The sequence below is a fragment of the Silurus aristotelis genome (assembly GCF_946808225.1).
Source record: "Silurus aristotelis genome assembly, chromosome: 1".
Classification (NCBI taxonomy): domain Eukaryota; kingdom Metazoa; phylum Chordata; class Actinopteri; order Siluriformes; family Siluridae; genus Silurus; species Silurus aristotelis.
Window position 1 is genome coordinate 4,929,863 of NC_139574.1, and position 288,358 is coordinate 5,218,220.

Consider the following 288,358-nt stretch of genomic DNA (forward strand, 5'->3'; position numbering starts at 1 on the left):
GCGTCTGCTTGCTCTCTAGAACATCCAGGGAGTCATGGCGGCGCTTTCCAACTTGCTTTGCCTTCCTGTGCCTTCCAACTACGATGTTTCTCGCACCCTGAGTCCAGAGCCACGCAACTCCCTAGCCATGCTGGCGAGCCTCAAAGTCCCTCCACCTCAAGGGTTGTACCCTCGCAATGCCACTCTGTTCCCCCAGTCTGCCATGAGGTTCTCCAGGCCTCTTGGAGCGATGTCCTCGACTCAGCACTTCACACCAAACACCAGCGCCAGTGAGTGAACTTGCGCCAGACTGTGAGAGAAAGGAAATTGCAGATATTGATTTCTTTTGTCAATAATCACAATTGCCAGGTTTAACTGCTTCAAATGAGGGTTTCTAAAGCGGTTCTGAATCGCATGTTTTTACCTTCACTTCTTTCATACTGGCTGGAAATCTTTATTCCGTAGTATTTTAGAGATGACAGCACCCTGTTATTGTCCTTAAGTGTTTTCCAGGGCAGTTTAGAAAAGATAAAAGATGGCGTAGCAGTGCCTAGTGCAACGAGAAGGCTTTCTCTCCTCCTTTTTTCCTTTACTCAAGGCACGCTTTATTATCGACCCTGTCTGAGATCTGAGATGTTAACAAAAGCCAGTCATAATTGTAGACTTTTCTCTGTTTGCTTTGTCATAGTTTTTTAGGAAATTGTGTCTCTGGCATGTTTCATTCCAGGTCCCTGTGCAATCAGACCAGAATATCACATGGATGGAAGCAGCCCTGGGAAAAAGCTGCAGTGGTGTGCCCAGTGTAAAGTGGTGGTTTTGGGAAGCGGAGTCCGGAGAGCTGCCAAAGACCCCTACGAAAAACAGGTAGAGGAATAATGTAAAGTAATGTCAAATCATCTTCTTCTCCAAGTTCTTATCCAATCGCAATTAATAATTATACTGCAAGGAGGCATTGTGAATGCTGCTGTTAGAGATCCACTGATAGTGGATTTTACTTGTACGTATAACTAGGGAGGATCGTACTTATATAATGACCAATAACCAATTAATCAACCAATAGTTTTTAAAATGGATACTGGAAAAAAAAAAAACACCATGTAAAATAGTACTGAACCTTTTTTTAATTTAGTACAGTTTTGTTTTGTTTTTTTGTTTTTTTAAAACAGTACTGAATCATAAAAATGTGCTATAATGCATGTAAATATTTGAATAACATATAATAATAAGATAAAAAATAATTTTAAATATAATATAACGCTCTCCGTGCAGTGCGCAGTCTCTTGTGTGAAAACAAACAGCACGTGGTGTCAGTGTTTCGCCTCTAGTGGCTGCTCTTGTAATGACAGCAGACAACCTGCGCTGCTCCACCAATGGCCGCAACCCGGAAAAACTATTGATATGGATTTTTGCAGATTTACCAGCAAAACGATGAATCGGATGAATCAGTCGACCTACAGAAGTACAGAAATGAAAAATGGTGAACAAGTGTTTGTTGTAAACATTTCACTACATGTACTCTGTATGAATGTGTATGTGACAAATAAAATTGGAATTTGAAAAAAAAAAATTTGCGATTGCATAAACAGCCGGAGAACACAGTCAGTGGTTAATACATCGCTAGGAAATTATACAGGATTAATATTGAGTCTGGAACATTTTACATTTACATTTTGTGGCATTTGGCAGACTTTGACTGACAACCAAGCATTTCAGGTATAAGGGCCATTCTCAGGGGCCCATCTGGCGGAGCTTGGTGGTGCTGGGATTTGAACTTGTGATCTTCCAATCCAGAGGATTGAAAGCGCTGAGCTGCCACCTCCCATTTTCTGTCGCATGTTGTGTTCGGTTGGTTCGATCAGTTTAACATCTTACATCTATAATGAGCCTGAGCAACCTGAAATGTTAGCTTATTTAGGTCGATTCTGAGTCATTTAGGTCGGTTTAGTGTATTTTTTTTTTTTATTTGTATAATGTCACTTTTTTACTGTAGTAAAACAATGATAGAGCTCACCTGCATGCAAACTGAGAAAATCAGGGTCTGATGCTCACATACTGTTTGTTTTGGACCAACCCTTGAACATTGCTCTGGCCTGTCAAAAGAACAAGGTCAAGGAGAACATCACACCAGGGTTATATTTAAGCAGACGCTTGGTTTACTATAAAGTCTTATCGCCAAAATGTCTATTGTTTTATACGCTAATAGAATTTGAATTGTGATGGGTTGTAGCTCATGACCAGGGCTGCTTAGTGATACAGAAAACCTGATCTCACTGTATAGGCTGTATTACGAGGCTCCGGCTGAGTCATGGAGCTCGTCGTTCCCCAAAGGCCTGAAAGATTATATGTGTAACACGAGTGAAGATCCAGACTGTTTTCTGGTGGCTCTGGGTAACTAAATAGCCATTGTTAGTGTCTCATTCTGGAGGCTGTAGAGATCCTCCTCTACTGAAGCTCCTCTTTAGTAGGGTTAGGGTTAGGGTTACCCTAACCCTAACCAAACCAGTTTCAATGGGAAAAGAAAACGCTAGAATTCCTGGGTCTGATCTCAAACCAAATGTTTGTGTGTGGGGAAAGTTGCCTGAATCCACAAACCTGTTCATTTCCCATATAAGTGGTCATTCAAATGAGCAGGTGACTTTGTGATCATTCGGGTCAAATGTGTCATCATCATGATACGGTGTACAGTCTTCGATGTATGTGTTTTACGTCAGAGATTCTCTCCAATAACGATTTGAGGCGATGTTACAACTTCCCTAGGGCATGTAGAGCGGCTGGCTTAAGTGACATTTGCTTTCTCTACAGGAGGGCCAGGTTTGGGCTGAGGGCAACAAGGTTTTCTGCAGTCGCAACTGCCTCGTTCTCTACTCATCCATCATGCAGAATAAACCTGCGGACAATAAGGTGAGTCATGTTGTATTGGACTAATTATATTGCTATTAGTTTGCTAGCCTAGGGAGTCGAATTCCATCAAATACTGAGCTTTAACCACGATGTACCACAGAGCGCCACGGGAGATCATTTCTGCCTGTGGACATCAAACTATATAACTCCTTCCCCCAAGTGGTGGTCAGGTTGTAGATAATATACTTATAGTATAGTATATATGAAGTTCTGCTTTAAATGGTTTGGAGTGGAAGATCTCTTGCTATTGAATTCTTAACCCTATTGAACACCTTTGGGATGAATGTAAACGCTGGCTGCACCCCAGGCCTCCTCATCTTTAGACCTACAGATCAGTACCTGCCTTTACTAACACTCTTGTGACTGATGAACACACATGTCCACAAAATCTAGTGGAGCATCTTCCCAGAAGCGTGGAGGGAATAATCAGAGCAAATTGGGACTAAATCTGAAATGTGTTTCACAAAAAGCACATACCATCCTGAGGACCAGTTGTCCACAAATCTTTGGCCATATAGTGTATAATGTTAATATCTTGGATGCAATAATCTTGATGCAAAAATAATAATTAGTCGCATATGCAGTAACTTTTAGAAATATCATTAAAGTTTTATAAAAAATGATTGAAGTTTTCTGCTCTCTTTCACTGTTGCTACAAATTTCATTTTCTTAATATATAACATGTATTTATTTACATTCTCAGTTTTTTAATCTTTTACTGTGAGCAAATGCAAAAAAAAAAAAAAAAAAAAACTATTTCCGCTTTGGAAACAATAATGTATTCTGAATCTGATTTACCCCTCACGTTTTAGCCGAATACGCCCATGCTCCCCGAGTCTGAAGAGAAATGCCCTCCCAAAGTTCTCCACCAGTACAGCAATAACATGTCCACCCTGGACGTACACTGCCTGGCCCAGATGCAGCTGAAGCAGTCTCCCCCTTCCACCCCTCCTATCTCTTTTTCATCCATTTTGTCAGAGAAAACTGAGAGCAAGTCGGATGCCCTGAAAGTCACCGTCAAGCTGAAACCCAGACTCCGGGCCGTCCATAACGGAGTAGACGAACCTCACTACCAACCTGCGAAGCGTTGGAAAGGTCTACGCTGGCGCAAGTGGAGCATTCATATTGTGGTACCCCGAGGAAAGCTGCAGGGGCAGAGTGGGGACGAGCTGGAAGAGCTGCTCAGGAAGCTGGACGCATCGCTGCGGCCCGAGCCACTGCCCAAAGACCTGCGCCGCTGCTGCTTTTGCCACGAGGAAGGTGACGGTCTGACGGACGGCCCTGCTCGACTACTAAACCTTGACCTGGATTTGTGGGTGCACTTGAACTGTGCACTGTGGTCCACCGAGGTGTACGAGACGCAGGCCGGTGCGTTGATCAACGTGGAGCTGGCGCTGCGGCGTGGCCTCGGGATCCGCTGCACCTACTGCCAGCGCACGGGAGCGACCAGCGGCTGCCATCGCCTGCGCTGCACCAACACGTACCACTTCACCTGCGCACTCAAGGCTCAGTGTACCTTCTTCAAAGACAAGACCATGCTTTGCCACCTGCACAAACCTCGCATGGGCAATGGCACTGGGGGAGCCTTGTTCGGGGGTCCAGAGCACGAGCTGCGCTGCTTCACTGTGTACCGACGCGTTTACGTGCAGCGAGATGAGGCGCGCCAGATCGCCAGCTTGATGCAGCGCGGTGAGCGTGAACACACCTTCCGTGTAGGCAGCCTGGTGTTTCATTCAGTCGGACAACTTTTGCCACAGCAAATGGAAGCCTTCCATTCGCCCGCTGCCATCTTCCCAGTCGGCTACGAGGCCAGTCGGATCTACTGGAGCATGCGCCATCCTAGCCGACGCTGCCGTTACCTGTGCTCCATCGACGAGAAGGATGGCACCCCTGAATTTACCATCCGTGTGCTTGAGCAAGGATATGAGGACCTCATCTTGACTGGCTCTTCTCCTAAAGGTGAGCACCACAAACACAAATTAATTTCTTTGATATTGAATGTGTGAAATTGCACCGGTGATGAACACTACGAGGCGATTTTAAAAAGTTTTGAGACTAATGGTGTAACTGTTAGAACAAAGAGCAAACCTGAGATTCTGCGTGAAACTGGGCAAATTTGCCAGGGAGACGTTTGACATACTGTGATGCTGCAACAAGTCGTTCGAGGTGTTTCGGGTGGCAGGTGCTTCAAGAGCAGAAGAACATCATCGGAAGGCGACGAGAGATCAGGAAGACCTTCGACAAGCTCAACCGAAAACTTCAAAACCATTTGCATCTAATAACTTTGATGCTCCCAGAGAAGTTTAGCAATGGTTTTCTTTGACACCTTATTTTTCAACTATAATTTGTAGCGCCCTCTGCAGTCTGCCAAGCGAACTGCCTCTCTGGCTGTTTTGTCATTCTTACACTAACTTGATTATCCTCATCCTTGCATCCCTTTCATAAATCTCAGCTCCCCCTTTTAAGCAAGTGGATAAAGGATGCAAGGTGTAGACTTGAAAACAAGTGTAGATATTAAAATAGTTTCTTATCTGTGAACCAGAATAGAGCAGAGCAGAACAGCGATTACACACTTCGTTAAAACAACACTGCTCCTGCTCCCCTTCTGGAAGTTAACTTTTTTGTTACAGGTGTGTGGGATAAGGTCCTGGAGCCGGTGGCTGAGAAGAGAAACGAGACAGGAATTCTTAAATTGTTCCCGGTCTACCTGAAGGGAGAAGATCTGTTCGGACTCACCGTACCTGCGGTCACCAGGATCGTGGAATCGGTATGACACTCAATTGCACAGCCAAACACAAATATTATAATTATAATTAATATTTGGTTGTGTGTGTAATAAAGAATTAAAAAAAACAGTAGAGTTTAAACAAGTGGTGTTAAATGTGTCCTAAATTCACTTCCTTTTAAATGTCTATTGACACTGTTTTGGATGTGTGTGATGAATTTGGCGTTTGCGTGTAGTTGCCGGGGGTGGAGGCGTGCTCTGGCTACACGTTCCGTTACGGACGTAATCCGCTGATGGAGCTGCCGCTGGCCATCAATCCCTCGGGATGTGCTCGATCCGAACCCAAGGCTTGCACACATGTCAAGAGGTGTGTGTTAAGGTATTCTGTACGATTTTCGACTTTTATTTCTCCATGTTTAGCTCTTTCAGGTCTTGCATGTCCATTTATATATAACAGAGTGCACGCTCTACACTGATTGGTGGTTTGCTGCAGGTTTGATCAGTTAAGTTTTTATTCACTGATAAATAAAAATGAACGACTACGACTTCTTCTTCTTTCGGCTTCTCCCATTAGGGGGCACCACAGAGGATCATCCGTCTCCATACCCCCCTGTCCTCTACATCTGCCTTTTTTAACCCAACTACCTGCATGTCTTCTCTTACCACCTCCATAAACCTCCTCCTTGGTCTTCCTCTTTTTCTCCTTCCTGGTGGCTCCATCCTCAGCATTCTCCTACTGATATACCCCATGTCCCTCCTCTGCAAATGTCCAAACTATCTCAATCTCACCCTCCTCACCTTGTCTTCAAAACATCCTACATGTGCTGTCCCTCTAATAAACTCATTTCTAGTCCTGTCCATCGTCGTCACTCCCAACGAACATCTCAACATCTTCAGCTCTGCTACCTCCAGTTCCACCTCCTGTCTTTTACTCACTGCTACTGTCTCTAAACCATACAACATCTCAGGTCTCACCACAGTCCTATAAATTTTCCCTTTCACTCTCACAGATACTTTTCTATCACAAATCACTCCTGCTATCACTCTTCTCCACCCACTCCACCCTGCCTGCACTCTTTTCTTCACTTCTCTAACACACTCTCCATTACTTTGCACTGTTGACCCCAGGTACCTGAACTCCTCCACCTTTTTATGCTTATCGTTAATTATATTTAACTGAGTGGTTTGGGGTTAAGGGCCATGCTCAAGGGCCCAACAGTGGTGCTGAAATTTGAGCCCACATGTCCAATGTGGAGAAAAATCTACCTGAAAGTCTTAGGTCATTGACTTGAAATTCTTCTGCCAGTTTCTATAGCAGATTCTCTATAGACATTTATCTCATTCACAAAATAATGAACCAAAATCTGTTTTAATGATCTTACCAACAAATCATCTTCCTATGGAATCGCTTTCCCTTTGATTGTCCCTTTGATTGGTAGGAAAACGTACAGCTTTTTTTCAGAACTGAAAATTGTGTAAAATGTATTGTAGCCTGTTTCTCAGATTTCTAGCCTTTTCTTCCCCAATTACATCACTGCAGCAAAGGTACAGCAAACCAGCGAATGGTGGCGGAAAATTAAAGTATATTGTGTATTTTTTTCATGTTTTTTCAGGATACACAGTCTGTTACGTACAGGAATATACAACATATAATATAGGTTTTATGCAGGAATTGAATTGTTAATCATTAATAATCAGCCAAAAGTCACCATTCCCTCACGTCCATCATTTCTCCTGTTTTGTCTCGTTGACCCTGAGCTTGATGGTCTTGCCGTGTCCCTCAGCGCAAGTTGAAACAGAAGAGTGTATTTCAGCATGACCGCTTGTGTTCTCTTTAGGCCTCACACTTTGACCAGCAGCTGCTCCGCTAAAATCCTGCAGACCAACGGAAGTCCTGCTGAGCTCACCGGTGCCCCCTACAGCAAACACTTTGTGCACTCCAAGTCTTTTCAGTACCGACGCATGAAAGCCGAGTGGAAGTCCAACGTTTACTTAGCTCGCTCGCGCATCCAGGTAAATCATTATCAGCCTTATCGGTTATAGATACACTTTTATTTACAACCTCAATTCCGAAAAATTTCACTCTGGGCCACTGTGTGAATGCAATGATTTGCAAATCTAATAGACTCATATTTTATTCACAGTAGAACAAAACTAATCAAATGTTTAAACTGAGAATATGCACCATTTTAGGAGGGGGGGGGGTAAATTTGATGGCTGCAACAAAAGTAAAAGTCAGTTTTGGATTTATTACAATAGCATGACTTCATAGTAGAAGAGTTCGGGTGCTGAACTGATCAACTGACCTGGCTGCAGTCTAGACCTTTCACCATTTAAAAAAAACATTTGGCTTATCATGAAACATTAAAACACAACAAAGAATACCCAGAACTGATTAGCAGTTAGAATCCGGTATCAGACACGTATAGATTTTGCAGCCATCAATTTCATGAATTTTTAAAAATGACTATTTTATTCCTTCAAACATCTTTAATGTTTCCCATGTTGTGAATAAGATACGAATTTATTAGATTTGCAAGTCATTGCATTCTGATTTTATTTACACTTTACACAGTGTCCCAACTTTTTTGAAATCGGGGTTGTGTCAAAAACAGGTGTTGCGGACACGTTGATCGGCATGCTGTTTGTTGTTGTAGGGTTTGGGGCTGTACGCTGCTCGAGACATTGAGAAATACACCATGGTGATTGAGTACATCGGTACCATCATTCGGAACGAGGTGGCAAACCGCAAAGAGAAGATGTACGAATCGCAGGTACGCCTATGAACAAAAACCTTTCTTTTCTTTTTTACATTTTCTTTTTGTTTTTATTTTTTTGCCAATTAAAAAAAAAAGGTAATTTTCACTCGTTTTCCCCCCCCCCCAAAGAACCGTGGAGTTTATATGTTCCGCATCGACAGCGAGCACGTCATAGACGCCACCATAACAGGAGGACCTGCACGGTACGATCGCTTCCGCAATCTGGTGCTTCTAAACGGATAAACTTTTTCCTTCTTTCATTTTTCATCTTGTAATTCTTGAAATTTGATTGGTCAGAAGGTGTTAGTTTTCTCATAACAGCAGCTTGGAGAGTAGTTCTGCATGCAGATGTATAGTCAATGGACTGTTTTATTCTTTATGTTTAATCTCAGGTTTAAATAAGATTAATATTTATTATTATTATTAATCCCTCAGATACATAAACCACTCCTGCGCCCCCAATTGCATAGCAGAGGCTGTGACTTTTGAAAGAGACCACAAAATCATCATCAGCTCCAACCGTCGGATCCAGCGTGGGGAGGAGGTAACTGCTCTCTAACGCATTTTACAAACTATTTATTTATAAACCTAAAATTAACTCCAAAACCCTGCATAAAATAACAATCATCCTCCGTTCTCTGCCTTTTGGGGGCAGTTTGGCTTCTGGAATCCCATCCCTAATTAACCCCGGTGTTCCATGCATGGGATGCAACTCGAACTCTTTATCAGCTTGTGTATTTCATGAAGCGAAGATCATTAACTAAACACCAAACCGTCCCAATACAAATCAGTTTAGTTTGTTTCCATGGCGACGTCAGTCAGCTCGAGTCTCAGAGAGTATCCCCACATATACAGCAGCTCTTCTCCAAAACCTCTCATACGTTAATTAGCTGCTTTACTTCATGACCATGGGTGCGCTAAATCTTTTGGCCCCCATATTTTTTTAAGCACAAATAACCAAAACCCGAGTTACTAAACGAGTTCACAACAGTTATGGATTTTGGACGCAGCCCCTATGGAAACTTAGTGAATTCGTCTAGACATTATGTCACTTTAATACAATAAAACTTTCTTTTTCGCCACAGCGGATCCTCCGCATGTTTGATTTGGCACATGTTTTACGCTGGATGCCCTTCCTAACGCAACCCTCCCCAATTTATCCGGGCTTGGGACCGGCACTAAGAGTGGCTGGGGATGGTTCCCTGACCGGGAATCGAACCCGGGTCGCAGCGGTGAGAGCGCTGCATCTTAACCACTAGACCACCAGGGGACCACAATTTGAAAAGCTTGAAAATGTTATTATTAACGTCCCTCAACATTCGCTCCCGCTGCGGATTCCGAGCCGCGAGTTATGTGTGTGTGTATGTGAAAAAAAAACCTTCCGATTGTTCTCCAGCATTCCGAAGTGCCTCGTTTCTCTTCTAAATCGTTCCCTTTTCTCGCCCTCTAGTTGTGCTACGACTACAAATTCGACCTTGAAGACGACCAGCATAAGATTCCTTGTCACTGTGGAGCAGTAAACTGCAGGAAGTGGATGAACTGAATCAGAGCGAGAGATCGGATCGGCAAAACGTTCAACCTCCACACATATGCATTCCTTCTGATCTTTCTGTCGTTTTTTAATAATCGCTAGACCCGTTTCTAAACAGGACGTGTTTAATCGCTAAAAAATACACAAATAAATCAGGGCAGATAATACGACCGCAGAACTGTAAGGGGGGGGGTTTAATGGAGATCAAAAAAAGGCAGGGGTTGTGGGGAGTGGAATCCAGGTTACACACACACACACACACACACACACACACACACACACACACGGGTCCCTCTGTAGAATCATCTCTCGTGGGTTTTTTTTTTTGAGCTTATGGGACGTGGATTGAAGTTCGCAGATACTCTGTGGTCGGGTTTCATCTCAACATCTGAGGAGGAAGTGATGGTGCTGGTCACAGCCTTATTTGGACTATAAAGAGGCGGGACCTCTGGATTAAAAACACAAAAGATAATAATAATTCTATATAGATACAGAGAGAGAGAGAGAGAGAGAGAGAGAGAGAGAGAGAGAGAGAGAGAGAGAGAATATACAGAGATGTAGACACCACTGAACAAGGAATGTACTGAGAAGACTTCCTTAGGGATTAAAGCTAAGGGATTATTAACTTGCACTAAAAACAAAACAAAACAAAAAAAAATTACGGTTTAATAAAAAAAAAATACTTGATTCCATGAGTCAGTTTATTTTTTTCTTTTTTTATTTTTTTCTTTCCTTTGTTTTGTGATTTCTGTAAAATAAGAGGCGACTTTTTTGTATTTATTATGAATCGAAGCTATTTTTTAAAGAACGAAGAAGAAAAACAGCAAAGAAGATCGAGCTGCTTTAGAGCAGACTGCAGGTTGGACAGAACATGTTACTTTATATAAATATATAAATAGAAATATAAATTAAAAAAATGTAAATATTAGTCGCAAAAATTTGGAGGAGATCTATAAATATTTGACCAAATGCTACCTTGAGTTTGTTTAGAGATGTTTTGTTTGGGTGAATTTTTTTTTTTTTGTTTGTTTTTTTGCTTCTCGATTTGGAAAAAAAAAAAAGGATGAAATGAGAAAAAAGAAAAAAAAGAGTATTTAAAGATTTAAAGAAATGCCAGGATATGATTTTTTGTTTGTTTGTTTGTTTTCTGAGAGTTTGTGTTTAAAATTGTGTAAAAATTGTACAGAATCTTTAAAAAAAAAAAAAAAAGAAAAAAAAAAGAGAGAAAAAAAAAAGAAATAATGAAAGAATTAAAAATGAATTCAGAGTATTTTTGTTGTATTTAGAATGTAGAGTAAATATTGTCTAAAATTCTGACCACTTGAATATTCTGTACCTTAATTATTATTTTTTGCATATTTAAATTTCTTGTACTTTTGCAATCATGTTTGTTCTGCACCGATCGTGATCGATGTTAATCAGCAGAAAGTGAAGTGTGCTGTGAATTTTCTTTGTTTCGATTCGAGCGACACCGAGGGACTGCTTCTTCTTTTTTTATTTTCTTCTTCACTTTGTCTTTCCTTCAGTAACGGCACGGCCGCCGCGCCCATGAGCTCTGGAAAGAAATCCTTTCTACATTCACAAATTTAAAGTATGCTTTCTTTTTTTTTTTTTGGGTCGTTTACATCATTTTAAGAAAAAAAAAATGCTGTTGGACTGTTTAAAAATCATGGTTATGATCTTTTTTCTTTTTTTTTCTTCTTTCCTTTTTTTTCCTGAGCTTAATAAAGAATTTAAAACCTGGACTTTTGCTTACAGGTTTGAAATGAAGTTTTCTTTGTGTGCACAACTAAAAGAATTTGTCGGACTATGTTTTGTTTGGTATAAATATATAAATACACAAAGTCCTGAGCTTGTAATATATAACAGCATGATGTATTTTAAAAAAAAAAAAACAATTTCGGATGACTTTCAAATTGTACATAATTTCTCAAATGACTGGTTGTAATGACATTTTTTCGTTTCTTGGATATTTTTTTCTCTCTCTTGTACAATATTCAGATATTATTAACAGTATTTGTCATTTCTCGGTCTGTACAGTAGTATGTCAAACAAATGAAGCCTTTTTTCTGAAGTATACGGAAAGTGTATGGGTTTTTTTTCGGAGTTTGTGAAATCAGATTTAGGAATATTTACAAGAAATAAATATTTTACATCTTTACCCGATTTCGTCCTCGTTCATTCTCAATCCAGTTCATACAGTCTGGTCCAAAAATGTTGGGACAGCATTTATTCTATTCCCTTTATTTCCCATTGGCTCAAAAGTAATCAGACTTATGACCAAGTGTGGTGTGGTGTGGTCTTCTTCCTCTCTTTTTTTTTCTTTTATCTTCTAGCAGGATGGATTTGGACTGTTATTCGGTGATGAGGTTCCCTTTTGAGTCTGGTTTCTCTCGAGGTTTCTTCCTCATGAAGTTTCAGGGGTTTTTTTTTTACACTGGTTCTCTCATTAGGGATAAACTTAAGGAACAATTAGGCACTAAACTTAAACTCTTTCATAACCACATTGTGAAGCTGATTTGAGATGTACATTTTTAAAAGCGCAATTCCTCAGCTGTTTGTGGGAACTCATTCTATGTGGTCCAAAGAGCTGACGATGCAGGAAAAGTTGGCCATAATTGAGCTTAAAAATACATTCAAAAAAATCCATCAGTGAGAGAAACTTTGAGTCACCAATTGCCTCTTCTATGGTGCTTTCTTTTAAAAGAAGGTATGCACTGGTGAGTATCTATCTATATCTATCTATCTATCTATCTATCTATCTATCTATCTATCTATCTATCTATCTATCTATCTATCTATCTATCTATCTATCTATCTATCTATCTATCTATCTATCTATCTATCTATCTATCTATCACAAAAGTGAGTACACCCCTCCATTTCACATGGAACAATACAATAAAAATCTTCTTCTTCTTTCGGCTGCTCCCATTAGGGGTCACCACAGCGGATCATCCGTCTCCATACCACCCTGTCCTCTACATCTGCCTCTTTCACACCAACTACCTGCATGTCTTCTACCAATATAATTCATGTCCCTCCTCTGCACATGTCCAAACCATCTCAATCTCGCCTCCCTCACCTTGTCACCAAAACATCCTACATGCTGCCCCCGCGACCCGGATTACGGATAAGCGGGAGAAAATGAATGAACATCTCAGGTCTCACCACAGTCCTATAAACTTTCCCTTTCATTCTTGCAGATACCCTACTATCAAAAATCACTCCTGTCACTCTTCTCCACCCACTCCACCCTGCCTGCACACTTTTCTTTACTTCTCTAACAAACTCTCCATTACTTTGCACTGTTGACCCCAGGTACCTGAACTCCTCCACCTTCTCCAGCTCTTCTCCCTGCAACCGCACCCCTCCACTGCCCTCCCTCTCATTCACACACACGTACTCTGTCTTACTCCTCAAACATCATCCGCAAACATCATAGTCCAGGGAGACTCCTGTCTGACCTCGTCCGTCAACCTGTCCATCACCACTGCAAACAGGAAAGGGCTCAGGGCCGATCCTTGATGTAGTCCAACCCTCACCCTGAACCAGTCTGACTGCACACTTCACAGCTGTCACACTGTCCTCATACATGTCCTGCACCACCCTCACATACTTCTCTGACACACCTGACTTCCTCATACAATACCACATCTCCTCTCTCTCCACCCTGTCCTACGCTTTCTCTAAATCCACAAATACACAATGCAACTCCTTCTGACCTTCTCTATACTTCTCCATCAACATTCTCAAAGCAAATAAGGCATCTGTGGTGCTCTTCCTCGGCATGAAACCATACTGTTGCTCACAGATGGTCACCTCTTCTCTCAGCCAGGCTTCCACTACTCTTTCCCATAACTTCATGGTGTGACTGATCAACTTAATTCCCGTGTATTTACTGCAGGTCTGCACATCTCCCTTATGCTTAAAGATCGGTACAGCACACTTCTTCTCCATTCCTTAGGCATCCTCCCACCTTCCAGAATCTTGTTAAACAATCTGGTTAAAAACTCCACTGCCATCTCTCCTAAACATCTCCACGCTTCTACAGGTATGTCATCAGGTCCAACCGACTTTCCACTCTTCATCCTCTTAATCGCTGCTCTCACTTCCTCCTTATCTCACTAATCCTATCTACATCCTGCTTTACCAACTCCACATCATCCAACCTTCTCTCGCTCTGATTTTCCTCATTCATCAGCTGCTCAAAATACTCTCTCCACCTTCTTAACACACTCTCCTCACTAGTCAACACATTTCCCTCTCCATCCTTTATTGCTCTAACTTGCAGCACATCCTTCCCAGCTCGGTCCCTCTGACTGGCCGATCGGTACAAATCCTTTTCTCCTTCTCCAACCTCTCATAAAGCTCCTCATATGCCTTTTCCTTGGCTTTCGCCACATCCCTCTTTACCTGCTGCTGCATCTCCTTGTACTCCTGCCTTCTTTTCTCATCACTCCGTCTATCCCACTTCTGTTTTGCCAACCTCTTTCTCCTTATGCTCACCTGCACTTCCTCATTTTACCACCACGTCTCTTTGTCCTTCTTTCTTTCTCTTTTCAGATGTCACACCAAGTACCTTTCTAGCTGTCTCCCTCATCACTCCTGCAGTAGTTGCCCAATCATCCAGCACCTCTTCACCACCACCGAGCCCCTGTCTGACCTCTTTCCTGAACCTCACACTACAGTCTTCCTCCTTCAGTTTCCACCATCTTACTCTTATTTCAGTCCTCACTCTCCTTCTCTTCTTCTTCACCTCCAAAACCATGCTACAGACCACCATCCGATGCTGTCTAGTTACACTAGCTACCTCTGCCAACACCTTACAGTCTCCAATTTCCTTCAGGTTGCATCTCCTACATAGAACATAGTCCACCTGTGTGCACCTTCCACTACTCTTATACATTCCTAGGTTCACCTTCTACCACTTCATATAACTCACTCCAGAAGTTTCACTTCTTCTCTATCTCACATCCCACTTGTGGAGCATAAGCACTGATTACATTTATCATCACCCCTTCAACTTCCAGCTTCACGTTCATCACCATATCAGAAACTCTTTTCACCTCCACTACACTCTTACTGTACTCTTCCTTCAGAATCACCCCTACACCATTTCTCTTTCCATCCACACCATGATAAAACAGTTTAAACCCATCGTCAGTGTTCCTGGCCGTACTCCCTTTCCACCTGGTCTCCTGAACACACAACATATCTACCTTTCTCCTCTCCATCATATCAGCTATCTCTCTCCCTTTACCAGTCATAGTACCAACATTTAAAGTACCAACCCTAACCTCCACTCTCCTCCACTTCTCTTTTCCCTGCCGTCTCTGTAAACGTCTTCCTCCTCTCCTTCTCCTCCTTTGACCAACAGTAGCCCAATTTCCAATAATACCCTGTTGGCTAACAATAACCGTGGTGGTCTTTGGTAACCCGGGCCTCCACCGAAAATGAAATTCTGGTTTGTGATCCGCATATTTGATTTGTCACATGTTTTACGCTGGATGCCCTTCCTAATGCAACCCCCACAGGCTTGGGACCGGCACTAAGAGTGCACTGGCTTGTGCAACACTAATGGCTGGATTGTGGAGAGCAAAAATTCTAATTCTTAAATTCTCAGAGAGTCTTTACCATGGTAAAACAGGTGCATGTTGAACATCCATTGGTCAGTGACTAAAATGACCAAATTTTAACTGCTCTAATACAAGATACACAAATTTGTATGGTCCTGACAAACAGACAAAAACATGAACATGATGAATAAGACATGTGGCTTTAATGGTTACACAATGTACAGCTGTTATCATTTGGGGTCTACTTACTTTTGTTGCCAGTTATTTAGACAATAATGGCTGTATGTTGTATGTTTTCAGAGGACAGTAAATCTTTACTGATATACAGCTGCACACTGATACTCTAAAATATATATACAAGATTCATTTCTCTAGTATTGTCCCTTGACACTAAAATGGTTGCTAAAATGTAGGTAATATGATGAAAGGATTCCTGGACCAACATGGCTCCCACTCCATACTTGAATTTACAATTTTCAGATCCAAAGTCTAGCGCCCTAACCACTAAGCCAACATCTCCCCTAAATTCCCATCAAGCATCTCGATCTTCAAACATGGTCACAACAAACCACAATCCTCATTCAGTGTAGTTTTCTCATTCACCCAGCTATTGATTGAGCCCAGGTGTGCTCAGGTACACACACTCACACCACACCCCTTTGAATGAGACTCTCGTTTATTCAGATAATTGTGAAGTATACACTCAGTTCTTGGCTTTGTACTCCTAACAATACCAAGCCGGTTTATACTGCAATATTCCTTTTGATCCTTTGGTTTTGTTTCTTGGACTTGTCTAATGCGTTGCATTTTCCTGTTTGCTGATCACCTGACCATGTTCTGATTTTTGTCCTAGAATCTGCTACTTATTTCTGGATTTGTTAATGATCTGCTGTGGCGACTCCTAATGGGAGCAGCCGAAAGAGGAAGAAGAAGTGAGATTTTATGAAATGACTGCATGGATGGTCATGCTGAGGATTTGCTAAATATTTGTAGACGAAATTACGGGGACAGAACATTTTGCAAAACATATATATGAAATATGTATATATATATATATATATATATATATATATATATATATATATATATATATATATATATATACATACATATTTCATATATATGTTTTGCAAAATGTTCTGTCTATATATATATATATATATATATATATATATATATATATATATATATATATATATATATATATATATATATACAGTATATACTGTATATTTACAATAATATATTTAGGGACATGGTAGCTCAGTGGTTAAGGCACTGGAGTACTGATCAAAGGTTGGGGGTTCAAGCCCTGTTATCACCAGTCTGACACTCTTGGGGCACTTGAGCAAGGCCCGTAAGCCTCTGTGTTTCAGGGTCATTGTATCATGGCTGACCCTGTGGTCTGACCCCAGCTTCCAATCACTTTGATATGCGATAAAAGAATTTTACTGTGCTGTAAAGTACATTTGACAAGTATAAAGCACCTCTACTATTTTCATTTCTAACAGTGTATTAAGACTGGGAATTACATGGGGAGAGATAACCCAGCCATTATAGTTGCACAAGCTAGTGCACTTAGTGCCAGTCCCAAGCCCGGATAAAGCTGGAAGTGATGAGGGAGACAGCTAGAAAGTTACTTGGTGTGACATCTGGAAAGAGAAAGGAAGACAAAGAGAGGTGGTGGTGGAATGAGGAAGTGCAGGAGCGCATAAGGAGAAAGAAGTTGGAGAAACAGAATTGGGATCGACAGAGTGATGAGAAAAGTAGGCAGGAGTACAAGGAGATGCAGAAGCAGGTGAAGAGGAATGTGGAAAAGTTCTTGCACACACCTACTTAGGAATAACATTTTTCAAATTTATGAGTCAGGATTTAGTCTCAAACTTAGTGCAGCTTTTGACACCATTGATCATACTATCCTCCTTGCTAGACTAAAGTTGTTGGAGTAAAGGAAACTTCTCTTTCTTGGCTCAGGTCTTATCTGACTGATTACTATTGGTTTGTAAATGGTGCGTTCTCCACACTCTCTGAGATAAAGTTTGGTGTTCTGCAAGGATCTGTCTTAGGCCCACTGCTTTTCTCTTTATATATGCTGCCTCTGGGTGAAATTATACATGAACATGGTATAAGCTTTCATTGCTATGCTGAAGATACACAGCTATATATTTCAGCAAAGCCAGATGAGAGAGATCAGCTTAGAAATATTGAGGAGTGTGTAAAGGACATTAGACAGTAGATGCTTGATAAATTCCTTCTGCTCGACTTGGATAAGACAGAAGTACTTTTACTAGGACCACATGCAGCTAGAAATAAACTTTCCGATCACGTAGCATCTCTGGATGGTGTTTCTGTCTCAGTGTGTACAGCAGTCAAACACCTTGGTGTGATTATTGACCCTAGTCTTTCCTTTGAGGCTCACATAAATAATATCACCAGGATCGCCCTTTTTCACTTAGAAATGTTGCTAAAATTTGAAATATGATGTCATTACAGGATGAAGAAAAAACAGTTCATGCTTTTGTTACATCTAGTTTAGACTACTGTAACGCTTTACTGTCTGGGTGTTCGAGTAAGTGCATAAATAAGCTTCAGTTAGTCCAGAATCAAGTCCTCACTAGATCTAGAAAATATGACCACATCACCCCTGTTTTAATCATCTACACTGCTCCCAATCAAATCTCGCACTGATTATAAAATACTACTACTGACGTATAAAGCACTTAACATATAAATAGTGTTTTCTTCGATTAGAGGCCACTCTTTTAGGATTTGGATTTGGACTGTAGTTAATGTCAACAGTCTGCTACACTGATTTAGGACTGCAGTTTGCTTCTGATCACCATCACTGCACCTCAACATCGTTTATCTGTAATAAATGGACATTCGGTGCAACCCAGATGAGGATGGGTTCCCTCTTGAGTCTGGTTCCTCTCAGGGTTTCTTCCTTATGCCATCTCGGGGAGTTTTTTCTTGCCACATTTGCCACCGGTTTGTTCATCAGGAATAACCTTACACTTATAAAGAACATATTATTAATTTTTATCACCATATTATCTGTGTAAAGCTGCTTTGGGACAATGTTCATTGTTAAATGCGCTATACAAATAAGAATTTATCGAATTATGTTGAAAAAAAATTTACCATTTCTAATTTATTCAGATATACAGTGGTACCTTGACCTACGAGTGCATTACACGGAGCGCGGTTACACGGTTGATTTTTTTGCTTTGTTATGCGAGCAAAAAATTGAGGTACGAGCTCGAGACGCTGCTGCTAGATGGCAAAGCGAAGCCAGAAAGCGAAGATTGTGACGAAAATTAAGATAAGCAAAATAGAAAAAGTTAAAAATAAAAGTTTAGGGATACGTAGTGTACAGTAGTGATAGAGAAAGTAGCAAAAAACGAGTTTTTACTCCGCCTCCGCCTATCACCGCCACTGCCCCCCCCCCTCGCTGAATACACTGAATAAAATCTTATTATATCTTTACATTCTCTTTCTATTATGTTTTTATACAAGATTTGTTATTTAGAAATGTATTTTACAATTTAATAACATGAAACATAAAAACAGGGTCTCATTTTGAGGGTTGGAACGAATTAATGCCATTTTAAGTATTTTTCAATATGGAAAACTGATTTGATGTGCGAGCGATTTGAGATACAAGCTCGTCCACGGAACGAATTAAACTCGTAGGTCAAGGTACCACTGTATTCCTATTAATTCACATGGAAAGTTTCCAGTCTTGAAAAAAAAAACAGCACGTGGCACCAGTGATTTGCTTCTAGAGGCCGCTCTCGTTATGAATTCAATTCAATTCATTTTTATTTGTTTTGCACTTTTAACAATGAACATTGTCTTAAAGCAGCTTTACACAGATAATGTGGTGATAAAAATAAAGATGTTCTTTATAAGTGTAAGTTTGTGCCTGATGAGCGAGCCGATGGCGACTGTGGCGAAGGAAAAACTCTCCGAGATGGCATAAGGAAGAAACCTTAAGAGGAACGACTCAAGAGGAACCCATCCTCATCTGGGTTGCACCGAATGTCCAGATAAACGATGTTGCGGGGGTACAATGATGGTGATCAGAAGCTAACATGACAGTGGACCCTTTTAGCTGCTCCATCAATAGACGCAATCCGGAAAAAGTCTCAGTCTGGATTTTTACAGATAGCGATACCCTTCCTAGCCTAACCTTACCTGTGGTGTTATTCATAATTAGATTTACATTTTAAAAGAGTTATTTTATAATTACTGTTGCGTTCGCTTTACGTGAAGAAATCATTTAAGTACAGAAAATGACAAGCAGCAGCTTCTAATTCACCATTATCATTAAAGTATACAGAGATAAAACAACAAACTTAATACAAACTTAATATAAATATTTAATGATTTATTTAAACAATTCATTTAAACAAATGTTTCATTATTAATCATTATTTTTGGGTGGAGTTTATAATTTTTTTTTTTTTTTTTTACACACCCACGCTGATAACAACTTGGGTTGTCCTTGTCTTTTTTAGTCCGGATGACATGGCGTCCCAGTTTTCCAAAAAGAACAACAGAACAGTTTTCCACTTTGCCACAGTGGATTTTAAATGAGCCCAGAGAAAACGCCTGCGCTTCTGGATCATGTTTAGATATAGGCTTCATTTTTTCATTGCGCACAGATTCTCTAAATCTTTGGATGATATTATGCACTGTAGATGTTGATAACTTCAACTCTTTGTAATTTTTCTCTGAGAAACTCCTTTCTGATGTTGCTCCACTATTTTTCACCACAGTATTGGGGGAATTGGTGATCCTCTGCCCATCTTGACTTCTAAGAGGCACTGGCTCTCTGAGAGGCTCTTTTTATACCCAATCATGTTGCCAATTGAACTAATAAGTTGCAAATTGGTCCTCCAGCTGTTCCTTACATGTACATTTTACTTTTCCGGCCTCTTATTGCTACCTGTCCCAACTTGGAATGTGTAGCTCTCATGAAATTTCAAAATAAGCCAATATTTGGCATGACATTTCAAAATGTCTCACTTTTAACATTTGATATGTTTCTATATTCTATTGCGAATAAAATATAAGTTTATGAGATTTGTAAATTATTGCATTGCTTTTTTATTCACAATTTGTACAGTGTCCCAACTTTGTTGGAATCGGGTTTGTATATCTGAGTAAAGAAAGGATGTCACAAATAAACATGTGTTGCATTGAAGGTTTTAATTTTGCCTCTGTTATATTTTAATTTATTTAGAATTCTAATCAAAATGGTCAATCAGAAATTAATCACGCGTTAATAAAATGAGTGCCGTTAAAATTAATTTTGTGTTAATGCAAACTTTTGATCTCATGATATGAACTTCTTCAGCAATATAAGCTACAGGAGCTCGTCGGTTGGATCGGACCACACGGACCAGCCTTCGTGCATCAATGAGCCTCGGCTGCCCACGACCCTGTCGCCGGTTCACCACTGCTATTTACTTGGAGAACTTTTGATAGATACTGACCACTGCAGACCAGGAACATCCCACAAGAGCTGCAGTTTTGGAGATGCTCTGACCCAGTCGTCTAGACGTCACAACTTTGAGGACAAAATGTTCACTTGCTGCCTAATAGACTATCAGGTGCCATGATTAAGAGATAGTGTTATTAACCTTACCACTAGTAATGTTATAATGTCATAATGTTTTGCCTGATGTGTGTGTGTGTGTGTGTGTGTGTGTGTGTGTGTGTGTGTGTGTGTGTGTGTGTGTGTGTGTGTGTGTGTTTTTCAAAAGGGTCAGGACTGTTTTGGCAGAAAAAAAGGGACCAACACAATATAAGGTGGTTGGTCATAATATTATGCCTAATTGCTGTGTGTGTGTGTGTGTGTGTGTGTGTGTGTGTGTATATATATAATATTATATAAAATAATATAATTTATTTATTACGGTTATCTTAGTTGTCAGTATACTAAACATCATGTCCACACATGTCTTTGTGGTAATTGTATTCCGGAGAATTAGGTTCTTTGATTAGATGATCTCATATGTATGATGTGGAAATGAGAAAGTAGAACAAGCCCCTGCTCAGGGTCGTTTTAACTAATTAATTAGTAATGGAAGACTAGGAAATACAATCAAGGGAATGATTATAACAGCATTTGGCAGACACCCTTTATCCAGGGAGACTGGTGCTGGGATTTAAACTTGCAACCTTCAAGCAGAAGACTAACATCTTAACCTTTGCGACAGCACTTCATTAGAACATAATTCTGCAGGTGTAAAGGTGGAAGTGGGACTGGAATTAAAGACAGCACCAAGTCTGATTATTAAATAATATTGTAACGTTGTGCTCTCTCGCTGAATAAATAGGCAGGAATCCAGTTCAAAGCGGCCAACGGCTGTCGTTTATTTCCTGAACTTTACAACCTAAGAACATGGGTCTTCATTTTTCCCCAAAACCCAAGCAGAAAACACACAGGATTCCCCATTCCTCTTCTCTCCTGGCCGAATCAACCTTTCCTCCCCATCATAAACCCATCATATGAGTGAGCAGTGATGGACTGGCACTGCCAGCAGGGGCTTCTCTGTTGGTCTGAACTCAGAATCACTGACTAACATACAATTTTTTTCCCATGAATGTATTAAATTATTCCCAATAATCTATTCTGTTCATTTCATAGCTTTTCTCTCAGGTGCACTGCTGCTGCACCACCGAGTGTAAGTTTCTTTATTAATCAGACTGCGATTGGATGGCCAGAGAGCGCATTAGTCAGACTTGCAACCCGCATCCGCAGCAAAACTGCACAAAGCCGTATTTGATAATGTGGATTTAATAGCTGTTTTTATTGCACAATAACTCACAGAGGAGAAAAAATGGATTCAGTTGCGGATACACTTACAAGGACATTTACAAGACGGACTTATTAAGAAAAACTTTCCATTGTACGGAAAGGCACAATTTCATTTCAAAGTCCCAGGAAAACTTGAAAGCACTGAATAAATGCACAAAAGAGAGGATGTATGCAGGAGGTGCAGTTGTGGCTGTAATGAGAGGAGATTTGTTATATTGTGTTCATTGGGTTTCTTGCTTTAGTGACGGCTTTCATTCTCACTGTCTGTAATGCAGCGCTCTGTTATACTGCGTTTCTCTATAACAGTGATAGTTTCTATAGCCGTGGTGTCATAATGATAGTATTAAGAGGCTATACAGTGTCAGTGCTGGGTCTTATGCAGTGTTGGGTGTGTTGTGTATGCACATACAAATGCTTTATTTGGAAAGGCAGTGTGATGCAATAGTTGTGCAGGGACACGGTGTGACAAGTGTGTCAAAATTTACCGCTCCAAAAAATAAACATCTATTTTTTCACACAGAACTCTCCCACATTTCCACATATAGTACACTCAACCACAGAGGTGTGCACATTCCAGTGTCGTAACTTGTGCATAGCAGTGGGTGCTTGTATCATGTCCCTGAGGAGTGGCATAAAGAGAGATGCAAGTCAAGAGCCCAGCCTTGTGGAACACCTCAGTATGCATAGAGACATCACTGTCTGATTCGGCATTAAAGTTAACAGTGAAATGCATCACATTTTTAAAAGTGTGCATGGGATACAAGTTAGCATTTGTATGTATATGAAGCATCACAACACTACGGAGACCGAGGCGTGTCCTGAGAGTCATATAGAATAAAGATTAACATGGCAGAGGTAGAGCTGTAACTACCTGCAGATACAACAGGAAAAGAACATCTGGTTTTATTTATTTATTTATTTTTTGCACTACAAAGGCATGAAGTCAGAAGGCACTTAAGTAAATTGATGATTTGCTGTCTGTCTGAATCAAAGAAACGAACTTTCTGCACCATATTGAATTACAAAGCATCATATTTTTGCTATTATGTCATAGTGCATTAAACTGCATTGTGTTGTATCAAATCGTATCATAATGCATTGTAATAGGGGTGAATCATATCACATTGCATCAGTACCTGCTTTATATCTACCGTTATATAGCGTATCATTGGCTACGCATCGAGATGCTAATAGCATCGACCTCAGTTATGGAGATGCACATCCCTAGTGTCCACACATAAGTAGAGATCACGAGAATAAGACCTGAGGCAGGAGAGCGATTCTTCACCTTCAACCACATTTCTATCTGAAGAAACACTTGGATCTCAGTGTAATAGAGAGATGGCTAAAATGTTTTATTTCTGAACAGTATGCTGTGAGTTTGAATCCCTAGCTTCAGCCAAGCTTGGTCGAACAAAACTAAACGCACCCCATTTATTTTTTGCCAACGTTTTATTTTTTTTTAAATCAATAAAAAATTTGACTGTAACCAATTTCTCACAGCCAGTTACTGCTATCCAGACAGACACACACACCTTAGCACCAGTGGTGGGCCGTGCATTTGGTACCTGGGCCTCCAGTGGGGACTTACCCGACTCAATCCACCTTTTAATACCACCAGTATCAAGTCGCAATTATAGAAACCATCTCTACTATACAAAAATGCAATATAACAATGCGTGGCATTACAGAGAGGCATTTCACATATGGAGGGTGAATACCATTTTACTAAAGCAACAAAGCCAGTTAAGACTTCAAACCTCTACACTACAACCACAACTGTGCACCTCCATCATGTGAAGCAGTTTAGAACCAAAATTTGTCTAATAACATGACAAAAACAAACATTTTCTAGCTCGCAGCCCTGTCAGGCGAATATGAAATCTAATTGGTTGAAGAAACAGACTAATTGATTATAGAGACTAAGGTAAAAGGACAGCAGTACTGACTTTGAAGGCCCTGGGCAGATTAGATTGACATGGCAGTGCATAGAGGCTGAAATCTGATTGGACAAAAAATCTAAACTCCACATACACGTAGTTTGAAGCAGTGCAGCCGAGAGAAACGCTACGAAATGAAGAGAATAAACTGTTGAAAATAAATTAATACAATTTCATAGAACAAATAATATAATTTGGTGAATTTTTGTAAACATAGGTCAGTGCTTCTGATAGTGTTTAGGCCAGCAGAGAAGGCTTTGCTGGCCCTGACCACCCACCACTGATTAGCACATACAGTTTCATCCTCTCATACTCCAAAAATCTGAGGTCTGAGACTACAGTATTCCAGTGAATTAAAAGTGCAGACTTCAGTCACACTGATGTGAACATTTAATGGTTGCTTTCAATAAATAATACTAATTATTTATTGAAAGCAATCTTTATCTTCATAACACATTGTGTCTGTCAGTGGATTGGGGTAGATGGTCCTCAAATTCACACCTGTAGCCTCCTGATTTCGACCACGAGTGCACTTAGTTTAATCCTCATTGTGCTCCAAAGCCTTGGTTCTGAGCCTGAGTGTTATAAAAGAGCTCATGGTTTGTACAGTTTACACAGCTGAACACTTTTCAGATTATAACTGAAATTAACCTCTGTTATATTGCTGTTACTGTATCGCAAGGGATTACAATACACCAGCTAGTCATGAGATTCCTACACTGGGATGGTGGCAGCAGTGGGCAGGGCTGGGCTTAGCCACCCAATTTGCGTCTTTCCCAGTCAAAGTTTCATATTATTATTTTAGTCAAAGGGAAAATAAGAGAAAATACCGGAATGATTTCTAATTTCGAGTGCTGGATGTGTCTGTAGCGATGCTGCTGCTAGAACAGCAGAGATACGGTTAACTTCAGTTAACCTTTCAGAAGCCCTGCTCTGCCTCAGTCCCCAACAAGTGCCCCAAAGTTTTTGTTTGAATTAGATTTTTTTTCTTATTTTGTAAATATAAGTCTTGGACACTCGGGTAAAGAGAGGGGCGGAGCTGTCAACTGATCACCACCTGGTGGTGAGTTGGATCCGATGGCAGGGAAGGAAGCTGGACAGACTCGGCAGACCCAAGCGTACTGTGAGGGTCTGCTGGGAACGTTTGGCCGAGCCTCCTGTCAGAGAGATCTTCAACTCCCACCTCCGGCGGAGCTTTGACCAGATCCCGAGGGAGGCCGGAGATATTGAGTCCGAGTGGACCATGTTCTCCACCTCCATTGTCGAAGCGGCCGCTCGGAGCTGTGGCAGTAAGGTCTCTGGTGCCTGTCGAAGCGGCAATCCCCGAACCCGGTGGTGGAAACCGGAAGTAAGGGATGCCGTCAAGCTGAAGAAGGAGTCCTACCGGGCCTGGTTGGCTTGTGGGACTCCTGAGGCAGCTGACGGGTACCGGCAGGCCAAGCGAACTGCAGCCCGGGTGGTTTTCGAGGCAAAAATTCGGGCCTGGGAGGAGTTCGGTGAGGCCATGGAGAAGGACTATCGGCTGGCCTCGAAGAGATTCTGGCAAACCGTCCGGCGCCTCAGGAGGGGAAAGCAGTGCCCCACCAATGCTGTTTACAGTAGAGGTGGGGAGCTGTTGACCTCAACTGGAGATGTCGTTGGACGGTGGAAGGAATACTTCGAGGATCTCCTCAATCCCGCCGTCACGTCTTCCATTGAGGAAGCAGAGGCTGAGGGCTCAGAGGCGGACTCGTCCATCACCCAAGCTGAAGTCACCGAGGTAGTAAAGAAACTCCTCGGTGGCAAGGCACCGGGGGTGGATGAGATCCGCCCTGAGTACCTCAAGTCTCTGGATGTTGTGGGGCTGTCTTGGCTGACACGCCTCTGCAGCATCGCGTGGCGGTCGGGGACAGTGCCTCTGGAATGGCAGACCGGGGTGGTGGTCCCTCTTTTTAAGAAGGAGGGTGTGTTCCAACTATAGGGGGATCACACTTCTCAGCCTACCTGGGAAAGTCTATGCCAGGGTACTGGAGAGGAGAATACGGCCGATAGTAGAACCTCGGATTCAGGAGGAACAATGTGGTTTTCGTCCAGGCCGTGGAACACTGGACCAGCTCTATACCCTCTACAGGGTGCTGGAGGGTTCATGGGAGTTTGCCCAACCAGTCCACATGTGCTTTGTGGATTTGGAAAAGGCATTCGACTGTGTCCCTCGCGGCGGCCTGTGGAGGGTGCTCCGGGAGTATGGGATCGGGGGCCCTTTACTAAGGGCTGTCCGGTCCCTGTATGACCGAAGCAGGAGCTTGGTTCGCATTGCCGGCAGTAAGTCAGACTTGTTCCTGGTGCATGTTGGACTCCGGCAGGGCTGCCCTTTGTCACCGGTTCTGTTCATAATTTTTATGGACAGAATTTCTAGGCGCAGCCAGGGGTCGGAGGGTGTCCGGTTTGGTGACGACACGATTTCGTCTTTGCTCTTTGCAGATAATGTTGTCGTGTTGGCTTCATCAGACCAGGGCCTTCAGCATGCACTGGGACGGTTTGCAGCCGAGTGTGAAGCGGCTGGGATGAGAATCAGCACCTCCAAATCCGAGGCCATGGTCCTCAGTCGGAAAAGGGTGGCTTGCCCACTTCAGGTTGGTGGGGAGTTCCTGCCGCAAGTGGAGGAGTTTAAGTATCTTGGGGTTTTGTTCACGAGTGAGGGAAGGGTGGAACGGGAGATTGACAGACGGATCGGTGCAGCTTCTGCAGTAATGCGGTCGATGTACCGGTCTGTCGTGGTGAAGAAGGAGCTGAGCCGCAAGGCGAAACTCTCGATTTACCGGTCAATCTACGTTCCTACTCTCACCTATGGTCATGAGCTCTGGGTCATGACCGAAAGGACAAGATCCCGGATACAGGCGGCCGAAATGTGCTTTCTCCGCAGGGTGGCTGGGCGATCCCTTAGAGATAGGGTGAGAAGCTCAGTCACTCGGGAGGAGCTCAGAGTAGATCCGCTGCTCCTCCACATCGAGAGGGGTCAGCTGAGGTGGCTTGGGCATCTGTTCCGGATGCCTCCTGGACGCCTTCCTGGGAAGGTGTTCCGGGCGCGTCCCACTGGGAGGAGACCCCGGGGAAGACCTAGGACACGCTGGAGAGACTATGTCTCCCGGCTGGCCTGGGAACGCCTTGGTGTCCCCCCGGAAGAGCTGGAAGAAGTGTCTAGGGAGAGGGAAGTCTGGGCATCTTTGCTTAGACTGCTGCCCCCGCGACCCGGCATCGGATAAGCGGGAGAAGATGGATGGATGGATTTTGTAAATAATTAAATTTTAAATAGATAATGAACAATATGAAATTAATTAAATGTTGGGGCCACTACCACTGATTGCCCACCTATTATTTGTACCATTATTACCATATTATTTGGATCACCAGCTTCCTGACAGGCAGGGAGACTGGGACTGAGACTGGGCGGGGTTACCTCCAGTATTCGGACAGTCAGCACTGGCACTCCTCAGGGATGTGTCCTCTCCCCACTGCTATTCTCCTTCTATACTAACGACTGCACATCAAGTGACCCAACTGTTAAACTCCTGAAATTTGCAGATGATACTACGCTCACTGGACTCATCCAAGATGGCGACGAGTTTGCATATCAGCAGGAAGTGAAGCTGCTTGTGCTATGGTGCAGTCAGCACAACCTAGAGCTAAAAAGTCTCAAAACTGTAGAGATGATACTGGGCTTCAGGAAACACCCCTCAGCACTACTCCCCCTCACAATATCTGACAGCCCTGTATCTTCTGTGGAGAACTTCAAGTTTCTGGGCACTAACATTTCCCAAAGACCTGAAATTGGAGACCAACATAAACTCTATTCTTAAAAAGGCCCAGCAGAGGATGTACTCTCTCTATGGCAATTAAGGAAGTCTGGTCTGCCACAGGAACTGTTGATGCAGTTCTACATCTTCGCACCCTGGACACAACCTCATTCAGCTCCTGCCTTCTGGCAGGCTACAGAACTCTGTTTACTAAAACTGCCAGGCACAGGAACAGTTTCTTTCCTCAGGCAATTACCCTCATTATCAACGGACTTGAATAATATGCCTTTCTTCATATTTATAACTACTGCATTTTAAGAACAGTCACTAATCACTTCATCCACATTACACACTATTACTGCTGTATATTGCACAAAAGTTCTAAAGTAACTCTCTTATGTGATGCACACTATGTACATTACGAGTCTGTCATATGCTCTGTATAATGTCTTGTATAGTCCAAGCTAAATGTATAGTTTATGTCTGTACTTTTGAGAACAGTTGAAGCCAAGTTCTTTGTGCGTGTCAACACACTTGGCCAATAAACCTGATTCTAAAAATCTGAAAAGTCTCCCCAAATGGAAGTACAGATATGTGATAAAGCTACTTAAATACAGTCATGATTTGCATGAACTTCAAATGTGAAAAACTATAAACCTTCTGTACTGTACTGGTATGTGCTGCAGTGTCCGTGTCTACCTTCTCACCATCTTTTGTTGCTCTTTTTGCACTTGACTTTGTTGTGCCCCAGTTAGCTTTGTATAAGTCTGTGTTTACTTTTTGTTAACCCTGTGTTACCCAGCTCCTGCGGAAACGCTGTTTCATCTCACTGTGTATGGTACTATATACACAGTTGGAATGACAATAAAAATCCTACTTGACTTCTGTAGCACTCACAAATAGACTGTATGGATAAGTGTTTGTGGAAACCTGAGCCTAAGATTGGAATGTGCTGCTTTTTGAACATCCCACATTTTGTCTCCATTTGCTCTTATAAAAAGCTCCATTCTTCTCTGAAGATGTTCCACTAGATTTGTGTTAATTCAGCCATAAACTCAGGTTGTGAGGTTGGAGAGGTGAAGAGACCTGGGGTGCAGTCACATTTACCCTAAAGGTTTTGGAGCTCTGAAGGAGGAGATCTTTCACGTTAACCCATCTAAAGCAGTTTTTGTGGACCTGGATTAGCACACAGGGGCATAGTCATGCTGGAACTTTTTTGTGTCTCATAGTGCAAGTGAAGGGAAAATCTATAGACATTCTATACAAATGTGTGCCTCCAACTTGGTGAAGAACTACAAATGGCTGAAAATAAAGTCAGGTGTCCCAATACTTTGACTTTATATAATATATGAGAGGAATATTAGAAAGTAGACTAGCAGGCTTCAGCTCAAAGGATAGATTTACAGGAAAATCACTCTTGGTGGACTATAAAAAGAGAGTGATGATCCATTATCTAGAACTTATGTACAGGCGCGTTGTAAAGATGTGATTTCAATTGGAGTCTTCACACTTTTTTTTCCTTAGCAAACTTCTCTGTGTCTCCTCAAACAGGAGAAAATCTCTGGCTGCTTTACATTTATAAACACAAACATTCCTCATAGCGTACTTGCCGTATTAAAAATACTTTTGTTTATTAGCTTTCCATTGGTGGAGTCTAGAGAAGATGACCATGTGACCTTGACTGTCATTGAAATAATTCTTGAAGGACGTGCAGACAAATGAAAGGTTTCCCGCAATCAAATTGTTTAGAAATGTACAGTGAGGAAAATAAGTATTTGAACACCCTGCTATTTTGCAAGTTCTCCCACTTAGAAATCATGGAGGGGTCTGAAATTGTCATCGTAGGTGCATGTCCACTGTGAGAGACATAATCTAAAAAAAAAAAATCCAGAAATCACAATGTATGATTTTTAAACTATTTATTTGTATGATACAGCTGCAATAAGTATTTGAACACCTGAGAAAGTCAATGTTAATATTTGGTACAGTAGCCTTTGTTTGCAATTACAGAGGTCAAACGTTTCCTGTAGTTTTTCACCAGGTTTGCACACACTGCAGGAGAGATTTTGGCCCACTCCTCCACATAGATCTTCTCTAGATCAGTCAGGTTTCTGGCCTGTCGCTGAGAAACACGGAGTTTGAGCTCCCTCCAAAGATTCTCTATTGGGTTTAGGTCTGGAGACTGGCTAGGCCACGCCAGAACCTTGATATGCTTCTTACAGAGCCACTCCCTGGTTATCCTGGCTGTGTGCTTCGGGTCATTGTCATGTTGGAAGACCCAGCCTCGACCCATCTTCAATGCTCTAACTGAGGGAAGGAGGTTGTTCCCCAAAATCTCGCAATACATGGCTCCGGTCATCCTCTCCTTAATACAGTGCAGTCGCCCTGTCCCATGTGCAGAAAAACACCCCCAAAGCATGATGCTACCACCCCCATGCTTCACAGTAGGGATGGTGTTCTTGGGATGGTACTCATCATTCTTCTTTCTCCAAACATGTTTAGTGGAATTATGACCCAAAAGTTCTATTTTGGTCTCATCTGACCACATGACTTTCTCCCATGACTCCTCTGGATCATCCAAATGGTCATTGGCAAACTTAAGACGTGCCTGGACATGTGCTGGTTTAAGCAGGGGAACCTTCCGTGCCATGCATGATTTCAAACCATGACGTCTTAGTGTATTACCAACAGTAACCTTGGAAACGGTGGTCCCAGCTCTTTTCAGGTCATTGACCAGCTCCTTCCGTGTAGTTCTGGGCTGATTTCTCACCTTCCTTAGGATCATTGAGACCCCACGAGGTGAGATCTTGCATGGAGCCCCAGTCCGAGGGAGATTGACAGTCATGTTTAGCTTCTTCCATTTTCTAATGTTTGCTCCAACAGTGGACCTTTTTTCACCAAGCTGCTTGGCAATTTCCCCGTAGCCCTTTCCAGCCTTGTGGAGGTGTACAATTTTGTCTCTAGTGTCTTTGGACAGCTCTTTGGTCTTGGCCATGTTAGTAGTTGGATTCTTACTGATTGTATGGGGTGGACAGGTGTCTTTATGCAGCTAACGACCTCAAACAGGTGCATTTAATTTAGGATAATAAATGTAGTGAAGGTGGACATTTTAAAGGCAGACTAACAGGTCTTTGAGGGTCAGAATTCTAGCTGATAGACAGGTGTTCAAATACTTATTTGCAGCTGTATCATACAAATAAATAGTTTAAAAATCATATATTGTGATTTCTGGATTTTTTTTTTTATTATGTCTCTCACAGTGGACATGCACCTACGATGACAATTTCAGACCCCTCAATGATTACTAAATGGGAGAACTTGCAAAATAGCAGGTTGTTCAAATACTTTTCCTCACTGTAAGTCTCTCTGATGCCCCCTGGAGGCTGAAGATCACATGACCACATGGCTTTGTGGTGATTCAGGCCTGGGTGATGTGAACATATATTTTCATAGCCTTTTTTTTTTTTGGTCACATCGTGAGGGTCGTCATGGTATCGGCCATGAACCTCTACGGCTAGTGACGTCACGTTTAACAAAAACGTATATTTGCAATGTCTTTATTGGTTCTGTCATTTACAAAAGAGAACAGTGGATATGAAAACACTTCATATTTCAAAATCAAGCCACAAACTTTCACAGCAGAATAAAATAAAATACAAATATTTACAGACGTTACAACCTTAATTTCATGCTCGGTGTGCACAGGGAATCCCAATCAGTCTTGTGTGTATTGAATAGTGTTTTACCTGCTTCTTGATGCACACCTGAGCTTCATCTTCTGTCCAGCTTTATCTATCGTTAGGCTTGTGCGATATAACCATTTAAAATCATCTTTACCTAAATCCTTCACTTTTCCATCATATCCAGTCGAACCTGGCAGATTTTACATGTAGGAGCTTCTTAAGTTACAAGCCATCACCTAAAAATACCTTTTTTCTTTTCTTTCCACAATAAAACGAGAGATGAAACACACAGATCACCTGGAAGCTCCGCCCACTTCCTTCCCCATTTCCTCCATCTTACACAGGATCGTTCACTTCCTCACAGGAACACAAAGACTGTTCAAAGATGCTGAGCGTCAAATGCGATCCATTGCCGTGTCTTTTAAATGTGACTATTTTAAGATAAATATGAAAAAAAAAGTATTTATATATAAAAAAAAAAAAAAGAGTCTACAAAGAGATTGAATAGTAATAAACATTAGAAAGCCGTTCATTTCACTTTAATACTAATTTCTTTTGTTCAAAGGCATAAATATCCACACAATTTCCAAGACTGGTGCAATACTCACCTGCATGCCTGCTATTATTAATTATTATTATTATTATTATTATAGAACACAATCCTGAACCTGAGCAAAAAGCTGGTCGTCACGTGCGTTTTGCGATCGTAAACCGTGAGCAAGGGGGGAAAAAAATCCATATCGCACAACCCTTAATGTACATTACGATTCTCTTTTTCCCAACGTTATTTCTTTATATACAAACGACAGCATAAAAAAAAAAAAAAAAAAAGAAGAAACCTGCACTGCGGTAAGATAAAAGAGTTCGCTGTAATTAAAACGGATATAAAGTACACGTTACACTTCTGAAACTGTCTGCAAACGGGTTACGCTTTTGACAAACTGAATAAAATGATTTATAGATAAAAAACTAACAAAAAAAAACCAAACAAAACAAACAAACAAAAGTTTCTGGTAAAGTCGTACAATATTTAGAAAAAAGAAAGAAATAATAAACACGTCTCGACAGATTCACTATATGAGCTGAGGATGTGATTATTAACGTGACGGCAAATCCCCTGTCAGGATTACTGACGATACGGAATACACGCTGCGTTCCTATTGGTCATTTCCCCCCAACAATTTATCAGCCGCTAGTTCACTTAGAGAGGCTGCAAAGGGTAAAGTGTGTGAGTGTGAGTGTGTGTGTGCGTGAGCCAAGTCCGAGCTTCATCATCCCTCCAGCTGCCACTGCTGGCCCTCAGAGCCGTCGCAAATCGCCATGGCAACGTATCCCTTATGGCTGAGCGGGTCGGGAACGGCCAGACACTGACCGACAGACACCTGGTACAGACGACTGTTTTTCTGCAAAAGAAGGTAAAAGAGAGGTGTTTTAATGATTATGGATATTTTTACGATAAGACCAAATAAATGATCAACTCAAAATGATCAAAAGTATTCGGATTTTCCCCCAGACATACGCCGCACACCTTAAAGACAGAACTGTAATGAATGAACGTTCGGTGTTGAGTCTGGTTCCTCTCGTGGTTTCTTCCTCGTTAAGTCTCAGAGATTTTTGCAACTGGCTCAACTTTTTAGGCTCTTTATCTCTGTAAAGCTGCGTCGAGACAACATCCATTGTTAAATGCAATCTACAAATAAACCTGAATGGAACATGAGAACCACAAAGAACCACTCTTCCTCAAACTGTTACCACAAAGTAAAAGGTTGGACCAATCAGATTTCAGCTGCCACATTGGCATCTATCTGCCAGAAGCTCTTCAGAGTGAACACCTGTGAGCACTTTTAGCATTACAATCATGTTGCTCTGTATGCGGTGGTGCAGCTGTGGCTACAGTAAAACGAGAATTGTATTATGTTTATTGGATTGTTGCTCCATTATACTGCGTTTCTCTGTAACTGATGACATTAAGAGGTGGATTAATTCAGGTGGGACACCGCTGAAGGTCTCGGTGTGATATGAACTGCCTGCTATTGTTAAATGTACCTATAAACGGGTAAAAATATCAAATGGTCAGGTGTGTGTTATGTGCATGGTGTTTGGTTATGGAGTTCAGACAGAGGAGGAGGATCAGAAGTGCTAAATATTAGTGAAGTCTGACCACACTGGACCAGAGGTTTAATAGAGTCACCGCTGTATACAGTAAAAATCCCTGCAATTAGTGTAATGAAGTGAGATTAGAGTGTGTGTGAGTGTGTGAGTGTGTGTGAGTGCTTTCGGTCTGAATCGAGTGATTAGTAAAGTGACACCAAGTTTTAAGTGTTAGAAGCAATTACAGAGCTTCATCAGCACACACACACACACACACACACACACACACACACACACACACACACACACACACACACACACACACACACACCTTACACCCTTATCACGCTGTACACTGTCTTTAACTATTATTATAACAATAATACATAACCCTTCTCTCTCCCTCCCTCCCTCCCTCCCTCCTCCAGTCATCCCTCTATTCCCCATTCTCTCATGCTTTCTCATTTTCTCTTTCTTTCTCCCCTTATCACTCCTTTTTTTCCATATCCCTGTCAGAACTGTTCTGCTATCCCTCTCCCCCTCTCCTCTATTACCCCCTCTTCTCTCCTCTATTACCCCCTCTTCTCTCCTCTATTACCCCCTCTTCTCTCCTCTATTACCCCCTATTACCCCCTCTTCTCTCCTCTATTACCCCCTCTTCTCTCCTCTATTACCCCCTCTTCTCTCCTCTATTACCCCCTCTTCTCTCCTCTATTACCCCCTCTTCTCCTCTTCTCTCCTCTCCTCCATTACCCCCTCTTCTGTCCTCCATTACCCCCTCTTCTCTCTGCATCTCCTCAATTACTCTCTCTTCTCTCATTCTCTCTCTCATTTATTCTTTTTTTTTATTCAATTGATAAATCAAACCTGATACCATCTGGCATTAAACAAGACATGTCAAATAAAGGATTGTAAAAGTCAAAAAGTCTCAGTCTCTCTCTCTCCCTCCCCCTCCCTCCATGTCAACCCTTTTTCTCTTTGAATCTCTCTCTCTATGGAGTTAAACATGTTCCTGAGGTAGCAGTGAACAGTGGTTCTGTCTTCCTTTCTTCTTTCTGAATCCACCTGTTCCATCCTGATGTCCTACTCTTGAATGGAGATCTCTTTTACTGAGCAATTTAATATTTACAGCTCAGGACCACCGTTTGCATGAACAGTTCTGTATTTATGGACTATGACTGAACCTCAGCAATGATAAAGCTGTAACGAATAGACATTGGGTAATGAGGATGAGGTTTCCTTCTGAGTTCTGTGGAGAAGTCACTGAGAATGTGTGCTGCATCCAAAGACACATCCAGAACACTTACGCTAAAGGAAGTAAAGGGGAGCGAAGAAGGAATTGAAGACATCTCACCCCAAGACTCCATTGCTGAGAGCCGCCCGAGCCATGACACTTCATGAGGCGAGGAGGATCAACCGAGCGGATCTCCGACATGTCCAAACACAGCAACCCGGCCAGGATCAGCTCGTGCTCCTCATCGTACGCCCACTCCTATACATGCGCACACACACACACACACACACACACACACACACACGTTTTTAAACTGCTCGTGTGAATTGAATAGAATAAAAGAGAAACTAAAAACTTGAAATTACACAACACAACAAAGATAGAAAAATAGAAAGGAAGAGGAAAAAAAGCAGTGGAGCAAGAAAGAGGAGAAGAGAGATAGAAATAAAGAGAGAGGGGGGGGATTGAGTGAGCATAAAAAGACATGGGGGACAGTGAGAAAGAAAAAACCCAAAGAGAGATGGAAAAGAGAGAGAAAGTGTTAGTGAGAGAAAAAAAGAGGGAAAGAGTGAGAGAGAACAAGAGAGAAAGAGTTGGTAGAGAGAGAGAGAGAGAGAGAGAGGTGGCATGTTTGTCGTCTTGCTGCAGCTGCTGCGTGAGTCACTCGACTTTATAAACACCTCCAGAAAATGCAGTCTGTAACCAGATGGTCCAACCAGCAGAAGCGCCAAAAAGCAATTTAGGCAGCGGAGGAATAGAAACGAATAAAACTTCTAATTACACAGAAACAGAGGCAGAGTCCACACACACACACACACTCTCTCTCTCTCTCTCTTACACACACAGGTGAAGGAGCTCAGAGTGTGTATGTGTGAGAGAGAGTGAGTGAGTGTGTATGTGTGTGAGAAAGAGAGGCTGTGTGTGCATGTAAAAAAAGAGAGGCTGTGTGAGAGTGTGTGTAAGAAAGAGAGGCTGTGTGTGTGTGTGTGTGTGTGTGTGTGAGAAAGAGAGGCTGTGTGTGTATGTATGTGAAAAAAGAGAGGCTGTGAGTGAGAGTGTGTGTAAGAAAGAGAGGCTGTGTGTGTGTGTGTGTGTGTGTGTGTGAAAGAAAGAGAGGCTGCATGTGTGTGTGAGTGTGTGTGTGTGTGTGAGAGAAAGAGAGGCTGTGTGTGTGTGTGTGTGTGTGTGTGTGTGTGAGAGAAAGAGAGGCTGTGTGTGTGTGTGTGTGTGTGTGTGTGTGTGTGTGTGTGAGTGTGTGTAAGAAAGAGAGGCTGTGTGTGTGTATGTGAAAAAAAGAGAGGCTGTGAGTGAGAGTGTGTGTAAGAAAGAGAGGCTGTGTGTGTGTGTGTGTGTGTGTGTGTGTGTGTGTGTGTGTGAAAGAAAGAGAGGCTGCATGTGTGTGAGTGAGTGTGTGTGTGTGTGTGAGAGAAAGAGAGGCTGTGTGTGTGTGTGTGTGTGTGTGTGTGAGTGTGTGTAAGAAAGAGAGGCTGTGTGTGTGTGAGAAAGAGAGGCTGTGTGTGTATGTGAAAAAAGAGAGGCTGTGAGTGAGAGTGTGTGTAAGAAAGAGAGGCTGTGTGTGTGTGTGTGTGTGTGTGTGTGTGTGTGTGTGTGTGTGTGTGTGTGTGTGTGTGAAAGAAAGAGAGGCTGCATGTGTGTGAGTGAGTGTGTGTGAGAGAAAGAGAGGCTGTGTGTGTGTGTGTGTGTGTGTGTGTGTGTGTGTGTGTGTGTGTGTGTGTGTGTGTGTGTGTGTGTGTGTGAAAGAAAGAGAGGCTGCATGTGTGTGAGTGAGTGTGTGTGAGAGAAAGAGAGGCTGTGTGTGTGTGTGTGTGAGTGTGTGTAAGAAAGAGAGGCTGTGTGTGTGAGAAAGAGAGGCTGTGTTTGTGTGAGAAAGAGAGGCTGTGTGTGTGTGTGTGTGTGAGAAAGAGAGGCTGTGTTTGTTTGTGTGTGTGAGAAAGAGAGGCTGTGTGTGTGTGTGTGAGTGAGAAAGAGAGGCTGTGTGTGTGTGTGTGTGTGTGTGAGTGAGAAAGAGAGGCTGTGTGTGTGTGTGTGTGTGTGTGAGTGTGTGAGAGAGAGAGGCTTTATAATTCGTCTCTTTGAACACACTCGTAATGGTGATTTGAGAGTTGGAGTCGATGTTGAGTTAAACAGAGATAAAGAGATACAGTATATGAGAGATCTGTGAGACGTGTACCTGTTCAGGGTCCTGAGAATCGCAGGGTCTCACCACCACAGCGCCGCCCTTCTGGCTGGGACGCCCCTGAGCCACCAAACACTTTTTGGCCAGCAGATTACGCAGCTAACAGACACGAAAACTTTTTATTCATCTGTTTATTGTGTACATGTTATATGTTCATATTGCATGTTGGAAAACTGCTGCTGTACAGTGAATTTTTAAAAGATTTTTAATCTCCATCTCAAAATAAATCCCAATGTAAGAAATAATAATCAAATCCATTAAACAGAAAACTGAGGAGAAAATATACAGAAAATAAATGAATATAATGATTCAAGTTTCAGTATTTAGATACGGAAATTAATGTCCCTCTATTACTCTACATCCATAAAGAAAGAGAGAGAGAGAGAGAGAGACAGAAAGAAAGAGAGAGAGACAAAGAGAAAGAAAAAGAAAGAGAGAGAGAAAGAGAAGAAAGAAAGAAAGAGAGAAAGAAAGAGAGAGAAAGAGACAGAATGAAAGAAAGAAAGAGAGAGAGAGAGAGAGAGAGAAGAAAGAAAGAAAGAAAGAGGGAGAAAGAAAGAGAGAGACAGAAAGAAAGAAAGAGAGAGAGAGAAAGAAAGAGAGAGAAAGAAAGAAAGAATGAAAGAAAGATGATAAATGCTTGTACTTGCTGATATTTCAGGACACTTGAATGATACTTGATCTATTTTAAATATAAATAAATAAGCAGTAGTGCAGCATTAAAAACACTAAAATACAAAAATCTGTTTATATTTATAAAGAAATTGAAAAATAAATGTTTAACATTTTATTAGCAATAAATAATGAAATGATTTATTCTTAAATAGTGTTTAAAATAAAATAACTCTTTCTGAGAGAAGTGTCATGTCCTGTCACAGTGTGCAATAAAACATTTATTTACATTTCAGTATGAAGTGAAATTGAATTGGTTTATGAGTTTTTAAAAAAAACAAGGTTTCTTATGTAAAGATTACAAACAACTTCAAGTTCTGTTTTCTGTCTCACAAGCAGTCAACCTCATTAAATACTAGAAATCTAACAAAAGACTAATATCAGGCTGAACATAGAAATCAAAGGACTGATATCAAACTGAAGACATATGAAAAAGATACCAGACACACTTTATTGACAAAAGTATTGGGTCACCTGATCTTTCCTGCTATATGTGGTTCTTCTCCAAACTATTACCACAAACCTGAAGGCACACGATTATATCAGACGTCTTTAGTTAAAGATTTATAATAAACTTTTGCATTTCCTTGAACTTGAACCCAAACCTGCTCCAGCATGGCGATGCCCCAGTGCAAAAAAGTGAGCTCCTTGAAGATCTGGTTTACATGGTTTGGAGAGGAAGATCCTGCTGCTATAGAGCTCTGTTCTCATCCCTACTGAACACCTTTAGGATGAATGTGAACGCTGACTGCACCCCAGGTCTCCTCACCTACATCAGTACCTGCCTTTCATAACACCCTTGTGTCTGATGAACACAAATATCCATAAAAAAACTATAGAACACTAGTGGAACATCTCCCCATAAGAGTGAAATGAATTATAAGAGCAAATTGAGACTAAATAAGGAATGCAATGCTGAAAATCACATACCGTACACATGACTAAGTGTCCCAATACTTTTGCCAATATAGTGCATCAGATTTAAGCCAGTTATCAAGCGTAAGGAGTGATATCAGATTGAAGACAGGAATCATACAAAAGACAGACATCACAGTCTGTAGACAGATAGACAAAAAAAAACATTAAACAGAAGACAGCTTCCAGACAGAAAGAAGAAGAGAGCAATCAGACACAGGACTGATAAGACTAAAGACATGTGAGACAGATACCAGACAGAAGAGATATCAGTGAGAAGGAAGACAGATACCAGACAGAAGAAAGACTGATATCAGCGAGAAGAAAGACAGATACCAGACAGATACCAGATACCAAAACAGAAGAGAGATATCAGTGAGAAGGAAGACTGATACCAGACAGAAGAAAGACTGATACCAGACAGTAGAAAGACTGATACCAGACAGAAGAGAGATATCAGTGAGAAGAAAGACAGATACCAGACAAAAAAGAGATATCAGCAAAAAGACAGACAGATACCAGACAGAAGAGATACCAGACAGAAGAAAGACAGATACCAGACAGAAGGAAGACTGATACCAGACAGAAGAAAGACTGATACCAGACAGAAGAAAGACTGATACCAGACAGAAGAAAGACTGATACCAGACAGAAGAAAGACTGATACCAGACAGAAGAAAGACTGATACCAGCAAGAAGAAAGACTGATATCAGCAAGAAGAAAGACTGATATCAGCAAGAAGAAAGACTGATACCAGACAGATACCAGATACCAAAACAGAAAAGAGATATCAGTGAGAAGGAAGACTGATACCAGACAGAAGAAAGACTGATACCAGACAGAAGAGATCAGTGAGAAGAAAGACAGATACCAGACAGAAGAGAAATCAGTGAGAAGACAGACAGATACCAGACAGAAGAGATCAGTGAGAAGGAAGACAGATACCAGACAGAAGGAAGACAGATACCAGACAGAAGAACGACTGATACCAGACAGAAGAACGACTGATACCAGACAGAAGAACGACTGATACCAGACAGAAGAACGACTGATACCAGAAAGAAGAACGACTGATACCAGAAAGAAGAACGACTGATACCAGAAAGAAGAACGACTGATACCAGAAAGAAGAACGACTGATACCAGAAAGAAGAACGACTGATACCAGAAAGAAGAACGACTGATACCAGACAGAAGAGAGATATCAGTGAAAAGAAAGACAGATACCAGACAGAAGAGATATCAGTGAGAAAAAAGACAGATACCAGAAAGAAGAAAGACTGATACCAGAAAGAAAAGCGATATCAGTCTTTTGTCTGATACATCTTTGTACTGTCTCCTGTCTGATATATTAGAGAGAAGACAAACAGATATTAAACCACAGGTGAAAATCAGACAGAAGAGATATCAGTGAGAAGACACGGAAAAAAATACATAGACAGACTTTTTCTGTATAAAACTGCTTTGAAACAACGTCTGGTAAAAGTGCAAGAAAAATCAGACAAATCAAATCAGACAAAAGATCGATATCTGACAGAAATGTACATCAGACCGATTAGCTTTGTCTAAACAATTTTGGTTTTGTGAAACAGACTTAAGGATGCTGTAGGACATGGAGCGTCCATCTACACATGGACATCATTGAGAATAGGACCTTCATAATCACGTTCCTCCTCAGACTCGGGTAGGAGACGTGTCGTTTGTAATGCACACAGTGCTCCTGGGACAGACTCCAGGTGGACCCTGACTCTGAATGAATGATTATACAGAAACATGGTCACCGAGCCAAATGATACCTCGTGAGGTGAGTGGATGATTATTTCAACATGTCCGCTGCACAATGCTAAACCAGTGGATGAAGATGGAGTCCATGGAGATGATCAGTGATCTGGTTAATCTGCACCAGACATGCTTCACCTTTCCAGTAAATGATTAAACTGTGTGTGTTTGAGAGCTCCCACAACCTCAAAGCTCTAGGTTAGGTCGATGAATTGTGAGGCAAATTCCTCGAATTGACCCCGACTGCGTTTTCAGTGGCGTTTGTGGTGGCCGCTCGTTAACCTGATAAGCCTTTACAAGTAGCGGAAGAGTAATGCGCTGGATTAACGTCCATTATGTCTTAATTAAGCCCAAATCTAAAACCGTCTCCCTCCTGCTGATGTACACAGTGGAAAAATACAGGTCAGTCCCCACGAATCAGCGTTCCTGCAGCACAGAGCAGAGACACGCTCGACCACACTGCCCCCTGCTGGACTGGTCCACCAACTGCACTTCAACTGATCTCATGGCCTCTGATGGAGGACAAACGCATGGATCGTCAATAGATAAAATGTGTAGTGCATTTAAAGATATGATAATACATTATTGAACCTCACCCAATTTTTCATAGTTCTCCACTGATCCCTCCACTCTATGACTGCTCCACCGATCCCTCCCTCTCCAACCGCCGATCCAGATCCCTCCCTCTTCAAACATTGATCCCTCCATCTTCTACCATTGATCCCTCCATCATTTACCACTGCTCCACCGATCCCTCCATCATGGTATAAGGGAACAATCTGTTCTGACACGTAAGAAATAAAACTTCCCCTGGAAGTCTGAACAGCTGAGTCACTAGCATTCTTCACATGACCACCACTTCCTAAAATACTCTAATTAGAATAGGCATAAAAAAACACTACTTATTTTCCCTCCACAACAGTGTTTAGACTGATGGCATACTTCAAAATGATAACCTATCATCCAAAAATTACAAATGACAATGAAATGCAACCATTTATCACTCGTTTTTTTTCCCTTTCTTTCAAAATCGGCACTAATTTCCTATAATTTTAATTCTCAATTGGTGTACATCATCTGATACACATGGGTGGTGTGTAATGCTCTCAGAGGAAATCTCTATCTGCTTTCTTCCACATACATGAGATTACGGACACCCATGATTGGCTAGCGCGAGCGAGCAAGAGGGAGAAAGAGACCCTCCCACTCAGACCACCTTTAGACAAGCGACCCTGCACTAGAACTCATCAGACTTCTGTTTCTGAATGGGATGTGAGGAGAAGGCAGGCGTAGTTCATGGCACAGGCATTTTCTTCATGGAGCTCTTTTTAAACAGCCCATGTACAGTACACACTGATCAGAAGAGTTAAGAGAAATAAAAAAAAAAATAAAATAAAATAAATAAATAATAATAATAATAAAAAAAAAAGTCTGATATTTTCATGAGCTTGTGTCTGGTAGGACACTTTTAAGCTCATGAAATTGGATAAACCACAGCAGGAAGTCCTTTCCAGCTGGAGATCCCTGGTTTAGGTTATTGCAGTATGTTTACAACATTCTCATTTCTATTGCTTTTGACAATAAAAAAATAAATAAATAGCAAAAATACCATAAGAGATTACATAAGAGAAGAGTTTCTTTTTATGCAGTTATAAACTTGTTTGATGGTGTGAAAAATGGGAACGTCATAGTAGTCATAAGATTAGATCCTCTACATTTAATGTCACTATAGTGGTAAATTATCGTATTTTCTTATTTAACATCTGAAAGAACAATGGGGAAGAAAAGGCCGGGAATATTTTCTCGCCCAAAAGTTTAAACCAGGGGTCCTTCAAACGTTTTTCTGTGAGTGCCACACAATATATCCTCCTTAAATTGGGGTGTGTGTGTGTGTGTGTGTGTGTGTGTGTGTGTGTGTGGGGGGGGGGGGGGTGGGGTGGGGGCGGCTGTACTTATTACGCCTTCTAATGCATGATTAGTCTATTATTTTGTCATTATTAGTCTATATTATTACAAATTTTATTTATCATATATATTATTTTCAAGAAATAGATATTGTTTATTAAAAAAGCATCATTACTAACATTAATGAATTTTTTTTTCATATTTCTTGCTATTGAAATCCAAACATTTACCTTCTTATGCATATGCATGTGGTTGATGGGTGAATCTTACAAATAATTAGCCTTCATTCATAACTAGAGGTCGTCTGATAGTGGATTTTACAGACATCGATAGCTTGGTTGGATCTTACTAGCCGATAACCGATTAATACTACTATAATAAATATACGGCACTTAGTTTCTGTGATTCGCCTCTAGAGGCCGCTCTCGTAATGACAGTAGACGCAACCCGGAAAAACTATCGGTGTCAACTTTCAGTGCCGATTACCCGGCAAATCCGATTAATCAGGAGACCTCCAATCGTGATTATTTATGAGGACAAAGATCAGGATGAGAAGACCACCTAGTCCAATCAACATTAGTTTGGAGGCATGGCTTTGAAGAAAAGATTGAAGGAGAGGAGATTAGAGTGTATTCTGATTTGTAGAAATGAGCTTCAGCTAAAATAATCGCAGTGTTATAGTGTAAAAGTGTATAGAAACAGAAAGAGGGACAGTTTAGAGACTGCAGAAGAAAGACAAGAGAAAAGAGAGTTAACTGCTTATTTGTAGAGTGATTATTTCTTTTCTCCAAGTGTGTGTGTGTGTGTGTGTGTGTGTGTGTGTGTGTGTGTTGTAGAGGGCAGGAGGGGTGTGTCTCTTACCCGGCCACGCTGCAGCACTTTGGGCCTTTTGACGCCACGGTTAAAGAAGACAGGAGGCTGTGGTTTGTTCTGAGGTGAGGACAGCTGCATTTCTGGGTAAACGTGATCTAGGTACCATTTAAAAGAGTGACACTGCAGGCGCTCGCGCAACGCCACGCGATCGCTAATGTCCCCATATTCACGGCTCCTGAGCTCCGGACGCAGGGCAAAGTACTGCTCCTGTTCACAAACAACACACCACACACACATACACAGTGACTTTCTTTTGGTCAGCACAAATAAGTGTCAAAGTATCATGAGCCACAATAATCAGTTACACGACATCCTACAATCTTCAACACGGCTAAAACGGAGGAGTCCACGAACGTCTTTATATCCGTGGTATAAGACGTGATCGCATTCATCCAGCAGTGTAACAACAGGTTATGTGCTAATGAGAAAACGGCATGAACAAATTTATAATTCATAAATGACTCGGTAATAATGAAAACAATTGTGTAATAAAGAATACATGTAATCTAATTTGCATAGATTATCACCAAAAATAAATAAATAAATCACACTGATTGATGGATTGATTTAAATGGAAATTGGCTTGTTAGACAGACAGACAAATGAAAACAAACAATATGGACAAAAGTATTGGGACACCTAATCGTATGTGCACAAAGCTGGAGACAGGATATCTTTGGGAATGGAATTGTCCCTTCACTTGAACGAGGAGACTTTAACCTGTCCCAGTAGCATTTGCTCCTGTGCACGAAGCCAGCTCCAGGAAGCTCTGTTTTACATGGTTTGGAGTGTTAGATCTCCTGCTATAGAGCTCAAACACTATTGGGATGAATGTGAACGCTGACTGTGCCCTCGGCCTCCTCACCTACATCAATACCAGACTTTATTAATGTGTCTAAATGAGCACATGAATCTCCAAAATATAGTAGAACATCTTACCAAAAGACTGGAGGTCATTATTAGAGGCAGACTGATAGTGGATTTTACCGATAGCTGGATTGGATCGCATTTGCCAATAACTGAGTTTTTAAAATGGAAACTGGACAAAACACACAACAGTCCAAGAAATATAGTACTGAAAAAAAAAAAATACAGTACTGAATCATGAAAATGTGATAAAAGAAATAAATATTCATGAATAAACATGATATAATCAATAAATATAATATAGCGCTCTCCGTGCAGCATGCAGTCTCGCGTGTAAAAACAAGCACGTGGCATCAGTGAGTCGCCTCTAGAGGTTGCGCTGGAAATGACAGCGGAAAGAAAGCTGGAAAAACACTCTGTATGGATTTTAGCAAATAGTTCCAGCAATCAACTATCGGTGCAGATTTATCGGCAAATCCGATAGATCGGCCGACTTTTAGTCTTTATAACTACAAAAGGATTTTTAAAAAGCACAAACTATCTTATCATAAAGTGTCCACACGACTCTCACCTTGTACTCGTCCATCCAGACGTGGGCCAGACGCAGGGAATTCCGCGCCATGGTGTCCTGGCCTCCGGGTGAGCCGTACGGGCGACGCTTACGGAAAATGTGGCCCACCCTCGAGCAGGGCATAATAAGGAGCTGACCTTCACACATCCATATCTAAAACACACACACACCCACACACACACACACACACAGGAGTAAAGGAGTGTTTAATGAAACGAGAAAAACTGGAGGATTTCGTCTCCTGATGAATGTCTGCGCATGGGCGAGTGTGTGTGTGTGTTATACGTTTACCCTGAATGAGATCTCCAGGTTCTCTCCTCCCCAGATGTCCATGCCGCTGTCGTATTGTCCGAGCTCGTTGAAATATTCTCTGTCCATTGCGAACAGCCCCCCAGCCATGGTAGGAGACCTGCATGGAGATTCATTAATGTGGTGTTGATGAAGAGCTACACGTGGTGAAGGTAGATGAAGAAACCTACCTGATCGCTCCGCTGGGGTTGTTGAGCTCCGACACAGGAACAGGGTCCCATTTAAAGTGCAGCCCCCAGTTAAAGCCTCCCCTGACGATGGGGGAGGGGCTGTAGAGCAACGTGTCGGCGCTGATGATGTCGATGACGGGACACACCACCGTGCGGCGGTTTTCTTTAATCGGGCTCAGTAGAGGCTGCAGCCACGCCTCGTTCACCTCACAGTGACTGTCCAGGAACACCAAGACCTCACCTGAACGGGGGGGGGGGGGGGGGGGGGGGAGACAGACAGATGAGAATGAGAGAGAAAAAGAGATGGATAGAGACAGAAAAGGTGTTTGAGAGAGAAAGTGACAGACAATGAAAAATAGTGAAGGACAAATATGGAGAGAGAGATATAGAGAGAGAGAGATGGACAGGGAGAGAAAAAAGAGCGACAGGGTAAAAGAGTGAGAGAGAGATAAAGAGAGAGATGGACAGGGAGAGAAAAAAGAGCAACAGGGTAAAAGAGTGAGAGAGAGATAAAGAGAGAGAGAGATGGACAGGGAGAAAAAAAAAGAGCGACAGGGTAAAAGAGTGAGAGAGAGAGATGTGGAGAGTTAAATAAAAACCTATCACGAATGCTTAATGCTCTTAACAGCGGGCGATAAAAGATTCAGTATAAGTTCATACAGAACATATAATGAATAAACAGATAAATAAATGAATAAATAAAAAGGACAATATGGTAAAACAGCTCATGTGATGTTTTTAAAGACAAAGTTCATCATTAATGACAGAACACAGTGCTGCTTCATGGCACCAGATTTTCTCAAACATCACGAGGTTGTCTGCTTTCTTGAAAAAGTGAAAGTCAAGAAGAATCCTGGACTTCATCATTGCTGTCATCACAATTTTTGCATCTTGGCTTCCTCTTTGTTCTACTTTGTTAATTTCGGCTAAAGTAGATGCCCATCTTTGCCTGGCCCACAATGAAGTTTAAAAGCTGACACACTGCTTGTCTTCTCTGTGTATATTTTACCCCCAGAATAAAAGTTTGACCTGAAAAGCATTTGTTAAAAGCGCTAAAAAGTCTGCAAAAGGGGTAAAAAGTGGTCTTAGTCTAAGAAATATTGTCTCTATTTGGAGACAGGTGACATTCATGACCTGTCTCTGGACACAGAAGTGAGATAAAAGCATTTTCAGCAAATGATTCAGTGCAGGATTTTCCATTGTATATCTCCAGTCCTTGTCGTTAATGGTGGCTTGTACAGTGTTCTTCACCATTCGTTTGCGTTCCTGGAAGCGTGATCTTACTAGTGCGCCCTGTACCTTTAACCCTAGGAGGCCTGATCGCTTTTTCTTTTTAACTGCGAGGGTCTGAATATTGTCCTGTTCTCCTGTTGGCTGTAAAAGGGATTGCCGATCCATAATTTCATGTTTAATTTCAACTCCGCAGTGTGTTGACACAGTTGTTTGGTTTGTACTTTGCCCACTTTCCATCACTGCTGTAAGGATGGGAAGATTTTCTTTTCTCTTTAAATTCATAAACACTGAAACACTGGTTGGAGCATAAACAGTGATAAAAACAATAACATGTTTCTCGGACTGGCCCAGACTTTTACCAGGCTGCCCTTTACAATCTCCTGTGTATTGTGAGAGACTGCTTGGAGAATAAAATTACTAGTGGCAGGAAAGACCAGGATGTACATAAGCATACCTTGTATCCATAAGCATACCCTATGCCGCTACTTTTTTCCCCACGCTTTGAACCTGGGCTTAAACAATGAAGCGGCTAATTTATGGATTTTTCCTGTTTTTTTTACGGTTTCACAAACTTCAAGACAAAAAACTGAACCCCATAACATTAGACCAATGAAATTGCAGAACGGGTTCAGGTGAACCAATGAAACGCTTTATATTAAATCAGATGCGCTCCCACTGAATCGGGCCGCACCACATCATAAATATGGATGATGTTCCTCTGACGTTTGACCTGCCGCTCACTCGGACTGTCTACAGGAAATGCGAATCATTCGTCACGCTGAAAACAACCGGGTATGAAAACACACTTCACCTGTGTTCTGAGCTGCACGGCATCGGGAGAAAAGATTCACCGATGGTGATTTTTAAACACACGACGATGCCAAAAGAAAAACTCTCGAGAGAAATAGTTGTGAAAGGAAGGAGGAAGACAGTAAACAATGACTTTCTTGGTAGGCTACTGTTTAGATACAAGCCGTGTAACAGACACTGTCTTTCTTTAAAGCCTGTGTAAAGTTCATTAGTTTCAGTGTAGACACCTGCGGCTTATAGACAGGTGCGGCTTATTTCTGTTCAAAATAAAAATCGTTGTCAAGTTCAGTGGGTGCGTTTAATAGTCCGGAAATTACGGTACACTTTCTCCTATACATATATATATATATATATATATATATATATATATATATATATATATATATATATATATATATATATATATATATTTTTTTTTTACATTTTAATTATTTTTTATTAATACAGTATTCTTGTTACTCACAGCAGGGTTGGAAACACTGGCCTCAGGTACAACCACATCACTTTCTGTGTCTTTTCGTCCTCTCTTTTTCCTGTTCGTTGGGGTTTTTTAAGGCGACCTGTTCTGTTTCCAGCATTACAGTGTCACTATTCTACTCAACCACTTCATCTCTATTTTGCAGATTTTCTGTGCATTAATTATTAATTATCATCAGTGTCAAGCTCTGTGTTAATGTCCTGAGCGCTGAGCTCAGCCTGCGCCAGTGCTAATGCCCAGAAGCCTGCTCCACCCGATGCCATGGTGACTCCCCCAACCTCACCGTCCTCCTGTGCAGGTAGTCCTGTACTGTCCCCCCCCCCCCCCCTCCACTTCCTGCACTGTGCGTCTGCTTTTCACACAGCACTTCCTGGAGTCAGTTGACATGTTAATCATGTAACTGAAACCATTGATTTTGAACGCTAGCCTGTGCTCCATCTCGTGATGCTTCACCATGTGCTTGATCAGGTCAGATTAACTCCTGATTGGGATCAATGTAATCGGAGAGATGAGCCTTCTACAGTATATCGGGAGAGCTTGGTTTCACGAATAATAAACACATTTGTCCATGCATATGTTGATTAAAGTATTAACAACTCATGAAGATCAATCACAATTAACTATTTAAATTAATTGACAGCCCCAGCATATCTACATCCTTACACACACCTGTAGCATGTGATGCGCCGATCATCCTCCCTCTGATCAGTCCTTCTCTCTTATTATTACGCACCAACTTCACTTTGTCTGGCAGGTGAGTCTGAATGTATGCATCCAAATCCTGCTTTAGGTCATCTACAACACACACACACCCACACCACACCCACACCACACCCACACCACACCCACACCACACCCACCACACACACCCACCACACACACCACACACCACACACACACACCACACACACACACACACACACTAATTAAATTCATCCATCCTATCGATCTCATTCATTCATACATTTATGTAATTATCTATCTATTTAATTTAATCCATCTGTCTAAACATTTCTTACTTTCACACCTAAAGATTATAGTAACTATAAAAAAAAATAACTTACAAATATTTAATTTTAATTAAGTAATTCAGTATTTATTTCATTGTATTTAAATACATTCTGTAATAAACCCTTGAACTTTGTTACAATCAGACTGTTATATAAAAGGCACAGAAACAAGCCTACTCTGTACACTCTGGTTTCTTTATCACTGCTCTATCACTGCTCTGTTATTTCTCGGTAACTGCTCTGTGACTACACTGCATTTCTATTTCAGTTACTGCTCTGTCCTTTCTTTGTGTTCGCTATGTCGTTTCTCATTCACTGCTCTGTCATTTCTCTGTAACCACTTGGTAATTTCTGTCACTACTCAGCCATTTCTCTACATCTCTGTAACTGCTCCCCCGGTCATGCTGTGCTTCTGTGAACATGGGCGTGTTTGTTCAGTAGAGGTTAAGAGGCTTGCCCAGCTCGCTGTTATCGTCCACCAGAATGATCTCGTGCAGGAGGTAACTAGGAGTTCGGTCCAGGACGCTGTGGACGGTCCTAAGCAGGGCAGAGAAGGCCTCGTTAAAGAAGCAGATCACCACGCTGGCCGTCTGTAACGCCAATGGATACGTCTTAACCTTACACCTGCGGGTTAAAACAAGAACGTCATTACTAATTAATAAACGAGCGCAGGGACTCAGTCACAGACAGAGAGAGAAAGAGTGAGACAGATGGAGAGAAAGAGTGTGAGACAGATGGAGAGAAAGAGTGTGAGACAGGTGAAGAGAAAATGTGTGAGACAGGTGAAGAGAAAATGTGTGAGACAGGTGAAGAGAAAATGTGTGAGACAGGTGAAGAGAAAATGTGTGAGACAGGTGAAGAGAAAATGTGTGAGACAGGTGAAGAGAAAATGTGTGAGACAGGTGAAGAGAAAATGTGTGAGACAGGTGAAGAGAAAATGTGTGAGACAGGTGAAGAGAAAATGTGTGAGACAGGTGAAGAGAAAATGTGTGAGACAGACAGGGAGAAAAAGAGCAGCAGACACACCGCGAGAAAAGAGTGAGACTAAGAGAGAAAGAGTGAGGCAGATGGAGAGAAAAAGAGTGAGACAAATGGAGAGAAAGTGTGATACAGACAGGGAGAAAAAGAGTGAGACATATGGAGAGAAAAAGTGTGAGACAGATGGAGAGAAAAAGAGACATCCACGTCAGATTCCTAATGTGTTTGTAAAATAAAGTGTGCGGGGAAAAAAGTTAACTAGTGCAGCTTTTATTCTACAGAGCGAAAAAAATACGATAATCAGAACAGTGTGTGAACAGATTTCTGGTTCAGTATCTAAAAAGTCCAGCGTTTTACCCGGATCTTCCTCACACTGTTAATCCTGGACATGCTGAGCAGATCTATAAGCAGTGCACAATGGGGCTGACACCATAATCCTTCAGTTGTTGGTGGAAGATCTGCATGATGAGGGGCAGCTGTAATCTAGAAGACTTTGCCAAGACATTCGCAGTGCGTGTGCTGTTGTTGCTTCCCGTTGCCTCGGTGTTCTGGAGGAGTTTAGTTCACAGCTCACGGATGTCCTCAGAATGTTCCAGATTGGTCAGGCATCGGGTGTAAATGACGCATTGGATTATAACTCATGACCTTTCCAACATCAGAAGTCCAACAGCTTAACCTCTAAACCACCTTCATTTACTATAATGTCTATGAAGGGTAGCAAATGCAAAATGGGGGACGTGGTGTCTCAGTGATTAAGGCTCTGGGTTACTGATCGGAAGGTCAGTACCCCCACCCAGACACCACTAACTCTGTGCTGAACTTTTCTCAGGGTTTCAGTCAGCAAAACTTACTCATGTATATGACACTACACTTAAGTAATGATCACAAATGGTTTCACACACACACACACACACACACACACACACACACACACACACACACACACACACACACACACACACACACACACACACACACCTACTTTTCATTCCTGGTATCAGGCAGGTCTCGGTGGTACCCAATCCTGTTGCTGATGAGGATGTTGAAGGCGTGTCTGTGGTATCCCGTATCCCTCACTTGCTGGTCCTTCTCATTGTAAATCATTCCTGCAGAGAAACAGCACTCGTCACAAATACACACAACTAAACATAGTGTGTGTGTGTATGTGTGTGTGTGTGTGTGTGTATGTGTGTATATAAAGTGAAGAGAGTTAAATCCAGCTGTTCACCACACCTTACAAAAAAAAAAAAAATTACACACAAATGTATAAAATAAAATACATTGACATACTTTCAAAAGATCCAACAACAATTACACAGATATTTAGAACCTGTTAAAAAAGTTAATATACTTCAAATATTCACAAAATATCTTGGAAGATAATACCTTATTGACATAATAGCGCAAACCCTTTACAACATAGCGCAAACCCTTTACAACATAGCGCAAACCCTTTACAACATAGCGCAAACCCTTTACAACATAGCGCAAACCTTTACAACATAGCGCAAACCTTTACAACATAGCGCAAACCTTTACAACATAGCGCAAACCTTTACAACATAGCGCAAACCTTTACAACATAGCGCAAACCTTTACAACATAGCGCAAACCTTTACAACATAGCGCAAACCTTTACAACATAGCGCAAACCTTTACAACATAGCGCAAACCTTTACAACATAGCGCAAACCTTTACAACATAGCGCAAACCTTTACAACATAGCGCAAACCTTTACAACATAGCGCAAACCTTTACAACATAGCGCAAACCTTTACAACCTTACAACATAGCGCAAACCTTTACAACCTTACAACATAGCGCAAACCTTTACAACCTTACAACATAGCGCAAACCTTTACAACCTTACAACATAGCGCAAACCTTTACAACCTTACAACATAGCGCAAACCTTTACAACCTTACAACATAGCGCAAACCTTTACAACATAGCGCAAACCTTTACAACATAGCGCAAACCTTTACAACCTTACAACATAGCGCAAACCTTTACAACCTTACAACATAGCGCAAACCCTTTACAACCTTACAACATAGCGCAAACCTTTACAACATAGCGCAAACCTTTACAACATAGCGCAAACCTTTACAACATAGCGCAAACCTTTACAACATAGCGCAAACCTTTACAACATAGCGCAAACCTTTACAACATAGCGCAAACCCTTTACAACATAGCGCAAACCCTTTACAACATAGCGCAAACCTTTACAACATAGCGCAAACCTTTACAACATAGCGCAAACCTTTACAACATAGCGCAAACCTTTACAACATAGCGCAAACCTTTACAACCTTACAACATAGCGCAAACCCTTTACAACATAGCGCAAACCTTTACAACATAGCGCAAACCTTTACAACATAGCGCAAACCCTTTACAACATAGCGCAAACCCTTTACAACATAGCGCAAACCCTTTACAACATAGCGCAAACCCTTTACAACATAGCGCAAACCCTTTACAACATAGCGCAAACCCTTTACAACATAGCGCAAACCCTTTACAACATAGCGCAAACCCTTTACAACATAGCGCAAACCCTTTACAACATAGCGCAAACCCTTTACAACATAGCGCAAACCCTTTACAACATAGCGCAAACCCTTTACAACATAGCGCAAACCCTTTACAACATAGCGCAAACCCTTTACAACATAGCGCAAACCCTTTACAACATAGCGCAAACCCTTTACAACATAGCGCAAACCCTTTACAACATAGCGCAAACCCTTACAACATAGCGCAAACCTTTACAACATAGCGCAAACCTTTACAACATAGCGCAAACCTTTACAACATAGCGCAAACCTTTACAACATAGCGCAAACCTTTACAACATAGCGCAAACCTTTACAACATAGCGCAAACCTTTACAACATGGCGCAAACCTTTACAACATGGCGCAAACCTTTACAACATGGCGCAAACCTTTACAACCTTTACAACATAGCGCAAACCTTTACAACCTTACAACATAGCGCAAACCTTTACAACCTTACAACATAGCGCAAACCTTTACAACATAGCGCAAACCTTTACAACATAGCGCAAACCTTTACAACATGGCGCAAACCTTTACAACATGGCGCAAACCTTTACAACATGGCGCAAACCTTTACAACATGGCGCAAACCTTTACAACCTTTACAACATAGCGCAAACCTTTACAACATAGCGCAAACCTTTACAACATAGCGCAAACCTTTACAACATGGCGCAAACCTTTACAACATGGCGCAAACCTTTACAACATGGCGCAAACCTTTACAACCTTTACAACATAGCGCAAACCTTTACAACCTTACAACATAGCGCAAACCTTTACAACCTTACAACATAGCGCAAACCTTTACAACATAGCGCAAACCTTTACAACATGGCGCAAACCTTTACAACATGGCGCAAACCTTTACAACATGGCGCAAACCTTTACAACATGGCGCAAACCTTTACAACATGGCGCAAACCTTTACAACCTTTACAACATAGCGCAAACCTTTACAACATAGCGCAAACCTTTACAACATAGCGCAAACCTTTACAACATGGCGCAAACCTTTACAACATGGCGCAAACCTTTACAACATGGCGCAAACCTTTACAACCTTTACAACATAGCGCAAACCTTTACAACCTTACAACATAGCGCAAACCTTTACAACCTTACAACATAGCGCAAACCTTTACAACATAGCGCAAACCTTTACAACCTTACAACATAGCGCAAACCTTTACAACCTTACAACATAGCGCAAACCTTTACAACATAGCGCAAACCTTTACAACATAGCGCAAACCTTTACAACATAGCGCAAACCTTTACAACATAGCGCAAACCTTTACAACATAGCGCAAACCTTTACAACCTTTACAACATAGCGCAAACCTTTACAACATAGCGCAAACCTTTACAACATGGCGCAAACCTTTACAACATGGCGCAAACCTTTACAACATGGCGCAAACCTTTACAACATGGCGCAAACCTTTACAACCTTTACAACATAGCGCAAACCTTTACAACCTTACAACATAGCGCAAACCTTTACAACCTTACAACATAGCGCAAACCTTTACAACATAGCGCAAACCTTTACAACATGGCGCAAACCTTTACAACATGGCGCAAACCTTTACAACCTTTACAACATAGCGCAAACCTTTACAACCTTTACAACATAGCGCAAACCTTTACAACATAGCGCAAACCTTTACAACATAGCGCAAACCTTTACAACATAGCGCAAACCTTTACAACATAGCGCAAACCTTTACAACATAGCGCAAACCTTTACAACATAGCGCAAACCTTTACAACCTTACAACATAGCGCAAACCTTTACAACCTTACAACATAGCGCAAACCTTTACAACCTTACAACATAGCGCAAACCTTTACAACCTTACAACATAGCGCAAACCTTTACAACCTTACAACATAGCGCAAACCTTTACAACCTTACAACATAGCGCAAACCTTTACAACCTTACAACATAGCGCAAACCTTTACAACCTTACAACATAGCGCAAACCTTTACAACCTTACAACATAGCGCAAACCTTTACAACCTTACAACATAGCGCAAACCTTTACAACCTTACAACATAGCGCAAACCTTTACAACCTTACAACATGGCGCAAACCCTTAAAACCTTACAACATAGCGCAAACCCTTACAACATAGCGCAAACCCTTACAACATAGCGCAAACCCTTACAACATAGCGCAAACCCTTACAACATAGCGCAAACCCTTTACAACCTTTACAACATACCACAAAACTGTACAACTTCATAGCATAACTTTACAAACTTACAATAGACTACATTTTACAACATTACAATATACTACAAACTTCAAAACTTTGCAACCACTACTAACATTACACTGTTTTGGTTCCTATAAGTGCATTACACACACTGTTATATGCTTTTTTATTAATAGTTGTGCCATTAATGATAAATATGTATAGCATATAAGAGGGTGTGTGTGTGTGTGTGTGTGTGTGTGTGTGTGTGTGTGTGTGACTCAGACTGACCCATCTCGGGGGAGATGTCACCACGGCCATGCCCGTGCGCCCTGTTGGGCGGGGCGGGGCGGCGGGTGAAGCGGGGCTGGAAGCGGTGTTGCACCCCCTTGATGGGCACATGGCTGGAGGACAGGCGGCTCTCCTGACTCAGGCTGAAGTAAAGGAAAAGTAGGACGGACCACGTCAGTGACGTGAAGAGGCAGCCATAGCAGAAGAAGCGGAGAGTGACACTGCCCATGGTAGAGCTAGCATCATCGGTATCCCGTCCTCACATGCCTGGAACACACACACGTACACACACACGTACACACACACACGTACACACACACGTACACACACACGTACACACACACGTACACACACACGTACACACACACACGTATTATCTCATATCAAGCTTAAGGTTTTTAAGTCACACATTTTTTTTCATTTCAGTCAGTATTGTCCATCCTCATGTTCAGATTAAACATGCAGAATAATGAGCGTCTCTGGTCACACGGCTAATGCACAGATTCAAAGCCCTCTCATAGACGAACTTTACCCTCTGCTGCAATGGGCTCCGTTTGCTTTCTGCGCACACACACACACACACACACACACACACACACACACACACACACACACACACACACACACACACACACACACACACACACACACACACACACACACACACACACACACACACACAGGGCAGTGAAGCATAACATCTGTTATTACTTGAAACATGAAGGCACAAACACAATAACACAGAAAGTAGAGGTCTACCGATACTTGCCAATAACCGACTGATCAACCAATAGTTTTTAAAATAGATACTAGATTGAGAGAAAAAAAACAAAACTAAACTAAAATACACTATTAAAATAGTACTGAACTTTATTACCAGAAAAAAAAATAATCCTACTGAATCCGGAAAATGTGCTACAATAATTAAATATAAATTTATTATAATTATAATAAATAAATATTGAGAAAAATAAAAGAAATGCATTTAAACTGAAACAAAAAGTAACACTTCAAATAAACAAGTGTCATCAGTGCCTCGCCCTCTAAAAGCCGCACTTGTACTGTTCAACGCAACCAGGAAAAACTATCGGTGCCGATTAATCTGCAAAACCGACGAATCGGTTGACCTCTGCTAGAAAGACAAACAGATCCAGGCAGACATAAAGATGTACCTAAATAGATACAAACACATGGGCAGACAGGTAGATTACTATAAGCATTACTATATCCATCTACCGCAGAACTCACGAGACACTCGATCAGCTAATCATCAAACATACACGAGCTGCAGCAGGTCTATTACCACCATGCAGAACTTATGAGACATCTGATCAGCTAATCAAACATACATGAGCTGCAAACCTAAAAGATGTCCAGAGATGCCTGCTTAGCTAATCAACAAACATGCAGAAGCTGCAACGGGTTCATCTTCACCACCAAGGACAACTCTAGTACCACGATAACAATAGAGAGACTAAAAAAGTGGAGAAACAGAGAGATTGGAAGAGCCAGGGTAATAGAGAGACCAGAGAACTAGAGAGACCTCAGCTGCAGCTGGTCCATCACCACCACGCAGAACTCGGACACCTGATCGGCAAATCATCAAACATACATGAGCTGCAACGGGTCCATCGCTATCATGGAGAGACACCGGAGAAACAAAAGAAACGGAGAGACTGGAGAAGAAGGAGAGACCAGAAAGGCCAAGAGACAGAAAAGGTTGAGAAGCAAAGAGCCTGAGACAGAGAAACTGTTCTAATCTAACTGTTTACAAGGTGGCGCTATACAACCGTTGCTCCATCACTATAAAAAAATGAAAGGAAGAAAAGAAGAAAGAGCGTGCTAAATAAACCCACATGTAAACTGCACTCGGGTTCAGTTTCCACAAATGGAATTTAATCCCACTTCAGAAAGAAAAAAGGATTTTTTTTTCCCAGTAAAAAACAAAAACAAATTAATGTGCTTTTCTGACCAACTGTCACATACACCACAAGCGAGGATTAGACTTTTGGGTTTCATAATAAAGTCGAGTAACTCAAGTAATTTGTACAAAAAAAACCCCCCAAAATATAAGGAAATTATTTTTCTAAAAAAATAACTCAAAATATTATTATCAAAATAACTGGCAACAAAAGTGAGTACACCCTCAGTGATAGCAGCTGTACTTCATTAAACCATGCCCATTCCTACACAATCATACACACCCATACACAATCATACACACCTCTACACAATCCTACACACCCCTACACACCCATACACACCTCTACACACCCATACACACCCATACACAATCATACACACCCATACACAATCATACACACCCATACACACCCATACAAACCCATACACAATCATACACACCCATACACAATCATACACACCTCTACACACCCATACACACCTCGACACACACACACACACAATCATATACACAATCATATACACCCATACACACCTCTACACACCCATACACAATCATATACACCCATACACAATCATATACACCCATACACACCTCTACACACCCATACACAATCATATACACCCATATACACAATCATATACACCCATACACAATCATACACACCTCTACACACCTCGACACACCTCGACACACCTCGACACACCTCGACACACACACACACAATCATATACACCCATACACAATCATATACACCCATACACAATCATATACACCCATACACAATCATATACACCCATACACAATCATATACACCCATACACAATCATATACACCCATACACACCTCTACACACCCATACACACCTCTACACACCCATACACAATCATATACACAATCATATACACCCATATACACAATCATATACACAATCATATACACCTCTACACAATCATATACACCTCTACACAATCATATACACCTCTACACAATCATATACACCCATACACACCTCTACACACCCATACACACCTCTACACACCCATACACACCCATACACAATCATACACACCCATACACAATCATACACACCCCTACACAATCATACACACCCCTACACAATCATACACACCCCTACACAATCATACACACCCCTACACAATCATACACACCCCTACCCAATCATACACACCCCTACCCAATCATACACACCCCTACCCAATCATACACACCCCTACCCAATCATACACCTCTACACATTCCTACACAATCATACACACCCCTACCCAATCATACACAATCATACACACCCATACACAATCATACACACCCATACACATTCCTACACACCTCTACACAATCATACACACCTCTACACAATCATACACAATCATACACACCCATACCCAATCATACACACCCATACCCAATCATACACCTCTACACATTCCTACACAATCATATACACCCATACACAATCATATACACCCATACACAATCATATACACCCATACACAATCATACACACCTCTACACAATCATACACACCCATACACATTCCTACACACCTCTACACAATCATACACACCTCTACACAATCATACACACCTCTACACAATCATACACAATCATACACACCCCTACACAATCATACACACCCCTACACAATCATACACACCCCTACACAATCATACACACCTCTACACAATCATACACACCCATACACATTCCTACACACCTCTACACAATCATACACAATCATACACACCCCTACACATTTCTACACACCCCTACACAATCATACACACCCCTACACAATCATACACACCCCTACACAATCATACACACCCCTACACAATCATACACACCTCTACACAATCATACACAATCATACACACCCATACACAATCATACACACCTCTACACAATCATACACACCTCTACACAATCATACACACCCATACACATTCCTACACACCTCTACACAATCATACACAATCATACACACCCCTACACATTTCTACACACCCCTACACAATCATACACACCCCTACACAATCATACACACCCCTACACAATCATACACACCCATACACAATCATACACAATCATACACACCTCTACACAATCATATACACCTCTACACAATCATATACACCCATACACAATCATATACACCCATACACACCTCTACACACCCATACACACCTCTACACACCCATACACAATCATATACACAATCATATACACCCATATACACAATCATATACACCCATATACACCTCTACACAATCATATACACCTCTACACAATCATACACACCTCTACACACCCATACACACCTCTACACACCCATACACACCCATACACACCCATACACACCCATACACAATCATACACAATCATACACACCCATACACAATCATACACACCCCTACACAATCATACACACCCCTACACAATCATACACACCCCTACACAATCATACACACCCCTACACAATCATACACACCCCTACACAATCATACACACCCATACCCAATCATACACCTCTACACATTCCTACACAATCATACACACCTCTACACAATCATATACACCCATACACAATCATACACACCCATACACATTCCTACACACCTCTACACAATCATACACACCTCTACACAATCATACACAATCATACACACCCATACCCAATCATACACACCCATACCCAATCATACACACCCATACCCAATCATACACCTCTACACATTCCTACACAATCATATACACCCATACACAATCCTACACACCTCTACACAATCATACACACCCATACACATTCCTACACACCTCTACACAATCATACACACCCATACCCAATCATACACACCCATACCCAATCATACACACCCATACCCAATCATACACACCCATACCCAATCATACACCTCTACACATTCCTACACAATCATACACACCTCTACACAATCATATACACCCATACACAATCATATACACCCATACACAATCCTACACACCTCTACACAATCATACACACCCATACACATTCCTACACACCTCTACACAATCATATACACCCATACACAATCATACACACCCATACACACCCATACACATTCCTACACACCTCTACATAATCCTACACACCTCTACACAATCATACACACCCATACCCAATCATACACCTCTACACATTCCTACACAATCATACACACCCCTACACATTTCTACACACCCCTACACATTTCTACACACCCCTACACAATCATACACACCCCTACACAATCATACACACCCCTACACAATCATACACACCCCTACACAATCATACACACCCCTACACAATCATACACACCCATACACAATCATACACACCTCTACACAATCATACACAATCATACACACCCATACACAATCATACACACCTCTACACAATCATACACACCTCTACACAATCATACACACCCATACACATTCCTACACACCTCTACACAATCATACACAATCATACACACCCCTACACATTTCTACACACCCCTACACAATCATACACACCCCTACACAATCATACACACCCATACACAATCATACACACCCATACACAATCATACACACCCATACACAATCATACACACCCATACACAATCATACACAATCATACACACCCATACACAATCATACACAATCATACACACCCATACACACCTCTACACAATCATATACACCTCTACACAATCATATACACCTCTACACAATCATATACACCTCTACACAATCATATACACCCATACACAATCATACACACCCATACACAATCATACACACCTCTACACAATCATACACACCTCTACACAATCATACACACCTCTACACAATCATACACACCTCTACACAATCATACACACCTCTACACAATCATACACAATCACACACACCCCTACACATTCCTACACACCCCTACACAATCATACACACCCCTACACAATCATACACACCTCTACACAATCATACACACCTCTACACAATCATACACACATACACATTCCTACACACCTCTACACAATCATACACACATACACATTCCTACACACCTCTACACAATCATACACACCTCTACACAATCATACACACCTCTACACAATCATACACAATCATACACACCCCTACACATTCCTACACACCCCTACACACCCCTACACAATCATACACACCCCTACACAATCATACACACCCCTACACAATCATATACACCTCTACACAATCATACACACCTCTACACAATCATACACACCCATACACAATCATACACACCCATACACAATCATACACACCTCTACACAATCATATACACCTCTACACAATCATATACACCTCTACACAATCATACACACCTCTACACAATCATACACACCTCTACACAATCATACACACCTCTACACAATCATACACACATACACATTCCTACACACCTCTACACAATCATACACACCTCTACACAATCATACACAATCATACACACCCCTACACAATCATACACACCCCTACACATTCCTACACACCCCTACACATTCCTACACACCCATACCCAATCATACACACCCATACCCAATCATACACACCCATACCCAATCATACACCTCTACACATTCCTACACAATTATATACACCCATACACAATTATATACACCCATACACAATCATACACACCCATACACATTCCTACACACCTCTACACAATCATACACACCTCTACACAATCATACACAATCATACACACCCATAACCAATCATACACACCCATACCCAATCATACACCTATACACATTCCTACACAATCATACACACCTCTACACAATCATATACACCCATACACAATCATATACACCCATACACAATCATACACACCTCTACACATTCCTACACACTCATACACACCCCTACACACTCATACACACCCCTACACATTCCTACACACCCATACCCAATCATACACACCCATACACAATCATACACACCCCTACACATTCCTACACACCCCTACACATTCCTACACACCCATACCCAATCATACACACCCATACCCAATCATACACACCCATACCCAATCATACACCTCTACACATTCCTACACAATTATATACACCCATACACAATTATATACACCCATACACAATCATACACACCCATACACATTCCTACACACCTCTACACAATCATACACACCTCTACACAATCATACACAATCATACACACCCATAACCAATCATACACACCCATACCCAATCATACACCTATACACATTCCTACACAATCATACACACCTCTACACAATCATATACACCCATACACAATCATATACACCCATACACAATCATACACACCTCTACACATTCCTACACACTCATACACACCCCTACACACTCATACACACCCCTACACATTCCTACACACCCATACCCAATCATACACACCCATACCCAATCATACACACCCATACCCAATCATACACACCCATACCCAATCATACACCTCTACACATTCCTACACAATCATACACACCTCTACACAATCATATACACCCATACACAATCATACACACCCATACACATTCCTACACACCTCTACACAATCATACACACCTCTACACAATCATACACAATCATACACACCCATAACCAATCATACACACCCATACCCAATCATACACCTATACACATTCCTACACAATCATACACACCTCTACACAATCATATACACCCATACACAATCATATACACCCATACACAATCATACACACCTCTACACAATCATACACACCCATACACATTCCTACACACCTCTACACAATCATACACACCCATACACATTCCTACACACCCATACACATTCCTACACACCCATACACAATCATACACACCCATACACATTCCTACACACCTCTACATAATTCTCCACACCTCTACACAATCATACACAATCATACACACCCATACCCAATCATACACCTCTACACATTCCTACACAATCATACACACCTCTACACAATCATATACACCCATACACAATCATATACACCCATACACAATCATATACACCCATACACAATCATATACACCCATACACAATCATATACACCTCTACACATTCCTACACACCTCTACACATTCCTACACACCTCTACACAATCATACACACCTCTACACAATCATACACACCTCTACACAATCATACACAATCATACACACCCCTACACAATCAAACACACCCCTACACAATCATACACACCCCTACACAATCATACACACCCATACACAATCATACACACCCATACACAATCATATACACCTCTACACAATCATATACACCTCTACACAATCATATACACCTCTACACAATCATACACACCCATACACATTCCTACACAATCATACACAATCATACACACCCATACACAATCATACACACCCCTACACAATCATACACACCCCTACACAATCATACACACCCATACCCAATCATACACACCCATACCCAATCATACACACCCATACCCAATCATACACACCCATACCCAATCATACACACCCATACCCAATCATACACACCCATACCCAATCATACACCTCTACACATTCCTACACAATCATACACACCTCTACACATTCCTACACACCTCTACACAATCCTACACAATCATACCCAATCATACACACCCATACCCAATCATACACACCCATACACACCCATACCCAATCATACACACCCATACCCAATCATACACCTCTACACATTCATACACAATCATACACACCTCTACACAATCATACACACCCATACACACCTCTACACAATCATACACACCCATACACACCTCTACACAATCATATACACCCATACACACCTCTACACAATCATATACACCCATACACATTCCTACACACCTCTACACAATCATACACACCTCTACACAATCATACACACCCCTACACAATCATACACACCCCTACACAATCATACACACCCCTACACACCCCTACACATTCATACACATTCCTACACACCCCTACACATTCCTACACACCCCTACACAATCATACACACCCCTACACAATCATACACAATCATACACACCCCTACACAATCATACACACCCCTACACATTCCTACACACCTCTACACAATCATACACACCCCTACACAATCATACACACCCCTACACATTCATACACACCCCTACACACCCCTACACACCCCAACACAATCATACACACCCCTACACAATCATACACACCCCTACACAATCATACACACCCCTACACATTCCTACACACCCCTACACAATCATACACACCCCTACACAATCATACACACCCCTACACAATCATACACACCCCTACACAATCATACACACCCCTACACATTACTACACACCCCTACACATTACTACACACCCCTACACAATCATACACAATCATACACACCCCTACCCAATCATACACACCCCTACCCAATCATACACACCCCTACCCAATCATACACACCTCTACACATTCCTACACAATCATATACACCCATACACAATCATATACACCCATACACAATCATATACACCCATACACAATCCTACACACCTCTACACAATCATACACACCCATACCCAATCATACACACCCATACCCAATCATACACACCCATACCCAATCATACACACCCATACCCAATCATACACCTCTACACATTCCTACACAATCATACACACCTCTACACAATCATACACACCCATACACACCTCTACACAATCATACACACCCATACACACCTCTACACAATCATATACACCCATACACACCTCTACACAATCATACACACCCATACCCAATCATACACACCCATACCCAATCATACACCTCTACACATTCCTACACAATCATACATACCTCTACACAATCATACACACCCATACACAATCATACACACCCATACACACTACCACACACACCTCTACACACTACCACACATTCATACACACCTCTGCACAATCATATACACCCATACACACCTCTACACAATCATACACATAACTACACACCTCTAAACAATCACACACCACTACACACCCATACACATTCATACATACCTCTGCATGCTACCACACATTACTACACACCTCTACACAATCATAAACACCTCCGTACACTCATACACCCCTCTACACACCCATAAACACCCAGACACACCTCTACACACTTGTACACACCCATAAACACCTGCACACTACCACACATCTACACACTACTACTCACCTGTATGTATATATATATATATATATATATATATATATATATATATATATATACACACACACACACACACACACACACACACACACACCTCTATACACTCCTACACACCCTTACGCAATCCTGACTACACACCTGACATGGAATTAAACAACACACACACACACACACACACACACACACACACACACACACACACACACACACACACACACACACACACACACACACACACACACACGAGCCCAGCACTGCCTGACTCCTGCAGCTAGCTCGCTAAGTTGCATCTCGTCTCGTTCTAGTGGATGTATTTCTTTACCCCACGCGTGTTCCCCTCCACGTGTCAGTGAGACGCACTGAAGCCCGGCTCGGTGGTGTACCGTGTGTCGCTGTGAGAGCCGAAATGTCCCTGGAACACTGACTGGGGAATGGAGTCGGTGCGCCGCGGCCTCTGCGCGCAGCCACACTACGGCTCCTTCTGCTCCACATCAAAGCACCTCTCCTCTCTCCTGATTCGTCCACCGCGGACCAATCAGCGCACAGTGAGTACGCACAGGGCGTGGCCAAATCCCGGAAGCGTCCCAGGGCCACATGTGTGTTCTCGTGTACGTGACCTCACTTTCCATGGACTTCATTTGTGCCCTTCATAATTGCCTGATTAAAAAGTACGTTTTAATGGTTTCAGAGTAATTCCACTGACTGGCTAGCTGTTCCTTTCACAACTAGATCTTCAGTGGTGTCCCACCTTAATCAGCCAAACTCTCAAAACCATCATTATGACGCTACAGTTATAGACACCATCAATATTATAGAGAAAAAGACAAGAATCTTATACAGGGAGAATGGATCAGAATCAGGTTTATTGGCCAAGTGTGGGGACACACAAGGAATTCGGTTCCAGATGTTAGTGACTCTCAAAGTACAGACATAAATAAAACTATACATTCAGCTTGGACTATATGAGACAAAACAGACAAAACAAGACAAAAACAGACTATACAAGACAATAAAAACAATGTGAGACAATATATAGACAGTATGAGTATTAAATAGGGATACAGATTACATGACAGATCAGTGATGTACATTACGTGTGAGAGTGCATGATAGTGCAAACAATGGTATTGTGTGTCAGGTACAATAAAGAGTTACTTTAGAACTTTGTACAATATACATATATGTGTGTGACATATACGGGTAATGTGATGACTGACAGTTCTTATAGATATTTTATGAAGCAGGGAATATATTTCTGGTGAGTTGTTAACAAGGCTGATTGCCGGGGAAAAGAAACTGTGTCTGACAGTTTTGGTGAACAGAGTTCTGTAGCCTGCCAGAAGGGAAGAGCTGAAATATGTTGTGTCCAGGGTGCGAAGTGTCAGTAGTGATTTTTCCTGCCCAGTTTCTGGTTCTTGTATGGTACAGGTCCTGGAGAGTGGGCATTGGAGCACCAATGATTATTTTTTTCTGCTGTTTTAACTGTTTTCTGCAGTCTGTTACTATCCTGTTTTGTTGCTGCTCCCAACCAGATGGTGACTGATGAGCACAGGACAGATTCAGAATAGAAGAATGGCCTTTATTTGTCAAATATACATTACGGCAAGGTGAAATTCATTCTTCGCAAATCCCAGCTTGTTTGGAAACTGGGGTCAAAGCGCAGGGTCAGCCATGATACTGTGCCCCCTGGAGCACAGAGGGTTAAGGGCCTTGTTCAAGGGCCCAAGAGTAGCAGCTTGGCAATACCAGGGCTTGAACCCCCGACCTTCTGACCAGTAACCAGCACCTTAACCACTGAGCTGCCACTCCCTTTCAATAGGCAAATTGAGTGTTTTTGTGCAAATTCTACAGGAAAGAAAACAAAAGTATAAAAGGATCATGAAAAACCTTTACAACTGTTTTGAACTGTTTTGACGTTTCCTCACAATGCTGTTTCTCCATGATTTAGTGGCTCTGGCATAGAGGAGTTGGTGTTTAATGATCTCAGATGTTGAGTTATTTTACAGTATGAGGTGCTCAGAAGCTCCTGTCACATTCATCACATCAAGCAAAGATTCGATTTTTTGGTTTAATGATAAAGTATGTGGAATTACGCATATTTTATTAAATGAACCTTCATCTGCATAAAAAGAGAGATTTTTTTTTACTAGGCACAAAAACAAGGGATTAAAAATCTAACCGAATATTTTAACAAATAAACAACTTTCTCAAACCTCTAAAAAAATTTTTTAAGAGCACATATGTCCTCATATTTATGGAGATTAAATCTAATGTTATTTAAAACACCAGATTTCTTAGACATTAAAACAAAAAGATTGTTTAACAAAGTAACTAAAAGAAAAAACAAACTTGTTGAGTAGAAGAGTAGAAAACACATTGTTCAAGGGGTCTAGAGAGAACCATTTGAACGGGTTCCACTCCATGCTGGAAAAAATATCTAGTTCTGTGTGATCGGCTGTTTTTTTTTTACACTCTCAGATTAAATCAATCCTTATTGCAGTGTTTCAGTCCCTGATCTCCACAGGAAGCCCTGCATGACCTGCATGATTTTTGGTGCTTGGGGACTGATTAAACAATTGCATTAATGTGAACGTGTGCAGATGTTCATGCTCAGCAGGGAGGTGGTAGCTTAGTGGTTAAGGCATTGGACTTTGGGTCAGGAGGTGAAATCCCAGCAACACCAAACTGCCACTGCTGAGCCCCTGAACAATGCCCTTAACCCCATAGCTGCTCAGTTGTATGAATGAAATAAACGTAAGTCGCTCTGGATAAGGGCGTCTGCCAAATGCTGTAAATGTCCTCAAGTGGCTGGTTATATACTATATAAAAACCTCAGTTTAGTCTCTTCAGTTTAAAGTGTGGATCCATCTGTAGACCAGAGAGCAATTTCATTCCCATTCTAATCTCCGTGTTAATTCTGTTCTAATATATTTAGTTCTCCTAGGTTGCACCACAAAGAAGTAAGAAAACACACACATATACACACATATACACACATATACAACACACACACACACACACACACACACACACACACACACACACACACACACACACACACACACACACACACGCATATCCTCTAACCTCACTAATCAAAAGAAAAGCCTTTGCTTCTTTATTATTATTTTTCTTATTAATATTATTATTAAAGCAGCAATTCTAATTCACCCTGTCTAACAACCAGGTAAAGGAAGAACAAGTGTAGTGAGCTGATTGTTTTAACACTCCTGCTTTTCTGTAATGAATAATTTGACATGGCTGGATATTAACTCTCAATGTTGAGATTATGCTGGTTTACTTACTTTTTCAGGAAAAGATCATTACTGCTTAACATTTATTACTAGTTTAATAGAAGATTAACATGTACAGTGGTGGCTCAGAGATCAAAACAAAGATCACTATTGGTTAATTTAATTCTTCTTCTTCTTCTTCATCTTTCAGCTGCTCCTATTAGGGGTCACCACAGCGGATCATCCGTCTCCATACCCCCCTGTCCTCTACATCTGCCTCTTTCACACCAACCACCTGCATGTCTTCCCTCACCACATCCATAAACCTTCTTCATGGCCTTCCTCTTTTCCTCCTCCCTGGTGGCTCCATCCTCAGCATTCTCCTACCAATATAACTCATGTCCCTTTTCTGTCATGTCCAAACCATCTTAATCTCGCCTCCCTCACCTTGTCTCCAAAACGTCCTACATGCGCTGTTCCTATAATAAACTCATTTCTAATCCTGTCCATCGTCGTCACTCCCAACGAAAACCTCATCATCTTCAGCTCTGCTACCTCCAGCTCCACCTCTGTTCCCTTCACCTACATGCCCATTAAAGTCTGCCCCAATCACCAATCGTTCATTCCTAGGTACATCTTCTACCATCTAATCTAACTCACTCCATAATTTTTCCATATCCTCACAACCCACTTGTGGAGCATAGGCATTTATGACATTTATCATCATCCCTTCAACTTCCAGCTTCACGTTCATCACTCTATCAGAAACTCTCTTCACCTTCACTACACACTGACTAAACTCTTCCCACAGAATCACCCCTACACCATTTCTCTTTCCATCCACACCATGATAGAACAGTTTAAACACCTCCAATGTTCCTGGTCTTTCTCCCTTTCCACTTGGTCTCCTGAACACACAAAATATATAACTTTCTCCTCTCCATCATATCAGCTCCCTCTCTCCCTTTACCAGTCATAGTACCAACATTTACATTTCCAACCCAAACCTCCTCTTTTTCTTCTCCTTCGGCCAACAGTAGCCCAATTTCCACCAGTCCCCTTTGGTTGGTAACTCGACCGATCCGGTATGAAATTCTGATTCGTGATCTGCATATTTGATTTGGCACATGTTTTACGCTGGATGCCCTTCCTAACACAACCCTCCCCATTCATCGGGGGTTGAGACCGGCACTAAGGTCTGTGGATTGTGGAACCCTAATGGCTGGCTTGGTTAATTCAATTCAATTCAATTTTTTTTTTTTTGAAGGGCGCTTTTAACAATAGATAGTTTCTTATTATTCTAAGTTTGTCCCTAATGAGTGAGCCAACAGTGACTGTGGCAAGGAAAAATTCTCTAAAACTTAATAAGGAGAAATCCTTGAGAGGAACCAGACTAAAAAGGGAACCTCACCGAATGTCCATTCATAACACCCTTCCTACCAACCAGGGATTAGTGTTTAGCAAATAGCTACAATCTTGATTTTGGTGTGTGAACACATGCCAAGTCATTCATAGTCAATTCCATCTGTCCATTGAAATTTTACACAGGCCAGACATTTCTTTATGCCTATCTATACAGCAGCCTGCGACTATAATCAAAGCTCAAGGCAATCTGTTTTCTAAAGTTCGCTCTAGACCAGGGGTGTCCAATCTTTTCCATGAAGGGCCAGCGTAGGTGCAGGTTTTTATTCCAACAAAGCAAGTCCACACCAAATTCTACCTTTAAGGATTTTCCTTTTTTAATGGACTATTATTTGTTGCTCTTAATCGGTTGGAATGAAAACCTGCCATTTGTGTAAAAGATTGGACACCTCTGCCGTAGACTGATTAATTTTTGTCAACTGACCCTCCATAATGTAGCCACCCATATTAAGGTCGCACTATCAATCCAATGGTCCAGGAAACAAAGGTCTTATTCATCTGGGTCCTCACTCACCTCAGAGAGCAAATACCAGTAGTGGACAGTAAGGAATTAATTGTAATTTTTTGCTAACCTTAAGTAGCTTTTTCATGTATCTGTACTTCCGTACAGTATTTCCATTTGGAGAGATTTTTACTTTAACTTCATTACATTTCAAAGTCAAATATTTTACTTTTTACTCAACTTTATTTTCTGAAATCAGTCGTTCCTTTTTATTTATGAGGATTAAAATGTTACTAGTGAAACACGCAGCGAGTCACCAATCAGGACCGAGCGCACGCTCTGTTCAGAACTTGTTCTGATTGGCGCTTGGTGTTTCTACTGATCACCAACATACAATTCAGCATCAGTTCAAGCAGAACATTTGAAGAGGAATAAATGATGAAGAAACTCCAGACTTGATCTCGCTACAACACACATGACCTCATTTTTTTTAAATAGTTTTTGAAGGTTTTGGGCTCATGATAATTTTAATAGAAATCAGTGTTTAACACATTGATATCATTCTATTAAAAGACCGTTGTGTAAAGAGTCCCATTAGAGTTGCAATAAATGGACATTCGGTGCAACCCAGATGAGGATGGGTTCCCTCTTGAGTCTTGTTCCTTTCAAGGTTTCTTCCTTATGCCATCTCGTTCCTTGCCACAATCTCCACCGGCTTGCTCATCAGGGACAAACTTACACTTATAAAGAACATATTCACTTTTAATCACCACATTATCTGTGTATAGCTGCTTTAAGACAATGTTCATTGATAAAAGCGCAATACAGTGGAACCCGGTTATGTCGCCAGCCTAGGGGACGCCCAAAAGCGTCGAGGTAACCGATGAGCGAGATAAACGAAAACCAATATGGCGGCAATATATTAACGTGCTTGAAATTTCTTTATGTACATGATTAATAAATGAGAATGTGCATGCACGTGTTTTTGAAGGTTTTTTTTACACAACAGCGTTGCCGCGATTTGTTTGATGAAGGCATGCTATAAAAATTTACATACATGTTTGTTTACACCAAAAGGCATATGTACACCAACTAACAGCAAAGATTTACCAGTATACAATACAAACAAAAGGGGGAGTGGTGGCTCCAGTGGTTAAGGCGCTGGGTTACCGATCGGAAGGTCAGGGGTTCAAGCCCCGGTATAGCCAAGCCGTCACTCTTGGGCCCTTGATCAAGGCCCTTAACCCTCTATGCTCCAGGGGACCCTTACGAGAAAAATAAATCAAGAACCATGACGTCGGAGCGACGTGGGGCCGCCTTCCTGTGGGCTCACCACCTGCAGGAGGGAAAGTAAGGGACCGGTGCTGAGAGGAATGGGCAGCAGTCCAAGGCGGGGGCCTTGATAGCCCGATACCTGGACACGGAGAAGTGTCTGGGGAATCTGCTTAGACTGCTGCCCCCGCGACCTGAATTACAGATAAGCGGGAGAAGATGAAATGAAAAAAAAAACAATACAAACCACTGTCGATTCTCAAAACAAACCTTTATTATATTCTCCAATATTACAAACACAAAGATCGCTCACAAAATCACACAAAACGTGCGGGGTGTAGTTCGTGTCAAAATTTTATTCTCAAATCATTTCACTCTGACACACATCTCTGAAAAGTATCCTACACCTGTAGCATCTGTAAGACTTGATTTTTCCACCACTTCCGCGAGTTTTTCTGCGGCTGCACAGTGCCGTCTCACTACCGTATTTTCGCGTATATAAGATGCACCCTGGGTGAGGGGTATGTAAAACTTTAACATACAGACGCGTCTTATATACCCGAAAATACGGTAGTGAGATGGTGACGTGGCAAAAGCCGATGATTGGTCATGCGGATCGAGATAACCGACGTTAAGGGGCAAATTTGCCCCCCCTTGTGCTCGAGATATTAGGATTCGTCGACATAAAAGAATCGACATAACCGATTAAAAAATGCTAAGACAAAGCGAGAATTTGGCGGTTCCACTTCAAAAACGTCGACTTAATCGGGTTGGCGAGTAACCGAGGTCGAGATAAGTGGGTACGACTGTACAAATAAAAATAAATTGAATTGAATTGAGTTGCAAAGAATCTTGTGACAAAAATGATAATAGGATCATAATAGCCATAATAAATCACAGTACTTTGGATACTTAAGTACTTTTGAAGACAAATTCATTTGCACTTTTAATCAAGTGAAATTCTAAATAGACTTTTACTGGAGTCATATTTTATTGAGTGTAGATCTACTTTAACTCAAATACATGGTTTGTGTTCTTCGTCCACAAGTGGCAAATACATTGGAATACTGGGTCCTGACAACAATGCTGCAGAGATACAAATATCATTGTTGCCACCAGCCTCCAGCTCTCAGGCTTTGAGGGCTCAGGGCCTTGCCAATGTTTGACCCCACCATACTGGTTTCTTGGTTTCAAGATTTTTGTTCCCTATTGTAGAGAAATATAAATTATATTGCTATAATTATAAGATTGGTTTACTTCAATATTGGTTTACTTTGTCCACTTCACTCTAACTCTCTGAATGCACAATGCAGTTCTCCAAATAATTAATCTTTATAGAGAGGTGTGGTGTCATAGAGGCATGGGTCATTTGGGGCATTAGTGTAAGGATTGAACACATGACTCACCTGGAGCTGAGGATGAACTATTTAGCTTAAATTAAAAGATGCCTCACCATACTAAGGGGAAACTTGCCTACATACAGTTAGTCTCATTAAGTCTGATTTGATTTATGTACCAGGAAGACACAATTGGTGCAAAACACTGTTTAGGCAGCACATACACTCAGGGGAGTGGTGTGTACATCCAAAGTGAGGTCCCAGATCTAGCTTGGGATAACATACACACGTGGACAAAATAGTTGGTACCCTTCGGTCAATGAAAAAAAAACTCACAATGGTCACAGAAAAAACTTTAATCTGACAAAAGTAATAATAAATAAAAATTCTATGAATGTTAACCAATGAAAGTCAGACATTGCTTTTCAACCATGCTTCAATAGAATTATTTAAAAAAATAAACTCATGGAACAGGTCTGGACAAAAATTATGGTACCCCTAGAAAAGACTGAAAATAATGTGACCAAAGGGACATGTTAATTTAAGGTCTGTCCACTAATTTGCATCACAGGTGTCTACAATCTTGTAATCAGTCAGTGGGCCTATATACAGGGCTCCAGGTAGTCACTGTGTTGTCTGGTGACATGGTGTGTACCACACTCAACATGGACCAGAGGAAGCGAAGGAAAGAGTTGTCTCAGGAGATTAGAAAGAAAATTATAGACAAGCATGATAAAGGTAAAGGCTATAAGACCATCTCCAAGCAGCTAGATGTTTCTGTGACTACAGTTGCACATATCATTCAGAAATTTAAGATCCATGGGACTGTAGCCAACCTCCCTGTGGACGTGGCCGCAGGAGGAAAATTTGACAAATCAAAGAGACTTATAGTCCGAATGGTAACAAAAGAGGCCAGAAAGACTTTTAAAGAGATCCAAGGTGAACTCCATGCTCAAGGAACATCAGTGTCAGATCGCACCATCCGTCGTTGTTTGAGCCAAAGTGGACTATATGGGAGACGACCAAGGAGGACACCATTGTTGAAAACAAATCATAAAAAAAGCTAGACTGGAATATGCCAACGCTTCTGGGAGAATGTCCTATGGACAGATGAGACAAAAATGGAACTTTTTGCGAAGGCACATCAGCTCTATGTTACCAGACAGAAAAATGAAGCATATCAAGAAAGGAACACTGTCCCTACAGTGAAACATGGAGAAGGTTCTGTTATTTTCTGGGGCTGCTTTGCTGCATCTGGCACAGGGTGTCTTGAATCTGTGCGGGGTACAATGAAATCTAAAGACTACCAAGGGATTCTAGAGAGAAATGTGCTGGCCAGTGTCAGAAAGCTTGGTCTCAGTCGCAGGTCATGGGTCATGCAAAAGGACAATGACCCAAAACACACAGCTAAAAACACCCAAGAATGGATAAGAGGAAAACATTGGACTATTCTAAAGTGGCCTTCTATGAGCCCTGACCTCAATCCTATTGAGCATCTTTGGAAGGAGCTGAAACATGCTGTCTGGAAAAGACACCCTTCAAACCGGAAACAACTGAAGCAGTTTGCGCATGAGAAGTGGGCCAAAATACCTGCTGAGGGGTGCAGAAGTCTCATTGAGAGTTACAGGAATCGTCTGATTTTCGTCTGATTGCCTCAAAAGGTTGTGCAACAAAATATTAAGTTAGGGGTACCATCATTTTTGTCCAGGCCTGTTTCAAGAGTTTATTTTTTTAAATAATTCCATTGAAGCATGGTTAAAAAGCAATGTCTGACTTTCATTGGTTAACATTCATAGAATTTTTATTTATTATTACTTTTGTCAGATTAAAGTTTTTTTTCATTGACCGAAGGGTACCAAAATTTTGTCCACGTGTGTAGGTAGAGATTTTTCCAAATGGATGCATTGTCAACTTTGGTTGCCAGGCAGAGGAGGACAGCAGCACAGGACACACAGGTTCAAGATGTGGCTCACTGCCTACTCTGTGCATTTATCATTTAACCACTGACTCTGCAAACACTGCAGAATTCAACTATTAGACCACAGAGCCCTACTTGTTAAAGGCACCAAATGCGTTCTTAGCTTATTCAGATCTGAAGTGTCAGTCAGACAGGATGACTTGGCACCCTTGTAGGGTTATCAGCACCTGTTAGTTTGGCTTTTAAGAAAGAACTGCAATATCAGGACTGTGACCCAGTTCAAGAGATGGTCGTTAATGCCCCAGTATACAGTATATAGCATTTGCTCTAGTCTGGAAACCAATCAAATCAATGGGCATTGTGTTTTATGATAAAGACTATGAAATACAATGTTTGTATGCATTGCCATGTCATGCATTTCACACATATGCCTTCAGTGGTGTCCTGTTTAATCAATCCACCTCTCATTACGATGCCACGGTTATAGAAAATATCAATATTTAAAGAAATGTTGTATAACAGAGACATGAATCACATACAGTGAGAGTGAATGTCATTACTAAAGCAAGAAACACAACGAACACAATTCAGCTATTCTCTTTTCAATGCAGCCGCAGCTGCACCACTCGTCTAAATTATCTTCAGCACAAACTTAAAAATGTACCTCATAAAATGACAAAAATGCAGTCCAGCTTGGATTTTCTGTGCATTTCTGTAGTACCTTTTGAGTTTTCAGACTACAAAAACCCTGGAAAATTAGGTTTTCCTGGCAAAGTGTATGTTTTCTGAACAAATTCTACAAGAAAGAAAATGCATATACACAGTAAATGGTTTAATGAAAAAACTCAACAACTGTTTTTAACTGTTCTGGCCGACCTTTTTTCATGATGTCCAGTCTTGTAAATTTCCTTGTGTACTTCATTGTGGAATGAAAAATAACAACTATTAAATCCACATAAATATATTTGAGCTTGTGCAGTTTGATACAGTAGCGGTTTTCGAGCTCTGACCAGCCAAACAAAGGATGTGTAAATGCTGTGGTGCATCTGCTGGATGGCCCTGGTGTCACCAACTTGAAATCTGATTGGTTAAAGCAACAGTTGCATTGTAATGTATTTTAACCTACAGGTGCCTGTATGGTTGTTTCTGAAGGTCTCAAGGCAGATTTCTTTGATCCTGGCAACACATGATGGCTGAAATTGGATTGATAGAACCTCTAACTTAATCATACACTACTCGAGGCATCACAATAAAGAGAAAAGCTATGAATACACTATTGGGAATAATTTAATACATATTCAAAAATAAATAAAAAATATTTTTAAATGTATGTCAGTGATTATGATAGAGTTAAGGCAAGCAGAGAATGATGGTCAATGACTGTGTGTGTGTGTATATATATATATATATATATATATATATATATATATATATATATATATATATATATATATATATATATATATATATAAATTAGGTACAATACCAGTAAAGTATCTGTGGAATTGAAAGTGAACAGACTGCATATACTGTATGCACTAATTATACTTCATATAGTCACATTACAAACAAATCTGTCTGCAAAAATACCTGTAAAATATGTTGTCATGTTTTTAAACAAATTACTATAAACTGCACGAAAATTACAGTGCTCTTTAAATAAACTGCTTTAGATGAGCCTTAACTTATGAAAGAATTTTCAGAAGTTGGCAAAAGAGAACAGCTGTTAAATATCATGTAAATTAATGGTTTTTCCAAAAGAAAAACTATGACTGAAGGTCTCACGTCTCCCTCTATTGACCAAAATAACAGTCCACATTTAAACTGAAACTAATTCAGATTTTTACCAAAAAAAACCCCCCCTGAAATTAAGCACTTATTGCACTGAACTGAAATCTTAATACATGCAGCACATACTGTATTTATAGGGATTTCCTTATACATCATTAAAATATTACGTTGTCGGTACATAATTATACAAAGTATGTTAGTAATCATAGCCTAATCTCAGTTTACCTTAATAATGTAGATTATTTTACCCCTTTTATTTAAAAATTGGTTAAACATACAGCCGAAGAAGGTCATGAAAGACAAGAGCGAGTGAATGGATGTGCAGTAAGAACAGTCAGTCCTTATGAGTCCTGGCAAACAGATCAAAATTATAGTCAAAACCAAGTAGAAATCATGCAATGGAGAAACTTTAACAGAATTTGACAGACACCCTTATCCAGAGCAATTTTTTACAACTGAACAGCTGAGGGTTGAGAGCCTTGTTCAAGAGCCCATTAGTGCCAGCTTGGTTTGGTGGTGCTGAGATTTAAACTCATGACTATGTGCACTAAAGGTCAATGCTTTTACCAGTGAGCTACCACTTTCCCAAACAAAAAGCCAATGGGCATAAAACAGTGGCAAAAACACTCTAAAAACAAGATATCAACCAGGAACTACAACGCAGGGTAGTGGTGAATCAGTTGTTAAGGCTCTTGGTTACTGCTCATAAGGTTGAGGGTTTAAGCCCCAGTATTGTCAAGTTGCCACTATTGGGCCCTTGAGCAAGGCCCTTAACACTATTTGCTCCAGAGTGGAGCTTCCCAGCTAAACTATGAAAAATTGGGGGAAGCTGGTAAGGCTCTGAATTACTGATTAGAAGGTCAGGGGTTCAAGCCCTAATATTAACAAGCTGCAAGTAAACATTTTATTCTCAAAGTTGATGTGTTAAAAGCAGGAAAAATGGGCAAGCGTAAGAATTTGAGCGAGTTTAAAAAAGGTACCTTTTCTTTTCTTTTTTTGATTGGCCAGTGAAGTGGGTCACAATGAGCATCAATTTATAGAGAGCTTGTGAATGTGAGTCTGTGTGTCTGTGTATGAGAGTAATTAAGCTTGTGTATGTGTAATTGAGTGTGTGTATGTGTGTGTTTTGGGAGTTGAAGTTTGCAACAGCCATATTGGAAGGTTTCTTCGGTCTGGTGTTCTCCACTGGCTGTGCTGTGAAAGAACTAGAATAGGAACTTGTATAGTTTGTTCAAATATTATGCTCCACCAAAAAGCACAGCAATTCTAATTAAATTACGCATGCTTAAGTGATGGCATAGAAGTGTACATGACACGCTGGAGGTTTTTGAGAAGTTCTTCCTTTAAGGTTTAATTTCATAGACATGAAAAGCCTCAGAATCTATGGGAGCATTTCCAAACAAAACTCTAAACTATAAACATCCAGACACAAACCAAGAGGAAAGTTTCGTTACAAAAATTCCAAAAAATACAAAACTATAGAAAAAAACTAAATCAAAAACAACCAAGGAATCCAAAAGATAACAAGTAAGTCCACAACTCAAAAAGGAGAAGAATCTCCAAAAAAAGGGAGAAAAATCCTTCACAATAGTGGAGACACAGGGAAACTTCTTCTGAAGTGGATCAGATTTCTGTGCTAGTGAATTTAAATCCCAGGATAATTAGCAAAAAACCAACAAAACACACACGAAGAACCTTGAAGCTTTTGAAGCCCTTTTCATTTGGATTGTTTATTGGTTGAAATGTTGAACAGTGCTATCTGGTGCTTCTTATACACACACCAGGGTTCTACAAATACTACGTGTTTCCATATAGGAAGAGTTTTCCAAAGCAAGTTTGACATTCACAAGAACCTGCTATGATCCATCAGAAGATGATGCAAGTCTAATTCCATTGTCTTCCCATCATTCTTGCATATGATTTACAGCTCTGCTCATTAGCTGGAATGACTGTCTGGTTTATATTTGCAATTTCTGTCCACACTAGAAAGTGTATTTGAATCTTTGGAAGCAGGTGAGGCTTGATAAGCATAATTTCAAGATTTCTTTTTTTTATCTTAAAAGGTTCCTCTCGATCCGCAGCTTTGCAGTGTGGAGGAGGTTTGCCTCTGTTTCATTTGCATCTGCTGGAAATCTATTTTGTTCGTCTTCTTCTTTCTTAGCACTCTTAGAGCAATAATCTCAGGTGTGTTTAATGTTCTTGCTAATGAGACAAGCTTTTCTGTAAACAGGAATTTCTGAAGTGTGAGATGTCTACTCAGTTTTTCACGCCTGTCACTGAGGTTCATCATCTCCTTCATCACAAAGTCTTTGATATATGGTTTGGGCTTTTTTTTTCCAAGTCTGTCTGAGGTAAACAATAATAGCACTTATTACCATACTGTTAAAGTGAAAAATACATTGCAAAGACAAAAGGATGTGGACACCTGACTTATCCAGCCATATGTGGTTCTTCTCCAGACTCTTAGCACAAGGTTGGAGACACACAATATATAATTGTCTTTGGAGGCAGTAGCATGAATTTTCACTTGAATGAGGAGATCCAAACCTGTTCCAGCATGACAATAACCCTTTGCACAAAGCCAGCTCCATGAAGATCTGCTTTACACAGGTCCGAGTTGATAGATCTCCTGCTATACTGTAGAGCTCTGAACTTAACCCTGTTGGGATGAATGTGAACGCCGACTGAACCCCAGGCCTCCTCACCTCACCTACATCAATTTACTAAAACCCTCGTATCTGAATGAGCATAAATCTCCAAAAAATCTAGTGAAACATCTGACCAAAAGAGTGGAGTTTATTATATGGGCAAAAAATATTGAATACGATGGTTAAAAAAAGCACATACCAGTCTTTTAGTTAGGTGTCAAAAACTTTTGTACACATTGTGTACGTATTTACAGTAAGAGGGAAAACTCAGTTTTAGAGGTTTCTGTTATAACAGCAAATGAGGACTATATAATATGATAGTTAAGAAACACACACATTTGACTTGAGCAGTTGAGGGCCTTGCTCATGGGCCCAGCAATGGCAGCTTAGTGCTGCTGGAATTGAACTTTTGACCTTTCGATAAATTTTGACCTGTGGTTTCTAGAGCTGAACCAGAAACACTATTTGTATTGTGCATGTTCCTCTCTGAAGTATATCAAAACAATTTACGGCAGTTTCGGGTGTTTATAATACTGTACTGATCGGCACGACTTGATTCCTACTGGAAATAGTTCTTTACTAGTGATTCTCTTGATATAAATACACGATTTTGGTAAAGTAGACGCATTTGTGCACATGCGAAGTGCAAATAGTGTTTCTGTCACTTTCATTTTGACTGATGTGTTTGCCGGCTTTTAGTAAACTTCAGTCAGCTGCTGTGACTGTTGTCACATGTAAGTGAACGATGCTGCAATCTGACAGATGACTCACAATTCACAGCATTGCATCCTGTTCCAGCAGAAAAATGAACTCAACTCAAACTTCAGTGCAACTGAGAGATATAATTATCCTTTGGTTGTCCATGTCCTCAGCAGCAGCAAGTGGTTTTCAAGTGACGAGAAGCTTGGAAAGGAAAAATATCATGATGGATCAGGAACGTATGAGGACCAGAAGAGAACAGTATCACTGGGAGCAGAAGCTAGAAAGAGTGAGGGGAGAAATAGACTAATTATTAGATATGTTTATTGTAACATAATGGTAAAAAACAATGCGTATTGCATACATCATGCTTCTACCTCAAACTACTGCACCATAATTCTCATTCATTTGATTTAACCTTATTGCCATTTTCCTTTACCTGTACAGTTCTACATTACTACTGAACCACACCCTCACTGTTTCATGTCATTTATTATTTATTTGCTATTTACACTTGGATTGGATTGGGTTGGATGCTAACTGCATTTCATTGCCTCTCTACTTATATATATTCTGAAAATCTAACCTGAGCTTGTCATTAGTCCCATGCAGCATTCTGCATGCAAACTCCACACACAAATAGTTCCTTAGCAAAGAAAAAAAAGAGCTTGTGTTTCTAATTTGTGTTAGTAATTATTATCAGACGATCGCGACTTTTCATTCTGTCACTCAGGATATGAGCGTCTGCCAAACGACTGAATGTGAATTTAATCTTCTTTATTGGACTCTCCAACAGATGGTGCTTAACGATCGACAGTGAACGCCATGACGGTGTGGAGCAGGACTGAGGAGTGAAAAGAAAAGAACAGAACATGTTCAACTTTATATTTATAAATATTTATATAGAAATGTACATATTTCAGCAATTTAGCAATTTATATTTAGTTAAATGGATTCTTTAAGCAAAGATTTGCTTAAAAGATTTGTTTATATGCTAAGCTCACTTTCTCTCTCTCTCTCTCTCTCTCTCTCTCTCTCTCTCTCTCTCTCTCTCTCTCTCTCTCACTTTCTCTCTCTCTCTTTCTCTCTCTCTCTCACTTTCTCTCTCTCTCTCTCTCTCTCTCTCTCTCTTTCTCTCTCTCTCTCTCTCTCTCTCTCTCTCTCTCTCTCTCTCTCTCTCTCTCTATCTCTCTCTCTTTCGCTCTTATAAATAATAAAAAAAAAAATACATTTATTTATTTATGTATGCATGCAGGTATATATGTATTTATATACTGTAAATAAATATATACCTACATGCATACATAACTAAATACATTTATTTATTAATTATTATTTATAATGCATTCTGGACTAACTGAAGCTTATTTATGCACTTACTCGAACACCCAGACAGTAAAGCGTTACAGTAGTCTAATCTAGATGTAGCAGTAACTAGTTTTCCTGCATCCTGTAACGACATCATATTTCTAATTTTAGCAATATTCCTAAGGTGAACGAAGGCAATCCTGGATATTATTATTCATGTTCATGTCATTTTAATGTTATTCACATGAGCCTCAAAGGAAAGACATGGGTCAATAATCACACCAAGATCTTTGACTGCTGTACACACTGAGACAGAAACACCATCCTGAGATGCTACATACTCAGAAAGGTTACTTCTAGCTGCATGTGGTCCTAGTAAAAGTACTTTCGTCTTATCCGAGTTGAGCAGAAGGAAGTTATCAAGCATCCACTGTCTAATGTTCTTTACGCACTCCCCAACACTGTTACGCTGATCTCTCTCATCTGGCTTTGCTGAAACATACATCTGTGCAAATCCAACCACGAACCCCTAAGGTTAGCCTAAACTCTTGCATCTTCAGTTTTACTCTACCTATGCAGTTGATCAGCATTAATGGGAAATATTCTTCCTGCTCTTATTAATAGAATAGCCTTTATTCATCACATATAGATTACAGCACAGTGAAAAATTATTTTCTTTACATATTCCAACTTGCTCAGAAGCTGGGGTTAGCCAATATTCAGCACGGAGGGTTAAAGTCCTTGCTCAAGGGCCCAAGAGTGGCAGCTTGGCGATATTGGGGCTTGAAACCTCACCCATCCGATGAGTAACCCAGCACCTTAACCACTGAGATACCACTCCATATGATTGCCCAAAAGATTGTCAATGCTTCAGAGATCCCAACCCTTTCCTGTTTTTTTTTTACGACGCTTCGTATAACAGCAGTAAACAACAGCCTGATTGGCTACCTCCGAAGGCTGCCTCAGATACAAAACAATGCCCATCTAGTACACTTCCCTCAAAAGGAATTTTTTAACAAGAAACGTGCCACAGTAAGCCCACCACACTGACCATGGGATTGTACCATTGCTGATAGATTTATTCATCCATAAATCTCTCCAGTGGCAGCAGGATTCCTCTTCATGCTGAAAAAGGTCTTGTATAGACTATCCAGGTTTAAACTCTATAACGGTAGGTTACCCATATCTACTTCCCCTTGTCCCTGCTGCTCTGGAACAGCTCATGGAGGCTTAATATTTTATAAAGTTGGATCTCCGGAGCCCCAACCCCTAAAAGAGGGAAAGAGAGGGGCACTATTAATAGTGAGTCATGCTGTCTGTTCTGACAAATGCTTTAGGTATATTTCAGGCTTTCATTAACAAGATTTCTCTAGATATGTTGAACTTGTTTGTCATTGTTTATATGGCATTGACATTCTTATCTAATCCAAGACCTACGACTTTCACATCAATTACATTTGCAGCGTATAACGCCATTTGTTGCACCACCAGTTCGACGTCAAGGGTGAGAAATGTGAATTTCACCAGGACTCTACATTGTGCTTGGGATACGTCATCAGCGGACAAGGGGTGGAGATGGACACAACAAGGTGAATGCCAGAACAGAATGGCCCACACTCTCCACTGTTAAGGAATTACAAAGATTTCTGGGTTTTGCTAATTTCCTACTATTAGGAACTACAGTATGGCAGCTGCACCACTGATGGCATTATTATGCGGGAAGACATGTAAACTCTGCTGGTCCAAGGCACCCATGAGGCACCCTCAAAAAGCCTTCCCCAACCAAACCAAAACACCCAGACCCAAACCTCCCTTAGTGTAGGTAGTGGAATTTCCAATTGTGGAATTGGCAGGGGGTCTTTTCTCAAAGTCTTGGCAACCCAAGTGAACTACTGTACTTACTTGCTTGTACGTTTCAAGAAAACTCACCCCTGCTGAATGTAACTATGATGTGTGTAATTAGGAACTACTCTCTGTAAAGGAAGCTCTGTAGAAGTGGAGACACTGGTTGGAGGGAGCCCAACACCCCTTCCAGGTAATCATAGACCATCTCAACTTTGAATATCTTCAGAAAGCCAAGCAATTAAGTCCATGCCAAGCCAGAAGGGGCCCAGTTCTTCACACCATTTATTTTCATAGTAACCTATCGCCCTGGCACCAAGAATGGCAAAGCTGATGCACTCTCTTGCCACCATTACCCGCTCTTGAAAGGCCTCCCCACATCTCTGGAAACAGCCAAGGAACTGATGTACCACGTTTTAAAAAATTACTTCCTGGGGACATAGTATCTGACAGGGGCACTCACTTTATCTCACGTGTATGTTGATCCTTCTGCACTCTATTGGGAATCCACATTGGTCTCATGTCTGGTTACCACCCCTAATCTAATTTACAAGTGAAACAAGTAAATCGAGAACTACGAAGATTTGTCCTAACTTTCTGTAGCAGGGAGTGAATTCCTCACGTGAGCAGAATGTGTGCAGAACTCACTCATCCACAAACCTCACCTCCTTTCAGTGAGTGCTGTCATATCAACATTCCCTGTTCCCATTGTTAGAGGAAAGGTCAGACGCACCAGCAGTAAATGACTGTTTCACTCATAGCTGAGAAGTCTGGGAGAAAGCCAAAGTGCTCCTACAGAGAGCAGTATGGTGTCGGAAACTGCCCTCATCTGCAATACCCTACCTGGGGAAATGGTTTGGCTATCAAGAAAAAATCTAAAACTCAAGTTGCTGTGCAGGAAACTAAGTCCATGATTCATAGGGTCATTTAGTGTACACCAAGTCAACTACAGTTAAGCCCAACACAGTACTGTATTGCCCCCTCTTTTCACGTCACTCTACTGAAGACTGCACATGTTCGGCAAGGGGAACAAGACCCTTCCCTTCTCTTGGAGATTGAATGTGCCCCAGCCTATATAGTACATTTAATTATTGACTCACTGCAGAGAGGGGGACAGCTTCAGTATTTGGTGGACTATGAGGGGTACAGCACAAAAGGAAAAGAGTTGAGTAAACACACGTGACATTCTGAATCCATCTCTCATTAAAGCTTTTTATCAGAATCACCTAAATTGACCATCACCCAAGCCAAGGGGGGTGCCCACAAAAAAAAAGAAGAACAAAAGGAGGTGTTCATAGGAGGGGGGATACTGTAACAGTGGAAACTGCTTTAGCCCTGCCGGCCCAATAGAGGGAGCCATCTCCTGAGTATTAAGCACTTCTGGACTACAGGGTGGTTCCAGGGAAAAGCCTGCTCATGCTAAACGAGCGCAATTTATTGTAACATGTTTGCATACCAAGCCTTAGTTTCCCTTTATTGCCTTTGGATTTACTGATTTGTTTTCTCCGTTCGTTTCGTCTACAATTAGTTTTTTGGTTTGTTTGCCACGTGGACTGATTCTCTTTGGATTTTTGCCATTGTGACTGTATATTCAATAAATCCGCAAATGGGTTCCAATCAGCCATCAGCACCAGCATCCATACATCACTCAACATTTGTTTACTGATGCACCTACTGAAGTTTCAAATCAAGCACCAAAATCTGCCAATTCTGGCAATTAAAATCTACCGTGTGGAAACATAGCTAAGGTTCCGTTTGGTGTCCTGATGATTTATTTAAATGAAAACACCATAATACATATATATATAATGTATTATGGTGTTTTCATTTAAATAAATCATGAGGACACCAAATGGTATAGATGTTTATTGCTGTGGTTATGTTCCAAACCCCCAACCGATGAACGAAAAACCGTGATAAATGGACGTCACCCCAAAAATACTATTATTTGTATACAGTAATATACTGTATTAACATTTTACTTTATTTGAATATTAACAATAATTTCAACATGAAACTCCATAAAAAAAGATTATTGTGGTCTAGCGTGGTCTAACGAGCTATCTGCTTCATATATTTACTTCACCACCAGAGGTCACCATATCCAGGATCCTTACATCTTCCTACGGGTACAGGAACTCAAGCTATGCTGTTTGTTATTAACACTCATTAATACTTTTTTATTCAGAAAATCATGTGATTACGATCACGCATGAATTGGTGGCAGGTTAAAATGTGTGCAAATACATTTCAAACTGCAAAATGGTGGGTCATGGGTGGCAAATCTTTTTGTTTTTTCCTGGCACCTTTATTTTTATTCCATAAAAATGTCTTTTGGTTCCGACCAATTCAGTCTAGTTTAGTGAACTGCCCTATATAATATAATTTTTGATCAGCATTTGAGATGATTTAGTTTGAAGAACATTTTTCCCCACTACAAAGACCCTTTTGGAAACCTGATAGAAAGGTTGCATGAATGTTAAAGGTCCTTCTGAAAACCATACACCTTTAGAAAGGTTCTTTTTTGGGAACCAGAAATGTTTTGTTTATCACACTGCTGGGAAAAATCCTGTTTGATGATTCCTGGCACTTTCATTTTTTAGAGTGCCATAAGGAACCTTTTCTTTGTTCTTTGTAGAAAAGGTTCCAACCTATTTAGTCCAAGGTTAGTGAACTGATTTATATGAGATAATATATGATCAGCATTTGAGATTATCAAGTGTCAGGAAGTTACATTTTTTATTTTTAATTATCTGCAGAGCAATGAAAAGGTGCCATTAATGTTCACAGAACCATACATCTCAACAAAGAACTTGACAGTTCTTTAAAGGTTATTTATGGCACTTTTCTTTAAGGACCATTTACTAAAAGGTTCTTTTGTTGGTCCATAAATATTTCTACAGCATTGCTGTGAAAAACAACCCCTGCTTGGTTTTCCCCGGCACATTTATTTTTAAAAGTGTATAAAAAGACGAGGTGTTTTTCAGGGACTTTGTCATTTCTGCATTCTTTAGCAGCAACCATAAGATCCGTACCTTATTTATAATCGAGTCTGATGCAGGATCTCTGATTGCTGGGCCACGGAAAAAAATCCAACCGCTATTTTGTAGGACAATCTGACGCTGATGTAACCAAGACCTCTCCTGGGGGATGGAGGAAGGACTTGAGGAAAAAAGAGCAAGACTAGCTTTTTGTAAATGGATGTTTTGGCTGTATAGTCCTCAGGATCTGCTGTATGCAATGTGAAAGCACAAAATGCCTTTTAAATATTCATGAGTCTATAAAACTTTATGGGCACCACAGCGACAGGTCCACGTTACACAGCAGCCGAGAAAGGAAGAGGTCTCCTGGAACATACACGTTCAGATTTATCAAATCTAATAATTATATACACTTATTATCATTAGTATTAGGCCAGCTTCAACATTAAGGAATAAATGCTCATTCTTTCCATGGCAAGCCATAATTTCAGTGATTTTCAAATTTCAATTTTACTTTTATTTATACGTTTTTAATTACATACAGTTGTAATTTAATAGAAAATATACAGAATGGATATCTATCTATCTATCTATCTATCTATCTATCTATCTATCTATCTATCTATCTATCTATCTATCTATCTATCTATCTATCTATCTATCTATCTATATCCAATTTTATTCGATAATTTTATGTATTAAAACATCATGTCATACTTTTTCTACTTATAGTTCCTCTAAAGGCAGTTGCACAAATTAGTTTCCTGTTTTCACTTACACTAAAGCAGACATAACCAGTCGTTCTCTCACACGTCACTGATTCCTTTTCTTTTTTTTTCTTAAAGCAATAATAAAAAACCAAACAAACAGCAGCTTGTCCTCTGTCCCTGAAGACTCCTTCTATAATGTATATTGAAAGTCAAAACAGGAACTAAATTGTGTTGCAGGCGTTCAACAATATAACTATAAATGATTCAAATGTACTGCGTATTCCTAAAGAAATAAAAATGCAGTAAATATTCGGATATAATAATAACACACTGAAAGACATTCTGGGCTCGGAACAGTAGCTCTGCTCTGTGACACCAAGCTGTCGTTGAGTATTTCACTGTATAGGATATAGTGTTATATTCCTACCTGACACACACACACACACACACACACACACACACACACACACACACACACACACACACACACACACACACACACACACAATGGTATCAAATATATAGTAAGAAAATCCAGCGTATATCAATCAGTGAAAGGTGAATGACATCATACACTGAGAGCCCCACTGACTGATGCAATCATATTTAGCTTTTCTGACGTCTCCATCCAAGGCAAGCATTCACATAAGTGTTGCTGAGGCTCTAAAAGAGAAATTGAATGTGCGTCTGTGTTGTGATGGAGACATTATTATTTCTTTTGTATAGAAGCAGTTGTGAGCTGATGACTCACCGCACTATGATTCACAACTTCAGAGTGGCTTTGCAACACGACTTTCAGCAACACGTCAAGAGACCGATACACACCCCGATCCAGCTGAGCTCCAGCTGTCACATGTACAGCCTTTTTGTGTTTCGATACTCCTATGTGCCTCTGTATTGTGGCCAACGGTTTGTGTAGAGAATTGACTCGGATTGGGTTGGACTGTCGTCTTATCTGGTAATATTACAAACCTTGTATAACAAAGCCTTGGGTTTTAAAAAAGAAATGTAATAAACAATTGCGTAAGTGTTTGAGTAAATGTACTTTGTTATTGTACTTAAGTACTTTTTTGGCTACTGTCTAGTTTTACTGAGTGTCAAAGATATAAGCAACATTTACTCTCTACCAAACTGCATTTATATGTCATTATCTGTATTTTTTACTTTTTAACACTCCCCAAAACACATCTGCATTAGTGATTTTTTAAACACTGCTGGTCTCTTTTTCAGTCCAAAAAGAGCTTGAATAAACTTTCTTTCTCTTCTCCCATTAGGGGGCGCCACAGCGGATCATCCGTATTTATGATCCGCATGTTTGATTTGGCACATGTTTTACGCTGGATGCCCTTCCTAATGCAACCCTCCCCATTTACCAAAGGCTTGGGACCGGCACTAAGAGTGCACTGGCTTGTGCAACTCTAATGGCTGGGGTTGGTTCCCTAACTGGGGATCGAACCCGGGCTGCAGCGCTGAGAGCTCTGCATCCTAACCACTAGACCACCAGAGAACCGATCCAAAAAGAGCTTGCGAACTTTGAGAACCAGCTTTTGTTGACGGTAAATAAAATGATTGCATCAGATCACAGTCAGCTCTGAATTTTTGGTTTTGCTTTATTTAAAATTATTTACATTAATTTTATTTGTCCATTGGATATTAATGATTCTTCTACTTCTCGACATGATACAGTTATTCTATTTGCTAACTGAAGATCCCTTTTTGAAAGATCGTTTTACTACTTTGTCTTTGTTTGATCTTTTTTTCATTTTGGCATTTTGTGTGAGTGTGTGTGACTTTAAACTTGTAATGGAGTAGGTTTTGCAGTAAGGTATTTATACTTTTACCCAAGTATGATTTTTAAGGTACATTTTTATACCTGTATAATAACTGTTACTACTATCAGAGTATAGCAATGTAACAGTAACAGTATAGTAAAAGAATAATACACAATACTCCGTAATACTACATACTATAACACCACAATTTCACTGTGTTTTAGCAATTGCATGTGAGTAATCACATAGTATACTATTTATAGAGGCAGAAAATACACTCAAGTGTTGGTATTGTTACTTCACCTTAGTTAAAATAAAACTATTGAACCAGTCTTTTACTTTTGCTAAAAGTAATTACATCATCTATTACAATGAATCCATGATAGACAGGAAGTGTTTTTGACAGGAAGTAGAAAATTATTTGTTGTGTTGTTCATTAACAACAGGAGGTGTTCCAGTTGGTGTATACTGTACAGTCATCTCCAAAAGTATTGGAAAAATAAGGCCAATCATTTTTTTAATTATAGGAACGAGTGAATGACTGATGCTTCTTGTTGAATCGGTAATCACCCACCACGGAATATGAGCCTCGAGGTATCACAATTTTGAAAATGATACAAAGATCACACACATAGCAAAGTGTGAAGAAGCAAAGGATCTGCTCATGATCTTATGATCCGATTATAGAAGCTCGTTTTTCAAGGATGGTGGTGATTGTGTAATGGAGGAGGTTCGCAATCCAGCTTCTGGATGACTTGTTAATTTTTATTGATGATAACACTTATGATGGTAGCAGCAAAGCTATTTAAGAAGTCTATAGAAATGTCCTGTATGGCGATCAAATTGGGAAGAGCTTTATCATTCTTTAAGATAATGATTGAAAACACATGACAAAGGGCTTCATCAGAAGGGTAAAAATGGAAGGTTTTAGAACAAGTCAACTACCAGAACTTAATCCAACTGAGCAGAATGTTACCTCCTGAAGAGAAGACTCAAGGTATCGATTTCCCTACATAAAAATTTCAAACAGCTAAAAGATGTTGCAGAATTCTTTTTCAAAAGAATGCAATGGTGTGATGTCAGCAATTTGATGGCTAAAGGCAGTTATTATACAAAATTTGTGGACACCTGAACATAAGTATGATATATGCTTATATTTGAACATCCCATTCCACATTTAGTCCCTACTGACTGTTATAGTAAACTTTTTTATTCTGGGAAGATGTTCCACTAGATTTTTGAGTGTGTTTGTGGAGATTTTTGCTCATTCAGCCACAAGGGTGTTAGTAAAGTCAGGTACTGATGTAGATGAGTCGATGAGGTCTGGGGTGCATTTATCGTGTTTAATAAGGTTGAAGTCAGAGCTCTATAGCAGGAGACCTTCCACTCCAACCCATATAAAGCATATCTTCATGGTGCTTGATCCTCTGTGCTCCAGGGGCACTGTATCATGGCTGAGCTCTGACCCCAGCTTTGTAACATCACCAAGTAAGAGTTTCACTCTGCGGTAATGTACATGTAATGGGTTAAAAGCACCTTTACCTTTATAGCAGGGGGCCACACTAAAAAAATATATATATATAATTTGATTGACTTTTGCAAAAGTCTAAGTAGCCGTTTAAAAAAAAAAAAAAAAACACCCTGCAGGTTTTATTTTTAAAAACCACTACTTAGACTTTTATGCACTTGTTTCAGTCGCATTAGATTTTTTTTATGTTTCAATAAATTAAGCTTGCACTGATTCTATCTTATGGTGAGTTGAGTTACATTGTCATGATATTTGCAATAATGTAATTAATAATAACATCGTAGATTTATAGTAGTAATATGATATGAGTGACATCGTGGAAAAATTGTTGTGCGTGAAACTGGTGCGAAAAAGGTCGGGGAGCGCTGTTTTATAAGATCCAGTGATGAGATGGATGTGATAGAGGGGTGCCAATAATGTTGTGTAGCCAGCATTCGACATTTGTGTGCCTATAAAGGACACCTATGAAGATTTAATTGATTATTTGATTGGGTTTATTTCAGCACCATGCTCTGCTGGACAGCGCCGTTAAGATAATTGACAGGTGACTTATCCACACAGGCATCAAGCCGGGGCGCGTCAAGGCTAGCCAATCAGATTATTCCGGGGGCGGGGTTTACTCGAGCATCGGTGTGTGCTGCTGTTTTCAGGGCTGTAACTGAACATTGCTCAGAGGAGGGCGGAGTGTGTGATGTGTTTGTGCGGATCCGGAGCCAATAAAGAATTGAATTATATTTTCTCTCTATACAATATTTTTCTTCTACCGAGCAGGAGACATAAATCCGTCTGGTCGCCCCGCATGGATCTTATCTGCACATGATCTGATCTAAAACGAAGCTGAGTGCTGCTCTAAGATCAGACCACAAAACACAGCATCAAGCGAGACCAGTGTGAGATCGGTGTGTTTAGAGGAGAGGGGGGGGAAACACCGACACGAGCAAGAACGGGAGGTCGGGTGGGAGAAGAACCTCTACAGGTGCAGGAGGACATCGAAAAAGAGGAGATGCTTCGTTGAAGGGTGAAGAAGCATCAGGACGGTGAAGCTCGCGCAGGTTTGAGAGGCGGCTGTGATGGCGGTGATCGGACTGTCGCTGCTGCTGCAGGTGGGCTTCGTTGTGGGCGCGCACTGCTCGGCTCTGGCACCGAAAGCGGACGAGCCTCGTCGGCTTCATCAGCTCCAGCTCCAGCATCAGCATCAGCAGCTGCCCCGGGTGGTGGCTGCGTTTCTACACACGGGCGACCCGTCGGCGCTCGAGCGCGCCAACTGCACCGGGAGGTACGAGCTGAGCGCGCTGCGGGCCGGGGGTCGCGCGCACCCGCCGCCCGCCGCCCGCCGCGCGTTGCACGCGCTCGCGCACGCCGCCGGCTTCCTTCTGGCGCTGCTCGGGGAGCGCGGGCGCGAGCGGAGCCCGGCGCGCGACTTGGAGTGGTGCCGCGCGCTCGTGCGCAGCGTCGTGGACGGCGACGCAAGGGTCCACCGCGCCGCTGTCATCTTCGACGCCGCCTCCTCATCCTCCTCCTCTTTCGTCTTCCTCCAGGCCACGCGGCGCGGCCAGGAGATCGCTCTGCAGGACCTGTCTGCGTCGGCCCCCGACCTCCTCCGCGACGAGACCCCCGACACCGAGTGGTATCACGCGCACGCGCGCGAGACGCGTCGCGGTGCCGGCGGCGGCAGAGACGGTGGCGACGGCGACGTGGCCGAAGACGCGCATGCCAAATGGTCTGCCCCATTCCTGGAGTGCGAGGCCGGCCGTTACGTCCCCCGCTGGCTCCTGACCTTGTCCACCGCGTTTCACAGCCTGAAGCCGAAACTGACGCCTGACTTCAGGTGAGCTTCCTAATACACCCAGTGCCTCGAGTCCGCACTACCCAGTACGCATTATTAACCTCCAACTACAGTAGTAACACCTGTGACAGGTGTGTGGCTCTGACGTCACAAACAGTAGCTAGTTGTTTGGTCGGCTTTCACATTCATCATAAACATTGCAGAAATTCTAATGGTTTCCACTACAGATACCACTACAAACCATCGCCAACTATTTTCAATGCATTGCAAGTAGATTCTTTGGTTTGATGAAAAACTATTCATTGGTGGACTCGTCCTAATGGTCCCTATTCATGTCCAGTAGACCAACATGTGACCTACCGGTTACCAAGGGATCCTTGTTTGTATGGAACACACTAGACATATAGAAGACCAAATCAGAATGTTAAAAAAACTTTCTAGAAGGGGTTTGAATTGTTTTTATAGCAAGGAAGTAATGCATAGAAGGAGACACCAGACTCAAAGTCCCAGAAAGCATTGTACTCGCATGTAAGGCGGAGAGACAGGACTCGGGTAGCTTTGGACACTTTGGACGCTGATAGGACCAAATAGTGGGGAATGAAAGATCTTTGGTTTGGTTCGATCATCAGCATATCGATTTGCAAAAAGTGTGTAAAACTTTGCACTTCCTTGTTCCTGTAATCTCCTAACCTGGTGCTTCAGGTGGCCACTTATGTGATGTATTGAGAGTCATAATAAATATGTACCTGGGATCTCAGCAGACTTCCAGGAACTGTGAAGAAAACATTCCCCTGAGGATTATTCTCTTTGTAAGAGCAAATCGTTCTCAAATCGTTCTCATCCATCGTTCTGGTATTTATTAGCTGAAGGGTGTTTCTAAAAATAGCTGCAGATGTACAGTTGTAGCTGCATGAGAATCCCACCAGCAAGGGCTAATTAATTCCTGCACGCATGACCCCCCCGTGGGCAGCGCTGTCCTGTGGAGATGCCCAACAACGCTTATTGAGTTCATGGAAAGACTGGCTTCTGCAACCAAAAACTCAGATAATCTGGCTAATACCACCAGACCTGGTGATCTCTAAAAGCTCATCTCCAATGCTGGTTTTATACTATAGTTATATAAAGTATATTTGGGCTTCCTGCAGGTGTTTTATTTTTCTTATACCACACCAAGTGCTCACCATTTCATCATTTCATGAATGAAAGTCTGAACACCATACACACTGAGTTTATAGTATCTACTAATGTTATGGAGCGCTGGTGAAAGAAGTTATTTCCTGTTTTCACTTATGCTATAGCAGCTATAATCACTCATTCCTTCACTACCCTGTATTCTTTCTCTCAGCACCCTTAAACACAAAGCATACAATAAATAAATACGATACAAAACAACATTAATAATAATTATAATGACTATAGGATTGATAATAATAATAATAATAATAATAATAATAATAAAAGCAGAAATATATTTATAACAGAGAAAACTATACAATTCGCAACACCACAATGGTCTCCTAAGTACAATATATATATTATTTTATTATAAAAATGGACAAACTATTCAAAACAACAGAAACAAACAAATGTAGAACAGGCACGGGTCAGATGATCATCAATAGGAGGGTAATACTGAGGACGGGAATACAGTACAGTACAGTACATTGGAGCAGCTCAGCGTTAAAGACTTTAAACTTCTGATTGGACGCACAGAACAGAACAGGACCTGACCAATACTGCATCATCATAATCATTCAATTTCTGATACATGGTTAAGCAGCTGTACAGAAAAAGCATCATGACCATCAGAATCATCATTAAAATTGCTGTACATGTCATTATAATAAAAAATTTAATAAATAAAATGTACCATCACTACTACTACTAATAAAAACTACTACTGCTTCTAATAATAGGCATGATATTGTTACTAATAATATCAATAATAATCATCATCATCATCATCATCTACATATTTACTATCATTGTATTTATAGTAAGAAAAAAAGAAATAAAATCTACTACTACTACTACTACTACTACTACTACTAATAATAATACTTATCATCATATTTATAATAATAAAACACTTCCTCTAGCTGCTACTACTACTAGTATATAACTATTGTATTTATTTTTATTATTAGTTAATATTATCCTGATTATCATCATATTTACAATAATAAAAAAGAAATAAAATGTACTACTATTACTATTGCTGCTGCTATACAACAACAACAACAACAACAACAACAACAACTACTAATCTTTATCATCATTTAATTCACGATAATGAAATAATCCTCCTTCTACTACTAATAATAGTATGAATATTGTTAATGATGATAATCATTATATATTAATGATAATACAAAATAGTAGAAAATACTATTAATACTACTAATAGTAATAATACAAACTGCCTGATACAAAATAAAAATAAAATATGAACAATTAATATTATTATGAAATGAAGAGACATAAATACATCAGATAGGATATAAGATTGTGTGTGTTTTCAGTTTAGAAACAGAAAAACAGTGCATGTTGTTTACAGTGGATCTCTAGCGTGATGATTCCGAGGCTCGGGTGTGTGTTTTCCGGGAACGTGGACTCGTGAAGTGTGGTAATGTTGTGCCGCACGTTCTTCCTATTCGCTGTGGGTTCTCCACGGGGAGTAACCCTAACACAGCAGCTAACGACGGAACAATACGAGCACTTCCTCCACACACACACACACACACACGCACACACACGCACTAATTAATCCCACAGGTACAGGCGATTGTGGTGCAGGATACAGTCTAACTGCATTACACTTCCTTATAAGCAAGCACAAGACTCCTGAATACAGACATAAAGCTCATTCTCATGTACTATTCCTTTTATATTCTTCTTCTTCTTCTTTCTTCTAATTGTTATAATAATCTATTTATATATTTTTCTCTTCACATAACTGAGGACAATTAATTACTTCAGGATCTTATTATAGAAAAATGGTCAACAGCATGATTTGTGGAGAAGCTGAGCCACTATTGTGTTGGTTAGATTGATATAAGAGCATGTGATGGGATGTTTTATCTACCGTATGTTCCGGACTATAAGCCGCTACTTTTTTCCCCACGCTTTGAACCCCGCGGCTTAAACAATGAAGCGGCTAATTTATGGATTTTTCCGGGGTTTTTCCCAGTTTCACAAACTTCAAGCCAAAATAACTGAACCCCATAACATTAGACCAATGAAATTGCTAAAAGGGTTCAGGTGAACCAATGAAACGCTTTATATTAAATCAGATGCGCTCCCACTGAATCGGGCCGCACCACATCATAAATATGGATGATGTTCCTCTGACGTTTGACCTGCCGCTCACTCGGACTGTCTACAGGAAATGCGAATCATTCGTCACGCTGAAAACAACCGGGCATGAAAACACACTTCACCTGTGTTCTGAGCTGCACGGCATCGGGAGAAAAGATTCACCGATGGTGATTTTTAAACACACGACGATGCCAAAAGATAAACTCCAGAGAGAAATAGTTGTGAAAGGAAGGAGGAAGACAGTGAACAATGACTTTCTTGGTAGGCTACTGTTTAGATACAAGTCGTGTAACAGACACTGTCTTTAGTTAAAGCCTGTGTAAAGTTCATTAGTTTCAGTGTAGACACCTGCGGCTTATAGACAGGTGCGGCTTATTTCTGTTCAAAATAAAAATCGTTGTCAAGTTCAGTGGGTGCGGCTTATATTTGGGTGCGCTTTATAGTCCAGAAATTACGGTACACTGACACCACAGCAATCTCTGGAATATTGCTCTTTATAAAAGATTGACACTGTTTTTAGGTTATCGTTACATGAATTTGTAATGAAACGCTTTAAAGTCAAGTCAGTTCCTGTTTCTATGGATGTTCCAGCAGCTATAGTCGTGTTTTTTTTTCCTTTACTGAAAGTACATTTACATGTATGGCATTTGGCAGCAGCTCTTATCCAAAGTGACTTACTTTTATCTCATTTATACACCTGAGCAGCTTTGGGGCCATACTCAGGGGCCCAGGAGTGGCAGCTTGCTGTGCGTGGGATTTGAAATCATGTTCAATTTAATTTACTTGATTTTTATTTTGTGTAGCTTTTTTGACAGTAGACATTATTTGACAAAGCAGAGATAAAGCAGTTATAAATTTGTATTAAAGAATGTATAGGTTGAGTGCGTAAAGGTTTGTTTCTTTATAAATAAAAGTTTACCCCCTAATGCTTAAGCCAGTGGTGAGTGTGGCAAGGAAAAAATCTCTGAGTCTTCATGAGGAAGAAACCTTGAGAGGAACCACACTCAAAAGGGAACAGTTGCACAAATGTTCATACAAACTGTGGTCCTAAACCATTGTAGTAGACTGTTTATATTAATTACGGTCCATATCCATCACCAAAGTTATTCTTTGGAACTTCATGGATAGTAGTATTAACTTCAAGGATATTAAGTTGATGTGGAACCATCCTTAGCTGCACAAAGTGTCTCCACCCGAAGAGAACTCGATTCAGAGGAAGTAAATAGAGGGAAAATATGCTGCTAATCATGCTAACGAGAAAGCAGAATTTGTTACCCAAAGTAAAAGGGGACAGGTTTATTATATAAACAGCAAGACAAAGAATTCAAAATGTAATCTGAGTGTATATATGTGAAACAGGCGTAGGTGATCAGGTGATTAGTGAACCATGTGAACTAGACCTTGACAAAAACATGGAACTAAAAATGAGACGTAAAAACCAGAGACTCGAATAGCATATATTATATATATATATATATATATATATATATATATATATATATATATATATATATATATAGAGAGAGAGAGAGAGAGAGAGAGAGAGAGAGAGAGAGAGAGAGAGAGAGACATGAAATTAAACACAATAGAGACAGCTGCGAACGAGACAACACATGAACACAAGCACACATTCGATTAGAGGCATTAAAAACATGTACATATGCCCACGCAAACAAAGGTGGAAGTGCAGAAGTGCATTAGCGATGCAAACCGGCTGTCATGCTACACTCAGTGATGAACTTGGAAAGGTATGAAAATCTCCAAAAAAAAGTTTTGACACTTGAGATTCCGTCCAGAAAAGTAAATGTGTAAAATAACAACACTTTCGGTAAATATGTTACAGTGTATGGATTAGCATTGACTTTACACTATGATTAAATGGGGTCTTTTTGCTCATGTGGTGCACGGGGTTGAACCTGGAACCTGGTCTCGGTGTTTAGTTCAATTCTACTGATAGTGTTCAGTTTTATTTGTATAAAAGTATAAACTTAGTACTAGCTTAGTGGTTAAGGCATTGGACTTTGGATCCGAAGATCGTGAGCTCAAATCCCAACCACACCAAGCTGCTGCTTCTGGGCCCCTGAGCAGGGCCCTTAACCCCACAGAGGCTCAGATGATAAATGATATGATAAATAAGATAAATGTAAGTTGGTCTGGATAAAATTGCCTGCCAAAAGCCATAAATGTAAAGGGTTTGCATTTTGTATATGTTTGCTCTAGTCCTAATCCAGATGGAATTGTTCCCAGCTCGGGCCTCCTGCAGCATTAGTCTGGATTCAGGATGGAGTCAGAATAGACTTTCTGTATTCAGCGTTTGTTCAAAAACCTGTAGCAACCGAATATGACCATTATAGGATATACATGAATTACATTTTAAGCATTTGGCAGACGCCCTTATCCTAAGCGACTTTCATTTATCTCCTTCATACAACTGTGCAGCTATGGGGTTCAGGGCCTTACATAGGGGCCCAACTTGGTGTGCTGGGATTAAAATGTAATCTTTAACCTGTGTTAAAGGGCAAATCACGCAAATTTGAGACATTTTTCCCAGATTGTAATTGTGACCAAGTAGTGACTCTTCCACACCGTAGGGACGTCTACAACACACACTACTCAAAAAGTAAAATGTAGAGTTCTTGGGATTTGTGTTCAGTGCATGTTCTATAGAAATACAGTAGTGTTCTGTATTTGAGGGGTTTCTATAGTGTTCATTTTAAAATCACTCTATCCATGCAAACGCTATTTACATGATATTTTATGGGAAATGGCAAATATTGCCCAAATTGCAGGGTTCTCTTTAGTATAGTACTGTCAGAATATGGCATCTTCATGTTTTGCTCACATGGTTGAACTTGGAACCTGGAATTTGGTGTCTGGAATTCAGTTCAATTCAGTCATTTTAACGATTTTAACGCATGACACAAAGCAGCTTGCAGAATTAAATTGATTCAGAATATCATTTATATATGCCAAAACAGTTCTGATCCTTCGAGCATTATTAGTAGTAACTTCTTTAGGAATTTGAGCTACGGGAGCTCGTCTGTTGGATCAGACCACACGGACCAGCCTTGGCTCCCCACATGCCCACGACCCTGTCGACGGTTCACCACTGTTCCTTCTCTTGGAGCACTTTTGATAGATTCTGACCACTGCAGACCAGGAACATCCCACAAGAGCTGCAATTTTGGAGATGCTCTGACCCAGTCGTCTAGACGTCACAATTTGGTCCCTTGTCAAACTCTTGCCCATTTTTCCTGCTTCGAACACATCAAATTTGAGGACAAATTTTTCACTTGGTGACTAATAATATCCCACCCACCATATATATATATGCGCGCGCGCACACACACACACACACACACGCACACACACACACACACACACAGACCAGACATATATAAATCGATAAACCAATAAATCTATAAACCGATCCCTAATAAGCAAACCAGAGGTGATGGTGACGAGGAAAAAAATATTCTGTGATGATATAAGTAAGGAACCTTGTGAGAAACCAGATTTAAAAAGAAATGTATATTTATCCTCATTCCAATATTAGTTGTCACATTGAGCACATAACTGTACACTGGAGGTCAGGCAGCAAAATGCTTCACACACATGGGGTCTGTGACAGAAAATGAAAAAAAAGGAAAAAAAAAAGATGTAAAGATAAAGATGTGAATTTGAATGAGAACTATTATAATATACTAAAATAGGAACTTCTTGCAGGGAAATGAAATAAAATAACATTGAAAATGAAAAGTAAAAATGATGTGTATAGAACTGTGTATTATAAAGTCCATATTATGGATTGATTCCGTAACCTGGACATTCCTTATACGCAGTTATATTGTCAATGATGGACAAAATAGAGCAGACATTGTCATGGTTACTAAGTGGTACCATCAAGTCAAGTCAAGTCAAGTTTATTTGTATAGCGCTTTTCACAACAGACATTGTCTCAAAGCAGCTTTACAGAAAACAACAGTGAAGGTGAATGGTGTGTATTTGTCCCTGATGAGCAAGCCGTGGCGACAGTGGCAAGGAAAAACCCCCTTAGATGATATGAGGAAGAAACCTTGAGAGGAACCAGACTCCATCTACAGTAGACTTATGTATCTTTAGGTTGCCATATAGAGTCATCATCAGCAGAACTCCATCAGAACGGCTCAGACGGGTCCAGAGAGCAAACACGATTCATTCTTTACTTAACCTCTATTTTGTCTTGATCAGCCATACTAGGTTTATTTCAGCTCTGATTGCGTTCCTGATGCTGGAATGTATATCCTCATTGTGTAGCTTAATATCTGGCCTGCTCTTTTTGGCTCTTCACCCCTTTAAGGTGAAGTTAATCTGAGCTCCTGGTTGTTCTGAAGACTTTCTTATGAGGAAATCCATCCTGCGTCGTCCTCCAGGCTCAGCTTCGAGCTCCTCGATAACACGCTCAATACACCGATGAATAAATAATGAACGATGTACAACAGCGACCAGGGGCCATCTTCATTACGGCTCTCTAATGCAGCCCTTGACATTTTCACATGCATTTATTTTTTTTTTGCCAGTCTGAACGTTCTGATGTTGCGAGCGGCTTATCCTGGCAGATAACCCACGATGATATTTCACTCCTGAAACAGCCGGCGGTGACGGAGGCTTGGTTGAAAAGTTAATTGCTTCCATTACAGTCGTTTTGCTATCTTGACAACTCCTATTATGCAGCGTTTTCTGAGACGATCGATGCAGTAGATCATTCCGTGGGATAACACTGCGCACAGACCCAACCATAACACCTGTACAGGAACAAGCAATCACAGGAAAATATCACTCTTTTATCACATACAATTTAACAATAATAATAATAATAATAATAATAATAATAATAATAATAATAATAATAATAATAATAATAATTATTATTATTATTATTAATACTACTACTACTACTACTAATAATAATAATGATAAATAATAATAATAATAATAATAATAATTAATAACAATAATAATAATAATAATAATAATAATAATAATTAATAATAATAATAATTAATAATAATAATAATAATAATTAATGATAGTAATAATAATAATTAATAATAATAATAATAATTAATAATATTAATAATAATAATAATAATAATTAATAATAATAATTAATAATAATAATAATTAATAATAATAATAATAATAATTAATGATAGTAATAATAATAATTAATAATAATAATAATAATTAATAATATTAATAATAATAATAATAATAATAATAATAATAATAATAATAATAATAATAATTAATAATAGTAATAATAATAATAATGATAATATTTAATAATGATTATTATTATTACTATTGAACAATAAAGCAAAACATGCTCTATTTAAATGTTAATGTTTATTAATATTTAAAAAGTAAATATAACAACTATATAATACTACTACTACTAATAATAATTATATAAAAATAATTAAAAACTTTCTTTTGGCTTCTCCCATTAGGGGGCGCCACAGCGGATCATCCGCATGTTTGATTTGGCACATGGTTTTACGCTGGATGTCCTTCCTAACGCAACCCTCCCCATTTATCCGGGCTTGGGACCAGCACTAAGGCTTGTGCAACCCTAATGGCTGGGGTCGGTTCCCTGACCGGGGATCGAACCCGGGCCGCAGCGGTGAGAGCGCCGCATCCTAACCACTAGACCACCAGGGACCCCTAATGATATTAAAATAATTAAAGTATTCTATATCATGTATGTTTGTTATATTTATTATTATATAGTAGTAAAAATCACAACAATAATAACAATACTACTTATAATAATGATAATAATGTTCTACTAGATTGTTTGCGATCTTTGAACATGCTGCTCTGGTTTGTACTGGATTAGTTATCTTTGTTGTAAATGGCTCCAGAGTGACTGTTTTCTCCTCAGAAAAGACCACAAATGAAGATTAGATTGAGAGTGTGGTGCACTTGGTCATATTTGGTATTGTGAGATTGTGATGACTACACCTTTAGGGATTAAACGAACAGAGAAAATAAAGAAATTAGTCATTTTTCTCTTTTTTTTCCTGCGTGTGCCCAGAAACATAAAGCCGTTTTCTCCTTTTTCTGCTTTCGGTATTAAGAAGAAAAAAGGAACGAAGGCGTCGTAATTCACGTTCTGTACCGGGAATCAAGAAAGCGAATGAACACAGCGTACACAGACCTATCTCTGTAAGCCTTTTCTATTTAAGAGTGAAAGAGCCAGGCTTGGAAGCGTTATTAATATAAATGTAATGGAAGTTTATTTATGAGGCAGCCGGCCGGATTCCTGCTCTCTCAACTACTGCAGATTTTTCAGACATTTCTGGCCCAGGCCTATTTTGTTCTTATATTTAGCTGAATTTACTGTATTGCGATATTTTTGAGTGAAAAAAACAAAACAATGAAAAAGCTGGGTCAGCTCTTGTGGGAGAACGGTGTAGGTAGAGTATGTGGGTATGGGAGGTATGTTCATTTCTTACTGATTACATAAAGATTAACTGAACCGAGATGGGACTGCACTCAGCACTTTATTCCAGCTCCAGTCACGTCCCACTTCATGAAGATTGTGGACCTTTGAAGAAGTAGATGCGGAACTCGCAAACTTCCCGAACCATCTAGAGACGTACCAGCGCCAATCGGATCCCACTTCATGTGGAGTTTGGAGTAGCCACTCCTTTGTTATCTTGACTGTGTGCTTTGGCTCGTTGTCCTGTTGGATGATGATTCGGCACCCCAGTCTGAGTTCCAGAGCGCTCTGGAACAGGCTTTTGATCAAGAAAATCTCTGTACATTGTTTTATTCATCTTTCCCTCGATCCTGACGAGTCTCCCAGTTCCTGTCACTGAAAAAATGGTATTGGCCAAGCGGTGCCTGGTTTCCTCCAGACATGATGCTTGACACTCAGGCTAAAGAGTTCAATCTTTGTTTCTCATGGACTGAGAGTCCTTCAGGTGCCTTTTGGCAAACTCCAAGGAGTGTCTTCCATCTGGTCACTTTACCATACAGGCCTGATTGGTGAAGTGCTGCAGAGATGTATGCTCTTCTGGAAGGTTCTTCTCTCTCCACAGAGAAATGCTGGAGCTCTTTCAGAGTGACCATCAGGTTCTTGTTCACCTTCCTGACTAAGGTCCTTCTCCCCCGATTGCTCAGTTTGACCTAGCAGCTCCTCTCTAGGCAGAATCCTTGTGGTTCTTCTATTTACGGATGATGGAGGTCACTGTGCTCATTGGGACCTTCAATGCTGCAGAAATGTTTCTGTCCCCTTCCCCAGATGTGTGCCTCCATACAATTCTGTCCCTGAGGTCTACAGACAATTCCTTGGACGTCATGGTTTGGTTTGTGCTCTGACACACACTGTTAACTGTGGGACCTTCTATAGACAGGTGTGTGTCTTTCAAATCATGTCCAATTAACTGAATTTACCACAGGTGGACTCCGATCAAGTTGTAGAAACATTTCAAGGATGATCAGTGATAACAGGATGCACTTGAGCTCAGTTTTGAGTGTCATGACAAAGACTGTGAATATGAATGTGAAATGTAGGTGATTTTTTAGTTTATTTTTAAACAAATTTGCAAAAAGTTCAAACAAACTTCTTTCATGTGGTCATTATGAGGTTTTGTATGAAGAATTTAGAATAAAGCTGTAAAATATCAAAATGTTGAAAAAGTGAAGCGCTGTGAATACTTCCTGCTTTGATTTGAGATGCAGTTCATGGCAACAATCACAATAACAGCATGAAGATAAATAAAGCTTGTCAGGCTGTTGATGTATTTAAAGTTCGATTGTATTGTATTGTATTGTATTTATGGTCCGACTCCCGTAACCTGTCGAACAGGGACGTCTTTGTTTTGAATCGCCATCTAGTGGATGTCCTTCAGATGTACATAAATGTAAACTGGCTGTAAATTCTGATTAGCTGGCAGTTTTTTGTTAAAATCGTTTTTCGTCAAAATTTTTCAATCCCAAATTGCTGGAGATTGAGAACGCAACCATGCAGAGGTATAAATAGTGATGAATTACCACACAGTACATTATTTATGTTCACATGAGAGCACATTGTCGTTTTTGTGTGATATATTTATTTGATTGTACATCCACATCTGCTTTGGAGTGTTCCGACAGCGCGAAAGACGAAGGCTGTTGTTCTGAAGAAGTAGTTTTAAATCAAAATATCTCTCATGAGCACACAGATGCAGTCGTGTCTGACCTCGCCGTAGGAATTCAGTCTCCTGGGAGAAATCCATCCGCCTCCATCTCACCAACTGGACTGAATTTAATAGTGTGTTTTAAAACGCATTTCTTTTATGAGCAACAGAGAAGAAGAAGAAAAAATCGAGTGATGCTAAAACCTTGCCATGTTTCTCCTCAGTTCAATCACAGGACAGTAGACCGTGAAGTCATATACAGTCGGTTTTAACTCAGCCGGGACGCTCAGCCTTAGCATGATCTCTGCATGGAGTTTAGTGGCTAGAGAGAGAGAGAGAGAGAGAGAGAGAGAGAGAGAGGAGAGAGAGGGAGAGAGGGAGGGAAGGGTGGGGGCATAATGGAAACGCATTAAACTGACAGAGCTAATGCACCTCTGTCGCTGAGATGCAAAGCTCACTTCAGGTTCAGCTTTATTTATCAGAGCACACGGCCTGCTCGAGCACCTTCAGTGTCTCAGATCCACTCTCATTTTACATTGTTCCTTTCTTCCTTTCCTTCCTTCCCTCCTATCTATCTATCTATCTATCTATCTATCTATCTATCTATCTATAATATATATATATATATATATATATATATATATATATATATATATATATATAAGTTTTGGACTTCTGATAGGAGGTTCATGGGTTCAGATCCCAGCACCACCAAGCTGCTTCTGCTGGGTTCTTGAGCAAGACCCTCAACCCTCAATTGATCAGATGTATAAGTGAGATAACTGTAAGTCCCATTGGATAGGAGCATCGCACAAACGCTGTGAATGTATCCTATCTATCTGAATTCCTGAACCATTTGTTTGTGTTTGTGGAGATTCATTCAGCCACAAGAGTGTTAGTAAAGGCAGGTAGTGGTGTAGGTGAGAAGGTGAGAAGGTCTGGGGTGCAGTCAGGGAAGAGTCAGGAATGTGAAATTCATCCCAAAGGTTTCTTTCTTTCTTTCTTTCTTTCTTTCTTTCTTTCTTTCTTTCTTTCTTTCTTTCTTTCTTTCTTTCTTTCTTTCTTTCTTTCTTTCTTTCTTTCGTTTATTCCCCTTTCTATCACCTCTCTCTCTCTCTCTCTCTCTCTCTCTCTCTCTCTCTTTCTCTCTCTCTCTCTCTCTCTCTCTCTTTCTCGCTCTCTCTTCCACTCTCCCAGTTCAGCCAGTCTGCATCAGCCGAGCTTTTGCAGCATCACTGTTGTTTTCCCCCTGTGCGTTTCTGCATGCTTTAATGATGTGCAGTTGAAACAATGTGAAGTGCCTGATTGCTCTTCCAAACTTCTTCTTTGATGATGCTTTTGGCTTCGCTGAGAGACAGGATGAGAATGAACCAAAAATAAAAAAACATCATCAAAGCTCCTTTTTTTTTGTTACTCATGACTCATAATGAGCACCAAGCTTACAGTATTTCTGACACTGGAGTATTTGGATCAACTGATCTCAATATAAAAGCACTCGAATATTTTACAAAAACATTGAGCAGAAAGAGTCAGAACTGAAGTTATACAGGATTATAAATTATAAGATTATAAATGGTGTGAACATGCAGGCTTAGTTCAGGAAGGTGAAGTGGGTGTGGTCTATGTACCTGTTTGTCTCAGTAAAGGGGTGTGCTCTATGTACCTGTCTATCTCAGTAAAGGGGTGTGGTCTATGAACCTGTCTGTCTCAGTAAAGGGGCCTGGTCTATGTACCTGTCTGTCTCAGTAAGGGGGCCTGGTCTATGTACCTGTCTGTCTCAGTAAAGGGGCCTGGTCTATGTACCTGTCTGTCTCAGTAAAGGGGTGTGGTCTATGTACCTGTCTATCTCAGTAAAGGGGTGTGGTCTATGAACCTGTCTGTCTCAGTTAAGGGGCCTGGTCTATGTACCTGTCTGTCTCAGTAAAGGGGGTGTGGTCTATGTACCTGTCTGTCTCAGTAAAGGGGCCTCGTCTATGTACCTGTCTGTCTCAGTAAAGGGGGTGTGGTCTATGAACCTGTCTGTCTCAGTAAAGGGGTGTGGTCTATGTACCTGTCTGTCTCAGTAAAGGGGTGTGGTCTATGTACCTGTCTGTCTCAGTAAAGGAGGTGTAGTCTATGCACCTGTCTGTCTCAGTAAAGGGGTGTGGTCTATGTACCTGTCTGTCTCAGTAAAGGGGTGTGGTCTATGTACCTGTTTGTCTCAGTAAAGGAGGTGTAGTCTATGCACCTGTCTGTCTCAGTATAGGGGTGTGGTCTATGTACCTGTCTGTCTCAGTAAAGGAGGTGTAGTCTATGTTCCTGTCTGTCTCAGTAAAGGGGTGTGGTCTATGTACCTGTTTGTCTCAGTAAAGAAGGTGTAGTCTATGTACCTGTCTGTCTCAGTAAAGGGGGTGTGGTCTATGAACCTGTCTGTCTCAGTGAAGGGGGTGTGGTCTATGTACCTGTCTGTCTCAGTAAAGGGGTGTGGTCTATGTACCTGCCTGTCTCAGTAAAGGGGGTGTGGTCTATGTACCTATCTGTCTCAGTAAAGGGGCCTCGTCTATGTACCTGTCTGTCTCAGTAAAGGGGTGTGGTCTATGTACCTGTTTGTCTCAGTAAAGGAGGTGTAGTCTATGCACCTGTCTGTCTCAGTAAAGGGGTGTGGTCTATGTACCTGTCTGTCTCAGTAAAGGGGTGTGGTCTATGTACCTGTTTGTCTCAGTAAAGGAGGTGTAGTCTATGCACCTGACTGTCTCAGTAAAGGGGTGTGGTCTATGTACCTGTCTGTCTCAGTAAAGGAGGTGTAGTCTATGTACCTGTCTGTCTCAGTAAAGGGGTGTGGTCTATGTACCTGTTTGTCTCAGTAAAGAAGGTGTAGTCTATGTACCTGTCTGTCTCAGTAAAGGGGGTGTGGTCTATGAACCTGTCTGTCTCAGTAAAGGGGTGTGGTCTATGTACCTGCCTGTCTCAGTAAAGGGGTGTGGTCTATGTACCTGCCTGTCTCAGTAAAGGGGTGTGGTCTATGTACCTTTCTGTCTCAGTAAAGGGGGTGTGGTCTATGTACCTGTCTGTCTCAGTAAAGGGGGTGTGGTCTATGTACCCGTCCGTCTTATTGAAGGAGGTGTAGTCTATGAACCTGTCTGTCTCAGTAAAGGGGGTGTGGTCTATGTACCTGTCTGTCTCATTGAAGGAGGTGTAGTCTATGAACCTGTCTGTCTCAGTGAAAGAGGTGTAGTTTATGTACCTGTCTGTCTTAGTGTCGGAGATGTAGTCCACATACCTGTCTGTCTCAGTAAAGGGGTGTGTGGTCTATAAACCTGTTTGTCTCTGTAAAGTGGGTGTGGTCTATGAACCTGTCCGTCTCTGTAAAGTGGGTGTGGTCTATGAACCTGTCTGTCTCAGTAAAGGGGTGTGGTCTATGTACATGTCGGTCTCTGTAAAGGGGGTGTGGTCTATGTACCTGTCTGTTTTAGTGAAGAAGTGTGGTCTATATACCTGTTTGTTTTAGTAATTGGGGTGTGGTCTATGTACATGTCTGTCTCAGTGAAGGATCCAAGTAAAGAAGGACTGGCCTCTGAAAGAGTGACATCTTTTTTTTTCCAGTAAAGAAGGTGTGGCATTTGTATATCACAGTCCAAGTGAAGGAGGTGTGGCTTCTTTGGCTGTCGAAAATAGTAAATTTCCATACTATACATACATTGTATTCAATCTGAACATTATTAAGCGGTTCTCTACCTTATACATTTTCACCCTGGTATTCTGCTCTATCCATCCAAACAAGATTACAGGATTATAAAACCCAAAGTATAATATGTGTTAGTAAAAATAATGATCTCTGTCCAGCATGGATTCTGCATGATCTCTGTCTATCTGATAATATTACAGAACAGTAATCGCTCACATTCACAGCATATGTCTGATCCGTCACCTGCTGACCTCTGCTGCCGAGGCTGATCAGAGTTAGAGTCAGAGACGGGGTTTTAGTTCCATCACAGCAAAAAAAGAAAGACCATAAACCAATTGATGAAGTTGGTGGTTGTTTTGCCGTTGGAGCAAAAGCCAGAGCTGACTTTTAGTCTGAAGCTTTAAAGTCACATTGTGATTGTTGACAGTAGTGACTGCAGTCTTTCTGCTAAGTTCATGTGAGGATTTTGCCTGACATTTAAATCTCTGATTTCAGTTTTGTTCTGAAACAGCATCATGGATGGTTTTTTACTGCTGTAGTAGTTCTGTACTGTAGAGAGAAAATTAACCAGCACTCAGAGAAATGTAATTTTAAACATGTTTTAATACTATCATCTTTTCAATCTGCCACCTTCAGCTCCGCCTCCTGTCTTTTTGTGCTTCTGGATTTAGGACAATAATCACCCTCTGGATGGTATCAGTGATCAGTAACCTGCACTTCAGCACACTTACGTGTCATTAATTCTTTTCCTATAACATCATGGCCTCATCATGTTTGATTATCTACTTAAATGACTCTTCATAACAGGAGTCCTTGGCAGGAAGCCATACTGTATATCCTCCCCTGTACCTCCTGACTGTTCTTTGCCTAAGTAAAGCAACTAATGTCTCAGACTCATACTGACAATTTCTTTTTTTAATGTCTACCGAGGTGAAAAAAAATCACTGTCCAATGTCACATCCAGCGAACTCTATCCATCAGCCGTAATTGCAGCCATTTTTGCATGAAAGGCAGCAATTATTTTTCTATCCGAAACGTTACGACTGCTACAAATCACACCGAGATCTCGCGATTTGACGTCAGGGTCTGAGTGACCTTGGACGATTCGGCGGCAGGGCCGCGGTCTGATGAGTGCAGGTTCTAAAATTAGCTACAGACGCAGAGCTGCAATTAAAGCAAATGGTGGGAGCACGCTGATGCCGAACCTACCTGCGTGTTCTTTGGGGCGGAATGAACGCAAACGAGCGTGCTAGAGAACGAGATAGAGATAGAGCGAAAGGGAAAATGGGAAAGCTGCAAAGAAAAGAGACACGCAAACAGTATGTCAGAAGAGGCTCAGAGTCTCACACATGGACCACCTGCACATTTTTACTCTCTTTTTTTCTGGTTGTCAAATAAATGATATGAGATTTTCTTCATCTCCTTTTTTTTGGCTTTCTGATGTACTTTTTTTTGACAAAAAACATCCTGAAAATCCCATCGAAATCTGTTTCTTTTCCTTTTTTCAAGTATGAGAGCCAATTCATTTGTGTTATACCCCAACACTGGTGAATTCTCTGGTTTGATTGGTCAGAAGCTCTGATGGTGGTTATAGGTTCCAGCGTTCCTTTACCTTAAAGCAATTATCTTACACCTTCACTTTCACTACCACTGATTAAATTTGTCCATAAATCTCTCAGAGCACAAGGAGGCTTCAAGACTCTTCTCCGTTCTGGCACAGAGGTGGTGAAATGACCTTCTGAAGAGATGAGTCACTGACATTCTTCAGATGACATCTGCTAGTTTAGTGGTTGAAGTTCTGGGTTACTGATCAGAAGGTAAGGGGTTCAAGCCCTGGCACTGCCACGCTGCCACTCTGGAGACATTTAAGCAAGGCTCTTAACACTCAGTACTCCAGGGGTGCTGTATCAAGGCTGACCCTCTGACCATGTGAAAAAAAGTACATGTGACCAGTATATGTCATCTAAAGTCCTCCCTTTTCCAGCAGTGCCTGAATTATAGCTTTTTCCTCACCGCTTTTCTCTTTTCATATTTTCTCTACCAGCCAAGATTTTACAATGATGATATTCTGTGTCCTAATGAATCAGTATTAGGAAATAAAGCCTTGATAGAGCCTTCAAAGCCTTTTGTAAGTCATTCCAGATAAGGCGTCCATCAAACACCGTAAATGCATAAATGTAGCTCTATTCCTCACACCATGACTATTTTTTTAATACACCAGGACATTAAATAGGTCCAGGGGACACTATAGATAAACCGATTTAAAACACAAACATGTACATTTCTTGATATGGTGAAGTTTTAACCCTGTAAAGCCCAGTGTTGTAATATAACATCACTTTTAGCTCTACTAAAAGAAACCTGCAGTAACTAAAATGTAAAACAAAAAATATCAATTTAAAACTTACTAATATGTCAAAAATGTTAAAGCCCAATCATTTCTGCATTAAAGGCCTTCTACAACAACATATAAAAGGTGAAAAGGTGAAATATAAAATATATTCTACGTTTTGTTACTATATTTGGGTTTTTGAGGGTTAAAATAAGGTAAGATAAAAAAGAGAAGATATATCTTTATAAATCTCTAAGAACAATTATTTTGCCAGTGCTTAATGGACAATCAACAGTCATTTTCTTCTCACATTTCAATTATAATTATTGTATAGGTGAAGTGTAGAACACTGATTATCTTCATCATGGCACCTGTTAGTGGGTGGATATATTTATTAGGCAGCAAGTAAACATTTTGTCCTCAAGTCGATGTGTAGGAAGCAGGAAAAATGGGCAAACGTAAAGATGTGAGAGAGTTTTTTGTTAGGGCCAAATTGTGACTGCTAGATGACTGGGTCATCTCCAAAAACAGCAGCTCTTGTGGGATGTTTCTGGTCTGGAGTGGTCAGTGTCTATCAAAAGTGCTCCAAGGAAGGAACAGTGGTGAACCGGCGACAGGGTCGTGGACTCAAATTGCTGAAGAAGTTATCAGTGTTAATGCTCGACGGACTGTTTTGGGAGCAAAAGGGGGACCAACATAATATTGGGCAGGTGGTCATAATGATATGCCTGATTGGTGACCATAAAGTTAAGCCTGTTTCAAGACTTTTCTCCGTTCTGGCACTGAGGTGTAGGAATGAACTTCTACTTGATGTCTGTACAGCCAAATCACTGGCGGTCTTCCAATGACATCTAAAGTCTTACCTCTTCCAGCAATGCCTGATTTATAACCTCTGCCACTTTTCTCGTTCTTTCTCTTTTCTCTCCTAACAAAGTTTTTAGAATGATGGTATTCTTTGTTTTAGAAACTCTTGATTGATAAAGGCTCCTCGTTCCTGTTGTTGGTCGCTCTGGATAAGGGTGTCTATCAAACGCCATAAAGGTGTACGTGGATACAACTCGAATTCATTACACCATGCCGATTCCGTTTATTTTTATACAACACCACATCCGAGTCATGTTTCGTCCCTTATATTTTTCTACAATTTTTTAGAAAATGCCAGAGGTCTCTTAGATTAATACAAGCCCAAAAGTGTGCTGCATGAAGCAGTACGCTCTCTTGCACTCATTTCCCACACGTTAAACAAGACTGCCGGAGTGTGGGCTTCCCCGCCGTCTCCTCTCTCGCCCCCGGCGTGAGGACCATATGCCCACTCTGGTAGGGAGGAGGCTTTTCTGAGGGTTAAAGGCAGAAATGGATGAATGAACCCAGAATGTACCAAATGTTGGGTTTTAAAACATGTCGAGTCTGCAGGAAGCAGTCACAGCAGAGAGCGGACGGTGGCCTCGACAGATGCTGGACCACCTGAGTGCAAACGGAGGTTGTAACTTTTATTGCAAAATTCAGCTTGATTTTTTATTTTAAAACATAATATTCCCATTTTTACTCAGCTACTACTATTAGGGCTTATAATAACAACTCGGCTAGTTTATTTGGACTGATCCGTACCGCTTAATGTGTACTTCAAGTTTGTACTCGTTAATGTTTTGTAATGTGGGACCCTCAGGGGTTCCCTGGTGGTCTAGTGGTTAGGATGCAGCGCTCTTACCTCTGCGGCCCGTGTTCGATCCCTGACCGGGATATGCCTTTATATGCCTTAGTGCCGGTCCCAAGCCCGGATAAATGGGGAGGGTTGCATTAGGAAGGGCATCCAGCGTAAAAACATGTGCCAAATCAAACATGCGGATGGTCCGCTGTGGCGACCCCTAATGGGAGAAGCCAAAAGAAGGTTAATGTGGGACCTTCAAAAAGGAGATGTTGACTATGCGAGGATCCCGAGGCTTTGAAATGAGGTCTCACCTCAGTCTCATAAATGTTCCCTTTCACTCTTGCAGATACCATTCTATCCAAAATTACTCCTGTCACTCTTCACCTTCTCTACTCTGAGTTTTAAACCTGATGTGGACAGGAAGCCTGTGGAGAGAGCATAGGAAAAGGGAGGGATGGGAAAACTTCCAGTGTGATTGACAGGAAAAGAGAGAATGCCTTTCTTTTTTCTTCTTTGCTTTTTTGCATCTCTGGCCATTTTTGGTGGTGGCTTTGCATTAGCTGAAAAATTATTTTAAAATGTTATGTTTTTTTTTTTTATAATTCTGATTACTTTTTTAATATCAAGCGATGTGGAGTGTGTGTGTATGTGTTTTGTAATCCTCCTACTTCAAATAGAATGTATCAGCAGGTATTGTTGTCATTTAAAGCTAAACTCGAACTCGAACTCCAGGAGAGACTGGATTTGTTCGTAATCAGCACTGTGTGAAACGACACTTTCTGAGCCGTGGGCTGTGAATCCAATCAAATCTGGCTCAAAGATGTTGATTGTCAAACTATATCCCCCTCAAAAAGAGCATCACATCGGCTCGCAACACTTCAGCCTTATCTTATTGCTTATTTCCTTCACCTGTCCTCATTGTCCACTGCTCTCATCATATACAGCATAATTTGCTGAGGAGGCTAAAGCGTAGTGGTTAAGGCATTGGCCTCTCGATCAGATCACTCTGGAGAGGACGTCTGCAAAATGGTGTAAATGCTTGTGTTTTACCTGCAGTGTTTCTGCTTATAAACTGTGAAGTATTCCAGGTTTAGTGATTGTCTTTACTAAACCATTTGTTTCAGGTTTGATGTTTTGATCTTGTTTCTGTTTCCTCTTCTCGTACCTACTTTGACTACATTTACGGCATGTAGCAGATGCCCGTGTCCAGAGCTACACTGGTACACTGGATAACAAACTCTTTTGAGAGGGTTTTTTCTTTCTTTTTAAAAACAAAGCAAAGTTAGCGTTAGTTTAAGTGTTTCAGAAAGAGGTAGGTCTTCAACTTGAATATAGCCAGGAACTCCGCTGTTCGGATTCAGATCTAAGGAAAGGTCATTCCACCACTAGTTCATATTGTTTGTTTAGCACTCGATCTCTGCCTGTATTATGTCTATGGTTCTGTCTTTGAGTTGGATATTTACTGAGAAGAAGCGTTCTTTCACTGCACTTGCCTCCAGCTTGCCCTCGCATTGACACTGATCCTGACTCGAGGCTGGGCTTGAACAGAAAAATGTTCCAGAAAACTTTTCAGACATAGAAGTAGCCATAGGACATGAACTTCCATGCTGCATTTTCTCGGTTACAGTTTCACCTGGCAGTGATGGCATTTGGAAGACACCCTTATCCAGAACAACTTACAACTGAGCTGTTGATAGGTACTGCTTGGTGGTACTGGGATTTAAACTTATGACTTTCTGATCCAAAGTCCTTAGCAATTGAACAAGTCACTAGAATCTGTACTTTGTTAAACAGTGTAACATGACACACAAAAATTATACATTTATTTTCTTGCTCGGGGTCCAAGGTGGATGGGATTTGAACTCACAGCCTATACAAGCAATCAGCAATCATGTGACTAGGTCATGTGACATGCAAAGGCTGATGGGAGACACAACTCTAGGCATAATCATGACACATTAAAAGTACAACAATTAATTAAATGTTTTTAACGACTGGTCTGTGATATTATTTGAAATAAGAAAAAAAGCATACAAGTTTAAAAATGCAAATTATAAAAATAGAATAGAGGCTTGAACAAGGTTTTTACAAAGTAATGTAACATATTTGGATACAATTGTATACAATTAAAAATAAATTCAATTGAGTTCAATTCAATTAACCAAATACTTAGTACGTCTAAAATTCATATAAATGTCCAAATGAGTGTCATTTGCACTCATATACAGTGAGGAAAATAAGTATTTGAACACCCTGCTATTTTGCAAGTTCTCCCACTTAGAAATTATGGAGGGGTCTGAAATTGTCATCGTAGGTGCATGTCCACTGTGAGAGACATAATCTAAAAAAAAAAAATCCAGAAATCACAATATATGATTTTTAAACTATTTATTTGTATAATACAGCTGCAAATAAGTATTTAAACACCTGTCTATCAGCTAGAATTCTGACCCTCAAAGACCTGTTAGTCTGCCTTTAAAATGTCCACCCCCACTACATTTATTATCCTAAATTAGATGCACCTGTTTGAGGTCGTTAGCTGCATAAAGACACCTGTCCACCCCATACAATCAGTAAGAATCCAACTACTAACATGTCCAAGACCAAAGAGCTGTCCAAAGACACTAGAGACAAAATTGTACACCTCCACAAGGCTGGAAAGGGCTACGGGGAAATTGCCAAGCAGCTTGGTGAAAAAAGGTCCACTGTTGGAGCAATCATTAGAAAATGGAAGAAGCTAAACATGACTGTCAATCTCCCTCAGACTGGGGCTCCATGCAAGATCTCACCTCGTGGGGTCTCAATAATCCTAAGGAAGGTGAGAAATCAGCCCAGAACTACACGGGAGGAGCTGGTCAATGACCTGAAAAGAGCTGGGACCACCATTTCCAAGGTTACTGTTGGTAATACACTAAGACGTCATGGTTTGAAATCATGCATGGCACGGAAGGTTCCCCTGTATAGTATCTTAAATATGTAATATCTTTAATATGCAATATCTTTAATCTGTGTTCTGTGTTGCTGGAGGCAGACCAGATGTTTCTCGTTAAGCCAAGTATGAAAGGCTATAGTGTTAAGAGCCATGACTGGGAAAATGAGACTGTCGTCCTTAAATCAGTATGAGTCAAAGTATAGAATATGATCCAGGATGCATGTCCTTTTGGGAGACGACCTCTGACCCGTTCATTAGATAATTAAGATGAATGATCTGGGAAAGGGAGATCCGATACATCTGGGATACATTTAGTCTGGGCAAAGACAGACTTCGCTTTGTGTTAAAGCATTATTGCAAAAATGAGATCATATACATTAAGAGGCGGACCCAGAGATCGGGCAAAGTATTTTAAGATGTGTGGAGCCATGAATCGGGAGTCGTCGACTCATCGATACGGCGGCTCCGAGCTGATCCAGGAGGCTCGTCAAGATGCTGAATTTCTATGTTAGATAATAAAAACTTTATTTACAAAGATATATCAGTGTCTGCGAGGATTCATTCCAAGAAACAGCTACACTCCATCAAGACAAGAAATATACATCACCTGCTTAAACCAGCACATGTCCAGGCACGTCTTAAGTTTGCCAATGACCATTTGGATGATCCAAAGGAGTCATGGGAGAAAGTCATGTGGTCAGATGAGACCAAAATAGAACTTTTGGGTCATAATTCCACTGAACGTGTTTGGAGGAAGAAGAATGATGAGTACCATCCCAAGAACACCACCCGTACTGTGAAGCATGGGGGTGGTAGCATCATGCTTTGGGGATGTTTTTCTGCACATGGGACAGGGCGACTGCACTGTATTAAGGAGAGGATGACCGGGGCCATGTATTGCGAGATTTTGGGGAACAACCTCCTTCCCTCAGTTAGAGCATTGAAGATGGGTCGAGGCTGGGTCTTCCAACATGACAATGACCCGAAGCACACAGCCAGGATAACCAAGGAGTGGCTCTGTAAGACGCATATCAAGGTTCTGGCATGGCCTAGCCAGTCTCCAGACCTAAACCCAATAAAGAATCTTTGGAGGGAGCTCAAACTCCTCAGTTTCAAACTCCTCACTTCTCAGCGACAGGCCAGAAACCTGACTGATCTAGAGAAGATCTGTGTGGAGGAGTGGGTCAAAATCCCTCCTGCAGTGTGTGCAAACCTGGTGAAAAACTACAGGAAACGTTTGACCTCTGTAATTGCAAACAAAGGCTCCTGTACCAAATATTAACATTGACTTTCTCAGGTGTTCAAATACTTATTTGCAGCTGTATCATACAAATAAATAGTTAAAAATGGATTTTTTTTTTAGATTATGTCTCTCACAGTGGACATGCACCTACGATGACAATTTCAGACCCCTCCATGATTTCTAAGTGGAAGAACTTGCAAAATAGCAGGGTGTTGAAATACTTATTTTCCTCACTGTAGTTGTCAATACAATAATTTATAATAATAGATGTTGCATCAAATAATAAAAAAAAAATGACATATTGAAGCCTTTTCACCAGCTTGCTCAGACAAGGTTCTACCAGATGTTTATCTCTTCCAGATGTTTGGCTAATGCTAGGTAGGTGAACAATAATCTGTCATGAGTGATAAGCTGCTCAATACTATGTTTCTACACTGAGTACTTGTTTCCGTTTACTGAAAGTGCAGACGATATTGAAACAACCTCAAAATATTACATCATTGAACTTTGTGTATTTGTGACATTATCCCAAAGCAGTTTAAGTAATGAGTGAGCCAGTGGCGACAGCGGTAAGGAAAATCTCCCTGATATGGTATGATGTATGATTATTGACAGCCAAACGAGAATCCTTCAAATTTTTCTCTGATTTGGAGAGTTTCTTAAGTGTTTCTGGTTTTTGCTGAAGTGAGAACTCAAGTCTCCACAAATTTCACTTCAAATCAAATCCATCTGAGTGTCGTCTGATCGCATGCATCAATAGAAGCAGGGAGACAGAAGGGAGATCTGACAACACAGTTAACGTGGTCAATATCACACATCGGCTTTTAATTAAATAGGGACCTAGAAGGAGTCCAGAATTTTTTATATTTAAGATATGGAAAATTAATTAATATATTCTATAATTTTTATATATATATATATATATATATATATATATATATATATATATATATATATATATATATATATATATATATATATATATATACCGTAATTTCCGGACTATAAAGCGCAAATTTATATAAGCCGCACCCACTGAATTTGACAAATATTTTTATTTTTAACATAAATAAGCCACACCTGTCTATAAGCCGGAGTATAGTGTCTACACTAATGTACTTTACACAGGCTTTAACGAAAGACACGTTACACACGGTGTAAAATAACGGGTGAAATATTTTGTGGCTCCTTTAAGAGCAGAGCGGCATTTTGGGAATAGCCTGCCACTGCAATTTTTTCCCGGTATTACTGCATGCGTGCAAGACCAAGGAATATGTCCTTATTATTTTCTGATGCTCATTTCTAAGTTTCTTTGACTAACCCGTAACGCTGTTGCCAAGTAAAATAAAAAAGCACGAGTTTTGGAAACCTGTCTGTGTTTATATGATTTCTGTTGCAACTGGAGTTAGCGAGCTCTCCCTTCACCCAGACTCAACGTGTTACAACGGCTTGTATCTAAACAGTAACCTACCAAGAAAGTCATTGTTCACTGTCTTCCTCCTTACTTTTACAACTACAGTGGTACCTTGACCTACGAGTGCATTAATGTATGATTTTTCCGAGGTACGAGCGGTCACTCGGTCGATTATTTTGTGAAACCAGGCAAAACCCAGGAAAAATCCATATATTAGCCGCTTCGCTGTTTAAGCTGCGGGGTTCAAAACGTGAGAAAAAAGTAGCGGCTTAAATGTGTGTGTTTTACATTTAACTTTCTAAAGCTATAATCTACTTATTTTAACATACTTTAACAAATGTCTTCATTCCTTTCATCCTTCATTCATTCATTCCCTTGATATGTGTAATTGTCAAGATTTTCTCTTTTTTAAAGAATTTTTGAAACAGGACATAAAACTCCATAGAAGAATCCAGAGTGCTATGTACAAAACAAATCAAATATGGTGCGCTTTTGTCTGTCTGTCTGTCTGTCTGTCTGTCTGTCTGTCTGTCTGTCTGTCTGTCTATCTATCTATCTATCTATCTATCTATCTATCTATCTATCTATCTATCTATCTATCTATCTATCTATCTATCTATCTATCTATCTATCTATCTATCTATCTATCTATCTATCTATCTATCTATCTATATCTATCTATCCTCACACTATTCCAAATACTCACACATTACCAGCCAGGGGAAAATTTTCAAATCATAAGTCTGCATTGTCTGCACAGTAATCCATATAAACTGATATAAAGTGATAAAATAGTTTAGGGCTTCAATCACCATAAACAGTTTTGCATTTACGTGTTCATCAGTAAACATTTAACAACCTTTACAATGGTGGCTCTATAATGAATGGACATTCGGTGTCACCCAGATGAAGATGGATTCAGTAGGGATAAATATATAGGGACTGGTTTATGATTGTGAATATTGTATTTGTAATTTACTTATTTCTGTGAAGCTGCTTTGGGACAGTGTCCATTGTTAGAAGTGCTATAGAAATAAAATGTAATTGATTTCAATAGAGTTTTTATTTTTTTTACTGACAAGACAATACAAGAGAAAATGTGATAAGGGAAAGACTGTTTACAGCTGCTAAGCATACGCGACAAAAGGAGCAAACCTGTAGATATTAAATGTATCTGGGTTAAAAAGCGTGTGTTCTAAAATAAGTACAATATTTTATTACTGAAAACCTGATGTAGTATGTGCTGGTATGAGCTGTGTGTGTGTGTGTGTGTGTGTGTGTGTGTGTGTGTGTGTGTCTATTTGAGTACTGTACAGAAATGCCCTAGACTTTAGTACACGACACAGAAAGAAGTTAAGTAAGGCTAATGTAGTCGAAGAGCCACTCAGATTGACTTGCTGCTCTTTTCTGTACTTTAGAGAGCAGAAATAAGAGACTGGAAGTTAAGTGAGGTCAGAAAACCCTCAGGCAAGGCCACGCTCAAAGTTATTAATAAGAGCAGGTGCACTGAGGTCTGTGTGTGTGTGTTTGTGTGATTCTCCATGTGTGATGGAACACACACACTCCATAAACCTCTCTCTGTGTTCAAGAAGGGATTTATTTGCAATTTCATATTAGATTTGTATGTGCTTTTCAACGTCCTATTCCACATTTAGTCCCTATTTACTGTTATAATAAACTTCATTCTTCTGGGAAGATGTTCCACTAGATTTTGTGGAGATTTGTGTGAGATTCAGCCACAAGGGTGTTAGTAAAGTCAGGCACTGATGTAGGTGAGAAGGTGTGGAGGCCTGGGGTGCAGTCAGCGTTCACATTCCTCCCAAAGGTGTTCAGCAGGGTTGGAGCTCTATAGCAGATCTTTCACTCCATCTCATGCAATATGTATATATATAAATATATGCTGTAATACTGAATGTGTGTGCGTAAGTGTGAGGGTGTGAGCACCTGCAGGGAGAGATGTGCTGTCACAGTCGTACAGCACTGTAGCTTTACCCTCCAAGCACCGTTTCAGTCTGTGCCTTACAGGAACAGGATGTGATTTAAAAAAGAACAACGAGAAAAACCCCAAAGTCTTCAAAAACGCAGCACAGCAAATGAACATAGAGTAAAAACTTGTCACATTTGTTAGCATCTTGTCACATCAGCTATCTGTCTGTCTGTCTGTCTGTCTATCTATCTATCTATCTATCTATCTATCTATCTATCTATCTATCTATCTATCTATCTATCTATCTATCTATCTATCTATCTATCTATCTATTTATCTATCTATCTATCACTTTATTTTACTTAAGACCTTTATGTTGTTGCAGCTAATTGACTTCTCCTGAGGTCATAATTGATCTCTCGCTTGCACTCACACTCTCTCTCTCTCTCTCTCTCTCTCTCTCTCTCTCTCTCTCTCTCTTTCTCTCTGGCGTGAAATGACTTTTTTACAGGTACAGAACATGGGTGGGGTTTTATTGACCTGACCTGGGCGCATAATAGGAGGTCTAACGATCTGCAGCTGTAAGGGTTGAAGGACATTAATAATAGAACCTCATAAACAGACACACTTCACTCGTCTTTACTGAAATAAGATCTCGTTTCAAAGCACTTCCGATTTAAATGCAGCTTCCAGAACACCAGCAGGTGTAATCACTTTTCTAACACCCGGAAGCGAGACGAGCAGAAAATGTTATCATGCACCTTTTAAAATTTATATTTGAGTTTTAATGATTTGAGTTCTCTTATACCGTAATTTCCGGACTATTATGCACACCCATATATAAGCCGCATCCACTGAATTTGACAAATATTTTTATTTTAAACATAAATAAGCCACACCTGTCTATAAGCCGCATTGAAACTAATGAACTTTACACAGGCTTTAACACGTTAGAAGAAAGAACAAGAAGAAAGACACGTTACACACGGTGTAAAATAACGGGTGAAATATTTTGTGGCTCCTTTAAGAGCAGAGCGGCATTTTGGGAATAGCCTGCCACTGCAATTTTCCGGTATTACTGCATGTGTGCAAGACCAAGGAATATGTCCTTATTATTTTCTGATGCTTATTTCTACGTTTCTTTGACTAACCCGTAACGCTGTTGCCAAGAAAAATATAAAAGCATGAGTTTTGCAAACCTGTCTGTGCTTATATGATTTCTGTTGCAACTGGAGTTAGCGAGCTCTCCCATTACCAAGACTCAACGCGTCACAACGGCTTGTATCCAAACAGTAGCCGACCAAGAAAGTCATTGTTCACTGTCTTCCTCCTTCCTTTCACAACTATTTCTTTCGGGAGTTTATATTTTGGCATCGTTGTGCATTTAAAAACCTTTCTCCCGATGCCGTGCAGCTCAAAACACAGGTGAAATGCGTTTTTTTGTTTCCGTTTTAAATTTCATTGGTCTAATGTTATGGGGCTCAGTTTTTTGGCTTGAAGTTTGTTAAACCGGGAAAAACCCAGGAAAAATCCATATATAAGCCGCTTCGCTGTTTAAGCCGCGTGGTTCAAAACGTGGGAAAAAAGTACCGGCTTATAGTCCGAAAAATATGGTAATTGAATTAATATTGAGGGTATATTTTTTAAATGCATGCTACAAAACAATAACCCTCGATTTTGGTCATCATCGTTCAACAATGTTGTAACCAAGACTTTGGTATACATAATCCATGACTCAAAAGTTTGTGAAAATATACTTAAATATGTGTTTTATGTACCACATCACATCACGCCTCAACAGTGATGGGACTGCAATGATGTGTATGAGCTTCTCTTTTAAATCTGGTTTCTCTCAAGGCTTCTTCCTCATGTCGTCTCAGGGGGTTTTGCTTTGCCACAGTTGCCAGTTGCTCACTCATTAGGTCTAAAATAACCCCTTTATCTCTGTAAAGCTGCTTTGAGACAATGTCTATTATTAAAAGCTCTCTACAAATAAAATTAACACTTTCGGTAACAACGCAGAACTTCCATTTTTATTTTTTATTAGTGGAATTGTTGCCTTTGAAAGTGAGATTCTGGAGTGAATTAGATGAAGTGGTAGATGGTGTACCTAGGAAAGAACGATTGGTGATTGGGGCAGACTTTAATGGGCATGTTGGTGAAGGGAACAGAGGTGATGAGGAGATGATGGGTAGGTATGGCCTTAAGGAGAGGAATGTGGAAGGGCAGATGGTAGTAGATTTTGCTAAAAGGATGGAAATGGCAGTGGTGAACACATATTTTAAGAAGGAGGATCATAGAGTGACGTATAAGAGTGGAGGAAGGTGCACACAGGTGGACTATGTTCTATGCAAGAGATGCAACCTGAAGGAGATCGGAGACTGTACGGTGTTGGCAGCGGACAGTGTAGCTAGATAGCATCGGATGGTGGTCTTTAGGATGGTTTTGGAGGCGAAGAAGAAGAGAAGGAGAGTGAGGACTGAAAGAAGAATAAGATGGTGGAAACTGAAGGAGGAAGAGTGTAGTGTGAGGTTCAGGGAAGAGGTCAGACAGGGGCTTGGTGGTGGTGAAGAGGTGTTGGGTGATTGGGAATCTACTGCAGGAGTGATGAGGGAGGCAGCTAGAAAAGTACTTGGTGTGACATCTGGAAATAGAAAGGAAGACAAGGGGACGTGGTGGTGGAATGAGGAAGTGCAGGAGAGCATAAGGAGAAAGAAGTTGGCAAAACAGAAATGGGATAGACAGAAGAAAAAGTAGGCAGGAGTACAAGGAGATGCGGCAGCAGGTAAAGAGGGATGTGGCGAAAGCCAAGGAAAAGGCATATGCGGAGCTGTATGAGAGGTTGGACACTAAGGAAGGAGAAAAGGATTTATACCAATTGGCCAGGCAGAGGGACCGAGCTGGGAAGGATGTGCTGCAAGTTAGAGCAATAAAGGATGGAGAGGGAAATGTGTTGACTAGTGAGGAGAGTGTGTTGAGAAGGTGGAGGGAGTATTTTGAGCAGCTGATGAATGAGGAAAATCAGAGAGAGAGAAGGTTGGAGGATGTGGAGTTGGTGAAGCAGGATGTAGATAGGATTAGTAAGGAGGAAGTGAGAGCAGCGATTAAGAGGATGAAGAGTGGAAAGTCGGTTGGACAAGATGACATACCTGTAGAAGCATGGAGATGTTTAGGAGAGATGGAGTTTTTAACCAGATTGTTTAACGAGATTCTGGAAGGTGGAAGGATGCCTGAGGAATGGAGAAGGAGTGTGCTGGTACTGATCTTCAAGCATAAGGGAGATGTACAGACCTGCAGTAACTTCAGGGGTATTAAGTTGATCAGTCACACCATGAAGTTATGGGAAAGAGTAGTGGAAGCCAGGCTGAGAGAAGAGGTGACCATCTGTGAGCAACAGTATGGTTTTATGCCGAGGAAGAGCACCACAGATGCCTTATTTGCTTTGAGGATGTTGATGGAGAAGTATAGAGAAGGACAGAAGGAAATTGCATTGTGGATTTGTGGATTTAGAGAAAGCGTACGACAGGGTGGAGAGAGAGGAGATGTGGTATTGTATGAGGAAGTCAGGTATGTCAGAGAAGTATGTGAGGGTGGTGCAGGATGTATGAGGACAGTGTGACAGCAGTGAAGTGTGCAGTAAGAACGACAGACTGGTTCAGGGTGAGGGTTGGACTACATCAAGGATCGGCCCTGAGCCCTTTCCTGTTTGCAGTGGTGATGGACAGGTTGATGGACGAGGTCAGACAGGAGTCTCCCTGGACTATGATGTTTGCGGATGATATTGTGATTTGTGGTGAGAGTAGTGAGCAGGTTGAGAAGAGACTGGAGAGGTGGAGATATGCGCTGGAGAGAAGGGGAATGAAAGTCAGTAGGAGTAAGACAGAGTACATGTGTATCAATGAGAGGGAGGGCAGTGGAGTGGTGCGGTTGCAGGGAGAAGAGGTGGAGAAGGTGGAGGAGTTTAGGTACCTGGGGTCAACAGTGCAAAGTAATGAAGAGTGTGTTAGAGAAGTAAAGAAAAGAGTGCAGGCAGGGTGGAGTGGGTGGAGAAGAGTGACAGGAGTGATTTGTGATAGTAGGGTATCTGCAAGAATAAAAGGGAAAGTTTATGGGACTGTGGTGAGACCTGCGATGTTGTATGGACTAGAGACAGTGGCATTGAGTAGAAGACAGGAGGTGGAGCTGGAGGTAGCAGAGCTGAAGATGTTAAGGTTTTTGTTGGGAGTGATGAGGATGGACAGGTTTAGAAATGAGTTTATTAGATGGACAAAACATGTGGGATGTTTTGGTGACAAGGTGAGGGAGGCGAGATTGAGATGGTTTGGACATGTGCAGAGGAGGGACATGAATTATATTGGTAGAAGAATGCTGAGGATGGAGCCACCAGGTAGGAGGAAAAAAGGAAGGCCAAGGAGGAGGTTCATGGATGTGGTGAGGGAAGACATGCAGGTAGTTGGTGTGAAAGAGGCAAATGTAGAGGACAGGGTGGTATGGAGACGGATGATCCGCTGTGGCGACCCCTAATGGGAGAAGCTGAAAGAAAAAGAAGAAGAGGAGAGGTTGCCTTTGAAAGTGTGTGTCTGTTTCATAAAAAACCTCTCAGGCTGCAGTTGACATATTTATTGCCTGGTAGCGGCCGTAAGGACAGAGAACGCTTGGTGAAGCGAAGCTTACATTTCACTTAAGACATTTATGCTGCTCGACCTGATTCACTTGCCTTCTCTGCTCCTGAGGTCATAATTGATCTCTCTCTCTGTCTCTCTCTGTCTTTCTCTCTCTCTCTCTCTCTCTCTCTCTTTCTCTCATAGGGGAGTTGTTCGTTTGGATATCAGCCTTCAGGATGTGGATATTGATCAGTGTTCCACTGACGGGTGGTTCGCAGGAACTCACAGGTGCAACTTGACCAGCATGGAGGTGAGACTTCTCGCTCTAGGTGTTTTCCTGCACATTCAAGTATTGAATGTCTCGGTTTTATTCACGCTCCTGTAAACCACATGATTAGAATGTCATTTTTTTCTCCCAATCGAGTAAATGACTGGGGACACGAAGCATGTGTAGAATATGCTGCAAAAAAGCAGAGCAGAATAGAGTACAACCCCAATTCCCCAAAAGTTGGAACACTGTGTAAAATGTAAAAAAAAAACAGAATTAAATTATTTCAAATCTTATAAATCCATATAATAATTACAATAAAACAAAAAAAGTTTTATCAAGTGTTTAAACTGAGAAAATATATAATTTTAAGAAGTGAATATTATGATTTTGAATTTGATGGCTGCAACACGTCTTGAAAGAATTAGGGAAGGGCCATGTTTCCCACTATTTAGCATCACGTCTTCTGTCGATCTGGGAACTGAGGAAACGTCTCCAGGTTACGTATGTAACCATGGTTCCCTGAGCGAAGGAGATGCTGCGTCAGAAACGATTTGGAAATGCCTCCATGTTGTCCATGCTCTAAATCACGTGTATAATCAGTCCAATGGAAAGTCACGACCAGGAACCTTAAAAACACATGAAGTGAAACCAATGCCAGCTTCTAAAAAGGGAAGAAAGCGCTGCAGGAATGTTGACAGTGTGGCATAGATACACAGGGTCTCGTTCCCTCTGAGAACCATTGTTACATACATAACCTGGAGACATTCCCCTTTAGGAACTTGAGCTGCATCAGAAACGCTTTGGGAATGAGAGTTCAATCAAGACAGACTGACCAGTCCCTGCCTAGTGTGGACAGGCACAGATAGGGTGAAGGACAGAGGGGCCAGGAGTGGCACTGAGGTTGAGGCCATAGAACCTGACAAAGGTCAGCGGGGTGGACCAGCCCCAGCGTTGCAAATGTCCTGGGGGGAAACTTCAGAGGACAGGGCCTTAAAGGCAGCCATACTTCGAGTGGCGTGTGCTCTGACCTGGAAAGGAGCGGTGAGACCTGAGGACTCATAAGAGGAAGAAATAGCATCCACAATCCATCTGCTAAGCGTCTGCTTATTCGCAGGGAAACCTCTGTTTGGAGGGCTATAGCAGATGAACAGCTGCTCCGACTTCCTCCACAGTTCTGTTTTGTGGACACAGTCGGTTAAGCTTCTCCTGGTCTGTGGTCTGAAAGGGAGGAGGAGAGAATGTCTGGAGCCTAATAGGTTGAGGGACGACCGAGGGTACTTTAGGAACATACCCTGATCTAGGGTAGAGGAAGGCACTAGCCAGGCCTCGAGTAGGAAAGTAGGGGCCACTTAATCTCCTCTCACTTAAGAGAGGAGATGGCACAGTCTTAACTGTGAGGAACCTCACAGGTACCTCAGTCAGAGGCTCAAAGAAAGGTCTCAGCCTCCAGGTGCTGTGGAGAAAGCGTGTCACCAATGGGTTCTGGGAAGAAAGACAAGCCCTGGTGCAAAGGCAGTGACGCGGGTTGCAGGAAGCGCTCTACCAGCTTACTAGGCGGACAAGCTTTCTGCTGATTGGCTGGCCAATTGATTTCGAGCCTGGCAACAGCATGGGTCATTAACTCTACGAGCTCCTCGAAGAGGGGCTCTGAGACCTCCACCCCCAATCAGATGGAGGAAAAAAAGGGAAGAACCCACCGAGAGGCGTGCTTCCGAATGTTGTGATCGGGTGCTGGACCGGGCAGGTCAGGGAGGCGAAAAGGCCCGAGTCCGTCTCCAACCCCTCTGCTAGTTCAACTTGTGGGCCCCAGGTCCTTGAATGCAGCATCACCTCGGCTAAAGCGGGGCCAGAAATGTGAAGAGCGGGAGCACCCTCCTCAAAGAGTGCTCTCCGGAAGCAGAGCTTTCGCATTGTCATGCGAGTGCAATCTTTGCAGTTGGCTCCCTTCAGATCCGACCTAGCATGCTCTGCTCCTAGACAAGCGACACATAGTTTGTGAGTGTCCCACCACCCTTGATATAGCGGAGGCATTCCCAAAGCGTTTATGATGCAGCTCAAGTTCCTGAAGGGGATTCAGTGCCTGATGTTTTAAGAGAGGAATGTTGTCCTATGTGTCTGATAAAGGCCTCCCCTGAAAAAGACATTTTCTGGATGGAAGCATTTGTTGCACTAAAACCTGTCTATACAGTTCAGTATTGATTGAGCCTTCCCAAATGTGCAAGCTGCCCATTCCACAGGCATTAATGCACTTCCATACTATCAGAGATCCTTCCCTTGCTCTTTAGTCTGGAGGACTTGGTGTCCATGTTTTCCAAAAAGAAAATACAATTTCAATTTGTCTGCCCTTTTTGTCTGACATTTTAAATGAGCTTTGGCCCAGAGAGGATGGTGGTGTTGCTGGACCATGTTCACGCATAACTTCTTTTTCTTTACATGAAAAAGATTTAATTTAATAATAATAATAATAATAATAATAATAATAATAATAATAATAATAATAATAATAATAATAATAATAATAATAATAATAAGTCCCCCGAAAATCACGCCCAATCCAATATAGATTTTTACCCCTGGCCCCTGGTGCACAGAGATTTCTTCTGATAGAGATAAGTTATTATAAATTATGAGACATTCAACTGTCTTGCAATCTGATGTTGATGAACATTATTCGGAAATTGTTCCAGAATTTGTAGACAAATGTCTTCACATTTGGTGAAGCTCTGCCCATGTTTACTTCTAAGAGATGCTGCCTCTCTAAGAGACTCTATTTATATCCAATCATCTTACTAACCTGCTGTCAGTAACTAACCTCATTAGTTGCGAATTATTTTAGTTGTTTAATTTAAATGAAGCTTTTTTCAGATGTGTTGCAGCCATCAAATTCAATATGACCTTTTTTTCCTCAAAATGGTTCATTTCCTCATTTTCAATATTTTATATGTTTTCCATGTTCTATTGTAAATACAATATAGGTTTTGCAGATCATTGCATTCTGTTTTTATTTCCATTTTACCCAGTGTCTCAACTTTTCTTAAAATTGGGTTGTATAAGAATACAATTTTATCATGTATGAACACATCGAGAATCAAACACAAGAATTTTATTGAGCTTTATAGCAAAATATCTTCCACCCCAACCCATTAAAAGCATAATCTTCATGGATTTGGAACTATTTCAACTAAAGGAATCTTTTGCCTCCAAAGACATCCTGTGCGCTTCCAACTAACATTCCAGTGTCACAGTACTTTTGCCCATATAATGTTTTTTTTTCTAAAGTCAGTTGTAACCTAAAGCAGGCGTGAACACGAAGCTATTAAACTCGAGAGCCAGACTTCATATCTAACGCTTCTATGATCGCTGTTGTGCTAATCCGGGGTAAATTGAGCGGGTGCAGAGTTTAGGGGCAGGGCATGCGGATGCTGGCGTTTGAGGATAATTATTAAGAGCAGCGTGGGTTATGAATATATGTGATGTAATAGGTTGCAGGTTTGCAGTGAATAATTAAGCACATGATTTGTCTCACACTGTCTCCTCATAGACACGCCACTGCTCAAACGAAGTGTGTTTGTCTGCATGTTCCTGCGCACACTGAAGCCTTAATGCCCAGAACTGATTCTGCTTCATAGGTTATAAACATGAATTTCTTGCTTTACACAGTCCATATACTGTAGAAGATTCTTTGATCCTAAACTACAGATGTTGCAGGAATGGTGATGAAATGTTTGTAAAGGTTCTCCAGTATGCATAGAGCACTGTTTCTAGAGATTGTGTTGAAAAATGGGTTAATTTGCATATAAATAACTTTCATAACATTTCTGTGTTTAAATTAAATGTGCATAAATGGTTGTGTTTATGTAACGAACACTGTCTGTTCTGATTCTAATTAACACAAGATAAGTTATTTCCTGTTCTTACAGAAATCAACTTTTTCCCTGTTGTCCTCTGACCAATCAGAGTGGACTGTGCTGTTTTATAAAGCACATTCCACGTTGAGTGCTGTGTGAATACTGGATCGTGATTGGCTGGGAGTTCAGAGCGTTACACACAGTTAGTTCGAGGTCAGTTTAATCAGCGTTCTAAATGAATGCGCTGCTTTTAATCCTCTTAAGCCATACTAACATAACATTCTAGACTCATACACAGTAAGACAGCATTTATGAACGATTCCTAATGACCGTACGGAGCTTCATGGAGATTTATGAGTGTAGCGTGTAACGTATATGACGAATGTGGTGATTTTGACAAATGGGTTGAGATGCAGGATGTGTTTGATGAACTGGTGAAGAAAAAGACAAATGAGAAATAAAACAAAAGCTGGCGCAAGATTTAACTTCAACAGCTTCATTATTAGTAGCGCTGGAGCACAGATGCGCATAATACACGCAAACACACTATTCATAATGACTCATTAAAACTAGTGAAAAGAAATATAATTTTATGGCGCTACTTTATCTCTGTGTGTGATTTGGAGGAGCGTATCTTACACATATGCTCATATCCAAAGCGACATACAACTAAGCAGTTGAGTATTTGAGGCTTTGCTCAAGGGCCCAGCAGTGGGCTCTTGGTGGCACTGGGGTTTGATCCCAGTGTTGTAATGAAGCTGGGGTCAGAGCACAGGGTCAGCCATGACACAATGCCCCGGGAACACAGAGGGTTAAGGGCCTTGCTCAGTGGCCTAAGAGTGGCAGTTTGGTGATACTGAAACTTGATTGACCTTCCGAGCAGTAACCCAGAGCCTTAAAAACTCAGCTACGAATTTCTCCCAATATATAAAATAAATAAGAAATATTAAGCATAATTTTGATCCATACAGGCCATATCCTCTCTAAGATGTTTCCGTTTGAAAACACATTTTTTTTCTTCATTTTGGCCTTCTGTCCACATTGAGAAAAGAAAACATTGCTCTCCAAAGTGGATAAATTTGAAAACAGAATCACATTGTGGACTGTAAAAAATAAAAGAAACTGCAGCGAAGTTTCAAAGAGCCAGAAAGCAATAAGCGGTAGGTTTTACTCATGCGCAGTACAGGGACATGAGCCTTTTCAGACATTTCAGTATGGGCGAGCGACTTTTGGAAAAATCGTTGAAAATGAAAATGTGGAACTAGTGTAGATAGCGTAGTGTAGTATCCTCAGTCACTTTTGCAGTGCAGGATATCAGGTTAAAGCTATAAGATGATGATCTATGGCTAGGTGTGAGCACTTATACCATCGTAATGCTTTCAGATTTACCACCGGCTGTTCTTCAACTCCACATCGTGCACTGACATCCTGTAACGCTCACCTAGCTTAACAAACACACAACCTATGCATAAATTTTTTATTTCCATTTTAGATTGTTGCTTACTTTCTGTCAACTGTCGCAGTAAGGAACAGATCGGAGACGGTTTATATATCTGTGTGCTGGATCACTCTAGTTCCTCTGTGTTTCCTCTTTCCCTTATGGTGTGTAATTGAACTCTTCTCCGAGTGGCCTGTAGTCGATAGCCGAGTGTCCCGATCCTGCTCTCGCCGCAATTTTTTTGTTTCAGTGATGAGCAGGGCAAAAAGGCAGTTGGCGGTCGGGAAAGCGCTGCTGTTCCATTTAGTGCTGTTGGTTATAAATAGAGCTGAGGCTTGAGCAGTAATCAGGAGTTCGCTCAGTCGTGTTGTAATGTGATAAAGCCATCTCATTGTGCCCGGGGCTCTTCTTATGCAAACAAGCCATGAATCTCTCTTGTTATCTCGGGCTCTGCAGCACGTACTGCTAGTGAATACTCTAGAAGTATCAATGCAACTGGCAATGCTCTAGAGATTCATCAGAGCTATGAAAAAGATGCTAGCGATGAGTCGGGTTATTTTGGGATTTATTATTAGACATCATGCTCAAACCCGCTAGAGTGAGCACACAGACACGTGGATATCATGTGTATCATCAACACACCTTCAGGCTGAGGACAAGAGAGACAAACACATAATACCAGAACACAGCAAGGAACTACGTTTCCAGCCACCCATAACAATATCTGTGCTTCCTGAACATCCCATTCCACAGATTTTGTGGAGATTTGTGCTCATTCAACCACAAGGGTGTTAGTAAAGTCAGGTACTGATGTAGGTGAGTTGAGGAGACCTGGGGTGCAGTTCCAGTTCATCCCAAATGTGTTCAATAGGGTTGAGCTCATTAGCAGAAGATCTTCCACTCTAACCCATGGAAAGCAGATCTTCATTGAGCTGGCTTTGTGCACAGGGGCATTTTCATGCTGGAGCAGGTTTGGGTCATCTAGTTCAAGTGAAGGGAAAATTTCATTCTACCAGATCAAGAAACGTCCTATACAGTTGTTTGCTTCCAATTTTGTGGGATCAGTTTGGGGAAGAACCAATACTGCCTCTTTTTATGCTGTGCAATGCAAACAAGTCTCATGAAGTATTAGAGCGAGAGTATTACTAGAAACCTGCTCTAATGTCAAAGCTGCTGACCTAAATATGTAATCAACCAATCAGAATCGAGAATTGTCACTTAATCAGAGGTGAGACGAATAGGAATGCAGTTGAAGTGTTTATTGTAGAGGAAAGCAGAACAATTCCAAAAACATGAATTAATCCGAGGAACAGGTAAGAGACAGAGGTCTGCGATTTGTGAACAAGACAAGCATAAGAAAGTAAATAAGGACACAAATTACATTTGTCCAGGGGAATCCCCAGGACTGAGCTGGCCTTTCTGATCAGCTTGCCCAGTCTCTTACTGTCTGCAGTAGAGATGCTACTGCACTAGAAGACCACTCCATAGAAAAAGACCACCACAGGGTCAAAACAGGTCTTCAGTAGTGCTTCCTGAACTCCAAAAGACCTTAGTCTCCACAGCAGAAGGAGTCTGCTCTGTCCTTTCTTGTGAATTGCTTCTGTATTATCTGTCCAGTCCAGTTTGCTGTTCAGATCCAGTTCACAAAGTCCTGGATCAGTCATCTGTACTCCCTGTCATTATCATCCTTGATCAGGCCAATGATGTCAAACTCACAGACACGAGTCCTCACATACTGTGTTCGGCTTGTGAGATAATCCACTATTCAGGTCAATAGATGGTGGTCCACCGCCATGTACACCATCTTATCCCTCAGAAGCGCAGGTTGGATGGTGTTAAAAGCACTAAAATGGTCAGAAAACATGACTCATGAAGGAGGAAGATGACAGCATCCTATGACTAACTGGTAGGCAAACTGAGGTGGATTCATTGATGGGCTCACCAGAGGTGGGGGTAAGCACTAGCTGGTCTATAGTCTAAAGTTCCCAAAGTCTTGGGCAAGACCTCTATGGTATAGGCACCACGCACGATGTCTTCCACAGCATGGAGCCTGGAGCTGATGCTGTCTGGGCCCATAACCTTCCTTGCCTTAATCCTTCTGAGTTCCATCCTCGTCTGTGCTTCTGAAAGTGGCAGTATGTAGTGTTAGTAGTGGAGGCTGGAGGGGGATTGGTAGAGGGGATTATAATAATAATAATAATAATAATAATAATACAGCTTCAAAAACAATATGGTTCAAGTGCTGAATAGCATAAAGTTTGCAAAAAGATTTGGAAAATTCAAAGCTTCTTCTTCTTCTTCTTCTTTCAGCTGCTCCCATTAGGGGTCGCCACAGCGGATCATCCGTCTCCATACCACCCTGTCCTCTACATCTGCCTCTTTTACACCAACTACCTGCATGTCTTCCCTCACCACATCAATGAACCTCCTCCTTGGCCTTCCTCTTTTCCTCCTATCTGGTGGCTCCATCCTCAGCATTCTTATACCAATATAATTCATGTCCCTCCTCTGCACATGTCCAAACCATCTCAATCTCGCCTCCCTCACCTTGTCACCAAAACATCCTACATGCGCTGTCCCTCTTATAAACTCATTTCTAATCCTGTCCATCCTCGTCACTCCCAACGAAAACCTCAACATCTTCAGCTCTGCTACCTCCAGCTCCACCTCCTGTATTCTACTCAATGCCACTGTCTCTAATCCATACAACATCGCAGGTCTCACCACAGTCCTATAAACTTTCCTTTTCATTCTTGCAGATACCCTACTATCACAAATCACTCCTGTCACTTTTCTCCACCCACTCCACCCTGCCTGCACTCTTTTCTTTACCTCTCTAACACACTCTCCATTACTTTGCACTGTTGACCCCAGGTACCTGAACTCCTCCACCTTCTCCACCTCTTCTCCCTGCAACCGCACCACTCCACTGCCCTCCCTCTCATTTACACACATGTACTCTGTCTTACTCCTACTGACTTTCATTCCCCTTCTCTCCAGTGCATATCTCCACCTCTCCAGGCTCTTCTGAACCTGCTCCCTACTCTCACAACAAATCACAATATCATCCGCAAACATCATAGTCCAGGGAGACTCCTGTCTGACCTCGTCCGTCAACCTGTCCATCACCACTGCAAACAGGAAAGGGCTCAGGGCCGATTCTTGATGCATTCCAACCTTCACCCTGAACCAGTTTGTCGTACCTACTGAACACTTCACTGCCGTCACACTGTCCTCATACATGTCCTGCACCACCCTCACATACTTCTCTGACACACCTGACTTCCTCATACAATACCACAACTCCTCTCTTGGCACCCTATCGTACGCCTTCTCTAAATCCACAAATACACAATGCAAATCCTTCTGTCCTTCTCTATACTTCTCCATCAACATTCTCAAAGAAAATAAGGCATCTGTGGTGCTCTTCCTCTGCATGAAACCATACTGTTGCTCACAGATGGTCACCTCTTCTCTCAGCCTGGCTTCCATTACTCTTTCCCATAACTTCATGGTGTGACTGATCAATTTAATTCCCCTGTAGTTACTGCAAGACTGCACATCTCCTTTATGCTTGAAGATCGGTACCAGCACACTTCTCCATTCCTCAGGCATCTTCTCACCTTCCAAAATCCTGTTAAACAATCTGGTCAAAAACTCCACTGCATTTCTCCTAAACATCTCCACGCTTCTACCGGTATGTCATCTGGCCCAACCGACTTTCCACTCCTCATCCTCTTAATCGCTGCTCTCACTTCCTCCTTACTAATCCTATCCACTTCCTGCTTTACCAACTCCACATCATCCAACCTTCTCTCTCTCTCATTTTCCTCATTCATCAGCTGCTCAAAATACTCCCTCTACCTTCTCAACACACTCTCCTCACTAGTCAACACATTTCCCTCTCCATCCTTTACTGCTCTAACTTGCAGTACATCCTTCCCAGCTCGGTCCCTCTGTCTGGCCAATCGGCATAAAACCTTTTCTCCTTCCTTAGTGTCCAACCTCTTATACAGCTCCTCATATGCCTTTTCCTTGGCTTTCACCACATCCATTCTTATACGTCACCCTATGATCCTCCTTCTTCTTAAAATAAGTGTTCAGCACTGCCATTTCCATCCTTTTAGCAAAATCTACCACCATCTGCCCTTCCACATTCCTCTCCTTAAAACCATACCTACCCAACACCTCCTCATCACCTCTGTTCCCTTCACCTACATGCCCATTAAAGTCATTCATCTAATACACTCCAGAATCTTTCCTTCTCCTCCATCTCACAGCCCACTTGTGGAGCATAGGCACTGATGACATTTATCATCATCCCTTCAACTTCCACCTTCACGATCATCACCCTATCAAAAACTCTCTTCACCTCCACTACACTCTTACTGTACTCTTCCTTCAGAATCACCCCTACACCATTTCTCTTTCCATCCACACCATCATAAAACAGTTTAAATCCACCTCCAATGTTCCTGGCCTTACTCCCTTTCCACTTGGTCTCCTGAACACACAGCATATCTACCTTTTTCCTCTCCATCATATAAGCTACCTCTCTCCCTTTACCCGACATAGTACCAACATTTAAAGTACCAACCCTAACCTCTACTCTCCTGCACTGCTCCTTTCTCTGCCGTCTCTGTAGATGTCTTCCTCCTCTCCTTCTCCTCCTACGGCCAACAGTAGCCCAATTTCCACCGGTACCCTGTCGGCTAACGATACCTGTGGCGGTCGTTGTTAACCGGGCCTCGACCGATCCGGTATGAAATTCTCATTTGTGATCCGAATATTTGATTTGGCACATGTTTTACGCTGGATGCCCTTCCTAACGCAACCCTCCCCATTTACCCGGGTTTGGGACCGGCACTAAGAGTGCACTGGCTTGTGCATCCATAATGGCTGGGTTTGGAAAATTCAAAGCATGATGTCAAAATAGTATAGGGCAGTAGTGCCTTACAGTGTTTGTGTGTGGTGCAGAAAAGTGTGTGTGTGTGTGTGTGTGTGTGTGTGTGTGTGTGTGTGTGTGTGTGTGTGTGTGTGTGAACATTTGTAAATATGGCTTTGTAGAGATTAATGTATCAGTGGTTATATTGGAAATGCTCAGTGCTAACCCTCTTTACTCTGTATTAAATGGTACCATTATTTTCTTCTATTTTGAAATATGACATGCATCTTACCTAATATAAGGTTGCATCTGCACATTCATGTGGCGCTGCATCAGCAAAAAAAACAAAAACGGATGGCTTTCTGTTTGTTTTTCTGCCCTTTCTGTCCTCTCGCCTTCAGAGCTTCTTTATTTATAGATTGTAAAATGGACAAGGGAATTACGAGAAAGAACAATTTTATCCAGGGAGAGATATAGAGAGAGAAAAAGAGAGAGAGAAATCTGTCTGTCTATCTGTCTGTCAGTCAGTCCATCTGTCCGTCCGTCCGTCCGTCTATCTATCTATCTATCTATCTATCTATCTATCTATCTATCTATCTATCTATCTATCTATCTATCTATCTATCTATCTATCTATCTATCTGTAAACCTTATAAGCCCATATTATATTTATGATAGAACATATAGAACATGAAGACATGCTATTGTAATATATGCAGTACAGTAATCCCCTGTATATCACGGTGGTTACGTTCCAAAACCGCCCCCGGGAAACGTAAAAAACACAATGCCTCCCCAAAAATGCTATTTTATGTATACAGTACTGTACTAATATTTTAATTATTGAATTATTTTAATATAAAACTCCATAAAAACAATTCCCTATAAGTTTTTTGCTATCCGTGAGAGACCGGGAAAACCAGCTAAACAAATGAGTTATGTGGTAAATGCAATTCCACAATAAACCGGGGTTATTACTGTATATAATTTAACATTTTAAAATATACAAGCCCTTTGATGAAAAAGGCATCATCCTTTTTCATTGATTGAGCCTTTCCAGATGTGCAAGCTATTCATTCCCTGAGCACTAACTCCATACCATCAGAGATGTAGGCTTTAATCGGACATCTGATAACAAGCCAGATGGTCCCTCTCCTCTTTAGTCTGAAGGATGCAGAGTCTATGGTTTTTATAGAGAATTTCAAATATTGATTAAAACCACAGAACAGTTTTCCATATTGCCTTAGTTAAACTTAAATTACCTATGGCCCAAAGAAGACAGCAGTGTTCCTGGATCATGTTCACACGCTTCGCCTATGCATGATAGAGCTATATTTTGAATTTGTGGAATGCATGGTGAAATTTATTGACAGACAATGATTTTTGGTTGTCACTGTTTTTTTATTTGTTACCAAGCCAGTCTAACAAACAGGACGAGTGCAATTTTAATATTTTAATCCAGTTCAGATGCTACTTTTTGCAAGCCTGGGACAGTTGAATGTTTGAAACCATCTGCCAAAACAACTATTCAGATTTGGTCACACTGTTCTAAATATCTCTTCACACATGATTTTATGAGAGGAAAAATATATCAAAATTCTATTTACACTCAGTGACCTCCAGCTTTTTCTCACACATGTGATGTGCATTCTTCTTATTCTCTGCTTTGTCTTGTAGCTCATACTGTAGTTTAAAATTTTATCCACTGCCAGGAAAGACTATTTTTATAAAATCTCACAGCTACTTTCTTATGCCTTTTATAAATACACTCGAGTGATGCAAAGGGTCATCATGAAGTCTAAAAGCCAAAACCAGTCCATTAATAAGATCACTGGCTCAGACAGAGAACATGAAAAGAAAAAGCAAATTCACTATTTCAGAAAAAAATGAAGGTTTTGGTTTATTCTTATTGCTTCTCTGGAAAAAGCTGCTTTTTTTTGAGGGTGTCGAGAATTTCCAAAAATATGAGAGAAGACAGTAATAGGGAGTTATATAACTGTTATAACTTCAGAACAGACACTAAACTGTTTCTTACCTCTCTAAAAGAGTTGGTGGTATTCTTATGACCTAGTGAAGCAGTAAAGGCATCTCCCAAATATCATGAATGTCAGTCAAACTCAGACAAGAAGATGGGTAGATACTATATATATATATATATATATATATATATATATATATATATATATATATATATATATATATATATAGAGAGAGAGAGAGAGAGAGAGAGAGAGAGAGAGAGAGAGAGAGAGAGAGAGAGAGAAAGAGAGCGAGAGAGAGAGAGATAGATAGATAGATAGATAGATAGATAGATAGATAGATAGATAGATAGATAGATAGATAGATAGATAGATAGATTATTTACTATTAATAAGGATAAATGTTGTTTGATATAGTATATACAGAATAAATATGGGTGGAATATACAGTAGTGCAGTGATAAACAAGTTATAGATGGTGCAAATATCCATAGTGGATAAGCAGTGCAAAAAAAAAAGAAAAACAGAAAGTGACAATGCAGTAGTGTATTTTGACATTGCATGATGATCAGCTAGTTTGGCCAGCTCCAGTCATCTTCCACCTCATGAAGATTATGGACTTTAAAGAAGTAGATGCTTAACTCGCAAACATCCTGAACCATCTAGAGACGTACCAGTGCCAATTGGATCCCACTACATGTGTGGAGTTTTGACATTGGACCTCCTGGAGTGTTTAAAGGCTCTGGCATGGAGAAGCTGTTGCTGGATCTGTAATGATCACAAATGTTGAGCTCAGTAGCTCCTACTTTTATACCAAAGACTCTAGAAAGAACATTTACTTATAATCTTATACTCCAGTACTCATGTAAGTTCTCACTCTCCAGTATTCTGTATTGTTGAAAGATTTATGATCAAACTCTTGATGTCACCCAAATGAGGATGGGTTCCCCTTTTGAGTCTGGTTCCTTTCAAGGTTTCTTCCTCATAACATCTAAGGGAGTTTTTCCTTGCCACAGTCGCCACGGCTGCTCATCAGGGATAAATGGACACCATTCACCTTAACTGTTGATTTCTGTAAAGCTGCTTTGAGACAATGTCTGTTATGAAAAGCGCTATATAAATAAACTTGACTTGACTTGATCAGCTGAGGTTCCCTGGTGGTCTAGTGGTTAGAATGCGGCGCTCTCACCGCTGTGGCCCGGGTTCGAGCCACGTTCAGGGAACCATCCCCAGCCACTCTTAGTGTCGGTCCCAAGCCCGGATAAATGGGGAGGGTTGCGTTAGGAAGGGCATCCGGTGTAAAAACATGTCAAATCAAACATGCGGATGATCTGCTGTGGCGACCCCTAATGGGAGAAGCCGAAAGAAAGTTTATGTTGATCAGCTGTTCAGTGCAGTAACAGCCACAGGAAAAACGTTATACTTCAGTCTGTTTGGGCAGCACCTATAGCATCTGACCGATGGGAATAGGGTGAATAGTCCATGATTGGCGTAAGAGGTATCTTTGATAATGCCCTGAGGTATTGGCTGAGGGCCAATGATTCATTGGGCAGTTTTCACCACACTCTGAAGGGCTTTAAGATCCAAAGCAGTGCAGCTGCTATACCACACTGAGATGAAGTTAGTGAGTATGCTCTTAATGGTACAGCAGTAAAGGTTCTCCAGTATCCTGTAGCACAGACGGGACTTTTTAAGTCTCCTCAGGAAATACAGGCACTGTTGTGCCTGTCTGATCAAGATAGAAGGGTTCAGGGAACTCCAAGGAACTTAAAGCTGGGTACATGCTTAACAGCAGCTCTGTTGTCCACATTGACCTCCTTTGTCTTCTTCATGTTGAATTTCTGTCCATGTTATGTGTTGGATCTCCTCTGTGTAAGCCGTCTCATTGTTACCCCTGATCAGGCCTACCACAGTGGTGTCACCTGCGTACTTTACGATGCTGTTTGAGGTGTAGGCAGGTATGCAGTCCTGGGTGAAAAGGGAGTATAGGAGAGGGGACAATACACATGCCCAGTGCTGAGGGTTAGACTGAAGGAGGTGACGGTGTTTGGTCGGACAGACTATGTTCTGTTTGTAAGGAATTTCAGCGTCCAGTTGCAGAGATGTGTGCGAATGCCAAGCTGTTTCAGCATCACGATTAGCTTAAAAGGGCTAACTGTGTTAAAATCTGAGCTGAAATCAACAAACAGCATCCTGGCATAAGTGTCGCGGTTGTCCAGCTTTGTCAGGGCAGAATGAAGCACTGTGCAAATGGCATCCTCTGTTGACCTATTCAGGCGATAGGCAAATTGGTATGGCTCCAGAGTGGGTGGCAGACAGGCTTTAAGGTGGGTAAGGACCAGCCTTTTGAAGGACTTTGCAATGACAGGGGTGAGTGCGACGGGACAAAAACTTACCAAGTTCTGTTGCAGCAGAGTCCTTGGCACTGGCATGATGGTAGTAGAGTTAAAGCAGGTGGGGAAAGTTGCTTGGGCCAAAGACAGATTAAAGATGTCTGTGAAGACCTCATGGCCGCACATGGCCTTAGTACACGGCCAGAGATACAGTCAGGGCCATCTGCTTACCGTGCATTGACCCTGCCTAGGGTAGCACACACTTCAGAGGTGGAGAGTTTGAGTGCCTGCTCACCGAGTAATAGCTCTGAATTGAGAATGGGCTCCATTTCCCTTTAGCAAAACAAGCATAGAAGAGATTGAGTTCGTCAGTGAGGGCAACATTACTGGATGGTGGTGACTTGCTGTGTGGTTTGAGGTCAGTGATGGCCTGAATCCCTTGCAACATGTGTCAGGGTTTAGCAGGGTTGAAGTGCTCCTCAATCTGCTGTTTGTATGCATGTTTGGCTTTGCAGATGCCCTCTCCTCAGATTGACTCTGGCGAGCATAAGATGGACCTCCTGTTTCATACAGGAGGTCTAATTGGTTAACACTATAATGTTCTTTTGTGTGGTCACCCGATCCACACACCTGTTGATTTGATCAAGAATAGCAAATTCACGCCAGTCAGTATGTGAGAACTGTTGCTGGAAAGCAGCGTCAGCCCCATCCAGCCAGACTTTAACAGTCCTGATTGCAGGTCTCACACGTTTGATGACTGGGGAGTACTTGGGCAGCAGGAACAAAGAGAGATGGTCTGATTGTTCGAGGTGGGGGAGAGGTGTGACCCTGTAAGCATCAGCCACAATTGTGTATACATGATCCAGGGTTTTGTGTCTTCTATTGAAACAGGACACATGCTGTTGGAATCTTAGCAGAACAGATCTTAAATTGCAGTGATTGAAATCCCCAGTGACAATGAAGGCTCCATCAGGATGCACTGTCTGCAGTTTGTTGATAGCAAAGCTTAGTTCTTTCATGGCTGTGCTAGCCTTACCATCCGGGGGGACATACGCTGCTATCACAGCAACGCATGTGAGTGAACTCACGTGGTAAATAAAAGAGACTGCACATAATGACCGGGTATTCAAGATCAGCAAAGTAGAGAGAGAGTGACAGAGACAGTGCATCATGTTTTGTTTACATAAATGCATAGGCCTCCTCCTCTGTTCTTACCCATGCATGCTGCTTCTCTATCAGCGCTGAAATTGGTGTGCCCAATGAGCTTCAGCAATCTATTTGAGATGCTGACGTTAAGCCGAATTTCCGAGAAGACCATGATATTTGTAGTCTGTAATAAGTCTCTGGTCGGTGTGAGTTTAGCCTTAGCTCAGCCAGAAGTCCTCTGACTTTTCCTCGTCTGTGTTTGCGGTCTCTGTGTTGGCCAGACAGACAAACAAACAGACAAATAGACAATTGCATCAAAAAACAAACATGTCTGTCCTGTCCTGTGTGGTCCTTTCTGGTCATATTCTGTCTTGTCTTGTCCTGTGCTGTCTTGTCTTGTCTTGTCCTGTGCTGCAAGTGCTTTGGAATCAGTATAGGTTGTAAGTAGAGTGTGTGAAAGTGAGTGATTGCTCTTCTCTCAGACACTCTATAGTCACTTGGCCATGGGACGAGCTCTGTAGCTCCAGTTTAGTAAGCTGCCAAGCAAAATCCAAGGAGCCAGGGCCAGACTTCTCTCCATGTATCTTAAACTCTTCTAGCACTCCTTGTACTGGACCCGAAAGTGGTGCTTAAAAGTGCTATTACATCCCTATTCCTTGCCTGCTGGAAATATCTCAGAAACAAACACCAATAGATACTTGAACACATTAACAATGATATGATTATTAAGATCTATGTTAAAAGAGAGAAGAATGGACTGGAGACATCTTCTTTATTGCTAGCTCATCATGCAGCACTGCAGGTGCCCGATGCTAATGCTTAGCCAAAAAATATACAGGCTCTCTGCCTGCATTAGGAAAGAGCGCTCGAGCTTTAGTCACAACTTAAAAACCTGCAGCATTTTTCCCCCACACTCATCTAACAGCTGTCAGAAGAGTAGCAGTAAATGACAGTGTCCATCTTCACCACATGATCAGGATCCAGGCCATTTGTTTTCATTCAGCATTCTTGACCAGTAAATCTGCTCCATTGCAGATGCCACAGCAGCAGCAGCAGCAGCAACAGCAGGACTCAGACATATAAAAAAACCTGTCAGCAGAAAAACCTCATACTTGCTTCGTGTTGATCAAATCAGATCTTGGATATCTCAGGGACCACCCAAAGGCTTCCTGCATATTAGGTTACAAACATGCGAAAGTCAGCTGCTACTAATGTAACCTCACATAGAACACACCAAGGACAAGCAGATCATGGGAGATCTGAGAGGTTTAGTGCTCATTAGCGCTACGGTTTAGCCACAGAAATATTGATTAAAATACAGTTTATAAATTATACACTACCAAACTTATAGGGTTATTAAAAATCAATTCTATAAAAAAAAAACTGATCCAGAGAGCATTATTACGTGCAGAACAGTCGCTAATGTCTGTCTGTCTGTCTGTCTATATAAGTTTTTCAGATTAGAAATGAAATTTCCAAAACTACATGTTCAATCTCCACATCATTTAGTCCCTTGTGCTCATCAAACATTTCTGGTTGTTGTGAACAAATGGTAAATGTTTTTGTACATTCATTTAATCAATTGTGTACAAGTGTCTGCTGTTTCCTACATTATCAGTTGTTTATGTTCATGTTGATCAAAGCATATTTGTACTGGTTTCACCTGAATAGTTTTTAACCCCCAAAACCTCTCAGCATCAGTTCATTGTATAATCATTGAATGCAAACTGGTTAAACCAGTTATCATCATCTGTGAAGGTTAAACTTCAATAAACCTTTTATTTTGTAAATGTGTTAAATTGATAAATCAAATGAATCTTGAATGTCACTAATAAAGGTGAGTGAACGACATCAGATCAACCAATAATCAACCAGTTCTTTAAAACAGGTCAAAGGTGAATCTTGTGACCCTTCAGTTGGAGAGCGAATACAAACAGAGTAAAACACAGAATTACAATTTCTAAAAATGGATGAACAACTAAGAAACTAATGAACATTGTATAGTAAGTAAAAGTGTGAATCCTGTCTGGTCTCATGCAATCGATATAAATCTAATCGAATAAATATATTTGTGCTTCTGAAATTCATAGATGCCAAACAGAAGAAATTCTGACTAAGGCATTTTCCGTCACTGTGATCCAAACCATAGTTTATATCAGGAACTACTGAAAATTTGCGCCATCATACTGACAACATGAATAAACATTTTGACGATATTCTTTGAGAACAACGACAATGGGACTTTTCATTCTGATGGGAATGAAATGTTCATTGTCACACAGACTTACTTTTGGGAGATGAACTAAGGATTTTATGAAATGTTCAGGCTTTTGCAAGAAACCCAATGTGTTGTGCCTTTTGTACAAATTCTCTTAAGAAATACACTTACTGCTTTGCAAATATTAAAGATGATTCGAAAAAATGCTCCAAAGCAATTGAGAAAACCAGATAAATATAAGGTGTACTTTAAAGTATAAATAGCTAAGGATAAAAAAGATCTGTCTGTCTGTCTGTCTGTCTGTCTGTCTGTCTGTCTGTCTGTCTGTCTGTCTGTCTGTCTGTCTGTCTGTCCGTCCGTCCGTCCGTCCGTCCGTCTTCTGTCCGTCTGTCTTGTCTGTCTGTCTGTCACAAAGCCAACTCAATGAATTTGACATGGGTAGTAACATGTTATCGAGCTCTGACTCTTAACCCTACTGAACACGTTTGGAATGAATGTGAACGCTGACTGCACCCCAGACCTCCTCACCTCACCTACATCAGCAACTGAATTTACTAACACCTTTGTGGCTAAATGAATCTCCAAAATCTAGTGGAACATCTTTCCAGATGCGTGGAGGTTATAATAACAACAAATGGGGACTACATGTGGAATAGGATGATCACAAAAACACAAAACACACCAAACTTATGGTCTGGTGTCCACAAACATTTGTCCATATAGTCTATCTTGTTTAGTTAAGTTTACAGAGTCACATCTCTAGATTATCCTGTATATGTCTTTTGCTGACATGACTTTGACTTTTAGTTTTTGGATTACGTTTTGCATTTGTTCGCAACGTTTTTTTTTAAAACTGCCTAAACTGCATGAACCTTCTTCATATGACACCTGGCTATTCATCAATAAAAAAATTTGCATACTCTATCATCATTTGCTTTACATTAACCACAAAATATTAATGCTTATAATCATAGTGGCAGGCAGACTGCTCTCCGTAGTAAGTCTACATCAGAGATCTGCAAAGATATTTTTGGAAACCTATTTGGAGAGACAGATTGGGCATAATTTTGAGTCTATTTCAGACACAAAGTGCAGTTAATTTAGTGTGCAGATGTTTAATAATATCCCGAATAATAACCCAGCCATTATGGTTGCATAAGGCAGTGCAAAGGCAGTGCACTCTTAATGCCGGTCTCAAGCCCGGATAAATGGGGAGGGTTGTGTTAGGAAGGGCATCCAGCGTAGAATGTTCCGATTCAAATATTTGGATCACGAACCAGAATTTCATACAGGATCAGTCTAGGCCCGGGTTACCAACGACCGCCACAGGTATCGTTAGCCAACAGGGTACCAGTGGAAATTGGGCTACTGTTGGCCCGAAGGAGGAGAAGGAGAGGAGGAAGAAAGGAAGAGAAAGGAGAAGTGTAGGAGAGTGAAGGTTCGGGTGGGGACTTTTTAAATGTTGGTACTATGACTGATCAAGGGAGAGAGGTAGCTGATATGATGGAGTGAAGAAAGGTAGACATGTGTGTTTAGGAGACCAAATGGAAAGGAAGTAAGACCAGGAACATTCTGAAGGAAGAGTACAGTAAGAGTGTAGTGGAGGGGAAGAGAGTTTCTGATAGGGTGATGAACGTGAAGCTGGAAGTTAAAGGGGTGGTTATAAATGTCATCAATGCCAGGGGAGTCAGCCCAGAACTACATGGGAGGATCTGGTCAATGACCTGAAAAGAGATGGGACCACCATTTCCAAGGTTACTGTTGGTAATACACTAAGACGTCATGGTTTGAAATCATGCATGGCACGGAAGGTTCCCCTGCTTAAACCAGCACATGTCCAGGCACGTCTTAAGTTTGCCAATGACCATTTGGATGATCCAGAGGAGTCATGGGAGAAAGTCATGTGGTCAGATGAGACCAAAATAGAACTTTTGAGTCATAATTCCACTAAACGTGTTTGGAGGAAGAAGAATGATGAGTACCATCCCAAGAACACCATCCCTACTGTGAAGCATGGGGGTGGTAGCATCATGCTTTGGGGGTGTTTTTCTGCACATGGGACAGGGCGACTGCACTGTATTAAGGAGAGGATGACCGGGGCCATGTATTGCGAGTTTTTGGGGAACAACCTCCTTCCCTCAGTTAGAGCACTGAAGATGGGTCGAGGCTGGGTCTTCCAACATGACAATGACCCGAAGCACACAGCCAGGATAACCAAGGAGTGGCTCTGTAAGAAGCATATTAAGGTTCTGGCATGGTCTAGCCAGTCTCCAGACCTAAACCCAATAGAGAATCTTTAGAGGGAGCTCAAACTCCGTGTTTGTCAGCGACAGGCCAGAAACCTGACTGATCTAGAGAAGATCTGTGTGGAGGAGTGGGCCAAAATCCCTCCTGCAGTGTGTGCAAACCTGGTGAAAAACTACAGGAAACGTTTGACCTCTGTAATTGCAAACAAAGGCTACTGTACCCAGAGGTGGCAAAAGTACACACATCCTTTACATAAGTAGAAGTACAAATACTCATGTTTTAAAATACTCGGGTAAAAGTTGAAGTACAGATTAAACTTTTTTACTCAAGTGAAAGTAAAGAAGTCTTGGCTCTGACATGTACTTAAGTAAAAAGTAGTTTGTGTCACCATTATGAGGGAAAAACCCACACAATGCCACCTAGAGGGTTAATTGTGTAAAACATGGTGGATTTGGTGTTTGATTTGAGACTTGGCGCATAAATAAAACAAAAGTTTACTGATTATAAATATTTTTATCTTAAGTTTAATAATTTATTTTATATCTAAGTAAAGAAGGGACGTCGTGGATAGATAAAATTTTTTCCGAAGGTTTTAATTTTGCCTCTTTTATATTTAGATATTTATTTATGTATTTAAATTTTTTATAAAAATGGTAAAAACAGAAATGCTAAATTGATAGCGCGTTAATAACATTTAGTGCCATTTACAATAATTTAAATTTTGACAGCCAAATATATATATATATATATATATATATATATATATATATATATATATATATATATATATATATATATATATATATATACAGTACAGACCAAAAGTTTGGACACACCTTCTCATTCAAAGAGTTTTCTTTATTTTCATGACTATGAAAATTGTAGAGTCACACTGAAGGCATCAAGGGCTATTTGACCAAGAAGGAGAGTGATGGGGTGCTGCACCAGATGACCTGGCCTCCACAGTCACCCGACCTGAACCCAATCGAGATGGTTTAGGGGTGAGCTGGACCGCAGAGTGAAGGCAAAAGGGCCAACAAGTGCCAAGCATCTCTCGGGGAACTCCTTCAAGACTGTTGGAAGACCATTTCAGGTGACTACCTCTTGAAGCTCATCAAGAGAATGCCAAGAGTGTGCAAAGCAGTAATCAAAGCAAAAGGTGGCTACTTTGAAGAACCTAGAATATGACATTTTTCAGTTGTTTCACATTTTTTTGTTATGTATATAATTCCATATATAAATTCATAGTTTTGATGCCTTCAGTGTGAATCTACAATTTTCATAGTCATGAAAATAAAGAAAACTCTTTGAATGAGATGGTGTGTCCAAACTATTGGTCTGTACTGTGTATATATATATATATATATATATATATATATATATATATATATATATATATATATATATATATATATATATATATATATATATATATACGGCATGATTTTCTATTTACTATTTTTATCAGATGAAAAGTGAGCACTAAATATCTGTTTCCCTGATACTGTTTCCTTGTTACAGTAAAACCTTTACTGATTCAAAATGCTGTATTTTTCAGTTATAAATTAAAAAAACTAATCAAATATTTGCTTTGTAGATGTTTTTATATAAGTTCAACATTCAATGATTTAATTTGATTCGTCCCCTTCGTAACAAAATGACCTAATTTTTGGTGCTTAAGTGCATCTTTGTTTTAATTTCTTGTCATTATAAAAGACTCATAGATGCCTAGAAGACTCACAAACAAAGACAAGACTTATAGACAGTTAGAAGACTCACAGACACTGACAAGACTGATAGACACAGACAAGACTCATACACAACAAGATGACTCTAAAAGCTAAAAGATTTATAGACAGCTGGAAGACTCAAAGACAACCAAAGGACTCATAGACTGCTAGAAGACGCATAGACACTAACAAGACTCAGACAACTAAAGGACTCAGACAGCTAGAAAACTAATAGACATCTAGAGGATTCATAGACAGCTAGGAGACTTATAGACACCTAGAAGACTCATAGACAGATAAATGACTCATAAACAGTTAGAAGATTCACAGACACTTAAAAGACTCAGACACTTAGAAGACTCATAGACACCGACAAGACACATAGACAACAAGAGGACTCATAGACAACTAGTGGACTCATAGACACTGACAAGACTCAGACAACAAGAGGACTCATAGACAACTAGAAATCTCAGAAAACTAGGTCTTATAGACACCGACAAGACTCATAGACGCCGACAAGACTCAGACACCGATAAGACACATAGACAACTAGAGGACTCAGACAGCTAGCACACTCATAGACAGCTAGAAGTCTCATAAACACCTAGAATACTTGTAGACAACTTGAAGACTCATAGACAGCTACAAGACTCATAGACAGCAAGAGGACTCATAGACAGCAAGAGGACTCATAGACAGCTAGAAGACTTAGAGACACCTACAAGACTCATAGACAACTGGAGCACTCAGACAGCTAGACGACTCATAGACACCTAGAAGACTCGTAGACAACTAGAAGACTCATATACCATATAAATGACAACTTCGAGACAGTTAGAAGATTCACAGACACAGACTGGAAGACTCATAGACAACTGGAAGACTCATAGACAGCTAGAAGACCTAAGACTACTAAAAGACCCATAGAGAGATAAATGACTCATTGACAGAAGATTCACAGACATTTAAAAGACTCATAGACACCTAGAAAACTCTTAGACATCTAAAAGACTCAGATTGTTTTTGGGGAAAAAAAAAAAAAAAACTACTATAGGTTGCAATGTAAATTACTGTTTCTCTTTTATAAAGCTGTTTGACATGTCTTAATTATGGCCTGTCTTTGTTATCTATGTTTTGTTGTCCATTCCTGACTATTCAATGCATTTATGTATACTTTCCTGTGCCTTTTCCTGTGGTACAAATAACACCACCTTGTGATCTAATATCCTCTGAAAGCCTCACCTGTCTAACAAATCAAACCTCCTGTGTTTATTATAATCATGCGCTGATGTAACACTTAAAAGGAGATGAGATATTGCATTTTTTTTGGTGTGGTTTTGTTTATCTGTAGCCTCTGGTGCTTACTTAAAGCCAGTCATTATTTCAGTGATGATTTCACATGAAGATTTATACACATGCCTTGAAGCTGCCACCGCATTTATCCATAAACCGGATCGCATCGCTGAGGAGAAAATCAAATATGCAAATTCTTCATTGGATTCCGCTCATTCGCGGTACTGAATAAATGGACTGAACAAGAATCTTTTCAGTTTTTTTTTTTAGAATTTAGCCATAAATTCACTCAGATTTTACAGGCACGTTTTTAAAAGGGGAGGGGTTTGGGTGTGCCGTGCCAATCACATAATGACAGAAATTTTTACAATAAAAACGTAAAAAATTTTAGTGTAACTGTAGGACGTGTGTCACTCTGTGTAATCATTCATTCATTCATTTTCTCCCGCTTATCCGTAATTCGGGTCGCGGGGGCAGCAGTCTAAGCAGGCCCCCGCCTTCAACTGCTGCCCAATCCTCACAGCACCGTCCCTTACGGTCCCTCCTGCAGGTGGTGAGCCCACGGGAAGGCGGCCCCACGTCACTCCGACATCACAGACCTTAATATTTCCCTTGTAAGGGACCACCGGAGCATAGAGGGTTAAGGGCCTTGCTCAAGGGCCCAAAAGTGGCAGCTTGGCGATACCGGGGCTTGAACCCCAGACCTTCCGATCGGCAACCCAGCGCTTTAACCGCTGGAGCCACCACTCCCCCCTTTGAGCAGAAAAGAAATCAGACCCAGCTATTCTTTTTGTTTCCTATAGCATTCTGTACATTTTCTGTCTACAAAGTTTAAAAATCTGACGTTGATTCCAAAAATGATGTTTTAATGTTGCTCTTAGCAGCACATTCAGCCTCTGATTCTGTAAAAAATGTTAATTACAAAAAAACAGTTGAACAGTTTTTTAACAGTGGGGGTGGGGTTAGGTGGGCGGTTTCTAGTGTAGTTTAAAAAGTACAAGGGGATATAAATCTTAAACTAGTTGTTTTTAATTGAAAGACCAATATGAATTAAAGTACAATAACAAAAATAAAATAAAATAACAAACAATACAGTCCAATGATTCGAGTCTAATGTGTTCTGCAAAAGAAAAATAAATTCTCCTGTTACAATGGGATTTATGTTAAGGAGAGAAATCGTGAATGCAGATTCAGTATTCAGACAGCGGGTGCAAGCATTAAACAACTTTCGATTCGACGGCGTTTCGCTTTTAGCTGGTGTCTGCATCACTGGCGTCTGTCTCGTCCATCTTTCTTCTTTGTGAGTTCAGTGGGTTTGTTCTCCGACCATCGATGAGTCATTGCGGTAGTTTTCGAGGACGTGTTTTTTTTTACCCCATTGAATTATTTATATTTATTTATTTTTTACTCAGTAACAGATATGATTTTAAAATGTAGTTAAGTACAACACTTCAAACAAAACATACTTCAGTGAAAGTAAAATAACAGATTTTTAAATACTACTGGGGGGGTACTACTGGGGGGTTATCTTATTTATACAACTAACTGGGTAGCTGTAGGGTTAAGGGCCTTGTTCAGTGGCCCAGGAGTGGCAGCTTGGGATTTGAGCTCATAACCTTCAGGTACAAAGTCTAATGTCTTAACCAAAAAGCTCCCACCCCCTCCACTGATGTCTGTTCATACACAATCTTAGAAATCTTGCATTTCGTTCAAGGTTGGTGAACTTTGACGAAATGAAGGTCAGAATTGAAGAAATGAAGATGTCTGAGCTCTCCAGAAAATCCAAGATGGAGGAAACACAGCTTATTGAGGTGCTGCACCATTCTGTGAACCCACAGCTTTAAACGAATAGGAAATGAACATCAATAGCATGATGTTATTTGTGGTTGCAGCGGGTCTTTAAGGAACTTTAGCATGCTGAAAGTTTAGTGTGACCGCCCCTTAAAACCTGGATGGAGGGAAAGATGCAGGAGAAACACAAGCCTGATTAGCGTGGACATCACATCTCAGATAAGAGGAGAGAAAGCATAGAAGGTCAGGAGAGGACAGACACAAGCACAAACACACACACACACACACACACACACACACACACACACACACACACACACACACACACACACACACACACACACACACACACTTTGATCATGCTGAGCATTGGCTGTTAGATGTCAACAAGCTTTTCCAGATTTATGCCATGCTGCAAGCTTCTCATTCTGGCTTCGACTCTCTATCTATCTATCTGTTGCATTTTCTCCATCTCTTTATTTTTTTCACCATCTTCTATTTCCAATCTCAGTCGCAAACTTTTTCCATTTCGCATTTTCAATTTCTCTCCATCTGTGTCTTCCGTCTCTTTTCTATTCCAAGCCCTCCCACTCCTTCTCTCTCACTTGTTCTGGATCCAACACTATTTCTCTCTCACCCCCTCAGTCTCTTTTCACCTTTGCTCATTCTATCTCAGTCCTCCACTCAGGCCCTTGCTGAATTGATGCCCCTTCGCTCCAGACTGACCCATGGCCTGTCAGCTACATAAATCTCGAACCCTTTAGATCTCTGGCTGCCTGTAAGGGTGCTATATTTACAGAGATGTTCAAAAGCACCCTCCTGTTGTTCCAAATAACACTTTGAAAGCAGATCTACATCACAGCTGTACGGTCTTGCTCTCTTAGCGTTAGCCCTGGCTTCATCTGTGGCTTAGAGCAGGAAGTGTAATGTATCGCAGACCTATCGAAGAAACATGAGTTCAGGAAATGTTAATTAGAAGGTTATTTATAGGACTGAATCGATATCTGACCATTGGGTTAAAGTAAGCAGAGGGGGTTCTGTTTCACAGCGGCCTTTATGTAATACATATCATTCTACTGTTTGCAGAGACAACAGATACAGGAAGTGGAATAACTCTTACGTCATGCAATTCAAGATGATACAATCCAAGTTCGGAAAATGTTACAGGTAGCTGCAGTAGTACCCGTGTGAAAGGATGGGACTTGTCCAAGGTTTCCAGAGGTGTGTGTGTGTGATTGGATACACTTTCTTTGAGAGTGGGTGGAATTGGTCAAACTTTCTAAAAGTGTTTGGTGGAGTTTATTTTGAAAGAATGAGTGGGTTTGAATGCAGTTTCTTTTAAAGGAGTGTGGGATTAGTCTTTTTTCAAGGATTGTCAAGAATTAGTCAAACGTTCTGTAAGAGTGTGTGGGATTGGTCATGGTTTTTGAAAGCGTGGGTGGGATTAGTCCAACTTTCTGTAAGTGTGGGTGGGATTAGTCCCATTTCTTTTTTAAGAGTACATAGGATTATTAGAACTTTTTGAAAGAGTGGGTCAGAAGATCTGGGATTGATCAAACTTTCTAAACATTTGGGTGGGATTAGTCACATTTACTAAAAGTGTGTGTGGGATTAGTTACACTTTTTAAAAGTGTGTGTGATTGGCCAAACATTCTAAAAAAGTGTGTGGGATTACTCACATTTTGTATTGGATTAGTAACATTTTTGTAAAATTGCATGGGATTGGTTGTACTTTCTAAAAGAGTGGGTGCAAAGAGTCACATTTTCTAAAAGTGTTGGTGGGATTAATCAATTTTAAAAGACTGAGTGGGTTCTGAAAGTGTGGGCGGAAAGAGTCACATTTTATTAAACAGTGGGTGGGATTCCTCACACTTTCGAAAAGTGTAAGTGGGATTAATCGTTAATTTTGAAAGACAGAGTGGGTTTAAACATGATTTTTTAAAGAGTGAAAGGGTTTGGTCAAAATTTTAAAGGATGGGATTAATCTTTTTTTTTTTAAAGATTGTCTAGGATTAGTCACATGTTTTGTAAGCATGTGTGGAATTGGTCATGCTTTCTGAAAGAGTGGGTGGGATTAGTCACACTTTCTAAAAAACATGGGTGGGATTGGTTACATTTTCTGAGTGTGTGGAATTAGTCAAACTTTCTGCAAGTGCTGGTGGGATTAGTCACATTTTTGTAAGAGTGCATGGGCTTGATTGTACTTTCTAAAGGAGTGGGTGGGTAGAGTCACATTTTGTTAAATGGTGGGTGGGAGTAGTTACATTTTTCTAAAAGTGCATGGGATTGGTACTTCTTGTATGTGTGGGTGAGATTAGTCAAACTTTCTAAAAGAGTGCATGGGATTGGTCACTTTTTCTAAAACAGTGTTTGGAATTGGTCTTTGGCTCTCACAAAAATATATCTATTTATGATTTCTCTTATGTCTAGTTTTTTTAAACATGTCCCTGATTTTTCTTTTTCTCTCTCATATTAAAACTGAATGGATAACAAGTGGCGAGCTTTCAAACCCCTCAATCCATCCTGCATCCCTTCAGATGGTGGAGTTTGTCAGCTGGGGAACTGTAGAGAGCCACCATCTGTGCCATACTTACCATTGTCCTGCCTTTACCTAACTTCAGAGATCCTACTGAAATCTATCCCTATTTACTGTTATAGTAACATTAACTCTTCTGGGAAGATGTTCCAGGAGATTTTGTGGAAATTTGTGCTTGTGTAGGAGAGAAGGTAAGGGGGCCTGGGGTGCAGTCAACGTTCACATTCATCCCAAAGGTATTTAATAGGGTTGAGGTCAGAACTATATATATATATGGGTCTATAGGAGGTTACTCAAGATCTTCAAATTCAGTTGAATTACTAATACTAAATCTACATGAAGCTGGTTTTGTGCACAGGGGCTTTGTGGTGCTGGAACTGTTTTGGGTTTCTTAGTTTAAAAAAAGGAAAAATGTCAAGCTATTAAATTTAAAAGCATCATATACAATTATATGCCTTTAAATTAGCATTTGGGGAAGAAACCCCATATGACTGGGAAAAGGCCAGTGCCCAAATACTTGTATATACAATTACAAGCTAAAGTATAATTTTCAATTGTTATTTTTATTTCATAGAGTTTGCTATTCAACTGAATTTCTTAATAATTTAGATTTTTAAAATTTGATATTAGATTGTTTAAATTGTATAGATTGTATACACTTTTTTTCTTATTTCAGTAATTTGACACAAATGACCTCTATACACTTTGTCTCATTATATCTAAATGTGGTCATTATTTCTAGACAATAAGCTGGTATTTTTGTAAGCTGACATGTTAATTTGTTTTTATTTTAAGATTTATTTATTCCATATATTACAAGATATTTCATGGTATTAATTCATTACAGTTCATGTATTTTATTTTTTTTTTTTTCACTTAAAAACTTCAGCATAATGTAGACTATTTTGACTTTTTTTCAAATTCAATTCAACATTTACTCCGAGTTTACTAGATTTGTATTAGTGAACTTGAGCTCACCATCCCGAGCTGATTCATGAGTCTTTGTGTATTCATGACTCTTTTTGTTTCAGTGCTAATTATGTCTTAAAAAAAAAAATGCTGTGGCAGAACGATGATATGTAACATTCATGACAGACTTTGGCACAATGAAGAGCTGCCGAGAGGAAAATCCTGATGAGATTTCTTTAGAATTTCTTAATTAGATAATTACTGTGTGGTCTTAAATGATAACGATCAGCCGCTCGTGACTTTTTAAAACATTGAAATAGTTTAGGGGCAATTAGTTTCACAAACACCAATTCTCATTTCCTTCTTTTACACAAATGCCCTCTAGCAAAAAAAAAAGGAAAAAAAAGAAAAAAAAGCCCAAATCAATTCCTGGCACACAACAGCATCTATCTGTCACGCTGCATTAACCAAAACGCAAATTAAATTTTTTAAGCTAATAAAGTAATCTGCAACCCAAATTAATAGGAATCTATTAAAATACTCCTTAATTAATATGGAGTTCGGTCTGAAATCCTGCTGAGCATCCAAATGGCGTTCAATCTCGCTTCCACAACCTCATTGTGAAGAATAGAATATATCTGCTAAACTTTAAAAGTGGAGCCGTTCTCCCATGTTAGTCTGGCTGTTCACCTAAATGGTGAGCTGTCATTTTAGGAAAATTCGGAGAGTTATAAAGAGCGCCAGGAATAGCTTTCTCTTAAAAGTTTCACTTTTTTAAAGTTTTGCATTTCTAAGCATCCTAGAGGTTGCTCGTTCATTACAGCAGATCTCCAGGGAGCTGTGGAGTGTTGACTTTTAAATCACTGATGAAGGCATGTTCAAAATCTTCTTCCTGATGTAAATGAAGTGATAGAGAGATGGATAGATAGATAGATAGATAGATAGATAGATAGATAGATAGATAGATAGATAGATAGATAGATAGATAGATAGATAGATAGATAGATAGATAGATGGTGATAGAAGAGGTGACCATCTGTGAGCAACAGTATGGTTTTATGCCGAGGAAGAGCACCACAGACACATTATTTGCTTTGAGAATGTTGATGGAGAAGTATAGAGAAGGTGAGAGAGAGCTGCATTGTGTGTTTGTGGATTTAGAGAAAGTGTACGACAGAGAGGAGTTGTGGTATTGTACAAGGAAGTCAGGTGTGGCAGAGAAGTATGTGAAGGTGGTGCAGGACATGTATGAGGACAGTGTGACAGCAGTGAAGTGTGCAGTAGGAACGGCAGACTGGTTCAAGGTGGAGGTTGGACTGCATCAAGGATCGGCTCTGAGCCCTTTCCTGTTTGCACTGGTGATGGACAGGTTGAAGGATGAGGTCAGACAGGAGTCTTTGTGGACTATGATGTTTGTGGATGATATTGTGATTTGTGGTGAGAGTAGGGAGCAGGTTGAAAAGAGCCTGGAGAGGTGGAGAAATGTGCTGGAGAGAAGGGGAATGAAAGTCAGACAGAGTACATGTGTGTAAATAAGAGGAAGGACAGTGGAGTGGTGGGGTTGCAGGGAGAAGAGGTGGAGAAGGTGGAGTTCAGGTACCTGGGGTCAACAGTGCAAAGTAATGGAAAGTGTGTTAGAGAAGTGCAGACAGGGTGGAGTGGGTGAAGAAAAGTGATAGCAGGAGTGATTTGTGATAGAAGAGTATCTGCGAGAGTGAAACGGAAAGTTTATAGGACTGTGCTGAGACCTGAGATGTTGTATGGTTTAAAGACAGTGGCATTGAGTAGTGGCATGGAGCTGGAGGTAGCAGAGCTGAAGATGTTGAGGTTTTTGTTGAGAGTGACGACGATGGACAGGATTAGAAATGAGTTTATTAGATGGACAGCGCATGTAGGATGTTTTGGATACAAGGTGAAGGAGAGGAGATTGAGATGGTTTGGACATGTGCAGAGGAGGAACATGGGGTATATCGGTTGGAGAATGCTGCCAGGAAGGAGGAAAAAAGAAAGACCAATGAGGAGGTCTATGGATATGGTGAGGGAAGACATGCAGGTAGTTGGTTTGAAAGAGGCAGATGTAGAGGACATTGGGTATGGAGATGGATGATCCGCTGTGGCGACCCGTAATGGGAGAAGCTGAAAGAAGAAGAAGAACTAAAGCATTTACTTACAGTATGCTTACTTACAGTCACATATACATTACAGTACAGTGAAATACTTTCTTAATATATCCCAGTGATGTTTGGAAGCGTAGGTCAGAGTGCAGGGTCAGCTATGATACAATGCCTCTGGAGCACAGAGGTTAGGGGGCTTGCTCAGAGACCCCATGGGTGACAGCTTGTCAATACCTGGGGCCTGAACCCTTGACCCCCCAACCGATCAGATGTTTGTTGTTTATTATTATTAAAATAATTACATTAAATTATACATTAAATGTAATGTATTGGGGAAGGGGTATCTGAGTGTTTAAAATGTTGGACTATTGATCAGAAGGCTATGAGTTCAAATTCCACCACTACTATGCTGTCACTGCTGGGCCCTTAAGCAAGACCCTCAACACTCACCTGCTCAGTTGTATAAATGAGATAATTGTAGGTTAGGAATACATTAATACATGGATCATTAATAATGTATTACTAACATTAGTATTACAAAAACGTCTTTTTATCACAGTCTACAATGTCTGATTATTGAAGGCTTGTCCAATCAGGGTGAATCTCTATTATTGCAGGTTGTTAAGAAGATTATCACAGAATACACCCATCAGGCATAACTGTACCTGTTGAGCATTAACAGCATTTACTTTTTTAGCAATTTGAGCTGAAGCTTCACTTCCATGTGCATCAGTGAGCCTCAGTCGCTTATGACCCTGTCGTTGGTTCACTTTTGATAGATACAGACCACTGTAGACAGAAAACATCACACAAGAGTCACAGTTTTTGGAGATGCTCTGACCCAGTCGTCTAGCCATCACAATTTGTCCCTTGTCAAAGTCACTCAAATTGTTACACTTGCCCATTTTTTCTGCTTCTAACACATCAACTTTGAGGACAAAATCTTCACTTGCTGTCCAATATATCCCACCCACTAACAGGTGCCATAATGAAGAGATCATCAGTCTTATTCACTTCACCGCTCAATGTTATAATGATATAATATAATGATATAATATTATGCCTGATCAGTATTTCACAATAAGATAACAAATGTTGACAGCTTAAAAATACCTAAAAAGTCCAATTTTAGCCTGCTTTCTGGGTTCTTTCCCCACATCTGATTTGCTCTATACCATTGATTTTTTCAGATCTGAGCTCTGTTCAAACCTCTGTTTGATCTTGAAATTGCGGGAGTATCTCTCATCATTTGAGCTCATGCCTAAAACAATGCTAACACCCTCCCGAGGGAAAAGTGCGGAGATGCAAAATTTTCCTATTTAATGTACATTTTCACTTTAATCGAGGCTGCATGTATGATTACGTTCAAACCTTTAAGTTCATCTTGTGTTTGTTTCTCAGTGCCTCCCCATCCCGGGTCACGGCTTCCTCCTGGACAAATACAAATGTCAGTGCAAGAGTGGCTTCTACCACCCCAGCAGAGTGGCCATCAACGGCGTCAAGAGTAAGTGCTCTGCCATATTTATACCAAACCACTAACACATTGTTGACTTTATAATGTATGCAGGCTTTTTAATTAGTAACACTACTGTTTAATACATAAAGACAAATCTATACAGCATGCAAAATGCCATTATAATTATAAATGTAGTCAATATGTAATTGGGATTTTGGGAGTATAACTTTGTAGTTAAGATGTTGAGCTTCTGATCAGAGTTCATAAGTCTGCTGCCATCAAGCAATTGCTTCCGCTGTCTGATGGCCAAATCTATGTGGCTTAGAAGGAGCTTCTTCCCGCAAGCAATCAGACATCTTAATGCGAGCGTGTCCATCTAAACTCTCCCATTAGTCTCTTATTCTCAGTTCTCCCTTTAATCATACTCTTGTTCAGTCTGCATTTGCACAAAGCACCTTAAATAGTCATTGCCATTGTCACTGTTAATGTTTTTGGTTTGGTATACTTTATTACATTTTGCACATCAAAAATATTTGTACTATTTTTTAAATACCACTTTACCATTATCTAATATATTTTCTCATATTTTCTCTTCTTTCATACACATAGGCCCTTTAACAGCACATTATACCCTCAACAGCTCAGATGTATAAATGAGATAATTGTTAGGCACTCTGGTTAATGGCATCTGCCAAATGCCGTGAATGTACTGTATTTAGTAAATATAATTGGGCAAATATTAATTATTGGGGGCCAAGCACCAAACAGGCATTGTTATTCTACCTTTTCTTATTAATATTCTTCGTACAGTCCCTCCTTTTTTCCAAAAGAGGAGAGGAAAATTTTAGACTAATTTTGGAGGAGGTGTTCCCAACACTTTTGCACCACTATTGGGTCAGATTTGGGTCTAATTTGGAATTCTGATTATATACAGCATGTATATGCATAATTATGCGTAATTATGATTATATACAGCATGTCTTTGCAAACGCTCTGCCCCCGGTGGGCATTCTTCGAGGAGGGTGCCCCTGCTCCTTGCAGTTCTGGTCCTGCTCTTGCTGAGGCGGAGCAGCACGCTAATTCCTGGGGTTTGCAAATGGACTTTGCAGATGGACTTTGCAGAGGGTTTTAAAACGGGCTTGTCCCTTTCTCCTGCTTTACCGGCTCGATCCAGCGCTTGTTTGCAAGCTTCGGGAGCACGCCTTTTTGCGATTTCTTTTGCAGCATTTAGCTCCGCCTCTCTCCCTCCGAGGATGTGGTTGTGCCATTTGTAAACTTGAAGATTGCTTTCTGCAGCCTACGTCACAACCTCCATGTCAGAGTCTGCCGTTCTTGCACCCAGAGGTGTCCAGGTCCTGGGCGAGGTCGTATTCGGCCAGCTTTTTAGTCCTTAATCCGTGTTGTATTTCAACATTATGGGACTGAAAGAGCTTGGTTATGGGTCGGTGCCCTGGGTTGAAGAGACCCTGGCTAGCTATCTCTCCCCGAGTGTTGCATCATCCCTGAAGACCCGGACAAAATCCTACCAAGCCCCTGCGTAACACGTTGGGTTTTCTTAGGCTTACACCTCAGCAAATCAAGCCGCTGCATGTCTGCACACCATGGCAGTGTTATAGGCATATCAGGCTGACCTGCTGTGGGACGTAGGAGTTAGACGTAGGAGGCATAATGGGCGGCCAGGAGGTCCAAGAGTTCCGCCGTATGGTGGATTTAGCTCTCTCTGTGAGTTTCACTCAGGATGGATTTTCTATCTTATTCAGGGGCACAATAATTCACCCCCACCAGAGTTGTGGAGGCTGTGGCTGTGGCCACCAAAGTGGTAGGTTCGTGCGTCGCTCTGGATAAGGGTGTCTGCTAAATGTAAATGTAGAGACACAGTGGTGGTAGAGACCATTTTTCAATCCAGAGCCCCCTCTTTTCTGGAGTTCACTTCAGGCATGGCTAGTGATTTCCTGTACCCTAGAATGGATTACATTCCTAAGGTGCCCTCGGTCGACCCACGACCTATCAGGTTTCAGGCATTGTATCCTCCTCCTTTTTAGGCCCCAGACCAGCAAAAGTTGAACCGGCTGTGTTCGGTGTGAGCACATTTATGTCTACAGATCAAGTCCATGGAGGAAGTCGGAACAACTGTTACCTGCTCCGGTCTTCCAAGGAGAAGCCTCCCCATGAACAAACAGATTCTTAGCAGGTGGATTATCTATGCTATTGCATCCTACTATGGGTCCTCTGGTTGCCTGGAGTGTGGCAGCCTTTAAGGCTTGGTCCTTTGGACTTTACCTCCAAGAGGGACCTCCAATCTGCCAAGCTGCAGGCTTGTCCACCCCACTGACCTTCGTCAGGTTTTATAACCTTGATCTCAGTGCCACTTCTGTCCTTCGACCTAGCTGTGCCCTCACATTAGGCAGGGATTGGTCAGTCATGCGGTATTGAACTCTTGTTCCCAAAGCGTTGTTGACATAGAATCTCAGCATTCCCTCAGGGAACCAGGGTTACATATGCTGGAGACGTTCTTCGAGTATGGACCTGAATCATTTCTGTCTCATAATTTGTCCTTTGTTCTTTGCATTATCATTTTTTTCCTTCTATGTATTTTTATGATCAAATGTTGCATAAGTAGCCATGTTGAAGGAATGCAGGTATCCAAAACATTTCAATTGAATTCTGTATAAATGAACCAAATTCCTTGAATAAAAGTTTTTTATTCATTTTGCTGGATGAGAAGAATTTTTTTCCTTTAAAACTGATCAAACACTCCTGCACCTTCCACACTTTCACAGCCCATGCTTCGATTGGCTGTTTGCACGACCTGTGAAAGACAGTTTAAAGGAAAATGATGTAGAATGTAAAGCGCCAGGCAGTCGGATAAGCTGGAAAGGAAATGGGCCACTTTGACAAATGGTGGCTTACGAGTTAGCTTGAGATTTCCAATAAACCAAACTCCATCTCTCCTACTCAAAGATTTAGGACACAGTGATGGTTTAAAGACTTTAGAGATTTTATGGGACCAGCCTGACAGCATGGTGTTATTTTTAGATGTTCTCGCAAACTCTCGCCTCTGCTGTTCTCTCCTTCGAGGCCGAAGCTAACTCTTTCACCTGACTTAAAATGTTAGTCTGAAGAAACTCTTCCGAATGATTGTTTTTAGAAGTTTGGTGAAATTTAAAGAGAAATAGAATACATTCAGATATGATGGTACAGGAAAATTAACAACCTAAGGTGGGTGATAAGAGCAGAGCCCCAACCACAATAGTCAACGCAACCACATATTTACAGTAGTTTTATAGCTCTTGGGCCTTGCTCAAGGGCCCAGGAGTGGCAGATTGGTGTTTCTAGGATTTGGACCCCCCCAACCTTTTATATTATTTAATTCCCTCTATGGCACAGTTTAATGCATATATAATGAATGTTGTTACAATAAAGTTAATTTGTTAAAGGTTTGCCTCTGCTGTCTAACAATGCTTGTCTATATCTAATAGATAGCCAATCATATCAGAGAAGGTGGGCTTTACAGTTCACACAGAAGCTGTGCATCTGCTTTACATAGCTTTAGTAAAGGAGTGTGAGGTGAGATGTAGGCTAATGAATTATCCTTATCGGTTTAAGAAAACAGACATGATAAGGACATTTTTAAATAAAAAAGATGTAGGCATTTGAGACTTTGTTGTTAAAAAATAGCTGCAAATAATGCCCTAATAAATATCAGTGGTGTGAGTTCACCTGAGGCTTCGTTTACTGAAAACAACTCAGTTAGTGTTGCAAGTAAATGTGTGCATCCTTGTATATTACTGTTTACTATTTTTTTTGCAAACGTATTAAGAAATGCGCAGAACTGAATGTGCACATATTGTGAATGAATGAATGAATGAATGAACGTTACCTGTTTTTCTACTTTTTCCTGATAACCTTTTACTACATGATTAATTAAAATCAAAGTGTGAATTTTTATTCTCAGACTTAGATTTTATATATTATTTGTGATGTATCTGTGATGTTTATTTTATTAACTTATTTTTTCATTTATTATTACTATTTTTATTATTTCTAATTAATATATATATTTTTAATTACATTTCTTTTTCTTTTTTATGTTTTTATGCTTGGAAAGCACTGAGATCTAACTTATGAGGGCACTATGAAAAAATAAAAAATTATTATTATTATTATTATTATTATTATTATTATTATTATTATTATTATTGTTATTAATAAACTAAAACATGGGAAAATATGTTGGTTTGACTCGTGTGTTTTTTAGGTTGTGAATGGCATCTTCATTTATTAGGGTGTTATTTGCAACTATTTTTCTCAGTTTTTTAACAATGAACTCTCAAATGCCCACAACTTTCTTATTTTGATATGCTATCAAGTCTGTTCCCAAATTGATAGGGATAATTCATTTGAAAATGAATGGCGATTTCTTTCTGTATAATATTGTGATATTTAATTGATTGTTCTTCATATTTTCAATATTTTTAATTTATGAACAGAAATTTTGTGTTTGGTTGTTATAGATAGATAGATAGATAAATAGATAGATAGATAGATAGATAGATAGATAGATAGATAGATAGATAGACAGACAGACAGACAGACAGACAGACAGACAGACAGACAGACAGACAGACCTCCATACATGTTCTCCATGATTTTTATGATGATCCATATTTTTTTGACTTGACAGTTTGATAATAATAAAAGTTTAAAATAATAATAAAAGTTTTTATACTTAAATAATAATGACTTCATCTCCAGCTATAGGTAGAATCAAAAGTTTTATTTTACACTAGTTTTGTAACAGTTCAACAGATGGCATCACAAGGCTGCATGCACAGTCACAGGGAGCACCGAACTTCAAAAGTCAATATGCCAAAAAACATTGTGTACATGGGGAGCTGTGCAACTGGTGCTGTTCTGACCACGTGCGTTACCACTTCTGCAATTCTGACCATGTGTGCACCCTGTCACTGAGCTCTCATCACACGTGAGTTTCTTAGCGGAAACAACATGATCTCACTTTCCAAAGATATAGATTTTGACACCATTGTGGAGATCTGGCGCGAATCGCAGAAGTTGCTTGACACACTTTGAAAAGAAGACTTCCAGGACACATTCCAGAAGAAAACCGGGGCCACTGTATTGCTGTACAAGGGGACTGTTTTGAAGATGATGGTGTGTAAACATAGAGCAATAAAGTACGTTCTTGTTAACAGAGCCAGTTTTAAAACTTTTTGATGCCACCTCTATGTTTTTCCTTTCCAAACTTGCTTTGTGCATTTTCATGGAAAGGGTTTGGGTCTTCTAGAAGAACCACATAGGGCAGGAAAAGACAGGTGCCAGAATACGTTTGTCTATATAATGTATCTCAACAATCAAATTCAACAGAGAAGATGGATGAAGACAAAAAAAAAACAAAAACACAAAAAACAAGAAGGTTTTTCCCCCTGAGTTGGAAGAGCTTCACCCTGTGGCTAAAGGTTTCCCTAATACACCACACTCACCACTTCTTATCATATTACTCCCCTCTTTATGTCTCTCTTCATCCAGTTTCTTTGTGTGTGTGTGTGTGTGTGTGTGTGTGTGTGTGTGTGTTCACATTCAGAACCTCACCACCACTTATCACACTCACGTATCACATTACTTCTCTCTTTGCATCTCTTTCGCTCTCAGTCTTCCTGTCATCTCTCTCTGCTGTCTTTCTCTGAGTGTAAAAGTGTGTTTTGTTTCACACTACAACATTTCTTGAATGTTAGAAGGAAAACACCACCATAACCAGTGTATAGAAGGCCACTCAAGTAAAGCAGATCTTCATGAAACTGGCTTTGTGCACAGGAGCACTGTCATGCTGGAACAGGTTTGGGCCTCCTAGTTCAAGTGAAGGGAAAATGTAATGCTACTGCATTTAAAGATGTCATATAATTGTGTGCCTCCAAGTTTGTGGTAACGGTTTGGAGAAGAACAACAGATGGCTGGAAAAGTCAGGTTTTTATGACACACATGTTCCTATGCAACAAACTTTGTAAGAGAGTAAATGAATTGGAGAGTAAAAGAGTGGAAGAAAGTTCAGTTGAGTCCAAATGTGAAGTTTTGTTTCTAACAGAAGAACTTGTTTAAGATGGAGACCAGAAGAGAAGATCTGATCAGACTGCCTCACCACCACAATCAAAAACATGGAGGTGGAAGCTTAGGGATGTTTTGGAGAAGGGAAGGTTGGAGACTTATTCTGGAAAATGAAAGAAACCAACATGGCAACCATTCCATCACCTTCATCAACATGCAGTCTGTACATCTGAGCTTCACAGTCATCAGGAGTGTTATCTATCATGGAATGATTAAAGTCTAGGTGTTTCCAAACTTTTGACCGGCAATCATTCAGGTGCTGTTATATATATATATATATATATATATATATATATATATATATATATATATATATATATATATATATATGTTTTTTTTTCCCAATTCCCGACCAATCAGATTTAAGCAGAGCGCATAAATATTCCAGAGATTTAACTCCTGCTAAAGTTAGGAGTTAAGAGGAAACGCAAGGTGGATGAAAAACAGAAGGACCATGAGCTAAATTATTTAGTTGAAATAAAAATAATGCTTTTAGAGCATCTCCTCTGGAACACATCACTTCTTAGTATAGAGTGAGAATTTTTTTTTATATAGTATTAAAAATAAAGTGCGGTCCAAGCATTTTAAAAACGGGAATTATCCTCCAGCATTTTCTTTACTACACAAGCAGTGTACTTTTTTTTTTTTCCTGTTTCCTGTTTAGGGAAGGTCGTGAGCACGCAGGATGCTGCCGGCCCCAGCCTGTGTCTGCCCTGTCAGGATGGCTGCGTTCACTGTAAGGACGATACGCCATGCGTGGCTCAAATCGAAGGATATCTCCGTATGGCTGTGTTGGCCTTTCAGGGCGTCTGCATGCTGTTGGACTTCATCTGCATGGTTCTGCTTTACCATTTCCGCAGGAACAAGGTGAGAGGCTGGGAACACAGTGTCACTAAAATACATCAACACAATAATCTAGTTGAGTAAATGTGCTAATCCTCCAGTGACTCCAGAGTAAAAATGCTTAAAGTTCTCCTTTTGGAAAGACTTAAGTATGAAAAGTAAAAGTACTGATGTATGAGAACTCTATGTGAATAATGGATGCAGTTCAGTGCATTCGACTGCACATACAGTAACACACACACACACACACACACACACACACACACACACACACACACACACACACACACACAGTGAGAGAAGCCTTATTCCACCCAGACTCTCATCAGAACCAAAAGGTTACACTTGTACGCTCAGCACAACTTCTCATTTAATACTCTTTTATGTTTTTATATTAGTGAGGAATGTTTTTTTTAAATGTATTGGAGTGAAAAGTATATATTATATACTTTAAAATATAAAATATATTTCACAACAAAATGCATCGAAGGAAAAGTTTTCGCAAATAAAAAAATACTCATAAAGTACACATAGTTAAGAAATGCGCTTATGTACAGTATTAAACTAGAAATACTTTTATAAATAAAGTATATACATATTATATAAATAAATAGCAATACATTTTAAATACTATTGATTACTGATCTACATTGATAATATCCTCGGCTACAAATCATTTACTATGACATGGATTTAAACATGTACCGAAGTTTTAGACATTTTTTTAGAACCAGAATTTTACTAGGATTTTTAACATTGTAACCTCCATTTTTTTGGAAAGATGTTCCACTAGATTTTGTGGAGATTTGTGTGAGATTCAATCAGCTACAAGGGTGTTAGTAAAGTCAAGGCACTGATGTAGGTGAGGTGAGGTGAGGAGGCCTGGGGTGCAGTCAGCATTTACATTCAACCCAAAGGTGTTCAATAGGGTTGAGGTCAAGTCAAGTCAAGAAGCTTTTATTGTCATTTTAACCATATGTAGCTAATACAGTACACAGGGAAATGAATCAATGTTCCTCCAGAACCCTGGTGCTACATAAACAACATAAAACAACATAAAGCTACATACAGAAATCACAGAGTTAAGGACTAGTAAGAGTCATCGCCACATAAAAGTGCATCGTGTGCAACCTGGTGCAAACAGTGCAAGACAGACAGTGTAAGACAACACAAGACAGTGTAAGACAACACAAGACAGTGCAAAGACAACACAAGACAGTGTAAGACAACACAAGACAGTGTAAGACAACACAAAACAGTGTAAGACAACACAAGACACTGTAAGACAACACAAAACAGTGTAGGACAACACAAGACAGTGTAGGACAATAAAATACACTGTAAGACAACACAAGACAGTGTAGGACAACACATGACAGTGTAAGACAACAAAAGACAGTGTAGGACAACACAAGACAGTGTAAGACAACACAAGACAGTGTAAGACAACACAAGACAGTGTAGGACAACACAATACAGTGTAAGACAACACAAGACAGTGTAAGACAACACAAGACAGTGAAAGACAACACAAGACAGTATAGGACAACACAAGACAGTGTGGGACAACACAAGACAGTGTAAGACAAAACAAGACAGTGTGGGACAACACATGACAGTGTAAGACAACAAAAGACAGTGTAGGACAACACAATACAGTGTAAGACAACACAAGACAGTGTAAGACAACACAAGACAGTGCAAAGACAACACAAGACAGTGTAGGACAACACAATACAGTGTAAGACAACACAAGACAGTGTAAGACAACACAAGACAGTGAAAGACAACACAAGACAGTATAGGACAACACAAGACAGTGTGGGACAACACAAGACAGTGTAAGACGAAACAAGACAGTGTGGGACAACACAAGACAGTGTAAGACAACACAAGACAGTGTTAGACAACACAAGACAGTGCAAAGACAACACAAGACAGTGTAGGACAACACAAGACACTGTAAGACAACACAAGACAGTGCAAAGACAACACAAGACAGTGCAAAGACAACACAAAACAGTGCAAAGACAACACAATACAGTGTAGGACAACACAAGACAGTGCAAAGACAACACAAGACAGTGTAAGACAACACAAGACAGTGTGGGACAACACAAGACAGTGTAAGACAACACAAGACAGTGTAGGACAACACAAGACAGTGTAAGACAACACAAGACAGTGTGGGACAACACAAGACAGTGTAAGACAACACAAGACAGTGCAAAGACAACACAAGACAGTGTAAGACAACACAAGACAGTGTAGGACAACACATGACAGTGTAGGACATCACAATACAGTGTAAGACAACACAAGACAGTGTAGGACAACACATGACAGTGTAAGACAACACAAGACAGTGTAGGACAACACAATACAGTGTAAGACAACACAAGACAGTGTAAGACAACACAAGACAGTGCAAAGACAACACAAGACAGTGTGGGACAACACAAGACAGTGTAAGACAACACAAGACAGTGCAAAGACAACACAATACAGTGTAAGACAACACAAGACAGTGTAAGACACCACAAGACAGTGTAAGACAACACAATACAGTGTAAGACAACACAAGACAGTGTAAGACACCACAAGACAGTGTAAGACAACACAAGACAGTGAAAGACAACACAAGACACTATAGGACAACACAAGACAGTGTAAGACAACACAAGACAGTGTGGGACAACACAAGACAGTGTAAGACAAAACAAGACAGTGTGGGACAACACAAGACAGTGTAAGACAACACAAGACAGTGTAAGACAACACAAGACAGTGCAAAGACAACACAAGACAGTGTAAGACAACACAAGACAGTGCAAAGACAACACAAGACAGTGTAAGACAACACAAGACAGTGCAAAGACAACACAAGACAGTGTAAGACAACACAAGACAGTGTAAGACAACACAAGACAGTGTAGGACAACACAAGACAGTGTAAGACAACACAAGACAGTGTAAGACAACACAAGACAGTGTAAGACAGTGTAAGACAGTGTAAGACAACACAAAACAGTGTAAGACAACGCAAGACAGTGTAGGACAACACATGACAGTGTAGGACAACACAAGACAGTGCAAAGACAACACAAGACAGTGTAAGACAACACAAGACAGTGCAAAGACAACACAAGACAGTGTAAGACAACACAAAACAGTGTAAGGCAACACAAGACAGTGTAGGACAACACATGACAGTGTAGGACATCACAATACAGTGTAAGACAACACAAGACAGTGTAGGACAACACATGACAGTGTAAGACAACACAAGACAGTGTAGGACAACACAATACAGTGTAAGACAACACAAGACAGTGTAAGACAACACAAGACAGTGCAAAGACAACACAAGACAGTGTGGGACAACACAAGACAGTGTAAGACAACACAAGACAGTGCAAAGACAACACAATACAGTGTAAGACAACACAAGACAGTGTAAGACACCACAAGACAGTGTAAGACAACACAAGACAGTGAAAGACAACACAAGACACTATAGGACAACACAAGACAGTGTAAGACAACACAAGACAGTGTGGGACAACACAAGACAGTGTAAGACAACACAAGACAGTGTGGGACAACACAAGACAGTGTAAGACAACACAAGACAGTGTAAGACAACACAAGACAGTGCAAAGACAACACAAGACAGTGTAGGACAACACAAGACACTGTAAGACAACACAAGACAGTGCAAAGACAACACAAGACAGTGTAGGACAACACAAGACAGTGCAAAGAAAAACACAAAACAGTGTAAGACAACACAAGACAGTGCAAAGACAACACAAAACAGTGTAAGACAACACAAGACAGTGCAAAGACAACACAAGACAGTGTAGGACTACACATGACAGTGTAAGACAACACAAGACAGTGCAAAGACAACACAAGACAGTGTAAGACAACACAAAACAGTGTTAGACAACACAAGACACTGTAAGACAACACAAAACAGTGTAAGACAACACAAGACACTGTAAGACAACACAAGGCAGTGTAAGACAACACAAGACAGTGTAGGACAACACAAGACAGTGCAAAGACAACACAAGACAGTGTAAGACAACACAAGACATTGCAAAGACAACACAAGACAGTGTAAGACAACAGAAGACAGTGTAGGACAACACAAGACAGTGTAAGACAACAGAAGACAGTGTAAGACAACACAAGACAGTGCAAAGACAACACAAGACAGTGTAGGACAACACAAAACAGTGCAAAGACAACACAAGACAGTGTAGGACAACACAAAACAGTGCAAAGACAACACAAGACAGAGTAAGACAACACAAGACAGTGTAAGACAACACAAGACAGTGCAAAGACAACACAAGACAGTGTAAGACAACACAAGACAGTGCAAAGACAACACATGACAGTGCAAAGACAACACAAAACAGTGTAAGACAACACAAGACAGTGCAAAGACAACACAAGACAGTGTAAGACAACACAAGACAGTGTAAGACAACACAAGACACTGTAAGACAACACAAGACAGTGTAGGACAACACAATACAGTGTAAGACAACACAAGATAGTGTAAGACAACACAAGACAGTGCAAAGACAACACAAGACAGTGTGGGACAACACAAGACAGTGCAAAGACAACACAAGACACTGTAAGACAACACAAGACAGTGCAAAGACAACACAAGACAGTGTAAGACAACACAAGACAGTGCAAAGACAACACAAGACAGTGTAAGACAACACAAGACACTGTAAGACAACACAAGACAGTGTAGGACAACACAATACAGTGTAAGACAACACAAGACAGTGTAGGACAACACAATACAGTGTAAGACAACACAAGACAGTGTAAGACAACACAAGACAGTGCAAAGACAACACAAGACAGTGTAAGACAACACAAGACAGTGTAAGACAACACAAAACACTGTAAGACTACACAAGACAGTGTAGGACAAAACAAGACAGTGCAAAGACAACACAAGACAGTGTAAGACAACACAAGACAGTGTAAGACAACACAAGACAGTGTAAGACAACACAAGACAGTGCAAAGACAACACAAGACAGTGTAAGACAACACAAGACACTGTAAGACAACACAAGACAGTGCAAAGACAACACAAGACAGTGTAGGACAACACAAAACAGTGCAAAGACAACACAATACAGTGTAGGACAACACAAGACAGTGTAAGACAACACAATACAGTGTAAGACAACACAAGACAGTGCAAAGACAACACAAGACAGTGTAAGACAACACAAGACAGTGCAAAGACAACACAAGACAGTGTAAAAAAACACACGACAGTGTAAGACAACACAAAACAGTGTAGGACAACACAATACAGTGTAAGACAACACAAGACAGTGCAAAGACAACACAAGACAGTGTAGGACAACACAAGACACTGTAAGACAACACAAGACAGTGCAAAAACAACACAAGACAATGTAGGACAACACAAAACAGTGCAAAGAAAAACACAAAACAGTGTAAGACAACACAAGACAGTGCAAAGACAACACAAGACAGTGTAAGACAACACAAGACAGTGTAGGACTACACATGACAGTGTAAGACAACACAAGACAGTGCAAAGACAACACAAGACAGTGTAAGACAACACAAAACAGTGTTAGACAACACAAGACACTGTAAGACAACACAAAACAGTGTAAGACAACACAAGACACTGTAAGACAACACAAGGCAGTGTAAGACAACACAAGACAGTGCAAAGACAACACAAGACAGTGCAAAGACAACACAAGACAGTGCAAAGACAACACAAGACAGTGTAAGACAACACAAGACAGTGTAAGACAACACAAGACACTGTAAGACAACACAAGACAGTGCAAAGACAACACAAGACAGTGTAAGACAACACAAGACAGTTCAAAGACAACACAAGACAGTGTAAGACAACACAAGACAGTGTAAGACAACACAAGACAGTGCAAAGACAACACAAGACAGTGTAGGACAACACAAGACACTGTAAGACAACACAAGACAGTGCAAAGACAACACAAGACAGTGTAGGACAACACAAAACAGTGTAAGACAACACAAGACAGTGTAGGACAACACAAGACAGTGTAAGACAACACAAGACAGTGCAAAGACAACACAAGACAGTGTAAGACAACACAAGACAGTGTAAGACAACACAAGACAGTGTAGGACAACACAAAACAGTGCAAAGACAACACAAGACAGTGTAGGACAACACAAAACAGTGCAAAGACAACACAAGACAGTGTAAGACAACACAAAACAGTGTAAGACAACACAAGACAGTGTAAGACAACACAAGACAGTGTAAGACAACACACGATAGTGTAAGACAACACAAGACAGTGCAAAGACAACACAAGACAGTGTGGGACAACACAAGACACTGTAAGACAACACAAGACAGTGCAAAGACAACACAAGACAGTGTAAGACAACACAAGACAGTGCAAAGGCAACACAAGACAGTGTAAGACAACACAAGACAGTGCAAAGACAACACAAGACAGTGTAGGAAAAATACAAAACACAAAACACAAAATAGCACTGTCAGGAACGCTGTTGTATATTACACAGTGTGGTGTGTACCTTGTAATTAACAAAATGTAAAAAAAAAGGGTTTAACACACAAGCTCTTAACCTGTGTTGAAAGAGCAGTGTTGTCAGAGCTCTATAGCAGGAGATCTTCCTCTACAAACCATGTAAAGCCAGTCTTCATGGTGCTGGCTTTGTGCACGTTAAGTACATAATCTTGTTCTATTGCCAGGAAGTTTTCTCCAGAATATAAGTATTGACTTCTAGAAAAAACACAAAATTATCTGGCAATAGATTAATAAATTGTAGACTGTTCTACAGCTGCTCTTTCAACACAGGTTAAGAGCTTTGGTGTTATCCTCGACAACACCTTATCTTTTGAAGCACATATTAACAAGATCTCCCGGACGGCTTACTATAACATCTGTAATATAAATCACCTCTGCACGGCCGTCTCACCGAGGAGCACTGCTATTATAGTTCACGCTCTTGTCACTTCACGCATGGACTGTTGCAATGCTTTTTTTTTATGGTCATCCCTACTGAACACCTTTGGGATGAATGTGAACGCTGACTGCACCCCAGGCCTCCTCACCTACTGTACATAACACTCTTGTGGCTGATGAACATCAAAATCTAGTGGAACATCTTCCCAGAAGAGTGAATTTCAAATTCCAATTTTATTTCTATTGTACAGAACCATACACAGTATGACACGCAGTGAAAGACTTTTAACAACTGGTCCAGTCCATGAAAAAAGAAATAGAAAGGATAAGACAATTTATAAAATATAAAAAAAGGAAAAATATATATAAGGAATAAAATGAAAATAAGAAAAATAGAATAAAATGTATAATAGAATAAAAAAACAAGATTTGCAATTGAATAAAATTTTTATTTTATTTATTAATTATTAATAAAAATAATTAAATTATTATTATTATTATTATTATTATTATTATTATTATTATTAATAATGTAATTGACAGAATTTACAGATAAACAGCAGCATAAACTTAAGAATTCATGGTTAAATAATTATCAATATTTTAATGATCAGTTACTTCATGGATCTTCAGGCTGTTCATGTGGAACATCCCCAGCTGCACAGAATGCCTCCAATTGAAGAGATCTCCATCCAGAGGGAGGGCGTCAGGGTGAATTGTGGCATTGGTCACTGATAACTTGACAGAGAGCGAGAGAGAGATTATTAATATTAATTAGCTAGCTCATTAGCATTTGCCAGATTGTACTTAACCTCTGAGCTCTAAGCATGTGGACCCTGGTACACATGTATGAAGTCAATTTGTTAAAAATGAAAACACTCAGCCTGGTGTAAGACCTCTCGTCAGCCCGGAGCAGAGCGGGAATGCCAGCACACTCCACAGTTCTCAGTGCCGGTCAACGGCTCATGTAATGATTTGCTTCGATTCGTGTGACCTTTCAGTGCATTAGACCATAAAAATCCAAGCGTCTTTAATATTTGATGAGTTGCCTTGTGTGCTTTTGCTGATTATGTTGTTTAGTTTAATAGCCTTGCGAGTTTACAGTGTGCTTTTTTGCTCATCGCTTTGCTCATGTGCTATCGTTCTGCTATATGGGTTCAGTCCACATCAGCGATGAACTGCAGACACCATTACACACTGATTCGTAATACTTCTTTATCTGTCTTTTTAAGCTCGGATTTAAAAGTACAGCGCTGAGGTGTTGAAATAGAATTGCTTGAATATGGTAAAATCTTATTACAGAATTAACATTTAAAAAGAAATATTTTAAGCATCGTTTTAAAACATTGTGCATGGGATACAAGTTGGCATTTGTATCTCAATGCATAATTTTTTAATATTTGCATCAGTAAAAAATGATTTATTTATATATAATTAAAAAGCTTTACTTTTAATTTGTAGAAAGTAACCAATATTTTGATTGTTTGATTTTTGTAAGAGTTTTGTAACAGATTTGATCTTATAGTAAATCTCTACATAGGACACAATATAAATACATTAGACACCTAAGCAAAAACTGTTATTGAATTACAGTTACTTTAAATTACATTTCCGTCATTTGTTTGTTTTTTTCACATTATGTCTTTGGAGGAGCTTTGTATCAACACTATAGTCTTTTGTTTCTTTATATAGAAAAACATTTTTATACAGAAGGTCAAATAAACTATAAGGATAAAGGTTTTGGGACACCTGACTAGTCAAAGAGTAGAAAACTATTTACTAGATAGTAGAGTGCTTTAATGAGGATTAAGGTTTAGAACCGCAGTAAAGTGCTTGAATTAAAAAACTAGGAGAGCAGCGGAAGAGGATGGAGAGAGCAGTGGTAAAGGATGGAGGGATAAGTGGTAGAGGATGGAGGGAGCAGTGGTAAAGGATGGAGGGAGCAGCAGAAGAGGATGGAGAGAGTCAAGTCGAGTCAAGTCAAGTTTATTTCCATAGCGCTTTTCACAACAGACATTGTCTCAAAGCAGCTTTACAGAAATCAACAGTTAAGGTGAATGGTGTGCATTTATCCCTGATGAGCAGCCGTGGTGACTGTGGCAAGGAGAGCAGCGGTAAGGAGAGCAGCGGTAAAGGATGAAGGGATCAGTGGTAATGGATGGAGAGAGCAGTGGTAGAGGTTGGAGAGAGCAATGGTAAAGGATGGAGGGATCAGTGGTAGAGGATGGAGAGAGCAGTGTTAGAGGATGGAGGGAGCAGTGGTAGAGGATGGAGAGAGCAGTGGTAAAGGATGGAGGGAGCAGTGGTAAAGGATGGAGGGAGCAGTGGTAAAGGATGGAGGGAGCATTGGTAATGGATGGAGAGAGCAGTGGTAGAGGATGGAGAGAGCAATGGTAAAGGATGGAGGGATCAGTGGCAAAGGATGGAGAGAGCAGTGTTAGAGGATGGAGGGAGCAGTGGTAGAGGATGGAGGGAGCAGTGGTAGAGGATGGAGGGAGCAGTGGTAGTGGTAAAGGATGGAGGGAGCAGTGGTAGAGGATGGAGGGAGCAGTGGTAGAGGATGGAGGGAGCAGTGGTAGAGGATGGAGGGAGCAGTGGTAGTGGTAAAGGATGGAGGGAGCAGTGGTAGAGGATGGAGGGAGCAGTGGTAGAGGATGGAGGGAGCAGTGGTAGAGGATGGAGGGAGCAGTGGTAAAGGATGGAGGGAGCAGTGGTAGTGGTAAAGGATGGAGGGAGCAGTGGTAGAGGATGGAGGGAGCAGTGGTAGTGGTAAAGGATGGAGGGAGCAGTGGTAAAGGATGGAGAGAGCAGTGGTAGAGGATGGAGGGAGCAGTGGTAGAGGATGGAGGGAGCAGTGGTAGAGGATGGAGGGAGCAGTGGTAGTGGTAGAGGATGGAGGGAGCAGTGGTAGAGGATGGAGGGAGCAGTGGTAGTGGTAAAGGATGGAGGGAGCAGTGGTAAAGGATGGAGAGAGCAGTGGTAGAGGATGGAGGGAGCAGTGGTAGAGGATGGAGGGAGCAGTGGTAGAGGATGGAGGGAGCAGTGGTAGTGGTAAAGGATGGAGGGAGCAGTGGTAGAGGATGGAGGGAGCAGTGGTAGAGGATGGAGGGAGCAGTGGTAGTGGTAAAGGATGGAGGGAGCAGTGGTAGAGGATGGAGAGAACAGAACAAAAGTCTTTAAACCAGCTGAGGTTCCACCTAATCCTGCTGTTTGTTGTAAATTGAGAAGTGTTTTGATGGGAATGCCCAGTGTCCTCTATTATCAAAACTCAATTGGCAGATTTTTTTGGTAACATCAGAACTTGAATGTGCAGTGGATCCGGGGAAAGATTTTCTGCATTTATCTGACTAAGAGACCAAGTCTAAGTGAAGATGACATCTGTCTAAGTCACTGCTGGGGTGATCTTTATTGGATGTTTGATTTAGAGTGCCTGACAGGTCTTCGACTCCTATAACTGACGAAAGCTTTATTTTCTCTTTCTTATTTTCCTTCCTCTGCCTTCACAACTAATGCATGCTCTAAGTGTTAGAAGAATAGCTTTCTTTTTTTTCTTCTTTTTTCCTGTATCTGAAATAGACTGTAATCTGGAGTCGAGTGCTCAGCGGTTATTTTTGGTTCTATTTCTCCATGAAACGCGGCTGTGCGTCGAGAAAATCTATTCACACGCATCACTGCTTACCCTCCAGTCGCTTCTGCTCAATCATATTATCCGGGAGCTCTCGCATAAAAGAGTACGTCTTATTCACCGAGAAGGCATTAGCCTGTGGGGCGTACATCAGGGAGTCATGAAGAAGAAACCTACTGTATAGGAGGAGGCTATCTGAAACCTTCTTCTATGGATGTCATCATTTGCAACTTTAATAAATGAAGATGTATTTGATGAAGTTCAGTCCGATCTGAAAGGGACCGCCCTGGAGGTGTAACACAGCATAACTCTATTATTTGGATTGAACAGATGTGCATTTTTTGGAAAATATAGACATTGGAATGATTCATGTAGATGAAGTGGTTGGCAGGTTTAAAAGATAAGATGTTAGATTTTTGATTAGAAGGTCATGGGTTCAAATCCCAGCACTACAATGAGGGCCCTTGAGCAAGGCCTTTAACCCCTTAATTGCTCAGTTGTATAACTAAGGTAAATATAAGTCTCTCTTAATAAAGGTGTCTGAAAAATGTAAATGTAGATGAAAAAAAGACAAATATCTCAAGATGAATGTGTTACATCTGATGTGATTACTGCATTTATCCTTAGTAAAAGCCTGGTCAGGGTCACTGTCTATCTTATATATTTGTTATATTCTTTTGTTACCTTTTTTTTTTTAATTTATGATTTTTTACATTTTTTATTGCTTACATACACATCATGCACAAATGCTGGTTAAATCTCTACCATACAAAGAAGAAGGTATGTGTGAACATGATCTAGAAAAGCCACCATCCACTTTTCCACATTGTCTCATACACTTCAAATGAACTTTGGTCTAGAGAAGATGGTGGCATTTCTGCATCATGTTCACGCATTCCTTCTTCTTTGCATGATCGAGATTTACCCTGCAGTTGTGGACGACACGGCAAACTGTGTTCACAGACGAGGATTTCTGGAGGTGTTTAATGAGCCCATGCAGTGATTTCTATTACAGTGTCCTGACCGTTGACCCGAAGATCACGGCCATCCGATATGAGATTTCTCCTGATTCTTTAAAGCTTTTCATGATATTATGTACTGGAAATGATTAGATGTTTTGTAATTTGATGTTGGAGAACATTCTACTGAAATTGTTCCACAAATTGTAGATACGTTTTTTATAGATCGGTGAAGCTCCGCCCATCTTTACTTCTGAGAGATTCTGCCTCTCTAAGATACACTATTTATACCCAATCATCTTACTGACATGTTGTCAATTAACCTCATTAGTTACATAATGTTTCTCCAACACTTTCAATAACACCTTTTTTACAGAATTTTGTTGCCTCGTCTCAAATTTCTTGAGATGTGTTGCAGCCATCAAATTCAAAATGACCTTTAATTTCCTTAAAATGGTACATTTCCTCAAAATTTTACATAATATAGCATTCCTGTGCACATTGCTAGTTATGAAATGCAGTGATGTAGCTGAGGCTGAGGAACTGTCATGTCTGTAGCACAGGTTCAGAAAGTGTCTCTGAGTTTTAATCCTATATTTCTCATTGCTCGTCTGTTGGCAAATTTTGGATCATTTTATAGTCATATGACATTCGAAACACCAGTATAATATTTATTATAATGTAGCTGGAATCTACTGTGGAATTAAGCACAATCCAATTGCATGAATATTGACCCATGAAAGGACCCAACACATCAGAAACTCCTGCTACTCATAGTCAAATACGTTTCAATGAGATGAACATTTAGATGAGTCATGTGTTTTCCATCTATCTTTTGTCTCTCCAGAGCATAAGGGCATCGGGTCTTGTCCTGCTGGAAGCCATCTTGTTCGGAGCACTGCTTCTCTACTTCCCTGTAAGTCTCCAATTCCAATTCAAATTCCTCAAATAATTTTTTAATGTAAGAAATAAATAAGAAGAAAAACTCTCACCTCCATCAGTGATGGTGAATATCTCCAAAGCTACTTAAGGCCATGAGACAAATGATACAGTATTTTGGACTGTAATGACCTCATAATGTTACACTAATGAGCAGTCTATGAGACATTAGGAGTAAAGTATGAGTTACTCACCAGCACTGGATTTATCTGATTTATGAGACAGTGCTTAATGTTTATTTTAAAATAAAATGGGTGATGATTTTGCTTTCATCTTATGGTTTCTGAGATAATGGGGTCGTGCGGTTTATTTCCCAGTTATTTGAGAGATGATAAATGACTTAAGTAAAAACAAACAAACAAACAAACAAACATACAAATAATTAAGCTAAACAACATAAAAAAATAGGGGGAAGATATAAGCCTAAAAAAAAGTCAATGAAGATGTAGAAATAAATTAAAAGGCATACATTTAGGCATTTAACCTGAGATGATTTATTTATTTATTTATTTATTTATTTATTTATTTATTTATTTATTTATTCATTTATTTATTTATTTATTTATTTATTTATTTATTTATTTATTTATTTATTTATTTATCTGTGTATTGTATATTTATTTATTTGTTTATTTATTTATTTATTTATTTGTTTATTAATTTATTTATTGATGCACTCTATTGGTTTGTTCATCTATCTATCTATCTATCTATCTATCTATCTATCTATCTATCTATCTATCTATCTATCTATCTATCTATCTATCTATCTATCTATCTATCTATCTATCTGTCTGTCTGTCTGTCTGTCTGTCTGTCTGTCTGTCTGTCTATCGCTGCATTCTGTGTGTTTCATTACACACATGTCTCTGTTGTTTATTTATTGGTTTGTTTATTTATTGTGTGTAATTTGGTCAGTTTGTTTACTCATATATGTATTTAAGTCATCTTTTTTTGTCCTCTGCAGCACGACTAGCTGAATTGCAAGTTTGTTGTTAATGCAAGAAAAACAGTAATCGCAATTAAACAGCAAATCTGTGACCTGAGAAGGAAACTGTAATGAACCTGATGAGGCGGTTAGAAAGCAGTAATCTTCAGCATCGTGTGAGAGAACAACACCCCACAACAACAAAAAACCTGGTGAAGGAATGTGTGTTAGATACTGTAGATAGCACTTTATATTAAACGAGTGTCAGGAGGGAAGCCGGGGACAGTGGGACTGTCTTCTTCAGACACCTTTATTACGTCTTCTGTTAATTCAGGCGTGTCTCTGTGTCTCTGTGTTTCTGCTGAGATCGTGTACGAGGCCAGAGGCAAGATGTCTTACATGCTCATGGGCCAATAGATATGCACACTCAAAGCCTATCACACAGAGAGAGAGAGAGAGAGAGAGAGAGAGAGAGAAAGAGAAAGAGAGAGAAAGAGAGAGAGAGAGAGAGAGAGTGGGAGAGAGAGGGGGAGAAAGAGAGGGGGAGAGATGGGGGTGCTTTCTTTGTCTGCTCATGCTCCATGACTTCTAGTCTAAAAATAGCATCAGCAGCACACTCCCTCACTCCATCTGAATCCTGCGCTCTCTCTCTCTCTCTCTCTCTCTCTCTCTCTCTCTCTCTCTCTCTCTCTCTCTCTCTCGCTCTCCACGTCTTCATATGTCTCAATATATCCTTTCTGCTTTAAATTGGTCCAAGCTAGACATTGAGTTTAAAGCAATAATACATCTCTCTCTTTCTCCCCCCCCCTTTTCTCTCTATCACCTTCTTTCTGTCTCTGCCCCCCTCTCTTTCCCTTTTCCTCTCTCTCTCTCCTTCTCTCTGTCTCTTTCTCTATCTCTCTTTCTCTATCTTTCTCTCTTTATCCCACCTCTCTCTTTTTCCCTTTCTTTGTCTTGCACTCTCTCTTTCTCACTCTCACACTCTCTTTCTTTGTCTCTTTCCTTTTCACTCTCTGCATCTCTCTCTCTCTCTCTCTCTCTCTCTCTCTCTCTCTCTTTTACTCACTCTCGGGATTGTGTCCGTTGGTATCCCTTTTTCTCTGCCTGCCTCTCAGTGCAATACTGCAGTGTGTGTGTGTGTGTGTGTGTGTGTGTGTGTGTGTGTGTGTGTGGTGTGTGTGAGCGAGCACTGGCTGTAAATGGTTTCTCTCAAGTGATTGAATTTAAGTCTGAGTGTGGAAGTGTGTTTTCCAGAATGCATTTAAGTTTTCTAGTTTTTGAGTAAAGTATAAATAACTAATGTGAGGTTTGAGGCTTGACAATTAATTACAGACACACACACACACACACACACACACACACACACACACACACACACACACACACACGATCATGATGATGATGATGATGATGATGATGATGAGGTGGTTTGTTGTGACTCCTTCCTCTCCTTTCTCTTTTCCTCCTGCCTGTAGGCTTCATCTTCAGCATTCATCTACCGCTTCCTTTACCCCATGTCCCTCCTGCACATAACCAATCCATCTCAATCTCAACTCTCTCGCATTATCTCCAAAATGTTCTCCCTGCATGCTCCCTCTAATAAACTCTTTTTTAATCCTGTCCATCCTCAATAGCCTGATGAAAACCTCAGTATCTTCAGCTCTGCCACCTCCAGCTCCACCATGTCCATGATTATTTGTCTAGGGTATTTGATGTTCATGCAGCATGTCCACTATACACATCACAGAGAGCTGTTGCTATAGAAACAGTAATTACTGATCAGTAAATGTAAAAAATGTTCTTACTGGTATTACAGCAGCTACAAACACTCGTCTTCTGAGCAGTTTCTGTTTTATTTACTCTTTGTTTTATTTACTTTTTGAGAAGTCACCAACTGAAACATTATCACTGGATTCATCTGCATTAAGAAACAGGTAATTCATTAGCCAGGGGTGTGAATTCAATTTCTTCAACCCCAATCTTTAAAAAAAGCTGGGACACTGTGTACAATGGCAACAAAAACAATGCAATGATTGGCAAATCTCATAAACTCTCATTGTATTTACAATAAAACAAAAAAACAACAACATATAACTGAGAATATGTACCGTTTTAAGGAAAAAATAAGGTCATTTTAAATTCGATGGATGCAATTCGTCTCAAAGTAGTTGGGACAGGACGATGTTTAGCACAGTGTAGCATCTCGTCTTCTGTCCATATACTGTACGTCTGAAAAATAAGGAGACCTGTTGCTGAAGTTTTTAGCAGATTAATGTTGTATCATATGTGTCTGATACAGGATTCTAGATGCTCAACAGTTCTGGGTGTCCTTTGTTGTGTTTTGCGTTGCATGATGCACCAAATGTTTTCAAATGGTGAAAGATCTAAACTGCAGCCAGGCCAATTCAGCATTCTTTTTACACTCTTCCACTACCAGACTTTTATTGCCATGTCACAACTTTTTTGGAGACATGTTACAGCCATCAATTGTAAAATTACCTTACTTTTTCTCTCAGGTTGAACAATTAATATGTTACCTATGTTTTATTGTGAAGAAAATAAGTTTATGAGATTTTGACACAAAGCAGCTTTACAGACATTTCTTTTTTATTTATAAATAAGTTTCTTTATAATGAGTGAGCCAGATGTGATGGTGGTGGTGGCAGGGAGAACTCCCTGAGATAATACAAAGAACTCTGAATAGAACCAGTCCTCTTTCAGGTGACATCCGGATATTCATTGATAACAGTTCCATCATGGTTAAGGTTATGACCTGATCACAGGTGCAGATCTGTTTGTAGCCCCAAGCATATGAAATACAGTCCAAATATACACTATATTTCCAAAAGTATTGGGACACCCGACCTTTCCTGCTATATTTGGTTCTTTTACAAACGGTTACCCCAAAACTGGAGGCACACAATTTTGCAGGACGTCTTTAGATGCTCTATAATAAAATTTTGCATTTACTTGGAAACTCAAACCTGTTCCAGCATGGCGATGCCCCTGTGCACAAAGTGAGCTCCTTGAAGATTGCCTTGGAGATTGCTTTGGAGAGAAAGATCTTGAGTGGCCTGCTATAGAGCTCTGAACTCATCCCTACTGAACATCTTTGGGATGAATGTGAATGCTGACTGCACCCCAGGTCTCCTCACCTACATCAGTACCTGCCTTTCATAACACCCTTGTGTCTGATGAACACAACTATCAATAAGCACACTCCAGAATCTAGTGGAACATCTCCCCAGAAGAGTGGAATGAATTATAAGAGCAAATTGGGACTAAATGTGAAATGCAATGCTCAAAAAATCCTTATGACCAGGTGACCCAATACTTTTGGCAATATAGTGTATCTTCATGGCTCTTGAAAAGAACGGTCCACAGGAACATCGAGTAGTTTTCAAGTGATGAGAACCCCATCAGGAAATCGAGTATGGAAATGAGTTTCCTGTGTTCTTTAATGAGGTGTTGGGTCAACCAGACTCAAGAAACCATTTCAGATTCTTACTCTCCTCTCCATTGTGTGTGTGATAGATAAAAAAAAAGCGAGAAGTTCTCACACCAGGTAAATGCCCTGTTTTTGTCCCTGCCACTTCTCCTTCTGGTGACCTTCCCTTCTTGTCCCTGTCCTCAGCAGCACCGCTCATCAGGAGGTTAATTAGTAACAATGTGTCTCTGCTGTGAAGTGTCTCCACCGGCCCTGAAAGACACACTGCCTTTTGTTTTTGTTCTGCCCACATTTCAGCTGCCGTCTTCGCCGCCTCGCTCCGATTAAGTGGATTAGAAAACTCCCGTAGATCTGCGGTCTGTCTGACCAAAACTTCTGCTCTGATTGCTTTCCATATGTTAGCGAGGACTCAGCAGGGCGCCTGGGTGTGAATCTCAGCACGGCAGACTGGCGCCGAGTGCTGGACGGCGGAAAAGGGAAAGAGATAGACAGAGTAGGTGGATTCAATTGAGAGGTTTTGGCCTAAAGTTTTACAAGCCGGTTTCACACAGTGCAGTTTCAGCAGGGACATTACTCATCACGCTGTACGAGATAACATCCAGCCTGAATTCTGCAACTGAGTGTTTGATAAAGTGGATTCTCCATGTCAGATTACACAAAGGATATCGCATTGATGTGCCATTGTTCATATCTGTTGAATTTGACTATACTTTTTTCTTTGTAAATGTTTTTTTTTTCTTTTTAGATTGGTTTGAATCCAATTCAAACCAATCTGATCCAGCCAATTGAATCTAAATTAATCCAATCTAATTTAATTAAATGACATCCAATTTAATTTAATGCAATCTAATCTAATTCAATTTGTTTATTACAAAAGCAATCCAATCTATTTTAATTAGATCCAATTCAGTTCAATCCAAAAACATTTATTTAGTTCAACCCAATCTAATTCAATCTAATTTAATCCAATTCAATTCAATCCAATCTATTCAATTTAATTTGTATAATACAAAAGCAATCCAATCTATTTGAATTAGATCCAATTTAATTCAAATCAATCCAATCTATTTGAATGAGATCAAATTCAATTTAATCCAATTATATTAATTTAATTTAATTCAACCCAACCTAACTCAATTCAATTTAATCCAATCTAATGGAATTCAATCCAATTTATTTAAGTATTTTTCACCCTGGACATTGTCTCAAAGCAGCTTTATAGATTGTAAAATTAACTTAGATTTAAATATACGTGACTTTATTCCCGATTAACAAGCCTGGCTTGACTATAGTAAGGAAAAACTTCCTTAGATGGTATGAAGAAGAAACCTTTTGAGGAACCAGACTCAGGAAGCCATCGTCATCTGGATGACACCAAGAGTTTGATTATAAACCATGCAAACATTACAAACACCGGAGAGTAAGGAATATCATTCTTAGGTCTTCTACAGTCATGTGGAGTTGTGGAACCAGGAGCTCCTGAGCAACTCATAAATTAGCTCAACATATAAGATTAGAGATTCAACAGCAGCTCTTTCATGCCTGAGCCTCTAAATCTTCAATGGTGAAGAAACAGCGCATGTAGAAGGGTATTTTGTGTATTGAAAAAAAGAGTTTGTTTATCCTCAAAGTCTAATGTCTGAAATCTTTATTAAGTAGGATCCACATTTCCACATCTGAGTTAAATCGAACACAGCATTTGATTAAAATCAGACTCAAACCGAAACACTGGGACACTAGGGAATGTTTAGATACACTCACACACCACACATTTCCCACAATAATCATGTCTGGAACAGGAAACCTGGACAAACAATCCAATAAACCAAGTCATCATAAACAACCCGTAATGATGCACAAACAAGCACACGAAGGTCAGGAGCAGAAAATAAACTGACCACGAGTACACACAAGGTACAACAAGACCACAAATACACACAAAGCCGTACACATACGCAGAGAAAACAGCAGTCACAGGTGGACTGAAGCGGAGACTCGCAGGATTTTAATTTGAGGTATTTAAGACAGAATATAGCCTGAGTACTGAGCTGAACAGGAGGGACGTAGGTTTTGCTGAAACAAAAGACAATCAGCTTCACGCTTTCAGATTCTATATTTCTGGAGGTGTGAATGAGCCCATGCAGGAATTTCCATTACAGAATCATGACTGTTTTAAACGCAGTGCCGTCTGAGAGCCCGAAGATCCAATATTGATTTTCGCCCTATTAAGATTTCTCCAGATTCTTTGAAACTTCAGGTGATCTGTGCTGTAAATGATGAGATATTCAACTGTTTTGCACATTTATGTAGTTGAACATTGATCTGATTTTTCCACAAAGTCTTTCACGTGATTGGTGAAGCTCCGCCTTCTTTATTTCTGAGAGACTCTGCCTCTCTAAGATACTGTAAGATACTGCATCTCTAAGATATTTATATCCAATCATCTTAATGTCCAGTTGTGGGTTAACCTCATTAGTTGCAAAATGTTTTTCCACCTGTTTCTTTCTTTCTTCAAGAATTTTGCTGCCCTGTCCAAACTTTTTTTTAAACGTGTTGCAGCCATCAAATTCATTGACCCTATTTTGTCCTTAAAATAGTTTATTTCCTCAGTTTAGACATGTTTTCTGTTTATGAGATTTGCAAATCATTGCATTGCACCGTGTCCCAATTTTTTTGGGGGTAAATTTTTTAGATAAATATGATAAAAATTGCAAATTGCTAAAATGTCCCAGAAACCAGATCTTCAACGATATCACCCAGAGTTTCATGAAAAAACAAATATAAACAATTTTGTAGCCACTGAGAGATTTGAAGCCGTTGCATCTCACCTTTCTGTTTTTTTGTAATACTTTTATTTTCGGAGTTTGTTTCTCATTAGCACTCTCTTCATGATACTGTGGCTAGCTGTGCAGCTACTGTAGTTTTTTAATTTTTTTAAATTTTTTTATTTGTCACATACACATACATACAGAGTACGCAGTGAAATGCTTTGTATGACTGTCCAACATTTCAGCATAAAAAAAGGAATAGAATTTAAGGATAAAAAATAAAGCAGTTAAATTAAAAGGTATAAACTATATAAAATATATGTATATATATGAATCTAGATGGGGATGCCTGCGTATGGCAGATATTGACAGATATCTAAATATTCCGGGCATATCCCGTGATATAGTCCTGTATAGCAATATGAATTAGGACATTTGCATAATAAATATGCAATACTGTGTATACCTGCATGCATTCACATTCTGTAAATTAACTTGAAGTGCCAATATGTGTGTGTGTGTGTGTGTGTGTGTGTGTGTGTGTGTGTGTGTGTGTGTGTGTGTGTGTGTGTGCGGGGCTCTATGGACCATGTGAAGACATGGAAGAAATGGGATTTGGGAGGCTTGTACGTATACTGTTCTTATAATAGTGAGATCTCGTGACCAAAATGTGTGTAATTTACAGTGAACTCAACCCAGGGGACAAAAGTCCTTCCTGCACAATCTACTGGCAACACACACACACACACACACACACACACATACACACACACACACACACACACACACACACACACACACACACACTTACAGTAAGCAAGTTACAAAGTGTGATGGACTTGAGGAAAAAAACACTATAAGACAGAAGGTTGTGTCGATGACGTTATTGTGACAGGCAGCATCCCAGAGCTGCGTTTTCAAATTTTCACATTATCACCCTTAAGATTAATGTTAGTTCTGCTTGAAAATAGTTTGATCTTTTGACCTGAGTGACTCATGCTTCCCTTTTATCTCCCCGTAGTGTCCAGGGCAGAAATTCCTATTAAACTCGTAACATGGCCTTTCATAGATCTGCGATATCGCTTGACGTCATTACCTGCTAGTAAGACACGGTTTATTATTCCTGTCGTTTATATTTTACTTAAATGTGAAAGAAGGCATGTATCCAGATAACTGCGATGACTTCGGGGTTTGTGAAAGAGCCATGCCTGAAAAGAGACAAGCCGACTTTGGGCTTTGATCTCGCTCAAGTGCCGGGAATGGCCGGAATGCCGCATGTAATTGAGAAGCCATGCTGATGACCACAATGGCTTTCATGTATCTATAAGTATCAATGCAGCAAAAAGCTCTTATTAGCCGTAACATTGGTGCTGATTCCTTGTTTTTCCCGAGGTCTATAATATTTACAATAGTTATGTCTATCTTAAAGCCGAGTGCTAAATGAGAAAACTTAAGTAAACCTAAAAAGCTATATTTTATAATACACGGAGCCTGCTGAAAGTGTGGAGACACCTAGTCTATTATGGTTTTTGAGATACATGCACGTTCCTTTTGTTTTGATGCAGCAAACTAAACCAAAGAATTAGACAAAGAACAACTTGAAGAAAGTTCTTCAGACATATGAGTCTAAATTTTACATTTTCTAAGAACTTATTTAAGCTGGAGAAGGTGTTAACAGACTCCCACCCCCCTGACGGTCCAACATGGAGGTGGAAGCTTAATAGTTTGGTGTTGTTTTAGAGCAGGGAAGGTTGGAGACTTATTCTGGGTGAAAGGAACCAACATGGCAACCATTCCATAACTCCAACACCATGCAATTCCATCTGGACTGTGGTTCAATGGAACCAACTTCATCATGCAAAAAGACGATGAGCAGAAGTGTACTCTTAGAGCAAACAGTCGTCTGGAGTGATATCTATCATGGAGCTGCCCAGTCACTGCACCTAAATCCTACTCAACTGCTCTGGGATCAACTGGATCACAAGAAAGAAATCTCCAACTAGGACAAAGAACACCTTTGCCAAGTTTTACAAGAAGCATGGAAAAGCTGTTATTCATACTAAGGGAAGATTTTTGAATAAAAATACGTTTGTTGGTTTAGTTGGTTTATTTAGCTTTCAGTTGGCTATCCAGGTGTACCTGGACCCACACCAGCCCTTTGTGGTTAAGGCTGGACACCCATGGTTAGTGGTAGAACCAGGGAAATTTCATAGGGTGGCCAGGCAGGGGCCAGCAGTTACTCTGGGGTGGCACAGAAAATATTATTATGCAAACAAACATGGCACTTATCCAATGTTAAAATGCTTTTTTTTTTAAGTATTGTAAGTCCCCAAATCACATTAATGTTTACTGTACAATTGCTACAATATTTACAATATAATTTTAATTATAATTAATATAAAATGTGTAGTCATCACTGATCCAGGCATGAGTTTGTGCTGCATTTCCTGTCTCCCACTTTTTACAAACGCTGGGATATTTTTTCACGGTCCAAACAAACCAAGAGAATTAAGATTATGTCTTGTGCTAATTTCATGACAATCTGCCCATACTGAACCTATTTAACATTTATTGGTTTTTCAATCTTCTATTAATTTATCTTGTTGGGATTTGTAATCCCAGCACCTGGTCTTAACCAGAATACTATTAGTTCCCTTTCAATTCTGGTTCTTCTTAAATGGGGGGGTCTAATGCTATTTCATGCATTCTAGACTTATTTACACCATTTAAGAGTTGGATTCTTAAGGCTAATATAAAATGTAAAAAATAATTTGTACGCATTACCGAGTATTTCTGTGCTAAATACAGTTTTTCTGGGTTCCTATATGTTTTGGAAAAAACAGATTTCAAGTATTTCTTCGAGAAATTCCTTGTATGGCCATTTCTTCCGGCACACAGAAACCAGAGTGCGAGCAAGAGCACACCCATCACCATGCTTCATTTGGTTATGGAAGTCATATGCAGCACTTCACAGGACTCGCTCGAGTAAGACCTTTCCAAACAAAAGTGCTTCTGGATGTGACAGAAGGAGACTTTTCGCACTATGGAAATAGTGGGTGCAGTTTGTTTTTCCGGGGCAGCAACAGAGTTTTGCAGGGTTGTTCCAGTTATTTCTTAAGCTTTGGCCACGCCACACCTTCAGGAGCTTGTCTGTTTTTGGCAAGAAGCATAAATCTGAATTTGTCATTTTACATCTGATCAATCAATCAATCAATCAATCCATCCATCCATCCATCCATCCATCCATCCATCCATCCATCCATCTATCCACTCTCTATTTTAGGGGTTCCTTCCTCATGCCACCTCAAAGAAGGTTAATTTGCTCATTAGGGATCTAAATCAAAATACTGATTTGTGTTATGATGTGACAGTGACTACTGATTAGAAAAAGACATTGACATTGAATCGAATATGCCATTCATAACACAGCCATGATTTATTTATTTATGTTTTATTAACCACTTTTTGTGGTTAGTGGTAGGCAGGGGGACTGCATTACTGACAGATAGCGTTGATGCACAGTGATAAATAAGTCCTTTCAGCTGTCGTTATTGTGAATGGAGTCACTCTGCACCCCCATGCATTCAGAGGCCAGCTGTGCTGTCTGATTTCACACTGACTCATGAGGCAGCACAGAGTCAGTGAGCCAGCTAGAAACTGAGCCTTGTGGCTTCATGCTGGGTTTTTTTTTCCCAAACCAGAACAAAAATATATATTTATCAAAAAGGTTTAATCAAATTGAATCAATCTATTGCTTAATATTGATCTATTGATTGATATATATATATTTTTTTTTACAAGGATAAAGGAGAAACCTGTCGTCTTCTCTTTGACTCCGGATTGTGTGAATGTAAATCGGTGCATTTTACAGGTTAGCACCATTTTCACTCACAGGCAAATTAGGCGGTCACTTAGGACGCAACCAATTTGAGGGTGGGCCCCAGTGGGGGCCTCCTGCCCTGCCACCACCCTGGCTAATTTAAATTATCTACCTGTTTTTCTGCTGATGTGTAATATACACTATATGTTTACACACTTGAATTCAGGCAATTTTGCAATTATTATTAAATATTATTAAATTTTTTTCATAGAAGGTAGCAAATGATTTGCATGGTGAGGAGGTGGGACATTGTGGTGGGAGGCGGAGGGTGTGACAGTAGGAATCTTACCTTCTAGCGAAAAGGCTAGAAACGGCCCTGTTACAGGTAGAGAAGACAAAACACAAACAGTTTAAGGGATGTTCAGTATTTTTACACGTTCCAGAGCCTTTATATGTATTTGTTGTACTTACTCAACAGCTCATGCACATTTTTTAACCGTGTGTCGCTGAACTGAACTCAACACACACTCAATACTCATTTCACTTCATACACAACCATGTCCTCAGCACCACTCATATTATATTATAATCATATTAACATATCACTTTCCATGCTGTTTTGCGCCTCTTGATTGCTGCTCTTGCTGTTTTTGCACAACATTGTGTTCATGTTAATAAGTACAATCTAGTTCATATTTCTCTCGTTTGCACATTGTACTGTAAAACATATACAGCAGGTTTACTGGTCGGCGCTGTTTTGTGTTTCTGTCCCACACTGTCTTGTGTTGTCTGGTGCAGTGTCTTTTGTTTTACACTGATTGCACTCAGATGCACACGATGCACTTTGTTGTTTTTATGTAGGGTAATAGGGTTCTATCTATCTATCTATCTATCTATCTATCTATCTATCTATCTATCTATCTATCTATCTATCTATCTATCTGTCTGTCTGTCTGTCTGTCTGTCTGTCTGTCTGTCTGTCTGTCTGTCTGTCTCATAGGTCTATTTTTTCTTGTCTATCTATCTATCTATCTATCTATCTATCTATCTATCTATCTATCTATCTATCTATCTATCTATCTATCTATCTATCTATCTATCCAACTAAAGCTCATCTGTTTGTCCTCTGCTCCTCTTTAGCGCCGCTGAAAAGAAAAAGAAAAGCAAAACTCGTTTCATTTGTGAGCCTGATGCTAAATGCTATTTCTAAACATTAGACCAGCAGTCTGGATTATTAGTCATGCAGTACAGCATGAAACATTCCCAGTGACATGTAGGCAATGACACATAGACAAATGTGTTGTCTGAAAAGGAAATGAATAATGTGGCTGATTTACTGTTGAGACAGGCTGATTATTGGCTTCCTCACCCTCCGATTCGCACTCTCTCTTTTTCACATTTTCCTTTTTTTACCTCTGCTTTTGTTTCTTTTCTGTGTATCACTAGCCTGCCTTCCTTCTGTTCTTTCTTGCTATTCGAGGGTTGAATGACAGCACTAATAGAGCGATCGTGGACTCTAGCACATGGGTGCAACAGGGTCGTGTATTTGAGCGCCTATACCACTGTGTTTTCATAAAGCTCTGTCTGGGCTGGTCTGTGTGTGTGTGTGTGTGTGTGTGTGTGTGTGTGTGGTTTTTTTTTTCATTCTATGTGTTGGGTATGTTTTTATTTTTTTTTGGGCTCAGAAAAGCCTAGAAAAAAGACGGATTATGTAAGTGTGTGCTTTCTTTGAAAATGGTGAGGAAAGCCTGTCTCAGATAAGGCCTGCAGGACAGAAGGCATTAGGTACGGCTTTACCCCTGTGTTATGTAAGGGCAAATAGAATCCCTTTATGTGGCTCTGGTCTGTGAGTGACCTACACTCCAGGAAGCTCCTTAATGGAGCGTATGCATGAACGTCCTTTCGCAGATCACGCTGTTCTCTCACATGGGCACTGTAGAAGTCATGTCTCATATGAACTGAAAACCTACGATCCTCTTAGGTGCACTATGCACAGGATAGAGATGAATTGGTAAGGGTCATGAGTCCAAAAAGGCTGTGGACCATGATTCTGTGAGGCTTACAGTCCACAGCGAGGCTAAAGTCCAGATTTCAGCAGAGGAACATGATTCTCTTGATGTTTACACACCTGAGGGCAGTATGACGAGGTCACATGAAGGTTTAAAAGCATGTGAGGATTAGTGGAGGTCATGTGAAATTTGTGGAGCAGATTTAAATGCCATGGGGATGTGAACTTCATTTTTGGGTGTTATACCAGATATACACTCCTCAGACCAGAATGTAGAAAATTATGATCGTTTTGATACCACTCTTTTTGCTTTACATGCTGGGGAGCAACATATGAAGATGTTTCCTCAAAAGACAGTATGTGAAGGATTAAGTTTCTATTGGGTTCTGGAGCATAACCTTCTTCCAAATTTACACTTCCAAGAGCCATATGAGAAAGCCAGTGGTGGACGAAGTAATTGAAATTGGTTACTGTACTTAAGTAGCTTTTTCATGTATGTGTACTTTACTGAAGTATTTTCATTTCTGGAGACTTTTACTTTACTACATTTCAAAGTCAAATATTTAACTTTTTACTCGAAATCAGTCGTTTCTTTTTATTCATGAGGATAAAAACAGAACTGGCCAAATCGAGTCACCAATCAGGGTCCAGCGCACGCTCTGTTTTTTTGTTCTGATTGGTGCTTGGTGTATCTACTGATCACCAACATACAGTTCAGCATCAGTTCAACATCAAGCAGAACATTTAGAGAGGAATAAATGATGAAAAAACTCCAGACTTGAACTTGATACAACCACCATGGCCTTATTTATGTGATTTTTCTTAAGTAGTTTTGTGCTCATGATAATTGTAATAGAAATAAATCAGTGTTTGAGTCATTAATATCATTCTATTAATAGATCAGTGTGCTGAGAGTCACATTCGAGTCTTTCACATAAACTGAGGTGATTAAGTAAAGATTCTTGTGATAAAAATTTTAATAGAAACATTACAGCCATAATAAATTGTAGTACTTTGGATACTTAAGTACATTTGAAGGCAAACACTTTGGTACTTTTACTCAAGTGAACGTTTGAAAAGTACACTTTATTTTACAGTCAGTCATATTTTACAGAGTGTATCTCATGGTTTGTGTACTTCCTCCAATACTGGAGAAAGTCAGAGGTCACATCAATGTTAAAATACGGTTGTCTCTGATGTAGAAGCCTTGGAAGTATCATATGGAGGTCATATGTTGGTTATTGACCACAAAGGTCTTTCAGGTTTACTCTCTAGGTGGCAGATTGTGGAGGCCAAAGTTCATAATTGGTCAATAGAAGGTTGAAATGGTTAAAATGCTAGTATAAAACTTTCTTTCGGCTTCTCCCATTAGGGGGCGCCACAGCGGATCAGCCGCATGTTTGAATTGGCACATGTTTTTTCGCTGGATGTCCTTCCTAACGCGACCCTCCCTATTTATCACTAAGAGTGGCTGGGGTTGGTTCCCTGACCGGGGATCGAACACGGGTTGCAGCGGTGAGAGCGCCGCATCCTAACCACTAGACCACATGCCAGTATATTGTATGTAAAGATCACATGAGACATATAGACCGTGATGATCTCTCAAATTCATATTTGGAAAGTGGAGTCTATGTGATTATATGGAGAATAGTGGAGTATAGTTTTTCTGTTGTATCTGAAGACCAACGTTTTTTGATAGTGTAGAACATACTTTGCTACAATATTTTAAAATATAGATTATATACAATATGATCTTTTGTGTTTACCCTCCAGAGGTCAGTTTATGAGAAGACTATATGCATACACATTTTGGAGAACATTTGTTTTCTTTGAGTTTGTGAAGGTCAGAGATCAGACCAGGGTTAAGGAACATAGCTTTGTCTTAGGTTTATGCTACAGAGGGTAAAATGCACCAGACAGAGGTCATACTGGAACATAGTGTGATTTCTGTTTACTGTTGAAAGCTCACACAAGGTTGAAAACCATCATTTAGGTTTGAATTACAGATGGCCACATGTCGAGGTCAGAGATCTGAAGTTTAAAGTGTGTACTATGTTAGTGAAGTGCTCGAGCAGGCAAAGATTAACCAAGGGGCAAAATCCAGATAAAGGTCATTGGGCCTCAGGAGAGAACAGAACAAGGGATCTCGGGGTGTTAATTAAGAAGAAAATAATAATTCTTGGAATTAGAAGCACATGCAAGGCTTTTGTCTGAGATACAGACTAACAAACAGGCACATCTAAACAGACTATGACTACAAAATAAGACACAGGGGAGACAAACCAGACACAGCAAGACTAATCCTCAGGGACAGCTGGTAACAGTATCAGAGGGGGTGGTGCAGAAGGAGCTGGTGCAGAACCTGGAAGAAACCATGAAGCAAACATTACTAATGACACGTTAACTTGAAGCATTACCTGACTGGTTATTATCGTTTTCTAGCGGTGTAACGGTACCTCGGTTTTTTAAACCATGGTTCAGTAAACGGTACGGTTTTGGTATGGTTATGGGGAAGAAATGCAAAAATGTAATTGCTTGTCATTTTTTATTAACGTCGTTTATTGTTATTAACATTTGTGAACATGTGTTTTTCAAAACAACTTAAAATAAAAGAGCTATTATAATATTGAATTGAGTAATTGAATACATTTTCACAGATTAAATGGTTAAATAAAATTAAATAAATTGAAAAATTAAATGAAATAATCTACATTAGTTAGACCCCATTTAAGAAGTGCATATGTGTAAAAAAAAAAAATAAATAAATAAAAATATATATATATATATATATATGTGTGTGTGTGTGTGTGTGTGTGTGTGTGTGTGTGTGTTAAAGGATAAAATATAAGGATAAAAACATATATATAATAATAAAATATAAAAAATATACATATATATCTACGCTTGCAGGAAGGCATCCAGTCCTAAAAACAAGATTGATTGTACCTCTAATTTCGAGGGGTTCGAGGGTCTTCAGCACTGCAAGCACTTTATATACAGTGAGGAAAATAAGTATTTGAACACCCTGCTATTTTGCAAGTTCTCCCACTTAGAAATCATGGAGGGGTCTGAAATTGTCATCGTAGGTGCATGTCCACTGTGAGAGACATAATCTAAAAAAAAAAATCCAGAAATCACAATATATGATTTTTAAACTATTTATTTGTATGATACAGCTGCAAATAAGTATTTGAACACCTGTCTAACAGCTGGAATTCTGACCCTCAAAGACCTGTTAGTCTGCCTTTAAAATGTCCACCTCCACTACATTTATTATCCTAAATTAGATGCACCTGTTTGAGGTCGTTAGCTGCATAAAGACACCTGTCCACCCCATACAATCAGTAAGAATCCAACTACTAACATTGCCAAGACCAAAGAGCTGTCCAAAGACACTAGAGACAAAATTGTACACCGCCACAAGGCTGGAAAGGGCTACAGGGCAAATGCCAAGCAGCTTGGTGAAAAAAGGTCCACTGTTGGAGCAATCATTAGAAAATGGAAGAAGCTAAACATGACTGTCAATCTCCCTCAGACTGGGGCTCCATGCAAGATCTCACTCCGTGGGGTTTCAATGATCACCTAAGGAAGGTGAGAAATCAGCCCAGAACTACACAGGAGGAGCTGGTCAATGACCTGAAAAGAGCTGGGACCACCATTTCCAAGGTTAGTGTTGGTAATACACTAAGACGTCATGGTTTAAAATCATGCATGGCACAGAAGGTTCTCCTGCTTAAACCAGCACATGTCCAGGCACGTCTTAAGTTTGCCAATGACCATTTGGATGATCCAGAGGAGTCATGGGAGAAAGTCATGTGGTCAGATGAGACCAAAATATAACTTTTGGGTCATAATTCCACTAAACGTGTTTGGAGGAAGAAGAATGATGAGTACCATCCCAAGAACACCATCCCTACTGTGAAGTATGGGGGTGGTAGCATCATGCTTTGGGGGTGTTTTTCTGCACATGGGACAGGGCGACTGCACTGTATTAAGGAGAGGATGACCGGGGCCATGTATTGCGAGATTTTGGGGAACAACCTCCTTCCCTCAGTTAGAGCATTGAAGATGGGTCGAGGCTGGGTCTTCCAACATGACATTGACCCGAAGCACACAGCCAGGATAACCAAGGAGTGGCTCTGTAAGAAGCATATCAAGGTTCTGGCGTGGCCTAGCCAGTCTCCAGACCTAAACCCAATAGAGAATCTTTGGATGGAGCTCAAACTCCGTGTTTCTCAGTGACAGGCCAGAAACCTGACTGATCTAGAGAAGATCTGTGTGGAGGAGTGGGCCAAAATCCCTCCTGCAGTGTGTGCAAACCTGGTGAAAAACTACAGGAAACATTTGACCTCTGTAATTGCAAACAAAGGCTCCTGTACCAAATATTAACATTGACTTTCTCAGGTGTTCAAATACTTATTTGCAGCTGTATCATACAAATAAATAGTTAAAAAATCATACATTGTGATTTCTGGATTTTTTTTTTTAGATTATGTCTCTCACAGTGGACATGTACCTACAAAGACAATTTCAGACCCCTCCATGATTTCTAAGTGGGAGAACTTGCAAAATAGCAGGGTGTTCAAATACTTATTTTCCTCACTGTAGGTTTAGGTTTCAGGTTACTTAGTGCAGTACCAATTGGTAAAATTCAAAATAAAGTGGTAGCAAACTGTGAAGCTTTCTATGTTATGCATCAAACGCATTCACTTGAACCCAGTTTCAGATGCACAAATTAGCATAGATGCAAATATTGCTAAAAGCAACCCGATCCTGCAAGCATTAGCTTTTATCTGTTGTGTACATTTGCTCTTTTACCACTTTTTCAAAGACTTCTTTAGGTTTATTATTAATATTATTGTATAATAAAAACTTTCTTTCGGCTTCTTCTATCAGGGGTCGCCACAGCGGATCATCCGCATGTTTGATTTGGCACGTTTTTACGCTGGATGCCCTTCCTAACGCGACCCTCCCTATTTATCTGGGCTTGGGACCGGCACTAAGGCTTGTGCAACCCTAATGGCTGGGGTTGGTTCCCTGACCGGAGGGATTGAACCCGGACCAGAGCAGTGAGAGCGCCGCATCCTAACCACTAGACCACCAGGGAACCTTAATATCATTGTATAATAATGTTCCTATATACCTCGATAAATTATTTTATGCTAGCTTTAGTTATCAAAAATGAATAATAAAAAGAGTGCACACCTGGATATACGAAACAAAATTATAGAATTAACATTGACCTTCTAATATTATCTAACTTAACTAATGATGCCTAGAACTTTAGCACAAGCCTTTTTATTAGCAGTAGGTCACACATCGTAGATAAAAAAAGATTTCTAAAGTAAAGGTAGCGTTTTGTTCGATTTCAGAAAAGAGTCAAGTCAAGTCAAGTCAAGTTTATTTGTATAGCGCTTTTCACAACAGACATTGTCTCAAAGCAGCTTTACAGAAAACAACAGTTAAGGTGAATGGTGTGCGTTTGTCCCTGATGAGCAAGCCGTGGCGACAGTGGGAAGGAAAAACTCCCTTAGATGATATGAGGAAGAAACCTTGAGAGGAACCAGACTCAAAGGGGAACCCATCCTCATATGGGTGATATCAAGAGTTTAATCATAAATCTTTCAACAATACAGAACACTGGAGAGAGAGAACTAACATGAGTACTGGAGTATAATATTATAAGTGAATGTTCTTTCTACAGTCTTTGGTATAAAAAGCTCAACATTTGTGATCATCATAGATCCAGCATCAGCTTCTCCATGCCAGGGCCTTTAAACACTCGGCATCTACTTCTCCATGATCATCCATAGGTCCATAATCTTCACGAGGTGGAACGTGACTGGAGCTGGCCAAACCTCAGGATGCCTCGGGATAGGGAGAGAAAGAGAAGCAGTGGAGAGGAATTAGCATAGCTGCTGTTCATGATATTAACAGCACAAGTTGATAATGTGCATGTGATCAGATGTTCTGGAGCACAAGGTTGTGATGTGATGTGTGTGATGTGTGTTATGTGTAGGCTTTGCTAAAAAAGATATGTTTTTAATCTACACTTAAACTGGGAGAGTGTATCTGAACCCCGAACACTGTCAGGAAGACTATTCCAGAGTTTAGGAGCTAAATGTGAAAATGCTCTACCGCCTTTAGTGGACTTTGCTATTCTAGGAACTACTAGAAGCCCAGAGTTTTGAGATCTCAGGGAGCATGGCAGATTGTAGCGTGTTAAAAGACTGAGGAGATACATGGGAGCCAAACCATTTAGTGCTTTATAAGTGAGTAGCAGTAGTTTGTAGTCTATTCGAAACTTAACAGGAAGCCAATGTAGGGACGATAAGATTGGGGTTATATGATCGTATTTTCTTGACCTAGTAAGAACTCTTGCTGCTGCATTCTGGACTAACTGAAGCTTGTTTATTAATGACGCAGGACATCCACCTAGTAATGCATTACAGTAGTCTATTCTAGAGGTCATAAATGCATGGACGAGCTTCTCTGCATCAGATATAGATAACATATTTCTTAGCTTAGAAATATTTCTAAGGTGAAAGAAGGCTGTTTTTGTAACTTGATTGATGTGATTTTTAAAAGATAAGTTGCTGTCTAAAATAACTCCCAGGTCTTTTACCGTTGAACTAGTAGTTACAGAACAACCGTCTAAATGCAGGCTGAGATGCTGGAGCTTCTGTGTACTATTTTTTGGGCCGATGAGCAAAATCTCAGTTTTATCAGAATTTAATAGCAGAAAGTTATGGGTCATCCAATCTCTTATTTCTTCAACACACTCAGTTATGCAAGCTAATTGAGCTGTATCGCCTGGTTTGGATGAAATATATAGCTGGGTATCATCAGCATAACAATGGAAGCTAATTCCATGCCTTCTAATAATATTTCCTAACGGAAGCATGTATATTGTGAAAAGCAGGGGTCCTAGAACTGACCCTTGTGGCACGCCATAATTTACTAGCATTATCCTGGATAGCTCTCCATTTAAATCTACGAAATGGTAACGATTGGACAGGTAGGATTTAAACCAGCTTAATGCCTGTCCCTGAATACCGATGTAATTCTGTAAGCGATCGAGGAGAAGATCATGATCTATAGTGTCGAACGCAGCACTAAGATCTAGTAAAACTAATAGGGAGATGTAGCCTTGGTCTGAAGCTAAAAACAGGTCATTAGTGATTTTAACTAGAGCAGTTTCTGTGCTATGATGGGGCCTAAAACCTGACTGAAATTCTTCAAAGATATTGTTCTCCTGCAAGTGGTTACATAACTGGGCAGCGACAATCTTTTCTAAAATCTTAGACATAAATGGGAGATTTGAAATTGGTCTGTAATTCGATAGCGTGTTTGGATCCAGATTAGGTTTTTTAATGAGGGGCTTAATAACTGCTAACTTGAGGGATTTAGAAGAGGACTTTGTCTTGTTTTTGTTGCACTGGAATTCCTTGGTCAATCCCTTGAACAAGACATGGAGTAAGAGATGTTATTTTTGCTTATCTAGCATCATCGTCAGACTTTTTTATCTTAACTAGTCAGCATCTGCCATGTTCTTAGTTGGTTTTCAGCTTGCAGTGCCATTTACATTTACATTGACGTCATTTAGCAGATGCCCTTATCCAGAGAGACGTTCAAAAGTGCTTTAAATCTCTATCAATGAATACATCAAATATTTGCTGCCTCTCGAACATTTCCTGTTTTTCTGATTACCCCTTTGTCTTCTCTCGGATAATTCTGGTTGCTGTTGTCGACCCCTGCCTGTTTAGGTACTCTCTATTAAAGCCTGCATTTGGATTATTACCTCTATCTCCACGTGTCACACCATTGCCACGCCAAGTCACAACCGCCCTATGTTACAGAATACACAGCCTCTTACTAGTATACAGCGACTTTTAAGAGTCTTCAGGACACCATGGACCCAGTGTACCAGCTACGTCATCTCCAGCAAGGGAGCTCATCCATTAAGGAGTATGTGCACATGTTCTGTGAGTTATCAAACCAATTATTATTAAAAGACAATTTTGGTTTTGGACTCAATGAGCCAATTAAATCATGGTTGCATAGAGTGTAAAGGCACACTAGATAACTGCCCAAGATGGCTGCCAAGCCAGAGCCCCTGCTCAAGATGGCCATCGTGCCAGAGCCCCTTCCCAAGATGGCCACCACGCCAGAGCCCCATCCAAAGATGGCCGCCAGTCCAAAGCCTCCAGCCATCCTGGAGATTAAGCTGCAGTCTACAGCCATAATGGATGCCAGTCCTGTGTCACTGAGCATCATAAGGGTGGCAGTTGAAGACACCCAGGCACTTGAAAGATGTTGGAGGCTGGCTTCCAGTGTGACGGATCCACCGCTGGTGTCAGCAAGAGCATCGGGCATCCCAAGGGCCTCGGTATTGGCCATCGAGAGAGATTTGCACCTCTATCCTCGGCACTCTTGGTTATGGTGGTAGCTTTTCTGTGTGTTTGGGCAGCACACTGTTCCATGCTTGATCCGGAGCCTGCTCAAGCCCAGGAGCCTGATCAAGCCCAGGAGCCTGATCCCGAGCCAGCTCAAGCCCACGAGGCTGTCCCCGATAGAGCTCAAGCCCACGAGCCTGACCCTGAGCTAGCTCCAGCCAAGGTGGCCGCTGCTGAGCCTCCGAAGTTGTTTTTGCTCGATCTGCCTTGGTTTTCTTCACCATCAGCACTACCCATGTGGTCATCTGCTCCACAGTGAGGATCGTCAGACCCAGACGCTACTGTGGTCATCAAAGGCTTTACCATGGTTTTCTGCTTCGCCGGCTCTGCCATGGTCCCCTTCTTTGCCCTGGTACCCTTCGGCTTCATTATGGTTCCCTGCTCTGCCATGTTTTCCCGCTACGTTGGCTCTGCCATGTTTCCCCGCTCCGCCGGCGCCTTAATGGTTTCCAGTTATGCCTGCTCTGCCCCAGTCACCAGAGCTAGTAGTCTCTTGTACATTATTAAATACATTCGCTGGAAGCTTTACTGAACCTCTCAGCTAAAATCTTCACAGATATGTTGTTTTGTTTTGTTTAGACTAGAATATGCTCTAATAACACATTGCTAAATATGTGCTAAGTTTAAGAGATGCTCTTTCACAGCTTTGTCGTTATTTTGGCGTTATTAGCTCTCTGTGAGCTTTGCCTTTTATAGAGTTTTGTGTGAGTGACTATTACAGGACCTAATTTATACAGAAGTATAGAGAATTACAAAGTGTTTGCAAACTTTCAAGTTATGCTGCAACTACATTTAAAAAAAAACAAACAAACATATGTACAGTGAAAAAAAATGTACATGGTTAATTAGAAGAAAGAATAGTCTTGATTGAAGATCGTCTTCCTGGGGTTTTAATGCTAAAAATATTACATGCTAACTCATGCTACCTCACTCGAACTTACTTCTACTATTACATGCTAACTCACTCTAACTCACGCCTATAACATGCTAACTCATGCCTACTATTAAGTAGCTAAATAAGAGGCATGTGGCATATAATGTAGGTAATAAGCTACTTGTTATCTATGTCCTTTTGAGAAGTAGAGGCAATGACAACTCCATCCAATTGTCACCATGTTTCTCTTAGCAACCATGCAGATATTCTAGCACTTAGCATTGATTATTAATAAAAAGAATAAATAAAACGGAGAGATGGAAATGTGTAAAGCAACCTTTACTACTACTGCTGCCTTTTTCATCTCTAGGCTTCCACTTCCCAGTAATGATGGTGTACAGAGAGCAGCTAAGCCTGTACTGCTACTCTAATAGCTTTCTTTGAAACCAGAAATGTGTAGACCTGAGCATGTGTGTGTGTGTGTGTGTGTGTGTGTGTGTGTGTGAGAGAGAGAGAGAGAGAAAAAGAGAGAGAGAGAGAGAGAGAGAGAGAGAGAGAGAGAGAGAGTGTCAGGGATTCACCCTGCCACGCCCCCATCTGTAGCTGTCAGGGATTCACCCTGCCACGCCCCCCTCGATAGCAGTCACGCTGCTTCCCAAGATTACCGACAGCTGTGGCTCATGAAAGATCAGACTACATAAACTCACGTTCTTGAGTCACAGGCTGTCGGTCGTTATATTGTCAAGATGGACAATCGCGTGGCTGCTCGACCGCCGGCTGCATATGCGAATTCCACTTCAGACGTGGATTACTCATTGCTGAAGGCTTTATGGATTATGCTTGGGACATTCGAACTCATAGCGGACAACGCGTATCGAGCGGATGTCTTTGTTTGTTGTTTTCAACGGCTTATGAGTGTTTTTGTGTTGTACGGTTGTTGAAATAAAAGGACAATGATCGGACTATATCGGCTTCCGCGTCTGCAGCCTGACAGAACGACTGACCCATACTGAACGCGGATTCGCCATTCCGCGATTCCGACCGCAACGGATCGGCAGCTGAACCCGGCTTCGGATTTCCTCCGGAAGCTCAGTGCCGCTTCTCGCGGTTCAGATCCACAGAAGCCGGATCATGAGAGCGCGGCTGTGCCACGCCCCTCAGAGAGCGCGAGGGGATTACCGGCTCGTTACTCGGGGAAAAAAGACGAATTGGGCGGATTTCTGCAAGGCATCGGCGAGTATGTGACTGTTAACATTTCCCGGTTTCCTTCCGAACGAGCCAAGATTGCCCTCTGTATTTCCCTCCTGTCTGGTGAAGTTCTTGCCAAAGCCAGCTCGCTATGGAGCACCAAAGGGGGCGAATTCGGCTCACTCGCCGAATTCAGCGGGCTGCTTCTGGGGAAGTTGGGGATAGAGGTGGTGGATCTCCACTACAGTCCCCTTGAGGAGGAAGGTGCTCTATTTCAAGGTTCTCAAGAGCACGCGGCTCCGTGCCGGATCTCCCATGAGCCTGCAGCTCAGCCCCAATGTTTTGATGAGAGGGCTGCTTCATCTCAGGGTCTCTACCAGCGTGCTGCTGTGTTCCGGGGTTCTCGTGGACGCACCACACCATCTCCGAGCGTCGGCGAGCACACCATGCCGTCACAGAGCTTCTACAGGCGTGCCGCTCTGTTCCGAGGTTCCCGTGGGCGTGCCACGCCGCCACAGTGTCTCCAGGAGCGTGCTTTCACGCCACAGAGTCTTCACGAGAGCGCCTCGCCGCCACAGAGTCGTCACGAGAGCGCCGCGCCGCCACAGAGTCGTCACGAGAGCGCCGCCACAGAGTCGTCACGAGAGCGCCGCGCCGCCACCTCCGGTCACAGAAGGCGAAGTGACTCCTCCGAGTCCCTCTCCAGACGACGCCACATCCCAGAGCCCCTTCCAAGGCGACATCTCGCCCACGGAAAGCTCGGCTCCGCCTCAGGACCTCCAAGAGAGCTCCGCCCAGCTCCAGGTCCAATGTTTTGATGAGAGGGCTGCTTCATCTCAGGGTCTCTACCAGCGTGCTGCTGTGTTCCGGGGTTCTCGTGGACGCACCACACCATCTCCGAGCGTCGGCGAGCACACCATGCCGTTACAGAGCTTCTACAGGCGTGCCGCTCTGTTCCGAGGTTCCCGTGGGCGTGCCACGCCGCCACAGTGTCTCCAGGAGCGTGCTTTCCCGCCACAGAGTCTTCACGAGAGCGCCTCGCCGCCACAGAGTCTTCACGAGAGCGCCTCGCCGCCACAGAGTCGTCACGAGAGCGCCGCGCCGCCACAGAGTCGTCACGAGAGCGCCGCGCCGCCACAGAGTCGTCACGAGAGCGCCGCGCCGCCACCTCCGGTCACAGAAGGCGAAGTGACTCCTCCGAGTCCCTCTCCAGACGACGCCACATCCCAGAGCCCCTTCCAAGGCGACATCTCGCCCACGGAAAGCTCGGCTCCGCCTCAGGACCTCCAAGAGAGCTCCGCCCAGCTCCAGGTCCAATGTTTTGATGAGAGGGCTGCTTCATCTCAGGGTCTCTACCAGCGTGCTGCTGTGTTCCGGGGTTCTCGTGGACGCACCACACCATCTCCGAGCGTCGGCGAGCACACCATGCCGTCACAGAGCTTCTACAGGCGTGCCGCTCTGTTCCGAGGTTCCCGTGGGCGTGCCACGCCGCCACAGTGTCTCCAGGAGCGTGCTTTCCCGCCACAGAGTCTTCACGAGAGCGCCTCGCCGCCACAGAGTCTTCACGAGAGCGCCTCGCCGCCACAGAGTCGTCACGAGAGCGCCGCGCCGCCACAGAGTCGTCACGAGAGCGCCGCGCCGCCACAGAGTCGTCACGAGAGCGCCGCGCCGCCACCTCCGGTCACAGAAGGCGAAGTGACTCCTCCGAGTCCCTCTCCAGACGACGCCACATCCCAGAGCCCCTTCCAAGGCGACATCTCGCCCACGGAAAGCTCGGCTCCGCCTCAGGACCTCCAAGAGAGCTCCGCCCAGGGGACGTCTCGCCCCCAAGTCCTTCTCAGGGTGACGGATCACCCCCAGGATCCCCGCATGGCGACGTCGGTCCTCCAGGTCCCTCTGACGGCGACGTCGGTCCTCCAGGTACCTCTGACGGCGACGTCGGTCCTCCGGGTCCCTCAGAGGGTGGTACGACCTTCCTGGTCTCCGCCCGGGACGTCCTCCACTCCCCGGTCATTGTCATGGTTGGCGTCCAGTTCCGGTTCCCCGCCATGGAGGTCGCTCTGGCTCCAATCCCCGCCGAGGGCTTTACTCAGCCTCCCGTCAGCACCGAGGGCGTGGCTCCGTTCCAGATCCTCCTGCAAGGTGTTGTTCCATTCCGGCTCTCCGCAGAGGATGCTCACCAGGCCTCCGTTGCTCCCAGGCGTCTAAGGAGGCCGTCCTCGGAGTGCCCTGGCCCGCCTGGCATAGGTGGGTTTTGGGGCGTCAGGTGTCGCCCCTGGAGGGGGGGGTACTGTCAGGGATTCACCCTGCCACGCCCCCCTCTGTAGCTGTCAGGGATTCACCCTGCCACGCCCCCCTCGATAGCAGTCACGCTGCTTCCCAAGATTACCGACAGCTGTGGCTCATGAAAGATTAGACTACATAAACTCACGTTCTTGAGTAACAGGCTGTCGGTCGTTATATTGTCAAGCTGGACAATCGCGTGGCTGCTCGACCGCCGGCTGCATATGCGAATTCCACTTCCGACTTGGATTACTCATTGCCGAAGGCTTTATGGATTATGCTTGGGACATTCGAACTCATAGCGGACAACGCGTATCGAGCGGATGTCTTTGTTTGTTGTTTTCAACGGCTGATGAGTGTTTTTGTGTTGTACGGTTGTTGAAATAAAAGGACAATGATCAGACTATATCGGCTTCCGCGTCTGCAGCCTGACAGAGAGAGAGAGAGAGAGATTACTAATAAGTGAAGGCTGTTTGTACGATATCTTACTTCAAGTATGTAGTGACTCAACACATTATTTTTTAAATACTACACTGTGTCGTGCTCTCGTTCATACGATTTTGGAAATGTTTTCTTTGGCCAAGGTTGTGTATAGGATGCAGTAGCTGAGCTGCATTATTGGAAAATTTAGCACATGTCCTGTTTAGAAGGGTGCTTTATCACAGTTTATTTATTGTTTTTTCCATTTTCAGCTGTCCCTGCTGTCCCTGCTTTTACAACTTATATGGTTTGGTCATGTGCAAAGAAAGAACATGGTGCATATGAAGCGGTAGGAAACATCTGGAGGAAAAGAAGAAGGTCTATGAATGTGGACAGCGAAGACATGCAGGTGCTTGGAAATTTCTAAGCAGACGTCCAACATTTTAACCACTGAGCCACCGCTTACCTTTAAAGCAACTACTTTCATTTACATTTATAGCATTTGGCAGACACCCTTATACAATGGAGAAGTTAAGGGGTTAAGGGCCTTGTTCAGGGGCCCAGCCCTAACAATTGGCAGTGCTGGGATTTGAATGTATGATCTTCCAGGCAGAAGTAATCTTAACACTAATTAAATGAACTAAATTACCACTTTTATCTGTGCACTTGCATGCACTTGCACACTTACAACCTTTTGTGTTCCTGAGCTCCGCATTCATTATCATTCTTCCTCTATTAAAAATGTCACATGAGCTAATAGACTTGTGAGTCTGGAATGACTGACAGGTGGGACAGTGACCCCCTGGAGGCCCCACCCTCTTCTCTATTTTAGATTTGCATTCCCTCACCTTGCCCCTATTTTCATGCTTGAATGACGTGATGCACTTCCTTTCTGTCATGGTACATGGAGAAGGTTTTGCATTTATTAAAGTGAAATAAAATTACTGACTTAGCTAACATTAGAAAATATAGTGTTAACTGTATTTCTATCAGTAAACCATATATATTAGAGACACTAAAACATCTTAAAACAAATGGTCAGAAATGCCCAAATGTTTTGCGGCAGGACTGTACCGAAAATGTAAAGCATATCTTCATAGAGCTGGCTTTGTGTTTAAGGGCATTGTTATGTTGGAACAGGTTTGGGTCTTCTAGTTCAAGTGAAGGGAAAATTACCTACTACAAAGTAATCCTATACAATTGTATGCCTTCAATCAACAGTTTGGGGAAGAACGGCTCTAGATGTAACCCCTGTCTAAAAGAGAAGATCCCTCCTGAGAAGAATCTCCCAGGGTGGGTGTTAGAGAAGGGCTACAAGATCTGCAAACCATGGCCTGTCCAGAGAGAACTCCTAGAAGCAGTGCAACAGAGGGAAACCCATAAAGGGCATCCTCGGCCACTCCTGTACTCAGGTGTCCAGCCCTAGAGTGGCTGGGGTGTAATGGAGAACCAAAGGGGAGAGTGCAATGTCTCTCAAGTAGCCAACAGGTCCACCTGTGCTCCCTTAAAATTTTCTCCACCACCTCAGGGTGGAGACGCCATTCCCCAGGCCTCGGCTGTTGTCTCGAGAGGGCATTTGCTCCTTCATTTATGTGGCCTGGGATATATGCTGCCCTCAAGGAGATTAGCTTCCAATGGGCCCACAGGGCTCGCTGCATAACCTTGATCATAAAGAGTGGATTGCCCCTCCGAGAAAACCCTCGGACTCTGAGCCAACACTGGAGGGGTCCCATGTGCAGGAGGTCAAGTGGAAACACATTGGACTCTGCCGCCACCAGATCCAGCAGTCTTTAAAACTGCTTTGCAGTGAGTGACTGGCCTTCCCTCACTCTCCTGAAGGCCGTAAGGATAGATTCAACATGGGCAGGGGGGACAACTGTGCCCAGATAACGGTCAAATCCGATACTTTATACTTGAGCCGACTAAGCATGCTCCACTCCCAAGCAAGCTACACACAAACTGTGCTTGCTATCTATTTATACAAATTTTAACTGCACCTTACCTTTTCTGTAGAACAGACACACACAGAGCGCTTTCTAAACAAACAGAAGTTAGCTCCGGTTTCACTCCATGTGCGTTTATAGCTTCCGGGTCATGACGTCACCACCCCGGTGCTTTCCAATGTGAAATTATCGTATATTTTGTCAACTGCTGAACATACCAACAGAGGTGGCAAAAGTATACACATCCTTTACTTAAGTAGAAGTACAGATACTCATGTTTTAAAAGACTTGGGTAAAAGTTGAAGTATCGATTATACTTTTTTTACTCGAATTAAAGTAAAGAAGTTTGGGTTCTGACATGTACTTAAGTAAAAAGTAGCAGTTACTACTACCTGTTTTAGCATGATGCTGGTAACTGGTGCTGAGCTGTTACATTTTTTTAATATTAGGGCTGTCAATCGATTACAAATATTTAATCGTGATTAATGGCATGCCTGTCATAAGTTAACTCAACATTAAACTAAACTTAATCGTATACATCTGTTCTAAATGTACCTTAAATGAATACTTTTCAAATATAAATACTCATCAATATCGGCATGGACAAATATGGATGCGTTATGCAAATGTATGTTTATTATTAGTGGAACCAAACCAATATAGAGACTTTATTTATGTGGCTATGAGGGTATACAAATAAAATTTGACCGTTTACAGATTCAAACAAGGTATTGCTCTTATCTGTACGATCAAAAAAGTCAAAGTGATTTCAGTTCGTTTCGTCGTTATGAGAAATGCCACAAAATGACCCCCAGAGGGTTAATTGTGTGAATCTTGGTGGATTTTGGTGCGGATTTGAGACTTGGCGCATCAGTAAAAATGTGTACTGATTAAAAATACATTTTCGGTGGAATATATATATATATATATATATATATATATATATATATATATATATATATATATATATATATATATATATATATATATGTTCTGAGTAAAAAAAGGACGTCGTAAACAAACGTGTTTTGTGTTGGTTTTAATTTCGCCTCTTTTATGTATTTATATTTTGAAGAAAAATAGTCAAACTGAAATGCACGCATTAATAAAAATTAATGCTGTTAAAATGAATTTGCATTAACACATTATTAACCCGTTAATTTGGACAACCCTAATTAATGTGTTACCTAATGAATGTGTCCAGGCTGAACATCCACCATATAGAACACAAGCAGAGAAAAGATGATGATCAGGTGATTCAAAATGTTTCTCTTCTCAGTCATGTTTATGTCACTGACTCCTTCTGTCTCATCCACGTTAACCCCAGACTTCTTGTTGACTTCTGCCAGCCCATTGTGGGCTTTGTAAACTAGCCTACGTCTGTGTTGCGTGAGAGACAGGAAATGACAAGAAACAGGTTGATGGGCTGAAAATGGGGTGCAATGATTAAAACTAAAGTAACAAGTCTGTTTTATGAATGTCGAAATGTCGAAGTGGAAAGAACAAATATTTGTGTAAAAAATCTATGAGTAAAAGTAAAAAGTTGTAAAGTTGAAAAGTAAAATACTGCTACCAGAAAAATCGACTTAAGTACAGTAACAACGTATTTGTACTTCGTTACCTCCCTCTTCAGCATACCAACACATGCACATAAAAAAAGAACTTTCAGTTAACCGCACGTTTTATTGTCTAAGTTCATCATTAATCATTACTTATTCAGAATTTGGGGATTCCATGCAGCGATATAAAACTTCTCCAAAGTACTACATTCTTATTATATCATGGCTCCCCTCATTTTTCTCCTCCATTAAGGCTCACATTTAAGCTGAATAAATGATCTGATATAGAAAGCCCCTGCCTGGTAACCAATCACAGACTCCTCAAAGGTCCCAGCTGGAAGACTTTAAAAATAACACACAGACACCTAAGTTGCTGTTAATTAACAAACTAAATATCTAACTAACAAACTAGCTGTATGTTTTGTTTTTGCCAGCCAGTATTTCCATGTTTCGCCTTGCCATGTACTGAGTCTCATGTTTCCTTATTCTATTGCCTTCACATATTTCACCATTGCCTGAACAGTGCCACTATTGGAGTACCTGAGACCGCAGCTGTTCTTGTACAAAGTGTCTGTCTGTCTGTCTGTCTGCCTGTCTGCCTGTCTATCTATCTATCTATCTATCTATCTATCTATCTATCTATCTATCTATCTATCTATCTATCTATCTATCTATCTATCTATCTATCTTATCTTATCTTATCTTAACTGACAGTTCCCAGTTCAGTCGAATTTGATTGAAGTCCACAAATAATATGTATTCAGTACAAAAACAATTTGTTCACTTTGGAAGATTTGCTCATGAGCAGAACTCTGGAGATCATTCCCATCTTACTCTGTCTCAGGATCGAAAACCAGCTCCAGGATCAATCTGTACATCTGGACTGTTGGCAGTCATCCATTTCTCCCTTTCCTTTTTTATAAATGCGTCAATACACACAAGCACCTGAAGAACCTAAATATAGACTCTGTACTACACCAGAGGAAGTCAGCTAGGATCATTAGGATGTAACTAATGGCCTAATGATTTAGTAGAGAAAATGGCTCCAGGCGAATGTAGGAAACGTCAGTCTGATGTTCTGTCTCACTCGTTCTTTAAACCGTGTCTCACTTGTGCTTGGGCTGCTGTGATTTAATTAAATGCCTGATCGTTTATGAGAGAAGAGTTTTGGGAGAAGATTCTAATATGGCATGCTTTGTATTGCATATGTTGTAAAGCTTTTAGGAGTAAATTCCACACCTTGCTTCTTGAAGGACATTAAAGCACCTATCCATAAAAACTTTATTTACCAGTGCCTGAAATCCTGCTCAATTTATCCCAAGAATTGGTGGATGTGTGAGGCAAGGACTAAGTGCCACCTTTACTGTAAAGTGCATCCAGAAAGTATTCACAGTTCTTCACTTTTCCCACATTTTGTTATGTTACAGCTTTATTCCAAAATGGACACAACACGAAGGATGTTTTTTGAAATCTTTGCAAGTTTATTAAAAATCTAAAATGAAAAAAATCATACGTACATAAGTATCACAGCCTTTGCCATTATACTCAAAATTGAGATCGATCATCTTGGAGATGTTTCTACAACTTGATTGGAGTCAACCTGTGGTAAATTCATTTACTTGGACATAGACACCTGCTTATATGAGGTCGCACAGTTAGTGTGTGTCGGAGCACAAACCAAGCCATGAAGTCAAAGGAATTGTCTGTAGACCTCAGAGACAGGATTGCATCGAGGCACAGATCTGGGGAAGTGGACTGAAATATTTATGCAGCATTGAGGGTCCTAATGGGCTCCATCATCCATAAATGGAAGAACCACCAGGACTCTTCGTAGAGCGGAGCTGCTTGGCCAATAGTCGTGCGGATGTGACCCAGAACCCGATGGTCACTCTGAAAGAGCTCCAGCGTTTCTCTATGTAAAGCTTCCTCATATTGCTGGAACATTGGTCTACAAAGAATAGAACATTTTTTTATGAGGGAATGAGGAAGCAAAAAAAAAAAAACAGACTCAACAAAAAAGCTTTTTATTTTCCTCTAGTCTTTCAGTGCAACTTTCAGTGTTTCATTTATCAACACTAACACGCACCCAGCATTGTGCTGTTCAGCTTTTTCTTTCCCCAGAGCTTGTCTCTCCTGACTTGTAATTGGTCCTGCGTCCACCCCTTTTTTCCCACTTTGCTTATCCAGCTGTTGTGTGTTAGTTCATAAATAATATCTTTGTTTCTTTGTAAAGTCTTGTCAGCAATAACGTGTCTAATTGGGCTCTAATTTTTTTGCCCTTCCTTCCCTTTTTTCTGCCCGGAGGTCCTTGTTTTGAAGTTGTTTATCCAAATCAGTCCATTTCCTCCATTGTTTCTTAAAAAACGGTTACTCTAACAATTTCCGCCTGCGTTCGGACCCAAAATACAACATGCTGAATTTATTTCCCAGGGTTATCCCAGTGCATAGGACATTGAATTACATGACATAATAACATTATGAGCGGTGAAGTGAATAACACTGATTATAAAAGAAAAAATTTATTATAAAAGGGCTAAATTGTGATGGCTAAATGACTAGGTCTCCATTACTGCGGCTCTTATGGGTGGGTACTGGTCTGCAGTATCTATCAAAAGTGCTCCAAGAAAGGAACAGTGGTGAACTGGCGATAGGGTCATTGTTAGCCGAGGCTCACTGATGCACTTGGAGAGCGAAGGCTGGTCCGTGTGGTCCGATCCAACAGATGAGCAACTGAAGCTCAAATTGCTAAAAAGGTTGATGCTAAAAATGCTCGACGGATCGGGACTGTTTTGGCAGGGATGTCGAGTACAGGCGTCATCACGTGCCTAAAATTGCGTCATCATTTTCGAAAGCCTCCATTCACACTACTGCATCAAAACAGCGTTTTCAAATTGATTCACTTTGGAGAGCATTTTCAAAAATTGATGTCCTTGCTGACTTTATACGCAGTCTCAGTTTGGACCAAAATAGAGAAAAGAAATATGCGTTTAATAAGTGTTTTATTAGCGTTTCATCTGTTTGTATGAAAGTTTTAATGGGGACATGGCCTTAAAAGACTAAACAGTTTGTCCATTGCAGGTCAATTCTGTTTTTGTAGGACTGACAGCCATGGGGACATCACAAGGACACGCCCATTTGTGCAAATTCTGTTGTGTGAATTGATTACAGCTTCTCCATGAATTCAGCTAGCAGTTATATAGCGCTTCGATTCAGCAGTTTTTTTCTTAGCTCCTAAGATTAAGCAGCTGTGTGAGAGTGTGTGTAAGAGAGAAAGAGTGAGAGAGAGAGAGAGAGAGAGAGAGAGAGAGAGAGAGAGAGAGAGAGAGTTTATTCCCCAGCATACAGTACCTTTTACTCTTCTGCTCTGCTTACGCTGCAGTAATACATTCTCTTGGGGCGTTCACGTTCGTCCACCGAGTCGGAACCGACCCGCTGATATATCTGCACTTCTCTCCTGCAGATCTCCTACAGCCACCAGGAAACTATTAATGTCTGCACTAATCCGATTAACATTAACAATCCCACAGGGGAACGTGTGCCACATCTGCTGCACACTGATAATTATACGGCCTCAGGTGTTTGCTGTGTTTAAATTTTTTTTTTGTCTTTCATGCATTGGACGCCATCGAAACGCATCTCATGTTTTGGCTCACCTTTGGGCAGCTGTGCTTTTATCCAACACACACACACACACACACACACACACACACACACACACACACACAGGGTCAGGAGTCTAGAGTAAGGTCACTCCATGGTTAATTCATCTTTTGTTGTCTCATGCATCAATTAAAAGGCCTAATTATATTGCACAGGGCCTCAGTAGAAACGTTTCATCTCCTCAGCATGGATTTCCTGCAGCGTTCAGCGAAAATAAACACTTTCTGTAATAACTGCTTGCTACATACATTACAATTCATTACGGGCATTATACATTATATGTATACTCCGTATTCTATTTTTATTATACAATATATTGTATTTTCCTTATATATTATATAATGCACCTTTTTTTTTTTATAATGCCAGTGCATTGTTATGGTCTATTTTTATTGTATATAATATTTGGATTTTATTGCATTGCAGTTTTATTTTATTAAAATAGTATTATGCAGAATACATACGCTGACCTTTCCTGCTATATGTGCTTCTTTTCCAAACTGTTACCACAAAGATGGAGGCACTCAATTGTACAGGACGTCTTTAAATGTGCTACAAAAAAATGTAGCATTCACTTGAAACAAACCTGCTCCAGCATGGCGATGCCTCTGTGCACAAAAAGAGCTCAATGAAGATCTGGTGAAGATCTTGCGTTTTCTGCTATAGAGCTCTGATCTCATCCCTACTGAACACCTTTGGGATGAATGTGAACGCTGACTGCACCTCAGGTCTCCTCACCTACATCAGTACCTGCATTTCATAACACACTTTTGGCCATAAGCACCATAAGCACACTCCAAAGTCTAGTGGAACATCTTCCCAGAAGAGTGGATCAATTATAAGAGTGAATGGGGAATAAATGTGGAACGCAATGATAAAATAAGATCACATACCAAACATATGACCAGGTGACTCAATACTTTTGGCAATATAGTGTATATTGGATTGGAAGATCTTCTTCTAACTCCAACCCTATTGGAATAATTGTGAACACTGACAGCACCCCAGGCCTCCTCACATCTCCTACATCAGTACCTGACTTTACTAACACCCATGTGGCTGAATGAGCACAAATCTCCACAAAATAGTGGAACATCTACCCAGAAAAGTGGATGTTGTTATAATAGAGGGAAAAAAAGGAAATTGGAACTCAGTGTGGAATTGGATGTTCGAAAATAAGCACATACCAATTCGATGGTCATTTTTACACAAACGCCTGCCCATGTAGTGTAGGCGTTTATGTTTGATGATGCATTCAGTATGACGTCTGCCTCCAGCTTGAAATTAAGTTTCATAAAGAGATTTATTTTCTTACTAAAATAAAATCACAATTAGCCTTCCATATTATAAATACCACTGAATCTCACTTCAGTAGTGTCTGATCTTTGAAGGCTTACAATATTTATGTATGTTGTTAAGGCCAGATTCCCACACAAATGATTATTATTATAATTATTACATCACGTAAGTACAGTTTCTGATCCAAGTCAGCGATCAGACACACATTTAATATCCCCACCAGCTAACGTGTGACTGATGCGAATGTGTACTGAAATACTGAAACTGAACGATAACTAGGACAGATAAAAAGACAGTACTGCAGATTAGATTTTGATTCATTTGTTTATACACAGACCTCAAAGCGGTTTCTGTCTGTAATAAAATGATGGCTGGTTGTTCACACACCAAGTCTTTCTGATTATGGAAATGTGAGTCTCTATGGATGTTCTTGTGTGTGTTGTCCACAGGGTGTGGTCCTGTACTTCCAGCCCAGTGTGTTTCGCTGTATCCTGCTCAGATGGGTGCGCATGCTTGGCTTCGCCATCGTGTACGGAACCATCACGCTCAAGTTATACAGGTATGTGCTGATGTGTTTTTTCCCTGTTTAGAGACAGATGGATGGATGGATAGATGGATGGATGGATGGATGGATGGATGGATGGATGTTTTATAAATGTGTAAACTTTCAATTAAACATTTTCTATAGGTTTTGGAATAATATTATAAGGATAAATGGGAAAATTATAGGGATAAATGTATAGGGATACATATATAGGTATGAATGTGTCTATATATATATATATATATATATATAGTGCCTTGCGAAAGTATTTGGCCCCCTTGAACTTTGCGAACTTTTGCCACATTTCAGGCTTCAAACATAAAGATATAAAACTGTAATTTTTTGTGAAGAATCAACAACAAGTGGGACACAATCATGAAGTGGAGCGAAATTTATTGGATATTTCAAACTTTTTTAACAAATAAAAAACTGAAAAATTGGGCATGCAAAATTATTCAGCCCCCTTAAGTTAATACTTTGTAGGGCCACCTTTTGCTGCGATTACAGCTGTAAGTCGCTTGGGGTATGTCTCTATCAGTTTTGCACATCGAGAGACTGAAATCTTTGCCCATTCCTCCTTGCAAAACAGCTCGAGCTCAGTGAGGTTGGATGGAGAGCATTTGTGAACAGCAGTTTTCAGTTCTTTCCACAGATTCTCGATTGGATTCAGGTCTGGACTTTGACTTGGCCATTCTAATACCTGGATATGTTTATTTGTGAACCATTCCATTTGCTTTATGTTTTAGATCATTGTCTTGTTGGAAGACAAATCTCCGTCCCAGTCTCAGGTCTTTTGCAGACTCCATCAGGTTTTCTTCCAGAATGGTCCTGTATTCGGCTCCATCCATCTTCCCATCAATTTTAATCATCTTCCCTGTCCCTGCTAAAGAAAAGCAGGCCCAAACCATGATGCTGCCACCACCATGTTTCACAGTGGGGATGGTGTGTTCAGGGTGATGAGCTGTGTTGCTTTTACGCCAAACATAACATTTTGCATTGTTGCCAAAAAGTTCGATTTTGGTTTCATCTGACCAGAGCACCTTCTTCCACATGTTTGGTGTGTCTCCCAGGTGGCTTGTGGCAAACTTTAAACGACACTTTTTATGGATATCTTTAAGTAATGGCTTTCTTCTTGCCACTCTTCCATAAAGGCCAGATTTGTGCAGTATACGACTGATTGTTGTCCTATGGACAGAGTCTCCCACCTCAGCTGTAGATCTCTGCAGTTCATCCAGAGTGATCATGGGCCTCTTGGCTGCATCTCTGATCAGTCTTCTCCTTGTATGAGCTGAAAGTTTAGAGGGACGGGCCAGGTCTTGGTAGATTTGCAGTGGTCTGATACTCCTTCCATTTCAATATTTTAGCTTGCACAGTGCTCCTTGGGATGTTTAAAGCTTGGGAAATCTTTTTGTATCCAAATCCGGCTTTAAACTTCTCCACAACAGTATCTCGGACCTGCCTGGTGTGTTCCTTGTTCTTCATGATGCTCTCTGCGCTTTAAACGGACCTCTGAGACTATCACAGTGCAGGTGCATTTATACAGAGACTTGATTACACACAGGTGGATTCTATTTATCATCATTAGTCATTTAGGTCAACATTGGATCATTCAGAGATCCTCACTGAACTTCTGGAGAGAGTTTGCTGCACTGAAAGTAAAATAATTTTGCACGCCCAATTTCTCAGTTTTTTATTTGTTAAAAAAGTTTGAAATATCCAATAAATTTCGTTCCACTTCATGATTGTGTCCCACTTGTTGTTGATTTTTCACAAAAAAATACAGTTTCATATCTTTATGTTTGAAGCCTGAAATGTGGCAAATGGTTGCAAAGTTCAAGGGGGCCGAATACTTTCGCAAGGCACTATATATATATATATATATATATATATATATATATATATATATATATATATATATATATATATATATATATATATATATATATTGGAGACGGATGATCCGCTGTGGCGACCCCTATAGTGTATCCCTATATATATATATACAGGGATACACTTATATATATATATATATATATATATATATATATATATATATATATATATATATATATATATATATATATACACACACACACTATAGGAATATTTATTTCATAGGGATAGACTTATAAGCATAAATGTACACACACACACACACACACACACACACACACACACACACACACACACACACACACACACACAAACTCTTAGTTTAACCAAGTCTACAAACAAAAATATAATAATTTACAATAGCATTTTTCTTTTACTATGCATGTTACTTAGTGGGACTTTTGTACGGTGGCCGAGAAGTGCAAAACACATTAACAAATCCGAAAACAAATTAACAAATCCAAAAACAAAACAACAAATCCAAAAACAAATTAACAAACCCGAAAACAAATTAACAAATCCAAAAACAAAACAACAAATCCAAAAACACATTAACAAAAGCAAATTAACAAATTAGAAAACACTAACAAATCCAAAAACATATTAACAAATCCGAAAACACATTAACAAATCCAAAAAACACAACAACAAGTCAGACAAACCAGAAAAGGTAAGTATAGTTTGCGAATGGAAACTTACAGATCATTGGACAAGACACCTGTCAGTCAAGATATACAGGTGAGTGACAGGTGTCTCGTCCAATGATCTGTAAGTTTCCGTTCACAAACTACCTACCTTTTCCGGTTTGTCTGAATCGTTGCACGAAACACATTAACAAATCCAAAAAACACAAGTCAGACAAACCGGAAAAGGTAGGTAGTTTGTGAACGGAAACTTACAGATCATTGGACGAGACACCTGTCATTCACCTGTATATCTTGACTGACAGGTGTCTTGTCCAATGATCTGTAAGTTTATGTTTTCGGATATGTTAATGTGTTTTTATAAACAACGCAAAACAAGCACCTCTCCGTCATCTCGTCTTGTTCGTTTGCCTGTTTTGACTCCGCTTGTCCTGATCATTTAATTACCCTGTGTTTAGTATCACGACTGTATCATAAAAATTAATTATAACCAGGCCTGGGCTTTGAAATGACGCCACATGAGGTGTAGGATTTTGATCCCTGTTTGTAGGAGATGAGGCGGCAGATACGCACCTACACACACCTACACACGCTCACATGTTAGCGTGCACGAACTCACGCTTTCACACCCCCTCGAGCAACGGGTGACTCACAAGCATTTCACAGCGAAGCGTGTTAGTAAATGTCAGAAGTCTGCCATGGGCTCTGCCATTTCAGAGCGATCTGTCACAGGATGATAGCTGGGGAGGAGAAACAAATGTCATCAGACAGATTGGCTGGAGAAGGACGCGGCCAAAGAACCATCAAAGACCCAAAACCAGTGTGATACGAATCAATAGTATTGGTGAAGATATGCAGTAGGATCAGAAATGAGGAGGAGCAAGAATACACTTAGTTTTGCAATATTCATATACATCATTTGTGTATCTTGTATTAGAGCAGTTAAAATGTTGCACTTTAAGTACAATTCTCTCATACTGACCACTGAATGTTCAACATGGACCTCATGATAAAGACTCTCTGAGGATTTAAGAATTAGAATTGTTGATCTCCACAAAGATGCTGAGGCTGTAAGAAGATCAGTATCACCCTGAAACTGAGTTACAGTACAGTGGCCAGAGTCAAGCAAAGATTAGCCCTGCTCTCCCTTAACTCGCAGTTAAAGTTTATATTATCGCCTAAATCCATTCGAACGTCAGCAGGGTTGTAAAAAGTAATCGGTGCTGCGTGTTCTTCGTTTAGTTCGTTAGAACCGGAGTGTACTTTAGAAAAGATTCATGGCCTTGTTAGAGCACGTCGAGGACGGATCTGCTGCAACCATGGGGCAGACAAAAACAACTTAAAATGGGCACAATTTATTAAATTTTATCGAATGGTTGAGACAGAGGAGGCAAAAGACGAATGTATAAAGACTCGTCCAGCGGGTCATAAAGTCTGAGGCCTGGAGTCAGATCTGGAGAATGAAAAAAGCCCTAGAGCAAAGAGGGATGAGAAATAAAAGACAGATATGTAGCAAAATTAGAGAGGGGGAGGGGGGTGATAAAAAACAGATGGGAAAAAGAGAGCGGGAGAAACAGAGTGCAGAAGTTTGGGAATAATGGCTGAAAGATAATGAGGTCTTTGGCCTTTGTATGTAAAGATGAGATGAACATACGGCTGTAAGAAAGAATGCGTCAGGTGGAAGTGGCACATAAGGCTAATGGGATTCATAATTAAGCTAGCCAAGACGAACAGCTACACGGCTCTAATCATGACAAAAGCACGGTGGCTGGGCCGAGGTGAGAGTTAACACATCTCCAAGATCGTTTTCTGATAGCCTGATTAAACCGGTGCGGAGAGCAATTTATCAACGGGCCTGAGAGAGAATGAGAGAGCGAGAGTTAATGGGAACCCCCTGACAAGACACAACAAGGCGTATCTCAAGGGTGTATTTTACTCTCTGTATAGTTTTTTCAATCAGTTTCTGCATTAATAAGACACAAATGTGTTCATCTCTATATGCCTTGACGAGGTTGTTTCATGTAGTATGTAAATTATGGCGCAATCCATCTCAACCTCAAAAACAGAATGCAATGATTTGCAAAGCTTATAAACTCATATCTTATTCACAGTTGAACATAGAAAACATATCAATAAACTAATACACCTTTTTCTCTAATACTCATGGTCTCCTCTATAGTCTGAAGCAGTGGTCGCCAACCTTTTTTGCGCCACGGACTGGTTTAATGTCGGACAATATTTTTACGGACCGGACTTTAAGGAGTGGTGGATAAATACAACAAAATAAAATGATACGACCATAAAAACTGGTATTTCCTAAATATAATAATAATCGTGAATCCACTGTGTTGTTGTTTGTTCATTTTGCTCGCTTGGGTGTTTGAATTTAGCGGTAATGTATTACGTGTTAGCGGCCGGAGCAGCCCCTTTAAGAAGGTAGCGGATGTTGGTAAGACATGTGACCGAGGCATCATGACCTGCATCAAGAGTGAGTCATAGACAGATGTAGCGGAGAGAATCTGGTAGTTTTCCAAAATAAAACATCGTTCAGAATCAGATAAAAAATAAAATAGAAATAATGTATGTATTCTTTCTGTGCAGCCCGGTACCAATTGACCCACGGACCAATGCTGGTACGCGGCCCGTGGGTTGGGGGTCTGAAGGATGCCATGTCCACGGTTTCCATAAAGAAAAATTAAAGAAATTATTTTAAGAAATGTAAAATGTGATTAGACTGACCACAAAACAGTTTTCCACTTTGCCTCAGTACATTTTAAATGAGCTTTGACCCAGAGAAGCTTATGGATCATGTTCACGCATGCCTTCTTCTTTGCATGATAGAGATTTAACCTGCATTTGTGGATGGCATTCTGTGTTTACAGACAACGATTTCTGGAGGTGTTTACATACAGTGATTCTTTTCTAGTACAGAACTATGACTGTTTTAAATGCAGTGCTGCCTGAGGACCCGAAGTTCACGGCCACCCGATATTGATTTCTGCTTGTTCCTTGTGCATAGAGATTTCTCCAGATTCTTTGAAACTTCTGATGATATTATGTACTGTAAATGATTAGATGTTCAATTGTTTTGCAATATGATTGTTGTACACAGGGTTTTTCATAGATTGGTGAAGCTCTGCCCATCTTGACTTCTGAGAGACTCCACCTCTCTAAGATACACTATTTATACCCAAGTATCTCAGTTGACCTGTTGTCAATTAACCTCATAAGTTGCAAAATGTTTCTCCAACTGTCTAATTTCAATAACACTCACTTTTTCCCAACTTTTTAAAAATGTGTTGAAGCCATCAAATAAATTTAGTTTTACGTTTTTTCAAAAAAAAAATTTTTTATCAGTTTAAATATTTGGTGTTTATTACATTCCATTGTGATAAAATATGGATTTATGAGATGCGCAAACTAGTGCATTCTGTTTTTATTTACATTTTACACAATGTACATCAAATCACTATATGTGACATCATCTCATCAATAACACGCTTGTGGTATCTTCTCTTGTAATTTTTTTCCCTAAGGGTTCTGAAGGTGTTCCTGTCTCGCACAGCTCAGCGGATCCCGTACATGACCAGCTGGAAGGTTTTGTGCCTCTTGTGCATCGTTCTTCTGATTGTTCTTTGGTTCCTTGTGGCATGGACTTTGGCCGTGTGCCAGAACCCAGACTGGCACTTGGCACTGATCACCATGGGCTTCACCCCCGAGGGTTTGCAGTTCAGTATGTGCCTTCTGGACCGCTGGGATTACATGATGGCAGTGGGTAAGACAGCACCATCACTCTGATAGCTAGCACAGCGTGGACTGCTTACAGTACATTCTACTGCTCAGAGGCAAAGGAGTCATTTGGTATAGATCTAATATTAAATAGACTTTCTGGTGGACGGGACACGTGTCTGCGGAGGGACTCCCTATTAAAAAAATCCCTGAATGGTTTCATCCACAATCATCTGAAAAGCAGTGTCCAGGGTATACAAGCAATTTAGCCAGGCTTTGCATTGTGCACTGATTCTTTCTCTCTCTTTCTCTCTCTCTCTCTCTCTCTCTCTCTCTTACACACACACCTATATGCCCATAGCTGAGTTCCTGTTCCTCCTGTGGAGTGTGTATCTGTGCTATGCCGTAAGGACAGTGCCTTCAGCGTTCCACGAGCCGCGCTATATGACCATCGCAGTGCACAACGAACTTATCATCTCCGCTATATTTCATGTGATCAGGTAAGAGCTTCAAAACATGCAGCAGGAGTCATTACTAAACTAACACATATCTACAACATGGAGATACAATGTAAGAATTGCAAAAAAACAAACAACATGTGGCTTTAGTGAACTGTTTTTCAGAAGCAGTTGATCCCACATACAAAATTTCTCTAGAGTATAAATCACCAAACTTTAAATTTTCTTTTTTCCTTTCTTTAAAGTGACTACCAGTATTATTGTGGAGACTTTATTATGATGATACTGTGTCGAAACGCTTTGGGAACGCGCCCGAGTGTTCATGCTCTGAAATAATGTGTGTAATCAGTCAAAAATTAGACGGCGGAGTGACGTCACGACCAGGAAGTATAAAACACACATGTAGCGAAGCGAGCGCCAGCTTCTGTTTGTTCGCAAAGCGCTCTGTGTGTATGTGTTGAATTGTCTGTTAATTGTTTGTCACAAAAAAAGAAAAAAATCCTGGAAGAGGAGCACGCTAAGTCGGTTCCCAGGAGAGCCGGCTGCATGTCAATGCCATCGCTCCGCTCCCGAGCGGCACTCTCCGAGAGTGATCGCGCTCCTCGCGGTTCTTCCCCGCTCTCGCTGAAGCCAACAAAATGTGGCATGCGCCTCTAAAACCTGCTCTCGGAACGACAGTGGATCGGTATGGATTTTTGTAGATAGCCAATAATTCCAGTAATCGGTGTCTTAAGTTCTATTAATAACTAAGGGGATTTTTTGTTTAAAAGGCAACCTTTGTTATCAAATACAGATATTCATTCATTCATTCATTCATTCATTCATTCTTATTTACATTTTTATTTTTACAATGTAGCAGGTGGTAGGAGGTGTTAGCTCAGTGGTTAAGGCATTGGACTTTGAATCAAAAGGTCACAAGCTTAATTCCCACCATCACCAAGCTGCCCTTAACCCCCCCCCTGCTCAGTTGTAAGTTGCTCTGGATAAGGGCGTCTTCCAAATGCCATAAATATTAATGTAAAACATGTCTCTGAAACGAGGGCTGTTCCAAATATTTTATTATAAAAAAAGATTTATGTATTTAAATTATAACCCTGAGTCTTAAGATCTCTTCAGCCCTTATATGATTCTCATATGAGTCAGATTCTTAGTTGTGACTTCTCCAGGGTCATAAATATCAAATTTTTTAAACAGGGACATGTTTATCACCGTGTAGCATCACATCTTCTGTCCATATACAGCTGGGAACTAAAGAGACGAGTTGCTGAAGTTTTGGGAGAGGAATGTTCTTCCATAGGTGTCTGATACAGGATTCTAGCTGATTAACAGTTCTGGGTGTCCTTTGTTGTATTTTTCTTTTCATAATGCACCAAATGTTTTCAAATGGTGAAAGGTCTAGACTGCAGTGAGATTTTATTTTTTGCTATTTCTGATTTGACAAAGTTGATGAGCTACATGAAGCAGAATAATCATTAAGTCTCCCGAACCATTAAACATTAACATTTGAGCAAAAGTTCTTTTCTCTGGTTGTTCACCTGAGCTTTAATCCAAAATGTAAAAAGATTTCAACATATTTAAAAAATAGCGAATATCTTAAATTAAAATGTTCAGACAGAATCCATAACCTGAAAGTGATTTTACAGATGAACGTTTTCCTAACTACGGAAAAAAAAGTTAACATTTAAGAAGGCCTGTCTTACAGTGTGGAAGTTTAGCGAGTGTGCTATCAGTCACACCCAGATGGAGATATTACAGGTTACAGCTGACATCAACCAAAACACTCCCAGTTGGTGCCACGATAATTGGAGCTCTCTGCCTCCAAGTGACTGCTGTGTAATTAGGCACGTCAGGATGATCCATGCTTTGATACTGCTTCTATAGTTTCAGTCACAGAGGGTGTGTGCATTTTTTATTAGGAAGTTACTGTAATTAGAAACCAAGTGTCTCTCTTAGGTTTCATTCTTCTTTGTTTTGTATGCTGCGAGAGAACATATTGTTGATGCATATAAAGTATATATTGCACCGATCAACCATAACATTTCAAACCACCAGCAGCCAACAAAACAGCTCAGATTTGTCAAGGCCTGGACTTCACAAGACCCCTCAGGCTGTACTGTGGTATCTGGCACTAGGAACTTAACAGCTGACTTTTTAAGTCCTGTATGTTGTAAAGTGGACTTCCATGGATTGGACATGTTTGTCCAGCATAGCTTACACGTGGTTCAGTTAAGAAGACTTTGGGTCACCGTAACACGGTGGTTCTCTGTAATATGCTTGACTATCTTTTACATTTACTTTGCAGACGTTTATAAATGTAATATATCGGTGGAACCTAAGTGGCTCTCCATTTATGGTATGGCCCGTAAGGAAACTGTAGGAACTTTAGAGCATGTTCTCACTTTCAGGAAAGTAACATGAATATTTACCTGAGATCAGTAATGGTGGTCTAGTGGTTAGGATGTGGCGCTCTCACCGCTGCGGTCCGGGTTCGATCCCCGGTCAGGGAACCAACCCCAGCCATTAGGGTTGCACAAGCCAGTGCACTCTTAGTGCCGGTCCCAAGCCCGGATAAATGGGGAGGGTTGCGTTAGGAAGGGCATCCAGTGTAAAAACATGTGCCAAATCAAACATGCGGATCATGAATACGGATGATTCGCTGTGGCGCCCCCTAATGGGAGAAGCCGAAAGGAAGTAGGATCAGCACTTGGAAGCTTAACTTTCAGTCCTCTTGTGCTTTCTCTGATATATCTGATATATAATGTAATACTTAAAGCAAAGCACAATTAAAAAAATGCCCAGGGCATAAATTTTGCTGTGTGTGTCCCTTGTTCATTAAATGTAATTAATGAACCGGAGTTGCTCCACTTATAGGCATTCTGGGTATTATAGAAGTATTTTAGCGCTCATTGCTAAAATTAGAAAGAGAGCAAACTCTATAATATAAACACTATAACAAGTTCCTTTAGAAAACAAGACTCCATAATTCTGATTGGTCAGGTTTCAAACTATTTTTTTTTCATTTCCAGAGATAAAAAATCAGCCAGGACATGTACGACAGAAGCATATAATTCTATATAATTCATATAATAACTGATTTAAAAAAACCTTTGTGTCTGTCGATATGATGAAGGAGATATTCATTTAACATGAATCCCTACGGGTCCATGGAACCGCACTTATTTTTAAGAATAGCTACTGCAACAATTTAAAAACGCCAACATTTATGGTCATACAGAAAAGGGAAAATAATCATTCTAAACTACAATTGGTCATCTTGTATTTTTTTGTTATTTACAATAGAAATGTTGTGATTTTGCATGTCATAACCTCCCTAGGATCCGAAAAGCATCAGACCTTATATCGGCTGGAACTTTCATTTGGGAAATTATTATTATGATTCTTCTTAGTATTATTATTATTTATTTATTTTTTTTATACTTCAAGAGAAAATGAGAATTGATGTGCGTAAGATAAAAGATAAGATAAGATGATATAAGATATAAATCATATAAAGTCTTGTGCCAGTTGCTGAAGAAAAATTCACATCAGTGGCAGTAAAGACAAATGGATGATTTATGAGAAATGAAAAGTAGTGCTAGTGAAATATACAAGTAAAAAAAACTATATTCTATATGAACTAAATAAATTGGACAATCTTTAAATGTCTCAGTAATTTACACTATATGGACAAAGTTTTGTGGACAACTGAGCAAAAGATTTTTTTTGAACATTATAACATTATAATAACCTCCATTATTCTACAAAGATATGCTACTAGATTTTGTGGTTATAGTGTGGTTCTGGAATTTCTTTGCTCTTTCATGGAACAAAGATGTTAGTAAAGTCAGGTACTGATGTAGGTTAGATTAAGAGGCCTGAGGTGCAGTCAGAGTTCACATTCATCCCAAAGATGTTCAATAGGTTTAAAGTCAGGGCTCTATAGCAGAAGATTTTCCACTCCAACCCATCTTCATGGAGCTGGCTTCATGCACAGGAGCATTGTCATGCTGGAAAAGGTTTGGGAGGCCTAATAATTCCAGTGAAAGGAACAATTTATGGTACTGGAGCCCGAGAAATCCTATACAAAATGTGTGCCTCCAACTTTGTGGTAAACGTTCAGGGAAGAAGCACATATAACTGAAAAAATCAGGTGACTCCATCATTTAGTCCATATAGTGTACTGTATGTAAATGTAATCTATTAAAAGAAACTATAATTAGATTTTTTTTTTTATGTATACTATTGGAAATGTAGTTTTCTAAAAGCAATAAATCATTTTTTAACATTCTTTTTCAGATAAATAATCAACTCCATGTTAGTAAATGTAACTCAGATGGCATTACATCACCTTGTCATGTTTTATTTATTAAATAATTTCTTAACGCTTCATTATATAAAGCAGATTCTCTAAAAAATCACTGTCACTATGATTATTATTAGGGGAAGTACTAAGCAAGAAAAAAATGTACCATATCTGGCTTGTGTTGTCTAAATCCCAGGTATTAGCATAATAAACATGGCTCCAGAGCTTAAGAAGTCAAATATAGCACTCTGAAATATACAGGAGCTTAATCTAAACATGCTATATGCCACTTGTGACTTGACCTAGAGCACTACTATCAATCCACCAGTCAAACCCACATCACATCTGCAGGCCTCTCCATCACACCTAGAGCAATAGGGGCTGCTTCTGTACACATAGCTTATATCTCTTCCTGCTTTAAAAATGTGGTTTAAAAAAATTACAGACAGTGCTTCTATTAAATTTCAGTGTCACGTGGGATAGAAAAAAATAGTCTTTTTATTCGACTAAGCTGCATAAAAAAAATCAAGGACAGCACAGTCTAGAACTTCTTGTTCCTGAGATCAATGTCCCATAGTTTGTTTCCAAGTTCCCTTGCTCCCTAATTTCCATTGTCGCCTAGTTTTCAGCCCTCTTCTATCTCAGTGTCTTTAAATTCTCATTCCCTAGATTTACGTCCCATGGTTTTGTTGTTTCTTCCACAATCAAAGTCATCCAAGCTTAGTTTGATTGCTTCCTAGTTCCCTTACTGTCCATAGTTACCTTGCTTCCTTGTCCTCACTGTCCATTGTTCTCGAATTTCTTGTTACCTTGTTTGCTTCCTAATTTGTCCTCTATTTTGCAAGACCACTAGTGTACCAGTGTCCCCTAGTTGCCAGTAGTTTGCCATTGTTCTCTAGGTTCTATGATCAGTAGTTTTTTAGTGTCCCCAAGTCTCCAAGGTGAGTAATTTTAAGGTATAATTTAGTTTCCAAGATCAGTAGTGTATCAGTGTCCTCTAGTTTACCAGTGTCCTCTATTTTACATGATCAATAGTTTGCCATAATCTTTTATTTTCCAAGATCAGTAGTTTGCCAGTGTCCTCTAGTTTCCATGAACATTAGTTTACGACTGTCCTCTAGTTTCTGCAGTTTGCCTCTAGTTTTCAAGATCACTAGTGTTCCAGTGTCCCCTAGTTTCTAAAATCAGTAGTTTACCAGTGTCCCCTATGATCAATATTCAGTAATTTGACATTGTTATCTAGTTTCCAAGATCAGTAGTTTGCCAGTGTCCTCTAGTTTCCATGATTATTAGTTTACGACTGTCCCCTGGTTTCTAATATCAGTAGTTTGTCAGTGTCCCCAAGTCTTGAAAAAATAAGTAGTTTACAAGTGTTCATTAGTTCCCAAGATCAGTAGTGTACTAATGTCCTCTAGTTCAAAAGATTAGTAGTTTCGCCAAGTCGCCAAGATGAGTAATTAAAAATGATCACCTAGTTTCTAAGATAAGTAGTGTACCAGTACCCCATATTTTCAATGATCAGTAGTTTCCAATATACCATAGCTTCATTGTCTCTTACTGTTTAATGTCTCCAAATTCTTGTTCCCTAGATAATGTCCTGTTAGTTGCTAGTTTCATGGATTGTTAGTTATTTGATTTCTAATGTCCTGTAATTTCCATTACTCACTAGAGTTTCCTTTCCAATTTAAAAATATCTCAGTATCCTCTGGTTTGCATGCCTGTTCACCATCCAGTATATAATTTTTTTTTTTCCAAAGATAATGTCCGTTAGATTTTTTGTTGTTTGGCCTGTTTGTTTGTTGTCCGTCCGGTCGTTTCCCTTTTCATGTCACCTAGTTTCAGTTAAGGCATGTACTAAAGGATTTGGTCAGCATTGAAAAAATACATAAGTATATTAGTAAGGACTATCACAGGTCTTCACAACATCTTAACTGCTCCATGGCATCTAATAGAGAAGAATTTAGAACTGCACTGGGGCAAAAACATTTATGTATTGTTTATATGATCTAATAATATTTCTATATTATTTATGCTTATACATTTGTATTTTATACAGTATCTCCATAATAATTTCCAATGTAGCTCTAGCATAACACAGTATATCAATCTATAATCTCCCAAAGGTGTTCAGATGAAGATCTGGAATGTCTGAAGACCAGATCATATAATTCAAAACTTTTTTCATCCTCATCAAACAATTCAGGTGTTTCATTCTATTGACCAACTTTAACAAAAAGAACAAGTGGAGCCAACGCACGGTAGCCAAATAAATAGATAAACGCTTTCTTTATAACAGTGCTACCATTTTTTCCTTAAAATTTTCACCAGTGTGAAGTTAAAAAGACTTTATTCTGATGGATTGGTCACAAAAAAGTTCTGACTCAGTCGCTTGTGTGATTGAGGGCTATAGTTAAAGACCCTGTCTAACAGTAAGAGAGCAGTCTGAATGCTGATGAAAAGGCTGCTCTGAATAAATGCCACCAAAGCATGTGAATGAGAACAGGGCTCGTGTTCGTGCTAGAGAAAAAGCCCTGTAAACTGATAAACCTGCAGACTGCAATATTATGCGTGACTTAAATGGAAGCTGGTGTCCTGTTGAATTCTTCACTGATTGGTTAGAAGTTGTTTTTGATATTGACTTGACTTGACTTGATATCACCTGGTCGGACAATAGTGTGCCTGCAAATCATAGGTTTAAATTAATGCACTTGTTTTATAAATATTATAGGAAAATAATCCAGTTCAGCACAAATGCAGTAACTCAGTTTAGTGTGAGGTCACATGCAAATGGTAGCTTTTTTTTATTCCTTTTTACATGTCAAACTTGGTGATATATTGTTTAATTAAGATACAACTGTGACTTTTAATGTGTAATTATATGCACTAAATGAGTTTTACAGTGAAGTGCACTACATTTGCCTTTCCAGGTGGCATTACAGGTACAAAAGACAAATGACAAGCTGTGGTTCTTGTGGGTAACCATTTTAGATGTTAAATTATGGCAGTGTGTAAAGTGAAAAAGCTTAATAGTTACAATATGCAGCCAAAGGTATGTGCACACACAGCCATCTCACATGTATGAGGTGGTATCAAAAAAGTTTAGAGACTGACTCCATTACAAAAAAGTACTTTATTTATCTGTGTTCACACACCATCACCTTTAATATAGTCCCCTAATACAGCATTCTGTGATTAATCTGGATCTCCACAGTGGTTTCAAAATGGCAACTCTTGAGCTGGATCTTCACCTTAAGGAAAGGGGGCGGCAAAAGAGGGACATTGTGATAAAGGAAGCCAAATCTAGCGAGTAGGGTGGGTGTGAAAATTTGCCATTTTCGGGGGTTAAGCTCTTCGAAGGTCTTCCTGATCTCTTGTCGTCTTCTAGTGATGTTTTTCCGCTCTTGAAGCATGTGTACCAATCAAAACACCTCGAACGACTCATTGCAGCATAGTCATATGTCAAACGTATGTCATGTCATATTTCTGCTGCAGATTTCACGCAAAAATTCACATTTACTCTTTGTTTTAAAGAACTAGTCCAAAAGTGTTCAACGGTGCCCCTGTGCACAAAGCGAACTCCATGAAGACAAGGTGTGTATTCGAGGAACTTAAGTGTCTTATACCTTGGCCTTCTCAACTACAATGCACACTTTCAAGATGAATTGGCTTTACAGAATTTAACAACTAAAGTAAATGACGTGTGTTTATCTGTGATGATGACGCTTGGGGCGACTGTGGTGAAGAAAAAATTCCCTTAGATGTTATTAGGATGAAACCTTGAGAGGAACCCGACTCAAAAGGGGAACCCATCCTCATTTGGGTGACATCAAGAGTTTAATCATAATCTCTAAACAATACAGAACACTATAGAGTGAGAACTAACATGAGCACTGGAGTGTAAGATTATGAGTAATGTCCTTTCTACAGTCTTCTACAGTCATTTGACATTATGGAACCAGGAGCTACTGAGCAAATAAAAAAAATAGATCAACATTTGAGATCATCATAGATCCAACACCAACTTCTCCATGCCAGAGCCTTTAAACACTCAAAGAGGTCCAGTGTCCAAACTCCACATGAAGTGAAATACAAATAGCGCTGGTACGTCTCTAGATGGTTCGGGGTGTTTGCGGCATCTACTTCTTAAAAAGGTCCACAATCTTCATGAGGTGGGACGTGACTGGAGCTGGAGCATCCTCAGGATGCCTCGGGATGGGGAGGGAAAGAGCAGCAGTGGAGAGAAATTTGCGTAGCTGCTGTTCATGATATTAACAGCACAAGTTGATGATGTGCATGTGATCAGAGCTGATGTCTGAGCCACGAACACTGTCAGGAAGACTATTCCACAGTTTAGGGGTTAAATGTGAGAAAGCTCTACTAGCTACCACCTACTGGACTTTGCTATTCTAGAAACTAGTAGAAGACCAGCGTTTTAAGATCTCAAGGAGCATGACGAATTGTAGCGTGTTGAAAGACTGGATAGATAAATGGGAGCCAAAGCATTTAAGGCTTTGTAGGTAAGTAGCAATAGTTTGTAGTCGATTTAGAAAATTAACAGGTAGCCAGTGTAGGGACGATAAGATTGGGGTTATAATGGTGATATTTTTTGGACCATGTGAGAACTCTGGCTGCTGCATACTGGACTATACTGGATATATACCATATACCTGGATATACCATACTGGATAGGTGGAAGAAGCTGTTTTTGTAACATGGTTGATTTTTTAAAGACAAGTTCCTAAAATAACTCCCAAGTCTTTTACCGTCGAACTAGTAGTTACAGAACATTCTTCTTAATGCAGGTTGAAATGCTGGAGCTTCTGTGTACTGGTTTTAAGGCCGATTAGCAAAATCTCCATCTGATCAGAATTTAATAATAGAAAGTTATGTGTCATCCAATCTTTTAATCCTTTATCACACTTAGTTAACCGAGCCAATTAAACTGTATCATCTGGTTTTGATGAGATATAGCTGGGTATCATCAGCATAACAGTGGAAGCTAATCTCATGCCTTCTAATAATATTTCCCAAGGGAAGCATGTATATTGTGAAAAGCAGGGGTCCTAGAACTGAACCTTGTGGTACAGTATGACTATTATACCATTGTGCAGGTGTTTTTCTCTACACTTTTTTAATCGGATGGGGGTAACGGTGTGCTAGTGAGGATAGTGTTTTTAGCCATTTCACCATAACCTTTTTTGGTGTTTAGTCAGAAATTAAGATAAATCAGGCAGGTTATTTGCTAATCTGTCCTAAGTCGATAACGTGAAAGAGTGCAAAAGTAGAAGAGTGCAGCTGATTATAACAGCTAATCGGAACAAATCTGAATAGCGTTGCTTAATTAGACATAAGTGTTGTGGACAGAATAGTTTTGGAAAAATTATGTATATAATCAGCACATTTTGTGAACATATGTGTTTTTTTTATTCATTTGCTGTCTATTTGCAGATTTACTTTTGCATCTGAGCTGCACCCTGACTGGATGCTTATGCTGTTCTTCGTTCACACTCATTTGACGGTGACAGTTACCCTGGGACTCTTGCTCCTTCCAAAGGTAAACCTCATCTTCAATTAATCCTTATTTATACAATTTCAGTTCAATTTATTTTTTATTTGTATAGCGCTTTTAACAACGAACATTGTCTCAAAGCAGATTTACACAGATAAAGAAAGAAAAAGATTAAAGAATCAATAAGATTGTTTTTTTATAAGTGTAAGTTTGTCCATAATGAACAAGCCGGTGGCGACTATGGCAAGGAAGTTTTTCCATAAGAAATTGATGGCATAAGAAAGAAACCTTGAGAGGAATCAGACTCAGGGGGGAAACCGTCCTCATCTGGGTGGCACCAAATGTCCATTTATTAACATTAAAAACAGTCCAAATCTGTCAATAGCTTCACAGAGTGGCCTCCAATCGAAGAGAACACCACCCAGAGGCAGGCCAGGACCAAGCGGGCAGATCTGAGGAGAGGGAGAGGGGCAGGAACAGTGGTCACTGGTGCCCTAGGAGCATGTATAAAAAGAGAGAGAGAGAGAGAGAGAGAGAGAGAGAGAGAGAGAGAGAGAGAGAGAGAGAGAAGACTTACTATGGAAGCATAACTAAAAGGTAGAGCCAGAAGGTAACACAGACATGAGGGATCTCTGAGATAAGAGTGAGAGTGAGGGGGTGACAGCATACAAATATCCCAGTTCACAGAACACTCTATATCCATGATCCCTCCAGATCTGCTCCTTTACTAAGAAAAACCCACAGATAAAAGACTTGCCTAAATAATTTTTTTTAGTTTGGACATAACCTAGCAAGTCCTGAACACCAATTGAAAGGTTGTTCCATAACTGTGGGGTTTAAAAGAGAAATATCTGCCCCCTGCTGTAGTCTTCATTATTTGATGCACCTTTATATATTAATAGTCTGCACCTTTTGATCTAAGTGGGCGTGGAAAATCATGTTGGTACAAAAGTTCGCTCAGATACTACAGCGTGAGTGCGTTAAGTGCTTTATACGTCAGTAGTAGTATTTTATAATCAGTGTGAGATTTAATTGGGAGCTGATTAAAACAGGGGTAATGTGGTCATATTTTCTAGATCTAGTGAGGACCCTTTGTGCTGCATTCTGAACTAACTGAAGCTTATTTATGCAATTTATGCACTCGTACACCCAGACAGTAAAGCGTAACAGTAATTTAATCTAGATATATCAAAAGCATGAACTAGTTTTTCTGCATCCTGTAACAACGACATATTTCTTTTACCTTATTTTTAAGGTAAAAGAAGGCGATCCTGGTAATGTTATTCACGTGAGACTCAAAGGAAAGACTAGGGTCAATCATCACAAGGTCTTTGACTGCTGTTCACACTGAAACAGAAACACCATCCAGAGATGCCACGTAATCGGAAAGTTTGCTTCTAGCTGCATGTGGTCCTAGTAAAAGTGTTTCAGTCTTATCCGTATTATCTGAGTTGAGCAGAAGGAAGGTGTCAAGCATCCACTGTCTAATGTCCTTCACACACTCCTTAACATTGTTAAGCTGATCTCTCACATCTGGCTTTGCTGAAACATACAGCTGTGTATCATCAGCATAGCAATGGAAGCGAATACCATGTTTATGTATAATTACACGCAGAGGCAGCATATATAAAGAGAAAAGCAGTGGGCCTAAGACAGATCCTTGAAGAACACCAAACTTTATCTCAGAGAGTATGGAGAACTCACCATTTACATCAACAAACTGATAGCGATCAGTCAAATAAGACCTGAGCCAGGAGGGAGGTGTTCCCTTTATTCCAAGTCTAGCTAAGAGGATAGTATGAACAATGGTGTCAAAAGGTCGAGAAGAAAAAATTAAGAGACAAAATCCTGATCAGAGGCCAATAACAGGTCATTTACCACTTTAACTAGTGCCATCTCTGTGCTATGATGAGGCCGAAATCCTGACTGATACATTTAAAACATTTTATTCCTCAGTAGATGTGAGCAGAACTGATGTGCTACAACCGTTTCTAAAATTTTGGATATAAAAGGGAGATTTGATATTGGTCTGTAGTTAAACAGCTGACATGGGTTAAGGTCAGGTTTCTTAATTAGGGGGTTGATATCTGCCAGTTTGAAGGATTCTGGTACATAACCAGTGCTGATGAAAGAGTTAATTATCTTTATTAATTATTATATAAATTATAATGTTATTATATAACAGGTTCAATTACCTGTTTGAAAAAACTTGTAGGCAAGGGATCGAGAATGCAGGTTGATGATTTTGATGAAGAAATAAATTGAATTTAATAATTTTCTTAAATAGGAGTAAAACTTTGTAATTGATTGTCTGTTATAATTACACTGCTGTCTACGGGGTTATTTGTAAAATTATTTGGATTTATATTAATCGTCTCGATTCTTTGCCTGATGTTTTCAACTTTATTATTGAAAAAGTTCATCAAATCATTACTACCTATTGATGGTGTGCATGTGAGTGCAATGCTTTTATTTCCTGTTAATTTCGCTACTGTATTTAGGAAATCTAGGATTATGCTTGTTATTATTTTATGAGGGTGGAGAAATATGCTGATCAGCAGCACTAAGCGCTTTTCTGTAACTCAGGAGATTCTCCTTCCGTGCTTTTTAAAATGCTGTTAATTTGGATTGACGCCATTTACGCTCTAGACTCTCAGTGGCCCAGTCGAGCTCCGCTGTGTCAGACGGAGATCTAATAAATGTCGATAACTCCGGAAGATTATTGATGAAACTCGCTGCTGTAGTTGAAGTGAATATACGTACGCTTAACACGGTAACGTGGTAAAGTACTAATGCAGTGACTGAGGCAGATTTTAAAAAGAGATAAGGTAATGATCTGAAACAGTTTCAGACTGTTGAATTATGACTATATTTTTTATATCAAATCCAAATGTTAATATTAAATCAAGAGTGTGTCACCACTATGAGTGGGTCCTATAATGTTCTGATTAATTCCCACTAAATCTCAAATGAACACAACTGCTGTTCTAAGGAGGCTTTCTGAATATCAAAATAAATATTAAAGTCAACAACAATGAATGCTTTTTCTAAAGAAGTAGCTATATTTGTAATGAAATCTGCAAATTCTACGAGAAAATCAGAGTATGGCCCTGGGGAGTCTGACTGACTAGATTTGCTTTTGGACGCTCAATATTTTATGATGGTGTTCGAAAGTGTTACATCTTTGTTGAATTTTTTGTTTGACACTTAGGTTATTATTATAAATAGCTGCGACACCTCCTCCTCTGCCATTTAGATGGGGCTGGTATACAGTATGTAACTATACCCAGGAAGACTAGCTTCATATAATGCTAGATATTTGTTCCGTTTAATCTACGTATAGGGGGAGGTGGTAGTTCAAACATAAAGGTTCAGGGTCACTGATCAGAAGGTCAGATTTTTTTTTATTGTATCACCTAATGGATATACAGTGAGGAAAATAAGTATTTGAACACCCTGCTATTTTGCAAGTTCTCCCACTTAGAAATCATGGAGGGGTCTGAAATTGTCATCGTAGGTGCATGTTCACTGTGAGAGACATAATCAAAAAAAAAAAATCCAGAAATCACAATGTATGATTTTGTAACTATTTATTTGTATGATACAGCTGCAAATAAGTATTTGAACACCTGAGAAAGTCAATGTTAATATTTGGTACAGGAGCCTTTGTTTGCAATTACAGAGGTCAAACGTTTCCTGTAGTTTTTCACCAGGTTTGCACACACTGCAGGAGGGATTTTGGGCCACTCCTCCACACAGATCTTCTCTAGATCAGTCAGGTTTCTGGCCTGTCGCTGAGAAACACAGAGTTTGAGCTCCCTCCAAAGATTCTCTATTGGGAGACTGGCTAGACCATGCCAGAACCTTGATATGCTTCTTACAGAGCCACTCCTTGGTTATCCTGGCTGTGTGCTTCGGGTCATTGTCATGTTGGAAGACCCAGCCTCGACCCATCTTCAATGCTCTAACTGAGGGAAGGAGGTTGTTCCCCAAAATCTCACAATACATGGCCCCGGTCATCCTCTCCTTAATACAGTGCAGTCGCCCTGTCCCATGTGCAGAGAAACACCCCCAAAACATGATGCTACCACCCCCATGCTTCACAGTAGGGATGGTGTTCTTGGGATGGTACTCATCATTCTTCTTCCTGCAAACACGTTTAGTGGAATTATGACCCAAAAGTTCTATTTTGGTCTCATCTGACCACATGACTTTCTCCCATGACTCCTCTGGATCATCCAAATGGTCATTGGCAAACTTAAGACGTGCCTGGACATGTGCTGGTTTAAGCAGGGGAACCTTCCGTGCCATGCATGATTTCAAACCATGACGTCTTAGTGTATTACCAACAGTAACCTTGGAAACGGTGGTCCCAGCTCTTTTTAGGTCATTGACCAGCTACTCCCGTGTAGTTCTGGGCTGATTTCTTACCCTCTTAGGATCATTGAGACCCCACGAGGTGAGATCTTGCATGGAGTCCCAGTCCAAGGGAGATTGACAGTCATGTTTAGCGTCTTCTATTTTCTAATGATTGCTCCAACAGTGGACCTTTTTTCACCAAGCTGCTTGGCAATTTCCCTGTAGCCCTTTCCAGCCTTGTGGAGGTGTACAATTTTGTCTCTAGTGTCTTTGGACAGCTCTTTGGTCTTGGCCATGTTAGTAGTTGGATTCTTACTGATTGTATGGGGTGGACAGGTGTCTTTATACAGCTAATGACCTCAAACAGGTGCATCTAATTTAGGATAATAAATGTAGTGGAGGTGGACATTTTAAAGGCAGACTAACAGGTCTTTGAGGGTCAGAATTCTAGCTGATAGACAGGTGTTCAAATACTTATTTTCAGCTGTATCATACAAATAAATAGTTTAAAAATCATATATTGTGATTTCTGGATTTTTTTTTTTAGATTATGTCTCTCAAAGTGGACATGCACCTACGATGACAATTTCAGACCCCTCCATGATTTCTTAGTGGGAGAACTTGCAAAATAGCAGGGTGTTCAAATACTTATTTTTCTCACTGTACATCTCATGTCCCTCCTACAGTTCCTGTTTGGGGGAACACAACTAAGAGACGACATAACGGCCGAGGCTTACGAGGACGAGTTGGACATGGGACGATCAGGCTCCTACCTTAATAGCAGCATCACATCTGCATGGAGTGAGCACAGTCTAGACCCAGAGGACATTCGGGTTAGTATACACTTTGTCCTTTTTGCACTGTCTCTCTGCTTTTCCATATACCTGTAAATACACATGTTCATAATCTCCTTGTCTTTATCACTGATAAAATAACTGAGCCATGGCAGTTTTTTATTGCAGACACCAGACGAAATGGGCCAGCTCAGTTCTATTAATGGCTGTGGCGTAAGGTCTTGCGACAGTCTTTGGGAAAAATATACCAATGTGAGCAGAGGTTTTTGTTTCTTTGTTAAGGCTGAAGAAGTCTCTCACTACATATTCAGTCCCAAGGATAATTTGTTGAGGGTTATAAAAATGGGTTTCTGCTTAGGTGGATAGTCTGTAATGGGTTTAAACTAAATGCAAAAAAAACCCAAAAGAAAACTGAGACTGTTTCAGACCTAACAATAGAACACAGAAAATGTTTATAACCAATACTGTCCCAGACTGTCCTGTACTTAGTCACTGTCAAATAGCATGTTCTGATGTTCAGGTATCTTTGTGGCACCGTCTGTAGTTGCATACAATAACTCATACTGCATGATTTCTGTGCAATAGAAAGTCTGCTTATCTGTGTATTTTTACCTTATATCGATCACAAACACTGCTGAAACGTTTCTCCTATATGTTTTCTATATTGTTTTTTTTTTACAGGACGAGCTCAAAAAGCTATATTCCCAGTTGGAGATCTACAAACGGAAAAAGATGCTGGCTAACAACCCTCACCTGCAAAAGAAACGCAGCTCCAAAAAAGGCCTGGGACGCTCCCTCATGAGACGCATCACCGAGATCCCAGAAACTATGGGTCGCCAACATAGCAGAGACGACAAGGAGCTGGGGGAACATGGTAGCAACCGTAACAGCATCTGTATGCTGAGGAAGAATACTTTTGAACCATCACATTCAGCAAAGCCAGCCAAGGAGGAGTCCCTGAAGAACAAGGTTTTCTCCTTGAAGAAATCCCACAGTAGTTATGATCACGTCCGAGACCAAAGTGAGGACTCTAGCAGCTCGGCGACCGATAAGATGGAAGTAACTTCCACAGAGGGATCACTTCTTGAAACACTTATGGGGAAGAAGCTGGTAAAGAAAAAATCATCGGAGAAGATTGACGTTGCCAGCGAGTCAACCGAGTCGGTTCCTTTGGTGTGTAAATCAGCCAGTGCTCACAATCTGACGGCAGACAAAAAGCCTCTTCATCCGAGGACGTCTATGTTGCAAAAGTCATTAAGCGTCATTGCCAGCGCAAAGGAGAGGACCCTGGGTTTAACGGGAAAGACCCAGTCCATAGAGGACCCTAACAAAAGTGTTCAACAAAAGAACAAAGGAGCTAAAAGCCCTGTTGAGAATGAAGATGGCTACATGAAGATGATCATCAGTCAGTCTGTAGAATACAAGCAGACATCTGGCAAAGCTGGAATAATGAAACATCAGGTTAGTGAAAGCCAAATGACCATCTGTTCTGAGTCAGTAAAAGGCAAAGATGGTTTCAATATTTCTGAGGTGTGTCCTTGGGAATTAGAGGATTTGCCCACTCCCTCAGAGAACAGGGTACAAAAGCATGTGTCCATTGCTGCCGAAGAGTCCACCACCATCCACTCCAACAGCACCAAGGCAGCTAAACAGCAGAAACAGAAAGGCACAGATCAGTCACCTTCGAGCCGAAGACACAACCAGAAGCCAATAGACAGAGCAGAGATCTGTTCTTGGGAGGATGGGAGTAGAGAGAGCCAAGGTCAAACAGATGGACCCAAACCAAATTTCTCTAGTCAATCTCATATACAGACATCTACAGGCAGAACCAAATCTCAAAAAGCAGATGTATCTCCATGGGACTTTGACGAATTGCCAAAAAAATCTATAGACTCATCCTGTTCCATTGGTCAGGACAGAAATAAACCTACATCTCTAGAGGTCAAAAACAAATTAAGCACAGTGATGGACATTAAAGGCAAGGGCACAATCCTAACTGAAGGAGCAGCAAAAGATGTCCTTCCTGAGCCCTTGAAATCTTCAGGAAGCTGTTCCAAGGCAGATGTATGTCCATGGGATTACGAATCAACAAGCCCCACCTTGGAAAAGATTCCCAGCCCCACTCAGGTTTCTAAAACGAAAGAGACCACTGCTACAAAGAAGGGTACACCCCCTATGAGAACATTCCAGAAAGATAAAGAGAAGATGAAGGGAACGGAAAATGAAAGAGCCAAAACAAAGTCAAAAGAAAAGTCTTCTTCAGGTAAACCAACAGAGAGACCTCTCAGCCAAGCCAGAGTGGCTGAGCTTTGCCCTTGGGATGTAGGAAGTCAAGACACGGGTGTGATGGAAAAACAGAAAAGTCCAAACACGGCAATAGGAAAAACCAAGCAAGCTGCTATTTGTCCATGGGAGTTTGAAGATTCAACTACAGAAGTGACCAGAAATTCTGGCTCCTCTATAGGGAAACAGAAAAGTCCAAATTCCAAAGGAGGTCCAGGCGGTGCCAAAATGGCAGACGTATGCCCATGGGACTTTGATGACCAATCTTCAACAAAAAAAGCATGACATTTGACCAATATGGACGCCTAAAAACGTAGTTCTCATCGTACGTGCATTGTGTCATCTTATAAATCCCTGGAACTCTAGATCTCATTTCTGGTGACTTCTGGGAATAAAAAAAAAAATAAGTCGCACAAGCTGCCTTTCTTTACAAAATATTTTTTTTTCTTTGTGCTTTTTTTTTTTCCAAAAAAAAAAGAAGTTACTAAAACAAACAAACAAAAAACTTGCAACAAAATCATCAAGCATTCCAGATTCTTACAAAGTACTCTTTAATCACAAACAGTAGTATGAGAATTATGCAACTCTTTATGTGCAATGTAGAACAACCTGCCTTTCCTCATCACATATATCCTTGTTTATTAATCAGAATTTTTTTTTCATAATTCCATAATAGCTGCATCTGTAGCATGTTTTTTTTTTTTTTTTTTTTTTTTTTACAACGTCAGTCATATGGGATTGTAGAATTCAATACACTTTCCTGCAAAACCGAAGCACCTGGAAATAATCTATGTATTTTAACAATACTCGGAAGGAGCATGCATGAATTGTCTTAGGATAAGCATGATCTTTGGTGTTTTATGTCGGGTTGGGTTTGTTGGGTTTGGAAGTGACATGTTAGAAAAGTAATTGCCAAAGACAGAAGTGACGTTTTCGAAAAGGTATCGCGTGAGTAATACACAAGAGTACTCAAATGCATATCAAATGCAAATCTATTTACATTTCTGTTGTGAACCCAATTCACAGTTTCGTGGTTGCTTGTGGGGACAATTAGCCTGTAGCACTTTAGTAACTAGTATATTCTCGGACTAAATGAGGTGTGTGTATACAGACATACTGTCACTGCGTTCATGTTAATGGAATTATTTGTGTTTATTTATTGGGTCATTCTCATGCAATGGTACGTGGCTTTGGATTTTTTTGTTTGTTTTAGTTTTTTATTTGGAATATTGCTTTAAGTCGAAACCTTTCAATGCTTCCAAATTTGCTGGTATGAACGTGCCTATCTGAAGAGTCTTGTATCAGTCCTTTGTCTTATTAAGGGAAAGCACAGCTCGTATCCCGTCCTGTCTTTATTCATCTGTATGATGAGAGTCAAATATCAGTCAAACCAACAACACATCTCATGTGGGAATGGAAATGCAGTTGGTTTTGCTGGGAATTTATTGGCACCCATCTAGAAAATGAATATATATATATATATATATATATATATATATATATATATATATATATATATATATATATATATATATATATATAAATTCTTCTTTTGCTTCTTCTTTCGGCTGCTCCCATTAGTGGTCGCCACAGTGAATCAGCCGAGACATCAGAGTCAGCACTACTCTTTCTTCTACATCTGCCTCTTTCAAACCAACTACCTGCATGTCTTCCTTCACCACATTCATAAACCTGCTAATTGTTTTTACCTCTTTTCCACCTTCCTGGCAGCTTCATCCGCAGCATTCTTCTACCGATATACCTCATGTCCCGCCTCTGCACATGTCTAAACCATCTCAATCTCGTCTTCCTCACCTTGTCTCCAAAACGTCCTACATGCGCTGGCCCTCTAATAAACTCATTTCTAATCTTGTCCATCATCGTCACTCCCAATGAAAACCTTAAAGTCTTCAGCTCTGCTACCTCCAGCTCCACCTGTCTTTTACTCAATACCACTAAACAATACAACATCACAGGTCTCACCACAGACTTATAAACTTTCCCTTTCACTCTCACAGATACTCTTCTATCACAAATCACTCCTGCTATCACTCTTCTCCACCCACTCCACCCTGCCTGCACTCTTTTCTTCACTTCTCTTACACTTTTTTGCACTGTTGACCCCAGCTACCTGAACTCCTCCACCTTCTCCCCCTCTTCTCCATGCAACCGCGCTCTGTCTTACTCTCCTACTGACTTTCATTCCCCTTCTCTCCAGCACGTACCTCTACCTCTCCAGGCTCTTCTCCACCTGCTTCCTCCTCTCACCAAAAATCACAATATCATCCACAAACATCATAGTCCAGGAAGACTCCTGTCTGACCTCGTCTGTCAACTTGTAAATCACCACTGCAAACAGGAAAGGGCTCAGAGCCGATCCTTGATGCAGTCCAACCTCCACCTTAAACCAGTCTGTCATTTCTACTGCACACTTTACTGCTGTCATACTGTCCTTATACATGTCCTGCACCACCCTCACATACTTATCTGCCACACCTGACTTCCTCATACAATACCACAACTCTCTCCACCCTGTCGTACGCTTTCTCTAAATCCACAAACACACAATGCACTCCTGTAGTATATAAATGTAAAGTATGTGGCAGCGGGCGCATGGATGAGTGTGAAATGTAAGATATTTTACATTTTGCTGTACCACTATCATCATCGTAAAATAGAAAAAATTGTTAGTCGAACCGAACTTGGGGACCAACTGTATATATATTTGTAATTAATTAAAGCGTCATCCTATGGTACACATTGATATAAAGTATATATTTTACATACATGTCACAGGCACACATGGTTTTAGAAAAAAAGTGACATTTGACCTTAAAATCTTCTTGCTACTCTGTATATGCAAATTAAGTACAGTGTAAAAAGACAAAGTTTTGGGGTGGCGTCCGTTTATTGCGGGTGGTTTTGGAACGTAAACACCGCAATAAATCTGGGATTACTGTGTGTGTGTGTGTGTGTGTGTGTGTGTGTGTGTGTGTGTGTATATATATATATATATATATATATATATATATATATATATATATATATATATATATTCTGTGTAATATTTTATTTCATCAATAAGTTTTTCTCATTTCTTGATGGGTGCCAATGATTCTGGAATTGACTGACAGTACAAATCTTTCATCTTTAGAAGGTTTCAGCCATTAAAAGTGGGGCTCATTCATTCGTTTAATTCTTTAAAATGTTTTTAACAAGTTCACATTCCAGTTAATATACAATTATTCCCTGCCATTCCAGCGGAGACGACGCTGTTTGTGTATCTTGCATGGGTCATTTCCTGTGACCTTTAAAGTGGATATAAAACCCTGTCCCTTTTACAGCTCGAACCTTGTTACGTGGGCATTTCGTCAGCATCACTGGATCTGATAATGTTATATATTTGACATGAAGAGTTTTAGAGCAGGACGGCCAGTAATATTAACAAGGCTCAGAGCGCTTATTATAAACCATTCAGACGTCTCTGTGACGTGTCAATCGACAGGAAGGATGTTTAGTGATAGGGTTAAAAGAAAAAATGCTCAAGTTTGTACAATCTTAGAAAATTCTGTACGATGAGGGGTTCTTCATGTAGTTATGGAGTGTTCATGAATGCCACGTATGTATATTACCAGTCAAAGGTTTGGACACACCTTCTCCTTTAGTGTTTTTTTCTTTATTTTAATTATTTTTACCATTGTACATTAATACTGACGACATTCAAACTGTCTTCAACTAGTCACCTGAAATGGTTCTCCAACAATCTTGAAGAAATCCAGAGGTGTTGAGTGCTTGTTGCCTGCTTTTCCTTCACTCTCTAGTCTAACTCATCCCAAACCATCTCAAATTGATTTACTCTCCATCTCTCTCCTTTTCGAACAAACAGCTTTTACATAACCTAGAGTTGTGTCTGGGGTCTTTGTCCTATTAGAAAACAAATGATGTTTCATCTAAGTGTAAACCAGATAGAATGGCATGTCATGGCAAAATGATGTAGTAGCAATGGGACCTCAATATTGACAAAATCTTGACAGTCATCAGCAAAGCACCCTCACCTCACTGATTTTTGTTTAGAATATGATTCGATTCGTGTTCTTTCATAGTTTGGATGTCTTCAATATTAATGTACAATGTTGAAAATAATACAAATAAAGAAATAAAATTAAAGAAGGTGGGTCCAAAGCGAATCGTCTGAAGAGATTGCCAACAGTGGTCAAAGCTGTCATATATAAGTCAGATGTTGATAATTGGGTCTTGAATTTGCTAAAAACCTCTACAAACTCCTCAGATCAGATACAAAGTCTTGATATACATATTGTATATTAACTATGGATGCTACATATCTTATGAAAGAACTCCTTAATTTTCTAAGAGTGTACATTCTGCATGAGTACCAAAAAGGTTTAAAAGCCCTGCAGATCGTCTATAAACGTTACACGTCTAAGGCGTCTTGAGAGCAAGAATCTGTCAGTTTCAGTGGCTGAACGATAAAAAACAGACTGCAACGTGTATGTTTTTGAACACAGAATGTAATGCATAATCCAAATAGATGATTTACGACTAAAATAAAGGGTTAAATATTAAAAAAAAAAGAAGCCAGCTCATTGTGTTGTCCACTTCGCGAGTGCGGCGTACCCATACTATAGTGCGTTCAGAAAGTTCCTCCGCTGTGGCTGCGTAGAGTACGTAGTGTAGCACGTTTTTAAATCTGGTGATAAATACATTTATTTCATTTGTGGAAACTTTCAAGCAGCTCTTCCGGAGACAAGAATACCACATCGCGATACTGTGCTTGATTCAATAGATAAAGACATTTATCGAGCGAGGAAGAATAATGAGTCTCATTAAACAAATATTTTCCTATAACCTACTCTACGTGACTCTACGCTGCTACTGCGGAGGGACTTTTTGAACAGACTTTATTATAAACACAACCGAGTGGTGTGGTTCTTCTCAGCCTAATGCTAGATGAACGTGTGAAACCTTGCCATCTTTGTCACATAGAGAATGGTCCTGGAAAATGTCTGTGTGTTTCGTAGTGCATCTATCTAGCGTACCTAAGTCTGCCCATCAACTCTCAACTGTGTCGTATGCCGTGATGAGCGCTCCACTGACTCCTGACCTACAACATCTTAGTAAGATCTTTACTTTCATTTTTGCTGGATGTTTGTGTATTTGTTTTTTTCCCCTTGCCCTTTATATATATATATATATATATATGTGTGTGTGTGTGTGTGTGTGTGTGTGTGTGTGTGTGTGTGTGTGTGTGTGTGTGTGTGTGTGTGTGTGTGTGAGAGAGACTCACCGGGGAAAACACTACTTACCACTTAATGCTGTAATGTCTTAACTATTGCTCTCGTGGCTTCTGCATGATCCGATGAAATTAGTAGGACTGATGTTACACTGCCCTTGATAGAACTTTAAAAAAAATAATGATACATTTTATGGACTGTTAACAAGTTGCATAGTGAGTAAAACTGTAACTAACCCACTGTAATTTGTGGTTGTTATAATAAATGCTCTATGACAAGCTACTAGCATACACTTAATGGAGATTTGGTAGATTTATATGGTGTTATATTGTGATAGCATGTACATAAAATACCTCCTCTGCAATAAATATTTATATACAAAGGACTTCTTGTGGTGTTTTTTTTTTCTTTTTTGGAGAAAATGTCTTGGCTTAATAGGAGCTGAAGAATTTCCCTTTAGAATTAATTAAGTACTCTATCTATCTATCTATCTATCTATCTATCTATCTATCTATCTATCTATCTGTCTGTCTGTCTGTCTGTCTGTCTGTCTGTCTGTCTGTCTGTCTGTCTGTCTGTCTGTCTGTCTGTTTTTTACTAATTAAATTTAACAATTAACTAATTTGGTTGTTCGTTTATTTATTTGTTTTGCATTTTAATAAAAACAAACTAACAAAATAATGATGATGGTAATAATAATAATAATAATAATAATAATTAAATGTAATACAAATTAATTTAATTGAAATTAAATAAAACTAAAATATTATTAACACATATATTTATTCATTTATTTATTTGTTCTTGAATTTATTAATTCAATATCAAATCAAGAAGAAGCATTGCAATGAATTGAAAAGTTAATTTGTAATTTTTTCAGCCATTATATCTTACTGTTTATTCATAAGATTTAAATTTTGCAAACTTTGAGATTTGGATTTAAACTTTAAAGTATAATATAAATAATTAATAATATTAATAATAATAATAATAATAATAATAATAATAATAATAATAATAATAATAATAATTTATTATTAGGTCAGGTTCCTAATCTCAATACTAACCGGGAAGGCTCTGTCATGGGTGAGCGTGATGTGAATGCCAATCGGGACATCATCAGTGCATACTCCAGTTTTACAAGGCACTTTGCTGAGGTGTTTGTTGCCATAAGGCCACTCACAATGGCCGACCACCACCACAGCCTCCACCTCTCAGGGAAGGCCCCGGGCTGGACTTTTTTTTTTTACACCCAGTCCCCAGTCTCCAAGCCCCAATGAGTACATCGCCCAGTCTCCAAGCCCCACTGGGGGCATCGCCCCTTCTCTGACCTCCACAGAGGACATCGCTCCGCTTCAGACCTGGGATGCAAAGCCTTCCTCGGAGTGCCCTGGACCACCTGGCGAAAGTGGGATTGGGACATCAGGAGCCGCCCCTGGAGGAGGAGTTAATGTCAGAAAGCCACCAGTCACACCTCCCTCCAACACTCAACACACTCATTTAGCCTCTCCCTCTTACTAATCACCTACACCTGTCCTCCATTTACCAGTCCCATTTATAAGACCCCTCTTCCTCTTTACTCACCGTCCGATCTACAGGTTATGACCATAGATCATCCGGACTACCTACTGCTCTTGTCCCTTCAGTTTCCATGCTCCATGCACCCAGTAAAGTTTGCCATTGGCTACAGTCTCATTTCCTGCTCTCTTGTGTTTGCATGTTTAGACCAATAAACGACAATCTGTTTTACTCCTGGTTTCTGATGCCTGGTCTATCCGTGACAGGATGATCTTTGAAAACGCAGGCACTGAAACATTATAAAACACCTGAAGTGAGACTTTGCATCTTGTGTTCCATCAGACATCTATTGATGCAGGCCGTGAACATGACTGTATCTAAAGGGAAGTGAAGTCTAATACCGACTGCCATATTGTGAGACTGTAATGAAAACTAAAACTGGCACTGTCGTTACACAAGTTTAATTGTTTTATGGAATCAGACGAGTCATTTCTCAGAGAATGGGCTTCTTAAAAAAACTCAATTTTTCTGCTCATTACAGTTGACTCTTTTATTTAAGCACTTCCCAGCAGCCTGTTCTTGGCTTGAAATCAAAGGGATGTTTCAATGGTTGTTTGCAAATGACTTTTGACAGCTTGTACTGCAGGAGCTGAATGGACTTGCTGTGGAAATTTGTTGAAAAATAATTATAGCTTTCTTTTTGAAGATAGGCCTTATTAAAGAAAGAAAAAAAACTGTGAACAGATGGGCCTGGATCCAGAACATTCAGATCTTCATTAACACACACACACACACACACACACACACACACACACACACACACACACACACACACACACACACACACACACACACACATAAAGAAAATTGATGCAGTAACACAGCTGTCAGTGTGTCACTGTCATTCTGTCTAGGTTCAATATACTGTACCTGAGAATTAACAGTATGCGAGAGATGACAAGAGAAGCACTAATGAGAGACTGAATGAAGACTGTGTAGGTTTTCTCTACTGCCCAATGTTTATTATATGATTTTGGAATAAACAGTGGTTCATACATGTAATTATTTAATTTAGTTAATGAGATCCATGTAAAGTGTACTGATCCTAAAAGATTGCTGATAAGCACACGGTATGTAGAGTTTGTTCATCACAGGAAAAAAGCCTCAGAACACATCACAACAACTGTCATAATTATGCCGAGCGACACATATACTACGTTCCCCATCAGCCACTGCAACACACTGAACCATGTGATGTGATTGTCTATGCACCAGTTCCACATTCTCTAAAAATTTGCACGTATATATAGCTTCACCATTAATTGCACACTTTGTCTCCAGTTGATACTTCTTGTTATAGCGCTTCCTTCTTTCAGATTACGACCATTTCTTTGTTTTTGTCTATCTGCATTTAAATCAGCATGGCATTAACCTGGTACTAAATAATTCCCTAAAACACAGACACTTTAAAACTCCCGCTCCCTCCATTGCAAAGTCTCCCTGATGTCATACCTCTGTTCCAGCATGGGGTTTGGCACCACTGTAACATATTTCACTGGTTCGGCCCGCCTTCCTCCGGCGTTCGCCTGTCTCACTCGCACTCACTCATTCGAGTTTTCCTCGCAGACTGGCACGCCTTTACCGGGCGTCCGCTCGAGTGCACTATATCATAACACCCTGCAACATACTGGAAAATCCTTCAACATCATTTACCATCCTTTAGCATGCTTTAACATACTGTAACCTCTGATAACATCCTGTAACATCATTAAACATCCTGGAACATCCTGTAGCACGCTGTAACATCCTGTAACCTCTGGTAACATCCTGTAAACATCCTGGAACATCTTAGAGAACACCCTTTATTATTTTTTTACCATTTGGAAACATAATTAACCATCCTGTAATATCTGGTGGCATCTATTAAAATCCTGTAACATCTGGAAACATCCTGTAACATCAGTGAACATCTGGTGACATCCATTAACATCCTCAAACATCCTTTAACACCGTTTAACATCCTGCAACACGTGATAATATCCTGTAACATCATGTTAAATCGTTTAACATCTTTTATGACCAATTAGCATGTGGAAACGTTCTTTGACATACTCAAACATGCGATAACATCAATTAAAATCTGGTGATACACTGTAACATCCCATTAAAACATATTCGAATATCATTTAGCATATGGAAATTTAGCATTTAGCATCCTTTAACATCTGATAGCCTCTTGTAACATTTTTCATAAAATGTTACATTTCTGTTCATTGATGATTAATAACAATAGTAATAATAATAATAATAATAATAATAATATATACACTTAATGTGAAGTTGGTTTGATAAGTTTGAAATTTCTTTCTTCTTGAGCATTTTGTACATGAATTCAGTTTATGATGTCATCTAACAGGAAAACCTGGAGTTTTACAGCAGTCAGATTACGTTTGAGGGGAAACCATTTGCGAGACAATAGGGCAACACTCACAGCTTCTCAACTTTATTAAAGCTTTTTCCTTGGCACCGCCATTTTCCAATGATGCATTCTGTCGCTTCCTTTTTGGGAGTTTGTTTACTGGGAGAGGGGAAGGAAGAAAAATGTCGAGCTTTAAAAGCCGGCAGCATCGGAGCCACTTCAGGATATTCATATATTCATGCTTTGGCTCAGCTCCTGAAATGCTTTTATGGAGATCCTGTAGACTCTCTGACAGAGATCAATAAAAGCTCTGTTCAGCTTGGTGAAAGCGGATAAGATGAAATCAGACTCTGTCTCCTCAGTGCCATCAATATCACAGTTGCAGTGGGCATAGTTCAGGAAAACAGTATTGTATTTTCTTGGTGTAGATGCTGCGTGTTGCCAGGTGCTGTAATTAACCACGTTGGTGAAACTTACTCCAAAAAATGAAACAGAAAGATAAGAAAGATCTTGGTTTTTCTCTATAGCATCCTGAAAATATATGAAGTGATATGTTCTCCTTGTGTCTGTCAGATTTTATCAGGGTTGTTTTGTTTGCTTCAAGCTCTTACAAACATATAGGCCATTAAACCAAGGTTTGAAAAATTGGTGTGTGCCCCAGCAATGAACTTGTGTTCAATATATGGAAAAAAGTCCAAATTTTTTTAATCGACTTACTGCCATTGTAGTGATGATACTTGTTGAGTACAAATCCTTTAAAGATATTCAGGATCAGACTTGTTTAGCACCAAAATAGCATGAAAAACATCAGAGCTGTAATACTATTTAGATATTGTGTAGTTTGGGCTTTTTAACTCCTTTTCAGTAAAATTGCAACCAAAATTTTTTTTTTTTTTTTGTCAAGCATTGTTTTACAATGAGTATCATCATATTGGATCATTAGATGTGCATCTTTGTAATTGTAATAAATTCACTAGGAAATCACTTAATTACATTGAAGTATTCACTTTGCATTGTTTTCACTAATACTGCTCGAATCTTTCAGTAACTAAACGCATGTAGTTTTGTTTTTCCTTTCAGTGCAGCTGCATGGACACTGGAATCCTAATCTGCTGTAAGGTAAAGACACAATGGAAGAATATACACAAATCATTTTAGCATCGATCTCTCATTTTAGAGAGCACTCTGCGTTTTGAACAGGCAGTCAATACAGCAAGACTTCGCCTCCCACTGTGGGCTAAAATCAATAGCTAATGGGTCGTTACAGATGTTATTTGGTGTCGCATAATTGTGCAGTGACTCATTTGGATTGGGTTCTTGTGAACTTTATTATAGATTGTCTTGCATTATGACAACAAGATCAAGAGAAGAGGTTTGATGCTAACAAATGCATCGATTTTAACTTGTTAGTCCATGTTAAAAGCAGTGCGGAGAATATTCTGCATGAAAATGTTTCGTGTTCAGTCTGACATTCTTGGGAACCAGCGTGTACTACAGACACAAACCATATAAATCAAAAGTCATCAACTAATAGACTACGTAAAGTCAAGCTATGAACCTAACAAATGTGCAAAGGTGCAGAGGTGTAAAAAAACCTGGAAATCATAAAATACAAATCTAATAAAAATACTTTCAATCTTCTTGTTCTTTCGGCTTCTCCTATTAGAGGTCGCCAAAGCGGATCATCCGGCTCCATACCCCCCTGTCCTCCACACCTGCCTCTTTCACACCAACTTCCTGCATGTCTTCCCTCACCACATCCAGAAACCTCCTCCTTGGACTTCCTTTTTTCCTCCTTCCTGGTGGTTCCATCCTCTGCATTCTCCTACTGATATACCGCATGTCCCTCCTCTGCACATGTCCAAACCATCTCAACCTCGCCTCCCTCACCTTTTTCTAAAACGTCCTACATGCGCTGTCCCTCTAATAAACTTGTTTCTAATCCTGTACATCGTCGTCAATCCCAACGAAAACCTTAACATCTTTAGCTCTGCTACCTCCAGCTCCACCTCCTTCTTTTTACTCAATGCCACTGTCTCTAAACCATACAACATCTCAGGTCTCACCACAGTCTTATAATCTTTTCCTTTCACTCTTGCAGATATCACTCCTGCCACTCTTCTCCACCCTGCTGGCACTCTTTTCTTCACTTTTCCAGCACACTCTCCATTACTTTGCACTGTTGACCCCAGGTACCTGAACTCCTCCAGCTTCTTCACCTCTTTTCCTTCAACATCATTTAACAGCCCATCTGTAGGATCGGACCACACGGACCAGCCTTCGCTCCCCACGTGTATCAATAAGCCCCGGCCACCCACGACCCTGTCATCAGTTCAACACTGTTCCTTCCTTTGACGACTTTTGATAGAAACTGACCACTGCTGACTGGGAACATCCCACAAGAGCTGCAGTTTTGGAAATGTTCTGACCCAGTCGTCTAGCCCTCACAATTTGTCAAACTTGTTTAAAACCTTATGTTTGCCAATTATTCCTGCTTTTTACACATCAAATATGAGGACAAAATGTTAACATGCATTGTGTGATTAACATAAATCCCACCCACTAACAATGTTATAATGTCTTAATGTTATGCTTGATCAGTGCAATCATAAATTTAATATACTAAAACATAGCCAAAAAGACGACTGAAGTACAATAACGAAGTACATTTACTCAATAACTTTACACCACTGCAAAGGTGGACTGGACCAACATGACCAAGTCTGTTAAAAGACCCAGACTAGCTAAAATTTAGACCAAATCTTCAAGAATCTTCAAGAGAACAAACACCATTAATAGCTTATCAGGACTTATCAGAGATATGATCAGATACTGGCCACAGACAAATTCAATAAAATAGAGGGATTTTTTTATTTATTTACAATTCTCAACACTGCTTCCTGGGATCTTGTCATGTCTTTGTTACCACTGACTGTTTTGTTGAAATGAATACAAACAAAACACTTTAGTTCTTTCGGCTTCCCCCATTAGGGGTCGCCACAGTGGATCATCCGCATGTTTGATTTGGCACGTTTTTACGCTGGATGCCCTTCCTATCTCGACCCTCCCCATTTATCCGGGCTTGGGACAGGCACTAGGAGTGGCTGGGGTTGGTTCCCTGACCGGGGACCAAACAAAATGTATTCATTTTAGAATTGATACTATCATATTGTATTTATTAACCAGGTCAGACAAGGACTCAAGTCTGTTTATTCTATTCATATTTATTCTGTTTATACTGTATAATACACGCATTCATATATGTACATATGTATATCATGTCATTGAGCATGTTGTCTTCTTGGCATGTTTTATCCTTATTACCTGCTGCACCTTCTGTACATTGGTCACTCTCAACCCTGTACATATGGATCCCTAGCCTCATTTAACATACTGTAATTTATTGTAAATAGGCCATTTATGCACTGGTTAGATGTAAATGTACTTTTCACAATGACAGTAAAGTTGAATCGAATCGAATCTTATCTAATCTAATCTAAACAAATCAAATCTAATCTAAAAGTCTCAGAAAGACATGGTCTATAAGAAAAATGACTCCAATCAACCCTGACCTGTTTTGTTATTTTGAAAAGAACATGAGGCCGGTCATAGCTATTGCTGATTTTTTTGCTGTGTTGGGCAGATTGATGAATCATTAGTATTTGTAAAGGCACATTTGGTGTAGGTGGGAAGATACAAAGATCTACTGCTAAACTGGTGATTCATCATTGTCTTTTTGATCCAGCTATGATGAGGGCACCTCAGATCAACAGTGAGGTCATCATTCTTATAGAGATACTGAGTCACACACCATGGGCAATAGAATCCTGAACACACAGTCAGTGAGGCTAGCTTACAAGCTGTCTGTCATTATTATTATTCTGAGACCTTCATAGCAGTTGTCTCGGATAGACCAAGCATCAGAAACCGGGACTAATACTAAATGTTCTTTATTGTCCACAAATACATACGCAAGAGTTGTGACTGAAGCAAAATGGCACACTTAACTGAGTGCTCCTTAGAAGCATAATCAGGAGCATGGAAGTACAGGGAGCATGGAAGCATGGAAGCCTGAAAGCATGAAAGCACAGGGAATCAGAGAGGTAGGATATCCAGGTTATCTATGGTCATAACTGGTGGATCGGACCGTGCGTGAAGGGGAATAGGGACCTTATAAAGGGGACGGGTGTAAGTGATTAGTGGGAGGAGGACAGGTATAGCTGATTAGTAGCAGGGAGAGGCTGAGTAAGAGTATGAGCCTTGGAGGGAGGCATGTCTGGTGGTTCTCTGACATTACCCACCCCTCAGGAGTGGCTCCTGATGCCCCAATCCCACCTTTGCCAGGTGGGCTACGGCACTCCGAGGAAGGCCTCGCAACCCATCCAGGGTTGGTGGAGGTGGTCTGAAGGAGGGAAGTCTTGGACAAGCACACTTGCACTCTATGCGGAGGCTCCTGATGGGCACACTTCGAGGAGGGTGCCCTTACTCCTAACGGTTTTGGTTACACTTTCGCTGAGACAGAGTTGCGCCCCAGTTCCTAGGGTTCCCAGAGGGACCTTTGTCCCTTTCTCAAACCTCACCTGCCCGGTCCAGCTCCCATTTGCAGGCTTCGGAAGCATGCCTTTCGGCAGTTTCTTCCCCATGCACAAGAGCATGCAGCTCCGCCTCTTAGCGGTTAGCAAACCCAGAAGCATGGAGCTTGTGGAGTTTGTGACACATACCGTAGAGAAGCTAGATCCAGCTTGGCCGGCCGATGCTCCCGGGGTTGCCGCTGTGTCAGGGTCTACCGTTTTTCCCTGACCTGCACTCTCCTCCACTTCTCCTTTCCTTGCTGTCTCTGTAGATGTCTTCCTCCTTTCCTTCTCCTGCTTTGGCTAACAATAGCCCAATTTTTACCGGCACCCTGTTGGCTAACAATACCTGTGGCGGTCGTTGGTAACCTGGGTGTCAGGCTGCAGACGCGGAAGCCGATATAGTCCGATCATTGTCCTTTTATTTCAACAACCGTACAACAAAAAAACACTCATAAGCCGTTGAAAACAACAAACAAAGACATCCGCTCGATACGCGTTGTCCGCTATGAGTTCGAATGTCCCAAGCATAATCCATAAAGCCTTCGGCAATGAGTAATCCAAGTCGGAAGTGGAATTCGGATATACAGCCGGCGGTCGAGCAGCCACGCGATTGTCCAGCTTGACAATATAACGACCGACAGCCTGTGACTCAAGAACGTGAGTTTAAGTAGTCTGTTCTTTAATGAGCCACAGCTGTCGGTAATCTTGGAAAGCAGCGTGACTGCTATCGTGGGGGGCGTGGCAGGGTGAATCACTGACAGCTACAGAGGGGGGCGTAGCAGGGTGAATCCCTGACTGCTATCGAGGGGGGCGTGGCAGGGTGAATCCCTGACAGCTACAGAGGGGGGCGTGGCAGGGTGAATCCCTGACAGCTACAAAGGGGGGCGTGGCAGGGTGAATCCCTGACAGTTTCCCCCCCCCCCCCCAGGGGCGACACCTGATGCCCCAAAACCAACCCATGCCAGGCGGGCCAGGGCACTCCGAGGAAGGCCTCCTTAGACGCCTGGGAGCAACGGAGGCCTAGTGAGCATCCTCTGCGGAGAGCCGGAACGGAACAACACCTTGCAGGAGGATCTGGAAAGGAGCCACGCCCTCGGTGCTGACGGGAGGCTGAGTAAAGCGCTTGGCGGGGATTGGAGCCAGAGCGACCTCCTTGGCGGGGAACCGGAACTGGATGGCAACCATGACGATGACCGGGGAGTGGAGGACGTCCCGGGCGGAGACCAGGAACGTCGTACCACCCTCTGAGGGACCTGGAGGACCGACGTCGCCGTCAGAGGGACCTGGAGGACCGACGTCGCCATGCGGGGATCCTGGGGGCGATCCGTCGCCCTCTGTGGAGCTTGGATGCGATCCTTCGCCCTGCGTGGAGCCTGGATGCGATCCTTCGCCCTACGTGGAGCCTGGATGCGAACCTTCGCCCTGCGTGGAGCCTGGATGCGAACCTTCGCCCTGCGTGGAGCCTGGATGCGAACCTTCGCCCTGAAGAGAGCCCGGGGGCGAGACGTCGCCTTCTGTGGAGCCCGGGGGCGAGACGTCGCCTTCTGTGGAGCCCGGGGGCGAGACGTCGCCTTCTGTGGAGCCCGGGGGCGAGACGTCGCCTTCTGTGGAGCCCGGGGGCGAGACGTCGCCTTCTGTGGAGCCCGGGGGCGAGACGTCGCCGTCTGCGGGCGCTGGAGACGAGCCGTTGCCGTCTGCGGGACTGTGGGGTGAGCCGTCGCCTTCGGTGGAACCCGGGGGCAGCAGTTCGACTTCCCTTTCGCAGTCCCGGAGCCGGGGTGAGTGCACAGGGAAACCCCTGGGCGTAGGAGCGCTCCTTGGGACCCTTAGGAGCAGATCGGAGCCTACTGGGCAGCCTGGAAATGGGTTGAAGCCTGCCTGGAGATCCACGAGCGGAGAAGGGCTCGCCTGGAGGTCCACGACATCAGTGGAGCTCTCTTCAGGACACTGAAGCGGAGACAAGCTCGTGGGGTCGCTCGGAGGCGGAGACGAGCTCTCGGGAGGAGCCTGGAGCAGAGTCGTGCCCTCTTGAGGAGCCAGGAGCTGGGCGGAGCTCTCTTGAGGGACCTGGAGCTGGGCGGAGCTCTCTTGAGGGACCTGGAGCTGGGCGGAGCTCTCTTGAGGGACCTGGGGCAGAGCCGAGCTCTCTTGAGGGACCTGGGGCGGAGCCGAGCTTTCCGTGGGCGAGATGTCGCCTTGGAAGGGGCTCTGGGATGTGGCGTCGTCTGGAGAGGGACTCGGAGGAGTCACTTCACCTTCTGTGACCAGAGGTTTTGGCGCGGCGCTCTCGTGATGGGTCTGTGGCGGTGCGGCACTCTCGTGAAGACTCTGTGGCGGCGCGGCGCTCTCGTGACGGGTCTGTGGCGGCGCGTCGCTGTCGTGACGGGTCTGTGGCGGTGCGGCGCTCTCGTGAAGACTCTGTGGCGGCGCGGCGCTCTTGTGACGGGTCTGTGGCGGCGCGTCGCTGTCGTGACGGGTCTGTGGCGGCGCGGCGCTCTCGTGGCGGGTCTGTGGCGGCGCGGCGCTCTCGTGACGACTCTGTGGCGGCGCAGCGCTCTCGTGAAGACTCTGTGACGACTCTGTCACTCTCTCGTGACGACTCTGTGGCGCCGCTTTCCGTGGGCGAGATGTCGCCTTGGAAGGGGCTCTGGGATGTGGCGTCGTCTGGAGAGGGACTCGTGACGACTCTGTTTCCGTGCTTTCCGTGGGCGAGATGTCGCCTTGGAAGGGGCTCTGGGATGTGGCGTCGTCTGGAGAGGGACTCGGAGGAGTCACTTCGCCTTCTGTGACCGGAGGTGTCGGCGCGGCGCTCTCGTGATGGGTCTGTGGCGGTGCGGCGCTTTTGTGAAGACTCTGTGGCGGCGCTGCGCTCTCGTGACGGGTCTGTGGCGGCGCTCTCGTGACGGGTCTGTGGCGGCGCTGCGCTCTCGTGACGACTCTGTGGCGGCGCGGCGCTCTCGTGACGGGTCTGTGGCGGCGCGTCGCTGTCATGACGGGTCTGTGGCGGCGCGGCACTCTCGTGACGGGTCTGTGGCGCGCGGCGCTCTCGTGAAGACTCTGTGGCGGCGGCGCGCTCTCGTGACAACTCTGTGGTGGCGCGCCGCTCTCGTGAAGACTCTGTGGCGGCGCGGCGCTCTCGTGAAGACTCTGTGGCGGCGCGGCGCTCTCGTGAAGACTCTGTGGCGGCGCGGCGCTCTCGTGAAGACTCTGTGGCGGGAAAGCACGCTCCTGGAGACACTGTGGCGGCGTTGCACGCCCACGGGAACCTCGGAACAGAGCGGCACGCCTGTAGAAGCTCTGTGACGGCATGGTGTGCTGGCCGACGCTCGGAGATGGTGTGGTGCGTCCACGAGAACCCCGGAACACAGCAGCACGCCGGTAGAGACCCTGAGATGAAGCAGCCCTCTCATCAAAACATTGGGGCTGAGCTGCAGGCTCATGGGAGATCCGGCACGGAGCCGCGTGCTCTTGAGAACCTTGGAATGGAGCACCTTCCTCCTCAAGGGGACTGTAGTGGAGATCCACCACCTCTATCCCCAACTTCCCCAGAAGCAGCCCGCTGAATTCGGCGAGTGAGCCGAATTTGCCCCCTTTGGCGCTCCATAGTAAGCTGGCTTTGGCAAGAATTTCACCAGACAGGAGGGAAATACAGAGGGCAATCTTGGCTCGTTCGGAAGGAAACCGGGAACTGTTAACAGCCACATACTCGCCGATGCTTTGCAGAAATCCGCCCAATTCGTCTTTTTTCCCCGAGTAACGAGCCGGTAATCCCCTTGCGCTCTCTGAGAGGCGTGGCGCAGCCGCGCTCTCTGAGAGGCGTGGCGCAGCCGCGCTCTCATGATCCGGCTTCTGTGGATCTGAACCGCGAGAAGCGGCACTGAGCTTCCGGAGGAAATCCGAAGCCGGGTTCAGCTGCCGATCCGTTTCGGTCGGAATCGCGGAATGGCGAATCCACGTTCGGTATAGTTCGGTCGTTGTGTCAGGCTGCAGACGCGGAAGCCGATATAGTCCGATCATTGTCCTTTTATTTCAACAACCGTACAACACAAAAACACTCATAAGCCGTTGAAAACAACAAACAAAGACATCCGCTCGATACGAGTTGTCCGCTATGACTTCGAATGTCCCAAGCATAATCCATAAAACCTTCGGCAATGAGTAATCCAAGTTGGAAGTGGAATTCGGATATACAGCCGGCGGTCGAGCAGCCACGCGATTGTCCAGCTTGACAATATAACGACCGACAGCCTGTGACTCAAGAACGTGAGTTTAAGTAGTCTGTTCTTTAATGAGCCACAGCTGTCGGTAATCTTGGAAAGCAGCGTGACTGCTATCGTGGGGGCGTGGCAGGGTGAATCCCTGACAGCTACAGAGGGGGGCGTGGCAGGGTGAATCCCTGACTGCTATCGAGGGGGGCGTGGCAGGGTGAATCCCTGACAGCTACAGAGGGGGGCGTGGCAGGGTGAATCCCTGACAGCTACAGAGGGGGGCGTGGCAGGGTGAATCCCTGACACTGGGCCGGTATGAAATTCTCTTTCGTAATCCGCACATTTGATTTGGCACATGTTTTATGCTGGATGCCCTTTATAACACAACCCTCCCCATTTATCCGGGCCTGGGACCGGCCCTAAGAGTGCACTGTGCTTGTGCTTGTGCGACCCTAATGACTGGGTTATTGCAAAACCAGATTAACATAGTTATATGCTTTGGAGTATAATCTGTTCCGAAATGCTGTAGCCTTAATGCCAACATCTGACAACAACTAATAAGCATAATAAGAAGCAGAGAAGTCAGTCTGAACAATTTGTTAAGGTTGAATTAATAACTTGGCAGCAGACATGGCACATCTCAAGTGTATAATTTATGAGCTAAGACTGTAAAGAAGGCATGCTCCTAATGATTATTTTAGAAAAATATAATAGGAGAACCGCATCCTCTCCTTAAGAACAATTAGTCTTCTGTTTGAACCTGTGATTTCTTTGATTTTGTGCATCAATTGATCTTGCAACATTTCATGAATGCATCCCCACTGAGCAATTATTGCTGAGTTTTTTTAGACTGGAGATATTTGATCTTCAAAACAACTGTTAAATTTCCACTGAAAGAAGAAACAGGTAGCTCCCGTGCCCAAGCAGATGATGGTACATATCGGGTTATGGATGTCATCACCATTGTCTAGAGGATGTAAGTAAGGAATAAAGATGCTTTATATTTGTCACATGTTCATTACTGCAAAGTGTTACAAACCAGGGTCAGAACACAAGGTCAGCCATGTTACAGCACACCTGATGCACAGAGGATTCAGGGCTTTGTTCATTGGCAGCTTAGTGATACTTGGGCTTGAACCCCTGACCTTCCAATCAGTAACCCAGAGCCTTAACCACTCTATGCTGCTGTAGCCTGTAGATCAATGTGCACTATTTTCCAGGTTCTACAAGATTCTCATTGTTTTCCAGAAAAGAATAACCATACTACACATACTGTAGCTCTAGTAACTGTGTAATTACTCAGCATTCACATGGCAATTAGCTCCGACTTGAAAGCATCTGAGAGTTATGCCAGTAACAAACCACATCCTTTACAGACTTAAAACTATCTCCCGAGCCACCACAGCCTTTTTTACCCTCCCTCATGGCATGAAGAACTAATTAATCCAGTTCTTCTTCTTGAATCTGCACATTAGATCATATATGTTTGGGAAAAAAAAGCTCACCTCTTAATTTTTTTGTTTACCAAAGACAGTAATAGAAAGAGATAAAAAGAGGGATTTACCGGATTTAAAAAACGAGAGTGACAAACAGAGGAAAATATTCAGAATCAAAGCAAGAGTATTTTTTTCTAATAAACACATTTTTCGGAATCCTACTATAGGTTTCCAGGTTTCACAGGACAGACCTTACGGATGAATATCATTGAGTCCTATGATGCTTCATCATCTGTAAGCAGCCTTTTTTTCAGCCTCCCAGTAAGAGACAACGGCAGACCTGGGTAGTAATGTGATTTTATATTAGGATAAGATTGTTTTAAAAAGTGCTCTTTAATGCCATTATACAAGGCTGTGGGCACTTTGAACTGTAATCAATATCAAAATTAAATTAAAGGAGACAGATAGTAGGAAATATTTTACTGAATAGCCAGGCCATCCATAATTTATCTTTAATAGTTGCTTTATCCTGATGATAGTGGTGTTTCAATCCAGAGCCTATTCCAGGAACACTTGGTGTAGGGTGGGAATACACCCTGGATCAGGCCATCAGAGACTATCTGAGAACACTGTGTAAACCCAATGCTACCAGCCAGCAGAGGCCATCATCATCTACAGAATTCTAGACAGTTGGGTCCTGTTCATGCCCTGTTTTATTCACTATAACAGTTTGTCAAGTGCAATATCTTGCAATTCATTGTATTTAATTTTAGAATATTGATCCCAACAGGGAAATTGTTATTTCCTTACATAACCCAGCAATGTAAAAAGCCATGATACAGTGCAAAGAGCCTTGTTTAAGGGCACAAGAGTGGCAGTTTGGCGATACCAGGGCTTGAACCTTGACTTTCCAATCAGTAACCCAGAGACTTAACCACTGAGCTACTACTTCCTTACATGCATAGCCTTTGGCAGATGCTCTTATCCAGAGCAACTTACACTTATCACATTTTTAGACAACTTCTAGAGGGCTAAGGGCCTTGTTAAGGGGCCCAGCAATTGTAGCTTAATGGTACTGGGATTTGCAGATTGATGGTACTATGCTATAAAACGTGCATGCGGTAGAGCTGACGCTAGCTTCTGTTTGTCCTTCTTGGGCTGTACACCATGGTACTGACTAGGCTAAGGCTAGGTTTACCAGGATGGAGAGTTTACCCCATCCTGGTAAACTCTCTCCAGAACTCCCGGGAGCAGTGCGATGGGGGAAAGGCGTACAGGCACAGCCTTAGCCTAGTCAGTACCATGGTGTACAGCCCAAGAAGGACAAACAGAAGCTAGCGTCAGCTCTACTGCATGCACGTTTTATAGCATAGTCTCCTCCTGGTGGCCCCTTGGTGGCTGGGCAGACCATGGCGAGACTATAGAGATGTGAGATTCTGCAACTCTACTCCAGAATTCACTTATACAGGGTGGCGCAGTGAAATGGATTACTTTGAAACTAGGAGTTGGCATCCCTGGGATTAAGGCCGAAATTCCCTTTCCTGCAGCACTTCTGCTATCACTATTCTTATAAAAGGGTTTACAGAGAACACCACTCCACTGCTCCATTATAGCTAATAGCAAGGGGTTCTAAACAACCTCTTACTTGTTCCAAACTATTGCAGACACACAAGGGTCAGCTGTTCCCAAATTTCCTGTTTCCCTGCAACGACCTGTATTAATGATGACAATAGGTGACCTCATTAGGTAATGCTAATTAGGTAGCAAAGAGAAGTCCACACATCTCATTAAGACCTTTGGTGGAGGTTCATATTGAAGGAACAGTTGGATAAAGATGTTAAGCCATCGTTCACCAAAAGCTTCAAATCAATACATTTCTGGTTCAAAAACACAGAGAAAAACAAGACAGCATTTGTCAGTGAAGCTCCACAACCATGTCAAGTGGTGCTGTTACTAACTCCAAAGTTTGCAAACTCTCACGCACACACACACACACACACACACACACACACACACACACACACACACACACACACACACACACTCGAAAGTCAGAGGAATGTTACAGTAATATTTCTGCGGTAGTTGCAATGCCCCCTGCTGGCACTAGCGCTGAATTACACGCGACCAAAAAAAAAGAATATTACAGTGTATTGCTGTAATGGCAGGAATTGCATTGTAGCACGACATTACAGACAGTAGAAAAGTATGCACTTTGCTTTAAATGAAACAGTTACAGCATTTTTGTTTGTCATTCTTGGTATTTGGAGAAAATAAATCACAGCCAGAGAGCATTACCCGGTAGAGAATGTCAAATAAATGAGAAATTGTGAATGCAGCCACTGACCTGCCTTTCATTGTGAAAGATTTCTTTCTAAATATGATTCATATTATTTATTTCATCAGTGAGATCTTGTGATGTTGTGATGTAATAGCATCATCTTTGCTCTATTGACATACCATATCATGGATTTTATTTCCGCAAGCCATCACTCAGTTCTGCGCATCAAAGGCGTCATCCCTGGTGACTCAGAGAGACTATTTAGAGATCGACCTTTTCAGTGTACCTATAATTTAGCGTTCTTTTTTTTTTTTTACCCAGGAATGTGTTTTCTTTTTTGTGAAGAACATTGAAGAAGCTCAGCACTCCAAACAACCAAGGTGAAAGAGAAGGCCATGAGATGGTGAGTCACTGCTAGCAGAGGAGGATGAACATAACTGACATAGTGTGTGTGGGTATGTGTGTATGTGTGTATGTGTGTGCAACCCCTGGCATTGTTCCTAAAGTTAAATCTAACGTCAAAGCGTGTCATCCGACACCTGATGACAAACGATGATAATCTGTCGATGATAATAACGATGATAATCTGTCGTTAATGGTGTAATATATAGAAAGTTCCTCTTGACATCCTTATGATACGTTTATCACAACATGGTGTGTTCAGCCTTCGTTTCTATCATGAGAACATGAACCATTTTAGGGAAAAATCAAGGTTGTTTTGAATTTAATTGCTGCAACACGTCTCAAAAAAGTTTGGATGGGAAAACAAAAGTCTGGAAAAAGTAAGTGTTATTAAAATTAAACAGCTGTAAAAACATTTTAGTGTATCTTTGAGAGGCAGAGTCTTTTAGAAGTAAGGATAAACAGAGCTTCCCCAAATCTGTAAAAGGCTGTGTCTATTCCTTAACATAGAATTGTAAAAGGTGAAAATCAGGATCGGATGATACAGTCATGATTCTGTAATGGAAACCACTGTATGGGCTTATTAACACCTCCAGAACTCACTGTCTGTGCACAGTGTTTGTGCACACATCCACAACTGCAGGTTAAATCTCATGTTAAGAAGAAAAACACAACAAAGAACACCCAGAACTGTTAAGCAGCTAGAATCCTGTATTAGACACATATTATACATCATTCTGAAGTTCTAAAACTTCAGTATCTGGTCTTCTCAGATGGAAGACGTGATGACACAGTGCTAAGCATCATCCAGTCCCAACTTTTTTCCCCCAACATTTGATTTGGTTTTTTTTTGTTTTATTTGTGGATTTATAAGATTTGCAGATCATTGTTTTTATTTACATTTTACACAGCTTTTTTTGGAATTGGGGTTGTACAACTGAGCAGTGAAGGGTTAAGGGTCTTGCTCTAAGGGCCCAGCAGTAGGAGCTTGGTGGTGCTGGGATATAAACTCATCAGAGGTGGGAAGTAACGGAGTACAAATACTTCGTTACTGTAATTAAGTAGATTTTTCTGGTATCAGTACTTTACTCCACTATTTATTTTTCAGACAACTTTTAACTTTTACTCATTACATTTTTACACAAATATCTGTACTTTTTACTTTTTACATTTTCAAAACAGACTTGTTACTTTAGTTTTAATCCACATTGGTGAAATATATATTTTATTTTCATTGCGCGCTGATTTCAGTCGAACAACCGATTTCCTGTTACTGCGCGTCTTTTTCAATCCGCTGGTGTATAAAGTCCTGACTCTCACTCTTTACGAAGATAAGAATCAGCAGGCAGAAGCAGTAAGAAGTTTAGGGTTAATGTGGATGAGACAGAGGGAGTCAGTGATGAGAACATGACTGAGAACAGAGACATTCATCATCATCATCATCTTTTCTCTGCTGTGTTTCTTGTGTTCTATATGTGGATCTTCAGCCTGGATACATTCATTAGGTAACAACATTTTTAATTAGTTTTGTATTAATATATATATATATATTTATATTTGGCTGTCAAAATTCAAATTATTGTAAACGGCACTAAATGTTATTAACGCGCCATCAATTTAGCGCGCATTTCTGTTTATACTATTTTTATAAAAAAATATAAATACATAAATAAATAACTAAATATAAAAGAGGCAAAATTAAAACCTCCAGCAAAACATACACTTATTCACGACGTCCCTTCTTTACTTAGATATACAATAAATAAATAAACTCCACTAAAAAATAATTTTAATCAGTAAACTTTTGTTTTATTTCTGCGCCAAGTCTCAAATCAAACACCAAATCCGCCATGTTTTACACAATTTACCCTCTGGGTGGCGTTTTGTGGGTTTTTCCCTCATAATGGCGACACAAACTTAAATTTCTGTCTTTATTGATCGTACAGATAAAAACAATTCATCATTCAAATCTGTAAATGGATCTCTAACTTCCTGACAGACAGACCACAAGCCGTACGGGTGGGGAAACACACCTCATCCACCCTCACCCTCAGCACTGGCGCCCCCCAGGGTTGTGTTCTGAGCCCCCTGCTTTACTCGATGTACACATACGACTGTGTGGCCACTTCCAACTCCACCACCATCATCAAGTTTGCTGACGACACTGTTGTGGTGGGACTGATCTCCAACAACGATGAGACGGCCTACCTACAGGAGGTTAAAAACCTGGAGAGATGGTGCCAGGAGAACAACCTTCTCCTGAACGTCAGCAAGACTAAGGAGTTGATCGTGGACTTCAGTACAAAGCGGGAGCGGTCGTACCAACCGATAAACATCAGCTGGACCCCAGTGGAGAGAGTGGAAAGTTTCCGGTACCTTGGTGTTCACATCACACAGGATCTTTCTTGGTCCTGTAACACCAACACCCTGGTGAAGAAGGCCCGGCAGCGTCTGTACCATCTGAGACGCTTAAGGGACTTTAAACTTCCCTCTCAGGTGCTTAAGACTTTCTACACCTGCACCATTGAGAGCTTTCTGACGGGTAGCATCACTGGTTCGGGAACAGCACCATGCAGGACAGACGAGCCCTCCAGAGGGTGGTGCGTTCAGCTGAACGTACCATCCACACTGAGCTCCCTAACCTGCAGGACATTTACAGCACGCGGTGCCGGACCAGAGCCAGGAAGATAATGAAGGACCTCAGCCATCCCAACAATGGTCTCTTTTCTCTGTTGCGTTCAGGGAAATGGTTCCGCTCCCTGAAAGCGAACACAGAGAGAATGAGGAGGAGCTTCTTCCCGCAGGCCATTCGGAGTTTGAACCAGGAAACACCCAGGATCTAAAAACTGGCCCACTCTCTCCATCATCACACTTCCTCTCTATACATATCTCACCTTTCGCACCACGACACTTTAATCTCTGGACTTGCACAGCACAGTGCACTTTATATTTAATTTCATTTTTGTACCACACCATACTGCACACGGACACTTTACGGACCTTTACACCACACCATACCGCACACGGACACTTTATGGACAACCCACCACTAAAATTGTCTACTGTTTACGGTTTACTGTTTCACTGTTTACTGCCATTTTTTGTATATTCACATTTATAGATCTTTGTATATCTTTTATATCTTTATATTCTATATTTTATTTTATTTTATTATTTTATATAGTTCTTTTATACCTAATACTTATATATCTGCCTTCTTTTCTTTTCCCCCCATCCTATTCCCTCATGCCGGACCGTCGTAAAAAGCATTTCACTGCATGTCGTACCCTGTATGTATGTGTATGTGATGAATAAAATTTGATTTGATTTTGATTTGATTTGATTTGAAGAGGTGCAGTTTCTCTGGTATCTCCTCATTAACTGTCCGTGTGGAAACATAGCAAAGGCTCCTAATGATGTCCCTCTGCACTGTTATAGCCTTTATATTTATTCACTGTACATATGCTTACATACATATCACATGCTGTAAATATGATACATATTTATCTGCACTATTTGCACGATTGCTACTTTTTGCACTTCTGGTAGATGCCAAACTGCATTTCGTTGCTGTGTACCTGTACTATGCAATGACAATGTTCTATCTATCTATCTATCTATCTATCTATCTATCTATCTATCTATCTATCTATCTATCTATCTATCTATCTATCTATCTATCTATCTATCTATCTATCTATCTATCATTAATATGATGTGAGGTCCAGTTAACAGCTAAAACAGGTAGAAGTAATAACTACTTTTTACTGAAGTACATGTCAGAGCCAAGACTTCTTTACTTTCACTTAAGTAAAAAGGTATAATCAGTACTTCAACTTTTACCCGAGTATTTTCAAACATGAGTATCTGTACTTCTACTTAAGTAAAGGATGTGTGTACTTTTGCCACCTCTGGAACTCATGACCTTCTGAATCAAGTCTTAACCCCTAAACTACCACTTCCCATGTCTAATATCTTAAACTAATAATATACTACTTGCTGAAAGCCGGGATTCCTTCCTCTGAAACTAATCAAAGTGTGGTGTGTGTGTGTGTGTGTGTGTGTGTGTGTGTGTGTGTGTGTGTGTGTGTGTGTGTGTGTGTGTGTGTGTGTGACTGTGTAAGGGTTTGTGTGTGTGTGTGTGTGTGTGTGTGATTGTGTAAAGGTGTGTGTGTGTGTGTGTGTGTGTGTGTGTGTGTGTGTGTGTGTGTGAGTGAGTGTGTGACTGTGTCAGGGTGTGTGTGTGTGTGTGTGTGTGTGTGTGTGTGTGTGTGTGTGTGTGTGTGTGTGTGTGTGTGTGTGTGTGTGTGTGTGAGACTGTGTAAGGGTTTGTGTGTGTGTGTGTGTGTGTGTGTGTGTGTGTGTGTGTGTGTGTGTGTGTGTGTGTGTGTGTGTGTGTGTGTGTGTGATTGTGTAAATGTGTGTGTGTGTGTGTGTGAGTGAGTGTGTGACTGTGTAAGGGTGTGTGTGTGTGTGTGTGTGTCTGTGTGTGTGACTGTGTAAGGGTTTGTGTGTGTGTGTGTGTGTGTGTGTGTGTGTGTGTGTGTGTGTGTGCGCGCGCGCGTGTTTGTGTGTGAGAGTGAGTGAGTGTGTGACTGTTTAAGGGTGTGTGTGTGTGTGTGTGTGTGCGTGTGTGTGTCGTGTGTGACTGTGTAAGGGTTTGTGTGTGTGTGAGTGTGTGCGTGTGTGTCGTGTGTGTGTGTGTGTATGACTGTGTAAGGGTGTGTGTGTGTGTGTGTGTGTGTGTGTGTGTGTGTGTGTGTAGCTCCAGTAACTCGTCCAGACAGCCTGATCTCTGTTTCTATTTTATTCTGCATCTTCTTTTCTAGTGAATGAAGGGAGGAAAAGCAGCAGCTCTTCCTGATTTGAATCTGTAACTGAACTGCAGGACGACACGTGTGTTTCAAGACGCTGCCATCAACCTTTTTTCCTCTGTTGAAAAGTAAAGGAAAAATCTATACGATATCTTACACTACATAATGCAGGTGTTTCCATTTTAGTGTAACGTATTTAAGTGGCTTAATGATACAACACTCTCAGTATACCTGATTCATACACCGGATCATGTCTGAGTTCCTGATTGTGCTCATCTCTATATTTGATGGATTATGTACCAAGAGTGTTTAAGCAGCTTTAATGTGCGCATATCATATCATTTAGTATATTATTTATTACAGGGAAGTGGAAAATATTTGAAATGGTTTATAGCTGTTTGTAAATGCAATTAGAAAAAAAACATCTAATGTTGACTTAAAATAAATAAAATAAAAAAATAAAATAAAAATAAAACCCTTTTGTGTTTAACTTTACATTTGCTCCTTATTTTTGTATTATTTGTAATGTATATATTTCATATTTGCACTCATATGTTTATATATATATATATATATATATATATATATATATATATATATATATATATAGTGAGGAAAATAAGTATTTGAACACCCTGCTATTTTGCAAGTTCTCCCACTTAGAAATCATGGAGGGGTCTGAAATTGTCATCGTAGGTGCATGTCCACTGTGAGAGACATAATCTAAAAAAAAAAATCCAGAAATCACAATATATGATTTTTAAACTATTTATTTGTATGATACAGCTGCAAATAAGTATTTGAACACCTGTCTATCAGCTAGAATTTTGACCCTCAAAGACCTGTTAGTCTGCCTTTAAAATGTCCACCTCCACTACATTTATTATCCTAAATTGGATGCACCTGTTTGAGGTCGTTAGCTGCATAAAGACACCTGTCCACCCCATACAATCAGTAAGAATCCAACTACTAACATGGCCAAGACCAAAGAGCTGTCCAAAGACACTAGAGACAAAATTGTACACCTCCACAAGGCTGGAAAGGGCTACGGGGAAATTGCCAAGCAGCTTGGTGAAAAAAGGTCCACTGTTGGAGCAATCATTAGAAAATGGAAGAAGCTAAACATGACTGTCAATCTCCCTCAGACTGGGGCTCCATGCAAGATCTCACCTCGTGGGGTCTCAATGATCCTAAGGAAGGTGAGAAATCAGCCCAGAACTACACGGGAGGAGCTGGTCAGTGACCTGAAAAGAGCTGGGACCACCGTTTCCAAGGTTACTGTTGGTAATACACTAAGACGTCATGGTTTGAAATCATGCATGGCACGGAAGGTTCCCCTGCTTAAACCAGCACATGTCCAGGCACGTCTTAAGTTTGCCAATGACCATTTGGATGATCCAGAGGAGTCATGGGAGAAAGCCATGTGGACAGATGAGACCAAAATAGAACTTTTGGGTCATAATTCCACTAAACGTGTTTGGAGAAAGAAGAATGATGAGTACCATCCCAAGAACACTATCCCTACTGTGAAGCATGGGGGTGGTAGCATCATGCTTTGGGGGTGTTTTTCTGCACATGGGACAGGGCGACTGCACTGTATTAAGGAGAGGATGACCGGGGCCATGTGTTGCGAGATTTTGGGGAACAACCTCCTTCCCTCAGTTAGAGCATTGAAGATGGGTCGAGGCTGGGTCTTCCAACATGACAATGACCCGAAGCACACAGCCAGGATAACCAAGGAGTGGCTCTGTAAGAAGCATATCAAGGTTCTGGCATGGCCTAGCCAGTCTCCAGACCTAAACCCAATAGAGAATCTTTGGAGGGAGCTCAAACTCCGTGTTTCTCAGCGACAGGCCAGAAACCTGACTGATCTAGAGAAGATCTGTGTGGAGGAGTGGGCCAAAATCCCCCCTGCAGTGTGTGCAAACCTGGTGAAAAACTACAGGAAACGTTTGACCTCTGTAATTGCAAACAAAGGCTACTGTACCAAATATTAACATTGACTTTCTCAGGTGTTCAAATACTTATTTGCAGCTGTATCATACAAATAAATAGTTAAAAAATCATACATTGTGATTTCTGGATTTTTTTTTTTTTAGATTATGTCTCTTACAGTGGACATGCACCTACGATGACAATTTCAGACACCGCCATGATTTCTAAGTGGGAGAACTTGCAAAATAGCAGGGTGTTCAAATACTTATTTTCCTCACTGTATATATAAAGCATGTACTGTTACACAAAATTCATGATTCGGTACATACCTCAGTTTATATGTCATAATTCGATTAATATAATATATAAAACAATATTTTATAAAAAATATTTTAAAATAAAATAGAACCCAGCCATTAGGGGGGCACAAGCCAGTGTACTCTTAGTGCCGGTCCCAAGCCCGGGTAAATGGGGAGGGTTGCGTTAGGAAGGGCATCCAGCGTAAAACATGTGCCAAATCAAATATGCGGATCACAAATGAGAATTTCATACCGGATCGGTCGAGGCCCGGGTTAACAACGACCGCCACAGGTATCGTTAGCCGACAGGGTACCGGTGGAAATTGGGCTACTGTTGGCCGAAGGAGTAGAAGGAGAGGAGGAAGGCGTCTACAGAGACGCAGGAAAAGGAGCAGTGTAGGAGAGTAGAGGTTCGGGTTGGTACTTTAAATGTTGGTACTATGACGGGTAAAGGGAGAGAGATAGCTGATATGATGGAGAGGAGAAAGGTAGATGTGTTGTGTGTTCAGGAGACCAAGTGGAAAGGGAGTAAGGCCAGGAACATTGGAGGTGGGTTTAAACTGTTTTATCATGGTGTGGATGGGAAGAGAAATGGTGTAGGGGTGATTCTGAAAGAAGCATACAGTAAGAGTGTAGTGGAGGTGAAGAGAGTTTCTGATAGGGTGATGATCGTGAAGGTGGAAGTTGAAGGGATGATGATAAATGTCATCAGTGCCTATGCTCCACAATTTGGCTGTGAGATGGAGGAGAAAGAAAGATTCTGGAGTGAATTAGATGAAGTGGTAGATGGTGTACCTAGGAAAGAACGATTGGTGATTGGGGCAGACTTTAATGGGCATGTAGGTGAAGGGAACAGAGGTGATGAGGAGGTGATGGGTAGGTATGGTTTTAAGGAGAGGAATGTGGAAGGGCAGATGGTGGTAGATTTTGCTAAAAGGATGGAAATGGCAGTGGTGAACACGTATTTTAAGAAGAAGGAGGATCATAGGGTGACGTATAAGAGTGGAGGAAGGTGCACACAGGTGGATTATCTTCTGTGTAGGAGATGCAACCTGAAGGAGATTGGAGACTGTAAGGTGTTGGCAGGGGACAGTGTAGCTAGACAGCATCGGATGGTGGTCTGTAGGATGGTTTTGGAGGCGAAGAAGAAGAGGAGGAAAGTAAGGTTTGAAAGAAGAATAAGATGGTGGAAACTGAAGGAGGAAGAGTGTAGTGTGAGGTTCAGGGAAGAGGTCAGACAGGGGCTTGGTGGTGGTGAAGAGGTGCCGGATGATTGGGCAACTACTGCAGGAGTGATGAGGGAGGCAGCTAGAAAAGTACTTGGTGTGACATCTGGAAATAGAAAGCAAGACAAGGAGACGTGGTGGTGGAATGAGGAAGTGCAGGAGAGCATTAGGGGAAAGAGATTGGCAAAACAGAAGTGGGATCGACAGAGTGATGAGAAGAGTAGGCAGGAGTACAAGGAGATGCGGCAGCAGGTTAAAAGGGATGTGGCGAAAGCCAAGGAAAAGGCATATGAGGAGCTGTATAAGAGGTTGGACACTAAGGAAGGAGAAAAGGATTTATACCGATTGGCCAGGCAGAGGGACCGAGCTGGGAAGGATGTACTGCAAGTTAGAGCAATAAAGGATGGAGAGGGAAATGTGTTGACTAGTGAGGAGAGTGTGTTGAGAAGATGGAGGGAGTATTTTGAGCAGCTGATGAATGAGGAAAATCAGAGAGAGAGAAGGTTGGAGGATGTGGAGTTGGTAAAGCAGGATGTAGATAGGATTAGTAAGGAGGAAGTGAGAGCAGCGATTAAGAGGATGAAGAATGGAAAGTCGGTTGGACCAGATGACATACCGGTAGAAGCGTTTAGATGTTTAGGAGAGATGGCAGTGGAGTTTTTAACCAGATTGTTTAACAGGATTCTGGAAGGGGAGAGGATGCCTGAGGAATGGAGAAGGAGTGTGCTGGTACCGATCTTTAAGCATAAGGGAGATGTGCAGACCTGCAGTAACTACAGGGGAATTAAGTTGATCAGTCACACCATGAAGTTATGGGAAAGAGTAGTGGAAGCCAGGCTGAGAGAAGAGGTGACCATCTGTGAGCAACAGTATGGTTTCATGCCGAGGAAGAGCACCACAGATGCCTTATTTGCTTTGAGGATGTTGATGGAAAAGTATAGAGAAGGACAGAAGGAGCTGCATTGTGTATTTGTGGATTTAGAGAAAGCGTACGACAGGGTGCCGAGAGAGGAGTTGTGGTATTGTATGAGGAAGTCAGGTGTGTCAGAGAAGTATGTGAGGGTGGTGCAGGACATGTATGAGGACAGTGTGACGGCAGTAAAGTGTGCAGTAGGTACGACAGACTGGTTCAGGGTGAAGGTTGGACTGCATCAAGGATCGGCCCTGAGCCCTTTCCTGTTTGCAGTGGTGATGGACAGGTTGACGGACGAGGTCAGACAGGAGTCTCCCTGGACTATGATGTTTGCAGATTATATTGTGATTTGTGGTGAGAGTAGAGAGCAGGTTGAGAAGAGCCTGGAGAGGTGGAGATATGCGCTGGAGAGAAGGGGAATGAAAGTCAGTAGGAGTAAGACAGAGTACATGTGTGTGAATGAGAGGGAGGGCAGTGGAGTGATGCGGTTGCAGGGAGAAGAGGTGGAGAAGGTGAAGGAGTTCAGGTACCTGGGGTCAACAGTGCAAAGTAATGGAGAGTGTGTTAGGGAAGTAAAGAAAAGAGTGCAGGCAGGGTGGAGTGGGTGGAGAAGAGTGACAGGAGTGATTTGTGATAGAAGAGTATCTGCAAGAATGAAAGGGAAAGTTTATAGGACTGTGGTGAGACCTGCGATGTTGTATGGATTAGAGACAGTGGCATTGAGTAAAAAACAGGAGGTGGAGCTGGAGGTAGCAGAGCTGAAGATGTTGAGGTTTTCGTTGGGAGTGACGTGGATGGACAAGATTAGAAATGAGTTTATTAGAGGGACAGCACATGTAGGATGTTTTGGTGACAAGGTGAGGGAGGCGAGATTGAGATGGTTTGGACATGTGCAGAGGAGTGACATGAATTATATTGGTAGAAAAATGCTGAAGATAGAGCCACCAGGTAGGAGGTTCATGGATGTGGTGAGGGAAGACATGCAGGTGTAAAAGAGGCAGATATAGAGGACAGGGTGGTATGGAGACGGATGATCCGCTGTGGCGACCCCTAATGGGAGCAGCCGAAAGAAGAAGAAGAAGAAGAAGATTTTAAAATAAAATATATTAGAGTAAATCAAATGAATGCAACATACTTTTTCTTGTATTGATTAAATTGAGTTATCGATTAAATTGCCAACAATTAAATTAAAGAAATAAAATTAAATAAATAAAAAAAATTTAATAGTTTACAATTCGTAAAATCCATTTGGGAAATACAGATGTGTATATAAGTGTGTGTGTGTGTGTGTGTGTGTGTGTGTGTGTGTGTGTGTGTGTGTGTGTGTGTGTATATTTTAAATGTAATATTTAATTTTCTAAAGATATGATCTACTTAACTGTTCTATTTATTTCAGCAGGCTTTAACAAATGTCTTTATTTCTTCCGTCCTTCATGCATTCACATCCTTTGATGTGTGGAATTTTCTCCTTTTAAGATACATTTTTTAAGCTGGACATAAAATGCTAAAGAATCCATAGCGCTAGCGTTGTCAGAAAGTGGCATTGATTTCACGCATGAGTTTTACAACGCACTACAAATCGTATTTCTGGTACCAGGGTTTCCACAGGGTTTTGCAGGGTTTCCGCAGGGTTTCCACACGGTCTATGTGATGTAACCTTTACCGCTCATTAAAACGCTCCCGCGGCACTTTAGAATGGTTTTGTTTGTTAGTTTCCGTGTTGTGGTTCTTTTTTTTTTGTGAGCCCAAATATAATTTACTGTATTACAACTACAAATAAGACCAACATGCAACAGCCAATCAGCTTTCTGTTATTGATCTTTCTCGGATTCTAACACAGACGTAAAACGGATTTTATGTTTTAGCTATGGGGAAGTGCATGTTAAGAAAATGAAAAAAAACGAATAATTTCGGGCTCGGTTAAAGCCAGTTACTAACAACGTATTTGTGTGTGTGTTTTTTATTTCATGGTGTATATACATGTACAGTATATATACAGTAGTGCGAGTAATAAAATACATTTAATTGGTTACTGTACTTCTGTGCAGTGTTTCCATTTGGAGAGACTTTTACTGTAACTTCACTACATTTCAAAGTCAAATATCATACTTTTTACTCAACTACATTTAGTGAAATCAGTCGTTCCTTTTTGTTTATGAAGACAAAAATATAAACTGGTCAAACACGCAGCGAGTCACCAATCAGGGTCGAGCGCACGCTCTGTTTTAAACTCATTTTGATTGGTGCTTGGTGCATCTACTGATCACCAACATACAGTTCAGCATCAGTTCAACATCAAGCAGAACATTTAGAGAGGAATAAATGTTGAAGAAACTCCAGATTCAATCAATCAATCAGTGTTTGAGTCATTAATATCATTCTATTAATAGATCAGTGTGCTGAAAGTCACATTCGAGTCTTTTCACATAAACTGAGGTGATTAAGTAAAGAGTCATGTGACTAAAATGATCATAGGAACATTATAGTTATAATAAATCATAGTACTTTGGATACTTAATTACACTTTTACTCAAGTGAAAGGGAGCACAGATTAATGTATATACACAGATTATATATGTATTAATTGCTGGATATCTGCATCATGATGGTTTTTGGTGCTGATTTAAGACTTGCTGCATCAGTGAAACAATTGTTTATTTATCCATTCATTTTCTCCCGCTTATCCGTAATTTGGGTCGCGGGGGCAGCAGTCTAAGCAGGTCCCCGCCTTCGACTGCTGCCCAATCCTCACAGCACCGTCCCTTACGGTCCCTCCTGCAGGTGGTGAGCCCACGGGAAGGCGGCCCCCACGTCACTCCGACGTCACGGACCTTGATATTTCCCTCGTAAGGGACCCCCGGAGCATAGAGGGTTAAGGGCCTTGCTCAAAGGCCCAAGAGTGGCAGCTTGGCGATACCGGGGCTTGAACCCCAGACATTCCGATCGGCAACCCAGCGCTTTAACCGCTGGAGCCACCATATATTTTTTCAATAGTTTTTTGTTATATCTGAGTAAAGAAAGGATGTCGTGAATGAACGTGTGTTGTGTTGAAGGTTTACATTTTTTGATATTTATTCAATTGTTCGTTAAATCAGTGCCGTTAAATGAATTCGCAAGATTTATTTATTTGTATACATTGCTATTTGCACTTCTGGTCAGATGTTAACAGCATTTCATTAGCCCTGTGTTGAATTAATTTAATGTAATTTAATTAGATTAATATATTGCAATGTTGATTTTTGTGTTATTATATCGCCCAGATCTACTGGAGCTCAGTACCTAACTTTACTAACACCCTTGTGTCTGAATGAGCACCAATCTCCAAAAGCACAAACATCTTCCCAATAAAGATTTGCAATAAATACCAGATTATATACAAACTTAGCAAACTAAATACTTTGTAGTTATTAACAATTCATTTATTGAGGAAATTGTAATACCACTGAATACCTCTCAGGATTCTTCTTTTTTTGTCCACCAGATGTCGCCACTGTGTTCCTTTGTTCTGATTGCTGAGTGTCTTCACCTGAGTGCTGTCTCCACTGTGTATTTAAGTTCCCCATGTGTCCCTGTGTCTTAGTTTGGGAAGATTTTAGTTTTTGCATTTGAGTTCACCTGCTCCCAGAGGTGGCAAAAGAACACACATCCTTCACTCAAGTAAAAGTACAGATACTCATGGTTTAAAAGACTCTGGTAAAAGCTGAAGTTCTGACTATACTTTTTTTCTCAATGTAATGTAAAGAAGTTTGGGCTCTGACATGTATTTAAGTAAAAAGTAGTCATTATTACTAACTGTTTAAGCGTGATGCTGGTAACTGGACCCCACATCATAATAATATATTAATTAGGGCTGTCAATTGATTAAAGTATCTAATCGCAAGTTTTTAAAACTCTAACATGGCCATGGACAAATATCTTGCTTTATACAAATGTATGTTTACTATTAGTGAAACCAAACTCAACATAGAGCATGAAGACAAAATATTCTTGTAATCGTTTCGTGTAAAACTAATTATGGTGTTTTAAATTACGTAAATCATCAGGACACCAACCGGAACCTTTGCTATGCTTTCCTATGTTTCCACACGGACGGTTATTGAGGTGATACCGGAGAAACGGAAAATCTTCTAACTTTCATACGGATTAAATAATCAGAAAATATTTTTATAGTTTTATTTAAAAGTAAGCATTCCGAGCTTTTTATTTATATATGTATTATGCGTGTGAGGCAAATATTCACCGAGACTCGTTATTTTTATTGTTGTGTCTGTGAAGAGAGATGACAGAGAGGGCAGAGAGCGCCCCCTGTCTGTTTTCTATTATTTTACATCATGGCGGATTTTGGTGCCGTTTTGAGACTTGATGATCAGGAATGTCTCTGTTCTCAGTCATGTTTCATCACTGACTCCCTCTGTCTCATCCACATAAACCTCAAACTTCTTACTGTCTTCTGTCTTGTTCATTGTTATCGTTATAAACTAGTCTAATCTGTGGTGTGTGAGAGACAGGAAATGATTCACCAGTGGGAGATTGAAAAAGCCGCACAATGAGCGGAAATCGGTTGATGGGCTGAAAACGGTGCACAATGAAAAGAAAGAATATTCACCATATAGATTCAAACTAAAAGAACGAGGCTGGTTTGAAAATGTAAGAAGTAGAAAATACAGATATTTGTCTCTTGTATCAGTATTTTACTATTAACTATTTATTTTTCAGACAACTTTTTACTTATCACTTCTTACACTTTTTACACAAATATCTGCACTTTCCACTTCTTACGTTTGTTTTTTGTTTCATGATGCGCCAAATGTTTTTAAATGGTGAAGGGTCTAGACTGCAGGCAGATCAGTTCAGCACACAGACTCTTTAACTACGAAGTCATGCTATTGTAATAGTTACAGTATGCAGTTAGCATTCTCTTGCTCAAATATGCAAGGCCTATATTTCTTTTCTTACTTCTTTCGTTCAGAAATATACAGTATATAAAAAAATTATTAGATTGAAACTTTTTTGAAAAATGGAAAGATTTTCAGATTCTGGTGATCTCCAAAAATGTAAAAGGTTAAAGGTAAAACCCAGTAAGATATAAACTGGTCAGTGTGTTCTCTTTTCTCATCCTTATTTATATTGTACCTACAGCGAATGTTAGAAGCAGGTGTAGGCCGTGTGTTAATGTGACGTGTTACGAGTAGGAAATAAAAGGATGCTACATGAAGCAGAATAAGAGACAGTGGAAGCTCATTTCTGCCACTGAATTAAAAAAGTTATTGCGATCTCACAATTCTGTTCAGATTTCTGACTTTTTTCTAGCAGTTTTGAGTTTCGAACTCATTTAGGACGATTTCTGGCAAAGCACATACCGTAATTTCCGGACTATAAAGCGCACCCATATATTAGCCGCACCCACTGAATTTTACAAATATATATTTTTTTTACATAAATAAGCCACACCTCTCTATAAGCCGCAGGTGTCTACACTAATAAACTTTACACAGGCTTTAAAAAAAAAACGTGAAATATGTTGCGCTTCCTTTAGGAGAGTAGCGGTATTTTGGGAAAAGCATGCCACTGCATTCCCCCGGTATTACTGCATGTGCAAGACCGAGGAATATGTCCTTATTATTTTTTGCTCATTTCTAAGTTTCTTTGACTAACCCTTAACGCTGTTGCCAAGAAAAATAAAAAAGCACGAGTTTTGGAAACCTGTCTGTGCTTATATGATTTCTGTTGTAACTGGAGTTAGCGAGCTCTCCCTTCACCCAGACTCAACGCGCTACAACGGCTTGTATCTAAACAGTAGCCTACCAAGTAAGTCATTGTTCACTGTCTTCCTCCTTCCTTTTAGAACTATTTCTCTCGAGAGTTTATCTTTTGGCATCGTCGTGCGTTTAAAAAAAAACGTTTTTCCTCCTGATGCCATGCAGCTCAGAACACAGGTGAGGCGCGTTTTTTCGTTTCCGTTCAGAAATGTCATTGGTCTAATGTTATGGGGTTCAGTTTTTTGGCTTGAAGTTTGTGAAACTGGGAAAAACCAGGAACAATCCATAATTAGCCGCTTCATTGTTTAAGCCGCGGGGTTCAAAACATGGGGAAAAAAGTAGCGGCTTATAGTAATAGGCTTCTATATCTATTATAACATATGCAAATCATAAATAATTATCATGCCAAAGAGATAATATGGCAATAAATTGTCAGTAGGATGGCATACAAACCTCTGTTTACAATAAAAAGGTCACTCCCGTATTCTGTAAGAAGCACATCTCGCAGTCTCCTTTGGGGTTTTGCCAGAAAATGTCGAAAATGAATAAAAAATTTGCAGAATTCTGACTTTATAAATCGCAATTGCGAGTTCATATCTAACAATTCTAAGTGGCAGAAACAGGGTTCCATAACAGACAGATGAAGGACAGAGAAACCTTTCAGTCGAGCACATTGCACCATCTCGTTAGTCTACTGTGTAATGGAATGGTGTGTGTAAAAGTGTGCAGGTTTGTGTGTGTTGTGGAGTGAAGTGTTCTCCAGGCTGAACGCTGCACAGATGCTCCTGCTAATTAAAGGACGAGTTCATTATGCGTGACAAAGCAGTAAAAAGCATTCGAAGGTGTAGAGAACTCATCCTGGGAAGCCAGTGTAACTATACCCTGATTACTTCTAACCATCAGAAAGCGGTAGTTTAGTGGATCGGAAGGTTGTGGGGTCAAATCCCAGCTCAACTACTCAATTGTATAAATGAGATCATTATAAGTAACTCTGGATAAGGGCGTCTGCCAAACGCTGTCAAAATAGACTGTAACAATTATACCACTATACATCTGAATTCTGGAATCTGATTGGCCAGAAGGTTCTCCCAGAGGTTATAAGGGTTATATATATTTCTTGGTAATTCGACACAAAAGTACAAATGCATAAACAGTTTAATATTTCATTGTTTTATAAGTACAAATGGTCGTTCTCTGAGTAATTGTTGTGGTATAAGAGAACAAAATGGTTCTTTTTGGAAAACCATCAACGTATGGATTTGAGAATAATAAATTGAACTCTGCGTTATCACACCATTCTTCTGTTGATTGTTGATTGTCTTAGTCAGCTTTGTGTTATCTTGTGTTCATTTGCATTGCTTCATGTTATACCTTGGTCCTGTGGGGCATTTCTGGGGGCTTGGGGACGGTTTCAACTGTTCTCTACTTTTATATGACTGAAATGACAATGAAAGCCACTTGAATTGATTCTCCAATCACAGCACTGCATACACTTGTTTTTCCATAATAAGGGTAGCTACTGTAGTTTGATAACAGATTGTGTCATCGGGAAATTTCTGGGAGGGTAATTTTTAATGAATAAGTAAAAAAATAAATATTACTTCATCAGTGGGATTGTAAGATTGATATCCATCCATATGATCCATATGATCTTTCAAAATGTTACAGCGTACAGAATTAGACTGTATATAGATCACTATTTCATTCCAGGGGGAAATTCACACATCACAGCCACAGTTCTACAGTACACTAAAGCAATTTAAATTATATAATAGGAGTAAGAGATAAAGAAATCTATAGATATACAGATATAACATTGTCCACCTGCCATAGTTTTTCCTGCCAAAACAGTTCTGACTCGTCAACCATTCACAGCATGAACTTCATCAGTTTGAGATACAGGAGCTCGTCTGTTGGATCAGACCACACGGACCAGCCTTCACCCTCCACGTACATCAATGATCCTCGACCCCTACGACCCTGTCACCGGTTCACCAATGTTCCTTCCCTGGAGCACTTTTAATAGAAACTGACCACTGCAGACCAGGAACACACACAAGAGCTGCAGTTTTGGAGATGCTTTGGCCCAGACGTCTAGACGTCACAATTTGGCCCCCATCAAACTCACTCAAATCCTTACACTTGCCCATTTTTTCTGCTTCTAACACGTCAACTTTGAGAACAAAATGTTTAATTGTTGCCCAATATTTCCGACCCATTCACAGTTTCCATGATGAGGAGATCATCAGTGTTCTTCACTCATAATGTTGTGCCTGTCCAGTGAGGATATGATGTGGCAGTGCAGTATAGTGTTTGTGTTGTACACTATCAGACTTAAAGTCAACATTATAAGCAGTGCAACAGCAGGATAGTAAATGGTATTAAAATGACAGTGTGTAGGGTTATACATAGTAAATGTTGATTAAGTCGACATCTTGTTTAGTGCACTAATCCTAAAATGACCTCTTGTAGCGCTACGTTTTACAGCCAGGCTGAATGAGTTTTCTGCTAAAAGAGCTCCGTTGTGTAGCAGTAAAAAAAAAAAACTTCCTTCTTATCTGTGAACCGTAGAATGACCCATGTACTACTATATTTGAAATGAAAATATGAGAAGTGTATCTTTTGATTTGAAGTGCTGAGGAAGAAACGCTCACAACCGTGTGAAACCAGATTATTACCCAACTGAGAGATGTTGGATTTTCACTTCTAATTTTAATCTCACCTAGTTTTCTGAGAGCAGCTTTGTCACTAGTGCAGATGCAGATCATCGGCTTGTTAATGCACTTGTGGTTTGAATGCTGTCGTCCCCCTACTATAATGTGATCCCAGAGATCCCTCATGTCTGTGTTACCTTCTGGGTTTCCTTTTAACTATGCTGTTATTGCTAGTCTTACTGAAGTCCCTACTCACACCCTGATTACACTGTACAGTGTCTTCAACTATTGTGTAATTATAAGGATACCATATAATTAATCTCTCTCTCTCTCTCTCTCTCTCTCTCTCTCTCTCTCTCTCTCTCTCTCTCTCTCTCTCTCTCTCTCTCTCTCTCTCTCTCTCTCTCTCTCTCTCTCAAAAATGCTCCTAAGGTACCAGTAACCAGGGCTCCTGTCCTTTTCTTCTCTTTGGATCTTCCTGACTCATCAACCAATGCCCAACCCCTGGATGGAGTTCTCTTCATTAGTAGACGTACCAGTGCCAATTGGATCCCACTGCATGTGTGGAGTTTGAAATTGGACTTGAAGTGTTTAAAGGCTCTGGCATGGAGAAGCTGGTGCTGGATCTGTGATGATCACAAATGTTGAGCTCAGTAGCTGCTACTTTTCTACCAAAGACTCAGACTGTAGAAAGAACATCACTTATAATCTTATACTCCAGTACTCATGTTAGTTTTCACTCTCCAGTGTTCTGTATTGTTGAAAGATTTATGATCACACTCTTGATGTCACCCAAATGAGGATGGGTTCCCCTTTTGAGTCTGGTTCCTCTCAAGGTTTCTTCCTCATTACATCTAAGGGAGTTTTTCCTTGCTACAGTCGCCACGGCTGCTCATCAGGGATAAATGCTCACCATTCACCTTAACTGTTGATTTCTGTAAAGCTGCTTTGATACAATGTCTGTTGTGAAAAGCGCTATAGAAATAAACTTGACTTGACTAGACTAATCTATGCAGCTGAGGATGGTTTCCACATGAACAGACTAAAGATCCATGAAGTTACTGAGCAACTCAAGAATTGTGTGGATGGATTTGGACTCTATCAGCAGTCTACTACAATGGCTCAGGACAACAGTTCTGCATTTAAAGACCTATTACTGAACCTCAACAATGATGGAACTGTAATAAATGTATATTCAGGGGTTGAGGATGAGTTCCATTTTAAATCTGGTTTCTCTCAAGGTTTCTTTTTAAATATAATTGAATTGAATTGTACTTGTTCTAATGTTAACGTTTCTGTTGAAATGGTGGTAAGCTTTGCATGGCGTTGTTTAAGATGGATCTCGTGCCGTGAGAAATGCGATTATTAGCTGATCGTGAGTGTGTTATATTTTAGAGTTCAATGATCGATCACATTTCCTGACACAGTGATGACTAAGGAACAGAAGATGCAGCAATACCAGCTGAAAGTAACTTTAATGAGAAGGACAGTTTCAGTTCCTTACAGAATGACACAACTATTGAAAACGACCTTACTGAGCTGCTTAGAGGGGTTTTACGTGTGGTGTAACTTATATGGTGAATGCGGTGATTTGGATTTTGACGAACCGGAGAATATGTAAAATATAATGAAAAAAAAAAAAAAAGGGCACAAGTAGTTAATACCAACAGTTTCATTATTAGTATACACACACTCTCTCTTTCTCTTGGTAATAAATCGTAAAAATAACAGAAATGAATCATTAGTTTGAAAATTTAGTCCGTTTTGAACCCACAAAGATCATCATTTAAATAGGAGGTGGTTAAAGGTGTTAAAGGCATTGGATTTTGGATCGAAGGGTCACAAGTTTAAATCCCAGCCCCACCAAGCTGCCAATGCTGGGCCCATGAGCAAGGCCCTTAACCCTCAACCAGTCAGTTTTAAGTCACTCTGGATAAGGGCGTCTGCTATAAATGTAATGGGGAAGTGGTAACTCAGTGGTTAATGTTCTGGAATACTAATCCAGAAGGTCAGGGGTTGAAGGTCCTGAACTCTCTGTTCTCCAGGGATGCTGTATCATGGCTGACCCTGTGCTCTGACCTGAGGTTCCTAACATTACTGGGATATATGAAGAATGAATTTCACTGTGCTGTAATGCACATGTGACAAGTAAAAAGCCTCTTTTACCCTTTTAATGCTCTCTGTTCTGCCCCAGGATGTTATTCACCTCCATGTTGTGCACCAACATCCTGTAACCCACCGTAAAATTCAATTCATTTTTATTTATAAAGCAATGGACATTATGTCAAAGTAGCTTTAATAAAAGAATTAAAGAATGTATAAGTTTGTTCCTTATAATTTTAAGTTTGTCTGTAATGAATGAGCCGGTGGAGACTGTGGCAAGGAAAACCCCCCTGAGATGGTATGAAGATGAAACCTTGAAAGAAACCAGACACAAGGAAACGTGTCCTCACCGAATGTCAATTCATGACAGTTCAACATTGTTCAGATGTGCGGCGATTAAATGGTGCTTAACTGTGTCAATGATTGAGTACCGATCTCCTGGGGTTTTCTCACAACGCTCTAAAGAATGCAGAAAACCCACAGGAGCCTCACATGAACACCACAAAGACCACATAGCTCAAGATCAAAGTGTCTACTCGATATTAGGGGTTCTTCTTATGGAAAAAGGTTCTGAGGATGACTATTTTGGGGAACCATTCGCCATCCATTCATAATTAATGTCGATATAATATGAATATATACAGACAATACTGCATGTACAACAACACAGTTTTAAATGGTCTTATATTAATTTAGTAATATGATTAGTTATTATTAATATCAGTGTCTACACATTTTGTATCGGGGTCCCCATGTCCTGATGGGTTTTTGACCAGAAAAACATTGAAGACCCCTGGTCTACATCATACTGTATCTCCCAGGGTTTGAGAACCTGAGGGTTTGTTATTAAAGGGTTAAATCGCCCACTCCTGATGACGTCATTTGTTGAGGCTGTCGGTCGTCTTTCTGTCTCACAAACCGCAGCTCCATTACAGATTTCTGTCCAGACTTCAGGCGTCAGGAGGTGAAAATAAATCCAGAATGGGAAACTGTCAGGTGGGAATCAGTTTATATTTTGTTGTAAAGTAGGTTTTGGTGTTTAGAAAGCTGAAATAGAGGGGATATATACTAATAGAAATGCATCAAGCTCATTTTCCTCGCCTCCCTCTTGGATTTATACACGCACTGTTTTTATTTCTAAAGGGAATAAAAACACCTCCAGACCGGAAGTGACTTTTGCAAAGTGCGCAGCTGGAGATGGCATAGATTTATTATTATTATTTCTTTAATCTGTCCAACTAATAACCTAGGCATTATGAAATGATCAGTCTGCGCATGCGCGTTAGATGTTGTAATAGTGATTTCAAAAGTGTATTTTATATTTAAATCAGATATTTGGCGCATCTTCATTATGCAGATATGATTGAAAAGAAATATGACTTTTTTTTAGGGTTTGTATGAATGTCATTGTGAAAGATGGGGGAAAAAGATGAAGTGGAAGGCGGTGTTTTTAGTGCGGAATTCCCGTTAGATCAGAGCTGTGACTCAGGAGGGAGGATATGGAAAGCCAAATGGTCCAAAACCTCGGTGGAACAGATTTTTGTCTTAGTTGAAAGTTTATACAGCTAATAGAAATGACCTTAATGAGTTAGTTGGAGGATTTTTGTGTGTGGTGTAATTTATTTGGTGATGACGGTGATTTCAACTTTGTTAAACTGTTGACGAAAAATGTGGAATCTAATGAAAAAAAGGGCATGAGAAATGAACACCATAAGATTATGATTAGTGGACACTAGTGATGGGTCGTTTTTATAAACGATTGATTTATTTTGAACTAGTTTTTAATGTGACTCATAAGAACAAGTCAAGTCAAGTCAAGTGGAATTTATTGTCATTATTGTCATTTCTTCTATACACAGTGGTACACAGTACGCAGTAAAAACGAGACAACGTTCCTCCAGAACCCTGGTGCTACACTAAACAACAACATAGAGCCAAAACACAACACAAAGCTACATAAAGTGCATTGAGTGCAACCAAGTGCAAACAGTGCAGACGAAAAACAGTACAGACAGACAGACAGACAGACAAACGGTACAGACGAAAAACAGTACAGACAGACAACACAGGACAAAACACATAACCCGAGATAGCGCCGACAGTAAACCTACTGTATACTTCGACTGTGCGAGGAGATCTGTAAAAACTGGGAGTAAATATAAACCGAAACAATGCAGTGCAAAAAACAGCAGTAGCAGTAACAAGTCGTCTAAAAGAGTGATTAAGTTTTTATTTTCTGCTAGACACGCATGAGAAAAGCATCGCAAAATCTCCATAGGTGGTGTACTGGAAACAGAATTGAGTAGTTCATCTATCGACTCTTCAAGTCATTCATTCTTTACTCTTTTTTTTTTTTTGTGACTATATGATTAAAAAAACGCTACACAATTCAATAGACCAGAACATTCAGTCACAATAATTATGGAAGTCACATGACTAAAGAACACGGACCAGAAGATAAGAGAGGTGAAGCTACTTATTCTGTTTATCATCATTTATCCTTAGCTGCATTGCCATATTTATATTATTGGAACTAAGTTTGTGTATGTAGACGTGTTGAACTTATTAAAAATGTCATTTTATTTCTGATCAAAGGATTTAAATGACTCAATTCTAAAAGACTCAAATTAAGTCATTTGGTTTAAATAAAATGATCCAAACTAACACACCGCCCGCATTCACTCACTCTTACTCTTCTCTCTCTCTCTCTCTCTCTCTCTCTCTCTCTCTCTCTCTCTCTCTCTCTCACATATCAAGATTTAAGACATAATAAATGCTATTTATAGTTGAGACTCAGCTATACTGTTGAAGCTGGAGAAGTAGTTCACCTCAGCTGCCTAGTCTAAAAAAAAGAACACATAATTAAAACAATATTGACAGCATCTGGGTTTTAAGGGTTTTGCCTCTTCTAAAAAACCTGACCAATTGTATTTAAGAGAAGCTGTGAATCCAGGTGGAACGATTGAATGGAATGAGGAAACAGTAGGCCCGGATATTTCAGAAAAGGTATTTCTGCCATTCAGCTCTGTCTCTCTGTCTGAGCTCTTCCTCGCTTTTAATTGCTCCATGAAACACAAAACAACTTTTAACCCGAATTTCAATCAGGTGTAGCACCCTTACCACTCATCTTCTCCGAATCTGCCCTTCATTCAAATACCGGACCCTCGTTCCTTATAATTATATACATAGCAGTTTTTTATACATAATATATAAATTATATACATATACATACATAAGATTGCTTTGCATGTCAGAGACAGATGTGTGATTTCTTCAGTGTGTATTTTTTACACACTGTAACTTTTTTTCTTTTCTTTTTTGTATAAATGTTTAAGCTGCTTATGGACTCTTTGGCCTTCCATAGTTTGGGTGGCTTTAAATCTTTGGGGTAAATGGATCATTCAGGAGCTATTTGGTCAGGAGAGAGAGAGAGAGAGAAAGAAAGAAAGAAAGGCGGAGAGGGGCCTCTAACCAGAGAAGCCTTTGTTTTTCTTATCCTGGCTCTGTGTCTAGTGTATTAGCCTTGAGTGCCTAAGACAGTGTGTTTTCATGACATAAAACCCCCAGACACTGCTTTCACGTTCACTCCTTTTCATTTGCAAATGATGTTAGTGGACGAAATCATAATCCCTGCTTCGTGCTGTTGTTTGCGGGGCATTTCTCTGACTTACAAAAAATACAAATAAAAAAAGAATGTAATAAAAATAAATAGGAATGAAAGTAACCTCATGTGTTTCCATTTCACAGCCAACCGTTTTTCCCTATGAGGAGTTTGACGTTGTGGCCGACATCAAGGCGATCCGCAAAGCCTGCAAGGGTTTAGGTGGGCACTATTTATCGTTTTATTACTTATGAACAAGATTTCTTATAATAAATAAAAAAAAAATTATATATAACTTTTTATCTGGTCATTTAAAAACCCTTAAGCACTTAATCTTATATCGCTGACAGACTGTGTGTGTGTGTGTGTGTGTGTGTGTGTGTGTGTGTGTGTGGTATTATAATTGTGGGTGTGTGTACACTACTAAATTATAGGCTAGGCAATACACAACATGTTAACTATCATCTTCTGGCACTGAAACTTTAAAGACATTCTAATCAATCATTCACTTCCAGTCTATAATTAGTGTTCGAGGATTGTACTATTAAAGTCACCTTGAATGGAGGAAAAATTCTTCCCATGATTTTCAGGAAATGTGGATGAGGCAACTTCCTGTTAATATTGTAGAATATTGTATGTGAGTCAGAACCACCGACGATGCGTTTAGCGTCAAAGTGTGTTTAAAGTGGGTGTGTCTAAAGCTTAAACAAAGAAAAAAAGATTTTTAATCATGTTTTTAGTCTTTAAGCAAAATTGTAGGTTCAAGTTGTTCAAATTGTCACATACATATGACATACATGTAGTACTGTAGTTTGAAAAAATACACTAGTAAGCCAAACACACACACACACACACACACACACACACACACACACACACACATATATATATATATAAATTTATAACTAAACTGTTATACACTATATACACTACTTGGCCAAAAGTATTGGAACGCCTGACACTTTGGATGCTGTAGCATGAAACTTCCCTTCACCTGGAGAACCCAAACCTGTTCCAGCATGACAATGCAAACCTTGTGCACACAGCCAGCTCCATGAAGATCTGCTTTACATGTGTTGTAGTGCTTCTCCCGCTGTAGAGCTCTGATTTCAATCCTATTGAACATGTGACCACTAACTGCACCCCAGGCTTCCTGACATTACCTGCATCAGTACCTGACATCAGAAAGTGATCTCCACAAGAACACTTCAAAATGTATTGAAACATCTTCCCAGAAGATTGAAGGTTATATTATTTTAACAGCGAATGAGAAATGGGATGTTCAAAAAAGAAGCCCATACCAATCTTTTGGTCATGTGGTCAAACTTTTGTCCATGCAGTATATTTAATGAGGTTTTGAGTTTAAAATTGCTCTCAGGACACAGAATCACATGCTAGCTCAGCGTCTGTCATCTACAGAGTGTAAATGAATCTGCTCTGGTGTAATTGATTGATTTGTTGAGTAAACCTGTTCCCCAGGACCTTAATCATTTAAACATGACTCAAGCGCTTCTCTCAGCTTTTTACAGGACGGCATGCTCAGCATTTTCTCTTCTGTCTGATTCTCTTCCCCTGTGATTTCAGGCACTGATGAGAAAGCCATCATTGAAATCCTGGCTAATCGTTCTGCAGTTCAGCGCATGGAGATAAAACAGGCTTACTTTGAGAAGTATGACGATGTAAGTGTAATCTTTATCTGTGATTGTGTATGGACCGACAGAGGGATGATCTGAAGGTGCTGATTAACTGTCTAAGATAGTGTGTGATATTGTTTCTATACTAATCACTTACACGGGTGGGTAGAAAGAAAATCCATTATTGCTGATATAGATGTTATTTATATAGTGTGTGTGTGTGTGTGTGTGTGTGTGTGTGTGTGTGTGTGTGTGTGTGTGTGTGTATATATATACAGTGGGTACGGAAAGTATTTAGACCCCCTTAAATTTTTCACTCTTTGTTATATTGCAGCCATTTGCTAAAAACACTTAAGTTCATTTCCTTTCCTCAATAATGTACACACAGCTCCCCATATTGCCAGAAAAACACAGAACTGTTGAAATTTTTGCAGATTTATTATAAAAGAAAAACTGAAATATCACATTTCAAAGAACTAACATGAGCACTGGAGTGTGTGATTATGAGTAATGTTCTTTCTACAGTCTTTTACAGTCCTTTGAGGTTATAAAACTAGGAGCTACTGAGCAACTGATAAAATAGCTCAACATTTGAGATCATCACAGATCCAACACCAGCTTCTCCATGCCAGAGCCTTCAAACACTCGAAGAGGTCCAGTGTCCAAACTCCACATGAAGTGGGATCAAATAGCGCTGGTTGTTTCAGGATGTTTTAGGGCTTGGCATTTACTTTAAAGGTCCACAATCTTCATGAGGTGGGACGTGACTGGGGCTGGAGCAACCTCAGGATGCCTCGGGATGGGGAGAGAAAGAGAAGCAGTGGAGAGGAATTAGCGTAGCCAGTTGATAATGTGATGTGATCAGATGTACTGGAGCACAAGGTCATATGGTGATGTGTGTTATGTGTAGAACTCGCTAAAAAGATACGTCTTTATTCTGCATTTAAACTGGGAGTGTGTAGCGTGTTAAAAGACTGGATAGATACATGGGAGATAAACCATTTAGTGTTTTGTAAGTAAGTAGCAGTAGTTTGTAGTCGATTGGAAACTTGGAAGATTGGAGTTATATGGTGATATTTTCTTGACCTTGTGAGAACCTTGGCTGCTGCATTCTGGACTCACTGTAGCTTATTTATTAATGATGCAGGAAATCCATCTGGTAATGCAATCAGCATGAAAGCTAACTATGTGATGCAGTCATATACAAAAGTGTGCATCGGATACAAGTTTATTTATTTAATTGATTTATTTACATATAATTATTAGTCGATGCGCTATATTTAATTATTTAGATCAATAATTTGTGAGCAATATTTGCTATGTAGATGCAAAAGTAAGGAGATGCACATCCCTGATCTATCTATCTATCTATCTATCTATCTATCTATCTATCTATCTATCTATCTATCTATCTATCTATCTATCTATCTATCTATCTATCTATCTATCGCAAATATTGCTCACAAATTATTGTCCATTTATGGACGAAATCTCCAGTACCAGTGGTTTCTTTCAAGTTCATTTTTCTCGTCTGTTTCTAGTTTCTGTGACTGTAGTAACATGACAAGCTGTTATTTACTAAACTTTAATATATATTCATTTATAAGTTCATTTCTATTAATTTCTTCTTGTTTATTGCTACTGTAATGGTGGTAAAGAGGTGTGTGTGTGTGTGTGTGTGTGTGTGTGTGTGTGTGTGTGTGTGTGTGTGTGTGTGTGTGTGTGTACATTCTGTTGTGTTTAGGAGCTGGTAGATGTGCTGAAGAGCGAGTTGTCTGGGAATTTCGAGAACGCCATCCTCGCCATGCTGGATCTCCCTCACGTGTTTGCCGTGAAGGAGCTGCGCAAGGCGATGAAGGGAGCGGGAACTGATGAGGATGTCCTGGTAGAGATCCTCTGCACTTCGTCCAATGCTGTACGTCTCAGAACGATGAGCATAATAATATATTAAGGACATTTCCTAATGCCTTTACTGAGTTTCATGGAGGATTTTTGCATGTGGTGTAACTTAGATTGTGAATACGGTGATTAATGGGTTGAGGCACAAGATGATGAACTGGAGAAGAAAATGTTGGATAGAGAAATATAGAATAGAAAAACAGCACCAGGAGTTAACTCCAACAGCTTAATTTTGGGAATTTGAGGTCTAAAAGCTCTTGTAACTAAATACAATCCTATGGTACTACTTTATCACTTTTATATGATTTCGAGCAAAAGAATTCTAAAGCTGTATATAAAATAAGAAGGGGAAAATGAAGCATAATTGTGATTCAGTCAGTTTTGCACTGCGAACATCAGTAAAAGATTTAACTGGGAAGTGACCATGGTATGTGGAATTCCACGGTTAGATGTGAGGCCCTACACCATTTTCATGCTTTCTGCTTCACATCAGTCCCCTATTCACCTTCTTCACATAGTGCAGTAGCATCCTTTGATGCTCAGTTATTTATATTTTATCCCTTATATTCTTATGTTAATCTATAAATATGTATATTCATTCAAATGTTTTTTTTAAACCTCATAATTCTAGTGTAATCTGAATGTATTTGACGGTATTTTTCCTCCTCGATTCCTCAGGAGATTGCTACTTACAAAGAAACCTACTTCCAAGGTAATGACAGATCCATCTTTTTTTTTACTATATTTATACATTTATGTTTTATTTATGTATTTATTTACATTTTATTATACATGTTTGTGTTGTTTTTGAAATCCAAACCCGCTGCATTGTCTCTAAAGTGCTTTCATTATGCGTGCAGGTCACATGATTTGCTCTGAAGGTGATTAGGTTTAGTGCACAGCAGGTTAGTTTGTTTTAGATCAGATTACAGAGGGTTATTATATTGTTCTAGCCATACAAGTATACACAAGATCAGGAGAGAGTCGGGGGGGGGGGGGGGGGTGCATTGTTAAAGTCATGTGCCACAACACAAGTGGGATGACATAAAAATGTCAGTGCACAAGTGCCTGGACAATGCATTTATTTTTTTATAAATAAAAACTATTGAACAGACAATAATTGTCCTCAACTGCACTGCACTGCATCTCCTCGTCTCTGACATGGTTTCTACTGTGCCTGACTTTGTCCCCTTTCCAATTTTTTCCACATAATTCTGTCTAAAAATGAACAAGCCTCTAACTTAATCATCAGTATTACACGAATAGTATGAGCAATAGCCATATTTTCATCCAAAATCATTAAAATGTGAAGCTGTACTTAGACATTGCAAACGAAAATATATGAGACTACCACACAAAAACGTTTGTTTATTCAATACAAACAGGTATTGACTATTCTACATCTAAAAATTCCAAGTGTCTGAACGCTAATTATGAAAAGCCCACATTGTAGAGATTTCTATTATATTTAATCCTTGAAACTGGAAAAAACGTAGCATCATTTCTATTTGAAGCAGTGCATCACGGCTGAATAACAACCAAGCACAAACTGTAAGGAGCTTTTAACATACATCAATGTATTTATATATATATATATATATATATATTACATTACACACACAGAGAGATGGCAAATAAAAAACACATCCTTAACTTTAATAGAAGTAAAGGTACTCATGTTTTAAAAGACTCTGGTAAAAGTAGTGGCTATACTTAATTTTTTTTTTTTTTTTTTTAAATACTTACTTTTTTACTTAAGTTAAAGTATAGAAGTTTGGGCTTTGACATGTACTTAGAAGTTACAAGTTAAAAGTAGCCAGTAATCACATTGTGTGGGATTTAATTTAATTACACATTTTTATCTGTTCTAAATATACCTTGAATGAATCCTATTTTAAGTTTTTAATACTTAAATCAACGTAGAGCACATGAGCACAAAATATTCTTGTACATTTTTTCAAAGTAATTATGGTCTCCTCTGTTTCCACACGGACGGTTAATGAGGTGATACCGGAGAAACTGTAACTTTCATACTGATTATATAATGAGAGAATATTTGTTTTCGGTGTGAATTGGTTTATTTTAAAGTAGATATTTCTAGATTTCTATTTATATACGTATTACGTCTGTAATATTTCCTGAGATTCAGGTTGTTTTATTTATGTGTCTGTGAAGAGAGATGACAGAGACGACAGAGAACACACCCGTCTGTTTTCTTTATTTTACAAAAACACCGCGTTTTGTTGTTATTGTGAGTGCATACAAATTAAAGTATATACAATATATATATATATATATATTGTATATAGGTCTATAATTATAATATAATTCTTACAAGAGCAAACACTTGGTCTGCAGCCTGTGAAATCGCACTTCTCCTGTTTGAGCTGTAAAACTGACAGCTCTCTAATCCAATGGTGTGGTAAATATACAGGAAATAATTGGCAGTGAACCAGACAGTGAGTAGGTGTGTGTTCAAATTTAAGCATCATCTATGTATGACATCAACTGGTGAGATTTTAAATGCACGCAAATTGCTCCAGCACCACGGATATTATACTGCATGAGACGAGACTTAAAAAAGAAAAAAAGAAAAAGAGTAAATACATGCTGAGGACAATACAGTAAAGAGAAGATAAATATGTATCTCGGGCATTAAGTGCTCATTGTGTTAGGTTTTATATTGCAGTGTAACAGGCACAGCCTGTTCGATAATCTGAATCTAATCATCCTCTCTGCAGTGCATGAGAGGGATCTGGAGTCAGATATCGCCGGAGACACCAGCGGGGATGTCAGGAGGCTGCTAACTCTGCTCCTCGAGGTACACTTAGCTTCTACTGCAGGGTTTAGGACTAATAAAAAGAAAAGAAAATGATGAAAAGTGCAATATTTCTGGAATAAAGTCTTAATTTAGAGTTGAGATGCTCAAACTCAAACAGTGGACCATACATAAGAAAAAAAAAGGTTAAAATATAATATCAGATATAATATCTGGATAAACAAATTACAGAGTGAAATTTCTTTCTTTCTTTCTTTCTTTCTTTCTTTCTTTCTTTCTTTCTTTCTTTCTTTCTTTCTTTCTTTCTTTCTTTCTTTCTTTCTTTCTTTCTTTCTTTCTTTCTTTCTTTCTTTCTTATGTAAGTTCAGTATAATGCAGCATTTATTTTTGGCCCATAATCCCTAATCAAGTTATTATTATTATTTTTTTACTCTTGTTCAAAAAGTTGGTTTGGGCATATCTTATTTATAAAATGTCATAAATATAAATATAAATAAATTTCATAATATAATAATAATAAATATCATGGGGGGGAGTGGTGGCTCCAGCGGTTAAGGCGCTGGGTTGTCGATCGGAAGGTCTGGGGTTCAAGCCCCGGTATCGCTAAGCTGCCACTCTTGGGCCCTTGAGCAAGGCCCTTAACCCTCTATGCTCCGGGGGTCCCTTACGAGGGAAATATCAAGGTCTGTGACGTCGGAGTGACGTGGGGGCAGCCTGTGGGCTCACCACCTGCAGGAGGGACCGTAAGGGACGGTGCTGTGAGGATTGGGCAGCAGTCGAAGGCGGGGGTCTGCTTAGACTGGTGCCCCCGCGACCCGAATTACGGATAAGCGGGAGAAAATGAATGAATGAATTAATATCATGATATTTACTGAAGACAAAGTTTTTTTTTTTTTTTTTTTATGTCTTGATGTTTATCAATCATTTTATTTATATTATTTATTTAGAAATGTTTTAATATTTAATAATAAAATAATAAAAACACTCCTAATTTCCCAAGAATCAAATGAGACATTATGAGGAAAAAAGTACAATATTATAAATTAATTAAAAGATTATAAAGATTATTACACAAAGTTGGCATATAACCAGAACAAAGTGAACATATTTTGAGGAATAATAGTAATAATATCTGACGATAATATATTCTTTTTTTTTTTTTTTTTTTTTTTTTTTTACATTTTTTTTAAACATTCCAATATTTATCCTTTACCATAAATTTTGTTTGCAAACCCAGTACTAACATCAATTTTAACTTTATTGTCTTAAATTATGACTTTTATCTGAAATATTATTGAAATAATATTAGATAGATAATTCTTATTTTTATTCCTTTTAATGGCATCATAAATTTTATTATACTATTATATAATTATAATTTTTTTAAATTCTAAATATTACCACTTTATTTTTTTTTTATATTGAGATATTTGCCATTTCATCTGAATGTTTTGAATTTTTCTATATATTATGAAATTTTTCTTGAAATATTACAAATATTTCCTTCAATATTTTGCTCTCAAAACATAGAATTGTTCACCTTGTAAGATCAGATATTGTAAATTGCTACTTGATATACAGTATTACCATTAATTCTTTAAATATATTGTACATTTATACTTGTAATTATGAAACAGTGTCTCTATAGCCCCTCGGTACCCTCCTGAGTTATTTCTGTGGCATGAGGCTGAGCTCTCTCTGACTGTCGCTTTCCTGAACTCCCTCCCTCTTCCTCCAGACCTGCCAGATCTGATTACAGACCGGAGTTCAATAACACACAGTGGGCCTGTGTTTCACTTTCCTGTTAATGAATGCCTGTAATGCTTCACTTTCCTGCTGTGTGAGACAGAGTGAAGAGGTCATGCACTGGTTTCTACACACGTCTGAAGAAATCTGTAGCCCTCTGGATAATTCTGTTTCTGGACATAACTCGAAAATCCTTTTTGTTTTTGGCTTAGTCAATTTCTAGGCAACCAAAACATGCCTGAGAATGCTTCCATGAAAAAAAAGTGGAGATTGAAAAAAGACCTGATTTTACCCATCCCATAAAAATGTAAATTGTGGTGAAGGTGGACTTCATTTAACTTCTTGCACATGGGCTGAAATATAATTATAATGAAGTCTAATGGGTGAAGTCAGACCCGATCCTGCCCCTAATTTCTGGAAGAATCAAAAGAATAAAGTGTCGCTGTGGATTCAGACCTAATCTAGCCCCTTCTACCTGGACAAAATCTAAATAATACACTCCAGGGGATGGAGTTGGTGTTGATCTTGCCTCTTCTACCTGCACAGAATAAAAAAGTGTTTAAGCTCCTCCTACCTGGACAGAATCAAAATGTAAAAGGTTCATGGGTGGTTCTCCTACCTGCAGATTTAAAGTAATATAGTCCAGGGGGTGGAGTTAAATGTGATCAAGTCCCTCCCACCTGCAGAATTAATGTAATATAATCCAGGGGGTGGAGTTAAATGTGATATAGCCTCTCCCACCTGCAGAATTAAAGTAATATAGTCCAGGGGGGTAGAGTTGAATGTAATATAGCCCTTTCCATTTGCAGATTTAAAGTAATATAGTCCAGGGGGTGGAGTTAAATGTGATCAAGTCCCTCCCACCTGCAGAATTAATGTAATATAATCCAGGGGGTGGAGTTAAATGTGATATAGCTTCTCCCACCTGCAGAATTAAAGTAATATAGTCCAGGGGGGTGGAGTTGAATGTAATATAGCCCTTCCCATTTGCAGAATTAAAGTAATATAGTCCA

The 288,358-nt window shown here is 40.6% G+C and overlaps 5 protein-coding genes across 23 annotated transcripts in view; 4 read left to right on the top strand and 1 right to left on the bottom strand.

The window, feature by feature from the left end:
* Positions 1 to 12,056, top strand: part of kmt2ca (lysine (K)-specific methyltransferase 2Ca) — a 191,174-nt gene extending 179,118 nt beyond the window's left edge. For 13 of the 16 annotated variants that reach the window (XM_083543047.1, XM_083543040.1, XM_083543041.1 and 10 more), the window contains 11 exons: positions 20 to 269; positions 707 to 843; positions 2,782 to 2,880; positions 3,693 to 4,839; positions 5,511 to 5,647; positions 5,842 to 5,984; positions 7,444 to 7,618; positions 8,263 to 8,379; positions 8,494 to 8,567; positions 8,800 to 8,908; positions 9,815 to 12,056. In XM_083543047.1, coding sequence (XP_083399173.1) covers positions 20 to 269; positions 707 to 843; positions 2,782 to 2,880; positions 3,693 to 4,839; positions 5,511 to 5,647; positions 5,842 to 5,984; positions 7,444 to 7,618; positions 8,263 to 8,379; positions 8,494 to 8,567; positions 8,800 to 8,908; positions 9,815 to 9,907 — 2,481 coding nt within the window. In that variant the 3' untranslated portion in view covers positions 9,908 to 12,056. The remainder of the gene's footprint in view (positions 1 to 19; positions 270 to 706; positions 844 to 2,781; positions 2,881 to 3,692; positions 4,840 to 5,510; positions 5,648 to 5,841; positions 5,985 to 7,443; positions 7,619 to 8,262; positions 8,380 to 8,493; positions 8,568 to 8,799; positions 8,909 to 9,814) is intronic. The other 3 variants (XM_083543048.1, XM_083543039.1, XM_083543044.1) reach the window with 1 other exon arrangement.
* Positions 12,057 to 31,557: 19,501 nt separating this feature from the next.
* On the bottom strand, positions 31,558 to 65,713 carry galnt11 (UDP-N-acetyl-alpha-D-galactosamine:polypeptide N-acetylgalactosaminyltransferase 11 (GalNAc-T11)). Of its 2 annotated transcripts, none has more exons than XM_083546601.1 (12): positions 65,472 to 65,713; positions 54,859 to 55,125; positions 50,775 to 50,898; positions 49,272 to 49,438; positions 48,474 to 48,599; positions 45,284 to 45,524; positions 45,096 to 45,213; positions 44,805 to 44,957; positions 43,355 to 43,573; positions 37,216 to 37,320; positions 35,145 to 35,282; positions 31,558 to 33,102 (listed from the first exon to the last, which is right to left on the bottom strand). In XM_083546601.1, exons 2-12 carry the CDS (start codon positions 55,085 to 55,087, stop codon positions 32,971 to 32,973), a joined length of 1,752 nt encoding a protein of 583 aa, XP_083402727.1. In that variant the 5' UTR covers positions 55,088 to 55,125; positions 65,472 to 65,713; the 3' UTR covers positions 31,558 to 32,970. The 2 variants fall into 2 exon arrangements, with proteins under 2 accessions (XP_083402727.1, XP_083402726.1); XM_083546600.1 differs by having other exon boundaries at positions 65,411 to 65,707.
* A 24,934-nt stretch (positions 65,714 to 90,647) lies between these two features.
* Positions 90,648 to 235,003, top strand: gpr158a (G protein-coupled receptor 158a). Of its 2 annotated transcripts, XM_083544584.1 has the most exons (12): positions 90,648 to 91,819; positions 123,232 to 123,337; positions 155,170 to 155,272; positions 162,009 to 162,211; positions 174,632 to 174,700; positions 209,827 to 209,936; positions 215,995 to 216,233; positions 216,549 to 216,687; positions 226,397 to 226,502; positions 231,503 to 231,649; positions 231,779 to 231,862; positions 232,292 to 235,003. In XM_083544584.1, the coding sequence occupies exons 1-12, from the start codon at positions 91,062 to 91,064 to the stop codon at positions 234,176 to 234,178; spliced, it is 3,951 nt and encodes a 1,316-aa protein (XP_083400710.1). In that variant the 5' UTR covers positions 90,648 to 91,061; the 3' UTR covers positions 234,179 to 235,003. The 2 variants fall into 2 exon arrangements, with proteins under 2 accessions (XP_083400710.1, XP_083400711.1); XM_083544585.1 differs by lacking the exon at positions 231,779 to 231,862.
* Positions 235,004 to 257,964: 22,961 nt separating this feature from the next.
* LOC310730417 (uncharacterized protein) lies at positions 257,965 to 259,053 on the top strand. Its single transcript, XM_083549435.1, has 2 exons — positions 257,965 to 258,479; positions 258,513 to 259,053. Exons 1-2 carry the CDS (start codon positions 258,084 to 258,086, stop codon positions 258,672 to 258,674), a joined length of 558 nt encoding a protein of 185 aa, XP_083405561.1. The 5' UTR covers positions 257,965 to 258,083; the 3' UTR covers positions 258,675 to 259,053.
* Positions 259,054 to 276,546: 17,493 nt separating this feature from the next.
* anxa13 (annexin A13) overlaps positions 276,547 to 288,358 on the top strand; it is a 17,662-nt gene continuing 5,850 nt past the window's right edge. Inside the window, exons 1-6 of one of the 2 annotated variants that reach the window (XM_083548425.1) lie at positions 276,547 to 276,682; positions 279,434 to 279,509; positions 280,872 to 280,966; positions 282,666 to 282,836; positions 283,499 to 283,532; positions 285,562 to 285,641. In XM_083548425.1, the coding sequence (XP_083404551.1) occupies positions 276,668 to 276,682; positions 279,434 to 279,509; positions 280,872 to 280,966; positions 282,666 to 282,836; positions 283,499 to 283,532; positions 285,562 to 285,641 (471 nt within the window). In that variant the 5' untranslated portion in view covers positions 276,547 to 276,667. The remainder of the gene's footprint in view (positions 276,683 to 279,433; positions 279,510 to 280,871; positions 280,967 to 282,665; positions 282,837 to 283,498; positions 283,533 to 285,561; positions 285,642 to 288,358) is intronic. The other variant, XM_083548426.1, reaches the window with a different exon arrangement.

Coding starts and splice junctions, on each gene's coding strand:
- LOC310730417 (XM_083549435.1), top strand. CDS start 258,084: ATGTACACATACGACTGTGTGGCCACTTCCAACTCCACCACCATCATC. Junction 258,480..258,512: donor ACTTTAAACTTCCCTCTCAG/GTGCTTAAGACT, acceptor TGCACCATTGAG/AGCTTTCTGACGGGTAGCAT.
- gpr158a (XM_083544584.1), top strand. CDS start 91,062: ATGGCGGTGATCGGACTGTCGCTGCTGCTGCAGGTGGGCTTCGTTGTG. Junction 216,688..226,396: donor GCTATATTTCATGTGATCAG/GTAAGAGCTTCA, acceptor GTCTATTTGCAG/ATTTACTTTTGCATCTGAGC. Junction 226,503..231,502: donor GACTCTTGCTCCTTCCAAAG/GTAAACCTCATC, acceptor TCCCTCCTACAG/TTCCTGTTTGGGGGAACACA.
- galnt11 (XM_083546601.1), bottom strand. CDS start 55,087: ATGGGCAGTGTCACTCTCCGCTTCTTCTGCTATGGCTGCCTCTTCACG. Junction 50,899..54,858: donor TGACATCTCCCCCGAGATGG/GTCAGTCTGAGT, acceptor GTTTCTCTGCAG/GAATGATTTACAATGAGAAG. Junction 43,574..44,804: donor TCTGGATGGACGAGTACAAG/GTGAGAGTCGTG, acceptor GTTTGTGAACAG/GAGCAGTACTTTGCCCTGCG.